Source organism: Momordica charantia (genome assembly GCF_013281855.1).
Source record: "Momordica charantia cultivar OHB3-1 chromosome 6 unlocalized genomic scaffold, Mcharantia_2.0 BLBB01000006.1, whole genome shotgun sequence".
Lineage (NCBI taxonomy): Eukaryota > Viridiplantae > Streptophyta > Magnoliopsida > Cucurbitales > Cucurbitaceae > Momordica > Momordica charantia.
In genome coordinates, this window is record NW_028275164.1 from 11,968,855 (window position 1) to 12,253,246 (window position 284,392).

At 35.7% G+C, this 284,392-nt stretch overlaps 5 protein-coding genes, 1 long non-coding RNA gene and 1 pseudogene across 12 annotated transcripts; 3 read left to right on the top strand and 4 right to left on the bottom strand.

The window, feature by feature from the left end:
* The first annotated feature begins 48,826 nt into the window (after nt 1–48,826).
* On the top strand, nt 48,827–51,919 carry NPQ7 (antigen receptor-like protein (DUF565)). The gene is made up of 3 exons (XM_022294263.2): nt 48,827–49,107; nt 50,499–50,743; nt 51,214–51,919. Exons 2-3 carry the CDS (start codon nt 50,559–50,561, stop codon nt 51,662–51,664), a joined length of 636 nt encoding a protein of 211 aa, XP_022149955.1. The 5' UTR covers nt 48,827–49,107; nt 50,499–50,558; the 3' UTR covers nt 51,665–51,919.
* Nucleotides 51,920–56,355: 4,436 nt separating this feature from the next.
* On the bottom strand, nt 56,356–67,193 carry FRA3 (Endonuclease/exonuclease/phosphatase family protein). Of its 2 annotated transcripts, XM_022294261.2 has the most exons (11): nt 66,123–67,192; nt 65,786–66,035; nt 64,604–65,396; nt 62,783–62,907; nt 61,705–61,789; nt 60,677–60,842; nt 60,530–60,570; nt 59,908–60,175; nt 59,496–59,619; nt 57,735–58,098; nt 56,356–57,246 (listed from the first exon to the last, which is right to left on the bottom strand). In XM_022294261.2, the coding sequence occupies exons 1-11, from the start codon at nt 66,967–66,969 to the stop codon at nt 56,890–56,892; spliced, it is 3,420 nt and encodes a 1,139-aa protein (XP_022149953.1). In that variant the 5' UTR covers nt 66,970–67,192; the 3' UTR covers nt 56,356–56,889. The 2 variants fall into 2 exon arrangements, with proteins under 2 accessions (XP_022149953.1, XP_022149954.1); XM_022294262.2 differs by lacking the exon at nt 61,705–61,789 and having other exon boundaries at nt 60,677–60,855; nt 66,123–67,193.
* Nucleotides 67,194–77,140: 9,947 nt separating this feature from the next.
* On the bottom strand, nt 77,141–166,684 carry LOC111018256 (vacuolar protein sorting-associated protein, putative (DUF1162)). Of its 6 annotated transcripts, none has more exons than XM_022294272.2 (47): nt 166,195–166,684; nt 162,677–162,754; nt 156,048–156,160; nt 154,901–154,994; nt 148,578–148,621; nt 141,379–141,447; nt 131,323–131,384; nt 129,772–129,964; nt 128,630–128,698; nt 128,450–128,529; nt 127,456–127,605; nt 125,878–125,941; nt 122,198–122,299; nt 121,071–121,265; nt 120,874–121,001; nt 119,676–119,826; nt 116,979–117,074; nt 116,770–116,871; nt 116,254–116,312; nt 116,034–116,133; nt 106,610–106,795; nt 106,405–106,521; nt 97,405–97,685; nt 92,914–94,484; nt 91,600–92,810; nt 90,141–90,269; nt 89,728–89,883; nt 88,435–89,040; nt 88,286–88,357; nt 87,735–88,166; nt 87,456–87,627; nt 86,612–87,374; nt 86,392–86,508; nt 85,652–85,922; nt 84,246–84,359; nt 84,081–84,164; nt 82,673–82,723; nt 82,190–82,351; nt 81,782–82,098; nt 81,362–81,703; nt 81,208–81,271; nt 80,778–80,924; nt 79,773–79,877; nt 79,375–79,485; nt 79,190–79,294; nt 78,164–78,233; nt 77,141–78,093 (listed from the first exon to the last, which is right to left on the bottom strand). In XM_022294272.2, exons 1-47 carry the CDS (start codon nt 166,289–166,291, stop codon nt 77,393–77,395), a joined length of 10,503 nt encoding a protein of 3,500 aa, XP_022149964.1. In that variant the 5' UTR covers nt 166,292–166,684; the 3' UTR covers nt 77,141–77,392. The 6 variants fall into 6 exon arrangements, with proteins under 6 accessions (XP_022149964.1, XP_022149963.1, XP_022149965.1 ...); XM_022294271.2 differs by having other exon boundaries at nt 116,758–116,871; XM_022294273.2 differs by lacking the exons at nt 125,878–125,941; nt 127,456–127,605; nt 128,450–128,529; ... (7 more) ...; nt 162,677–162,754; nt 166,195–166,684 and having other exon boundaries at nt 116,758–116,871; nt 121,071–121,251.
* LOC148210692 (small ribosomal subunit protein uS3-like) lies at nt 156,451–159,342 on the bottom strand (annotated as a pseudogene).
* A 17,723-nt stretch (nt 166,685–184,407) lies between the features above and the next one.
* On the bottom strand, nt 184,408–186,265 carry LOC111018266 (serine/threonine-protein phosphatase 7 long form homolog). The gene is made up of 4 exons (XM_022294292.1): nt 185,445–186,265; nt 185,276–185,363; nt 185,120–185,197; nt 184,408–184,608 (listed from the first exon to the last, which is right to left on the bottom strand). The coding sequence occupies exons 1-4, from the start codon at nt 186,263–186,265 to the stop codon at nt 184,408–184,410; spliced, it is 1,188 nt and encodes a 395-aa protein (XP_022149984.1).
* Nucleotides 186,266–206,234: 19,969 nt separating this feature from the next.
* On the top strand, nt 206,235–208,358 carry LOC111018283 (uncharacterized). Its single transcript, XR_002602385.2, has 3 exons — nt 206,235–206,420; nt 206,980–207,034; nt 207,867–208,358. It is a non-coding gene; the product is annotated as an uncharacterized LOC111018283 (long non-coding RNA).
* A 2,542-nt stretch (nt 208,359–210,900) lies between these two features.
* Nucleotides 210,901–212,126, top strand: LOC111018275 (metalloendoproteinase 1). Its single transcript, XM_022294302.2, has one exon. It carries the CDS (start codon nt 210,999–211,001, stop codon nt 211,929–211,931), a length of 933 nt encoding a protein of 310 aa, XP_022149994.1. The 5' UTR covers nt 210,901–210,998; the 3' UTR covers nt 211,932–212,126.
* Nucleotides 212,127–284,392: the final 72,266 nt, after the last annotated feature.

Below are 284,392 nucleotides of genomic sequence, written 5' to 3' on the forward strand. Positions count from 1 at the left end.
ATGTATCATCTTTCTTCACATCATTTTAAATATTTGTCTTTTATGTGTGATGTAATATTTAAAATTAAGCACATACTATATATATTTATGTACTTTGAAATATTATATACTTAAAATTATATAAGAATTATTCCAACGAAAATAAATTTTCAAAAAACCTAATGCAGTAATAATTGGTTAACAAGAAATTCGTACAATTTTGATATCCTTAGTTTTTGTTTATTGAGTAGAATATGCATGATGAGAATTCGAACTTATAACATTTTGGTCAAATATAGATACCTTAACCAATTAGGCTATGTTAAGGTTAAAGAAATTCGTAAAATCGATGTCTTTAGTAGTTGTACCGCTATTCGCATTCTTATTAATTAGTTGCTCAATCTCATACTTAAAGATTTGGGAATTTGCAATAGGTAGAAAAAAAAATTTATCCATATTTACAAAAATGTCAATACCTTTTGAATTTTGCAAACAAAAGATTTGAATTTTTATTTTCGAATTTTTATTATTCCAATTTTACTCATTCATCGAGACATACATATTGCAGGTATATTTGAGTTATCTTAAATTATCAAACATATATCAGCGATATATTAGCTAATTATAGTTATATCAATACGGTAGATAAAATGTAAATCAATATGGTAAATCAACACATACATATAGCAGGTATATCAAAAGTATATAATAGGCCTATCAGAATAAGGTGTATATCAATAGAAGAACAACAACATGTTAAGCATAGGGAGAGAATTCCGAATTAGAAATGACCGAATCATTCACATCTTAATTAATAGGGGGAGGGAGAACATAAGATATTATCAACAAATTGGCAAACATAAATATTAAATACAAAGTGCTTTACATATAAACAAGTTCATTATCATATCATTCAAGATCTAAAAGAAACTGTATTATAATATGAATAAAAATTTAGAAGTAGTTACAAGTTTTAAGTCTAGAAGTCATTATATTATAATCTAAACATAAAAATCTAAAAACCATTATATTAAATAAAAGTTTTCATTCTATCTGTCTTTTAAGTAAAAACTACGTTCATCATTGTCAACCCTTTTTCTCAGTGATTGTCATATTTTTATAAGCGATATCTTGACTTTTTATTTTTGTAAAGGCAATTTTTTTATGTTGGTTTATTGTCTTTTTGGACGTACATGGTCACATCAACCTTGTCTGCATTAATTTTTGTTTTCTTTTTCCTTGTCTGCATCCTCGTTTGAACATAAAAGAAAATTAATGGATATATGAGCGATAGATCAGTGGTATATTAGTGATAAATCAATGATACATCAATCAATAGTAATATTTCATGAGTATATCAATAAGGTAAATCAATAATAAATCAATGGTAAACCAATGGTAAGTCAATAATAAATAATTGGTAAATGAATAAGGTAGATTAGGACATACATGTTGTAGGTATATCAGAGGTATATCAAAATCAGATAATCATATCAGAAGTATGTATCAGAAATATATCAATGGTGTATAAGCACACAAATATCATAGTTATATCAATATGGTAGATCAAAAAGATAGATAAGCACATACATATTGTAGGTATATCAAAATTAGATAATCAAATTAGAAGTATATATCATACATATATCAGTGGTATATTAGCACACATATATCATAGTTATATCAATATGGTAGATCAAAGGTAAATCAAAGGTAGATCAACACATATATATTGCAGGCATATATTAGAGGTGTATTAGTTTTGGATTTTTTTTAAATAATGTTTTTATTTAAACTTATTTTTAAAATAATGCTGCATTAATTAAAATTAAACAAAAAAAATACATTATTTCAAACTTATTCGAGAAATAATGCTAGAAAAATCGAAGTGGAGCTTGGTCGTTTCTTCAAGAGATGAACAAATCACATGCAAGAGATGACCAAATCACACGTAGGACATCGTCATCTCTTGAAGAGACAGCCACAGACGAGAGACGACCATCTATTGGTGTAACTCCAAAGGGAGGATTTTTATTAAAGAAGATAAGATGATCCTTACAAAGGGAAAGACTTGCTATTTATAAGCAAAAGACCTAGGAAAGCTTTTAACTAACCAGGCTAACTAACTAACAAACAGTTAAACAACCCAACTAAACAACCAACAAACTAGAAATACTAAAATATTATTAACGACTACATCAGATTTTCCCCTCCCAAAAAACAAACTCGCCCTCGAGTTCTTAAGAAGCTAGAGTGAAGGAATCTGGAGCTTGATAAGGGAAGATGTCCGCTACATTAAAAATTGGGTTGATGTTGTATTCGGTTGGAAGCTGAATCTTGTAAGCGTTGTCACCACACTTCTCTAGGATAGATAGGGACCAATCTTCTTCTTGTTAAGTTTGTTATATTTGCCCGTAGGTAGTCTTCCCTTCCACAAGTAAATCATGACTAGATCACCAATTTGGAAGCTCACTGGTCTTCTTTTAGTATCTGCTGCTGCCTTATACTTGGAGTTGCCGTCTCGATATGATCACGGACTTCTTGATGCAATTTTGTTATCCTTTTTGCCATTTGTTCAACTTCCACACTAACATCAATAGAAGATGGTAAGTTAGTAACATCTACAGTTAGGCGAGGGAGTTTAGTATAAACCACTTCAAATGGTGACTTCCCCGTGGATCTATTTTACATATGATTGAAAGCGAATTCTGCTTATGCAAGGGCAAGGTCCCATTGTTTAGGACGATCGCTGGGATAGGCATCAAATTAGGTTTCCTAGAGTTCTGTTTGTAACTTTTGTTTGTTTGTCCGTTTGTGGGTGACTTGTGGTGCTGTATTTGAGGGATGTATAAAATTTGCGCCACAGAGTTCACCAGAAATGGCTAAGAAATTTGACATCATGATCTGAAACTATTATTTTAGGAATGTCGTGAAGTCGAACCACTTCCTGAAAAAAAAAGATTACCCACATAAACATCATTTGATGTTTTCTTACAAGCTTAAAAATGTGCCATTTTGCTGAAACGATCGACAACAACCAAGACTGAATCGAATCCTCGTTGTGTTTTGGGTAATCCTAAGATAAAATCCATGGATAGGTCTTCCCAAATTGATTGAGGTATAGGTAAAGGAGTGTAGAGTCCTGTGTTTTGGGTTGTTCGTTTATTTGTTTGGCATACAAAACATTTGGCTATGTAGCTGAAGACATCTTTTCTTATTTGTAGCAAAAAAAAAAAAAAAACTATTAGCTACTAAGTTTAAGATTTTATCCCAACCAAAGTGGCCTGCTAACCCACTTGAATACCCACTTGAATGTAGGTCTTGAATAAGTGTTGTCCGTAGAGATGCATGGGGTATACATAATTGATTACCTTTGAATAATTATCCTTCTAAAACGTGAAAGTCTTTAGAGTTATTGTTCGTAGAGCAGTTATGCCAAATTTCTTTAAAGTCTATATCTGTGGTGTATGACTCGGGTAAAGTGGTGAAGGCTATTATTTCTCCTTGTAGGATTGTTAGTAAGTTTCCCTTTCTACTAAGGGTGTCGGCTGGCTTATTAGTAATCCTCGTTCTATGTTTTATAACAAAGTCAAATCTTTGAAGAAAAGACAACCATCTTGCATGCATTCGGCTTACGATTTTTTGAGTATTAAGGAATTTAAGGGAAAAATGATCAGTAAAGAGTATGAATTCTTTGCTTAAAAGATAATGCTCCCATTGCTTAAGAACACGAACCAAAGCGTAGAGTTTTTGTTCGTAGCTGCTCCAATTTTGTCGTGAAGGGCTTAGTTTTTCACTAAAGTATTCGATGGGGTGATTGTTCTGAAATAAAACAGCCCGTATACCTACTCCAGAAGCATCTACTGAAACTTCAAATGACTAGGTGAAATCGGGTAAATTAAGAACATGACTTTCGCTAAGTTTTTTTTGTATAGTTTCAAAGTTGTTTGTTTGGTCAATACCCCAAGAAAATTTTCCTTTTTTGAGACAGTTGGTTAAGGGGGCCACTAGGGAGCTAAAATTTCGGATGAATTTCCTATAGAAGGATGCAATGCCAAAAAAACATTGAATATCCCTTACTGTTTTAGGTTGAGGCCAGTCATTATAGCTTTTATTTTCTTAGGGTCCATTTGAATGCCCTTCCCACTAATAATGAATCCTAGGAATGACATTTCAGAAACAAGAAACATACATTTTTTTCAAGTTTATCGCTAATTTGTTATTACTAAGTGTAGTAAATAGAAGTTGAAGGTGATGTAAATGGTCTTCCCTAGAATTACTATAAATCATAATATCATCAAAATATATAACCACAAATTTATTAAGAAAAGGGAGAAAAACCTGATGCATTAACCTCATGAAAGTGCTCGAGGCATTGGATAACCTGAAGGGCATGACTAGCCACTCGAACAGTCCTTCATTTGTTTTGAGGGTTGTCTTCCGTTCATCTCCTAGTCTGATGTGTATTTGATGATATCTGCTACGCAAGTCTATTTTAGAGAAGATGAATGCTCCTCCTAGTTGGTCAAATAAGTCATTAATACGAGGGATATGGAAATGATACTTAATGGTTATTGTGTTGATAGCTCGACTATCAACACACATCCGCCACGACCCATCCTTTTTTGGGGTGAGGAGGGTGGGCACCACATAAGGACTTAAGCTAGGTTGAATATAGCCTTTGTCCAATAATTTGGTTATTTGTTCATGAAGAATTTTATATTCAGCTGGGCTCATGCGATAATGAGACAAATTAGGCAATGTAGCCCTTAGTATGAGGTCAATATGATGCTGAATATTTCAGAGATGAGGTAATTGGTCTGGTAGTGTGGAGATATCTGGGAATTTGGTCAGTAAAGTTGTTATTTCTGAGGGAATGTCTGAAAAGTTGGTGGTATTTGTAGGGTTAAAGTCCTTGATGACCAAACCAAGAATTAGTTGGTTAGATGGGACAAGAAACTGTTTCCCTTTAGCTAGGTGAAACAATTGTTCTTTCCCTTCATCACTTGCAACGTTAGCCCCATGTAGAGGAATCAAAACTACTGTTCTGCCCATCCATAGAAATTCGTATATATTATCGTAGCCTTTATGTATTGCTTGAGTGTCATATTGCCAAGGTCTACCCAATAAGATGTGACATACATCCTCTAATAGGTCGCAAATTATTTGATCCTTATAGTTGTTTCTGATGGATAAAGGGATTGTGCATATAGAAGTAACTTGTGCTTTTCCTCCTTTTTTAATCCAACTAATCTTGTATGAGGTTGGATGAGGAGAAACTTTCAAGTTTAGGGCATTTACTAACTTGGTAGAAACAATGTTTTCGGTGCTACCACTATCTATGATAACATTGCATACTTTCCCGTTGATAGTACAGCGGGTTCTAAACAAGAAGTGGCGTTGAGGAAATGAAATGATTTTAGGTGTGAGGAGGACACGTTCTAGAACACAGGAAACAAGATCACCCTCGTCGAGTTCAACCACTAAACGTTCCTCATCCACAATGATATCAATATCGTGATCAAGACTGTCACCATCTTCCACGAAATTGATTGTCTTCCTTTGAGGGCACTCATTGGACAAATGGCCCACCTGGCCACAGTGAAAGCATTTTCCCAGTGTGGGCCGGCCATAAGTTTTGTTAAGTTTTTTTTTTTGTTTTGATCCCCTACTTTAGCATCATCACTGCCCTTAGTTTTAGAGCTAGAAGCCATACCTTGGTTTAAAGGTTTATCCACTATTGTTGTTCTCTTCTTGAATCCAGCGGCATTAGTATCAGTAGAGCACCGCTGATATTGGTACTTAAACCGATTGCCAATTTGTTCTTCAATAGTGATAGCTGTGGTAATGGCTTCATCCAAGAATCCAATGGGTTGCACTTGTAGCCGCTCTTTGATGTTAGTCCGGAGGCCTCCTACGAACCGTGCCACTTGGTATTGGTCATTTTCCCCTAAATTTGTTCTGGCCCCTACTCCCCTGCCTACAATTGTGGTACTGATTGTATAAAACCTACTCATAGTTAATAGGAAAAAATCGTGCTCTCATTAATTCCTCATTTTTTCCCATGTTCTTATGGGGTGTTTTCCAAACCTTTGCCGATTTGTCTCTAACTGCTCCCACCAAGCGGAAGCCTCTCCTTTTAGCTTTAAAGTGACAAGGTCGAATTTTTTTATGATCAAGGGTATTCATATAACCTAAAAAACTCTCCACACTTTTAATCCATTCAAGAAACCCCTCGATATCAAGTTTACCATAAAAAACAGGTAGGTCCACTTTCATTTTATAATCGTTAGGTTCTTGATACCTTTGATTATGTCGTTGGTTGCCCCTGTGATTCGTTTCCCATTCTTGATACTCATCATCATCACTAGAGGACTCAAATGGAGCACCCCTACGTCGGTTGGTCATATGATTTTGACGTGGATTGTTGTAACACCAAGGGGTTTCTGGGTAACGAAAAGGAACAGGGAAAGGTTCTTGGAACATACATGGGTTATCTTGTGGGAGTTCAAGTGCCGGATCATGTTGAGGTTGATGTCGTCGCAGGATAGGAGCGGGTTCTTGAAAAGGAAAAGGTTCTTGAAACGTTCTTGGAACTATTTGCTGTACCTCTCTTCCAACAGCAACCCATTGACCTTGAACATCCTTACCATTCCTCTTTTTTGGCTGATCTTGCTGTTCTTGCAAGTTGTCAATCTTGTCCACCGAAACACTCAAGATTTTCTTAATCTCTACTACATTTCGCTGCAAATTCTCTACAGCACCTTCAACCATCAGTAAACGATTGGTTAATGATCGTGGAGAGAGGAAGGCTGCATTTTCCGCCACTTTGTCGGCACGAGAAGAATCCCCTTTAGCTGGAATAACTTTCTTGCCGGTCATATCCAAAAGAAGCCCAAGATATTTGTCGCTCTGATACCAATTTGGTGTAACTCCAAAGGGAGGATTTTTATTGAGGAAGATAAGATGATCCTTAGAAGGGAAAGACTTGCTATTTATAAGCAAAAGGCATAGGAAAGGTTTTAACTAACCAGCCTAACTAACTAACAAACAATTAAACAACCCAAAACAACCAACAAACTAGAAATACTAAAATAGTATTAACGACTACATCACCTACACTGCATGGTAATAATTTTGTTTTTTAAATTTACATACTAATTCATAATATTAATCTAAATTTTATTCACATTAAATTTATTTTAACTAAACTCATAATATTATATAAACTAAATTTTATTTTTTCTTCAATATCTTTTAATAATTATAAAGCAAATTAAAACAATAATAAATTGGAGAATATTAGTTTACGTTTATATAGATAAAATAATTATTAATTTCTGTTTACAATCTATCCATCTAATCCGTCCCACATTGGGGATGTTGTCGATTATTAGGTGGTTGACGACGAACTTTTGGTACCGCTGGTGTCTCTCGATCCTCTATAGGGTAGATGTATTGTCCATGCTCCTCTCGTCCATTTCCATGACCGGCCCCATAACCAAACTGTGGTGGCAAAGGTGGTGTGTGCTACTGACTTGAACTAGGAGTCGGCTTCATGACTATTGACGTGGACGGACTAGCATCATCTTGTGTCTGTGTAAACAGTGGAACGTCATCGACGTTATAATAAATAACTTCAGGTATAGGAACATCAAGTTCGATTGGAGCATCCTCCTCTACTTGATGATGTCCTCTACGCCTTGGGCCACAAGTAGATATAGACACTATATACATTTTATGAAGACTTTGAAGATGTCTCCCACCAACGTTACATAACCTATTAATATCTTATGATGATGAGAAAATACTTATTTGCTTGAAACATGCAGCCTACATGGAATTTTTTTGTTAATAAATATATATTTTAATTCATTTTATATAACCAAATTAAAAATGGTATCCTAGCACCAAATGCTGCTACTTTTTGAGTGATATATCGCTTAGTGATTGATAAATACCAATTTATGGGTTCGGGATTATAATCACCATCATCGTCTACCGGAGGATTGAGAATAATAAAATCTCGATGCACGTGCTACCTCGCAACAAAGTGCAGTCTTGTCCTGCCATGTGCTATCCTAAATGTCTATGTCATGTATCATCGATTCCCAACTTGAAACTTCTGGAATTGCTTGTTTCATACTAAATTGTCTTGTAACTTTATCTAGTCGATGTCACTCAACTACATGAAAGTATATGAGTGGACTTATGGTGCTCCATACGTCATGTCCATTGGTACAGTAGGTAGGCAGGCTTGCAAATTCCTTAGTATATGGTTCTCAGATCATCTGAAATAGTAATGTAAAAACGTATAATTAATTGTGAATGTAAGGACTTGTTCGTCATTAATTTCTAAAAAGGATCAAAGAAAAAAAAAGAAATTTGGAATTGTTGAAGTTAATGAGGGCATACTGGTCTTTTAGCTTCGATTAAAAGAAAAAAAAAACTAAAGAAAAGAATTTGGTTTGGGAAACCAAATTGGTGGGACACGTGTGTTGGTGTTTTTTTAGTATGAACGTGTGGCTTGAGATAAATAAAGAAAAAAATGAAATGAAGGAAAAAAGGGGGGGGGGGGCAAGGCTTCTGGGTAAGTTCAAAGAAGAAGAAAGGGTTGGGAGAAAAATTATGAGCTGAGCAGAAAAGAAGATTCAACCTAATTTCGAAATTCGGTAAGTAGAAATTATGACGTGATTTAGGAATTTTATTAAAAGAAATGAGAAAAGTTGGAAACATAGAACTTACAATTCGTGGGTTTTCTTCTCTTAAGAATCCCTCGACTTTAGGGGTTTTTTATGATATGTTCAATAAATTGCTAGGAAGAAAAGGAATATTTTGGCTGGTTTTACTTGATGGAATAGATTTGTAAAGGGTTAATTTGTGGTTTGTTTCAACAATTAAAAAAGGAGACTGTGTTGGGTAGAAGAAATGATAGAAAAGAAGAAAATGGAAACAGAAAGATGAAGTGAAATCGAGAAGAAGAAGAAGAAAGAGAAAAAGAAAAAGGGAAAAAAATATGCTGATGGTTTTGGATGAGAAAAGAAGGGGAAAAAACTCTGGGAAGGTGGGGTGAAGGAAGAAGATGATGGCTGTTGAGAGGAAGAGAGCGGGAGGAATTGTTGGTTTTAAATTAATAGAAAAGAAAATGAAATTGTTGGATTATGAGGCTTTTATATGTGAAGTTGGAGAGATTGATTGGTAAGTTGTGGGACCCACTTGTAAGTAATATGAGAGAGAAGAGAAGTGAGTTTTTAATGAAGAAAGAGAATGAGGTTTAAAATTGGATTTATAGGATAATTTGAAAATAACGTGATTTATATTGGAAACATGTGTATGTTGAAATTATATTGGATTAAAACATGAATTAATTTGGTATTGGATCGATATTTCAGGTTAGGCAAAAATTACTCAGTTTGAAGGATTTGTGAGTGGTTACTTTATTAAACATTTTGGATATGATTACTGGATTTGAGAGTGTTTATTTTATTAAATGTTTTCTAGTATCTATTATATAGAATTTCAAGAAGTTATATGTATTATGTATGTTTTAGCATTTTTGCTGAGAATGAAAGAAATTATGCTTGTTTGTGAATTTTAGAAATGTTTTATGATTTTAGAGAAATGTTTGAAATGGTATTTAGAAAGAGATTTCAGAAAATGATTTTAGAATTTCATGAAACATATTTAGAAAGAAATATTTGAGAATTGATTAGAGAAAGTTAGAAAAGTTTTTAGATAGAACAAAAGAAAAGAAGAATTTTAGAACAATTTATGAGATTGAGAATAGTTTTCAAACCTCCATGTTATTGTATCCAAGTGATTACCTGTATGCTATGTGAATGTGTTTCTATAGTATACCTAGAAATAGGTCTTTGGGACTATTTGACTCTGCACGTTGAGAGAATTATTCTGCTGTGTGTATTTAGATTACTCTACACCAGTAGACCATAATAGAATATGAGTACATGTATGGTGTGAAGTTTTCTGTAACCTGTTTTATGACTGAAGAAGAATGTTTTATATGTTTTAGAATGTGTTTTTAGAGTAGGTTGAAAAGTTGGCGTAACTAGGTCGCAGGGGAATGCTGGGGCAATTAGGGCCAAATCCAGATTTCGAATCCTGAGCCGAATCTTAGACTTGGGAGCGTTGCTTTTTCAGTTTGCCTATAAAGAAATTGTTGTTACAAGTTTATTATTAGAAAGTTTACTGAGTTTTTAGTTGCTCAAGTTTTATGAGATTTAAACGAGAATGTTTGTTACTTCAGTTTTATGAAGTTTTTTCTAAGAGCTAAAATTCCAGTTGTTTATGAAAGAAATATTACGAGATTATTTTCTTATTAACTTACCACTCACCGAGCTTTCCAGCTCACTCTTTATTATATGTTTTTTCCCCTAGGCTGTACTTGAGTTTCTGACTTTCTGAGTTTCAAGAAGAAAGTAGTTCGGCTTCTGCCACCTAGAATAGTTCAAGAGTTGCATGTCATTCTGTATGTATGTGGTTTGCTTGTAAAAAGTTTTATTTGCACCTTTTTGATAGAAAAGAATGTTTAGAATGGATGTAAGAATGGTTGTTCTGTTGAGATTATTGATTTATTGTGCATCCATTCATAGCTTGTTAGTCAAAGATCAGGTTAAAGTTAAAGAAGAAGTTGACCATGGACTCCATAGTTAGTCGGGGTCTGTGGTCGGCGCGACTCGTTCTAGGTCTAGTAGGTGTTTTGGGACGGGTCATGTCAGTAAATCAATAAATACTTATAATTTTAAACAGTTAAACACGTACCGAGCTTGATGACAAGAAGTCCAATATGTATCTATATTGGATCAAAACATGTGTAGATACTTATATAATTCAAAATTGATTCCTCCATCTATAATAATATTATAGGTTCACATGTCTACAATTTCAGTAAAACAAATTAGTAGTTATATCGACGTATCGAGCAGCTAATAGTCGACCCACCAGCTCATGATCTAAGATGTGACGACGTTGTGGAGCCATCGTTGGAAACCGATCCCAAGCCCATACTTGAAGAAGTATAATCGGACCAACGATGTCATGTGAATTAGAGCGACACGCTTTGCACCAAATTTCGGTACAACTATGTCAAACATGCTCCACCCCAATTGAAATGTCTAGCTACATCAAAATCTGATAGCAGTGGGAGGATTATAAAGTGCACCAAGTTGTTAGACGTATCGGTGAATAGGCTACCACCAATAAGCTGCATAATACAGGTACGAGTGTATCTAGCAATGGTTTCTTCATCTGCATCATCATTCAGGTTACAAAATGAGAAGCTAGCCAAGGTAAACTCAACCTAGAGTCTTTGATGTGTCAATCATCTAGAGTCACCCCAAGTAATGCTTGACATGTGCTTTTCCAATCATAATCAATGGAACCTGTAAGGGGCTCACCATCTACTGGTAAACCAAGTTGCACCTTTACATCCTGTAAAGTAATAATACCCTCTCTATTCGGCATGTGGAATGTATGAGTCTCTAGCCTCCAACATTCTCCACCGTTCTACAAGTGCGGTTATCAAATGTCAATCTAATTGGATAAATCCCAATATGGCAAATCTGTAAAATCCAGAAGCACGTAATCCTGGCTCAATTAGAGGATATAGCGGGATGAAGCGATCGAATACTAACTCTCTACGTTGGCAGTGCAACTCCTCATTACATTGACCTTGCCAAACTAATTCTAATCTATGTTAAGCTTAGGCATACAATACGGATCGATCAGTAGGACCTGGATCTAGTTCCATAATCTAATACCATAAATAATCATGAGTTGGAAACTTAAATTCAAAATATTATTTGAGTAAACAAGATTCATTATAAAAATATCAAACTGCAACAATAAATATCAAATGACGATCACATAAAGTTATAATTAAAAAAGGAATTACATCAACAAAAAATTAACATAAATGATTTTAAACTAAAATTTTAAATTACATCAACTACGATGGCGCTTCCCTTCGTCTCGACTGACAACTTCTTCGATTGTGACCAAGTTGATTACAAAGCCCGCATCTTTGTTGAACACTTGATTCTCTCCAATCCATCTCATTATGAATATGTGAACTCTTTGGTCTTCCAGGCAGTCTCAATAAAGTTGGGTCGGCGTGCAATATAGACATGTTTTGATGAGCGATCCAATAATTTCATATAGGATGGGCTCAAATTGAGGAGCATAAGATTCAGCATACCTTGAAAGCTTGTAACAATCCTCAATATAGTCTTCATAGTTAAAGTTTAGGTGTGAATAAACTACCATTAAATGAGAACATGACATACCATATGTTTGTCACTTGTTGCATGTAGATGAACGTTCTTCTGTAGTTATTCTCACTATTTGTATATTCCCTCCTTTTGAATTGTAATAATGAAGCCATGCTTTCACATAAAACACACTAATGACTCGATCATAACGGACTATAGTGTGTTTGGTGGATCTCGCCGCCCATTTAACAAGTTATCGTAAGCATACCTATTCATCTTGATAATGTAAGTTAACAACGTTTACATAATAAATAACATTAAACAACAAACTAAAGAGTACCTTGTGTATCTTTCATTTCTACTTAAAGCATCTTTTGTCTCCTCCCTTCGCTTCTCAAAATATTTTACGCATCGGGTAGAATGTAAGTTCCACCAATGCAGTGATGTGTAACATCTGAGCTCCTTTGAGCACGTCATTATGCACTCTAAAATATTGGTCGTTATCCAGCCATATCTAAACCTACCATCATGTGATAGGGTCCACTTCTCAACCCCAATGTTGCAGAAGAAATTCATACAAGAGCTATTCTGTAATTTAATATTTTCCACGGACTTGTTATACTTCCGAACTTGGAATTGAGAACCAGCACGATAGACCAAATCTTTCAATTGCCTACACTTGTATTTATGGTTGAAGTTGCTAGCAACATGTCGTAGGTAAAATTTGTGATGCGATTTAGGTCCGATCCAACCATTATCTAGATTGTTAACAGCAGAAATAATACTCCCGTACGGTCTGAAATCAAACGTATCTCTTCATGCGTAACAACTTTTCTTAGGTTTTTTAAAAATCATCCTAAGGTCTACAATGCCAAAGCACGAGGTAGCAAATGTCCATTTGAATCGACTGATGTTGCGATTAATAGCTTCCCCTTATACTTGCCATATAGATGAATACCGTCTATTTGAAGTACGGGTCGAAAATTTTGAAAGGCTGCAATGTAACGACTAAATGTTCAAAATACATAATGGAGAATGCCATTACCTGGCTATCCATAATGAAAGGATATGAATCCCAAAGCGAAAGCAGTAGAACGCGTTCTTGAATTTCTTATGAAATTTAAAACACAGAAAAATATAAACTAGGGAAGATTATTGGATTTTACCTTTAAAGACTTTTCTTCGTATAATCCCAATGAGACAACACCACTTAATCTTCTGTGTCATGTCTTTCGATCGAGAATCCGGATTGTGGGATCCAATTAGAAGGGATTGAGAGAGTAAGGGAGTTGAGAGATTTTTGTTTTTTTTTTCCTCTTTAGGGTTCAGTTTACTGTTATATTTATAGAGAGGGAAAATCCTAAGGTCATTAGGATATCTTATCCTTTTAGATATATGATATCTTCTCTTGAATCTAGGGGAAATCCCAGGACCATAAGGATATCTTCTTCTTTTTTAATTAATAATAAACAAATTAGTTAAATCAATTAACAATTAATTAAATAATTAAATTAATAATTATGAATCTAATTAATAATTAATTAATTTAAATCCAAATATTAAATAAATAAATAAATAATTAACAACTAATTATTTAACTTTTAATTAAATATCACATATTCAATTAAAACTATATATTTGAATCATATTCAAATGCATCTCTCTTGTATAACCTATAGTTTTAATATGAATCCTATTCAAATATTTCTCTCATAACATATATAGTTTAATTATTGAATCTTTATTAAAAAAATAAACTATATATAATGTATCATAATATACGTTATATACATTCCCTAATATATAATTTGAACATTTCAAATTCTCGCAAAATCTTGATCATTGTTTTACCTGTTGTGAGCTAGCAAGGGGACCTAATGACCTCCCTCGTCGACTTTGATGCACCTGTCGCCAATGATTGCTGAAGGTCACCAAAATCATAGAGGCTGTTGGATTAAAAAAAATAGAAGGCTAAGAGATTTAGGGTTTTGGGAAGAAGGAAAAGAGAAAAAAAATCATGGTTGCAGAAGAGAGAAAGAGAGAAGAATGAAAAAAGAGAAGAAAAGAAGGAAACGAGAAAATAATGTGTTAATTGAAAATAGAGAGAAAAAAATCTGTAAAAAGAGGGAGAGGGAGGTAGAGAGAGGAAATAAGGGATGAAAATCTAAAATATTAGTGTATGGGTAGTGAGAGTCATTTGGTGTCTAGGTGATGCCAGCCAAAGATTATAAAACACATGGATTTTGAAAAATGTGGGTAAAAATCAATACTCTCTTGGGAAAAGTGTTATTCAGCCCAAAAACCCAAGCAAGTTCATGTGTAGGAGATAATGAAAGTTTTGCAAAAATTTGAGGGAAGAATTTGAACAGAGAAAGATATTTGCTTTGGTATTAGGTGAGTGGAGAAAGGTGAATTTGGTGGTTTTAAATAGATTTTTGAGAATGAAAATTAGCCATTGGATTTAGGGTAGAAAATATGAACAGTGGAGATGAAAATAAATAAAGAGAATTTTGGAGAATGAGATAAATTGTGGGGATTGAAAAAGAATTTATGGAGATGGAAGAGAATTTGTGGATTGAGAGAAATTTGTGGAAATGATTAAATTCTTCAAATTTGAATACGCCACATGTCGTCCTCTCACTTGCTCGATTTTTGGATGCCACGTTAGCAAATATATGACCTCTTCATGTCACGTGTCAATTTCTGAGTGGTTCACTTGTCCACGCCACCCGTCATGTATAATTTTTATCTCGACTTGTACCGACCATAACTTCTTCATTTGAACTTCGATTTGAGTGATTTGAAAAACGTTGGTTTGGTCTTTTAGAGCTTTATGATATGGCCACCTTGAAACACGCAAAATTGTTAGTTTATACTTGATTTGTCATCATAAAAATATTTAGTTTGATTGAAGCCATAAAGCTAACATCGGCGAGATTCAAGTCCTAGATTTATACCCATTTTAATTTCAACTAACTCAAATAAAAAAAAATCATAAGAGATTAAAACTAATTTATCTCAATCCCCATATTAATTGTAAATCCCTCTTTGACATCCTTAGACTTTCATTTTTTTTCCAACTGTGAATATCTCTTTCGTTTTTTCTTAAATGGAAACTAAAGAAATCAAAAGAGAGCGGTAGAAAGAAAATGTAGAAGAAGAAGAAAGAAAATAAGAGAAGAGAAAGAAAATAAAAAAGAACATAATAGTCTTTTTATTAGCGTGACGTTTTATAAATACTTTAAATGGGATAGAAAAAAATAATGTAAAATACACTTTTAATCCCTGAATTTGAAGGTAGGTTTCTATTCGGTCCATATATTTCAAATAATAATAGTTTGGTCCATAACATTTGAAGAATAGTTATAAAAGGTCCCTAGGTTAAACTTCCGTTAATTAGTCTAATGGAATGTTGACGTGGCATTAGTGAATTATATATTTATTATTTTAAAATTATATGACCTTTTTCTTTCATTTTTCTTCCTCTTCTATTGAATCATTGATGCGTCCACACAACCGTGCTGACAACATGTGCAAGTATACACGAAATGTCGATTGTAATACAAAACGAGGTCGAATCCATAGGAACTTCGGATGATATTTTAAACATTGTTCACAGATACCAAAAGCGTAAAATAAAGAAGTATAAATGTTGTTTCGTAACGGAAATAAGTAAACATGAAATAAACAAATCGCAACACTTCGTAAAGATGATAAGAAGAAGAAGAACTGGCACAGAATATGAAAACGGGGAGATAAATAGATCTGGAAAAGTGGGGGAGACTCACATGCATTCACAAACCTATCAACCTAACCTCTTGCTAACAACATTGACTAATGCACAACTTGACTTGGTTCCCTTCCGAGACACTCGAACATGGAAACCCACAACTCCCGCTGCTAAGTTTCCAAGCAATCAAAACAAGTTCTAGGCATGATTAGGGGACCCTATTCTTGAGAATCCACAAAATATCATAGATAAGTACTAATCACAAATGAAGCAAATCGGCAACCGCAAGCCCTCCTGGGTTAATACCGAAGCTAGCATACAAAACAAAGTGGCCAACAATGCTCAATAAAATATAAGAAATAAAAACAGCTTCATTTAAAAATGAATATAGTACCTAGAGGTTCAGTTTTACAGCAGTTATAGCATGAGAATCTATCCTGAAATGAGGTTTAGCTCATAAATGAAGAAGAAAATACAATGGGTAGAAAAATAAGACAACCTATCTTAGGGAGACAACAGAAAACCGAAGAAGAAGAAGTTGACAGCTCGAAACTGCCGTGGAATATCCCTTTGTTGTCAACTTTTTGGCTCGAAAATGTAGAGAATCGCAATCCTTGTCGTTTCAACACTAAAAAACGTGCTTCTATTGGGATTTGTGTGTGGCGGCTAAGGCAACATATCCCTTTTATATCGGCTTCCGTTTTTAGGGCATCCAGCTAAAAATTGTACGGACACGGTAAATCCCATGTCTGGGCTGTTAATCCGCAGTGAATCCATGCTCCAGCTTTGCTTCACTCCAGCTTTTATTTGCTTTGCCTTGAAAATGCCTTGCTCACTCTTTTCTGAATTTAGCACTCATTTAGTATTTAGTCTTCTGCTTCTAAACCTGTACATTTACACCAGAAATAAGAGAATTTAGTGCAATATTTAGCTACAACATTCAAGACCTGAGGCTTTTAGCTCGGATTCCATTTTCTACTCTTTTCTATGCTAATTGTGGACCAAAACCGGCACACTTTAACAACTCTTTGCATAAAATCACCCAAATAAACACTAGAATAACTCTCTAATGGAGTTGTAAATGAATTCGTATAGGAAGCAGTTTGATCAAGCCAGCTGTAACTTTGTCACAAAAAATGTGACAATAAAGTTCGACGTGTTTGGTCCTCGCATGATATATAGGAATAGTGGCTATGTGAATGGCGGCCTGATTATCACAAAGCAAAAGAGTCGGAGAAGAACGAGTAATATGCAAGTCAGCTAGTAAATGAGAGAGCCAAACGATCTTGCTCGTTGTCATGGCAAGACCTCTGTACTCTGCTTTGGCAGAAGAGCGAGAAATAGTGCCATGTTTCTTTGCTTTCCAAGAGACCATAGAATCCCGAGAAAAATGAAATAACCAGTGGTTGACTTCCGAGAATCTGGACAAGAGCCCCAATCAACATCATAAAAATGCACGTATCTTAAAAGAAGAACATGGCTGCAAAAGAATACCTTGGCCGAGACAACTCATCAAATATCGCAGAAAAGAGTAATCAGCAGAAAGATGGGGTTGACAGGGTTTGACCACAAACTGACTAAGTTTGTGTACAGCAAAAATAATGTCGGGCCGTGATACTTGTAAGGTATAAAAGTCTACCAATTAATCGGTTATATATAGATGGATCATCTAATAACTTGTCATCAGTAGAATTCAAGTTGAGTTTGGGGTCTATAGAAACGGAGCACGGCTTTGAACCCAAAAGGCCCACATCTTCAAGCATTTGAAGAGTGTAATTCCTCTAAGACAAAGAAATTCCAGCAGAGGATCTAGCAATCTCAAGCCCCAAGAGATAATGCAAATTCCCTAAGTATTTCAATTTAAAAATGCCATGTAAATGAACCTTCAAAGAATCAATGTTAGCAGAAGAAGCTCTGGTGATAATGATATCGTCGACATAAACTAATAATGCCATAAAGGAGCTACCAGAACCTCGCACAAATAGGGAATAGTCAGACTTAGTCTGTCGAAAGCCAAGAGAAAGGAGGGCATGAGAAAATTTGTCACACTATTGTCTAGAGGCTTGCTTAAGGCCATAAATAGAGTTATGGAGGCGACAAACTAAATGCTCCATCTGAGGTGAAACTTTGTTATGTTTATAGCCCAATGGAAGATCCATGTAATCTTCCACGAATAAATCGCCATGCAGAAAAGCTTTGTTGACATCAAGCTGAACAAGCTACCAATTCAACGAAACATCAAGGGTAAATAAGACTTCAACGGTAACCATCTTAGCAACCGACGAGAATGTTTCGATATAATCGAGACCCTCTTGTTGGGTATACCCCTCGGCCACTAACCGGGCTTTGTAATGTTCAATAGACCCATTTGATTTATGTTTTATTCTGTAGACCCACTTACACCAATGTGAAAAATGCACTACTTGATGATAAAATTGAGGCTCATAATGTGTTGAAATATTAAGAACAAAATGGCGATAGGATGTGGAAAGCCTATCATAAGAAAGAACTTTTGGTAAAGAATACTTATGATCATAGAAAATACCTCAAATGCAGATGAGGGTCCTAAGATGGATTTCCAAAGAATCGCCCCACTGTTTGGAGCATCTGGAACATAACCGGTTTTATTTCAAATCTCTCAACTTCTATCTCTGGACCTGCTATAACTGGATGAAATCCATGAAGTGCTGGTGCGGCATAGGCCCTGATGGCCCTTTCTCCGTCATCTGTCAACAAAATGGTGCTAAGAGGGGGAGTAGCTGCTGGTGCAACCATTTCTCCCTCATTAATTCCTTCGACCACTGGATTAGGGAGCCTTGGTAATTGATCCATGGGGTTAGCTTCCACTTGCTGTCTACGTTTCTCTCTTCTTTTTCAATGAAATGTATGTTCAATCTCATTGTCAAGTAGATACTCTAGTCCTTGCAGATCATGCATTCACCTACAGAACCCACCACACAGTGATTAAAAGAAATCCTTATAGCACAAACTTTCTTAAGCAAAGATATAAAGTGTACAGTTTAAACAAGTCCCCGGCAACGACGTCAAAAACTTGTTGAACAAAAATCTGTTCCTTATATGCAAGTGTACACTCTCATTGTAGCAAGTAATAAAAAGTTCGAATCCACAGGAAATGTTTACTACACACTTTAACAATACCTCAAGAAAGCTAGAATATAAATACAAACAAATCTTGGGCAACGCAAGAGGAAAAGAGTTTCATATAAACAAGAGAAATAATTTGTACAACGACTATTGTAAATCTACAACAAGATCGGGTTCAAATAGCTTTTAATGAATGGTAATTAGTGAATAAATGTAACGACCCAGAATTTTCCACACACTTCTAGGTCACGTTAACTACCCAACTAATTAAACTTAACCCCAAATACGTCCTGCCAACTCCCTATGCAAACAAATATATTTCAGTTCTAATTCTCATCAATTTAACGATAAATCAATCCCATAGAATATCATTCAACAACATTCGTGGGCCACCTCACGAGGCAAGTTTATTATTCAAATTAGGCGAAACTGATAGAATAAAACTAAAATAGGCACGTATCCCGAAATGAAACTAACAATAAGGGAAATCTCCCAATTATTCGAATACGAACAATTCGTTTATTGGCCATAACATAAGGCCTTAACCAATGACTTAAACTAAACAGAAGTAACTAAGCAGCCTATGGTCCTCGCTTGTCATGTCTCCTCCGTCCCATCACCATGGTCGCCCCCGAGTCCTTCACCTGAAACAATCATTGTAGAGGGGGGTGAGTATATAAAATATACTCCGTAAGTAGCCCTCACCATTACACACACACATCATGCTCAATTATATCATGAAACAATCGTAGTCATGCCTTTCAACACATTATGCATTCAAACATAAACACATTCCATAAAAGTTTAGTGACAACCACAACCAGGAAGCACGTTAACAACCAACCTCTAGTCTCCCTAACATCACAAGTACCTTTACGCTTATCCTAGTTATCCTAACCTTCCACAGTTATCTCTTTCGAGTAGAGTCGGCCCCTGACTATTTATAACCAGAGCCCCGACACTGCTACATCGGCCCTCGACCATTTATACTCGATGACTTCACCATCTATTGGCCCTTGACCATTTATACCCAAGGCCCCAATAGTCTTCCTTCCAAAGGACTCCTCGTATCGACCCTCGACCATTTATACCCGAGGCCTCAATACTCCATTAGTGACGTATCAGCCCCCGACCATTTATACCCGCGGCCTTGACACCCACTCTTTCATTCCCTCTAAGAATCCAACATTCACCAGAGTCTTACCATAAACTTTCTTATACCACTAACCCTGCATCTTTCAACTCACAAGTACAATTCAGCATGCTTCCACAACATAGACAACTTTTAAAAACGAGATAATAACCCAATCATGCTCAATATCCAACATCATTATTTAACAAGTATTACTAAGGATAATAGCTCACAAAACACGCCGAACAAAACATGCATATCCAGGCAACCAACATTACCACAGCAATACTCAACAGTTTAGCAAGCAGAAATCTCATCATTTTCATCGGCAAACATCCAACACAACTCCAAGTATATCGACTAACACAACGAGAATTATTTAGCACAATGACATAAAAGAATTTGCATAAATCGCTACAAAATCAGCACGTTAGAGACCCTTTCGCATACATTAACACATGCACACGCCCCTTGTCTACTTACCCACAATCGCGCCCTTAAGTGTTGCGTCGACTTCACACCTAAGCACACCAACACAGAAAATACAGCACATTATGTACCCTATTTAGCCTTCGAAATCAACTCTAAAAGGGTTTGAATGACGCATTACCACCAAAACCGACTTCGTATGGATGTGGGTCACCTAGATCTAGCTCGCCAAGGTGTGGGTAGCCTAAATCGAGCTTCGAACGGATGTGGGTCACCGCCAAACGTCCTAAACACTGCTGTAACGTACAAATCCCGCCGCTGGAGTTGTTGTTCGTCGGATTGTAGCAGCAGGTTGCCGCCGTTTCGCCGCTGTACCACCCGTTCGCCGTGCGCCGCCGCGAGGAGGAGCGGTGCTGGTTCGTTGCAGACCGCCGGTATGCGCTGTCGCTGCTGCAGACTGTCGGGACGTCGGGGAGTCGCGCCGCCGATCCGCCGCTGTAACAGTCCGCCGTGCGCCGCTGTGAGGAGGAGGCCGCGCCGCCGCTGGATCGGGACGTCGCTGCTGCTGTTCGAAGGAGCGCCGCAGCACAGCTGCTCGATCCGAAGGGCACCGCCGCCGCTGCTGTTTGATCCGAGGAGACGCTGCCGGAACGCCGCTGCACCTCGCCGGAAAACGCCCTTGTGGCTGCCGAAGGTCTTTCAACAAGAAGAAGGGGGTGGCTAGGGTAAGAAGAAGGAAGAAGAAGAAAGAAGAGAATTTGGGCTAGGGTTTCCTTTTGTTTTCTTTTCTTTTTCTTTCCCTTTGTTTTAAAACCAAATTAACCCAAATTGAGGACCAACAAGCCCAAGCTCAAGAGAAAAAAAGTTCATCCCCCCCCTTAAAACAAGACCCACCACACGGAGTCCGATAATTATGAATTTAATTGGAGTTTAGAGCCCGATAAATATAGATAAATTTAATTAACAATCAATTTAAAAATAAATGAAAAATCTCATGATTCGAGACTAACTAACTTGAGGGACTCGGGGCGTTACAATAAGATTAATTAACTTTTTAACAAGGTAAGGGGGAAGGTTGAATGTGACATTTTTTTCTTTGTTGCTTAAACAATGTTGTAGCATTAACAATGTGAGTATAGGTCAAATAGACATGGAGTCTTTCCAGGCTTCCCAGATTTTCTGCTATTACGATTTATTGACAAACTTACACAACATTTAAAAGTAGTTTATGGCCATGCTAGGTGAGCCCTATTCCTAAGCACTCACTCTCTAACACAAGTAGAATCTAGCACAAGTTGAAGTTTATCGCTCCTCATTACACTTTTCCAAGAGTTAACAAAGAGATATTCCAACAATGGTGATAAAGCATGCTGAAAATAAAGTTAAGCATAACAACAACTTAATACCCATTCCTCATTAATGCCAACAACACAGTATATAGCTCAAGAAATGAGTCACAACTTTTCCCCCTTACAAATAGGTTTAGCTACGCACAGTCACGGGGAAAATCAAAAAGAAAATAATGAAGTGATACAAGGAGAAAATGAACGCAAGAGCGAAATAGAGGAGTTGAAGGTTCAGCTCCTTGTGGGTCTCTCTCTCTTTCCTCTGCTCTAGCAACAGCTTTGGAACTCCACCTTCTTCTTGTCTTTCTCGAACTAGTTTCTTGGTAGAATATCTTGAAGTGAGGGACGATTGATGTGAAAAGTGTGTTTGGAGACTTCCTTAAATGATACTTTTATACCTCATTTGTTTTTAGGGCAACGAAAAACATTCGTGGGCCCCCAACTCTCACTTCCAGGTGATTCTTCATTTACTGCAGTAATTCCCCTTTTTACAACTCTGCCACTGTCACTGTCAGACTGCTGCTTTTCTGTACTTTTTCTGGTTGCGATGTTGTAGCATAGTTGATACTGCAACAAAGAATCCAAAATTAGAACTTGTAACAAAATTGGCAAAGCTAAGAAGAATGACAAATATTTAATCATTTCATGCAACACTTAATTTATAAAGGGTAATCGTGTGGCTATCCTTAGCTAAAATATATTAAATTTCAAGTCCAAATAACTCTCTTTTGGAGAGTTATCACCCCCCCCCAACTTGAACTATTGCTGGTCCCGAAGCAATACTAGTGTTTTGCCTTTTCAAGTCCTGAAAGTTTGCTCACTAAGCATGCCAACTGCTTCTAACCATCACCTAAGATCCATCACTGTGGTGAGTATTTTTCAACCTGCTCAAGCATTCGGCCAAAAAGGACACATCCAGCTCTTGCACTAAGACTAATGTACTCTATTTTTCACAAGACCGCTTCATTCCACTTTTACCCTTAAAAGCCTTCTAAAATCTCCTCAGCCTCCTTTCTAAAACTGGTCCCCTTACTCCTGGCTGCTAGCTTACTGTTGCTCTCCTAAGATAGCTATGGGCTACTAGCCATTCCGGACCCTGCAATTCTTTGCAATGATTTTTTTTTAAGAACTGAATTACAAGGCCCAAAATTTATCATAGCTTTACAAGTAAATTCATTGCAAGGGAGATTAAAAGAATGAATGTTACAATAAAATGACAGTCCCTCACCCCCAAACTTAAAGCGAAACATTATCTTCAATGCTTGGTCACTGACGTTGGATAACTAAGGACAAAGGTCCCTCAAATTTAAATTGAAGATAGGATAGAATAAGTTGATGTATTGAGTACTGCCTATCCCTTTTTAGATTGCTGCTAAGGCCAGTAGCTTGCTAGCAAGTTAGGAAGGGAAAACACAGTCCTTGAAATTCTTCTGAGAAAGATTTCTAGGGCAATTAGGGGATACTAACAGAGTGAAACTATCCTGCTATTTTAGAATGCATTAGAAAAAGGGAAAATCTTGAAAATTCCTTTCTAACTACAACAAGAGCAAACTTCCTATTGATTTCCACAGACCAGTCATCTTAGGCCAAAGCAAAAACAGATCGGCATGCAAAGCTTCACTCATTCCACATTGAAATTCTTCACACTTTGCTTGTATTGAGTTGTAACAGAAAGCTACACAGCTACTCATAAAATTAAACTTAACAAACTACTAGCTACCTAATCATCTAAAACATGCAAAATGTAAACTACCAAAACTAAAGGATTGAAAGTAAATTGTGGAAAATTAAACAAATTTTTCAGCAGGGGAAAGTCAACTCCCCTTGTTATCCTTCTTCTTCATCACTGGCGCCACCCGCGGGCTGAGATGCGCCAGCATCATCTTCTTCTTCAACAAACTTCTCCACGGGAAACTTCGAGAATGGAGGGAATGGATACGAGAAGTTCCTCATGAGCGTCTTTCGGATCACAATGTCCCTCTCTCTGGCATAATGCAGATAAGCTTGATGCCTTTTGTCTGGCAGCAACCAATCCCATAATTGCACTGAGCTGCTCCATCATGCTTAGCTGATTTGAGATTACTTCTTTGATGGCAAAGGTGATATTCCCTCGTCTCTTACTATGGTCCATTGCCTTCAGCCTCTCGATGGCCGCTTCATTGATGACCCACTTGTCCTTAAGCACCTGATCTGCCTCTTCTATCTTAACCCCAGAGAGAATGCATAGCTGCGTAATCAAATTAGGGATGAACAGATTTCCCTACTTCTTTTTTTCCACAACAGCTATTTCCCTCTTAATCAGTTGGCCTATGTTGATGCTGAGACCCTCCATTATACAAAACAACAGTAGGACTCTTTCCTTGGTAATGGAGGCATCATGAGTAGTTGGCATGAGTTTACTTTTAAGCAGGTGGTGCCACACATTTGCTTCTGGCTTTAGGTACGCAGAAAGGAAGGTTCGAGCCCCCCTTGTTGACAGCTGCCATCTAGCTCCTTCTACCCCTATGCATTTTAGTGCCTTATTGAGTTGCTCCTCAGATAGAGCAACCAACATCTCATTAAATGTAGCATGGGAGTAATTAGGCAGATTATATACATCATTGATGGCCTCCACATTCCAGTAAATGTTCTTACCCCAAACCATTACTCCAGAGGGATTTTTAGGGTTGAAATTGGCGTAGAATTCTTGCATTATCTGGATGACTGCAGGCTTGGGCTTGGCACAGAAGGACTGCCACTCGTGTTTGTTGACAACATTGACAACAAACTCCGATATTGACTCAAAGGGAAAACCCCTCTCGCCCAACAGATTTTTCCCCTTCAACTCCTCAAATCGTTCTGATGCTGCAGCATCAACAAACCTTTCGTATTCTAACCCTCATGCAGCAACCTTCTCTTTTCCTTTTCTTCTCTCTGTGGAAGCTTATTTCTTTATCTTTACTGCTTCGCTCTTTGCTTTCTTTTTCTTGTCAGCTGGCTATTGGGACGAAGCATTCCTCTTTCTCGGTGATTTTCTCGTGGCGACTAGGGCTGCTTTCTCATTTTCTTTGTCACTCAGCAACTCCTCATTACCTTCTTCTTCCTTGACAATCTTTGCTCCACTGGGCTCACCCTTTTCGAAACCCCATTGAGTAAAACCCATGAGCACTTGTTTTGACAAATTCTTCCACTACTTGCACTGTTTCAAGGGAGAAGTTCAGAGCCTCGTCTTCGTTTCTTTCCTCAGGCTGGTTTTTGGGAGAAGCTCTTTTCTCCTCTACTTCGGTGGGCTTTGGCAGGCTTTCGCTCTCTCTTCGCCGACTTCTTCTTCTTCTTGGAAGGGGAGGGAACTTCCTCTTGTTGTAACTGTTCTTCGGGTTGCGGCTCTGGTGGGGACGGAGACTGTTCAGGGACCTGTTCTGGTGATTTTTCGGGCGAAGGCGATGAGGATGGGGTGGGGTTAGGTATTACCTTCTTCCCTTTCATGGCTCTCGTCTTTACTCTAGGCACGGTGACACGCTGATGCTGCAGGAATGGTTCTGCTGGAGGATAACACAAGCTTTGGCGGAGTTAGGGCAGAGAAGCAACTTGAGAAGATGAAGCAAAAAGTGAGTCCGTAGGGTTTCGACACCAGAATAAAAAGAAAAATAATTATACTTAATTTTCTCTTTCTTCGAAAAAAAACTTGGCATGCAATCTTTTCATAATTAGCGTGATCTTTTTCAATTGCCCCACTTAACCACGTTCTTTTTAAAATTTCAAAACTTCTCCCTCTTTTTGTCTTTCTAAAAAAGAATTAAAAAATAACTCTGGTTTAAGGAGCGATGCGGCTAGGGTAATCTCGACATGATCTGGCTCTCTGGTCGTCTCTGACAGTTTTGCTCCCAAAAGACAAGGCTAAAAACCTCTATCTCTTCTAACGACTATTTTCTTTTCCTAATTAAATTTAGCACTTCGTCACTTGAAAATTATGCTCCAGCATTAATAGAGTTTCCCTCAACGCCATGGCTTACTGCATTTCCTGAACTTCTCTTTCTTGCACTGCTGCCTCGCACGTTGGCTTCCCTTACTCAAAATAAACATAGAAAGACACTTTTAACTTTAGCAGACAAAATTTCTTAAAACGCACAAACTTTAAATTTATTTGCTACAAAGCTAACTAAAGGGAAAATGCAATCATCAGTATTTAAGAATCTTTCCCCTTTTATTCCTTTTTCTTTTATGTTTTCAAGTCAACTCGAGTTGGTGAGACTCCACTTGTCTCACCACCTTCCTCCCCAATAGTGATTCAATCTTTGCCCATTCACAGTGAACTCCCTTTCAGTATTATCCTCTTTGATAGTTATAGCTCCATGGGGGTATATATGCACCACTGTGAAAGGTTCGAACCACCTTGATTTCAGCTTTCCTGGAAACAGCTTAAGCCTTGAGTTAAATAGCAAAACTCTTTGTCCTAATTTGAATGCTTGTTGCTTTATTTTCCTGTCATGCCACACTTTGGTCTTTTCCTTGTATATAGACATTTTGATAGGCTTCTCTTTTGAATTCATCTAACTCTAGAAGTTGGAATTTTCGTATTTCCCATGCTGTTGATAGATCTATATTTAACTGCTTGACTGTCCAGAATGCTCGCTGTTATAGTTTTAATGGCAGGTAACAAGCCTTACAGAAGACTAGCTTATAGGGAGACATTCCTATTAGGGTTTTATAAGCTGTCCTATATGCCCACAGTGCGTCATCTAGCTTAAAGGACCAGTCTCTCCTGCTGGTGTTAACCATTTTCTCTAATATGCCTTTGATTTCTCTGTTTGACACTTTTGCTTGTCCATTTGTTTGGGGATGATATGTTGTGGATACCTTATGCTTAATGTTATATCTCGCAAGCAGGGTAGCCATATCTCTATTAACAAAAGGGGTGCCTTCATCACTGATAAGTGCTCTCAGTGTTCCAAATCTGGTGAAGATATTCTTGTGTAGAAACTTTAAGACAGTCTTTGAATCACAGTTTATATAAGCTAGAGCTTCTACCCATTTAAACACGTAGTCTACTTCCAGCAGGATGTAGAGGTTACCATTTGATGGTGGGAATGATCCCATGAAGTCTATCCCCCCAGACATCAAAGAGTTCTACTTCCAAGATAAAGTTCAAAGGCATTTCAGATTTGTTGGAAATGTTCCCCACTCTTTGACATTTATCACAGCTTTTTGCATATGAGTATGCATTTTAGAAGATTGACGACCAATAATACCTGCTTTAAAAGATCTTTGCAGCTGTTCTCTAGCCCCTAAAATGGCCACCATAAGGAGCTGAATGGCAATGCTCCAACACTGTCAATGCCTCAGTGTTGTCCATGTATCTGCGCATAATTTGATCCTTGCTCAGCTTATACAGATAAGGTTCATCCCAATAATAGATCTACTGTCATGGATAAACCTCTTCAACTGTTGCTTCTTCATGTCTAATGGCAAGATCCCACAAACTACATAGTTGGCAATGTCTGCAAACCATGGTTCAGGTCTTTTCTTCTCTGCCACTGCGAGCAATTGTTCGTCAGGGAACATGTCCTGTATATAGTTCTACTCTTCCACTAGTCCTCCAAGGTCAATTTTGGATAGATGATCAGCTATTTGATTCTCATACCTTTTCTTATCTCTGATTTCTATGTCAAATTCTTGTAGCAGTAGCACCCATCTTATCAGCCTTTGCTTGGCATCCTTCTTGGCTAGCAGATACTTGATGGCTGTATGGTCTGTATACACAATCACCTTTGTTCCGATCAAATAGGCTCTGAACTTCTCAAAGGCAAATACCATTGTCAGAAGTTCTTTCTCAGTTGTGGTGTAATTGAGCTGAGCCTCCACTAATGTCCTGCTAGCATAGTAGATAGGATGAATCAGCTTGCCCTTTCTTTGACCCAGCATAACACCCACTGCATAATCACTAGCGTCACACATGACTTCAAATGGCGCATTCCAAGTTGGTGCAGTCATTATGGGCGCCTGGATTAGAGCTTCCTTTAGGGTTGTAAATGCTTGCAAACAATCAGAGGAAAAATTAAAAATTCTTTCGTTTTCCAACAGAGAGCATAAGGGTGTAGAAAATTTTGAAAAATCCTTGATGAATCTTTTGTAAAACCCAACATGCCCAAGGAAAACTTCGAATTCCCTTCACCAATGTAGGTGGTGGCAGCTTTTCTATTACTTCAATCTTGGCTCTATCCACTTCTATTCCCTTCTTGGAGACTTTGTGGCCCAACACTATCCCTCATTCACCATAAAGTGACACTTCTCCTAGTTGAGAACCAAATTAGTGTCCTCGCACCTCTTCAGCACCCGCTCCAAATTGCTTGAACATTCACCGAAGTTCCTTCCAAAGACTGAAAAATCGTCCATAAAGACGTCAACCACGGTTTCCATCAAATTTGAGAAAATAGCTATCATACACCTCTAGAATGTGGCTGGAGCATTGCACAGTCCAAAGGGCATTCTTCGGAATGCGAATGTCCCATATGGGCAGGTGAAAATAGTCTTTTGCAGGTCTTGAGGGGCTATGGTAATTTGGTTGTATCCACTGTACCCATCCAAGAAACAATAATATTCTTGCCTAGCTAAACGATCTAACATTTGATCAATGAATGGTAGTGGGAAGTGATCCTTCTTGGTTGCTTTGTTTAATTTCCTGTAATCCATACAAATTCGCCAACCCATCACTGTTCTTGTAGGAATCAATTCGTTGTTGTCGTTTGGCACCTCTGTGATTCCTCATTTCTTGGGTACACATTGGATTGGGTTCACCCAATCACTGTATGCTATAGGGTAAATTTTCCCAGCATCAAGCCACTTGATGATTTCTTTCTTGACTACTTCCTTCATGGCAAGATTGAGTCTTCTTTGGTGTTCGATTGAATTTTTACATCACTCTTCTAAGTTAATTTTATGCATAAAGTAGCTTGGACTGATCCCCTTGATGTCTGTTATAGTACAACCAATGGCCCTTTTATGATTCTTCAACATTTCTAATAGTCGAGATTCCTTTTTTTCAGCCAGGTTAGCTGCAATAATGATTGGTAGTGTTTCAGCTTCTCCCAAATAGGCATATTTCAGGTGCATTGGCAGAACTTTCATTTCCAGCTTAGGAGCCTTTTCCACAAAAGCTTGTAGCTGTGCTTGTTCTCTATCTTTTAATTCCAGTGATTCAAATGCCCTGTTGAACACTATCCCACTTGTGTCTCTCCTTTACTGATCTTGAGCAACTTTGCTTCCTTCTTGTCTTCTTCAAAGATGATGCACGACTCTTCTTCCAACTGGTCTAGTAGCTCCTCAGTTTGCATCTCCTCCGTCAGCAAATCATCTGTTATTCTCAACAAAGAACATTCTTCCATATCAGCAGGAAACTTAATAACATTAAAAACAAAAAATATCACCTGTTGGTTATTTACTCTCATTGTTAATTCCCCATTTTGCACATCTATTAGAGCCATGTCAGTAGATAGGAACAACCTTCCCAAGATGATTGGAATCTTTTTTTCAGCTTCGTAGTTCAATATTATGAAGTCAGCTGGGAAGATAAATTTGTCCACCTATACTAACACATCTTCTATCTTTGCCTCTGAATGTGTGATGGACCTATCCGCCAACTGCAGTGTTATTGTGGTGGGTCATGCCTTTCCTATTTCTAACTTCTAACACAATGATAGAGGCATCAAGTTTATGCTCGCACCCAAGTCACATAGGGCATTTCCCACATTTTTGCCTCATATTGACACAGGGATAGTGAAGCTCCTTGGATCTCCCATTTTCTAAGGAAGTTTACATGTTAAGATGACACTGCATTCTTTGTTAGAGCTACTATTTCAAACTCCCCTAGTCTCTTCTTCTTGGTCAGAATGTCCTTGAGGAATTTAACATAATTGGGCGTCTATTCTAGTGCTTCTACTAGGGGTATGTTGATATGAAGTTGTTTCAGCACCTCTAAAAAATGGTCAAATTGTAGGTCTTGAGTTTTCTTTTAGAGCTTTTGAGGGTATGGAGGTGGTGGTCTGTATTCCATATGCATTTTTACCTTTTTCTGCAATAGAGTTTCTATGGATACCTCTTCTGCTGGCTCTGTTTTTGCAGCTCTTTTCCCTCTGTTTATCTCTAGCTCAGGTTGCCTCTCTACCTCCTGATGCACCGTTTGTCCTTGATGTAGCTCCTGTTCATGTGATGCTCCAGCACTGTCAGCTTTGTCTCCATTGATTGGCATATTCTCTGTAGCATCCTCTTCTGTATTTTCTAACTGTGGTCCTGCAGGATGTTCCACTCTGTCTGTTTGCATTTGCACAGGAAATGGTGGTGGTAATGCTTTTCCACATCGCAGGGTCAAGGCTTGACACTACTCCTTCACTTCCTTTTTGGGTTTTCAGTATCGCTCGGTAAAGTACTCTGAGGCCCGCTCTTTAGCTCGCTCGCCATTTGTCCCATTTGAACCTCTAAATTTCTTAGCGTTGCAGCTTGGCTCTGGATTAGTGCATCGTTTCTAGCCATATACTCCCTCATCATTGCTTCCATTGAGTTGGAGGAAGTTGTTGTTGGTCTTGTTCCTTGCTGCTGGTTGGGCATTAGCAATCTTGGTTGCTGGGTGACCTTTTGCTGATATTGAGGAATGTTCTGATGCATTTGGTTCCCTTGGTTTCCTCTCCAGCTGAAATTTGGGTGCTGTCTCCATCTCGGATTATAGATGTTTGAGTAAGGATTGTTTCTGTTTGGGTTCCTTAGATAAAGATATATGCTGGATTTCCTGGGCAAGAATCCTAATGGTGCTTACCCTCGTAGTAAGAGTAAGAGATGGACATTACTTTACTCGTTGCAGGGCTATCCGATGATGTTGTGACTGTCTCATATTCTTTACCATGTTGGTTAAATTGGAAATTTGATCCTTCAGCGCATTTATTACCTCATTATCATTAACTCTATGATTGTTCCTCTCAGTTACTGCTCTGGAATCTGACCAGTGGTAGTTATTAGCAGAAATTCTTTCCAATATATCAACTGCTTCTAGTACGACTTAGACAAAAATGCTTCATTAGTCGATGCATAAACTACGAGGCATGTTGCTTCACTCGGCCCATTGTAGAAGGTCTCTATTTGAATACACATTGGCAAACTGTGGTGGGGGCATCTCCTGAACAATTCCTTGAACCTTTCCCACAATTCACTCACAGATTCCCCATGCCTTTGTTGGAAATTATTAATGTCCCCTTGATACTTGGCATTCTTGCTTGGGGGAAAGTATTTCATTAAACACTTCTCAGCGAGGTCATTCCAAGATGTAATGGACTCATTTGACATAGAGTTCAACCAGTCTCTTGCCTTGTCCCTTAGCGAGTACGGAAATAGTTTCAGACGCAATGCTTCCTTGGACACTCCTTACATTTTGAATGAGTCACTTACTTCTAGAAAATACCTCAAATGCATATGAGGGTCCACAGATGAATTTCCAAAGAATTGCCCCACTGTTTGGAGCATCTAGAACATAACCGGTTTTAATTCAAACCTCTCAACTTCTATCTCTCGACTTGCTATAACTGGATGAAACCTATGAAGTGCTGGTGTGGCATAAGCCCTGATGGCCCTTTTTCCATCATCTGCCAACATAATGACGTTAAGAGGGGGAGTAGCTGCTAGGGGTGTTCACGGGTTGGGTTGGACCAGGTTAATGGATTTTTTTAGACCAACCCGAATTTTCGAGTTGGTTAATTTGTGGACCTGAAGAAACCGATATTGATAGCCAACCCAACCCTACAATTTTCGAGTTGGATCGGGTTTGGTCATCGGGTTCCAATCAGAGAGAGTTGTAAAGGGGAAAATGCAGACGCAATAAGTAACATAGAACACAGAGGGTTAAGCCAAAGAAGGAAAAAAATATGGAAGCAAGGATTGAAAACCCAAATGAAAAAACAACAAAAGAAGCGTGAAAATCACACCAAAACTTGTGGGTTTAAGAGACTGATTTTGCAGACCAACAAAAAGAAAGGTAAAAAAAACTATACAAAAACAAAGAGAGGGGAAGGGAAGCACCTAAAAGTTGCAAACGAAAAGGGAAACGAAGAGGCCTAGGGAGAGAGATGAGTGAGATTGAGAGAGGTGAGAGGAGGGAGATGAGTTAGATTGAGAGAAGTGGGAGGAGGGAGACAAAGATTGAGGTGAGAGAAGGGGGGAGGCAAATGGGAGACGGGAAGGAGGTGCAAGCCGCAAGGAGGGGGAAGAGGAAGAAAGTAAAAGTAAAACTCTAATGTTTAATTTTATATATATATATATATATATATATATATATATATCTTTATTTATTAATGTTCGGTTCGGTTTGGGTTGAACCGACCAAAAATTGGTTTAACCCGTGAACCAAACCGAATTTTCGGTTCTAAAAAATTCCAACCCAACCCAAATCGAAAATTTTCCTAACCCAACCCAACCCTTTTCGGTTTGGGTCGAGTTGGTCGGGTCACCGGGTTTTTTGAACACCCCTAGCAGCTTCTGGTGCAACCATTTCTCCCTTATTAATTCCTTCAACCACTCGATTGGGGAACCTTGGTAATTGATCCATGGGGTTAGCTCCCACTTGCTGTTTACGTTCATCTCTTCTTCTTCTATGAAATGTACGTTCAATCTCGTTGTCAAGTAGATACTCTAGCCCTTGCAGATCATGCATTCACCTACAGAACCCATTACACAGTGATTAAAAGAAATCCTTATAGCACAGAATTTTTCAAGCAAAGATATAAAGTGTACAATTTAAACAAGTCCCCGACAATGACGCCAAAAACTTGTTCAACGAAAATGTGTTCCTTATGTGCAAGTGTACACTCTCGTTGTAGCAAGTAATAAAAAGTTCGAATCCACAGGGAATGTTTACTACACAATTTAACAATACCTCAAGAAAGCTAGAATATAAATGCAAAAAAACTTGGGCAACGCAAGAGGAAAAGAGTTTCATATAAACAAGAGAAATAATTTGTACAACGACTATTGTAAATCCACACCAAGATCAGGTTCAAATAACTTCTAATGAATGGTAATTAATGAATAAGATTAATTAACTTCTTTTTAACAAGGTAAGGGAGAAGGTTAAATTTGACCTTTTTTTCTTGGTTTCTTAAACAATGTTGAACATTAACAATGTGAGTACATGCCAAACAAACATATAGCCTTTCCAGGTTTCCCAGATTTTTTGCTGTTAGGATTTATTGACAAACTTACACAGCATTTAAAAGCAATTTATGGCCATACTAGGGGAGCCCTATTACTAAGACTCACTCTCTAACAGCAGAATCTAGCACAAGTTGAAGTTTATCGCTCCTCATTACACTTTTCCAAGAGTTAACAAAGAGATATTCCAACAATGGTGATAAAGCATGCTGAAAATAAAGTTAAGCATAACAACAACTCAATACCCATTCATCACTAACACCAACAGCACAGTATATAGCTTAAGAAAAGAGTCACAACCTTTCCCCTTTACAAATAGGTTTAGCTACGCATAGTCACGAGGAAAATAAAAAAGAAAATGATGAAGTGATACAAGGAGAAAATAAACACAAGAGTGAAATAGAGGAGCTGAAGGTTCAACTCCTTGTGGGTCTCTCTCTCTTTCCTCTACTCTAGCAACAGCTTCGGAACTCCACCTTCTTCTTGTATTTCTCGAACTGGTTTCTTGAGAGAATATCTTGAAGTGAAGGATGATTGATGTGAAAAGTGTGTTTGGAGGCTTCCTTAAATGATGCTTTTATACCTCATTTGTTTTTAGGGCAACAAACAACATTCGTGGGCCCCCAACTCTCACTTCCAGGTGATTCTTCATTTACTGCGGTAATTTTCCTTTTTACAGCTCTGTCACTATCACTGTCAGACTGCTGCTTTTCTGTATTTTTTTTGGTTGCGATGCTGTAGCATAGTTGATGCTGCAACAAAGAATCCAAAATTAGAACTTGTAACAAAATTCGCAAAGCTAAGAAGAATGACAAATATTTAATCATTTCATGCAACACTTAATTTATAAAGGGTGATCGTGTGGCTATCCTTAGCTAAAATATATTAAATTTCAAGCCCAAATAACTCTCTTTTGGAGAGTTATCAAGTAATAAATTTGTTTGCCATATAAATGAGTAAAGGGTGTACACCATTCCAGCAGTGGTGAAGGGATTCTGTTGATAAGGAATGTTGCAGTCAACATACATTCTCCCCAGAAAGCAATGGGAACCCGGGACTAAAAATATAAAGACCGTCCCACATTCAACAAATATTGTTGCTTCCTCTCCACGATAAAGTTTTATTCAGGATGACCGACACAAGAAAATTGATGAATTGTGCTAGTTCCAGTGCATCGTTGGATCGAAAACACTTAATGACTTTGTTAAACTGTGTTTCGACCATCTGAAAAAACTTAGGAAAAATACTCAATGCTTCAGACTTATGCTTCATCAAAAATATCCATGTGTATCGTGAATGGTCATCCACAAGAGTGAGAAAATACTGATAATCCGTGTGAATGGGTGAATTATAAGGGCCCCATGTATCACAGTGTAAGAGATCAAACGGAGAATCTGCAAAATTATTACGAGAGTCAAATGACAACCTCCTTTGTTTGGCTAAAGGACAAATGAGACAAGGTTCAACAGAATCATATTTAGAAAAAAAAAATAGTCATCCTTTAGAACATGTAAATGTTTGGGGGAAGGGTGACCAAGACGAACATGCCAAGTTTTATAGTCAGTGAACTTAGCAGCAGTACAGACATTAGAAGAAAACAGGGAAACATTACAGATACGCTCAACATGTAGCAAATAGAGACCCTGCCAAAGGTTACCCTTGCCAATCGTCTTCAAAGAGGATTTGTCCTGAATCAAACAACAACTATCAGCAAATTGAACTACATGGAAGTTTTTGTTAAGGCAATAACAGACAGCAAGTTAAACCGAAAAGAGGGCACAAATAGAACATTTCTGAGAATAATATTTGTACTAAGATGAATATCTCCCATGAAATCCACAACAATATGAGAAAAATTTGGCAAAGAAAGAGTAACTTCAGTAATAGGCACAAGAGATGTAAAATAATCTTGTGAAAAACATATGTGCGTAGATGCCTCGGAGTCAATAATCCAATGTGTAGATAAACAGTCAAATGATGACGAAAGATAACAAGTACCTGCAGTGTGAGAAACACTGGTAGACGGTCCATTCTTTGCATTAGCAAAATGAGATTGAAGCAGGTTCAGCAAGCTCTGACATTGTTTAGTGTTGAGGGCCAGAAGAGAATTGGAATTATCAAAGGCTGACAAAGTAGATGACTTAGCAGTATCATTAGCAGTCTTCACAGTGGAAGAATAATTGTTCCGTGTGCCAGAGGAACGATATCTAGGAGGATATCAATGAAGTTTCTAACAACAATCAACAATATGACCTTCAAGATTGCAATGTCTGCAATGGTGTTCTTTATTCATGGATGGATGAGTCGAAGAAGATGAAGAACGATTAGATGATGTCGATTGTTTATGCAAGGGTTTGCACAACGGTTCTTCACGAATCAAGCTCGAACCCGGTCTCCGATTCCGATCTGAGCCCTAGGGTGGACCTGCACAAGAGGGTAAATACTCCGACGCTCAAGTCAGTATAGATCGGATTCCGTATTTAGTTCGAGGTGAGATTCGATACCTGAGAGTGAAATGAAGCCCTCTATTTATAGGTGATGGATCCGACAGTACACACGACCGGCGGTTATATGTCTTTTCTCATATCGGACCTGTCGGGTTCCGAGCAGGTCGGACCCCAGTCAGGTCGAACCTTGGTGCCCATACTTAGCCTTTTATAATGGGCGAGCCTGGTCTCCTCGGTAAGGCCGAGGTGGACCTAGGCAATCCTTTTTATTCAGTTCCCCCAAAACACTAATGAGGGTTCTCCACGTGTCTTGGGTATGTTTACCCCCAAACATTGGCCCCCTCTCCGTCAGGTTCGATCTCGACCTGACAGAGAAGTTCGTTCGAATCCATTCTGGACACGTGGCGACTTTTCATTTGTAGAGGAAATGTGACCGTTGCGGAAGACGTTTCGATCTGCCAGGTTGTCGGAGCACTCAAGTATTCCACCGTTGCGTATCTCGAGAAGATCCTAGTCGCTCGTTGATTACACGTGTACGACGCAGAGGTTTTTCCGATTAGCTATAAATAGCTCCGAAACTTCAGGTCAAACCTTATGTTTCCTGAATTTCTGGAGTTCGATCTGAAACCAGCTCGAACCCTTTCTGTAGGTCAGTAAGTTTCCCTTGTTTCTTTGTCTTCTTTCAGATATGGTAGTTTTCTTGTCTTCCCCCTCTAGTAGCGATAGCATAGGTAGCGCGGATCGGACCATAAGTAGTTCGCCCCCCAAGCCCAGCGATTCTGGGGAGGTCTTAGCTCGTATGTTAGAGTCCGAGCTAGAAGAAATTGAGAACTTTAGGTTCTCAAATGATCGAGAGGATAGTGATACCTCCACCTCGTGCCAGGGTCTGGAGTACCCTTCTAGGATGCCCGGCACTATCTCGGACCCCTCCGTAGGGGGTTTAAAATTCTGAATGACATCCTCCTTAGGATTCCGGAGGAAGGGGAAAGAGCTGACAATCCTCTAGAGGGATGGGTCACTCTTTACTTAAAAATGTTTGAGTACGGCCTCAGACTTCCTCTCCACCCTTTTGCTTAAGAGTTCCTCAGCCGAACTGGTTTGGCGCTGGCACAAGTGGCCCCCAATGGGTGGGGTGTCATTTTTGCCTTAGCCATCCTTTTTTGGTTGTGAGCTCGGGATGAGGACGAGGTCGAGCTACTAAGTGTCAAGCAACTGCTTGGATGCTTCGAAGCCAAAAGGATAGCTAAGAAGCCTGGTCGGTACTACATGTGCGCAAGGAAAGGCGCAAGTGGCATAGTCAAGGGGCCGACCTCCATCAAGGGATGAGTAGGAAAGTGGTTCTTTGCCTCTGGAGAGTGGCTGGCAAAGGACGAGTCTAGTCGTGCCTTTTTTGATGTTCCCACTAGGTTTGGGAACTTAGGTATGGAGTCTTTCTTGTTTTCTTTCCTTTTAATTTCTTGATTTTCACATCTAACTCGAACTTCTGTTTGCTTTGTACAGTATCGATTAAGCCGATTCCCGAACTTGCTCAAGCCACCTTCGACACCCTCAGATACTACAAGGACAACTTCCCCAAGGGCAGGAAGATCGGAACCTTGGTCACCGACAAGCTACTCTTGGAGTCGGGGCTACTTGACTACAACCCTCTGGTTCGACCAATTGAAGCTTCAAGGCCGAACTCTAAGCTCGGTAAGTCGTGTTCGATCTCGACTTCAATTTTATCTTTCAAGTTTTCTCTTCTGACTTTCCATTTTATTCATATTGCAGCCATGGTGTATGGATTCACGAGCAGCGTGAAACGCAAGTCTAAGGGTCGTGCTCACGCCCTTAAGACAGTTCGAAGCTCTGATCCAATTACTCCTACTGTGGATTAGCACGTAGCTGAGGACCAGGCGGGTCCATCTTCTGCAATTCCAACTTCGGTGATCGAGTTGGATTCTACTGGGGAGCGCTATAGGGAGAAGCGCTCGAGGAGCGAGTCCGAAGCCTTGGACGTGTCACCTCTTCGCGAGGTGAGAGAGGGCTCTCCTCTGAAGAGGAAGAAGAAAAAGAAGAAAGCGACCTCCTCCTCGGAGGTTGGACCTCGTGGCCCCCTGCCCTCAAGCCACGCCGATCTGGTAGATGACCCGGAAGCTCGGATGGGGGGGACATCCGACGTGAAGATGCGGTTCAGAATGGAACCATCAAGCTCCGGGGTGAAAGATCAGGTGTCACGCATCTCGGCTGCCTGCTTGGATCGCTGTCTCAGGAGAGCATCCAAGTTTGTGAGTGACCCAGGGTCCGTGCTGCAACGGACTATCGACCACGCTGTCGAGGTAAGATCTGCTCTTTAGCACTTGGTTTTACTTCCTTATTTTGTGATTTGGTCTAACATATGCTCGCCTTCTATGTTTCGCAGGCGTTCACTGCCTCCATCCACTCAGCAATCATGATCAAGGCCGAGTTGGATGGAAGGGAGGCCTTAGCAGCGAAGGAGAGGGAGAACTCCTCTGCTGCCTTGGAGGCTGCCACTACGCTCAAGGGGGAGCTGCTGAAGGCTCGGACTGAGGTGGACATACTGAGGGTCGAGGTTGAAGCCAATGCCGAGCTACTGAAGAGGGAGGATGATAGGCATAAGGCCCACCTCCGAGCTGCCCACGCCATCACCAAAGGGCTGGAGAAAGAAAAGTTCCAGCTCCTTAAGGAGAAGGACGACATGCTCCAGGCCCTTGAAGGGAAGGACGCTGCAGTTGGGCGTCTCAATGCTGAGGTGAAGGCGGAGAAGGAGCGCCTCACCAACGGAGCTCTCCTTGAAGCAGCTTCAGGCAACACCCAGATTTTGATGGGTTTGCCAAAGATTTCAGCGACGCAGGCTTCAAATTTCTGATGAAGGGGATTGCTGCTGATATGCCACACCTCCAGGTCGACCTCGGCGATCTGAAGAAGAGGTACGCTGAGAAATGGGCTTCTGGGCCTAACGGCACCCCAGGTCCTGCATCCCTTGTGGACAAATATGTCAGAGATATGAACTCTGATTACTCCGACCTGGATAAAGACGAGGCCCCAAGTCAGGAGCCTACTGAGGTCGGCACCACCCAAGAGGGAGTTCCTTCTTAGCAGAACGGATCTCAAGAGGTCAACCTTCTGGGTTCTCAAGGCGAGCTATCTTCTCATCTCGGGAGCGGCTAAATCTCTTCGTTGGCTTTGTTGTTGTTGTTTGTTTTTCTTCTTTTGTAAGCCTTTGGGCTGAGCTACAAGGTATACAAGCCTTGGCTTTGCCCTTTTGATTAATGAAATTTCCAATTCTCCATTTCCATTTGTTCTTCTACTACTTTTCCCTTAGGCTTTTAAACTTGCTTTTGTAAGTCGGAACTTATGAATGAATAAATTCATCTCACACCTATAACTTAAAGGATTGTGAGATAACTCTTTTCACATCGCACCTCTTACCTAAGGTTTGAATTTGAGAGTTCCTTTTATTAATCTTTGATACTTCTCCTCGAACTCGGAAGTCCGAAAGAACATTAAGCAATTTGAACTTTCTACATCGCACCTTTAACTTGTACGTTCAAAGGGTTGAATTTTGAGTCCATAATTCTTATTCACATCGCACCTCGAACATGTAAGTTTAGAGGACCGAATTTCCTGAACCTTCAACATCGCACCTTTAACTTGAACGTTTAAAGGGTTGAATTTTTGGTTCTAAATTGATTTTGACATCGCACCTCGAACCCGTGGGTTTGAGGATCGAATTTGATCAATTTTTGCCTTTACCTTACCGATTTTTAGTCTTAAGCCTTATGGGAGTCTGTGGCCCCCATTTAATTTCTGATCGAACTCGGAGTCATGAAATTAAATAACTCCGTTTATTAAAAGTTTCGTCCCTTGAAAATTTTTACAAGTCCATTTTAGGACTATTTTGACATTTCAAGGGTAATAGCGCTTCAAGTGCTCCGTGTTCCATGGATGCGCAAGCACTCTTCCTTCCAGGTCGGCCAGCATATACGTTTCAGGTCGGACTATACCTTTAACCTCGAACGGTCCCTCCCAACTTGGGTCAAGGGTACTCACATGACTTTGAATTCTCCTTAAGACCAAATGTCCAACTTGGAAGCTTCGAGGTCGAACTCGGGCATTGTAATGTCTGGCCATTCTGTTTTGATACTCTGCTAGACGCAGTTGGGCCATTTCCCTTTTTCCTTCCAAAAAGTCAAGGTTAAGGAGTAGCTCTTCTTCATTCCTCGCTGGCTCGTACTGCTCTACCCTGTCTGTCAGTACGTCGATCTCAACCGGCACAACGGCTTCGGAGCCAAAGACTAGCGAGAACGGAGTTTCACCAGTTGACTCTCTCGGGTGGTTCGATATGACCATAAAACTTCAGGTAGCTCCTCGGTCCATCTTCCCTTTCTGGAGTCCAACCTTAGCTTGAGTCCTTGCTTTATGATTTTGTTTACCGCTTCAACCTGCCCATTTGCTTTTGGATGCGTAGGGGATGAACTGAGGTGGCTTATGCCCAGTTTTCTGCAAAAGTCCTTGAACTTTGCATTGTCAAACTGCTTTCCGTTGTCCGTCACAGTAGCATTGGGTATACCAAAGCGGCATACGATGTTTGCCCATACGAAAGATGTGACTCTGGACTATGTGATGTGGGATAGTGCCTCGGCTTCGGCCCACTTGGTGAAATAGTCCACAGCGACAACGGCGAACTTTGTTTGTCCTTTGCCCAGGGGAAAAAGACCTATGATGTCTACCCCCCATTGCGCAAATGGCCATGGGGTCGAGATGGGGGTGAGCAGTTCGGGAGGTTGATGGATAATGTTTGCGAAACGCTGGCAGTTGTCACAGCTTTCACAAATTGCTTTGCATCCTGCTCGACAGTGGGCCAATAGTACTCTTGTCGAACCACTTTGGCCGACAACGACTTGGCGCCCGAGTGGTTTCCACACACTCCTTCATGGATTTCTCTAAGAATGTAAAGGCCTTCTTCGGGAGTAACACACTTAAGTAGAGGCAGGGAGAAGCCACGTCGGTACAACGTTCCTTCTCGGAGTGTGAACCGAGCTGCTCTCCGTGCCATCTTCTTTTGCTCCTTTGGTTCTTACGGTGGATTTCCTTTGATGAACTCCATGATTGGGTCCATCCAAGAGGGTGATGGAGTGTCAACCTCCATCACATCTAGCTCCAAGATTAAAGGACTGTCCAAGATCTCGACCGGGACCGATCTAACTAGGTCGGTCTCATACGCTGACGCCAATTTGGCTAAGGCATCCACATTGGAGTTTTCAGATCTTGGAACTTGACTCACCTCGTAAGTCTTGAACTGAGCAAGGTGCAATCTGACCTTGCTGAGGTACTTTTCCATTCGGGCGTCCTTCGTTTGGTATTCCTCCTTAATCTGATTTATGATTAATTGTGAGTCACTAAAGACCTTGATGTGCATGGCCCCCAATCCTCTGGCAACGCGCAGGCCTGCTAGAAGTGCTTCGTACTCGGCCTCATTATTTGAAGTCCGAAAGTTGAACCGCAGAGCATACTCAAATCCCTCACTACCTGGTGCGAGCAAGAGGATTCCTGCCCCGCACCCCCTCTCATTGGAAGATCCATCAACGTAGATCGTCCACGAGAGGTCGGACTCGGTTGACTGAGACGATGGGGTAAGCTCCGCGATGAAGTTCGCCACTGCTTGCCCTTTTAACGCGGTTCTAGGCCCGAACTGGATGTCGTACTCGCTTAATTCCAAGGCCCACTTCATCAGACGTCCTGATGTTTCTAGCTTAAGGAAGATATTCTTGAGGGGTAAGTTTGTAACTACTATAACAGTGTGCGCTTGGAAGTACGGCCTAAGTCTTCTGGCCGATGTGACTAAAGCGAGGGCCAGCTTCTCCATTTGGGGGTACCTGGTCTCGGCCTCAGTCATGGCCTTACTGGTGTAATAAACGGGACTTTGGCGCGCACCCTCCTGCTTGATCAAGGCTGAGCTGACGGCGCAATCAGATACTGCCAGGTATAAGTGGAGCTTCTCTCCTTGCAATGGTTTTGCGAGTAGAGGTGCCGAGTAGAGATAGTTTTTTAACTGCTCTAGCACTTGCTCATACTCTACCGTCCATTCGAATGGTCCTTTCTTCCTAAGAACCTGGAAGAAGGGAAGGCACTTGTCCGTTGATCTTGACACGAACCTATTCAAGGCTGCAATCCTACCATTGAGGCACTGAAGCTGTTTTAGAGTCTTGGGCGCCTCCATCTCGAGCACGGCCTTTATCTTCTCTGTTAGCTTCAATCCCACGGTTATTTACCATAAAACCAAGGAACTTTCCCGAGGAGACTCCAAAGGCACACTTGGTCGGATTGAGCTTCATTTGGTACCTGCGTAGCACTCCAAAGGCTTCGGTCAGATCGGAAAGATGCGACTTTGACTGCTTGCTCTTGACAAGCATGTCGTCCACATACACTTCCATATTCCGACCGATCTGCTTGGCGAACATTTTGTTCACCATCCTTTGGTAGGTCGCACCTGCGTTCTTTAGGCCAAAAGGCATCACCTTGTAGCAGTACAGACCTTGGTCTGTTATGAACGCGGTATGATCTTGGTCTGGCAAGTGCATTTTAATTTGGTTTTACGTCCACGAGTTGGTCGATTCTTGGCAGGGGGAAGCAGTCCTTTGGGCATGCTTTATTTAAATTTGTGAAGTCCACGCACATCCTCCACCTCCCGTTGGATTTTTTAACTAATACTACATTAGAGAGCCACTCGGGATACAGAATTTCTCGTATATATTCAGCTTTTAAAAGTTTGTTTACTTCCTCAACAATTACATCACTCCTCTCCTTATTTACAGGTCTTCTTTTTTGCTTTACAGGTCGGAATGATGGGTCTATGTTGAGGCGATGCACCATAATCTTTGGGTCGATGCCTGGCATGTCCTTGTGAGACCATGCGAAGACGTCCGAGCTGGACCTGAGGAAGTTGATCAATTCCTCCCTGTCAGTGGCCTCCAGCTTGGTTCCTATGCTTACTTGTTTTTCAGGGCTAAGTAAAAGAACAAGCTCGAGCTCTTCTGTTGGTGGGGAGAACTGCCTTTTGCCTTCCTTAGGTAGGTCGGCCTCGGACTCTTGCAGCTTTTCGCGATTGGTTTGTTCTTCCAGGGCGCATACTACCGACCCTTTAAGCGCGGATGCATAACATTCCCGTGAGGTCTATTGCTCACCTCGGACTGTGCCCACTCCATTCGGGGTTGAGTACTTCAGGACTTGATGCAGTGTGGAGGGGACGGCCTGGAATGAGTGAATGATGGGTCTCCCGAAGATGGCATTGTAGGCCGATCTGCCGTCAATAACCACGAACTCGGCCATCTGAGTTACTTGTGTACTATCTTGCCCAATCGTAACCGGCAAGTCGATACACCCTTCAGGGGAGACCGATTCTCTAGAGAATCCAACCAGAGGCGTTGGACTTTTCTTTAATTGTGACTTGGTCCACCCTAAGGCCAGATATGTTGGGAGGGACAAGATGTTGGCAGACGCGCCCCCATCACCTAAGAAAGAGATGCCCCTGAAATTAGGGGATTGGTTGATCGGAAAGCTCGGGCAGGAGTAGGACATTCCATAAAAATCTTTCTGATCCTCCCGCAGGTGGTCCTCTCCAATCCCAAGCCGTACAACTCTTCATTCCAAGGAGTGTACTCGTCGTAAACTTGGCCATAAATAGGAAGGCCGGCGACGCAGAATATTCTGCGATATTGTTTGTGCAAAAGAACCTCTTCTGATGATGAATGAGCCATTGATTTGATCGAACTTGAATGAACATCATAGTACCCTTGTTGTTCGAGCTGCGGTTTCCTAGATTGAAGTAGCCTTTCGTCATCCTACCTGCCCCTGAATTGGTTATGCCCACGACTTGTATCAGAGAGTGCTCCAATGGCATTGGGGGCACAATTGAGATGCCGCCCCTTTCCTCTTTAGGGCTCCTCTCGTCTCCTTTCTTTTATGCCGTCAATCAAGTTTGTCAGTTCATGCACGCTTTCACCACCCATCGTACATCCATTCCTAAGACAGAAGAAGAAATCACATCTTTGGGTAGTAGATGACCAAGCACAAGCCCCCCTAACAATAAATGTTTGCGTCCCTATGGTAAGACTCTTGCGCGACTCGGACAGCACCATAAATGCCAGCGTTATCCAAAGTCTCCCGATGAAACGAGAGAGAAGAATCATTCATTCATTCCCGGTGAGAATGTTGTCGTCAACCCGGTTTCGCAACAACTTGGGCGAAATAGGGTTCTACCGGGAAACCATGGATTTTTGAGTTTTCGCCATTGGTTACTGGTCGAGCCTCCCTGACGGGAGAGGTCATTTTTTGAGGAGAAACTATGCGCTTTTCAACAAAAATGGTCGGAGAGAAGTTCGTTTAGGAGCCACCGCCGCATACGTTTACTCTTGAATTGATTCGTGAGATTTGCGATCGCTCTTTCCCCCCGCCACCAACACTCTTTTGACCAGGACGTGATCGATCAGAGGGGCGATCACAAGTACATCATTATGGGGCAAGTGGACCCCCTCCAGGTCGGTATCGTCAAAAGTAATGGAGGAGGTCGGTCTCTGCTCCCTGATGATGCACACCTCGCGCTTGGCTTCGCGAGCTAGCTCTTTTCTTTTATTTCCAGATTGGCCCCCACTTGGGCCTCCAAAAATAGTATTAATGACCGCAGGTCGGTCATCTCGCCGAGGCGGCGTCCTCGATCGCTTCCTCTCTTCTTTCTTTTCGACCGAATTAGACCTTGGTTTTCCAACAAACTTTTTGAAGTAGCCGTCTTGAATGAGGTCTTCAATCTGTCATTTCAGCTCCCAGCAATTTGTCGTATTATGGCCGTGATCGAGATGAAAACGGCAATATTTATCTTTATTGCGTTTTTCTGGGTCTCCTGGAAACTTCTCAGGTCGCTTGAGGAGCTTTTCTATCCCGCTTTCCTCGATGTTCTAAGTATTTCAGAGATGGGGATGGTGGTTGGAGTATAACGCTCGTAAGTCGGCTTCGATTATGGCCGATCTCCGACCGACGATACTCGGTTTTGCTGCTAGAAGAGGACGATCCCTTGTCCTTAGACTTAGAATCAGCCTTCCTCTTCTCTTGGCTTAGCTTCTTCTGGTCGATTTGCTTTTCAGGTCGGCCAGTCTTGGTTCGGAGGAGTTCTTGTCCATCGATGACTTTCTTCGCCTTTTGTAGAACTTCGGCGAAGGTTGCTGGAGCCTCCTCTCCGAGCTTAACAGTGAGGGTCTCATCGGCCAGGCCGGTGAGGAAATAACACATGGCCGAATCATCGGAGGAGTGCACGACCTTAGCTGCTCCTCCTGGAACCTTGTGACATATTCTCTCAGCGTCTCTCCTTCCTTCTGCTTGATGGTGGCGAGGTGAGTCGTTGTCTTTCTATCGTAATGCCGAGAAGAGAATTGGCTAATGAATTCTTTCCTCAGCTGGGAGTAGGTCGAGATCGACCTGGCCGGCAGTCTCCGGTACCACAGGCGCGCGTTGCCGCTTGAAAGTCCATGAGGCCCTCGAAGACCTCAACATAGTCCTTTGGGTCCTTAGACCCATCATAGGGTTTCATGGTGGGAGTTTTGAACTTCGGAGGGATTGGAGCCTCCAGGATGTCCGAGGTGAATGGCGATTCTCCCAGGTCGCCATCGTCAAACGAACACTCTTTCTTCTCGCACCTGGCCTTGAGCGCCTCGACCTGCTCATCGAACCTGTGCTTCATCAGGTCGAACTCCTCCCTGGTGATCACAGCTTCTGGTGTTAGAGACTTATACTTTGATTGAGCCTTGAGGTCTGAATTGGAGAACTCTCGGGAGTAGGACGGGGAGTCTTCCAGCTCCCGAGATGCTCTCTTCTTCTTATCGGTGAGGTGCTTTCTCAAATCGTTATCCCGCAAGCTATAATCCACCCCCTCATTGTTGGGAATGGGCTCGCGGTCGCCAGGGTGGAGAGATGGAACCCGGCCTTCGTTCTTTCCAGGTGCGCCTGAAACCCTGGAGGGAGACACTGTTCGGTTAGCCCGCGTTGCCTCAGCATACATTTCTTCCATTGTGTGCAATCGTTGGCGCATATAATCCAACTCGCGCTGGAGAGTAGACAAAGCCTCAGGATCTGCCGTCGGGTTGGCCCTTCGGGAGGTCTTTCTCGAGGTCCAACCCGGCCTCGGTTGGCCTTTGAGGGTTTCGGGTGAGCAGGGGGTAACTCTTGGTTCGCGTGGCGGGCAGATCTGCGCGGTAGATCTCCCTCTTGTCCTGCTCGGACCTGGTCCTCGACCATTCTCGCGTCAAGATCTCGCTGAGTGCCATTATCAGCGTTCAAGCCCCTCCGTTCTGTCGTGTTAGCAGAGTTTGCTGGCTGCACCATCTTTGCGTATATTTCTTAGGTTGGGATGACTTAGGTTGTTTTTTCGGATTCCCACAGACGGCGCCAAATGTTTATGCAAGGGTTGGCACAACGGTTCTTCACGAATCAAGCTCGAACCCGGTCTCTGGTTCCGATCTGAGCCCTAGGGTAGACCTGCACAAGAGGGTAAATACTCCGACGCTCAAGTCAGTATAGATCGGATTCCGTATTTAGTTCGAGGTGAGATTCGATACCTGAGCGTGAAATGAAGCCCTCTATTTATAGGTGATGGATCTGACAGTACACACGACCGGCGGTTATATGTCTTTTCTCATATCGGACCTGTCGAGTTCCGAGCAGGTCGGACCCCAGTCAGGTCGAACCTTGGTGCCCATACTTAGCCTTTTATAACGGGCGAGCCTGGTCTCATCGATAGGGCTGAGGTGGACCTAGGCAATCCTTTTTATTCAGTTCCCCCAAAACACTAATAAGGGTCCTCCACGTGTCTTGGGTATGTTTACCCCCAAACACCGATGATGTTGAGGAGGTAGAATACAAAGGATTCTGGCCATTGTTTCGTACCAAAAAAGCTGCCTGCTGAATAGAGGAATTGGAGGAAGGAGCAAGAATTGCTTGCTGTTTGAACTTCTTGAGCAACGAGAGTGAAGGCTCGATTAATCGAACCCGGTCTTTGCGTATATTTCTCGTGTAGTTCTTGACCGTGAAAGCAATCAGCATGGATCTGCTCCAAGATGTGTAGTTCTCATCCGTTAACAAATTAGAAACTAGAATTAGTCCTGTGTTATTAGAATGATGAAGAAAATAAGGATTTATATTGTTCAAGAAGAGTTTGATTCATCAAAGGAATGGTGGCGGTAGGATTGAGTGTTTCGTCGTCTGCCATGGCAAGATGCAATAAAGGTAGGTGGCGAGAAGGAGAAAACCCACCGAAACAGGTGTTAACTAGGGAAATAACTCTAGAAAACTCTCCTGGAGTAGAATATTACATCTGATACCATATTGAATCACGAGAGTAAATAAAACTTGCATGCTTTGATTTATGAATCATAGTCTATATATAGCTTACTTTACAAACGTATTTACAGAAATTAATTGCTACAATAACTAATAACTACTTCCTAACTGTCTAACCAAAGTAACTAATTATAAACTTAATATCTTCTTCCCCCTCTTCCCTCTCCTTCTCCGGCAACAGAATGTCCGGTTCACTTTGCTCTTACCAAATCTATTCAAAATATCTTCTACATTTTTCTCTACGATTCCTAGCAGATTCCATTTCAATGCGAGTTCTTAATTAAAAAATTGTCAGCAAACATTTTGGACTTAGGAGACCAAACAGATTGTTGATACTGTGCAATTTGGCAGCATGTTTCGAGGCTGGGGCGGCATTACTGGATTCCAGTGCAGTGGAATTTTTGGTGGGGATGAGTTGGACTCTGAGTCAACTGCGGAGAGTTGCGTGGCGGTTTTGTTTGGACTGAGTCACGGCGGTTTGAGGTTCACGAGGGCCTGGCCACCGGAGCAATGGAGGTTTTCACCGCCAACTCATCCGACTTTTGAACACAACACGTCTGAACCTTTTTTCTTTGGGATTTTTTTTCCTTCCTTCCAATTTTCTCATTTGGGTTGTGAATATTAATGAACGCGTTTTGATTTGATTTGATTTTTAACTCAAGCTTTATTCTTTCTGGGGTGTTTTCGAAGCAAAATAAAAGTCATCTAAAGAAGCAACCTCAAATTTTGTGCAGCAATCCCTCCGATCGAACATATTTTTTAATAAAAAAATTGTTGTTAAAACAATTTCTTAATCACGAAGTCACATCGAAATGGAATCCGCTTGCAATTGTAGAGAGATACAAAAGGGATTTTGAAACGATTTGGTAAGAGCGTGATGAAATTTGTCGAAAGTGAACTATATGTTACGAAGAAGGGGAGGGAAGAAATAGAAAAATGGTGGTTTTAAAATAATTATACAATTTCACGTGAGCATTCCATTGGTGTCAGGTGAGCATCCGTCGGTGGGGTCGGTTTTGGCCAAAATCCCTGCCGAACCGATCAGGTCGATTTCTGCTTGCAGAAAACCGACAAGCCGACTCAAATTTTTGTGGCCGACCGCACCCGGTCGGCCGGTTCTGTCGGTTTAATTAATTAAATAAATTTTTTTTTTGAAGAAGACGAAGATGAAGGTGTAGGCGATGCTGAGAAGATGAAGATGAAGGGAGAGTGGGCGGCGCGTCGCTGATAAGAGGAAAATGAAGGGGGTGGGCGGTGCAAGCAGAAGATTAAGGGGGCGGGGTGGGCGGCGCAAAGAAGAAGAAGATGAAGGCGGCGGGCTGGGCGGCGTGAAGAAGATGAAGATGAAGGCGGCGGGCTGGGCGACGCAAAGAAGAAGATGAAAGGGGTGGGTGGCGCGAAGAAGAAGAAGATGAAGGGGCGTGGGCTGGGTGGCGCAATGATGAAGCAGATGAAGGGGGTGGACTGGCGGCGCAAAGAAGAAGCAGAGGGAGGGGTAGGCCCAAGGGTTCCTAAAATTATATAATATAATATTTAAAAATGAGAAGTATTAAAAAATTAAAAAAAATTATCCTACACTTATAACATTCGGTTAGTCGGTTATTGGGAATCTGTAGCTTCCGACCGACCGACCAGTCGGTTCTGAAATGAAAACAGACTAACCGACGTTGGTTTAATCGATTTCGATCAATTGACTCGATTTTTCGACCATACTTACTCACTCCTAATTGGTGTAAAGAACGAAAGTTTCACCCGAGAACTTTTAGGACTATTTTTCAAAATTCAAAACCAAACTGTCAGAAACATAGTGCCAAATAAATTCTTATTTCCAAACTAAAAAACATAAAATAAACGTAATTTAGCCCAAAATGCAGTAATTTGATTATTTGAGCAACCATTTTTAGTTCAAATTTATCGATTTCCCGGAAAGAAGCCCTAAATCACTGAAAAAGAACCCACGCACGACTTCTGCGTTCTGCCCTCTACCCACGAAAAAGAAAGAGGCCCACGCTGCTTCCTTCGCCGATTGCGTTCGCCACCGCCACCACCACCTCCGGCCGCCACCGCCGCCAGTTTTGCCGTTGACGCCTTGCGGCCAGGACACTGTTCATCTTCGCCGTCTATCACCTTTTCCGCCGATGAAACTAAATTAGAACTTGAAGTATGTTCCACTAAATTAGCATCAGATTTTCTGACTTCCTAACATTACCATTCATCTAAATTATTATAATGACATCTTCAACTTTCTTCGTATTGGAAAATTTGTTTTGTAACTTTTGTTGAATGGATAATGTGTCTTGTAATTGAATGGCGTATCTGTGTCCTGTCGCATCTGCTTCTTAGGTTCAAAGTCTTGTATTTGTTTTTCTTGGTAGTTTTCCGTTCCTTTGTTAGCTGTTGATACTCATGATGAAAAATTCTGTTTCATTTAAAAATAAGTTATTACGACAAGAAAGCTGTCCCCTCATTTCAAGCTCTTTTTCATGTGCGCCAATGTCGCATTCTGTAAGAAAATCTAGAAGTCTTTGGTTTACCATTAGATAATCTTATTTTCTCCTCCTTCATTTCTGTTTTTAAGAAGACGTATCTTATGTCTGTAGATAATGCAGAGAAGATCAGTTTGTAATCAATTAGTTACTATTTAGGCATATTAGCATATTAATTATTTAAGATTTTTGCTTAATGGAAACTTATTTTGGGTTTTCCTACATTTCTGATTTGGCCTTTGATCCTATCTCTATTAGATCAAATTAGTTTTAGATTTCTATTTTGGGTTTTCCTACATTGCTAGTTTGGCCTTAGCCCCTATCTCTGTTAGATCAGTTTTGTATTTCTATATGGTTCTAGTAAGGAAAGCTAGCTCGATTTTCCATTCAATGGATTATAAGGACATTAAAATGGATATATGTTTAGTACAACATGTAATGGTGGGGATTCGAACTGACAATGTTTTGGTCGGGGATATATGCCCACCAATTAAGCTAGGTTCAGATCGACCGACAGTAAAAGGGATATGATGATCAAAACATATAGAAGAGGTATTTATTCTTACAGTAATTACCATTCTTCCCCTTATAGAATTTTGTGCGGGTGGAGCCAGGTACTGTGAATCCCACATTACAGTGTGGCCTAGATTGCATTCTGAATCCATGGCAATCAAATGCTGTGGAATAGTTACCCTTTCTGTGGCTTGATGCTGATTTATAGGTGCCAAATGATGCCTGATGGCTTTCAGTGCTTCTTGTAGATTTTTTGTGGGTAATTTTTTTGGTCTTGAAACTTCATTTGATTTTTTCTTGTCATTTATGTCTTGCCTGACTTTTGCAAAGGCATGTTCTATTTACTGCCAAATTACTTGCTTGATTGACCAACTAGACCGCAATTGTTTGATATTTCTCCTACATTTTGGTTACTTGAGTTTTTCTATCTGTGTGCAACGTGGTTTTCAAATATTGATAATCCCACTCATTGAGATAAATTGTAAAAATTGAATTTCAGATTTGTGGCTGAATGTGTATACTGAATAGTTTCGATCTTGCCTTTAATTTGCAGTATTGAAGCAGTCTCTTTTGATTGGAAGATTGTGTAGTAAATGGCAATATCAGTATCCAGATGACCACCTGCCATATGGGAGCCATGATTCTGCAGTCCAGATTATTGAAAATAGAGAGTTATAGCTCCAGAGGATCATGTCTTACCAATATATCTTGCTTAGTTTATTACTGGGGCTACGCGGCTGTCTTTAATGCACAAAATTCAACCCGTTGCTTGAAGTCTGCACCCTTTCCTCGAAGAAGGTAGATTTGATGTGTTCCTATTTTTTACTTTTATTTATTTATTTCCTTTTTTGACTATAAAAATAGTAGCCGTTTCAAAAGGAGAAAGTTACCAGAGGGATCTCCATCCAGTTAAAATCATATAAACAGAATAATTACAAAATTATTTCTGACTTGAGAATCCAAAGAGACAAAAAGAACCCTTATCATCCCACAGATGATCAAGAGATTTCTCCTCGTCTTTGAACATTCTCCTATTTCTTTCAAGCCAAATTATCCACGAAAAAGCTGTACAAGTGTTAAACCATAAAATCCTGATCTGAAGCTGGAAGCGCTTGCTATGGAACATTCGGAAAACTAAAGCATATATTTCCTTGGGCAACCAAATGAGTGCTTAAATTCATGTTGAGCACAACAGTTTTTCTCTATCTACATTCCACATCCACATTAATGCTGTTATGAACATTTCATTTCTGATGTTACTTTTACAGTTTCCAGACGAGTAGACATCTCCGGAAGCGGAAGCTAGCCTTTGCATTAGATACAAGTGGGTTACCTAGAAATGGTGGGGAAGACAACCCTGATGGCGATGAATCGAATCTCGGTCGTACTCGATTAGGCAGGCTAGTTAGCTCAGCCGCCCGACAGTTGCTGGAAAAGCTAAACTCAGCACGAAAGAACTTCCCTATGAAGATATTTTTGCTTCTTTTGGGTTTCTACACAGCAAATGCACTTGCTACAATTCTTGGGCAGACGGGTGACTGGGATGTTTTGGTTGCTGGTGTAGTGGTTGCTGCCATTGAAGGGATTGGTGTGCTCATGTACAGGAAGCCTCCACCTTTATTAACCAGGAGGTTGAAATCTTTTATTGTGATGATCAACTACTGGAAAGCTGGCGTGTGCTTAGGCCTCTTTGTTGATGCGTTCAAATTAGGGAGTTGAAAGATGCCGCATCCGAAACTACTCTCTCGCTCTTCTCTCAGTTCATGACTGCCTTCATGACTTGAGGAATAGGAAAAAAAGGTAATTCTTTTCACCTTGGAGGAGAATCACTTCTGTATAAGGCAGGAAATTTGATTCCATTTGTGTAATTTGTGTAACTATATTACTCTTATATATACATAATCTTGGATGATTCTGTACCATAATCCTCTGAAATTGCTGTATTTTGAATAAGAAATTTTAGTAACTGATGCATTTGGAGCGCAGAAGAAAGAAACAATGTGGGCGGTTTTTGTGGAGGAAGGGTTCAGTGAATGGAGGAAGCTGCCTTTTAAGTGTGAAACAAAAAACTCCTCATAGTGATAATCCAATGAAGAGAAAAAAAAAACATGATGATGTCCATAGCCTTTTCTTTCTTCACCTCACCCAACAATTTTATAGGGAATACTTGAATTGTGGTTTACTATTATTCATTCATCACACCATCTCTTAGCTCTCCCTCACCTCTTCATCCAATGTCCACTCCCCTTCTCCTCTCTCCCCATGCAATGAGAGAAGATCAGAAGTGTGCATTTTAGAAGTCCAAATTTTGATGATTAGAAGAAGAATGTATTCCAGATTTGCAATGAGTGGTTGGTAAATGAGTTTTTTCTTATTAAACCAAATAGAGTCCATCACATTCCATTTTGTGTTTAAGAATGCTGTTGATGGGGAGAATTATTGGAGGCCAGTTTTACATCTCTCAATTTATGAGAGAGAAATCATTAAAAGTATTTCGAATCTATATTTAGTGGTTATTAGGGACATGTGCATCCAACGGATATTATGAGACTCCCCATTGGGGGAGAAAGGGAGAAAGAGGTGATGTTGCAAATTCCTAATTTAACAGTTATTATTGAATGCTACAAATTACAATTGCTTAGCTTATACAGGGAAAAGTAAACGAGGAAAGAAAGTAGAACAGGAAGAAGAAAAGTGATCTTAGACAGAATTTGAGAGTTGTCCAGACGTTCCTCTGCAATGGTCTCTAACTTTGGAGAAATGGAAGGCTTTTGATGGGCGATCAAGGGGGATGGTGCTGCTTCGACCCAGGTCTGCCTGTTCTTAACCTTCATTTTTTCACTATTTGCACAAAACCCTTTTATTCCAAAAGAGAGAGATTTGGGTTTCGGATGAGATGTGAATAGTAATACAACTTGTGAGAGAGACACATGCATGGGTTGGAGAGAGGAGAATGATTCTCTTTATATACATTATAACAAAGGGAGGTTTAAGGTCAAGAATAGGAGGCTGTGGTTGTCATGGGGGAGAATATTGGTGGTGGACATGAGGCCAGGTGAGAATCTTTGCAATAGGATGGTTACGGGTTGGGTTGGTTGGATTAGAGGGATTTTTTTTGCCAATTCGAAACTTTTGCTATTTGAGAGACTCGAATGAGTGCACAACCAACCCATATATTTTCGGGACCGAGTTGATAGAGTAGGAATTTTCTTAAATATTTATAAACAAACTGCTTCGTTGCATCTACTTCCATGAAAACAAACAATGGCTATGGAGGGAGGCGTTGTCAGAACAATGGAAACCTAGGTCAATTAAAAAATATATATAGGTCGGTTCCAAAGTTTCTCAACCTATGAACCGAATCAAAATTTTTTATTCTACAATAAGCCAATCCAAAAAAATTTTTGAACCCAATCCATTGTTTTTTTTTTTGAACGTTGCTTAATTTTTTTATGGTACTTGTCTCCGATTTAAAATCCTTACCTTTATATATTAAAAAAAACCATTTAATTAGTTTTTGTCTGGATTTATGAGAAAATGTTTGGGAAAACTGCATAATTATCCATCATAATTGGCCTGTCTTATATTGTCATAATAACAGTCCATTTCCATGATGCATTTGATTCAATTTTTTTTTTTTTTTTTTTTGAAATTTCTTTCGTTTCAGTCTGGGTTTACTTGTAAAGAAATGAGAATGATAAAAATTGAAATGAAAATAAATGAAGATAAAAATGATATTCTTTCGATATTATTGACAAAATATTGTCTAAAATTTTTGAGTTGAATCACGTTGTTTACCTACATTACAAATAAGAATGTAATATTATAATCATCATAACATAAAACATGCATTAACTAAAAATACGCCAGTAATTTTTTTTAAAATTTAGAAGAATAATTACTTGCAGTAAATTTTTGTTCGTTCTACTACTAATTTGTTCAACAATGATGGATTTTATCTAAAGAATTTCTTTTTAAAAATATCAACAAACGATAATAATCAAATATTAGATAGACATAATAAAAGAGAAGTTTTATGAAGGCTTTTTATTGAACGAGAATTTTTCATTTTTATTTATTATTTATTATTATTTTGGATAAAATATACTTTTGATCCTTAAATTTAAGGATATGTTTCTATCTGGACCCTAAATTTCAAAAAACTGACAATTTGGTCTCAACCTTTAAGAAATAGTTCTAGTATTCGAGTAAAGTTGACTCTTAGTTGACTAATGGAAAAGTGACATGGCATTGTTAAATTGTCAATTTTTAAATGATGTGTCAATATATATTATTTTAAAGTTATGTAACTTAAAATTAATATATATTAACACATCATTTAAAAATTGCCAACTTAGCAATGTCATGTCACCTTTACGGTCAATTTTACTCAAGGACCATTTAGAATTATTTTCTAAAGGTTGAGACCAAACTGTCAAGTTTTAAAATTTAAGGACTAAATAGAAACTCATACTCAAACTCAAGAACCAAAAATATATTTCCCTATTATTTTTATTTCGGAATGATTCCCAATTTTGAACTTCTACATTTTGATGTCATCATTCTTAACTTGATAAACAGCTTTAAAAGAGAATTATATTACTTTTTCATTAATATTCCCTCTGAATTGTTTATGGCCTTAAATGAGAATAGATTCTACAATTTACACCTTAATTTTAAGTTTAAAGATATAATATCCATGCAAGATGATACCTCTCCAATAAAGCAGATTCTTTCTTATTTTTGGGTTTTATACCATTTTAATTTTCTAAACTTTCAAAATATTGATTTTAGGTACCAACATGAGTTTAGCTCAGTAGTAATTGACACCTATCTCTGACTCTAGGGTTATGAGTTTAAATCCTTCCACTCTCACTTATTGTACTAAAAAAAACTATCGAATTTAGATTGTGAACTTTAAAATAACTATTTTGGTGGTTGTAAAATTTTCTTACGAATGTACATTCTTTTAAGCAATTTTGTTTCTTTTGAGTGTGAAATAATGAATTAGATGCTAACAATAGTTACCCCTTTCCAAATTTTTCGGAAGAAATAATTCGTGCTTTTATTTTGTTTGATAGGGGTTTCCTAATTACTAATAAGGAATATCATTAAAAAAAATTTCTCCGCATGATTCTTTCTACAATTTAATCTTATGTTACCAAAGAAAAATCCATTCTTCGAATTTTTGACTTTGATTCCTATAAACTAAATAACTACTCGTTCGTCACAAATAAAATAATTTATTTCTGAAGTTTTAAGTAAGGCTTACTAAAATATCATCCCACTCTAAACTTTGGGGGTAGAGAGACATGCTGTCCTATCAAGCCTCTTAACTTCTCAAGGAGCAAAATAATCTAGCCGTGTTGAAAACTTCAGACAATTTAAATAATCGAAAAGAGCAAGTTCAATTTATAATTTTGTATCAGTATCTATCCAACATATGTATGATTTTACATAATTACTGCACAAACCTAAGCATACATCGACTTTGCTTCATAGGGTAATACCCAAAATAACGGATGCCAAGATGCTTTGGGAGGAAGGGCACTGCAACGGTGGAGATGGATTTGAATAGAAACTCTCTAAAATGTGGAGACAAATTAAAACTTTCACCTTTAATTTTGTGTACTACATCAGGTGAACAAAATAAATTAAAAAGATTAAATGCAAATTTGATTTCGTACGTTTTCATGGTTTTCTATTGAGAAAGTTGGCTATTAAGTCTATGTAGTATTTATGCTTATGTGCCAGAGATGTGATGTTTGAAATGTCCTACATGAACTAATTTTAGGCCAGGCGGACAAGTGGGCAAAATATATGAAATGGGGAAATTCTAGGGCTTAGGTCAAACAATGGGTAATATGCATGAAAAACACAATTCTCCAACACCTAAACCTGTTATATTAACTTACCCATTTACTGTTATATTAACTTGCTCATTTAAAGTACATGTGGGGGTGAGAGACCGAACTCACAACCTCTAGTTGCAATATCATATTGAATAATCTCTAATTAATAAAGTCACATTTCAAGTAAGCATTCTAATAGGGAACTTATGACAAATTAAAATTTCGAGGACGTAACTAAAACTTTTTAAAGTACCATGACTAAAATAGACTCTACTTTAATAATTCTAGACCCAAGCATCCTTGTAACGAGAAAAGGAAAGGGGACAGTAACAAGAAAAGGAAAGGGGACAGAAACGAGAGGAGAGAATATTTTCATATGGCAAGGAACTCATAAGAGGTAATATCTAGATTTCAAAGACAGAAATAAAGTAACTAGAAACGCCAATCCGAGCATAGCTCAAATGGCTAAAGGCACCTTATGGCATCCCAAAGTTCAATCTGCCAACCAACAATTGTTGAACTCATTAGGGAAAAAAAAGGAAATGACACTCTAGAAAATACATAGGGCAAAGCATTCAGAAACTATCGTATAAAAAATATGGATAGATTCATCTTACAAATCCAGAACTATGAAGCTACAGACGCCTATTTTTAGTTCACTAAAAAATGTTTGTTCAAGGAACCTAAACTTAGCAGCATCAAAACCAAGTCCACAAACATAATTGTTTCACTATAATTGGGATATAACACTCAAAGGAACAAATGAAACTGCCTCACCTACTCTGCACTGTTTCTGTATACAATTTTCATCTACAGATTTGTGAATCGTCCCCATAAGCAGACCAAACCACCTGGAGATGGACCTGTCTTGACATTATGTTGAAACTTCAAAAAAATGGACACAGGTATTGAATGGACACTATTGATACAAATCAAAGTAGTAAAGAGTGTGGATACAAAAAGGTAAGAGACACCTCCTCGGGTATATACACGTCAAGATGCTGGTGGAATTGAAATCTGTTGAAAGACCAAGAGCATGATTTTCCAAACAATTCTGGACATGAGCATTGCCATGTTAAATCTTGGCTGCAATTAAGGGGTATGCATATTTCGGAGATGGTCAACCACATCGCTGGACATGCTGAGACGCTGAATATTGGATCGATGAAGAACGCTTCCTTGGATTTGGGTAGAGTCGTTTGTTTTGGTGTCTACGCCTTCGGTCTTTGGTGAAACACAATGGCGCACACGAATACGGTGATTCTTTGACTTACTTGAAAATGTTCCATACACCTTAACAAGCAACACAACCTCTTTATCTCTAGTGACTTCGCACCATGAATTTTGTGGGTGACCATCAATGAATCCTTCTGACATGTGGAATTCCTCTAGACGAACCGAGACCTCAACAATTTGATTAGGTTTGATAATCCCAGTTGCAGGAGATACCTGATACAATAAGCAAAAAATAACCCAGGTTTTGTTATGAACTGTCAACACCATGTCTAATAAATAAGTTCCAACTACAAGTTTAGTCCCTAGACTTTCGGGGTCATGTCTAAGTCTAATAGGTCCCTAAACTTTTAAAAGTGTAATAAATCCTTAAAGTTTCAATTTTGTATCATAAGTCATTGACCTATAAAACATTGTTTTAAATTCAAAGATACATTAAACACAAAATTTTAATAGGTCCATGGTGAATAGGTTTTAGGAGCCAATTAGAAGCAAAATTGAAATTTTAGGAAACTATTAGTCACTTTTTAAAGTTCAGTAACTTATTAGACCCTCTTTAAAGTTTAATTTTCTATTAGACACAACTTGAAAATTTAGAGACTAAATGTGTAATGTAACTAATAAATAATAACCATGTTCAGCTCAGAAAATGCAAACTCAGACAGATCTAATTAAAAGTAGATGAATGATGTAAATAAAGTTACCTCAAGCCATCGTGGAAAGCCAAAAGGACCTCTTAGATTATACCGACCGGATGCTTTCCCATTCTCCCTAATTGTAGACTGACCTTCACAAACTATTTTAAAAATAGCATCGTTTTTCTCACATTTATTTGTAATACGCAGAAGAGATATATCCTGATTATGAAGAATTATGTTATTCGTACTGACAATAACTTCAGGAATCTTGCATAACACTTCAAGCATATGTTTAATTTTCCCGTTTGAACCAAGAATTTCTCCAAGCTCCTGCCTTCTTATAGACTCATCAACTCGAGCAATATTGACATCAAATATGCAACGAACAGGCTTATGATCACTATCTACCACATCCATACAAGCCTCATACCTGTACAGGAAGGAATATCAATTCTCAAAACAGAAAAGAAACACTATGAAATTTGACATTAGTGTTATCAGTAACCCGAACGGGCTCAAATAAAATTCCACATCCAAATCTTCATACTCCCCTAAACCAAATTCGTAAAGAAAAATACATTATTTATAGTGTTCAAATTAAAGGAGCATGATAGGAGTAGAGCCTGGTAAGAAATACACTAAATCTTCCTCATTTTCTGCAAGTTCATAAAATGTACAACCTAGAGAAATATTATTTACAGAATACCTGATAAAGAATAAGGAAATAAACACACTTTTTTTTTTAATATCCGTGAGTGTCCATGCCAGCTTACGTGCATCTCGACTAATCTCACGGGACCCTACTACATTTGCTTGCAAGGAAACACATAGGAAATTAATTCCTACGTAGGTTGGCATCCTGGGGTTTGAACCTATTCTCTCTAAATCCAGACCCCCTTGGATTAATGAGTCACTCATGATGGTTAAAAAAAGGAAGAGACATGGAAAAGGCAAGGAGATAATTATCCCCAGACAATCTTGCAGACAAATAAGGTCGAGTAGAAGAGCACATGTTCATACTGCCATCAACTGAGTTGTTAAATGTCAAGGCCCAATATGAATTCGAGATCGTAAAGCTCAATTCTAGTTCTAGGAAGAGCTTTAAAAGTATATCAACAATTTGGTGCACACTTGAATTGCAGATTAAAGAGACAATTCTCTCTATATTTGCTTTGATGTAATGACAGTTTACCTCCAAATGTTTAATCTTCGAAAATCAATACTTATTGCAGCTTTATTGTCTGAATGATAATCTTAACTCAACTGATCGTCAATTTGATTAAAAGCAATATCTTCCAGCTTTGAAATTAAGCCACACCATTTCTTGCACCTCCATAGAGCATACTTCTTCTAGAAAGAAGATTCTAATCTTGATTAGCCTATCACAACATTCTCACATGTCCTCGCTCCTAATTAATCCCTCTCGAAGTCCCTTTTAATCTAACAATCTCCTTTCTCAACCCATCACTAAGAAATCCTTCGTCATCCAATCTATCCAAACACCTGATTCTCTCCAACACCTCCTATTTCTTACTCTCTATTAGTGTTGGGACCTTTCGAGATAAAATCTCGTATCAACTTGTCTAAATTTTTTTTTCCTTGAAAACCAACTTGTCTAATTTTCACAAGTGGAATAGGGAATCTGAATAATCTCTAAATAAGTCCTTTGAAAAATAAAGGGAAAAAAGGGAAAAGAAAAAAATAAAAAATAAAAGAAAAGAGGGGGGACCACCAATCCCTACCAAGAAATATCAACATGGTATTGATTTCCATTGGGGGTGGGGTAACTTCTATATATAGAAAGATAGTTAAAATGGGACAACATACTGTGATATTGAAGTGACTACAGGACAATCTAGGCAGCATCCAGATGCCAAAGATGACCGACTATCACGATATAGTATCCTGTCACACCAGGCAGGAACACGCTTCTTTTCCCCGGAATCATACCCTATTAAAAGGATAAATAAATTTGATATCAGAACCATCAGAAAAACTCAAATAACCTGTATTGTAAGACAGAAGCAGAAAACCTTCTATGATCATGTTTGCCTTCTCATTTTCTATTAATTGTTAAGAAAGTTTCAAGATGGTATACTACTTCAAAGGACCAAAAACAAGGACATAAAAAGGAAGGGATTGCAAATGGCATATATTTTTACCCAAAGTAGCAGCAGTTAATACTCAAGCAGCTTGCACCAATAAGACTAGACACCACTAAACAACATTGAAAAGCTACCTGCTAATCCTGGTTGTTGCCTCTCAAATTTATACGTGGGAGGAAATGTAATAACTGCTTCACGCATTCCTTGGAAGACATTTCCAGATTCCATCTCTGTTCGCAGTTGATCTCTTTCTTTGAGCCAATCAAAGCATCTTTGAGAAATAAAATCCCTAGCTTCATCATATGATACACCATTGAGCCGGTAATTAAAGTCACCAAGAAAAATGATCAGATCCGCCTCGGACAATTCAGGTGCCACTTCTACAGAGGACCCCACAAAAGCCTGTGAAAGACACAATTTTATCATTCGCACCCGAAATAAAATAAGGAACAAGAAATTTCGCGTTACTTAGAAAGATTAGAATAACAGTGGGAAGTAATTCATTGATTTATATTTTATTCTAATTGGGATGCTTTTAGCTCTCCTTTGTAATTTCTAGTTATCTTGATTCGGTTCTATGTAACTTGTATTTACCCTTTTATATCTTTCTCACCCCTTTGGAGTTTGTATCTTTGAACATTTTATGTTTCTTGACATTTATCAATGAAAAGTTCATTTCTTGTTAAAAAAAAAAAAACCAGTCGGAAGTAATTCAAAAGACAGAATGGACCATGGAACAATCAAATTTACACATACATTTGAACTTCGAACTGTCTGAGCAGTGGATGAAGCACAAGCTGCACAAGAAAGGAGCAATGGCAAAGCCAGATCTATAAACAACCTAAGACAAATGCGTCAAGAAAAGGCAAGTGCAAAAAAAAAAGAAGAGCCACTAAACTGTACCGGCTGAAGAACCAAAAGGATTGGATGACCGCTGAAAAGACATAGTTCGGTATACATGATCAAAATCCGCATTTCGACGGTTGACTGCTTCTAAATGTGCAGCAAAATGACAGTTAACAAAGCATAACACCCGATCGAACACTCTAATCCTTAAACCAACTGCCCCCTGGTCAGACAACCTTTAATCATGTCAAAGATTTACAATTATGAGATAGTATAGACCAAAAAACATATGGTAAAAAGAAGGAAATTTCTATATATAATTCAAAATCTCTATGAATAACCCATACATGCTGTAACATAAATCCACACAAGAATCTATGTAGTCCTGTCGGAGATATTGAGCTAAATCTGTGACATAATTGCAGAAAATATATCCTCTTTTGTTTTGCTAAAAGAAATATCATCTCAATTTATAAACAGTGTAAGTGTTAATATAACTTCATTTCTTTCTTGGAATATTTAGAAGCAAATTACAAGGGGGTTCATTGGATATTCCCATGACTGACAAGGTTAAAGGGAGAATAAAAAAATAATGAGAAAATGCAAAAAAAAAGAGGGATATGATATAGTAATGCCCTTGCAGAAAAAAAAAAGAAAAAGAAAAAGGAAAAAAATTAATCAATCACAAAATTACGAATAAATGATATCAACATATCAACATTTTCACCAATGCATGCTATCCTTAAATCAGTATTTCCCATTGCTCAGTCAGCAGCTTGTTAGTCCACATTTTATTTCTACTTATTTAAGGAAACAAATATTGATGCTACTGTCGGATATCAAGTTCCCTCTGTTAGCTCATTATAAATTTATTGTTCGGTAATCTATGTACCTAGACTAGACTAATATCGGTATATTCTTTGGTGAAAAAAAAAACGAAAGAGAATTTTACAAACTTCCCACGTACCAACTTCTCAAAATGTTTTTGTCGGTCAATGACCATTTCTGGAAATACAATGTACAAAATGTGGCCAAAAGCAAGGCTGGAAACAGTAGTTTTATTAGAACAAATAAACAAGCTATACCTTATTACCAATTGCACGTCCAAAGCCACAAGGAACTGCTGCAGCCTCAACATCCCCCACATGAGCTCTAATGTTACTTCTAACCCTGAACAATTGAATTCGTATTATGCACCATCGGGAAGAGATATAAGAAAAAGGCTTCCTGTTATAGAACACCCCTTCGAAAATCTTTTTTCTATTCTATGTTACAGGTTTATCTCTCTTGAGCCAATATCGTATAAATTTTAAAAAAGAAAATAGCTCTGACTCGGAAGAAAGTTTAAAATTTCAAATATGATGGATTGAGTGCAAAAAAGTAACTTCGGTGGCTTTGTTTCCTACAATTTGCATTCTGAGTTTTTGGGCAGGAGATGACCAATCTCATTTGTTCTTTCAATGTTGCTACAGTAGCAAGCCTTTTAAATGTCTTCAATATTTCTTGGGTGTTTGATGGGAGATCAACGGAAAATAATCTCCAACTACCAAGTGGTGTGAGACTGAAAAAATGAAGCTAGGTACCTGTGAGTTGATGCAGTTTTAAGCTCTCTTATTTGGTTTCAAACCAAAGAATCAAATCGTTAGATTGGTGTGCAAAAAGGGATATTTCGAAGAATTCTCCCTTTCCCTGAATTATTTATCAAGCTCTTTTTCTATGTATTCTCATAATGCATTCAACTCAAGTTGGAGGGCTTTTTTGTTACCATTTGGTAATTTATCTTCGTATTTGTCATCTGTCGTTACTGTAAGAGAAAGCTCCATGCTTCTATTGGGAGTTTTCATTTTCTCTATTTGTTCATATGGAAGCTCTTCAATATCAATTTAAAGTTTTGTTTTCCTTTTAAAAAGATGGCAGAATCTCAAAATGCTAAGGAAGATTGCCTCGAAGGGCAAGTCATAAGTATCTGAAAGGCCATTCACTCGCAAAGCAAAAAGGAGTAAGAGCATGTCATGACCACATCATCTCAATGAACATAATTTAAAATCTTAAACTCCAACGAGATCAAAAAAAATTATTTTCCTAAGTATAAGAAATAGCACCTATTAGAAAAGAAAACAGACAGACGTGATTAAATAAGTTTGGGGTCAATCGATTACAAACCATGTTGCTATGAGCAAGCCTGCCAACTGCCTAGAACCAACACGTTGAAAAGTTGATCCTTCACCCAACGTTTTCCCTATCATATCCAACCACCATTGGCCAAGCGAACTCCCCTCGAGCCCCACCTACAATTAGAAGGAAACACAAAATAAGTCTAAGGAGAAAAGAAATGCAGCTAAATGGCATGCCAATTTTTTTAACCAAATTGAAAGAGTAATGAGATCTTCAAATTTTCAAATCAAAGACAAATCGGGACAAACCTTTCCACCATATTTCTAATATTTTATTATACGCACAGGAAGCACTTCCAAAACTCGGGTTTAAGCTTTTGCCTTCCCCTTAGGACCAAGCTCATAACCAGAATTTTCAAACAAAATGGATTGATTTAAAAATCGATCACGAGAAAATGCATGAATAACATTGGTTAATATATTTATTTTTGGCCATACCATCTTGATCTCTTGAATCAGCTCTTTCAAACCACAAAAAATATGTTCAATAAAATTCCACGTGCAATTATTGAATGATACATGATTCTACATCGACAAGCAAGAAGAAAAGAAAGAAATTCTCAAGGGAGAATGCAGCTGCTGATGATAGATCTAGGTTACAAAAAGGAAATATTATTTTCAGTCTCTTTTTGTCCTAATTCCACCCCTCACAAGTTTCTCCATCTTCTTTGGACTTGTGTACGATCGATTCCCTTTCATCTCGAGCATGACGCATCTACTCAACTTGCTGGCTTGATTTTCCTTTACTCCAAACTGTTGTTGCCCATGCTGCTATTCTTCAATCACTGAATCTCTACTCAATTCCTCAAATGGCTTCATATTTAGTGATGCCACGTCTTTCCTCACTTTTTTCAACATCTCATACATTTCCAACAGAATATCCTATATTCCAAATCCATTTGCAAGACAAACTGCTCTCATATCAATTTAATAGAGATTAAGATGGATCATTGTCGTTCTATTGCATATAAGAGAAGATTATGACCTAGCCGAGGTCTGATACCATTTCCTAACTTCACACAAATGATAACCTTATTTCTGCCTAAGGACAAACTATATATAGAAAAATATAATTACCCAACACGTAACTACCCAAAGGAAACATAAGAACACACATAACTACTCATAACAATCCATAATTAACCAACTCCCAACTAATGACAAATATGCCCTCCTAATATCCCTAATATTTTCCTACTAATGTTCCAAACTGCTTCTTTTTATAGACTTATGGAACATTTGCCTCTCGAGTTTTTAGAGGTGGAGGGAGCACTTTGGAGAATGTTTGGGTTGTCGCTAGGTTGTTTTTTTTTTTTTTAATATATAAGAAACACTTCATTAAAAGGGCAAGCAAAAAAAAAAAACAGCCTAAGGACAGGGGATGAGAAGGCCCCTTCCAACAAAACTAAAAGAGAATAGCTCTCCAATCACGCCAAAAAATCGAAAGCAAGAAAATTTTCTATTCCTGTGACACCACCAAGAAGCCAATACCTCCCTCTGGATTTCTCTAACTAGATTTTAATGTTTTCCCTTTGTCTTCCATTCTTGTTAATTGGAGTCTTTTTTGGTAGTGTTTTGTAGTTAGGCAGTTGTTTCTGGTTCCTGCTGTTTTGGGCTTTTCATTTTTTTCTCTATCTTTTTTTTCTTTTTATTATTCCTTTATTTTTTTTTTCATTTTCTCCATGAAAGCATGTTTTCTCATAATATTATAATAAAACATGCAGATAACTTCCTTGAGATTCATCCATTGATGCAAAGTAGAGATACAATGAGAAGAAAAATTTATACGTTTCATAATGAAGGAACTCACAGTCTCTTTAGCTGCTGACATTGCTAGGAAACCAGCTCCCATTTCAACTTCCTGCAACCCAACAACAACAATGCCAACATCTGAGACAACAGAACCCAGCCAGGAGATGAGAGAGTCATGAGATGCTTTTTCCTGTCCAACATTCCATGTACCACAGAATATTTTTAAATTTTCCGTTCTTGTATACAAGAATTCCTTTGCAGCCAACTCTGAGCATACTATGTTGTCAAGAGGTCCTGGAGAAGTAATATTCCATCCACGGATACCACCATGATTTGCCAGGGTAAACACGTAACCAGATCCAATACACATATCGATCACAGGACAGCTATGAGCCACCCATCCTCCAAGAAGTTTACCTTTGAGGTCCAATACCTGAACAGTACCACTAGCATAACCCACCCATATGCGTGATCCAAAAGTACAAAAACATTGGACAGCATGAGAATGATGATGGAAATCTTGAAACCGATTGCCGTTCTTATCCCACTGCACAAGTAACCCACTTGTACATCCAATCCAGATCATACCATCTACTGTAATCACTAATGCTTCAGTTCTCCGATTATCATCTCCAAAGGCCCCCTTCACAGCAACTCGACGAACAGCATCAGCCGCCCCCATTATAACATTACGTGACCGCTGAAAGAAACCAAAGGAACTTTGTGCCTTCTCTTTCTTCGAAAAAGAAACAGATTCCGATGCAAAATCTTGGACAGATATCATATCAATTCGGTTCTCCATTAGACCATCAGTATTGAACACTTTCAATAGTTCCCTTGTACGAGCATCCCTTGAAAAGTGGAAACAATATATAACTAAGACCCACATATTAAAATACAATGACACTAGGAAGCATCTCCTTAGCTACTCGGAAGAAATTTTCAACTATTCCACACAAATAATACTGGGTATTGTAGGAGATAATAACCCATAAACATGCAGGACTAACACTAGTATGATGTGCTCCGAGCATATGTAACACAAAGAAGGATGCACCATATGTATGTCAGTATGTGAACCAGTTTTTGCGTATAACCAAAGGAATTGAGATTATAAGTTCCTAACAATACTCATTCTAATTAGTAGATTCATCAGCTAAAGAAATTCAATAAGTGCAAAATGCAACTAAGAACAGAGTACAAGTAATCTGATGTAACAATCCTATATGCACTAACATACCAGAGTGCAAAAGAGAGGTCACTGGCACTCCAGACTCTGGCAGTAGAGTCGTCAGACAACAAGTACTTAATATCCCAAGTAAATGTGTTACTGAAGCCTACACTGACTTGAGTCCTAAGGTCAATATAAGATCTTTCCACCATCAAAGTAGCCATGTGACTTTCTCCCGCTGTCATGGAGAGAGCCTTCTCAACAGCTTCCCATGGCCACACCTTCAGAGCCCCTCCTTCCGAACCCGACCAAAGATCCCCTAGAAGAAAGAAAGAGAAACCAAAACAGTCAACGAGAAAGAAGCAAAACCCACCTTCCTTTGCCAATCACACGAGACCATATATACCATAAGATGTCATTACAAGCGAAAAGACAGGGCCACGATGAGCCTGCCAAGACAGCGCTTCCACAAAATGATCATCATTTGAGTTCAAACTCTGGATATCCAGCTCCGGGTCCATCCTCCAGCATCTAATGCGACCATCCTTGTGGCCGCTCCAAACTAACCGATTGCCCTCATCAGCAACCAAACAAAGAGTAGGGGATATCCAAATTGACTCACGAAATGGCGCCGTTTCTTCATCACCGCTCCGCACACCCGTGCCTTCAGCTGCTGCATACAAATCCTTGAAGTTCCAGAATCGGACACCGTATTCGCTACCAGCCCACAACTGGGACTCGCTGCTAGCAACAGTCCTCAAAAAGCACCCGATCTGCGTCTCTCTCAGAGGATGCGGCCTCACTTCAAGGCTAGGCGGCCGATGAGGGTGAACAGCAGCTCGGACTGGAAGTCGAAAAATCCCAGTTCCTCCACCCCGGCCAACGAATTCAGGAAGAGAAGAACGACCCGTATCATAATTCAAACTGTCAGCATCACCGTCGTGATTACTAAACGAAACAGATGGGGATGAAAGCTTGCTGTCCAGAAATTGCAGCATATAGTCAAGTCGTTTGGTAGTGGACTCGACAGAATTTGAGGAGACACCATCATTTTCATTATCGGACGAAGATGAACTGGAGTCAAAGAATTTCGGGGAGTAACCACGGGAAGTGTCGTCGAGATTCAAGTAATTAAACCCATGGTTGAGGTGATTAAGGTCTTGGTTATAAGAATTGTTGGAGGGAGATGAAGCGGCGCCACCGCCACTGTCGCCGTCGCCGTCGCCTAGGTCGACAAGGGGCGGCGGCTCCATCTGGATCCGGTGAGAAAAGTGAAAACAACACACAAAAAAGGAAACCCAGAATAGAAAATGGCAAAATCTAGTGACCCGCGAGCAGAATCAGCGAAATTCGGAAGAAGAAGAAGGAGAGAGAGACGATCCCTCTTTTTGAGGAGGCATTGGTGTGAAGCAAAAGCTTGTTGGTGATTGACTTTTGACTTCCATGGCTTACTGTTACTTTTTCTTTGACTTTCTTTGAAGTCCAATTACGTTACGTTCTTATTTATAACAGCATTTTGATCTTTCTTTTCACATCCATTCCAGAAGTTTTCTCGGGTTATGTTCCTCTTAGCTAGTGCCAAAAGGAGGAGGAAGAAGAAAAAAAAGCATTTGAAACTACTCCCCACCAATATTCCCCCTCGCAATTCTACAAAAATAATATCACTCAACTAACTAGATCAAGTATTAAGAGACTTAAAATGTTTCAATTTACCTAGAAAAAACTCAAAAGGTACGAGTCTTTTTTAAGCACCTAGAGTACATCGTACCTTATTGATGTGAGACAATTTCCACCACAACATGATGATGAGAGAACTATAATTTACTTCACCATAAAAGTAGACCACTTGGAAAGATAAGTTTTGCTCAAATTTATGGTGCAACTTTTACCTACTTGACTCACCTAGGAGTTGTTCAGCCATCAACATAACTTCTACCACACATCTTGCGTAATTGCCAAGTCGATATCCGTGCGTAAACCTATGGAACTGCTAAAATCACATCCTCTATCATGGTAAAGCGGGCATACCATGAGGATGTATTCTATCTCTCTTCAGAGGAAGAGATCATCATCTCCCTTAATGAGAGAAATATTGTTAGCATAAAACCTAGAGTTCTTTGACAAACTGACTCTGTTAGGACAATTCTTCTCTGTTAGGACAATTCTTCTTCATGTACCCAGACTATCTGCATCCCCAGTAACTTTTCTTTTGCACGTAACCTTTCTGCTTCTTCCAATTGCCAGCTACTAGTGTGAGTCTTCCTATGAAGTACATACTTCGCTATTCAACCTTCTTTCTTCTGAGAAAAGTTTACTAGTAACCTCAACAAAATTCAAAGTATCCTTCTCATATATTAAGATCAACTATATGTATTCATAAAAAGGTGGAAGTGACGAGATGAGTCTAAGAGCCTTATCTTCGTCATCTATCTTCACTTCAATCGATTGCAGCTAAAAAATGATGCTATTGATACCACTTAGGTAATATGAGATTCTTGTGCCTTTCTCCATTTCGTAGGTGAAACTGCTCTTTCAGGTACAACCGATTTGAGATGTCTTTTGCCTGATATAATGCTTCGAGCTTCTCCCGAAATTCTTTGGCTGTCGAAATTTCATGAACGTTTGCAAGGATATTCTTAGTCAAACATGTTCTTATCGTGTTTTCAACTCTCAAATCCATGTCTTCCCAATCTTCATAATTCATACTGGACTTCTTAGAAATTTTGTGGGAACCATCGCTAAACTCCACTAAGCCACCATGATCTCTAAGCTTTTCAGAAGCATCATCACTCGATCTCCCCTTCAACACCTTGTGTAACTCAAATTGTATCAGCACATCCTTGACTTGCACTGACTTGCACTTGCCACAGGCCGAAATTGATCATTATGTCAAATTTGTTCAAGTAAATATTCAAATAACGAAAAATATACACTATTCACAGAACCGTGCCTCGTTTCAAAAAATATCTACAACCAATAGTGATACCACTTGATGGGAAAAGACCCATATTTATACGATAGAAATAAATAGAAAATAAATGAGAAATTAAAAAAACACAATAATAAAGAAAACAAAAGAATTTACTTGGAAAAATCCAAACCGAAGAAAAAACTACGGCCCAAAAGAAATATCTACCATGTAAAAAATTATTATAATCACACAAATTTCTCTCCCTGACCCCAAAAAATCTCGCAAAGCAAATATCACTTAGCTAGTGTACTAGACTTTGATTGTTTCAATTGGGATGAATACACAAAGACATGAACCCCTTTTATAGCAATTGGAGCACATCCCTTTCTTGTTGCTTTCTGATGTGGGACAATTTGCTCTTTTAATATTTTGCCAAAACCGAACACGAACATCCTGTATGATATGCAACCAAAAGCGTGGGCACGAGTAGCAACCTGATAACTTAAGGTGGAAAGTCTACCTGGCACCAAGACGAGTAGCCCTACTCGTCCATCCATCTCGGGCAAAGACAAACCGGTGGGATCTCGGCTGACCTTTGGCAGAAGTATGGTCTCGTTGTGACAGAGCGGGAAAGTATGATTTCACCAGCCAAAACGTTCATATCACCAATCGTAACTCTTTGTCCGACCGTACAATCCAAATCTTCCACGACACGTCCTTCGAAATGCTCCTAAAAGGAGTTAAAACCTTCTAAAAGTACGCAAACATCCTGCTTGCACTCCTTTCAACTCATCCGAATTGAGTTCTAACATAGGCAGTCAGAGTGCACTAAGAAAAACACCACATCGGTGTTGAGTTTTTGTCTTGCAAGGTACACATAAGCTCCAGCAGGCTTTCACAACCACATCAGCATAGTGGATTTCGAGACCAACCATAGAAAAATGAGTTGATTTTTTTAACAGGTTAAAAAATTTATAGCATGATAAATGTTGAATCCTATGAATAATAAAGCACACTAATAAAAAGTCATGGATTATGGATTATGTAGTGTACATTAAACACATGATAACTAACATTCATTTGTTCAAAAAAAAAAATTATATATATATATATATATATATAACATTTTGCTTTAAACAATTGAATATCTCTAGAGCTATTCAAGACAATTGGATTTAGCTTTTCACTGCAATATATATATTTTTTAGTACAACATGTGGGGTTGAGAATCGAACTCACAACCTTTTGATTTGAAATATATACTAATTGGCGCTGAACTATGTTTGCTTTGACGATTTAGTCCCTATATTTTTAAACTAGTAACAATTTAACCTCTGAACTTTAGTAGGTAAAAATATAGTCTTTATAATTTAAAATTTGTAGCATTTTAGTCCCTATTGTGAAAAATCTCATCAAGATTAAGTGTTAGATTTTTGGAATATAACAATTTAGTCATTGTAATTTATAAACATATATGGTCCCTTATTGATTTATCGATCTGCATATATAAAAAATTGAACAGAAAAATTTATGGTAGAGACTAAATTGTTACAAATTTTAAACTACAAGCACTAATGGTTACATACTAAAGTTTAGGAATGAAAGTAGAGACTAAATTGTTACAAACTCAAGTTTAATGACTAAATCCTTAGTGATTAGTTGGGTAGTTTTTTTAAACAATATTTTTATATATTTTCAATGTTTTTAAATTTTAAACTTTAAAATGCATTATGAGAGATAAAATTCTTTATTAAAATATGTAAAATATAATACATTTATAAATTATATAATATTGAAAAATAATAATTCTACCAAATTTATAACACATATGGTAATAAATTAATTAATACAATTCTAGATTGAATTGGTAATTATCCGCACATATATTGATTGCTAAACATCTTGAAAAAAAATTTAAACGGAGATTCAATTTTTAAATTATTGGCTACCAAATACATATTTGAAAAAAGAAAACGAATACAACCCTATTTTTCATTAAATATCTTATTTTCAAATTTTTATTTTTAAATTACCAACCGAAAGTACCATTATCTTTCGTCACCAAATACAATCACACGATTGAAGCAGTAGGTAGATATGGTATACTTATTGGAAGGGTCTGGACTCAGCTATAAGAATGTAGAAAGTGTAGCTCAACAACATGTCACCTCAATCACTTGAGAAAGATAAGGGATAGCACTATATGTTTGAATTCTTGTCTCCATTATCCTCTCACTCTCTCTTCGTTAGGGCCATACCACTATCACTTCTCATAATTTTATCACTTGGCCAACTCATTGGTATCCCACAAAGCCACGTCTTTCATGTCCCTAAAACCCTCCCTACCATCATTTTCATCCCACCAATAAGGTCACCCACTTTCTTCCAACACTACGCATTTCGACATTTTCATTCGTTTACAGATTCAATAGTGAGATAAGAGATGAATCGACATTTTTATTATATGGTGAAAAATCAATAAAATAACACTAATTAATAGGTTAATAGTAAGAACTATATGACTGTAAAAGGTTTATTTGTTAATTTAAATATTTCGTTTGATGCTTTTTAGTTTTATGATTTTTGTAGAAACATTCATAGATAACGATATTTATATTGACGACATTTCCATGAAATTGAGATTTCGACATTTTCTTTGACATTGATATTTAAAACTTTACCTTTCCACGTCCTGATAGGAAAAAAGCTAACAACAAAATCTCAGTCAAGCATATAGTGCCCCACATGTACTCTTATTTGGTCAAACCACTCACCACATGCATATGTAAGTTGAATTAAGAGAGAGTACATTATTATATAGTATAAGCGTGTGTTGGAGAGTGATAGTAGGATGAGTAATTTTTAAAAATATATATATTATATATTTAAGTATAATTAATTTTTCAAAATTACAATCTAAGTGATACATTAAAAATCAATTTAGAGTATATTAAAAAAAATCAATTTAGAGTGATTTTAAACTTTTCTAAAATCAATTTTTTAATTTGCCAAACATTATCAATGGAAAGAGAAGTGATTTTGACAATGGTAAAAATAAGTTTTGTCATGCCAAAATCACTCCCAAACACACCTTAAGTGGTACGACTGAATTGGATATGTTTATGATTTTTTTTTCGAGTACAATAACATGTTATGTTTAAACTATATTAATAGGGTGTTCTATATGATATAATATTTTATATTCTTGTAATAATATGTATTAATTTGTTCTTTTATCTTATTTTCTAGGATTAGTCAACCTTGTATATTTGTCTTTATATATAGACTTTCATTAATGAGAATAATCTTTATATGATTCTCTTAAACATTAGTCTCTAGGTGGTATCAGAGTAGGAGGTCTTGTGTTTGAACCTCTGTATTGTTGTTTGTTTTCTCCCCATTTATTATGATAAATTTACCAAATCTATCAACTTAAGCTTTTGGGTTGAGTGTTGGTTTATTCATCTTTAACATGGTATCAGAGCTCTAGACTTTTTCTAATTTTTTTTTAACCTTAGGGTTTTGTATGCATTAGAGTTTGAAGTTTGGAACACTTTCTGTGTTCATTAGTATCATCACTCACTACAATATCGTCGCCCCGCCGCCACCGACTACCGCTGTTGCGTCGAGATTTGGGTTTGTATTGCAAATGTTCATCGTTTGCTCTTACTGCAGTCTCTTCACCACGCTTCGTTGTCAACCATCGCACGTTGCCATAAGCTACCGCACCTCACCATCAGCCACTAGTCGCTACAGTTACTCGCCGTGGTGTCTTCATCACAGGATGGCGTCATTGTCAACCACTGTGTGTGTTGTGCTAGGGTGAAACAATTGCTTGGGTCAGTTCGACCTGGTTCATCCGGTTCAAAGTCTAGTCTAGTTTGGTTCATCTGGTTTAGCTAGTTTGGTCATCTGGTTCGGTTCATTTGGCTCGGTTTAGCCAGTTCGATTCATTTGGCTTGGTTCAACAGGTTCGATTCAACCAGTTCGGTTACGCTGCTTTGTTTGGTTATGTTCGGTTGGTTTGGTCTAGTTTGTCGTTTGGTTTGAATCAGTTCGTCTGTTTGCTATGGCGGAGAAGAAATTAATCTCTACATGCTCGATTCCTGTGGAAGAGTTTGCTAAGTTCCAGCAGTATCAAAAGTCATTGATGGTATCGTCCTCTAATCCAATTACTGCCATTGTTGAGCCAGGTAACACCAGTAAATGTCTTATTTTCTCCGCATCAAAATGGGTCATTGACTCTGGCGCTACAAATCATATGTCAGGTAACCCCAATTTATTTGCTACTTTTTCACCATCTACATCTTTACTTGATGTTACCATAGCATATGGCACCACTTCTCCTCTTCTTGGCTCTGACATAGTTCATCTTTCCAAAACTCTTTCATTAACCTCTGTTTTAAATTTGCCACAATTCTCCTTTAATTTGATCTCTGTTTGTAAACTTACTCATGATCTCAATTGTTGTGTCTTATTCTTCCCTAGTTATTGCTTATTTCAGGATCTTACAACAAAGAAGACCATTGGTAAAAGGCATGAGTCTGATGGCCTCTACACATTTGATTGAGTCCGATGGCCTCTACACGTTTGATACACAAATACCTACAACCACCATTTGCATTGGAGTGCCAACTCCTTTCGAAGAACATTGTCGTTTGGGTAATCCATCTCTCTTAGTGTTAAAAAGTCTCCGTCCTCGATTTCATAGTTTGCATTCTTTAGACTGTGATTCATGTCAATTTGTTAGGTTTCATCGTCTCAATTTGTATCTTAGAGTCAATACACACACGAGCTACTGCTCTTTTTGAATTAGTCCGTTATGATGTTTGATGAAACATCGTTTTGAGTTACTTTCTCATTTTCGTAACTTCCATGCTGAAATTCGAACTCAATTTGGTGGCACTCTTAAAGTTCTACAGAGTGATAATGCTAAAGAATATTTTTCTAGTGCTCTTGGCTCCTATTTAGGTGAACATGGTATCAGAGTGAGAGGTCCTGTGTTCGAAACCTCTGCATTGATGTTTGTTTCCTCCCCATTTATTATGATAAATTTACCCTACCCATCAGCTTAAACTTTTGGGTTGAGTGGTGGTTTATTCATCCTTAACATGATATTCTTCATCAATCCTCGTGTGTCGATACTCCGTCTCAAAATGAAGTTGCAAAAAGGAAAAATAGACATCTTCTCGAAACAACAAGGGCCTTAATGTTTCAAATACATGTTCTAAAATACTTTTGGGCTGAAGTTGTTTCGACGGCTTGCTTCTTGATTAATCGCATGCCTTCATCAGTTCTCAAGGGTGTGATACCTTATCGTACTTTATGTCCTACGCAACCTTTATTTCCTATTAAACTTAAAATATTTTGTTGCACTTGTTTTGTTCGTGATGTTCGCCCCCAGCTCACCAAGTTGGACTCTAAGTCATTGAAATGCATTTTCCTTGGTTATTCTCGTGTTAAAAAAGGGTATTGATGTTATTGGCCTAATCTCAATAAAGATGCCTTGTCTCTCCTGACGTTACGTTCTTTGAAGATACTCATTTTTCATCATCCTTGAGTACTAGTTAGGGGGAGCATTCATAGGAAGATAATGACTTTCTTGTCTATTTCATTGTCTCTACTTCTACTAACGTGCTCCCTAGCGATACATCTCCCTCTGTGCCTGATCATTCTCTCCCACCTATTACTCAAGTTCATTCTCAACGACAACCTCTTTCGGTCTCATGCCCTATACCAGCAGCTTCTTCGTCCGTAGATCCAGGAACAAGTGATGATCTTCCTATTGCTCTTCGAAAAGGTAAACGTAAGTGCACTTATCCTGTTTCTTCTTTTGTTTCATATAACATTTGTCCTCACCCACCTGTTCGTTTATTGCATTCCTTGAGTCTGTATCGGTCTCTAAAACTGTTCATGAAGCTTTGTCTCATCTTGGTTGGTGGGCTGCCATGTTGGAGGAGATGACTATCTTAGATGACAATGATACTTGAGATTTAATGTCTCTTCCTGCAGGAAAGAAACCTATTGGTTGTAAATGAGTGTTTGCTATTAAAGTTCATCCTGATGGATCAATTGCTCGATTGAAAGCTTGTCTTATTGCTAAGGGCTATGTGCAGACTTATGGAATTGATTATTTTGATACTTTTTTCCCGATTGCTAAATTGGCTTCTGTCAGATTATTTATTTCTGTGGCATCCATCCACCATTGGTCCTTGCATCAACTTGATATTAAAAATGCATTCCTCCATGGTGATCTTCAAGAAGAAGTATACATGGAGCAACCACTAGGTTTTGTTGCTCAGGGGGAGAATGTAGAGATATATCACATTCGTAAATCCTTATATGGGTTGAAACAAAGTCCTCAAGCATGGGTTAAAAAATTCAGTTAGGTGATTGAGGACTTTGGAATGAGAAGAGTAAGTCGGATCATTCTGTTTTTTTTTATAAATGATCTGAGTCTGGTGTTATCTTACTAGTTGTTTATGTTGATAATATTGTGATTACTGGTAATATTACGTCATGCATCCTATCACTCAAATCTTTTCTTCACAGTCAATTTCACACTAAAGATTTTGGAATGTTGAAATACTTTTTAGGAATTGAGGTAATAAGGAGCAAGAAGGGGATCCTTCTATCACAAAGAAAATATGTACTTGACTTGTTAAATGAAATAGTAAAGCTAGTTGCTAAGCCACATAGTACACTAATGATGCCTAATTTACAACTTACAAAGGAAGGGAAGTTGTTGAAAGATCCTGAGAAGTATAGGAGGTTAGTAAAGAAGTTTGATTACTTTACAGTTACTAGACCAGACATAGCTTATCCAGTCAATATTATGAGTCAGTTTATGAGTTCTCATACGATTGACTATTGGGCCACATTGGAACATATTCTATGTTATTTAAAAGGTGCTCCTGGACGTGGTTTGTTATATAAAGATTAATATTGAATGTTTTTCAGATGCTGATTGGGCAGGTTCCAAGGAAGATAGAAGATCAACCTCATTTAGTTTCTTGTAAAAGTTAGAAACAAAATGTGGTGTCACATTCGAGTACTGAATCAGAATATAGAGCTATGACATAGTCGGTGTGTGAATTAGTATGGATACATAAACTTCTGACTGAATTGGGATTTGACATCACCACTCCAATGAAACTTTAGTGTGATAATCAAGCAACTCTCTATATTGCACCTAATCCAATATTTCATGAACGAGCCAAACACATTGAAGTCGATTGTCCTTATGTACATGAGAAAATACAACAAGGATTGGTGGCTACAGGACATGTGAAGGCTGGAGAACAGTTAGGAGATATCTTCACTAAAGCATTGAATGAAGCACGAATAGATTATCTCTCTAACAAGTTGGGCATGATTAACATATATGCACCAACTTGAGGGAGAGTGTTAGAATATATATATATTAATATATTTTATATTCTTGTAATAATATGTATTAATTTGTCCTTTACCTTATTTTTCTAAGATTAGATCAACCTTGTATATTTATCTATATATATATAGACTTCAATAATGAGAATAATTTTTAACTATTTTTTGTTAGGTTGCTTATTGATATTTCATGTATAAGTGTGCGATTACAAATATATTTTAACGATAGTAGATATAATAAGAAACATCTTCTCTTGGTTGTTTTTACTATTATAAATATGTAATTGTGAACATATTACTTATAAAAATCTACATGTTGAATCTTTTCAAGTATCACTCACTTTTTATTTTCGACTTGAATGTAATTTGACAAGTTAAGATATTAATAACCTCATTCCCATGTTGGAGATTCCAACTCCATCCCTACATCCCTAAAAAAAGGTGTTATAACATTTAAGTGGCGAGTGACAAGCATGTTTACCGAACCAAACCACATCATGAATATTAATTATTTTTAAAAGAATACCCCATTAATTAGCATGGCTACGTAGTTGAAAGGTTAGAAATTCTAACCATATTCAGATATTAGTTTTATAAAAGGAAGAAAAAAAAAACTCCAATCTCTTGTTGAAAAAGAAAAGAAGGAAAAAACGACATTCATTTGCCTTAAAAACTCTATAAAATATAAATATTTAATAAAAAAACTGGGTTAAAATAGAGGTATACCTATGCTGATTTTGATAACCTATCTTATTTTTGTTTTTTTTTTTTTAATTTTACAAATTAATTTTACAACCACCACTCCCATCAATGCGTTCCTTTATCTTTTTATCGATTTTTTAAAAATATTAACAAAATCTAAGCCAAATTTTAAAAACCCAAAAAAATAGGTTCCAAAATAATTTGTTTATGTTTTCTAAATGTGGCCAAAAATTGAAATGTATTCCAAAGAAAGGTAAAAAATATACCAAAGGAAGTTACAAGAAAAGCATAACTTTAAAATAGAAAACTAAAAACGAAATCGTTATGACCCCATTTAAATTGGGAAACATGAATTGATTTATAAAAAAATTCACAAAAACAGAGCACACCCAGCAGACTCACCAAAAGGGTGCATTCAATAGGGTCGAAAATAGTAATAGTTTTTCTTTAAGAAATATATTTAAAAAATATATAATGAATTCAATGTACAGTTTGGTTGCAAATTTATCTTCAATTTCCCCCCAAAGCAGAGAGAGAGAGAGTGAATGCCTATACATGATGTACATTCAGAGCTTCTAACTGCAACCTAGCAAAACTCCACACCAAGCCTAGAGGCCTCTAATTCATTGGCCTCCAAACCTGGTCATCGAAACGAAAGAGGAGCCATTAGCCTACTTGATGTCATATCGATGGAGAACATGACCACGGTGCCAGCCCCGCTCTTTCGCTAATTTGATTGTAGATGACAAGATCTTTAACAGGTTTTCTGCATCTTCCTTGCCTTCCATTTCCAAGTTTGTCTCAAAGATAGGAAGAGGTGCTGGACCACTCCATCTCACTGTCCTACTACTTCCAACCACGCTTTTGGGGTGAGATTTATCCTGCCTCGTTAACAAGTTGGAATTGCTTCCAACGATGTGAACTACAGCTCCATCGGTAGCAGCATGGATGATGGTGTCCAAACCGATTGCTGATTCGATCACCCATTTCGAGTCAGCAGCGATGCCCCGAAATTCAGCCTTGCCCAAGTCCACCAAACTTGCACAGCTAACAATTAAGATTAAACTCTGGGTGAGGACAAAAAATTTTCCAGCTATTTTAAGTGCTTTGCTGGTAACTAGAACTTCATCATCGAGCTTCATGTCGTCTCCTCCAGCCTCCAGAAGTATTGATGTTCCGATTGCTTCCTCCCAGGAGAAAGGCCTCAGTGGAAGAATGCTGCTTAAGGGCCGAGGAAGACGTACTCTATGGTGCTGTGGTCTCATTTGATGTAATCTACTTCTGTTTCGTATGCTCTGGGCAGTCTTTCCAGTAAGTTCTAGAACACTGGCAGCTGGTTTTGCCACAAGCCCTGTGATTCCTAATGCAATGCCTGTTGCCAAAAAAATACTTAGCAATCACAGTATGGTCAGAGAGAATACTGCAATATGAAAGTGAATTACCTGAGAATACCCCTGGAAGACCATGTCTCTCAGCTCCTCTGATTGGTGATTGAAGAAGACCAGTGAGCCCCTGAAAACAATGTAAATAGTTGGCATGAACATTATAAATTTAGTAGCTCACTTCTTTTCTGGCAAGTTTCAGAGTATGCAAAGGATTGGTTTGGATCTTGTTTATAAGAAATAACACTGTAACTATATTTTTATTAAAATATCAAAGAGAAATTACAATATCGATAGTCTTGCATTTATAAAATTCTGCCCATCTCCCATCTCCCATCTCCTATCTCCCTCACTTTTATTTATAACCAACAACGATCAAGTAATTACTGTTATGCCACTACAAATGTCCTAATAACATTCCTTATATATCAATATTTCTCTATTAGTACCCTAACAGATTCACAACAATATATAACGATTCATTGGCAGACGAAAATTAGATGAAACTGCAAACTTCAAGAAAAATCTCAGTAATGTTGTCCCTTGTGCTAACCCAAAAAACATGAAGTAATAACCATCTACGAGACAAAAAACTTGAATTTCCATTTATATTAGTTATTAACTAAAATATCACATGCAAGAATGGGAACAGGAATAAGAACTTGTTCATCTGCATAAGCAGCAAAAATCTCCAAAATCTTAATTGGTTTTACTTTGGATTTGAAGTATCTTCATAAGGCCTTTTGTAGGAAGGGCCTCAATAATTAATTCTTTAAAAATTTCAAAACTCAAAGCTTGGAATATTAAAAAGACCACTTATTTACAAATCGCAACAACAATGCATGCTTTAAGATCTTTGATTCTTCAAGCAACAATTGTATGTTAACCCTGGGAATAAAATCTTAACTAAATCAAATCTAAAACATATTTCTCACTTTGAGTTAAAAGCACAGGATCCAGTCTAATCTTTATGCTTAGTTTCCGTACGGATTAATCGTCTGCTGATTGCTATTAATGTTGAAGTATGAATAAAAGATTAAATTTACGGTGAACATCACCTTAAGCTTTTTAGTTTAGTTTTTGTACCTCTAAAACTTCACTAATAACACCTCCACTATGTGAAGAAACACCAGTCTGCTGCTGTCCAACTCTTGAAAAAGCTTGATCATCAAACGTGAATGCAACAATACCCTGCAGAGAGAGAAGAATCGAACAAAAAATTGATATATCTAAGCCATTTGATTAGAGAAATTCCTTGTGCAGAGAAATACCTTCCTTGCAGCTTTACTGAACTGAGTGGTAGCATCACTGAATGCATATACAGTATTACTCAAAAGACTTGTAGTTCCTTGTACCATGCCTGTGATAAGCCCAGTTGGACTCTTCAAATAAAACAACAAATTTTCAGCATATGTTAAAGTATTTATCAAAAATTAAATTTACTATAACCCATCAACTTAAAATTTTGGGTCCTCTATGGATTTAATATGGCATCAAAGTAATAAGTCTTGTGTTTGAACTTTTGTAATGTTATTTCCTCCCCAATTAATATTGATAACCACTCATTGAGCCTTATAAAAATTTCAGCTTAAACTTTTGGGTTAAATGGTGAATTTAACGATGTCAACAAGAGAGTCAAATAATAATAATAATAATAGAAAAACAATACCTGCAAAATGCCCCTGGCAGGCACCGACAGAAAATCTCTAATGCCAATTCCCACTCTCCTAGCAAATCCCATGGGATTACCAATGACACCAGCAGAACCAAAAACCTTTAGATCCAGTATTGGTAAAAAAAATGTTAGCTAATCAATTTAGTTTTATTTTAATATTAGAAAAAAAGAATAAGCTATTTTTTAATTGGATTGAAAACAATTTGATAGATATATGAAATTTACAAAAAAAAAAAGGAAAAAAAGAAAAAAAAAAACCCTATCCAATGAAGTTAAGAAAAACTTCTCCACTTGAAAGCGAGAGTGTTCATGCGGAAGTAATAAAAGGGTGGATATTTCTACACTAAGTAATGGTAAAAAATGAATAAGTTATGATTACATGAAAACCAGAATCAGAAAAAAACTGTGATAGGAACAATTTCAAACCCAGAAAGTCAGCATGAGACAAACAAAAATGCCAAATTGAAAGAGACATCTTGCCAACTCATGGTTTTCAGGAAAGACATAAGAGCTAAAATGGAGTTAACAGGACATAGAAGAAAGAGCTAAAGATATAAGTTACGCACACAGTACAATCGAAAGAGAAATTTCTAATTCGTCTTTCAAATTTCTAAAAAATTGACAGAAAATTCAACTTTTCTTCAATTCCATGACCTAATGTCTTCTATAAATTTTAACCAAATTAATTATCATGGCATGTAAGCTCAGTATCAATAAATTTTAACATTTGCCAATAGAAACATTATTTTTGAAAAATGTTTAAGACTAAATTGAAACTTTTTAAACAATAAAGACTAAATTGAAAAAACACTCCAACGTTATGGACTAAAACATATATTTAACCTTAATATTTTATGCAGTACCCTCGTCTATTTCTAGTTAGTTGAAAATTTTGTTTCTGTATTTGCAACCACCAATTTGATCACAGTATTTCGTGTAAACAGCTTTCTTAGGCTCTCTCACGATATAAAATAACCATTACACCAGTAAAAAGCTAACCTTATAAATCTCATGAAAAAGTTGCCTTGAGTAATGCCTAATCAGAATCTCTTGGATGGATTCCCAACTAGCCATGTGATGTGCAATACTCAAGCGTTTAAGATGAATCTGAGCTCCTTCAATGTCCCCGAGAGCTAGAAGACCTCTCTGTAATTAAAATACAAGCCTTCAAGTCTAACCAATACATATATTTACTGCATGAGTTTTATATCCTTTAAAGTCTAACCAAGTAATAAGCTAAAGAACTTGACATGCTATCAAAAATTCACAAATGCAAATACTGAACTTGCAAATGTGCAGCTTTGGTTCTGTTGTAATCATTTAGCTCGTGACATACATTATTGTTCCTTGACACCAGAAATTACTTATTTAAGATAGTAGAGTTTTGTAACATTTCTTAGATAAAAGATAAGAGAACACAAATACTTACATGAACGAGTAATTCACCAGATGTAAGGATAGAGTTCTTGAGCACCCATGGAATGGTGGAAAAGCTAAGGCCAACAAGAACAACATTTGTTAGGAGTAGGATGGATGACAGAGAAAAACGAAATACAAAGTAACCTTTGCGACCAGGTCTGTACCTTACTGTCAACTTAATAGGTGCCAAATCAAACAATTCAACATAAACTTTCTTTTGTTGTCTTGCTGAGAGATAAACCTGCTGCCAAGGAGCTCCAATAGGAACTACTGAAGGTAGTAATTTACTGCCTTTATCAAGTCCATCAAGAAAAGGAACTTTTGAAAAGTGAAGAGGTTCTGTCCTTGCACTGAAGTACTCATGCGCTGGATCATTTGCAGGAGGATGTAATATGGCATCTGAAAACTGAGATACTTCCCCCCTTAAATTTGATGAGACATTTTTGACAAATTCAAACAAGTTTAACATCACTTGTTGCTCAATCTCAAGTCGAAAATCTGATATTCTGCAAGAATTGAAGAGGAAAAGGTCAATGCTGCACATTTTATACTTAAAAAGATGCATTAAATGCCAAAATGGAGACCTTAAGCATATATGTTCAAATGAAACCAGTAAACTATCCATCTTGCGCCACTTTGATGCATAAAAATAGAATACAGGTTCAAGAGAGCCATCAGCTTGCAGAACTCGTTCACTTCTTGTCACTGCACCAATGTCCTTGTTCATGCTTCCCATTGGGTTGCTTCTGTATTCTTGATCAAAAGACAAAATAACAGGATATGGACTATTTCGAAACTGATTATCTATCTGTAGAGATAGCAGTTTTACAGATAACTTTTGTTGATCCAAACTTTGAAGCAGATCGATAGTTATGTTTTTTGCACAGGCATATACCATTTCCTACAGGTAGAAATAATATGAAGGGTTTCTGAGTACTTAAAAGTAGGAGATAAAAAATTGGAGGCTAAGTTCAAACTACATGGATACGAACCTCAGAGCGGGAATTGATTAAAGATATACCAATATAAGATATAAAAACTGAAAATTTCTCCTTGTAATCAGTGAACTTTTCCTGCTTCTGAACATGTTTTTTCTTTTCTCCAAAATTAACGACATTTGGAATATGATAGGTTGAATCAACAATGCTCAGCACCTGCAACCACAGTAAGACCATTAAAGAATGGCTCAATATGAATAATATGCAGAGGGCTACAATATATTTGGGAGATATATTGGCCATGTCAAAAGGACTTTTGCCTGGCTAAAAACACTTCCCATAAAACATCTAAATCATAATGCTTCGTAGTCACATAAAAATATTTTTGGAAAAGGTCAAAAGCACATTAAAGTATTTCGTAAGAAAGTATTTATAGAGGGATTTAGCTCATGCTTGACAGAGAAACACTTCAAAAGTACTTTTCAAAGTGTAGAACTGCACTCTCGAACACACATACAGAATGTTATAAGAAAGTACCTTTGTTGCTCCTTCAGCATGAACCGATAAATGCAACGTCCTCTCATTTTTCTAAGACAAAAACCAGTGACAAGTCAAAAGCTAAATGATATATTGCAACTGCCGAGGTGAAGCTTAGCTACAATCAATACCGCAATTAATACTTCATAACCATTGAAGAGGCACTTGAGCTTAGAAATGTACAATAACCAAGATAAAAGGAGATACAAAAAGAATCTCCAATAGTGCAAACTTATAGTAAAATCATACGTCATGATCAATTATTCTTTTACTTGTCTTCCTCATTTTTAGTTAATGGATCATAAGGATAAATTTCATCATTGACATAATTATTCTTTTTTTAATTAGAAAACAGGGGGAAATCATTCCTTGTTGATTATATACAAACTTCTGTTGCATATATAACTGCTTTCAAAATAATGATAAAAATTATCAGTTTAACTGAAATTTTAATTTTGGATTGGCCATATTGCTGCAGCGTATCATTTGTCAATATCTCTCGTTGGGCAGCTTCAGCAGAAAATATTTGCAGATACCCTTTAATTCTCAAAATTTCTAAATTCAGCCATTTGGAGTCTTTCCGATAACTTCCTTGGAATGCTGTATTATTGGGAGGATATCTAATCCTCCCCTCTTTTATATGTTCTCCTTGAATGTATGTTAGACCTAAGAAAACATATATGTAGAAATAGGTGTTGTGCAATGATCAGCAAGTGAAGTGGAACCTCACTTGTGAACATAAATCAGATGCTGTCTGGAGTAAGGAAATGATTTCAAAGGAAATGAATCACTTTTTGTTTGATGCTCAGGATTCTCCCACCTTTTCTCGAAAAATATTAAAAATCATAATAAAGAAAGGATTATAGTTTAAGCAAAACAATTAAAATTGGTAAAAATAGAAATCTCAAGCAGTAATTAATCCTTAATAGCATCTGTAGAAAATATTGAATATTTTTATACAAACTTATTGTACTAAAGAACTCTTCCAGGTACTACATTTCCAATTGTTTACTTTCTCAATCCCAAAGAGAATTATGATCCTTATTATGCCATTTTCTTCTTGGATGCTACTGTGCCATCTTATTTTGATAATAAATGTCTTAAAGAACAAGAGTGTGAAGAGTATTCATCTTCAGACCATATAAAGCAATTTAACATTAAAGAATACAATTAACTAGAAAATTAAGCAGGAGACAAGGAAGAAATTGGAGTGAGCATTCTATTCTGAGCTTTGCTCCATCCTTCCAGGCACCATATGAGATTTTTTCCGTTCCATGCCCAATTACATGATCAAAGCATTTAATGTTCTTGCAGAAAAACAGAAAATATCTTGGTTCATAAAAACATCTATTTAATGAAAAAACTGTTGTTTTGGGGTACTAAAACAGCAAACGACCAAAGAACATACCCCAGTGGTTAATGGCAAGGACACCGGAACAAAATCCTGTACATCATCAAGAGCATAAGATCCTAATATGCGCTCTCCGGGAACCTAAAAGTTTCCAGAAATAAATTTTTAGCAGACATAGCAATCAAGAAAGATTAATTGTTTGATTAAAAATATAATGCACACCTCAACAGTTAGACGACGGGGGTAGCAAGGTTCATCCCAAGAATAAGGGTAAGATGTATAAGGATACACGATAGTCTCAAAATTTTCACATCTTTGTTGGTAAATCCGTAATCTCTGTCAAAGTAGCAATTAATATGGGAGCAAAAGTAAAGAAGCTGTAACATTAGATTCTTGAAGCTATAGCATATGGACAAATGGTTACGATAAACTTGAAATAGAACATCGTTTGATATCCAATGGCACCCTAAACTTTATATCGTAGGGGCACAATTTCATATATATACATTTTTTTTTTATATATAACTTTCAAATCAAGTAATATTTACTACCAAATTGTAATAAACAATTATGTTTCTGCATTAGCTTGTTTAATTATAATGGTTTAATATTAGTTGTTTAGTAGAAAATATGACTTTATATGTATACTTTTATATTAATTTGTGTCAAAAAAGATCACGGTTACCAATAAAAAATTGTTAGAATTTTGTTACTTTTAGAGGTCTTTCAAGATTTAAAATTTTACGTTCCAAAGCTAAGACTCCACATTCATCTTTTTTTTTTTTTATTTCATTGTTTGTATTAACTTCTAAGTGTGAGTCAAAATAGAAATGGAAATGTTGAGTTTTGATTTTATCAATAGTGGATGGTAATATGGAAAAAAATTATCAAATCAAGGAAACTTATCGTAGCTTGTAGCTTAAATACTATAATTTATCAATTGTAACACTTACATCCCTACATAGGTAATATTTGTATACTCATTGTAAGTACAAGGTATGTTAAACATCTATATGTAAACAATAAACTTATAAAACATTAAAATAATTTCATAATTTGATTCCATACAAGAAAAAAGAATAAAAATGCGTGAGAGTGAGAGAGGGAGAGAGAAAAAATATACATAAAATAATATTCATATCCATATTTAAATAAAATGAATATATTATTTATAAACAAACTTGAACATGACTCAACTGAAGGTATTATTATTACATCTCGAATCGTCACCCCACATTGTTGAACTCAAAAAAATACATTATTTATAGACAAATAGAGTTTAATATTAATGAAGACAGTTTTTTTATTATTATTATTATGTTAAATAAAGTAAGGAAAATAAATATTAAAATCATATTATCAATCATCGCAGATAACTTAATTCATAGCATTGACAACTCCATTTTGCCATTTGTTCCCCTTCCCTGTAAATGTTGTTCCTTGTTTATTTTTCTCCTTCAGTTTAAATATACTATATAGGGCCGTACATACCAGTCAAGCAAGTGAATAAAATAGAAACACTTGTTCAAATCTGAAATTTCTTAAAAAATATTGCAAATACTGAAAATATAACAATTAAAACCCAATATCAAATTCTTTCTAACTGAAGAAGGAACAATGATACTTACCTCCTTCGAAAAATTATCGATTCTGTAAGGTATGTATCCGGTGTCATCATCTGACAGCAGAATCAAATTTGTGCCAGAATTTCCACGGCCATTTCCAACGATCTTATTGTCAATTGGCACATCAACATTCTGAACTTCAATTCTTAGAATGTTTGATGAACCAGTGATATAATTTCGCATTTTCACTTGAGTATCACCAAGTTGATCAGGTATGAAGCTGCCAGACCATTGCGACCCAGGTTCGTTATAACGAACTGAAACCAGTAATTCCCTGATCATAAGTTGGTAATCAGGCAAGCAAATGAGTGGAGTTTTGTTAATGAATAGGGAAAAAAAATTAGCAAGCCATCGCACTTAAAAGACGTAAACATAAAGAACACAAAATTGCATCACAACTATTGGATGAGGGTGAACACTAATCACTATCATCATCTTGGAAATGACTAAAAAAGTAAAAGGTATGAAGATCTGGATCAAGATTATCCAATTTGATCCAAGATGTCAATGCATGTTCGGTCTTTTATGGAATTACAAAACATATTTTAATATGTACAAAATAAGTTTTAATATGGACTAACTTTTTCTTATAATTATCTAGTAATATTAGCAACGAAAGAACGCTATTCTAAAACAAATAAGTAGATCTCTCGATCATTAACATTGTATATTCATCACGAGCTTGAAAATGTTGATTCCTATACATAAAAATGGATATACTGCAATCACATAAGTCTGTCTACCTAGTTGTATCCGTCCACTGAAGATGGAAATGTTCTCCAACTGCCAACGGAATGATACAATCAGTTCCCTTCTGTTTATAGAATAAATCCTTGGAACATGCATTACTTATGACATATCTGCAAGATCAAGAATAGTAGAAGATAAAGTAAAAAAAAAGAAAAAAAAATGAAACGCAAAAGGAAAAAGTATAATTGGTTGGGTCGAAGCAAACAATGTTACCTAGGCTGGAACATAATTATGCTTGTCATCTCAGAAAAAGATCCAGAAATTGCACTAGATGTAACAGAGACCACAGAAGCAGCATTTGATGATGATTGTGGTATAAGAACAGTAGCTGACCCACTTCTGGGAACAAGATAGAAAGGGCTTGACCAAGAAACACTTGAGATATTTTCTATCTCACATTCTGGCAGGGACCTGCTCACCCTAACCATTACTTCATCTGAAGACGAGGGTTTACAGGGAGAAAACATATGTGCTCTAACTTTTGCTTGCTTGGAACCTAAAGAATTAGATTCCCTTACACGCATATGATCACTTGAACCTGAACTTACTTTAGATGTATTTTGAAAGGATTTTTCAAAGTTAAAGTCATTTTTGTTTGACTGAACATTAGACTTGTGAAGATGATAGGGTGAAATGGAAGCTTTCCCATTCAAACTGTCCAACTGTGGATTTGAGTTTTCCAGAGAAGAGACGGATTTCTTCATTAAAGAATTTTGCCAACCTGGAGCCATTACATGATAGTCACTGCATCCAATAATTGAGCTAAGACCATCTCTCTTGCCTGCAGAATGTTCACGTTCAACTATATCATAATATGATGGTACAGAGATGTTTGCACCTTTTTGTTCATATGCCAATTCTGAAATCCAGAGAGGAATGCCCGTACAGTTATATAGTAGGAAAGGAACAAAAATATTGAGTTCTCTGCTACCAGAAAATGCATCGACTGATTTATCGAGTGTTATGTGTATTGGACCTATACGAAGATAAGGGAAGTAATAAATACATTTGCTATTATATAAAGAAAAGCAATAAATAAAAAAAAAGGTCAAGATACCTGGAATCAAAGTTATGGTCTCAGAAAGTGAGAACTTGATTCCATCGAATTTTGCTATTGAGCAAAATGTTTCTGCTCTAGGAAACTTCACATATGAAGGTCTATATCCATGGATTTGGATTTCAAGTTCTAGATCATGTGAAGGATCAATATGATGAAATAAATTTTTGACCTGGAAATAATAAAAGGGTAAGTTTTCTTTGCCATAAGTAACAATGCAGCCATTGTTGTAGCTAAACCTTCAAAGATGTGATACAGTAAAAAATATATTTTACAAACCTCTGAAAGAATTGCAGAATGCGTCATTCCACCAGTATCTACAATTAGTTTAGCTTCCTCGGGAAGAAAACTCCTCACTGCCAATGGAGTACTAAGGGTCAAGTGGTGAATACACCGTTCCTGTGATTCAGCTGGACTATGGATTTTTTGCTCAGAGCCAACTGCTGATTGCTGCCTGGGCTTCTGATATGAAGGCAGTATAATATTTCTCGTTGACATGCAACAGCGGAATGGATCACTACTGGGATGAGATGGATAAGAAACGAAGGACCTAAATAATCCTATTTTGCTCTCCTGAGCAAGAAGGTTTGAGAGGTTACAAGTTTCACTCCACAAGTAAGAGTTTCCACTAGGACGCCATCTCACACAACCAGCTTCAGCCAAATGCAGAGGCAGTGGCATTGCTTTACCAGGGTTCAACGGATCCAATATCTGAAAAAAGAAACAGAGAAAGAAGAGAGAGAGAGCGAAAGGAAAGGGGAATTGATCATTCGAGATTTCATGAAGAGAAACTGTAATTAGGTTCTCTAACAAATTAAATGAGTCCATACCTTCGGAGAAACACCAAATGGAATATCAAAGCGAAACTCCAGTGGCATTGATGTTTGATTGAAAAGTATAACCTGAATATAGGAATGTTAAAAAAGACTGGGTCCTCTGGGTCATGGAAAACGATAACAGCAGTTTAATGTGTGCATACCGTGGAGTACAGTTGAATAAGCTTCCCATAACGCTGAACAGAAACATCAAAAACAACAGGAACTATGAAGCCTCTGCTCATATGTTTTTTGTACTTGTTATCAACATCCTTTGACATGTTAGCAGACATATTCAGTTCCTCATTGGATGCCTTGGAAAAGTCAACCTCAAAGTATGTCTGCCCAACAAGATCCATGGAAATGGGAACAGAAGGTACAGATGTACCATCAAGTTGGATGGATATAAAATGATGTCCAAAGCCATACGTGTGCCACTCATCTAGTTTTTCCAATGAATGAAAGGATCTATGACGAAAAAATTGTTTCTCAGCAGATTCACTAATATAAATTGGAACGGAACAACCTGGTTGCACATATCTTCTTTCTTTGAACTCTGAGACGCCAAACTCAACAGAATCTAAGGGTCCTTCATAAACATGATATTCAAGAGGCAAGGAAGTTAAATTCTGTAGTACATAAGGAGCATGTTTTCCAGCAATAATATTTTCGACTTGTGAAGAATTGAGCGATAGTTGCCTTTGAGACGTGTCATCTTTTCCACTCAGATCCCAAGCATCTTTGATCATGTCAATTGTCCTAGAAAGACACTTCAGAATCCAAAATAAATTTAAAAATCACTTATTACTCCATTGGTAGGGATGCACAAAATAAAATGAGAAACAAAATCTAATTTTAAATCAAGAAAAAACTCAAATCTCAATGGCAGGGATGCACAAAATAAACAAATCTACTTGGAGGGGAGTGTTATGAAGTGTCTGAGAAAAAGCAGATTTATTTCCATGAGTACTGGACATGAAATCTCGCATATTAATATCTTTGATTGTTTACTTTGTATTTTCCACATCTAGCCTGTACATATTTATTATCCAGAAAATCATTAATTTTATTTCAATAAGAAACAAAATTTTCATTGATGGATTGAAAGAAAAAAAAAAGTTCCAGGATACAGACTCCCTTCAAATCATTAATTGTGCTAGCTAAAATTAGCTAAGATTTAGTTTCCTTTTCTCTTCGAGGTAGGATTCTTCATATAAGTTAAAAAGAAAGCAATACTATGGTTTTCACTAACTTAATTTTTATTTGAGATAGTGACTGAAAAGAAAATTACAGTTACTTTATTTAAAGATTGAAATGTTTTAAAATATTCTTTTAAATCTGAAGCAAGGTATCAATGAGTTATGTTTTTCCTGGCGGGGTTTGAGACAGCTTGCATAAATTGATAAAATAGATAAACCATTTAAGAAAAACTATAGCGCATAGATATGAAACTTTACCTCAGTAAAGGGTTCTGTGAGGTTCAAATTAAGCAGTGAGGAAGACATGAGATGCACATCAGTCAAAACAGAACTGTTCAACAGAGAACTGCTCTCTTGTTTCCGGGTGACATTTATTGTAAAGTTCCAAGGCTCGATAAAAGGTTCCCAAAACACCTTCAACCAAGCAAGTATTGAAACCGTTAGCATTAGTCATATTCAATTACTCTGGAGAGTAAACCAACGAATAATATACCAATATCTTAAAAATTATGATATATTTAAATACGAAAAAGTGCATTAATGATCACAACCTGCGTGAGGCATGCTTGAGAGAGTAGTTGCCATGCATATTTGTTTTCTTGAAGGACAATGTAAATGGTTTTCATATCATGTTCAAAGGTTTTTATGTACATGCTTAAACAGTAAGATACCTTTTGAATGTTATTGTAATTCATGCTCAGTTCACCAGTGATGAAGTCCTCCGTGGTGCTCTCGGTCATGCTAACATGCAAGAGGATGTTCCTCATAAGAATTTCCAGCAGTGGTCTGCAAGAACTCCACTACATGATAACAATAAAATTACAATCTATAAAATGAGAAGAAAAAGCAAAACTAAAGATGCAATCAAACCAACAAAAGTTTGGGCAAAAAGGTGACAAAACAAAGGAATCTTCCAGATACACCATGAGGATTGTATCCAACTAACCAGCAATGTTCCTAAAATAAAACAAACCTCCTTGGTCAACCCTGTATCAAATGAATTAGTGATGAGACAAACCTTGACAACCGAACACCCAGAGATTCTCATCAGATTCAGAAATAAGTTCTGAAATTCAACCACAATCATTTAGCTAGCAACGATGAATTGGAAAAACAATCATCCCCTGAAGGGATTCCAACTTTCATTTTCCAAATGATTCAATTTTTCCACTTTTTGTTCTAAAAAGATCTCAAAGTATAGCTTAAGTTTTTATTCTTCAAGTTGGATATCTCGTCACACTTTAACATTCTTTTTCTTAATTTTTTTAATAGAATGGCTTCTTTTTTGTTTTGTTTTTGTTTTCTCACCCAAAGCTCTCTCTAGAAGAGAACAAGAAGCTTTAAATTATTAAGTTTTTTGAGCCTGAACCTAGAAATTTGGCCTCTTTTATTTGTCTTTTCTTTTGTATTAACAATATTTCTCTTTGTTTCTATCCAACATAATTTAGATAGATATGGTGAATTAAAATTTCCCGAATGTGATGTATCCACACTGCTTTAAATTATAAAAGTAGTTATGTTAGCCCTATCCGAAGGAGGTGTTTTGTTTTTAGCCTCCCACTACTAGGCTGTTGGGTTTACTGCTACGTTTTGGGCACAGGAACTTATAAATAGCCATGTAGTCTCTTTTGAAGGTTAATAAATCATTCCTAGAGTTTTCTTTTCAATTGGACTGCAAGTCTGCACCAGAATGCAGAAAATAATAAAAGAAAAACTTATAGGATTTAATGTTGAGGACTCACATGGAACATCTTTTTTCTGTCAGGATAATAACTTGATGGGTAAAGCTAATCATACTTTTTCTATCTCAATTTCTTGTGACCAATGGTCTATCTAGTTAGCACAACACATCAACATACTTGAACCTTTCCTACTCAATGATGTATCTTGGCTTTTTTTCTTTTTGAAAACATATTCTATTTTATTTTGTTTACTACACCCTGCTTGAGCGATAGGAAATAGAGACGCAACATATATTCAGCAACATTCCTCACACAAACATATTTAGAGGATGTTGAGAATCAGATGATCAATGTTGATTAAAAAAAATGATTGTAATTGACAAAAAGAAAGCTGCACTAATTTCCATATCAACCAATATGAAATAATTTTAAGTAATCAGGAGCATACCCGTCCATCACTCAGCAGAAATGAAACTTTCTTTAGTTGGACTTCGAATTCAATAGGACAAGATATACACAGGGAAGAGTCTTCCTCAGAGATATTGAATTCAATATGCTTCAAGAAGTAGAATACGTGGTATGAAAACCAAACATTGAAACATTCACACTGAATCTTCAGTTGGATTAAACTAAGCTTCATTTGATTACTGCTTATGTCAACCTCCAAATTGACTCCGAATATCTCAAAAAGAGGACAAGATTGAACACCTTTTTCCTCGCACTTAGATAACATGCCACACACTTTTTCCATGCCAGACTTTAATGATGCATTTTTGCTATTAATAAGTACTTCAGTTCTTTTACTGTGTAAAGAAACCATTACGAATCTGCAGTAATTTTCTTCCACAACATCAGACGAAACGTTCAGACATTCCTTCTCGTCAACTTCAGCTATCTGAACTTCTTTAGATGCTTCTGTCACATACACAGGAAAGTGAAACGTAATTACTGTGTCCTTTAATATAACAATAAGTACAGGATCATCTTGCTCTGTATCCTCTGATACTGATTCAGTCAACATAGATGTAGAATATATACAATTTGGAAGAACAGTGATCGATGAATCTCCTGATGCAGTGTTATTCAAGACAACATCCTTAAATGTTGCACCTGTGCTCACGAACTGAGTCATATTTCCAACATAAGAATTCAATAGGTCAACGATCTCCATCCATTCGGAGAAATATAACCAAATATCAATAGATGGAAGGAGAACACAAAGTTCAACTGGACCTTGACTTGACCTTGAAATGGAGGTGTCAGGTACAGGTGACAATTGTTCCAAGCTAGATTTAGCCATAATAATGGTTTTGGGCACTGAATATAACACCATTGAAGAGAAACAAACATCCATCCCTTTGACAACACCATTTCTCAGTGATCCAGAGCATGTAAATTGCAACTCTACTCTGTAATTCATTTCCAATAATTCATTTCTATGCTGTTTCAATATTAAGAAAAGTGAATCAACACAACATTCCAACTCAGTAACTGTTGTGTTTGACACGGGGAATAAAACTTCGGTGCCCTCCTTCAGACACCTCGTTAACTGAAGAAACTGTAGAACATCAGACTTGAAACATCTAGATTGGTCTTCAACGGAGGCAAATTGATTAATGTTCTCCAGAAGTGCCATAAAGCCACCAAGTGCATGATTGTCTATTGAAACAACAGAACAAATTTAATTGACTACAATAAACAGAATTACAAAAATATCAAAAATAGAATAACAAAAAGTTAAGCTAGAAAATATCATACTTACCATCAAAAATTACTTCGCAATTTCTTATCCTCGTCACCATGCAGACTGCTTGCGAGCTTTTGTTAGTAGACTCACTTTCACAAGGTATTCTGACCCAAATATCTGCATTTAGCGATTCAACTAGACTAACATTTTGACACTCAGTACCTTGACATAAAAATGAAGAACTATTTCTATCCTTAAAAAGCATCAAGGAGAGAGATAACTCTCGTCCAAAAAGATTTAAACAGTGATTCATCTCTGCAAGCTTGTGAACTGGAATAGAACATTCAGGAGGAATATCTTTCAGTGCATCATCTAAACTCCCTCCAAAGAACAATGTAAAGTATAACTGTTTAATTTCAAATTGAAGAAACTGAAGCTCATAATTTTCAGCAGGCGTTATCAAAGCTGAATCCACAATTTCAAATTTGTAAATAAGGGAAGTTTCTTCTTCTAAACCAGCATGCGCATTCCTCCCAGTTGAAAACTGATCATTCGACTGGAAACTCCAATCAGGCAATGTAAAATAACCGATTATCATGGCCAAATATTCAGGTGGTAAGAAACAAAAAACATGTTGAATGGCAATATTGATTTCAAGTTTTGCGCTCGATGACAGATTTTTTCCTTTTATAACACGGAAATTTAAAATAGGAGACAAATATGGTAATGAAGGCCCCCAAACTAACTCGAGAAAATTTTTTGTCCATGAGGATGTGACAGTCAATCCCTCTACTGAGCATAATACATCAAAATAGTCTTCAGAAATAGATAAAGAAGATTTGCATGTTGGAAGCGTGAGAGATCCAATAATGCAAGAAGAATCATGGAAATGAAGTTTAATTCCACTTAAAGCCAAATAAACATCATGGAGACTAGGATGGCAGGAACTCCCTGGGGTAACAGATGCATCCATACCAAATTTAGGTTTTGATGGTTGGGTGTGGAATATAGTAGGTTCTTTTTCCAGACAAAACTCTGGAGTTCTGACTTTTTTGTCTCTTAGTTTATAACGTTTTCTCCACTCAGAACATAGGTCAACATGAGAACTATCAAAACTACCAAGATTGCCAAAATTCTGTAAAGTAACGAAAGGAAAGCAATCCAACGGAATGCTGTCATGTCCAACAGATTCATCTTCAACAAAGTTTGAGAAACCAAATCTTTGGCATGGTGACAAAGACATTGGTTTTACATATGCATCATTCACCTCAGGTCCAATAACGTCTTTACAACTTGAATTTGCACATGCAGATAGTCTCTCATAAAACCCAGCAAGCAATCCAAATATGTATGGATAGCAATGGATTTCAGCATCATTTAAATATATGGAAATTTTAGCTGCAGAATTTTCGCCAGTGTTAAAATGTAAGATGCAGCATTTTACAGCATTAACATTCATATCATTCAAACCATCAATCTTGTTGTTATGTCGACCATCAATGCCATGGAGATGAGAGGATGTAGCATGGGATTTATTGCCACAAGAATACAAAATATGGCCATCTCCATCACCGCACGTGGGATGGATTGCTATATTTAATGCCTTCATGCAGATCAATAGCTCCTCTACTACAAAAATATCATACCTGGAGTATAACAGCATTAACAACTTCAGAACATTTTGATATATATCAAATAATCAAAGTGTAAGAAAAAATTAAAAGAAAAGAAGGAAAACTTGAGCATGGTACTTCCTATAAATTGTTCATCTAATAAATTCAGCATTCTTGGGACCACAAGGTGATGGTTTATCATGCATGACCCCTATTAATGCTTTTTCAACTACTTTGGATGGAATTTAAAGTCTTTAAGTATCCCCAAGTCCAAGAAGTATTCTAAGGAGGCCTTTTCCTTTGTTAAAGCTGGAAAAAGTCTAGGGTTGTTCGGCTAGCCATTGATGCCATTAATCTGGAAAAGGAATCTCTTTAAGGAAAAGGAATTCAACATTCTAGGTTATCTTCTAGTTCGATTCATTCTTCATGAGACAAGAAGTTCCTATGATTGAAGACCAATTTTTCAGATTTTGATTGCAATGTTCAAATTGAGTCCAACTGCAAATGAGGTACCTTCAGATTTTTTGATGGATCCCTTGGTTGGTAATGTTCTTGGTCTTATTGATAATGATACTAGAAATGATTCTCCCGACGTGAATTTTGATTTAGTTTCAGGAAAGGAAGGTTTTTCAGTTTACTCTGCTCAATTGAGCATCACTTTATTTCATATTAATACTAAGAGGGCAAGGGTTACTATGCTCAATTGAGCATCAAAGAAACTAGATAGATGGAAACGATTTTTTAGAGGTGGTAGATTGTCTCTTTGCAAATCGATACTTGATAGCATCCCCTTATATTATCTGTCACTTTTCCGATTGCCCTCAAAGGTTGGCAAGAAAATAGGAAAAAGTTTGAGAGATTTCTTTTGGGAAGACAATTCAAACGGCTCCTTGAAGCATCTGGTTTGTTAGAATCTCACTTCACAGCATATTGAAGTAGATGTTTAGGATTTGGTAATATTTTAAAGAAAAACAGCACACTGTTAGCAAAATGGGGTGGCGTTTTTGTTCTGTAATCTTCTGCCTTATGGCGTAAAGTGGTGGCTAGCATCTATGGAACTGATTGTTTTAATTGGAATAAACAGAACGGTTATGTTCGCAACCCTTGGATCAACATTGATATGCAATGGAAATTGGTGCAAAAGTACTATGCTTTCAAAATTGGGAATGGTAAACAAATTCTATTTTGGCATCATCATGGATGGGAGACTCTCCTTTAAAGGTTTGGTTTCCCCTCATTGTTAGAGTCTCTTCCTCACCTTTAATTACTGTTTGACTCTTGGGACCACACTGCTTCATGGAAACTTGAAACTAGAAGATTGTTGAAGGATAATGAAATCGAAGAGTATTTGTGATGTAGGTAGTTGGCTGTTAATATAGCCTTTACCGTGTATTTAGCTTAGCTGCAGCATTTATGTAGTTAGCTTTTGCTTTTACTGCACAGTAACAGTAGTTACTGTTTTAGATTTTAAATGAGAAACCTCTATAAATAGGTTTCATCCTCATTAATGAAAGATAGATTGAATTATTATCAAACTCTTGTGCAAGATTGCATCAAATTGGTATCAGAGCACCAAGATCCTTGGGCTCGAAATGGCGGGTAAGAAAAATCCCAATGTTAGAGATTCTTCCCTCATCCAAAAACAGGCAGAGAATATCACTGTCCTCTCACCACGAATCACAACCCGACGCTTGCTGTCGGTTGAAGAAGCAGCAGACAATATCCATAGGAATGTAGGTGAGATACAAAAAATGCTAGTCACGATCATAGAAAAACTAAAATTTTAAGCTTGCAACAAAATCAACAATATGTTCAACCAAGAAGATTGCAAGAACCAAGATTCATTCAACAAGAAACCAATCAACCCATATTTCAGAAAATAATCTAGTTGGATTCCGATTCAAGAAAAGAAGGAATCAATTATGAAGATCGGTCTTTAATCAAGAACCAACACCACACAAAATTTCAGCAACCAGAAGGTTCAAGCAACAATCTTGGAGTTTGTATGAATTTTAACAACTTAGTTTCATACAAGACTGAGGTATTTTGCCACCAAACTCCAAACAATAGCTGTGAAATTTTTCTTCTTGTACAAAACTACCAACAACTAGAGAAAAAACACCAAAATGATACCTTAACCAAGATGGGAAGATTTTGCCATCAAGAAAGTGAAGACACTTCAAATGATTGCATAAGACCAACAAAAATTTTAGAGGATGCAAGAGGTAACTCAAATTTGCTTGATCGTTCAAAAATGAAGAAAATACTATAAAAAAAAAAAAGAACACATCTTTTCATCATCCTAGACCAAATGAAAAAAAATCTGAGATGGTCTTGAAAAAACTTTCTTGGACCACCCTACCCTGTGCTTCTCAATTCATCTAACTCTTTCCTAGATTATCTACCTCAGCAAAACTCTTTCCTAGATTATCTACCTCAGCAAAACTCTTTCCAAGATTATACCAAACCAGCTTTCAGAGAAAATTAATAGAGTTGTATTATTTTGTAGCTCGATCGTTAAAAAATTTCTCGAATAGAAAAGGATGGTCCAAATAAATAAAAAATTTTCAGCTAGATAGTGAAAAAAATAAGAATAAAAAATGATGTGATTAAAATGAAAAATATAATATTTTAAACAAAATAAATTAGAAAGTGAAAAAAATAAGAAAGCAAAATGGAAAAAGCAATCTGTGGTGGTGGTGGGAACATCCTTCATCTCTTATTTATTTATTTTCTTATTCAAATTTTAAAAGTTGACTAAAATAATTAAAATATGTATTACATACACTTTTAAAAATAAAACATTTTAAGAAGTGATAAATTAATTTGTTTTTTGTTATAAAAATTCCATCTCAACACAAGGCTATTCTGGCAACCAAAACGCAAGGAAATATCCATATTATAGAAAGCCTTTCTTCAAATTTGATGACATTTTGACAAATACTAAGTATACCATATCTCCATATCATCTAGGGCAAGCATCAGGGAAGAAGCATCTTTTCCATCGTTCTCAAGATCAATTTTAAATCTGACAGACTGGAGAATCACACCCAAGGAGAAAGCAAAAGGATGATTGTCATGTTCAATCGAAGTCACGTTAAGTGGTTCACGATCTTCAGATTGTTCGGAGCCAGGGTTTGCTGTCAGATTACGCAAATGAGCAGCAAGCTCCAAAGCTACACCATATATTGATGGAGAGAAATTTACATGAAGTGATGATATTTGAAAAAGAACCTGAAGGGAAATGCAAGAAAATGGAAAGCGAAGGTATCAGTTTGGTAAGGTGATGCATGGGCACAGAAGAATATCCAAAATATAAAGCACAGTAAAGTTATGATAAAAAGGAAAAAAAAAAAGAAAACTGATTGACGTTTACCACATATGCAAAAAGATACTGACAAACCTAATGCAAGCCGACCATTATGTTTTACCTTTGGGTTGGGTTCGTTCAGACTGTTTTCTTTATATATCTCATCATCACAAATTAATCTGTATGTATCTCTTTCCAAAGTACACAAAATCTCTATTTTTTAGGTTTTCAATTTCTCTTATCTTGAAATTTAATAATTATACAAATTAATCTCTATATATGTCTCTTTCCAAAGTACACGAAATCAAATCATCACAAATGCAAGGCAACCATTATGTTTTACCTCTCCCTCCATACTCTCAATTACAAATATTGAAATTTTCTAAATTATGATTTGTTTTTTAATATATATATATAAAATTGTTTTCAATTATAATTATGAATATTTATAGTTTATTTTACTAAACAATATATATTTATATGAATTATAATCCAAATCTATGTATATGTAGTTATGTCTTGATATAAAACAAATTTAAAAATGCTAAACTAAAATAATTAAATTTCAACATTTGATTGCATCCAATTAATTAAATACTTAAATTAATCTAAATTTTTTGGTGAAAAGGTTCTCCATTTTTTCGGTTATCGTTATCTTTTATCTATCTTTTTTTTTTCTTTTTATCCATTTATTTCAAAAACACCCTTATTCTTTGAGCAAAAATCTGTTAATATTTTGATGTGGGAGAATCTGGAACGACGTTACAATTAACGTAAAAGTTGACGTGGCATATAAGTCTCAATTTTACCCTAAAATTTTTCTTCTGTCAAGAGAGATTACTTCCCAATTTTCTACCCAATTTTGCCCCCTTGATAAATGAATCAATATTTTCTACTCGAACACCATCATGTACTATTTACATCAAAACCCTAAAAAAATGAGGGCTCCGGTGGAACAGAACACTTTCTAAAAACAATAACTTCTTCTACATTCTCTCTTTGTGGCTTTAATCTAGACAAACTTTCATGTTAATTTTCACGTCAACTTTTCGTTCAAAATATTAACAAATGTTTTCTCAAAGGATATTTTTAAACCGTTTATGAGATTAAGGGTAGTCTTGAAACTTTTGAAAGGATAGAGATAAGGTATTGAATCAAAGGGAAAAGTTCGAGGGTATTTTTGGTAATTTAGCCTATTATTTACTACTAAATATTTTTTACCTTGATAAATACACAAAAGAATGGCTAAAGAAGTAACTAATCTAATTAAAAGATATAATAAATATATTTACGTACAAGGTTATTTACTAGAATGCCCTAACTTTGACACTAAATTTCAACATTTTCTTTAAAAGAGATAGTATATCAATATGAAATTTCTAAGTCAATAACTAGTGGTGGAGACAAAATTTCTAGTAAATTTGTGGTAATTTGTGGAGGAACTTCGAAACTCACCTTAACTATAGCATGACTTGTCACCAAAACAATTGACAAAAAAACAAAGGTAACCAACAAAGACTTTGGATCGTTTAAATAAGATATTTAAACTGGGACATGCCAAATTGGGATGGCAAAAAAACCCGCGGGACCCGATCCCCAAGGGATCCGACCGGATCGGGTCGGGGAATCCCCAGTTTGACCGGTGACGGGGTCAAACCGGGGATCCTAATCAGGGTCCCCGGCGGGGACGGGGCTGGGGTGGAGGGAGGATGCCGCACCCCGTTTAATATTTTATTTTATTTTCTATAATAATATTAATATATATAAATTTTATAAATACTTTTGAAACTTAAAAAAAAAAAACTTAAGCTAATAGCCCAATTAGCCATTTTTCTTCACTTCTTATACTAGTAATAAAAAATTAATTAAAAATTTTAAAAAATAAAATAAAAAATTATAAAAAAAAAAATATTTTAACCAGGACGGGTTCCTCGAGGAACTCGTCTCCGATCGGGGAATCCCCGCCCCCAAAATTTCAGGGACAGGGGCAGGGATGGGGAAAAATTCCCCAATGGGGCGGGGATAGGGATGGCCCCCTCGACCCCGCCCTGCCCCATTGAAATAGAGAGCAATGGGAATGACGCATTTATGGGAAAGTTCTTGGAAGAACCAAAGACTAAGCGAGATTGTAGCCCTAATTTTGATCCTGATAAGTTGCTGCGTAGAAACTTTATTCCTCTACCTTTCTATTATTCAAGAAGGAAATATAACTGGATTGCCTTTGGATTTTGAATCTTTAAAGACAGTGGGCATATCTGCAACCAATTAGGAAAAAGTCTATAATGAAGAGAGAAAAACATCAGAATAGGAAAAGTCTAATGCCAAACGTTTCCCCTTCGGTTGGAAAGTTTTTGAATTCTACAAGGATGGCCATTAAAATTTAGTCACCCCTTAAAACCAGTTTAGAAATCCACTTTAATGAAGAAAGAGAAAGGCTTTAGAATGGCAATAATATTTTTTGAACAAGATACGAACTTTTCATTGATAAATGAAAATGAACAAAATTCTTCAAAGATACAAACTCCCATAGGAGTGAAGATAAAGGAAATAAATAAAAGTAAACATTAGAAGAAATAAAAACCATAAACTTAAAGAAACCTCCTTAAAGGGGAGTTATAAAAGCCTCCCAATTCATACAAAGCATACTAGGAGAATAAGAAGAGAAGAGATCGGAACGAACACACCATTGGGAGGCTTTGAATTTGGCGATTGAGAAACACTCCATAGGAGATCTTGCCTTCATATATTCGTTGATTTCTCTCAAACCACAATTCGGAAAGAAGAGCTTTTATTCCAAAATATCAATAGATTCTAATATTTCGGATGACGAGGAAGATTTAAATATCAGCATAAGTAGTCAATATTTCCCATTTTTATAAAAAATTCAGGACTCTATTTAGGAGGATTTCCATAATTTTCTTTTGCACAGGATTTTATTTCTCTAAGGAAGGCCCATCTCCCACTTTTAAAGGTTTCTGATTGTGACATCAAAAAGAAAATAGCCGGCAAGGAAGAAGGTTTGGTTGACAAAGAGGAAGCTTTGAGTTCTAAAGATCAAGAGCTTATGTCTTTTTTCTTGAAGCTGTCGGAGTCACTTTAGTTCCAATATTACCAAATCCTTGAAGATTTTCTGTTCTGGTAAAGGAGTGGCTCGGTTTCCACGACCTTAAGCTCGAGTTTTTGGATGCCTTTTCTAAATCATTCATTAGATTCGCATAGCATTCCCTTGCCCCTTGTTTTTTTTTTTTTTTGTGTTTTTTAACAAGAAACAAACTTTTTATTGATAAATGAAAAGGAACAAAAATTGTTCAAAGATACAAACCCCCAAAAGGGGTGAAATGAAGGGGGATGAAGACGAAAAAAAATAAAAATAAAGATACAAACAAACAAAACTTAATAAAGAAAGCTTAAACATTACACAAAAAAGCCTGCTAGGAGAATAATTTGCAAAGAGATTGGAGAGAGCACACCATTGTGAGGCTTTGAACTTAGCTATATTGAAGCATTTGAAAGCTGAGCGGCTTTTCCCTTCGAAAGTCCTTTGATTATGCTCAAACCATAACTCGGATATAAGCGCTTTAAGACCGTTTACCCAAAGAAGACTTGCTTTAGGAGAAAAGAAATGACCAAATAGCAACTGAAAAGATGATGAAGATACTGGCTTGTCCTTTACCCAAGCTAAATTGAAGCTATGAAAGAAGAGATCCCAGCAAACTGATGCATAAGGACAAAAGAGAAACAAATGCGCTTTGTCTTTGCAAGTGGCAGCACACAAAACACATATAGAAGGTTGGAGGAGCATGTTAGGCAGCTTCTTTTCGAGAGTTTCGGAAGTATTTACTTTCCCATTAAGGAGAATCCATGATAGAACATTCCCTTGGCCCTTGATGGAAGGTTTTTTCGAAGAATTCCCTGGGATTTTCAAGAGCAGTAGATTTGAGTTTCGTTTGAGTTTTTCCCGAAGAATTTTTGGTTTGGTACATTGGTACTCAAGCTTTGTTGGTATTGGTATTTGGGAGGCTTGGTCTTTGGTATTGCTTCTGTTGGCTTGAAGAGGCTTTTGCAAAGTTTTATTCTTCAACTTCCAGGGATTCTTGTTCGATGCTTATGGTCGTGTCGTTGGTTTTGGTTTTTTATGGCAGACGTTCTTCTTCATTTCTGTATTCTATTTTGCTGTTGTTTTGAAGCTTATTTATGCTTCCTCTGGCTTCTACCTTTGGCTTTGGTCATTGGCTTTCTGTTACTTGGTTACTTTTTCTTTTCTCTTCGCTTTCTTTTGAAAGCTTGTATCATCGAACATTTTTTTTCCTTTTCATATTTTAGTGAAAATTTTGTTTATTATTCAAAAAAAAAAAAGAAAGAATTCATCAATTGCAAAGCTCCTTTTTTTAACTCTTGATTTGATAAACTTTTATAGTTTTATGGTATTATTGATGAAGCTAAACTTGTGAAAGAATAGGTGAAGAAGATCCGTAGGTGATCGAGCACCTTAACAAAACAAATATTTCCTCCGCTGCAGCCACTAAGCAAATTGTTGAGGGATACAAACTCCCATGGGAGCAAAAAAGAAAAAGAAAAGAACCCACGAGAATCCAAAGATACAGAAGTAAACAACTAAGATGAAAACTGCATCTGAAAACCTAAATAAGAAGTATTCCGAATAAGACTAAGTCACTCTCTTCAAAACAAAACAAATCTTTAGAGATTGTTATCATCAAACTCAACTTCAGAGCAAAATTTCATAGTTTTCGTTGATCTTGGCAATTCCTTCATCAAGTTCCATCTCATACTCGACTTGGATCTTCAGTTTTATTCTATCTAAGCCGGCCACCCATTCCTTTTTAAGCCTTTCTGCCCACGAATATAGAAAAGCTAACCAACTATTGAGGACATTGGGATCATAATACCAACCACTTGACGCCTATCCAATACATCCACCAAAGTAATTTCATATTCTCCTTTTTCATTTCGTATTATTTTGCGTACTATATTTGCTGATGTGGCAATATAAACATTATTATTACTCTTACTCCTGTCGGGATAAATCTGACTCGAGCTCGTATAGCTGTCGTACGATAGGAAAAAGAAATTGATCATGATTTTGAACTTGTTCTTTTCGTGACTCCTCTTGACCGAGACAGGAATCCAAGGGAGGAGAAGAGATCCCAAAGGAATTTGCTAAGAGAAAAGGCAGGGAGCCCATTTTGATGATAGACTTAACACCAAAAGAAGCCTTTTAAATAACTAAGCTAAGAAGAGGACAGCCATCCTGCCTCTTTTTCAATGAGACTCTTTGACAAGCTCCTTGGGATAATTAAGCTCCATACGAAAAGAATATGAGGAGAAAAGACCAAATAAAACTGTATAGAAAGACCTTTCAAATTTTGAAGAAAACACCTTAAACTGAATAAATTCTCTTGATAAAAGGAAAGAGACATTAAAGCCCCTTCAAACCCAAAATAAAACAGACTGCCAAAGGAAGGAAGAGACACAATTCTTCAAGGTGACTTTTCAATTACTGATCGAGCATCAAAATTGTTGTCTTTATTAATGTCTCGATATCCCAAACAAAAATTCTTCAAATTCCCCACTACTCATAAAAACCATGACTATACAGAAACCGAGATCAGCCACAAAAGGAGTGAAAAGCCAAGGAATAAAAAGAGTCACTTCTCATTAAAGCCCCTTGAAACCAAGATAATCGATCCGGCAGAAGGGAGAAACCATTAATGACTACTCTGTCGAGGCCTTTCAACTTCAAAACACAATCTACAAAACTTCAAAATAAAAATGTAAAGATACCCTATTAATTGGTACAAGGGTGATGCCGACTTTTTCAAAGTAGGAAGGAATAACGACTTAGACTTTTTTTTTTTTTTGAACAAGATACGAACTTCTAATTGATTAAAGAAAAGGAGGATGTTCAAAGGATACATGCTTCTAAGGGGTGAGCAAAATAAAAAGGAAAATGAGCTATAAACAAATGAATAAAACCGAAATGTGCAAAAGAGAATAACAACAATAAGAACATAAAGACTACTGACAGAATCATCCTCCAAAAGGTAAGGACATAGAAAAGAAAACATTAAGTATCTTTAACTTCGGACACGCTAGCGACGCCATCTTTGTCATCTGGATTGAGTTCCAGAGAAAATTTGGCACAAATTTCAGCAATTTCGCTATCCTAATTGCTTGTATCTCCAACTTTCTTCTAGAGAGCTCTTCAAACAAAGTAACTCATTCTTTGCGAAGCTTGATAAGCTTGGAGTAGGAGGGAATCACTGCTGACTTTTCAGCTTCCATATTCTAATTGATAGATTATGCAATTCTTCATTAAAAGCATATTATGAAAAAACGTCATTAATGATGCTCGAAGGGTCTGACTCATTAGAGGGTTCCAAGCTACTAGCACTAACATTTAGAGCTTCATCATCATCTTGAAAAGCCCTGTCATATGAATCTCCACCTGAGAAAGGTCCTTTTTTCCTTGCGTAGAAAAGAGTGTATGCTTCAATAAAAGATTTTTTTTATCTCTTTAATGCTTTTTGGGAGAGGAGAATTAGTTAATGCTTCATAAAGAATTAGTTATAGTTCACCTACACAAAATTTTCAATTTTCTAAAGGATCTTATAATAACTTTAAGAAGAAAATGATCAGCCCTTGTAGGACCATCAAATGAATTTGGAAGTAACGTGCATGAGGTTAAGTGACTCACCTGATTTTAGTATTTCTAATGTTTTAACATTTTATATTCAGCTACCTTTAACCCTCCACATGATTGTTATTCCTTATAAGGGGGAGGTAATTGATGTAGGTAGGTTAGGGGTATCTTTTTGAAATTCCTTAGTATTTGTGTTAATTCTTTTGATTAGCTCCCGGTAGTAACTTTACTTGTTATTTTACGATTAATCTTTAGAACTATTGTAATATTGTCCCAATAATACAAAGCTTGGCCCATAATTATAAAGCAAGGCTTCCCTTATGTACAAGGAGCGCCCAAGCGCTCGCCTATGGCGATAGGCAAGGCATTTCCACCTAGGTGTGCCTTGAATGGGGCTGAGGTAAGCGCCTTCAATTGGGTGCTCGCTTTGTGTGCCTTGCCTCGCCTTGGCACGCCATCGCCTCCAGCACCTTTTTGAAGCGAGGCGTCACATATGTCTTTTTATTTTTTTTATTTTTTATTTTTCTTTTTATTTTTTTTACTTTTCTTGATTTATTGTTAAAAACCCATGAAAAGCAACACTAGAAAACTGAATAGTCGAATACCAACAGCGAAAAACAAAAGACCCACACCTGAAAGACATTGTACTTCGCTACCGCCACCACCTTCTTCCTTCGTCGCCACTGCCACCACCCTCGGCGTCTTCCTCCATCGCCGGTGAGTTTTTAGTTTCCTCAAAGTTTTACTTTCTTCATTGGCTTTCCGTTTCTTCTTTTAATATATGTATACAAGTGATTAGTGATGATGATATTGATGAAGAAGAATTGGAATTAGAAAGAAATGGAGAATGTCCAAGATGAAGATGAGGCTTTAGATTTAGAGGATGACGATGATCTTTGATCTTTGATGTTTTACATTTACTTTTGTTCTTATTTCTTCATATTGTTTCTTGGGAATTAATAGAATTTGATTATTTTATGTTTGTTTTTAACATTTTAATCACTATTTTATTATTGATCTTTCATGATGTTGATCTTTTTAAACTATGTTTACTATATAAATTTATGCTCTATATATATAATTTTTATTTATTTATTAAAGTGCATCTCGCTTCACAAAGGCCTCGCCTTTTTATTGCCTCTCGCCTAAAGGCTATCAGACTTGTCGCCTTTGGAAAACACTGTTCCAACATTAATAAAATAACCTTGATTTTTGGCTTAGATCTCTACCACAAATAGCTGGTACATTTTCAACAATCTCATCCCTTTGCCCAAGAATGTAAATTTTGGTCACGATTTGAAGCCACTGTTTTTATGGTTTGACTGTTTTTGTGCAATATTATGGGAGTTATGGAGGGAGAGAAACAAGAATATCTTCAATGTACCTCAAGAAATTTTAATCAAACAGTGGGAAGTATTTACTATTCTTGAATCTGATTTATGTGCTTCAGATCTAAACTGTTTTTGTAGTTATTCCTTTTATTTTTTCGTATCCGTAATTGGTATACACCACAATTGATCTCATATGACAATCACCTAAATTTACAATATTTAGTTGGGTTGTAACTTGTGAGATCTTTTAAATTTTGCGTAGATGTCCACGATGATTTTAACTCATTCCCTCTGGAGTACTATTCGTCACAATTGCACACCTGTGTAAAGCTTATGCATATTTCATCTACCAATGAAACTACCTTTTACTATAAAAAAGAAAAATTATATATTTATTAGATATCACTATCAAATGAATCAGTACAAAATTTGACAAAAAATACCAGACTCTTACAGAAAGAAAATATTGTTTTTATAATAAGATTTGAAACATAAATTTATTGTAAAATTATAAGTAGATAATTTTACAATAAGAAAAAGTAGATATTTCTTCATGTCATGAAACAAAAATACATGTAGCATCTATGGGTGGTAAGCTAGACCACAAAACGGGTAGGTGGCATACAAAAAACTAGTAAACAGGCAAATTACCTCCAACTGCTTCAACAATGATTCATTAGGGATCAGACAAGAACGCAGGGCAACAGCAGCACTGAACTTTTCAAAAATAGGGATACTTTGAGATTGAGAAGGCATTTGGATCCCCATCTGCAGGAAATTAGTTCTTATCTTAAATTATATTCTGATAATAAAATCGAAACAAAAAGCAAAGAACACCCAAAAGAAGGAAATCAACCTCCAAATCTCGTAGTTGAATATCAAAGTGATCGTACAGATTTTGAGGCTGAACTGTAAAAGCAATATCAGAGGCCAAGATTGAATCACTTAAGCCTTTTAGCATAACAGATTGTTCTTTAAAACTTGAAGATAGTAAGCTCCAATCATATTTCGATGTCACACAAAGAGCCCCCAGTTGCAGTACCTGCCAGGAAAAGGATGGAAAAACAAAACTTGGCTTAAAAATCTATATGTAGAAGTATGGTTGCAACAATATATTGATTCTAACTAAATAAGCTCCTGCTTCTTTGTCAATTCCTTTACAAAAATAAACATAATAAAGCAATTGCAATTCCTTTACAAAAATAAAGATAATAAATCAATCACCACTTTTCCCACTCTGACCACTTTGGGCATTCTAAAAACAGATAGGTAAAATATAGAGAGGTAAGATAAATTTGCCTCAAGGGCTCAATAAAACCAAATGTTTTGATGATTACAAACGAAGTATAAACTGGTAATTAGAATGTTTCAAAGTATCTATAGCATATAGCTCGAAAAGACAATTTCGATGCCTTTTGAATCACTCAAATTAGAGCTCAAATGAAGAAGTTATGGTCAAAACATATTGGGATAAAATCCTACATGGCAGGTGAAGTGGACAAGTGGACCACTCAAAAGTTGACACGTGACATCAACAAATATATTTTGCTAACGTGCATCCAACAATCAAACGAATGAAAGAACGACATGTGATGCTTTCAAACATGTAGGAATCAACAATTTCTACAAATCTCTCAATTTCTACAATCACTCTCAATCTCCACAATTTCTTACCATCTCAATAAATTTTCTTTATTTCTTTTTCTTATCTTTCTTCTTATCTACACTGTTCATCCTTTTTTACCCTAAATTCAATGGCTAATGGATCCAATGGCTAACTTCTGAATATCACTCTCTTTGGAGGAAGGTAGTAGAGAGTATTCATGGTTTAGATTCTCTTGGCTGGTTCACCTCTCCGTGTTTGTCCATTTGTAAGCGCTGCCCATGGAGCAACATTTCTACACAGTGGCATTTGGTCGAATCTTTCGTTTCCTTTAATCTCGGTTGTGGCAGCAAAATACTGTTTTGGCACTCTCGTTGGATTACTAATAATCCTCTAAAGGTTAGAATTCCTAATCTCTTTAAAATTTCACCTCTTTCCCTCGGCAAAGTGTCAGATTTATGGGATCTTAATACTCATTCATGGCATTTTGGGTCAAGAAGATCCTTAAAAGACAATGAGTTAGTTGAATGCAAGATCTCCTGGCCATATTATGCAAGGTTTCGGATAGTGCTGAGGCTGACCATCGAATTTGGTATTTGGAATCTTCAGGTTTTTTCTGTGTTTCTTCCCTAAACAGAATGAAAGATGCTTCTCCAATGCCTAAAGATCTTTTTGCTGCATTATGGAAATCGAAGTGTCCAAGAAAGGTTAATGTTTTTTCTTGGATTCTTCTTCACAGGAAGCTTAATACCACAAATGTTATTCAGAAAAAGCAACCTTTTTTCTACTTTGCTGCCATCTATCTGTGTTCTTTGCAAGGAAAATGGGGAAGACTTAACCATATCTTTTTCCACTATTCCTATGCTACTATTGGGTGGTCTTCTCTTTTTTCTCAATTTTGGGTTGACTGGGTTTTGGACTACAGGGCAGAAGCTAATTTGCCTCAATTGCTATGTGGATTTCTTCATCCTTCATCTATTGTGCGGGCTTTGTGGATTAATGCTGTGAAAAGTTTTCTTTAGGAATTATGATTTGAGAGGAATTTGAGGATCTTCGAAGAAAGCGTAGAGCTACGCTTGATTGTCTCAATTACGCTAAGTTCAAGGCTTCTCATTGGTGTTCTCTTATGGACTCCTTTTCGAATTAGTCCCATGTTCTTATTTAATAATTGGGGTGCTTTTATTAGTCCTTTGTAATTACTTTTTTCTTTCGTTTTTCTACATTTATTTTCACTCTTTAAAGAGTTTGTATCGTTGAACATTTTGTTCCTATTCATATCTTCAACGAAAAGTTAGTATCTTAAAAAATAATAATAATAATAATAAAATAAATCCAATGGCTAAAATTCATCCTTGAAATTCTATATAAAGCTAATAACTTCATTCTCATCAACAACAATTTATAAAGCAAAAGCTAGTTTTCTTTTCTTCATCGTTTTGCTCTTAAAATATCAAACTCTTCCAGATTTTCACTCCCTCCTACACATAAACTTGCTTACCTTTTTGTCAGACATATATTGCAGCTTTTTAGCCATTACATAAGTGCAAAACTTATGTATTTTTATTGTGGTATTTGCATTTTTTATTTTTAATTGCGCTTTGTATTAAGGCGTGGGTACACCTTGGATTGAGAGAAAATACAGTTGGTTGGATCTTGAACCAATAAAAAGGATGTGAGGCTTCCCTTTAGCCTAGGATAAAAAGATGGTCAATTGATTTGGTTGTCACACGTAAGAAGGCCGTTGCAGTAAAACACTAAGGAGTCCTGGGGATTGAAGTAGGAATTTACGAACCACTATAAAAATTTCCAACGTCACTTCTTCCCTTCTCTTTTTAATTTCTACATCATGCTAGATTGCATGATAGGATTGTAAAACTAATTTACACAATAACTCTTCTTATTGTTAATCCTTTTTTGTGTTGACTGCTTAATTATTTGTTGTGCTTGAATTTATTTTTAAATTTGAAAAGTTGGTAGGTAACTCTATTTAGTGTATTCACCCCTCTAGTGTTGCCATTTGATCATACAAAGTTTAAGTAAATATTCCATGTTTCAAAGAGGCATCTTTAATCATGCCCAACGGGAGTCCTAGAAAACTGTATTTTGGGGCTTAACGGCAGAACAATTCACCTTTGTGGCTGAACAAGGTAAGTCACGTTTGTAATGCATGTGGCCATGGTTAAAAATAATTTTATAGGACATATAAGTACAGTGGGTAAGTCTTACCAGAAAAACTAATTATAAAACAAACGAAAAATGAATCCCATTTAAAATCCAAGCGCATATATATAGTAAGACTCTTCATAGGTACTTCAACCTGGGCCAATCTGCATAACATTCTTAGACGTAAGCTGAAACTTAAACCAAAGGACTGGTCGCCACAGTTTTCCAGAAAATCAACAGCAAACAAAGAATGTAAATTTTTTATTCACAAACTTGATAGACAGGTGTTTCATAGCTAGATGTACCATGAGATAGGCTAGTAGTAGAATTGAACAAGAAAATTTAAGAATTCTTCCACATATAATCTTACAAAGATATACTGACTCATTGGGACAGTACTTTAAAATCTATTTTTCTTATTTATTTACATTAAGTGGCGTAGCCCAATGGGGAATGTTATTTAAATTCGGAAAACTTACAAATGAAAGGAGCATCCTCCCTTATATAGGCAAGGGCTCTAAAACAGGGGCTGGGAAAAGAATGTTGGAGATTCAGGCCATATTCGAATTTGGTGATAGCCACTGTGGAGGTCAACTTTGGAAAAGAATGTTGCACCCCCTAGTTGGTCTAGCAAATCACCAATTCTACGGATACGGAATCTATATTTAACTGTAATCTCATTGATGACCCTGCTATCAACGCACATCCTCCACGACCCATCCTTTTTGGGTGTTAAAAGAGCTGCAACGGCACATTAGCTTAAACTAGGTTGGATGTGTCCTTTGGCTAGAAGGTCTTGTATTTGCTCATTAAGGATTTTATATTCTGCTGGACTCGTTTGATAATGAGGTAGGTTGGGTAGGGTGCCAATGGGGACAAGATCTATCTTATGATAGATGTCTTGGAGGAGAGGTAAATCAGAGGGTATATCCAATATGTTAGGGAATTGATCAATCCGAGTAAACGTTTCTTGGACTAGGTTTGATTCAGATGAATAAAAGTTTTAAACAACTAGGCCAAGGATAGAGGAATCACGCTGGAGCATCATTTGCTTGCCACTATAAAGATGGAACAGTTGACCCTTATCTTTATTTTTATTGTTAAGACCTTGGTGTGTAGTCAATGGTAGTAATACCACTTTCTTTGCCATCCATAAGAACTCATAGGTGTTGCAACGTCCTTTGTGAATGGCTTCAGTAACATATTACCACGGGCATCCCAACGAGACATGATAAACGTCCATATCAAGGATATCACAAATAATACGGTTTTTATAAATGTTTCCAATGCACAAAGGGACAGTGGATATAGCTGAAACTTGAGCTTCACCCCCTTTCTTTATCCAACCAACTTTGAAAGGTGTTGGATGGGGTGAAGTTTTTAGATTCAGAGTTGTAACAAGCTTGTTGGAAATGATATTCTCTATGCTGCCACTATCTATTACGATATTACAAAATTTCCCATTAATTGTGCATCGAGTCCGGAATAGGGAATGGCGTTGTGGGAAAGACTCGGTTTTAGGTGTCAGAAGAAGTCGTTCAATGACACAAGAAACATGTTCTCCTTCATTCCAAACTTCCTCATAAAAACCAAGATTATGTTCAACCTCAATATCATCTGTGTCGTCCACGAGATTAACAATTTTTCATTGTGGATATTCATTAATAAATAACCAACCTGTCCACAACGAAAACATTTACGTAATGTCGGCCTTGAGTAGGCAATGGTCATTCAGAGTTTTTATCACTATAGTTTGGATGGCTCAAGTGGTCAATGAGAGCCAATGTAAATAGCAAAGGATTTAAAGGGAATGAGTTCAAACCATGGTAGTCACCTATCTAGGATTTAATATCCTACGAGTTACCTTGTCAACCAAATATAATAAAGTCAGGCGGTTGACCCGTGACTAGTCAAGGTGCGCGCAAGCGGGCCTGGACACATGGATTTCAAAAAAAAAAAAAAAAGGTGTACCTTTCTTGTTAATATTCTATCCATCCCAAACATTCCTCCGCTAGTATTGAATCTTGAATTTGTTCGATTGTTGTTCTTCCACAATCACGACAATGGCTATGGCCTCATTAAGGTAACCAATTAGCTGCAATTGTAAATGCTCCTTGATGTTTGCCCGCAAACCACTAATATACCGTGCTACTTGATATTGGTCAATCTCACCATGATTTGTTCTTGCTCCCAATCAATAAAACTGTAACAACCCGTATTTTCTAATACGGTCATTCTGACAAAATACGGAAACTTAACTTTCAAGAAACCTTAAGAACTAAAATTATTCAGCGGAAGCAATTTCTTTACAGAATTTTTCTAAACTAACTTAACTAAATAGGAGGATGACTTTCAAACTCATGCCACTATGCTAAACTTCACCTTCTACCAGAACGATCATTCAATCCTTCATCTGAAAAACATTTAGGAAAACAAAGATGAGTACAAAAATACTCAATAAGCAATTTCCATATCGAATTTCAAAATTCATTTTCCTTTCAAAACATTCATAAAAAAAAGAAAAATACGAACATATCAAAACTTTTAAAGTCCTTTAAAATATTTAATACAATTTTCACAACTTTCAAAACAAACTAAATTTTCAGAAACAAAGTCTTCAAATAAGGTAAAATTTTCAGTCAATCAAAACAAACTTTCATTCTTTCAAAACAAACTTTCATTCATTCAAAACGAACTTTCATCTGATCAAACTCAAAATCCTTCCAAACAAACTTTCTTCCAATCAAAACTTTCAAAATTCCTTCTAAAACATTTGGTACAACTTTCAAACTTTCGAATAACTAAATCATTCAAACATTCAAAACAATCTTACATTCATTCATACTTTCAAAATCAGAGTGGAAGGTTGCATTATTTGGGTAGCCTACAGAACATAGGTTACCCGTCGGTAACACTAAATCAATCAGAAGTTTCTATCAGAGTTGTCGAATTAATATCGACCAGAACAGAGTTGTCGAAATAATATCGACCAGAACAGAGTTGTCGAAATAATATCGACCAGAACAAAGTTACTTAAGTGTGAGGCCATGTGAGTGAATAACACACACAGGAATCTTCATTCTCAAGGAATGCCAAACCACAAAAGTGTCTTCCCACACATAAACCAGAACAGAAATCCATCAATTCCAAATTAGGCTACTACCCCAAATAAGCAAAACGTTCCTCAAAACAAAATCATGGCATATCCGGATAGCCCTATCAAATCAATCAAAATATCTTTAAAAAAAATGCAAAACAAATACTTACTTTCAATATTAAATTAATTCAAAACATTGAAATAATTTAAAACAAACTGTATCAATTCTCCAAAACATGATTTCAAATATTTCACAAATAAACAAAACATCAATTTCAAACCTTTAAATAAATTTAAACAAAACTTTATCAAATCATTTAAGAATACTTCAAATACTTTGCAAATAAACATAATTTCAATTGCCAAATTAGTTTTCAAAATCCATAATAAAACTTCTTTCATATGCAAAATATCAATTTCAAATCTTCCTATCAAATCCAAAATACATTTTAGTTTTTTGAAATATGACAAATCACTTACAACACTTTTCGAAAGGATACGGTAAATCACTTACAATACTTTTTCGAAGGGATATGACAAATTACTTACCTCTTTCAGAAATCCTACGAATCTAATTTACTTCTTCCTTGGTAGTTGTCAACTTAGAGGCCTAGAAACAACCAATATCCAAAATCAATTCTTAAATCCTATCAAAGGATTTAAAATTCAACCAATTACTAACCCAAATCTTATCTACCCAATTTTCTCATTCAAAACACTTTTTTATCTAAAATAATTAGGAAAGTATGGATTTGGGGCTACAAAACCAGATCTGAAAACTAGGTTAAAATGCCTCTAAATTCAACAATAACAAATTTTAAAATTAGAAGAATCGATATAAATCAATACGAACTAAATTTACAAAAAGTTTCTCAATAAAACCAGCTTAAAAACCTTCTAAACAATTGAAAATTTGGAGATTCTAAATCTTAAAAATTTTTTGTTTTATAAAATAAAACTTCAAAGAATTTTCCATAAAACAATTAACAATTTACTAATTTTTATAGAAAAATCAGATCTGAAAAACCGTATATAAAACCTTTAAAACTTGGTAAAAACATATAATTTTTCCGGTAAAAATCATAACAACAAACTATAATTTATAGGATACAAATAAGTAAACTTTTTATGCAAAAAGAGTCTCAAAATAATCCAAAAACAATCTCATAAACAAAAGATTGAAACCAAAAACTCTGGAAAATTTTTAGGGTAAAAAGTCCTTAAAATCTTTTATTCTAAAAAACAAAGGCTTCAAAACTTTTCCCAATAAACTGAATTAAAGAACTATAAATCAAGAAAAATAAAACTAAAACAATGAGGAAGAAAATCTTACTGATCTTTGAGAAAAAAAATACCAAAATTCTTCTTCTTTTCTTTTCTTTTTCTCTTTGACAGAAAACTAGGTCTAGCAATTTAAGAAAAATAAAACCTAGGGTTTAAGGGCTTTTATAATAAACCCTAACGAATCCTTATTTAAAAAGAATAATAAAATTATAAAGATTTAATAAAACTCTTTCTTTTTATTTTTTTTTAAATACCAAGAACAAATTATCTTTTAAAAAAATAATTTCTAAAACAAAAAAGTTTATCTTTGAGAAAATAAAAGAAAACAACTAAAAAATAATAATTAAATATATATATATATTTATATATTTTTTTCGATTGTTACAGAAACTCTCCAGTATACTCCGCTATTGCAACTTTGATATTTGTTGTAAATAATTTGTTCATAGTTGATATGTAAAACACTTCCCTGCATCAACTTCTTCATCTTCTCCCAAGTTGTTCCCACCAAGCCGAAGCACCACCTTTTAACTTGAAAGCCACTAGCTTAACCTTCTTGTTGTCCGCTGTATTCATATAATTGAAGAAGTTCTCTACATTCTTGATCCATCGAAAAAATCCCTCAATATCTATTTTTTCATCAACACTTGGTAAGTCTATCTTCATCTTGAATCCATTATTTTCTTGATAATGTTGATTATAATTCCTAGGATTCCTCCAGTCTCCTTCCTAATCAGGTACGTCTTCTTGAATCCACATAGATTTCCTGCTGTCGCCAAAAAGGAAGGTGCATATGTTGGTTGTAATGCAGATCATGTTGTTCTTGCACCCTTCTTGGAGCAACTAAAGGTTCTTCGACCAATCTTGGTGCAGGTGGTAACCGATCTTGATCAATCCTCTTGATCCAATCTTGTAGGATTTGGTTGTAGATTCATGGTGACCAGCCGAGTAATGACATCATGTAACAATTGTCATATCTCCACCACATTCTTTTGGACAATTTTTACCGTGGCTTCAACCATCATGAGTCGAGTGGTTGTGGATCATGGAGAGAGGACGAGATTTGGAACCGCCACTTTTTGGACAAGCAAAGAATCTCCAATATTTGAAACATCCTTCTTACTTGAAGTATCGAGCCTAAGAACAATGGTGCTCTGATACTGCTTGACGTAGCCCAATGGGGAATGTTCTTTAAATCTGGAAAACTTAAAAATGAAATGACCATCCTCCCTTATATAGGCGAGGGATCTAAAACAAGGGCTGGGAAATAAGCCTAACAGCCGCAACTAACATATAATATAACAGAAACTAACTAACAAAGCTTTAACTAACAACCCAGCTAACTAAATAACATATTGGTCTACATAATTAATCCAAGTTATTATAGTGAAGAAGATACTATTAGTAACTAAAAATACGAAAGCCACGTTCTTATTGTCAGTAAAGGTAATTGACCATCTGAAAACATACAATGGTTGGAAACCCTTTGAGAATGTGGTAATTATTGTATTCCCACGTGACAGGATTTTGATTATGATAAGAATTTGATTAAAGAAGAGCTTAATGTTGGAGTGATTGTAAGTTGTGTAGCACCTTTTCAAGACAACTAAAAGGAACCAGTTGAACCATGTATGTTTGGAAACCCTCTGAGAATGTGGTAATTATTGTATTCCCACGTGACAGTATTATGATTTATGATAAGAATTTGATTAAAGAAGAGCTTAATGCTGGAGTGATTGTAAATTGTGTAGCACCGTTTCAAGACAACTAAAAGGAACCAGTTGAACCATGTATGAACAAGCTACAAATAATTGCATCTTCAAAACAACAAGATAGGAAAGTGCAAAAGACATGAGCATCTGGCTCTTGGGATATATGCTATAGTTGCCCTAAATCATATCCACACTTGGTGGCTCAAGGGAAGTACTCTTAACTATTGGTTGTTTGCCTTCCTAAGAACATTTACATCCAGTATCAAATGTACTCCTATATAATTATTTATGGAAATTAAGAACGAAAAATATCATTCCTCTCTCAACACAGTAAACTTCAGGTGTCTTTTAATGGAAGTGCGAAAACCTGCATTATCAGAATATGTACATAAACTTGCAGCAACAAAACAAGGACATTTACCAAGTTATTTTGTTCTGAAGGAGTATTCCAAGGAACATAAACTGTAATACCATTGACAGTAATGTCCCACATAACTCTCTTATACCTTGACATTATGCATCTGCAGGAGCAAAAACAACAAAATGTGACACTCTACATATGCAACATATGAGACAACTGGATATAGACTACAACAATTACTAAATTACCAAGTCATGCAATAATTATAAGTTAAACTTACCGAGCCTTGGAAAGCAGTCGAGCTTCGGCATTTTCAATTCCATTTAGAGTTGAAAGAACCTGCAGGAAGAAATGGCCAAATATCAGTTGGGGAAATGAGGCATATCCACAAACCAAGGGAAAATGAGGTTACAGAAACAACCTCCAATTATATTGATCATAGAAATAGAATAGTATAAAAGGCTCCAAGCTAGAAAGTTTCAATTAAAGGATAAATTATACCAACTTCTGGGGGCGACCTTCATAGTTCAAATTTCACACCATGATTTCAATAAAATACAAGATTCCTTTGCAGATATGGCCATGTTGGAAGGAAACAACAACAATAATTTAAGGGGAAAAAAAGAGAATATTTCAATGAAAACAAAAGCCAACTAAAATTATTAATTATCACCAAAGTTATTGACACAAAAATGGAATCACGGTTAGGTATAAGTCGCATAGTCCTACTAACAGCTCGAAACACAGATGTGTACATAAATTGAGAACACCACGAGGAAGTTACATCTTTCGTTACCCTTCTGTGAAGAGATTGGAAGGACTTAAATCCATCAAAAAACTCCAACAAACAAAGAAGAAACTTGGCATCGTAAGTAACTTCTAATGGACTCAGCATCACCTACAAGCAATACACAGGAAATATCACTGAAGAGAAGCAGACTTCAAAGACAAGAATCAAGATGGGCATTTATTCAGCATCAAATAAGCATATCAAAGTAATAGCACCTTTACAGACAGGTTAACCTCTTGTTTGGGTGACACATCAACTTGGAAACTACAGGAAGGACCACCAGTCTCTTCAACGTCTTTCTCACAAAGAGGCTGCATATAAGAGAGAAATGATGTTTAGGTAAACAAAAAATTATTTAAAAGATATTCCATTTATACTATATTATAAGGTTTCAGCGTAATAAGTTCTAACTTGTATACCCAAATTCTATAATTCTTTCTATATATAAAATTATAGAGTCAATGACTCAATATTGTCATTTGTTTTTTACAGAAAAGAGAATATTTTATTAATCAAAGCCCTCTTTGATAAATGGCTTTGGAGATTTCATATCGAGAAGATTGCTTTATGGAGAAAGGTTTTTGTGGCCACGTATGGATCTACCCAATTTGATCTCAAACCGGTGCAAAAGTCTAATGTATCTTCTAACAGCCCACTGGAAACACATTGTCCTTAAAAGTAATCTTATTTACTCAGACATCCATAGCAAGGTTTCAGACCCTTGTCCACTGTTTATCCCTGATTAGTTGTGATATCCAACCCAAAGGATGCCTCTATAGAAGGTTTATAGGATGAAAAAATATCTCTTGGGCTATGGGTTTTTGTAGAAACTAAAAGGATGACGAAACAAGTGAGCGGGCATCTTTTATCTCTCTTTTATCAACGTATAAACCCTCCAACGGAAGCAACTATTGGGCTTGGAATTTTGAAAAGGGAGGTCTTTTTCTACTAAATCCTTGGCCAACAGACTTACATGGGAAATATCTTCAAACAGTAATTACATTTACAAGCTGATTTGGAACGAGAACTACCCAAAAAATATAAAATTCCTCCTCTGGAGCTCAGAACACACTTGCCTCAATACCCATGACCGTGGGCAAAAAAGACATCCATGGATGGCACTCTCCGAATTGGTACAGTTTTTTTTTTTTTTTAATAAGAAACAATTTCACTAATGGTATGAAATTACAAAAAGAGAAGAAAACCCCAATCTACGAGAGCTACATAAAACTTGTCTAATTTGTTAAAAGAGAGGAAAGTTATATAAGTGAAAGAGGGCTGAGCATTAAACTTGTCCAATTTGTTAAAAGAGAAGGAAAGTTATATAAGTGAAAGAGGGCTGAGCATTTATACCATGAAGTTATTTAGGGGTTCTTGTGAATTGAATCTAATTCATTGAAATTCTGTCCAGTAAAATGGAAGAATTATAAATCTAAAAAATAATAGACATGAATATCATAAATGTACCCATCTCAAAACTCATCAAAGGCATAGTTCCCCACCCATGAGCCACTTAACCATATTCTGTATTCGATGGTTTCAATAAATCCCATACAATAGTTCGTCTTGGACCAGATGTAGAACTATCCTCAATGGTTTCGGTTTGTGTAGCCATAAATAATCCTATACAGCCAAAAAAAAAAGAAAAAAACTAAAGCGTCAAGAAAATGGTCAAAGCATCAACCCACATCTTTGAAGATTCTTTGATTTCGTTCTTGTCAGTGACTCATAAAAAAGCTCGAAAATAATTCATTAAGCTTTTTTCCCCTTTGAAAGGATGATATCCAAGGACGCTTGACAGGTAGAAAATAAGTTGGTGCAGTTTGTGCAAAGCAAAAAATAAGTCACAGGCAAATTTTTGTCCACTGCCTTTTCACTTCGAAGATATGGTCACAAGTTATTACAGCTTTTAATTGGTCTTTGGCCCTTCCCTACAAGTGTGACAGTTTAACACTTATTTTAAAAGACCACCCCTTCCTGGAAGAAGACCACGTGGATGCACATCAGCAGAGCCATTATTTGGGTTATTGGGAATGATCATAATGCTGGAATCTTTCAAGGCAAAGAAAGACCGGCCGAATGGCTACTTGATCTCTCCCTATTTTTGGCTTTATATTGGCATAAACATGTTATACCTATTTGCAACTACAGTTACAATTCTCTCCTATCCAATGGGAGAAGCTTTTGTAATCTCAATGAATGGGTCTTTCTCCCTTTTCTAACATTTCATAACAATTTTACGAAAAGTTCGTGTTTTTATATTTTTTTCTATTACTCATCCATATCTTTGAACAAATTTTTGTTCCTTTTCATTCATCAATGAAAAGTTCGTTTCTTGTTAAAAAAAAACAATGAATTGTAGCTTTATTAATGAGTTAAAGACTATTGCAAAAGCAATATAAAATTAGAATAAAATAGCAAAATGATTTATATAATTGAGATATAATTCCCATTTCTAACAAGACTCCTATTGAGTTGGAACATATTTCTAACGCTATGATTTCAAAATAAATTCAAAATTATCAAATTAAAACTGTATCTTCCAAGAAATATCTTTCTAACTAGACACTTCCTAATTAGTGCCACATCTTCAAAATTGTAACCTTCCCATGGCATATTAGCAAAGACCAATGATTTTATCCCAAACCTAAATGTCCTCCAAATCTTCAAGCACTCATCCGCCTCCAACCATAAAACCACACCAAAGTTCCAACCACACTTCTCCAAACACTAAAAATTACCTTATAATCAAAACTACTATCTACATAAGTACATATATGCATATGCTGAAATATACTACCATCACATTAAATACATGCATATCAATATAATAAAGCTACAAAGAATCTCCAATTCATTTCAATCAGAAGAAACAGAAAGCTAAGCCCTACAAAGAAGAGAAGAAACACAACCATTCTTAGAAAAATTAGAACTCTCTGGTTCAGTGGATTGACCATCTCTATAGAATTGACTAATATATTGATGGTTGCAGCTTCCATCCAAATTTTACACTCCACCATTGTCTTGATGAATATCATCTTTGCAACTTCTTGATTATATTTGCTGACGAAAAAATAATTACATCATTGACATAATTGTAGAAGGAATAACATCTTCATATCAAAGTAAAATAATAATCATTTTCATCAATCATTCAAGAAAACTTAATAACAGGGCCAAGCCTTTCATGAAGAAATCTATTAATAAATCATTCAACAAAACTTAGTAACAGAAATATGCCTCTCATGAAGAGCTTGACTCAACCTATTCGGCCACTTACCTGAAATACAATTACTAATTTACTCTGTACCTTCTTTACAACAAAATACTGCAACCATAAACCATAATCCCCATTTCGGCTCAACTGACCTTAGAAGATGGGAAATTATTTATTCTGATTTAATGTTAAACCATAGTCCCCATTCTGAGGAAAACAGTTTGTTACTCTGATTCTAATATAGCAGCAACGCCTTCAAAAATTGATAAATTCAAATACAAGATGTTTTTATTCTTTTTTTTTTAACCATAAAAAATTTTCATTATATATGAAAAGAAAAAATATTCAAGATACAAACCCCAGAGGGATGAAGGGAAAAGATAGGAAAAAAAAAACTGGTAGATAAGCTCAACAAGGAGAATTACAACGATTAAGAAAAGAAATTTAACAATACAAAACCAGAAGCCACCAACGAAGAAATTCAATTATGCCAACATCAAAACTTAGATATTTTTTAAGAAAAGGCTACATCCATCTGCATAGTAATCATAAATGTTGTTTCATAAGTTTAACGACAGATAACCTAGAAACTCAGCAACGAGAGAGTTTCAAAGTGTCAGATTGATTCTGTATATTGAAAGATATTTACAACTCTATTTTTTCCTCATCCCAGTAACTTAGGGATCTTTCTTTAACTTCATAAGGGTTTTATGCTTAAGATATATATCTCATTCTTGCTTCCCGCTTTTCTATAAATAAAAATAATAATAATAAAAGATCATTTAAAGGAAAAAATGAGTGCTGTCATTTTTTTCAGTTGCAATGAACAAATCTTGTGCATAGAGCACAATCAACTCTATTTTACTGAGACTCAGAAAGTTCGGAACTCATACATGCTCAGTAAAGTTGCTGATATCTGATGAATGTCAATTTTGATGGCACAGAAACAGATCCTTTCTTCATCAGCAGCACTGACGTTAGATGGAACTTGAGGGTGGAATTTGGTTGCCTCATATATGTCCTACAAAGACAAGTGAAAGTATTTTGTTTGTCACGGACAACAAAAACCAAAACAAAACAAGACAAATACCTTGACAATATCATCTGAAATGACTCCAGAAAATTGACATGAATCTTCAGTACCCCCAGCACCTAACATACCAAGGGATAGCCAGTTCAACCATCCCCGAGGTTTCCTCATTGAACGATCATCGACTTGTGACTTCTCAACAGCTGATTGTGTAGCAGTAGCTACCATTTCTGGCCTCAAACTGCCAAATAGATGCTAGTTGATCCATTTACAATAAGTTTAAATAAGATAGAAAGTGAGAGATTAATAAAGAACAGTAATATCATCTAATTTGCTAAAATGGTAGAAATCTTGCTCAAACTATCTTTTTATAAAAAAGATACGACCATTTCATTGTTGATGAAAGAAGTTCAAAGGATACAAACTCTAAGTAGGAGTGAAAAGAGAACTAAAAAATAGAATGAAAATAAAGACGGGGTATCAAGACATCAAAATTTATATAAATATCCTTGAAGAAATAATTAATAATCAAACTAGAGAGAAATCACCGCTTGACTGAAGTCTCAAAATATTAGAGAAATCAATTCATTTAGGACAGGTAGGAAAGGGTGGTTGACAATTAAAGTTCCAAAATTAAACTACAAAATAAAACATTCAAAACTTTAAGGAAGTTCTAAATACAAAAAAATAATTAGAAGGATCATTACAGAAATGCATATCCTACTTCAAGGCTAAAAATGTTATCAGATAGAAGAACACGAATGAAACTTCTGGAATACAATAATAATCAGAAGCTTCAGGAAATTAATGGAAGAGAGGAGGAAGCAGCAGAGGATGGTGTGCTAGAAATGAGGAAAGAAATAGAAGTAAGGTTAGTATGTCACACAATGGATGCAGCAAGATGAAGAAAGAAAGAAAAGGGCAAACGCATTTGAAAAACAAGTAGGAAGTTGAAACCCAAAGACCAGATAAATAATTTACGTCTGATTCTTATCAGAAGCAAGAGATCCTGACATTTAACTGTAGAATTATTTCAAAGTTTCAACTGTGCACCTCAGTGAAGAAAGTGACCCACCTAGATAAAGAAAACTCTACGTGTGCCTAACAACATTGAAATGGCCGAGTAAAATAGAAACATGCTTCTGGTATCAATACTATTTCTTACTTTATCCATAAGTTCATGTTACCTGTAACTCACATTCAGCAGCCGATCTATAACTTAAAATATCTTCTATATCTGATTCTTTCTCCATTACCTCCAATTCTTTAAGAATGTTATCATCAATTGACTGAGAATTGAAACAATGGACGTATCAGAGTAAAAAAATAAAAATAATAAAGAAAACAACATTGAAGGACTGAATATCCAAATCAAATATGTAAAATGAGATCCCTCATTGTTACTAAATAAGATGTGCAGTCTGAAAGTCAAGAGGTAAATAAATATTAACGATCCTGTTGCAACGTAGTTTCAAGAATATAAATTGTCACATGGAAAAGTTTCTTCTTAACATTAGCTCATTTTCTCTTTTACATTTCCAGGAAAATGGCCATAAAAAGTTCTGTATATCTTGTTCGAGATATTTATAGTTTACTATATTTTTTGTCAAATGTAATAAATAGTAAATAATACATCTAAGGCCCATTTAGTGACATTTTCATTTCATATTTCTAATATCCATTTCCCGTTTTCTATTTCTTGTTTCGTATTTTCAAAAAACGAAATAACACAAACATGCTTGGTAATAATATCAAACATGTTATTTGTTCTCTCTAATTTATTGAAAAAAAGAACATCGTTGTCTTCAAAATTATTAGTTCAAAAAAAAAAATTACTTTCACAAATAATTTAGTGCAGACTTCTTTAAAAAAATACAAAATTATTTTACATATATGTTTATTATGTATTCTTCAAGTAAAAAATTGTTTAAATCACACCTTGTTAATGGATTAGTGGATTACAGAAATTCGAGAAATCTATATATATTTTTGCAATTATAACAAGTGATCCTGATGATATTGACTTCTTTTTGTCCTTAATTTTTAACAATATATCAAGTTTTCCCTGATAGAATAAAAGAGGCAAAGATGAAAAGATATACAAACTCCTAGAATGAGTGAAAAGAGAAGAAAAAACAGAAAAATAAAAATTCTGAGAATAAGGTATAAGCCACCCCAATTAAACAAGACATAAATATTTTATATCTAAATGCTCTTGTAATTACAACCTAGACCTCGTGCATATTACAACTAATTGGGATTGTTTTTTGTAACCCTCGGGCCTTGCCAGATATCTTCATCTCTTATCTCCTCGTTAATATAATCTTTAGTATTCTTTCTAAAAAAAAATGATAAAGCCACCTCAATTAATAGACATCAAAAAAGCAATCAATAATTACTCAAGATGTTGGAGAACGTCAGAATCATCGTTTTCTTTTTTCATGTCAATATTCAGTTAATTGTTGGCCACCCCTATTCAAGATTTTCAATATTAAGTGGGTGTTCAACAAAGAAGTAGGCAAGAACATTTCTCACTTGTTATCAGGACCATTGTTTTCTCCTCATATCAACCTTTTCTGGACTAATGCCATTAAAGCCATAATTACGAAAGTTTGGTTTGAAAGAAATAGGAGAATTTTTTAAGACAAGAGAAGATTTTGAGAGGATCATTATGACTTAGCAATCCTGAAAGCTTCACAATGGTATTCTCTCTGCAACATGTTTTCTCTTTACTCGCCTAGTCACATTTGTTTGAATTGGGAGGCTTTTATTAACCATCATTAGCTCACTGCAATTTATTTTTTCCTTTATTTTCACTCCCCCGAGAGTTCATATCCTTTGAACAAATGTATCTTTTTATTATATGGACGAGAAGCTCGTTTTTGGTTAAAAAAAAAATCAATCAATCAATCAAAAAAGAGAAATCCATGTGCTTAGCTAAGTTAGATCACTCTCCCAACCTTCAAAGCTATGCCTCAAAAATTATTTAATTGTCATCAAACTATAATTTATTTTTTTTTAACAAGAAACAACTTTTCATTGATATATGAAAAGGAAAAATGTTCAAGATAAAAAACCTCAAAGAGGGTGAAAAAAGAAAAGAAAAGAGAGAAGAATAGAAAAATAACGAATAAATATCGCAACAAGAGCAAGACAAGCTCAAAAGAGATAAAAGCATTCTAAAACAAAACTTAGAAAAACTGCTTGCTGCCGAGCTTGGGAAAACAAACTAAAACCAGGGACAACAATTGCATGAGGGCCACAGCTCGCCCGAAATCCTACCCAGCTTTTCAGGCCATCCAATCTTCGGCATTCCACTGACGCTCACCTCACGCTGTGAAGCAAAGTCGGACAAGGGAGAAATACATAGAATTGATAGGGAACCGTAGCCCAGTGGCTAAACCATGGGGAGCCCCGAGTAGGTTCCTTAGCACCAAAAACAAAGACCAAACTCCAAAAAGAACCAAGTAGAAGATAGAGCACAAGAACAGACCGCAACCGAAATTCTAATAAGGAGAAAACACCAAATACAAAGCCTCAACGTTGTCTTCAAAAAGCCTCCATATATAAAACCACTAAATGTCAAACCACATGCTGGAGAAGACTTTGAAAACCTCAACCAACCAACCGAACTAAAATTGCAAAGCTTTAAAATATGCAGAAGGCATAATTGAGAACATTCCAACCTTTCGAACAACTTAAAACTCAGAGAATAGATTCAATTGGGACAAGGGTAATCCCCATTTCTTCAAAAAAGGAAGGAATGGTTGTTTGTTGTGGGAGAACAGGTTTCTCATCTTCTTTTTGCTCGTTAAATAAGGATTGAAAATCATCCGCATAGGAATGCTCAGAAAAGTCCTCAATTGGGATGTCTGACTTTGGAGAAGAGTCTAAACTACTAATACTAATTGCGCCATCCTCATCTCCAAAATCATTATCCGAGAATTTTATGGAAGATGATTTAAGAGGCAAACCTTCGTTAGTGGAGTGGATACTGCCAATGGCCAGAACATTTACCTTATCCGAACAATCTTTACTAACTACTTCTCGTTCTTCAAAGAAAGCCTTATTAAGGTTAACTTGAACCCCTTCAACTACTGAGGGCTTTGCAAGCTGATTTCCAAAATTAGTATTAGGCTTTTTACGAGAGTAGTAAAAAGGAAGGGGTTGAATTAATTGTTCATAATTCTTCATACCCGGTGGAAACGGGTTGCCCTTTTGACTTTTGGTTCAAAATAGCTTCTGCATTTAGCTCTTGAAAAACAGTAGGGCCAATAATGCCCACTTCTTGACCAATGCCCACTTCTTTTCTAACCATAGGGGTGCTCAACTGACTAGCCACATTGTTTGTGCCAACTGCTGCGTTTTGAGTAGATGAGAAACGTTGCCAAATTGAAACTGTTCGTCTGCCAAGACTTCATGCAATCTTTGGATATCCAAAAGATTTGAAGAAACTCCAATCAATGAAGTCTTTTAAAGCTGAATGGAGAGAAAAGACAGCTTGAAAGCTTCATCAAACTATAATTGCAAATCCCAAACAAAGAGCATCCTTGGGGACGAAACAAACCCAAATAAAAACTTCTTCTTTTTGTTCTTAAATCAACGATATTTTGGCAATTATTCTCTTTCATTAAATCCCATTTATTTAAAAAAAAAAAAAAGGAAAGCAATTAAGTCCCTAAGAACTATCGCGCTTTAGTGCACCTCGAGCTCAAAAAACACTGTGAGCAACCAATACAACCGGAATATTTAAACTGATAGATAGAAATTTTTGTGCTACCTGACAAGAATAAGCAAAAATTACAACTGGAGCATTTCAGCCTAATTTCTGCAGTTTACTATCAGAAATGAGGAATGATCAAATTACCTGGTCGTTATGAAGAAACTCCAACTTTTTCCTGTACAAATTGACATACCTCCGACGATAGATTCTGTAGTTGAGAAACAAATAAAAGTAACAATCATTAAACAAATAAAATCCAACCAAAAACACTTGGTAGACAACGAAAGGTTTCCGAAGCCAAAGGCTCGAGAAGAATTTCCAAAGGCTGCTTGTGTAGACAACGAAAGGTTTTTGTATGGGAAAAATGAAAAGTCTCTCTCTGACAAGTTAGAGGTCGTGTGCGCACTAAATAAAGATCGTTTAATTGCTCCTATGGTAATTGAAAAGTCATTGAAAGATGGTTGCTTAAAGAACAACACTTTTTAGGTGGAATTGAAGGTATTACCGAGCCTCCCAGCTTTAATGCTCATTAAAGACTTTATTAATGCGGCAGACATTTATCAAGCCATGGATTCAATTAAAGTTTAAAAGGAAGTCTGAATAGCTTTTCCTTTTCTTTATGCATGAAGAAATTGAAGACTTATTGATCCCTTACCGCATCTTTATACCAGACGTAAGTGTAGGGTCTTTGAATCAAATCAAAAGTCTCATTAACATGACTCCAAATTCTTCTGAGGAGTTAGTGGATGAGGTTACTTTAAATTCTGAATTGGAGAAAGCTTGGGTCACTTATTCAATGAGGAACTCTCTCCTCCATCCAATTCTCTGATAGTCCTCTTTTCAGAAACAAAAAGAAGACCATTTTCGCTATTTTGAAGAAGTAGGGATCACTCTCATTGAAATTAAACCTCGAATTTGAGCTTGTACGGAGGAGACAGTTCCTCCATCCAAGGAGGATCCAAATGGAGTCAAACTGCAGCAAGGGTTCGAAAGCTACCTCTTTGATGGTTGCTTCCTCTGCTGAAATTGAGGTCTTGAAAGAAGATTTAGATTCATCTTTCTCAAGGAATTATTCATTCAACTAACGATGACTTTGTCAAAGAGGCATTGGATGAAGAATTTTCAGATTATTCCGAGGATCACGAAGTCAGCGATAGTAGCATTGATTCTGATTTAGAAGTTCAATGACATTGGGGAATTTTATCCTTCTTTAATTCGTTATTCCTCTTTATTCAGAACCTCCACTCGACTTTTTAGACATTATTGAAGTTTTTTTTTTTTAATACTTTTCAGCTCTTCAGATATTTTATTTTTAATTAAGTGTTTGTTTTGGAACCTCTTTAGCAAGCCGTCAGTTTAGGAAATGCAAGTTTTGAAGAAGAAAGTTATTCAAGCCTATGCTGATTCAGATTTTTGTTATTTCATTCCCAATAGGTTTTCTTATGTTGCTTTCATTCGCAGATTGTAGGTTTTAGTTTTGGTTATTTGTTTATGCTCTCGTATTTTCTAGAGCTTTTTCTTTGTTTGGTTGCCTTCTTTTACCTTTTTTGGCTCCCATTGGAAGTTAATATCTTCAAACATTTTTCTTTCTTTTCATATTATCAGTAAAAAGTTTCTTTCTTTTTCCAAAAAAAAAGGAAAGTAACCAGAACATGATTTTCCAGGTATGTACATACAAAGATTACATGCAAATGCATCCATAAATAATAAATAAACACTTACAATCTGTGTCCAAGATATCTCCATGAAGTTTTCTTTAAATTCTTTCGTACATCTGACAAGACAGATTCTTGTGCGTAATGCCACCATGATATTTGCCAACCCTTGACTTTCCTTGACAGGGGAGAGCACCAGGGGCGAAATCTTCCATATCTGCACAATAAAAGATTAGGTGCACTGTGAAATATAGCCCTTATGTAGTTATGTGCAAAAGGTGTAACTACAATTAGGAAGAAGTCAAATTCAAGGAAAATAATTAACAGTAAAAGGACAACATGGTCACTGGGTCGGGTAATTTCTGGGTCCTTCGTCGGTAGTTGTGGATTCAAAGGTACAAGAAGAGGGACACCATTTGCCGCACAACCACTTTATGAAATGCCATGTTTTAATAAGCTTTTGAGGCTTACGCCTTGAGGCTTGCCTCAGCAAGCCTCTAACTTTTAGCCTCGAGACTTACACCTTCTTTGAACCATAAGAGGCTTATGCCTCTTCGAAAATGCATTGAGCTTGAAGTCTTTACGCCTCGAGTAATGATTAGAACAATATTAGTAATTTGCCCGATTCTTACAAAATATAAAGGTTTCTTTGCATATGGAATGCACTGTAGGTGTGGTGACTGTTTAAAATCAACAACAAATGTTTGGTATGGGTAGCAAAAAGATTCCAAGATTTTTGCTTTTATTAATAATCAAGTTATTTAATTGAATTTATCCACCAGTAGCAGTGCATCCAATAAAAAAAGTAGGACCAGATAAGGGAAGTTTAGAATCCATGCATTGGAGAAATTTGAAAGAGCAGTATAAAAACTAACAACGCCTACTTCCTTCCTCTTTGAAAAAGTAGACCAAAAAAAAAATTAATTAATAAATTAATCACAGGAAAGAAAGGAGAAAAGAAAGAAAGAAAAGGATGCAAAGTAGCAGAAATTACAGCTTAAGAACAATAGGCAAAGTTAAAGCAATAGATATGCGACATCTAACAAAAACAATTAACTTACTTATCTCTTAATCGGCATATGCAAAGATAATCCCATAAATTCAATATTTGCTGCAACTGAACGTCATTCAAAGTGAAAACCTAAACGAGGAAAAATATGCATGATATAAACATTAATCTCCAAAAATATAATCGAATATTTTTCCAGCACAATGGGAAAATTAGTTGACAATGCACCAACCAGGCTATTTAAGTCGGCATTAACAGAATATTGTGGAGTACTATTATCCAGCTTTCCTGATCGGTTAACCTATAAAATGAAATAAGACCTTAATGTCATTCTTTATCAACTGTCAACAACTGCAAGCATTAAAAAAATTGGAACTTCAAATCTGTAAAATAAAGATTTCTTTGTCAAGACAGGCCTTATAAGCACTTTTTGGGAAGTAATAATTAAGTACTTCCTAAAAATACTTTTTGGAAATACCTAAAACTTAGTCTATTTAAAGTGCTTTCAAGAATGTAAAAGAAGGTCCTTGACCGGCTATGTAATGCTGGTACTTTTTGTTTCTTTGGTTGGTGTATTAAATAAATCTAAGCAGTTATGTAATTACTCCCTCAAGGACAGATTTCCAAAATTATTTCGAGTATCTTCAAAAAATCTCCGAAGACAAATGCAAAATTTGTTCAGAGCATTATGATCTAGCAAATTCAAAGCTTCTGGTGTTCTAGCTTCATTCTTCTATGCTTCTATATGTCATTTTTTAGATTGTTTTTTCTTTTTATTTTTCCCTCTAGAAATTTGAATCCTTCAACTTTTTTGTTTCTTTTCATTACCGAAGGAAAAGTTTGTTTCTTGTTATTGAGGGAGCATTTTTTCACTCCTCTCGTCCTTGCCACTAGTGAAAGCGTGAAGGACTACTACTCTAGATAAACCCTATTCGCAAACACGCCCAAACTACAACTTTAAATAAATAGAGGATCTGGTTCGATTTTTTAAGAGGTTTTACCATCTAGTAAAGTGTTACCTTTAAGAAGAAATGATAATAATAATAATAATAATAATAAACCCATAAATATCAAATAATTGTTCTGCAAATTTGGAGCAAAGGTTTGCACTGTATTTTATAGCCAACTCACAGGTTCCGGCTACCATGAGTTACTTCCACTAAAATTAGCAGTATATAGTTCAGCAAATTCAAAAGTTCCAACTAAATCTCTTTCACAAAACAAAATAAAATGAGAAAATCAAAAGCAAATGATAATGATGATAAAAAGGGGAAAATGGAAAACAAGGCATATATTTTGTAACATAGAAACCTTTATCAAGAAAAAGAAGCAAAGACTATTCAACAATCAAGTTATTCATATTCGGATACCTACCAAAAGTGACAAGACTGCATCACATGGAGCTAATATGAAGTCAACTTTTTCTTCAAATGGGTTCACTTTAGTCCCCACTGCTACCTCGCATCCCTCCACATGAACTTCACTTTGACATGAACAATAGATTTCCAAGCCTACAATTTCCACTGTTTTGTTGACTTGGCTTCCTCTCACCCATCCACCCAATGACCTCGATAAATGAGAGAATCACAATTGAGATAAGTTTAAAGTTTGATGTTTAACATAATACCACAAAAAGTTCAATGGAAATTTTCCATGCTGCACATTCTTGCCTGCATTGATAAGAGAACTACTAAACATTCAAAAATCTAAACAAAAAAAAAAAAGAAAAATCACAAATGTACCTTTCAGTAAAAAAAAAAATAGAACTTTTTTTGGTCAAAAGTTACAAATAAGTAATTGTATCTACAACTCCCTTTAGGAGTAAATAGAGAAATGGAAAAAAGAATAAACATCATGGGAAAAAAAAAAGTTAAGTCCTTCAAATATCCAACAATGTGATATCTGTATGGACGGAAAGCTGTACGGTGAAGGGGACTATTCCAGCATATTTACAAATTTTTTTACACACTGGTCACAGTAAGGGCATCACTAGTGCAGCAAGCCATAGAAAAATTGATCCATTAATTCATCAAGATAATTTTAGATCTATTCACAGAAATTGTGTGCCTCACACACATAGTTAGGATTTGTATCATAATACAAAGAAGAATGACAAGATTAATCCGTTGGTTTTTTACAAAAAAATACTAAAAGAGAAATTATGTGGACTGGTGAGAGATGGAAAACCTACCAACGTGTTTTCTCCCATGAGAAACAAATTCATTAAAACTGATCTACAGAGAAGAAATAGACCATAGGTAGGAATTGGTAACAAGCCCTTTGCTGAAATTTTCATGGCTGTGTGGTTTTGCTAATGGGATAATTTTTGTTGTTTGGGAATTTTGCAGGAATAGTTTTCGTTGTTTCGGCTTGCAAGATATTAAGTGTTTTGTTCTACAATGTTTTATTCTCTTGTAACAATTGGAGTTTATTTTTTTTATTTGGCTGTTTTAGTCTTTTTTCGCTCCCTCAGGACTTTACATCTTTGAATATTTTGCTTCTTTTTTATCTATCAATGAAAAGTTTGTTCTTCTTCAAAATTTAAAAAAGGAAAATGTAAGATAAGACATCCTCCAAATTTCGAAAACATTAAGACTAGATGTTATCATAACTTTTAAGTCTGCGCTCTTCCTTCTTATGTTAGCCTGGTTCATAAATTGCCCTTAAAACTTTTTGAAATGATGCATTTAGTCTTAAGCCAAACGTTCTTGACATAAAGCAATATGTTACATGAATAGCAGTTGCAAAGAGAACAAATTGTATTACTAGAATATATATCAGCCATAACTCAAAAAGAGTTAACTCAAAAAGAGTGCACCAAGCATTAAGCGACAGTTGAACGTACTTGAGTTCCAACTACATAGCATAATTATTCACAGGAAGTAGGCATGCGAAGATAATACAATATACCAATGAAATAACTACCCCAACAGAATTTGTTTCATTATCCTCAAGCTGGAAAACTTCAAGCCAAGCTTTATATATCCCTGCGGTGCATGCAGCAATAAGGAATACAATGAGATCATCAAGCCACTGGAGTACAAAAAACTAACAGAAAATCTCAGATAGACCACAGTATTCTTAATTTTGAGAGAATAGAAATATTCTAATATAACAAATATGTGCAATCTAGGGATTAAGAAAATTCATCTTGAATAATAAAGGATGCAGAAAATGTTCTCTTCTCTCTCCTTCAGCATAGGACTCCCAAGGTATTCTCTAGTTCCAAGTTGGGCTTTCTTCTAGATTAGCTCTGATATCGAGATTAAGATCTCTGTTCAGATTTGTTTTATATTTGGTTTTAAGGATTTGCAAAGTATGAATTTGAAAAGTTGTTGTATTGGGAACAAGTTTTATTGGGTCCCAGCTCCACTGGTTTGAGAGCATTTTGGTGGATTATTTGCATCTTCCCCTGCATTTTAGGTTCTTCAAGCAAGTCAGAGATGAACATAAGACTTGTCGTATTCAGAAGAAAAGCTCCATGTATGGTTGAATTCTGGAATTAGTTGTTTGGCCCTCCTCGGGTGGAAGAAAATATATCTATGTGCTTGCTAGTTTCAACAAATTTGCTTGGTCAGTTTTTTCAAAAATGATTGCTAAGGCTTCCTCAAAGATGCATTGAAAGAATGAATTTGTAGAAGACGGTTCAAAAGCCTTTAATCCCCAGATAGGGCAGTGGGGACCTCTAGCCGGAGCTCCTCAAACCTGAAGTGTAAGTTGAGGGGATGCTCAGTGAGAAGAACCGTCAAATGGGAGAGAGTTGCACTTGCAAAGGCAGTTCAAAATAATTTCTGGGTTAGGAAATAAGATGAAGTTTTCTCGATAAATTGGGATAACCTTATGTTTATCATAAAGCTTTGTGCTCATGATGATCGAAAGAAAATTCCAACTGATTTAAAAGATCGATTTTCACAAAGTTGTCAATTTAATCCTTTTATGGCAGACAAAGCCTTGCAAAGGTTTGAGGATGGTCGAATGCTGAAGAAAGATATATTATTTTCTTTTTAACAAGAAACAAACTTCATTGATAATATGAAAATGAAGAAAAAACTTCAAGGATATAAGCTCCCAAAAGAAGTAGAAAAAGAAAAAGAAAAAACAAACGAAACATAGAAACCAAAAACCATGAAATAGATGACAGCTGAAGCCCAAGAACAAATGTTGAAAACTATTATTAAAAATGCTCATCAATTCAAAAGGACTGCTGAGGAGAAAACCAAAACAATCACTTAACACAAGCTGATCACCAGAAGTAAAGAAACTGAAACCTCCCTCCACGAAGAGAAGACACGAAAGCGATAATATCTCAACCCTCAAAACTGCTGCAAAACGGAATCAACCAAAAACCTGTTGCCCATAATTAAAACCTACCTATTCAGTGATTACAACTAGGGTCAGGCCAACATGTAGTGTTTTAGTTGTTATTTTAAGGTTTTCCTTTAAGATCTAGCTTTCAAGCTTTGTTCTTTAGTTAGTTGTTAGTTACTACACAGTAACTAGTTTTTACCGTGTTATGAGTTGTTAGCCAAACTCTATAAATAGAGGCTGATCTCTTAATAAAAGATATCTTTCAATCTCTCCAAGAAACCATTGTGTTTGTGTACATCAAGTTGGTATCAGAGCACCCAAATTTCTGGGCACCAAATGGCAGGAAAGAAGTCGATCACCGGTGACTCTTCCCTCATCAACAAAGAAATGGAGCAGACCTCCATTCTCTCGCCACGATCGCCAACCGAACGCTTGCTGTCGATTGAAGGGGAGGTGAAGGTCATCCAACAGGATGTTGGCGAGATTAAACACATCTTGGAGATTATACATGAGAAACTTGAAGCTTTAAGTGTGGAACGATCCCCGGTCCGACGCACCACAGGACAACAAGAAAGATTGGATCAAGAAGTACAGAGGGAGGATCGAAGAAATTTATTTCAGCAAGAAGGGCAAGTAGATCCACTAAGAAGACCACAAACAATCCGTTTGGGTCCAAGAAACCTCTAAGAACCACGACATTTCAATCAAGAACTGAACCAGAATCCTTTGTTTCAGCGGCGGAATGAGTTCAATGCAGATTCTTCCAGTGAGGAGGAGGAAGAACTACCTGCCTTTCAAGTGACAGGTTTGGTAGATATCCTAACCCACATAGAAACCAAGATAGTAATGAATACAAGATGAAAATTGATCAAACTACCTTTAATGGTAAAATGGATATTGAAGGGTTTCTTGATTCGGTAAAGAATGTCGAAAATTTTTTTGGTTACATGGGAACACTTGAACATAAGAAGGTAAGACTTGTAGCGTTAAAACTCAAAGGTGGAGCTTCGGCGTGGTGGGATCAGCTGGAAATTAATAGACATCGTTATGGTAAAAAACCCATTCGAAGTTGGGAACGTATGAAGAAACTCATGCGGGAACGCTTCCCTCCTGTTAATTTTGAACAAATTTTATATAATCAGTATCAAAATTGTAGACAGGGATCCCAATCTATTGCTGACTATTCTGAAGAATTTCACCGCTTGGGAGCTCGAACAAATCTATTGGAAGGACAACAACATCTTGTGGCAAGATTCATTGGGGGATTACGCTCGAATATTAAAGAACAGATCGCGCTCCAACCAATAGGTTATTTAAATGAGGCCATCTCTACGGCCACAACAATTGAGGAACAAGTTGGAAATCGATTCAAAAAACAGTACACCCGAAGGACCAATTGGGAACAAGGTGGAACCTCCAAGAAGCCTACTTTGACGAGTGACAACATTTCCTCTCCCAACCGTACCATTCCTACGACAAAAGGTAAAACTCTGGACAATGATTTAGTCAAATCTAACCACACTGATTTGGTGAGAGGAAAGAAACAGGGCAATATATACCATCGCCTACATTAGGGAAATGTTTTAGGTGTGGACAAACCGGTCATTTATCCAATGAATGTCTGCACCGTAAGATAATCAATATGGTCGAAGAGGATGTCCTACAAGAGGACAGCAGTGAGGAAATTGTTGATGATATTGATTATACGGTACCAGACGAAGGTGATATCGTTTCATGTGTTCTTCAACAAGTGTTGTTAACTCCTAAGTCCGATATTGCTTATCAACGACATGCTCTCTTTCGGACTAGGTGTACTATCAATGGCAAAATCTGTAATGTCATAATTGACAGTGGTAGCACTGAAAATATCATTGCTAGCAAGTTGGTTACCGCGTTAAACTTGCCCCTATCACCTCACCCCGCTCCGTATAAAGTTTCTTGGATTAAAAAAGGGGGCGAGGTACAAGTGACTCAAACGTGTGCGGTAGCTTTGTCCATTGGTGCTACCTAGAAGGATCAAATTATATGTGATGTTCTCGACATAGATGTATGTCATGTGCTATTAGGACGTCCGTGGCAATATGATACTCAGGCTTTACATAAAGGGAGAGACAATACTTGTGAATTTCAATGGATGGGGAAAAAGGTGGTTCTCCTCCCTGTTAACAAATCTAAATCTATCCCTCTAAAGGATAGTGATAAAGGAAAGGGGAGTTTATTCACTATTACATCAGCCAAGCGATTATTAATCTATCCTAAAGAACCTATCCTGGGATTGATAATAAAAGACTTCGCTACTCATACGGATGGTCCTATTTGTTCCCCTATCGTGCAGAAACTATTAAATGAGTTTCCCACTATTATGGAGCCACCACCCGGATTACCTCCCCTTCGGGACATTCAACATCATATCGATTTTTTCCCCGGAGCAACGCTCCGTAATTTAGCGCATTACCGCATGAGCCCATCGGAGTATAAGATACTACACGATCAAGTACACGAGTTGCTTCAAAAAGGGCATATAAAACCAAGCCTTAGCCCTTGTGCAGTCCCCGCCCTCCTTACCCCTAAAAAGGATGGTTGTTGGCGTATGTGCGTTGACAGCCGGGCAATAAACAAGATTACTATAAAATACCGGTTTCCTATTCCACGGATCAATGATCTATTGGACCAATTGGGTGGCGCTACAATTTTTTCTAAGATAGATCTTAAGAGTGGATACCACCAGATTCGCATTCGACCCGGGGATGAGTGGAAGACAGCTTTCAAAACAAACGAAGGTTTATTTGAATGGCTTGTGATGCCATTTGGATTATCAAATGCACCAAGCACTTTCATGCGGCTCATGAACCTGGTATTACTCTCATTCATTAACAAATTTATTGTTGTTTACTTTGATGACATCCTAGTGTATAGCCAAACTATGTCTCACCATATGGACCACCTTAGATCACTATTTTCTGCTCTTGCATCCAATAAATTGGTCATAAACTTTAAAAAATGTCTTTTTGTACCAAATGAAATTTCTTTCCTTGGCTTCATAATAGGACACAATCACGTAAAAATGGATCCCTCTAAAGTACAATCTATTTCTGAATGGGAGGAACCTAAAACCGTGAAAGACGTACAGTGTTTTTTGGGACTTGCATCATTTTATAGGAAATTTATTAGGAATTTTAGTTCTATTGTTTCCCACCGACAAATTGTTTAAAAAAGGGCAAATTCTCATGGGATACTCCACAAACTGAGAGCTTTCAACTTATAAAGAAAAAACTATGTCAAAGTCCAATCCTTGCCCTCCCAAACTTTGACCTTCCTTTTGAAGTAGCTGTAGATGCCTCTGGGTAGGAATAGGAGCAGTGTTATCCCAAAATAACCATCCGCTAGAATACTTTAGTGAGAAACTTAGCCCGTCTCGCCAAAAATGGAGCACATATGAACAAGAACTTTATGCTTTAGTTCGAGCATTGAAACAATGGGAGCATTACATCTTAAGTAAGGAATTTGTTTTATTCACGGATCACTTCTCATTAAAATTTTTACACACTCAAAAAACCATTAGCCGCATGCATGCTCGTTGGTTGTCTTTTTTACAAAGGTTTGAGTTTGTTATCAAGCATAAGGCCGGACATACTAATAAGGCTGCTGATGCTCTAAGCCGGAAACATAGTCTTTTAACACTCCTTAGAGGAGAGATTATTGCGTTTGATTACTTACCTGATCTCTATGAGAAAGACCAAGATTTCCAAGATATTTGGCATAAATGCATTAACCACTTGGCTGTCGAAGATTTTCATATTGTGGAGGGATATCTCTTTAAAGGGAACACCCTTTGTGTCTCTCATACATCGCTTCGGGAAGCAATTCTACATGACGCTCATGCTGGAGGTCTCGCCGGACACCTAGGCCGTGATAAGACACTGGACATCATAACAGCACGATTTTATTGGCCTCACATTCGAAAGGATGTGGCCAATTATGTTAAGAAGTGCTTCACATGCCAATCATATAAGGGCGCTACACAAAACACCGGTCTTTACACACCGTTACCCATACCAGAAAGTATCTGGGAAGATCTGTCAATGGATTTTATATTGGGACTTCCCCGAACACAACGAGGCTATGATTCGGTAATGGTGGTGGTGGACCGCTTTAGCAAAATGGCACAGTTTGTGGCCTGCAAGAAAACATCATATGCGGTAGCTATTGCTACCCTATTCTTTAAAGACATCGTACGGCTTCATGGTATACCAAAATCAATAGTCTCGGATCGGGACGTTAAGTTTTTAAGCCACTTTTGGCGTACACTATGGAAAAAGTTTGATACATCCTTAAAATTCAGTACAACAAGCCATCCTCAGACGGATGGACAAACGGAAGTCACATACCGGTCATTAGGCAACCTCATTCGGTGCATAAGTGGGGACCATCCTAAACAATGGGATATTTCTTTGGCTCAAGCCCAGTTCGCGTATAACCACATGAAGAATAGAACAACAGGGAAGTCCCCGTTCGAGATTGTATATACTAAGCTTCCTAGGCTAACTTTAGATCTCACTAATCTGCCTACATCTGTTGATCTCAGTTTGGAGGCTGAAGAAATGGCTGACATGATAATGGAGCTCCATCAGGAGGTTCGCAACCACATTGCCAGGACAACTGCCAAGCATAAAGAAGCAGCGGATAAAAAGAGGCGGCCAAAGGAATTTCAAGTCGGAGATTTGGTGATGATACACTTAAGGAAGAGTAGATTTCCTACGGGTACTTCTGCTAAATTGAAGAAAAAAAAGCTCGGTCCTTGAACGGTTCGGCCCTAATGCATACAAAATCCAACTCCCAGCGACTTATAATGTCAGCCCTGTTTTCAATGTGGTTGATTTATACACATACCATCCGCCAGATTCTTTCGTCATCACATCTTAACTCGAGGACGACTTTTTTTGGGTTGGGGAAAATTGTAGTGTTTTAGTTGTTATTTTAAGGTTTTCCTTTAAGATCTAGCTTTCAAGCTTTGTTCTTTAGTTAGTTGTTAGTTATTACACAGTAACTAGTTTTTACCGTGTTATGAGTTGTTAGCCAAACTCTATAAATAGAGGCTGATCTCTTAATAAAAGATATCTTTCAATCTCTTCAAGAAACCATTGTGGCTGTGTACATCACAACATCTTCAAAATATTTTTAAAAAAAAATCATTATCTGGGCAAGAAGCTTTTTCAACTACCAAAGTCTGCTCCCGAGGAGGAGAAGGAATGAAATCCATTTTTGCAGAGGAGTTTATTTATCCTCTGCAAAAAATAAATTAAATTCCTCTGTTAGGAAAACCTCTGATAAATCTTTCATTAACAACCTCTTGCTCTCCTTAAAATTCTGCTAGATCTTCACTCCCAACACGAACATTGAAATCTTCTTCATCATCAGACAAAACGTTATCCTTGATATGTAAATTTGACTGCTCACTTATTGAATTGATGATACCATGACTCAGAGGTGAAACACGCTTTTGGAACCCTCCTATTTCCTTTGTTAGCTTCCGAATGTGGAAAAAAGATTTTGTCAATGGAAAATGGCGCAAGCTGGGTGCTTATCATGTGAAAATTGAGGAAGGGTGTTTTAGCAAAACACAGTAAGGAGGAGGTGATTATAGTGTTCGGAGGATGAGTGAGAGTTTGTGACTTACCTCTAGAATTTTGGAATAAGCAATGTTTCAAGGCTATTGGATCTCATCTTGGAGGTTTGAAGAGCATTGTATCAAAAACCCTTAATTTATTGGATTCTTCAAAAGCATGGATTCTAATAGAAGAAAATTTTGTTTGGTTTCTACCTGCCTCAATCAAAATAACCTCCCCTTCTTTGGGTTCTTTTTCAGTTCATTTGTTCGATTCAAATAAATATGCAAGCGACTTGGATATGAAATCAAATTCGATTGAAGACACTTCAAATCCATTGGATGTTCAAAGATAACAAAGTTTTTGCAGATGAGGAGTCTTCATTTGGGAAGGAGTCCTTTTTTATTGAGAAGAGAGTAGGGCAGAAAAGGCATTTATGGATACGTTATTGGAAAATCAAACGGCAGTTTTAGAAGTTAATGTGACGACGGTTTGTAACCCTAATTCTCAGCGGAAAGTAGCACTAATTTTGATCCAGATATTTTGCCACGTAGAAATTCCGTCCCCCTCTCCCAGTCTTTTATTCAAAAAGGCACTTTCACAGAATAAAGTAAATACAATTCAGATAAACAAGAACGAAAATAGACATAAAATCATCTTCAATGAGCAATATCAGCCAAGGACCACCATGGTAGAAGCCAAAACACTTCAAAAACAAATCCTAGAACACCAAAGAGACTTCAAAACCTACATGAGAGAAGAAGAAACCGAAGAAGGAAAAACCTCAAAAGCGACCTCCAAAACCCTTCCATTTGGATAAATCCTTAGTAGGAAAGCAAACAGAAAATTTCTCATCTAACCTACGATCTTCACATAGAAATTTCCTAACTTCTGCAATTTACCAATTGCCACTTCCTCTTTCAAGCTTTGTCCATCACCAAATTTTAGAACAGCTTTATCCACCATAAACGGACAACTTTGAGAAAAATTCCCTATTAAAACAATAGCAATTTCGTTCCAATAGCCATGGACACAATCTAGTAATGCCCATTAGATTAACCCAATCCAACTCCACTACCTCTGTCTCTTTCTTAACCCAATATTGGTTATTACTTTTAGGAAATGTTTCTTCCTTCAAAACATACTTCTTTAAATTTTGAGAAGAGACTTCCTTCTTTGTCGCTTCTCCACTACTGCTGCTGGCTTCGAGGATAGATCATCTTTTATAAGCTTGTTCCATTTTCCTTTAATGACCTCGGCATAAGAAGACTGAGTCCTTAAATTCCCCTTTTGTGAGCTTTCCTTTGTTCTTGATAAGTAGACCTTAATCACGTCCCAAAAGCTAGCCATCCATTTTTTTCAATCGCTACCTCGAGTACTAGCCTTTTTTTTCCTCCTGAGATTGGCCAAACCACCCATTCTATGTGAAACTTCAGATTTAACTTGAATTTCTGGATTCTACATGTACCAAAACTATTTCTCTTTTAATCGAAAAAGAAATCTTGTAATGGTAAATGTATCAAGGCAGCAAAGCTCAAACCACAATACGTGTGATAGTTTCAGAGGAAGCAGATCCTTCCTACTCATATCTTTTAGTTTTAACTCATTTTGTTGGGCTATCTTTTTGTATGTCATTCTGTTTTCTTTCTTCTCAATAAATGCTCAGCTTATCATCAAAAAAAAAAAAAATGTAATGTATTTTCCTTGTGGAATGTATCGATACTCAAGGAAAACTTTTGTTGAGCTACTTGATTTTGCAGTTTCTAATGAAGCTAAAGTATACAAGAAGTTGATTTTTTTTTAACAAGATACTAACTTTACATTGATGAAATGAAAAGGAACAAGAAATTGTCAACGAATACAAACTCTCGAAAGAGTGAAAGAGAAAGGATACAAGAAGTTGATAAGTTGTGGATTCATTATTAGGCTTCTTGATTTTGTGTGATCAAAGACAACATTATTGTATACACGAATTTTATTTTAGTTCGTTTACGAAAACTTTAATGAGGTTTTCATGGCAGCTTCATTTTTCAATGACCCATTTATTAGCTCATTAATGCATTCTCCATTCAATATTCTCAATCTTTTGGTATACTTTGTACTAGTTTTATCTTAGTTGTCGTCGATCAAGCTTCTTAAAGATTTCCTTCGGATTGGCCCATTGATATTCCCTCTTTGATTGTGATAACATTTATATGGCTCTTCCTCCCAACTCTTTTCCAAGGTTGAACCAAGGAAGATTGGCTTTCAATCAAATTTCTAGTATTTCATCATGTTGTTCGGATGATTACATTGCCTCTCTCAAGAGGAGTTGGAAAGGCTTCAAGTAGAAACATTTCATAATTAATCTCTCTATTGCCAAGAAGTGGCTTCAATTGTTGAAAGACTACAGCCTCCAAGAGCCAATCCAATTGGCAAGGACATGGCGTCTCTGGATCATACTAGCTTAGAGGCCTCAAGTTCAAACCTTCTCGTGAGCTTCATAGAAAAAATTTTTGATGTCTCCCAGGATAGAACCTTACGGCAAGCGCAGAAGTCTTTGGATATAGGTGAACAAAACTCCGAGTCCCAATTAACAAAAAAAAAAAAAATTGTTGAAAGACTACATAAAGGAGCTTAAGGATGATCTTGAGAAGTTTGTTCTCTGGATGTTTCTTTGTCTAAGAAGGGATTTGAGTATCCTTTGTTTGGCCGCAGTATTTTATTGGTTTTCCCGAGTTTTGGTAGCTGCTCTTGGGCCTTTTGTTGTTGGATTTTGGTTATCTTAATGTTCACTCTTATTTGGTCTAATTATATTGTTCCTTGTTCTTTTCTTGTTTTCTTTTTTATTTTTCTTTCGCTACACCAGGAGCTGGTAAAATGACCAATTTTTCTTTTAATTTATCAATGCAATTTTTCTTTTTCTAAATCAATAATAAAAATAAAAAAGTCAGAATTAGGAAGATAACTACTTAACTTTATTAATAAAGTATGCAGGCTAACGACACATAATAAGTAAGAAAAGACCAAACAAAGTATTTATTGGAAAGAATTTGAGGGTAAAACAAGGATAACGGGTAAAACTTACCAGGTCACCAATCATATCAAGGAACATGACGTGAAAATTTCTAATTGATATTTGGATGTTGTCAAGAATCTAATAAGAAAGAAAGTGTTTGTATTATCATTATTGAACTTCAAAATGAATAAATAAAAGGCCAACACGTGAGAACAAACAAATAAGAAATCTGGGAAACAAAAGATCTGCAAGTCTGCAAAAGAAAAAAGAGAATACTTTCCAGAATCAAAATTTTGGTTTCGCAAGTTTCAGCCTGATAATGGAAACCAGTAATTCAGCTCATAGGCCTACTAATTCTCACTCTAAGATCTCTAGGTCATTCTATTTCACTCTTTACTCAAAACAAAAGACACGAAATAACAACCTATAGAACATGTCCCATTCAAGTTTTGTTTTTCCATGAGAAACCATTTCTTTTATGAGAAACCATGCTTTCATTGAAATATAAGAAATAAAAAAATACAAGGACGTACAAAAAATCCAAACCCAAAATGAGTCAAACTAAAAAAAGAGACTCCAATCAAACACAATCAAACCTAAGGGGCCATTTGTTTCGTGGGAATCTAAGATTCCTATGAGACGGGCAATCTGGATTCCCACGTTTGTTTTGCGGTAATGTAAGATACCCATGTATCTCAGGATGCCCGAGTATCCTAGTATGCCCATATGGAAGGCATCCGAGTCGATTTGGACGCCCTTTTGAAACATAGATTTCCATGATTCCCCCCTTCATTATTTTTCATATATTTTCTTTTACCAACTTTCTTTAGTTTTATTTGTAATTTTATAATTTAAATAAATTAATGTACTATTGACTAATAAGCAATTAAGTATATTTATGCATTACACATACATATAAAATAAACTTCAATTAAATTATATAATATCCCCATTTACTTTTAATAATTGGAATGACTTATTATGAATAATATCTATTATCTTGAATACATAATTTTAAAACAATATTTTTTTAACGATTAGCCTACCTTTGATATTCTTCTTCTTAAAATAATATAATTTGATAATATAATAAATGAATTTCACCAAATATAATATTAATTATATAATTGTATTTTAAAAAAATATGAAAGTTGAAAATGAAATTCATATTCAATATTAATTACTTTTTAAAAAGTCTTATATTAATATGAATTCTACTAGCATACAAAAATTAATACATATATGCAATTAATATAAAAAAACGAAAAATATTAAATTAATTTTAAGAAAATCTATTATATAAATGCAAATTATATTATATTAATGTATAAATCATATAAAAATTCTTAAGGACATTTTTGGAACATTATATAAATTTAGAACATTCCCATGAATAAATCCTACAAAATAAACGTGACTATCCAGATATTCCCGGACATCCTTATATATTTTCCTACGAAACAAACGTGGTCATCTAAATATGACGGACATCTATAATTCTAGACATCTGAAATTCCAAACGTCTGAAGATGTAGGACATCTACATTCCCAAAAAACAAACAGCCCCTAAGGGATAATTACAAAAGCCATTTAGCACTAAAGCCCAACGAGAAACATAGAATCTAACAAGGGACCAAACCTCCTCCAAGGTCTCTCCACTCCTCTAAGAATTTGATTATTTCTCTCAACCAAACACCTTAGAGAAATACAGAAACAAGTCAACCACAACAAACTATCCACTCCTATAAGAATTTGATTATCTCTCAACCAAACACCTTAGAGAAATACAGAAACAAGTCAACCACAAGAAACTATCCTTTGAAAGGGCGAGTAAAGAAGGACCTCCTCCGCCATCGAACTACATCTTCTACGCCTGGCCAAACTATAACCAAACAACTCAAAGAATTAACTCCAAATTGTGTAAGCATAATTGCAACTCCATAGAAGGTGATTCAAGTCCTTTGCTGCTCTCCTACATAGGATACAACAAAACCTCATACTCCTCATCTTTCAACGCCCTACTTGTGACAATGTTCCAAGCAGAAGATCGTCTATCCCAAGCTTCGATGAATGGAAAAGAAGAAATTCTGAAAATACTAGAATATCCAACCTTCAAAGGAGTATCCCCTACCCAAGAGTGGTGCCAGAAGAGGATGCACTGCCCATTCCCAAAGTGAATAGTGAATGCTTCTCCACAAAATGCCACTGTTTGTTTATATTGTTCCAAGGACTACGACCCGATCCATATCTTTTAATAGGTGTGATCCACCCAAAACAATCAGTGCAATATAAGCTAGCCACTACCTAACACCATAATGCCAAACCTTCCACACTAAACCGCCATCCCCACTTTGCCAAAAGAGCACGGTTCCTTTTTAAGATGCAACCAATTCCCAATCCACCAATTTCACAAGGTTGATAAACTAAATTCCAACGAACAAAATGACGCATTCAGCCTTTATCAACTTCTCCCCACAAAAAAAATGCATATGTTTTTCAATTTGTTTATCAAAACCTAAAAAACAGAGAAATAATAAAGAGGAGTGCTTCCCAAAACGGATTGAAATAAAGGCAATCTTCCTCCTCTCGATAAGTGGTATCTTTTCCATCTATCAAGCTTCTTAGAGATCCTTTCTTAAACAGGATTCTATAAAAGTTTCGACTTAGGGTTCCCCCCAAAAGGAAAATTAAGATAAATAAACGGGAGACATTAACCTTTGCAATTAAGGGAATTTGCAATGTGTACTCTTTGCTCCTCCATATTGATACAACACCCCAATGATTTCTCTCAATTTACTTTCAAACCCGAAAGCCATTCGAAAGCCAAAATTGTCTAAAACAAAACCTTTAACATGCCATAATTGTCTTCACAAAACAGAAGCGTGTCATCCGCAAATTGTAAGTGGGAAACATGCATCGAGTCTCTACCCACTACAAACCCCTCAAACTCCCCCTTTGAGGTAGATATTATTTAAAAGACTGCTTAATACATCTCTGACTAATACGAAGAGGAAAGGAGATAGTGGACCTTCTTGTCTCAGACCCCTTGAAGCTTTCATACGCCCGTTTGGCTTATCATCAAGGAGAACAGAAAAGTTGGTGCCCTTGATGCAGCCATTAATCCACTCGATCCACTTAGAACCGAACCCTTTCTGTTTAGAACTACCAAAAGAAAATTCCATTCCACCATGTCAAAGGCTTTCTCAAGATCCAATTTAAGAATCCAACCTTTCTTCTTTTTCACTCTATAAGACTATAATCATCCACCAATTCATTTGCAACAAGAATGGGATCAAGGATCTGTCTGCCATTTAAAAAAGCGCTTTGATTATGAGAAATTGTAGAAGACACGACTTTACTAAGTCTTCAATCCCTTCTTAGACAAAGAAAGATCCAGAGAACTAGTTGTTATTTGTTTTGTTATTTCTTACATGTTTATATCTTTAAAACTCTTTGTTTATTTTCGTTCATCAATGAAAATTCTCGTATCTTGTTCTTATCTTTTCTTCACACTTACGGGAGTTTGTATCTTTGAACATTTCTGTTTCTTTTCATGCATCAATGAAAAGTTTGTTTCTTTGTTAAAAAAATGGGTCATCCTTTCAAGGATGTAAAGAAGACTCTTTGGATTCACATCACGAGGGCTTTCTTTTAAACGATAAGTGCTTGACTCAGACATGGATAGAGAGACACCAAGGGTTCCTCGTTGTGTTCCAAACGATGAATATTCACACTGACATTTCCCGAGAAACAGAGGCAGTCCAACAAAACAGGGGAATTCTGTTGTTGACAACCTAGTTGACAAATACCGAGATGACTTCCATCTCCCGCAAGGCCTACCCCCAAGGAGGAACATTGATTACGGGATACTGTTGAAAGAGGGCCACCCTCCCGTCAACGTGAGCCCCTACTATTACCCGCATATCCATAAGCTAATAGAGGACATGTTGGTAATGGGAACCATTCGCCCCAACTTGAGTCCATACTCAAGTTCGTGAAGAAAAAAGATGGTAGTTGGCAGTTTTGCGTCAATTAGAAGGCCCTCAAAAACGCCACGATACCGGACAAGTTCCCCATTTCAGTCATCGAGCTACTAGATGAGCTGCAAGTTCCCAAATTTACAAAAAAAATTGACCTCAAATCATCGTTACCATCAGATTCAAGTACAAGAGGCCGACATCCCTAAGACGGCCTTCCGGACAAACGAAAGACAATTCGAGTTCCTTGTCAGGCGTGAATTACAAAGCTTTAAATAAGCTGACCACACCAAATCAATGTCCCATTTCACTGATCGAATCCACCTTAAATCAGGATATCAAAAGAAGGTCACTAAAAGTTCTTGGCAATGTTGTTTGCCCTCCGTAATGTGCCATCAACTTTTCAATCGTTGATGTATGGCGTCCTCCAGCCCTTCCTCCATAAGCTCGTGTTGGTTTCTTTAATAATACATATTAATATATAGTGCCTCCCTTTAGGACCACTCAAGTCACTTGGAGGTTGTGTTGCGTGTGCAGGAGAATCACAAGTTGGTCACCGATGCTCGAAAATGTCAATTCGGGCTTCCCCAAATTGAGTATTTGGGGCATATTGTATCGGGCCAAGGGTGGCTGCCGACCCACAAAAAGTGTTAATTGGCCATTTCCAACCAATCTTAAGAAGCTGCGCGAGTTTTTGGGACTCGGGCTATTATCATAAGTTCATTGCTAATTCTGGAGCCTTTGCTTTTCCGTTAACCAAACTACTCAAGGACATTTTTGTATGAAGGCATCTTGCTACAAAGGCTTTTGAGAAATTGAAAGCACCCATGACTTTAATTTTTGTAATAGTGTACAACTTGATGCTAAGTCTTAATCACAATTTTTTTTTTTAAATTATAGTATAGCCATGATATCCGAGATTGGAAGGTTACACCATACTAGCTCTTCTGACAAGGGATTCTCTCTTCCCCGACCCTTAGGTTGTATCTTGTCTGTTTCAATACATCCCTTGTTTCTTATCAAAAGACAGAAACAAACACCTTACTAGCTCTTCTGGCAAGGGATTCTCTCTTCCCCGATCCTTAGGTTGTATCTTGTCAGTTTCAGTACATCCCTTGTTTCTTATCAAAAGAAAGAAGCAGTCATGACTTCGGTTCCCATTCTTCGCTTGCCGAATTTCCCTCACCCTTTCATTATGGAGTCAGATGCTTCGGACTTGGGGCTGGGAGCAACATTAATGCAAGGTCAACGCCCTATTGCTTTCTTTAGCTACGCCTTACCTCCATCTCATCAATAGAAGGCAATATGAACGTGAACTCATGGCAGTCGTAATGGCGGTCCAAAAGTGGCAACCATATTTATCGTCTAAACACATCGAAAGGCTCTAAAATTCCACCTCGATCAATGCATGATTCCTGGTGAGTATCAAAAATGGATCAAAAAATTGATGGGCTATGATCTTGATATTGAATACAAGCTCGGATTAGAAAACAAGGAGGCGGATGCATATTCTGGAACCGAGGTCCTCGTCCTTTGGGAGGGTGCTATGAAGGAGGATGCAACATGGGAGCCCACTGGTGTCATTGCCGCGCAATTTCCAAATTTTCAACTTGAGGACAAGATGGTCCGTTGAAGACGGGATAATGATAGACCTGGGGTGAAGAATGTTTATGTTAGAAAGAGGGGATGTGCAAGAATGTCAAAGAAATAGGAAAAATACTGTTAGAATGGAGGGACCACTGTACAGTAGAGAAAAGGGGTAGTTTGGGTATTCTTCTAAGGGTCTGTACACGAGAGGTAGGGTCCTACCTATCTAAGTATTGTCTTCAGGACTATTTGGAAGAGATTAGGGAGCTCTTCAATTCTCCCTTGACCCTTGTAATTTCTCTGACCATAACAATAGAAATGTGTTTCCATCACTATCATTGGAAGCTTCCCCAATTAATTCCTTTTCCAACTATTTACCTCCCAAGTATGGACAAAATCCCTTATGAAATGGTTCCACATTTAATGTCATAATCAAGTTCCCTCCATTAATGGCATTATTGAATTTTGAATTGGCATTTGTCACATTTAATGCACCACTTCGATTTCTTTTCCTATAAACTATAGAGAAGTAATTTAATGGCTTATAAAGTTTAACTTTCTTGGATAAAGATAAAACTTCTTGACTTCTATTCTTGGAATTAAAAATAGGAATAAAGATGCGGTCTTTCCGTCTGCTTGTAGCATATCAGCCACCCATTACTTTTATTATAAATTTCAACGGTGGGCTGCTTCCCTTGATTCTACTAGGTATCAAAGCAACTTTTGGACTTGTTGAGCTTAATTGATCATGTTCGAGGTCATCCGTTGGTGAAATCAAGTGAGCTATTGGATAGCCAGTCAGAGATGGGTTTGCATAATCAAAAAAGGGAAAACCTTGGGACTACCACGATGTCCTTGAAGAGAGATATCTGCCAAGAGGTTGAATTTATCAAAGGCAACAGAAGCATCTTGAAAAAAAGAAACCGTGCAACTTAACATTTAAGCAAACTAGCAAGATTCTGCTCGGCGAACTAACGATTTGAACAACAAAGAGATTGCTCTCTCAGTCTTTAATACCAATGGTAGTTGGGATGAATCTTTAGTAGTTGTTATTGACCTTAATGAACGCTTCAGTGAGATTGAACTTCCTTCTGGTGAACTTTTTCTTTTTAACAAGAAACAACTTTTCATTATGAAAAGGAGAAAAAGTTCAAGAATACAAACTCTCAAAGGAGTTAGAAAAAAAGGAAACAGACCAAACCAGGAAAAAAGCTCAACAATGAGCATTACAATCAAAATAAGAACAATAATAAAAGCCAACAATAGGATCAAGAGTCTTTTAACTCTGTTCTCACCAACTTTGACTACTGGAAATAGATCTTTGAGATCCTGCCAAAAATTTGGCACGAAATTCAGCTGATACTCAAACCCGATCAGCTTGTAACTTCAATCTAGCTTCAGGTGAACTTAAAAACTGCTTTGAAGCCTACATGCATTACCGATTCAATTGTTTTCTAAGGTTAACTTCATTTAAATCTTTTTCTGAACAATTTTAAAATTAAGACAAAACCAAAAGAAGAAGAAAACAATTTTAAAAGGTTAATCTATAGAATCGGTAATGACCAAGAACATAGCAATGCACAACAAATCCGATCTAACTTCAGCATGCATAACATCCCACAAAAATTTAAAACAATGCATATAAAATGACACATCATATAAAATGACAATAAGACATGTAACAATGCAAAAAATTAGCATCACCTTTGCAGTAATGTAAGATATAAATGATTGTCCGGCGTGATTATCTGCAAAAAAACGACAAAGCCATGAAAAAGCTTATTTTAATGAGTAACAAGAGTGACTTCCCAACAAACAATTTAACCTGCTTTTGGCACATGATCAAATGAAATGTAGGAAGGTAAACACAAAGAATACTGTCAAGAAAGTGTATGTAATATAATTTGTTTTGATCAAAAAAGGTGCAAAAGTAACCCTCTAAGTAGAGCAAAATGTTATTTATAAGTAAGCTGAAATCGCCAATCCAAGCTCAGCTTAGTGGACAAGGCACCAATTACTTACCTTTTTCTAAACAACACACGAACTTTTTATTGAATATATGAAAAGAAACAAAAATTGTTCAAAGATACAAACACCCAAAAAAGTGATAGAGAAACATTAAATGAGAAAATAAAAACAAACCAATCAAAAATTACAATTACATCGGAAATATAAAAGTCTCCAATTCAAACATATCATGCTAGGTGAATAAAGAGCAAATGTATTGGAAAGAGCATACAATTGCAAAGCTTTAACCTTAGCCATGTTCAAGAATTCAATAGTTGATCTACTTTTTCCTTCAAAAACCCTTTGGTTCCTTTCAATCCACAATTCCAAAAGAAGTGCTCTTAAACCATTAACCCACAGGACGTTTGGTTTGTTTTTTTTTTTTTAACAAGATGCGAACTTCTCATTAATTAATGAAAAGGAGCAAAAAAACTCAAAAGATACAAATAGGGTGTTCAAGAAACCCGACAACCTGAACAACTCAACCCAAACTGTAAGGGTTGAGTTGGGTTAGGTAAATTTTTGATTTGGGTTGGGTTAAAAAATTTCTTGAACCGACAAGTTCGGTTCGGTTCTCGGGTTGATAGAAAAAAAATTCGGTTCAAACCAAACCGAACCGGTTTTGTAATATAGATATGTGTGTGTTTAGGTTTAGGGTTCCTTAAATTTCACCCCTTTTGTGTCGCGTCTACTCCTTCAATCTCACCTCTCTCCTCTATCATCTCCCTCTTTTTCAATCTCACCTACCCCATCTCCTGTCTCCCCGTACTCCCGTCCCTCATCTCCCTCTCTAATCTCCCCGTCCCTCCATTCCTTCGTCCCACTCTCCCTTTCCATCCTCCTCCAATGGACGTACTGGTGTGACAACAATTGACTCTCTCATCACCATCTAGTCTTCCGTCCCACTCCCCATTTCCATCATCGTCCTCCAATGGCCACTGTGGTGTGATGATGAACAACCGACTTCTGGATATTCTTCTGGAAGCAGAGGAGTACCTCTAATTGGAGGGAAGAGGAAAGCTCTCTTTCATGGTTGTCGCAGCAACACAAAACCCTCATTCGTCTTTCATTCGACTCTCTCATCTCAACCCAATACCTGACCCGAAAATATAAGGGTAGGGTTGGGTTGGGTGGGTTGGGTTGGCCGTTATGTTCGGTTTCATCGCTTCTCTGATCTGACCAACCCAAAAATTCGGGTTGGTCCAAAAAACTCCCTGGACCCGACCCAACCCAACCCACGAACACCCCTAGATACAAACTCGCAATTGGAGTGAAGAAAACAGAGGAAGAAAGGAAAATAAACCAAAAGAGGGCATTACAACCCACCAAGATAAAAATAATGACATAAAGATCATAGAACTTCTCATAGAAAGAGCCTCCTATATGCCATTTAGGAGACTTGATCATAAGAAACGTCCTCTTCAAGAAGGCCTTTGAGATCTTGAGTAAACTTGCCCTAACAATGTTTTAAAAGGCTAAAGGCGACTTCAAGGCTTTTCCTCTTGAAGAGACACCTCGAGGCAGTATGAGGCGTAAGCCTCAATTTTAATTAAAAGAATTATACAAATCTAAAATTTGTATGATCAAGTATTGCTAAATATAATAGTTATATAAAAGTATAAAAAAAAATCACCAGTTAATTGCCACTTATATAAAAATCCAAAAAGAAGATCTTCAATGTCACTATTAATATCGCTACTATTATCACTAACAGGATTGACTTATTCTATAAAATTTGTCTCCAATGTTTTTAAAGTCTAGGTAGTAAAAGTAGTGATAGATTGAATCGTCACCACACCTACAAAGCATTCAATATGCAAAAAAACCTTTATATTTTGTAAGAATTGGGCAAATTACTAATATTGTTCTCATCATTACACGAGGCGTAAAGACTTTAAGCCTCAGTGCTGACGCGTAAGCCTCTTATGGTTCAAAGAAGGCGTAAGTCTCGAGGCTAAAAGTTAGAGCCTTGCCTCGAGGCATAAGCCTCTAAAGCTTTTTAAAACATGGTGCCCTAATGGCACCAATCTCTCTATCCCGCTCAACTTTTAACTCCAACTTTCTTATAGAAAGATCTTCTTGAGTAAACTTGCCCTAATGGCAGCAATATGAAACAAACTTTTCATATTAGTTACTAATTATTAGATTTCCTTTTTATATTACTTACTAATGCATTTGGCTTGAGAAAGATTGTTATTTCTTGGAGGATTTATCTACTAAAGTCGTGTTGCCTTTGCAATCTCCTCATCTGGAATTGTTTGAAAAGCAACTTGTTGATTTATTGCAAGAACCTACACAAGCATATTTCTTCAAAAAAGAAAGAGATGGAATGGGAACATGCAGAATTCATAAGCTCAGATCTGATTCAAGATTGTTTATTGAATGCACTGTTTGGCTTCTGTCGGTTCATTATTTGTAAATATTAGGTGTAAATTAGCTGTCAATATTAATTTCTTTATTTCCTTTTATTTAGTGAGCATCTCTTCAATATAAGAAGGCTATGTATTTCTTATTTAATAATTATTGGAATACTAATAATTTATTCCATTCAAATCAAGTTGGTATCAGAGCTAGGTTATCCTTAAAACCTTAGCTACTATAAACTCAGCCGCCGCTGCCGTCTCGTTGCCGGAACCCTAGCCGCCGTCCTTAATTGGCACATCCTACTTTCGGACAGTTCCTTCGTGCGGGGTTGTTCATATCGCTGACTGATTGTCCTTCCGTCGCCATTGTCATTCGCAGATCTGGAGCCAAAGAATGCAGATCCAGAGAAATTGTCGCCACCGTCCACGTTCTGCGTTCAGTTCGTAGATCTTTATGCCACATCTTTGTTCCGCTACCGTCCTTGTTTATTTCGCCGCCGTCCGTGTCTGTTCTGCTGACCTTAGCATCCGTTTCGACGTTTTCCAGGTTCGTAGGTCAGTTTCATTTTCGACGTCATGCTAAAATCCACGTCTGCTACGTGCCGTTCTTCGCAGATTTGTGGGTAAAGATCAAGGTTTGTTATAGTTTACAACCCTAGATTTGGTTTGGTTCAAGTCTGGTTCGGTTTCCGATTTGGTTCGGTTTGGTCCGATTCACTCAGTTCAACTTGGTTCCTATGATTTGGTTTGGTACGCTGGTCTATTTTTTGCCATCTTTGGCTTTCTGGATACCCTAATATCAATTTTGTGGTTTGATTTGTTATAGCTAACCTTTGTTTTTTGCCATTATGGTTGAAGAAATTGTTGAAGTGACTCAAAGTCTAGCGGAATGTGAAAGTGACCGGAAGCAAGTTCGCACCAATAGTGTTGACTCAAAACCATTTAGTAGAGAGCATTTATCACAATGGTTAGAGAACAATTTGTCATTTGGTAATCTTTGTATTTCCTTAGCACAAATAGGTAATTACGCTAGAGCACTTTCTTGTTTTGGCTCATCTCCGTGGATCATTGATTCCAAAGCTAGGAAACACGGACACTTATTTTTGGGTGAAGTATCCGTGTCGGACACGTCTCCGACACAGATAAGCCCGGACACGTGTCTGACACGTGTCAGACACGCATTTTGGAGTGTCTGATTTTTTTTTTTAAATCGGACACGGCTGGGACACTGTTGGGACACGGCCTAGACACGGCTTGGGAGGTTTTCTGTGCCCAAATAGAAAGGCCCAATGCCCATGAGTAATTTAAAAAAAAAAACAAATAAATGAAAAAAACCTAATATCCACCCACGATAACAAAAACACACCACCCCTCTCCCACAAAGCCGACGCCACCGCCGCCCACCCTTACTGCCGCCGCCGAGGCCCTGCCTTTGTTTTTCTTTTTTTCTTAGGTAAACTACCCTGTCTCTGTTTTTCTTTTTTTTCTTAGGTAAACTCCCCTGCCTCTGTTTTTCTTTTTTTTCTTAGGTAAACTCCCCTGCCTCTGTTTTCCTTTTTCTTAGGTAAACTCTAATAAAAACAATCCTCTTTTACGTCCCTTCCTTCTTTGTTTTGTCACTATATTGGTCCTTTGGAACTTTGTTTTGTAACTTTTGTTGAAAGATGTAATTAACTTCATATTTATGCATTTTATTGTATTTAGCATTTTTTGTGTTAAATTTACATATATCCTAAAAAATATTAAAAAAAAACGTATCCCCAACGTGTTATGTCCTAATTTTTTAGGAATTGACGTAGCGCTGAAGCATAATTTAGGGCCTTATGGTATTTGTGAAAGGATATGGATAAAAATTTTACTTGAAGAATTGAGAGTCTTTCAGAAGGCACCTATACGAGTTTATTGCGACAACAAGGCTGTCATTTCCATAGCCCACAATCCAGTTCAACATGATAGGATTAAGCATATTGAAATTGACAAACATTTCATAAAAGAAAAAGTTTATACTGGTGTGATATGTATCCCTTATCTCCCAACAATAGAGCAGACCGCTAATGTGTTGACACAAGGATTACCAAAAGTGCAATTTGACGGAATGATTGACAAGCTGGCAATGGAAGACACCTTTAAACCAGCTTAAGGGAGAGTGTTGGTTCATTATTTGTAAATATTAGGTGTAAATTAGCTGTCCATATTAATTTCTTTATTTCCTTTTATGTAGTGAGCCTCTCTTCTATATAAAAAGGCTATGTATTTCTTATTTAATTATTATTGGAATACTAATAATTTATTCCATTCAAATCAAGTGCCTCTTTCTGGAGGATGAGGAGAATCATGGTTGCAGTAAATTGGAACAAAAGTCACTGGGCAGCCTTTTGGTGGATATGTTGAATGTTTGTCTTACAAGAACTCATGAGAACTCAAAAGGATAGCCTTAAAAGTTGAATGTATCGTATGTTGAAGCTCTGAAAGGAAAAAGGAAAAGTGCTCTAAAGGAATGACCCAGAGCTGTCATCAATTCGAATAAGGTGAATAACAAATAAATGAATACTTCATCTTCGTTGGATGGGGAAGATCATTCAAAGATTGAAGACAAGTCATTGCTGGGTTACAAAAGAGTCAGAGGTATTGGATTTAGGTTGGGACAATACTAAGGTCATTAACAAGCTGTTTGCTCATGATGAATGGAAGGAAATTGCCAAGGATCTTAGGGATCATATCTCCCAACCTTGCCTATTAAATCATTTCATGACGGACAAAGCTTTGTTGAGATATGAAGATGTAAGATCATTGAACTAGAAATCACTTTCAGGCTAGTGGTAAAAGATGGGCAATCATCACTTGAAGTTGGAAAAGTGGAATTGTGCAAAACATAGCAAAAAAGGGCTAATAGAAGGCTATCTGGTTTCCTTCCATCTTTTTGTGTTCTTTGTGGGATTAGTGGGGAAGACCTCAGTCATCTATTTTTTCACTGTACCTTTGCTGCCAACGGCTGGACTCTTCTTCTAAGTCTTTTTAATGTTGGCTGGGTTTTTGACAAGAAGGCTGAAAACAATTTGTTTCAACTATTTTGCAGGCTTTTTCAATCTTCTTCGATGGTTCGTTTACTATGGATCAATGCTATAAAAGCATTGCTCTCAGAGTTATGGTTTGAAAGGAGTTCAAGGCTGCAAGAATAGATCATTTGCTCGAGTGTTTCTCTACTACTAATTCAAGGCCTCCCGTGGGTGTTTTCTTTCTGATTCTTTTTCCCATTATTCCCCCAATCTTTTTTTTACCAAAATATGAAATTTTTCATTGATTATGAAAAGGAACAAAATTTTGAACACTTTTGAATATTTCATTCATCAACAAAAATTTTGTATCTTGTTCAGAAAAAAAAATAATAATTTCATGGATGAGATGAAATTATGAAAAATGGGAGGAGAGCATCCTCAATCGTAGAAGATCTTTTTTGTTCCCTTCAATCCATGTAGAGCAGAAAAAAAAAGCCTTCATAAATCGGACCCACAAAACTTGATTCTCTCACTTTACCCACTAGAGGAAATTCAAACCAATGAAAAGAAAATAGACATTAAATCCATAAATTTCACACAAATGAATCATGTCATAAACAGATCCGTAGCCAATGCATTGAGTTGAAATCAATTATCTTACCACATACACGCCTTGATAATTTTGCCAGCTCTGCAGCAGCAATTTTGGCCTTCTTCCCAGCAAATTCTCTTCTTTCAACCGCATCTGAGCTCCACTATAACAAAGAAAAATATTTCCAGAAAATTTGCAAGAAAATAATAGTTTTAAAGTTATCCATTCTCTTTCTGCAAGGCCAATGTTTATTGAATACAATTTTTTAAAACAAGATACGAATTTCTCATTGAAATAATGAAAAGGTACAAAAATGAAACTCTCAGTGGAGAGAAAAAAATGAGAAATACCAAAATCCAATGAGGTAAGATAAAAGCATCTCAATTCATACAAATGTAGCTAGGAGAATAATGAGAAAACAAATTAGAAAGAGCACCAAGAAGGTTTGAATATAGCAAGATCAAACAGTAACAAATTCCTCGAGTATTTGGTTGTGTAGCCTTTGTTCATGTTTATAGTCATCAATGAGGTAAACTTGATCCACGATCACTCAAATATATTTTTGTTGGATACTCTAACACTCAAAAGGGATATAAATGCTATCATCCTCCTTCTATAAGGTACTTCATCTTTGCCGATGTTACTTTTTATGAAGACACCAGCTTCTTTACCTTACCTTATTCAGGGGAGGAAAATTAAAAAATTAACCAATTATACAAGATATCTTACACAAAAAGAGAGAAATAAGAAAAAGAACACCAAAAGGATGTTTCATCTTCTGCTGGATTTAAGAATTATCATCTTTGTTTAAGAATTATTCTTCCGGCTTAATTTATGATTCTTGGAATGCCTTTATTTTCTCCTCTTAGCTTCCGCTTTCTCTTTTTCCATTTCTTTTTGGTTTTTGCTCTTTCTTTTCTTGTTTCTATCACTTCTTTTTGGAGATACGGAGTTTGTATCTTTGATACTCCTAATTATTTTCATTATCAATTATAATTTTGTTTCTTGTTTAAAATATTCGACTGGATTTAACTCTCTGATCCCACTCATCATATTTGTCTTCAAATAGTTTTTTATTTCTCTAAAATAATAATTATGAAACAACTACCTCTGTCATGTTAATACTTTTCATAACATCAATGAAAGGTTTCTAATTTCTTATCTCAATAAATTTTCTTATTGCCTATCACGATAGAAAATGTAGCAGATAATATACCTCTTCGTCATCCCGTTGAGATGCAGAAATGTATATATCCTCCAAAATGATAATGATAGGATCCCATCCAAGCTTTTTCCATGGAATCTTGATGCTTAACCTCCCAACACGACCTATCACAGCAAAAAATATAAAACGAATCATAAGAACATTAATTAAAAATATTATTAAAACATCCATCGGGAGTTTCTAACCCTTGAATATTTGTATTTTCTTTTCATTAATTCAATGAGAAGTTTGTATATTGTTCAAAAACAAATTATTAAAACATCTATTAATATTAACAAAAAGAAATATAGAACCTGACTTCATGCATGAGCTTTTAGTCTAAGTCTTAAGAAAAATAAAAAGATCATTTCATTGAATATAATAGCATGCCTAAACTAATACTTACTCCCTCATGTCTGCTCTTCTTTTGTTAAGTTATTATAACCTCTATATCAGTTGCTACACTCACAGTGAATGTGATAAAATCCTGTTCCTCCTTCGTATTAAGGATAGTAACCATATTAAGGAGTGTTAGTGGACCTTGCTTGCTCATATTGAGAAGGGGTGTCGGTGGACCTTGCTTGCCCTTAGGGTCCGAATCAAGAATGATCTTGACCTTGATACCTATGACACCCTCTCTAGGAAGGTGTCTCACAACCAAGTCTATATACTTGTTCACTAGCAATCTTGAGGATCTCGCATATTCATCCTTGAATTTCATGGATTTGCATGCTAAGGCCTGGCATACCACTAACAATAACCTCAGCTCCTTTAGCTCTACTGTCCATGCAGAATCCAAGGACACCATAGCAAGCCCTCCACAGAGCAAGGCCATTTGGAAGCTTGAAAGGCAGAGGAATATCACAGAGTCCTTTGTTATTGACTTTTTCAGCATAAAGCTCAACATTTATTTCAAGAAACTTGAGATGTTTTTAAATAACATTCTTTATTTAACAAAAAGCACAATGAAAAGGGAGAAGAAGTTCAAAGATACAACTCCCTGAGGGAGCGAAAAAAGATGGTAAAAAACAACCAAGTGATGAGCAAACATCTAAATGACACGAGAGAATAGAACATTGATGAGCAAAGCATCTAAAGTCTTGACAAAATGACACGCCGAAAGAATCTTAACCACTCCCTTCAAGCTGGAAATATAATTTTCATCAACAAAGAACAGCTTGAGAAGTGCCCAAAGACTCCATATTTACTGCAAAATCCTCCAACCCTTAGAAAGTATCTTCAATCATTTTTTTTACTTTTTTTCTACCAAGAAACGAACTTATCACTAGAAACAATCATGCTAGGCGAGTAATTTGCAAAAAGATCAAAAATAGCACACCATTGAGAAGCTTTGAACTTGGCGAGGTTGAAACATTTCATCAAATGTCTTTTAATCCCTTAAAAAATTCGTTGATTACACTCAAATCATAACTTGAAAATAAGTGCTTTGAAACCGTTAACCCATAATAGACTCGCTTTAGGAGGCAAACAAGGACCAAACAGCAACTGAAAAACTAATTTCAAACCTTCTCTGTCCAACATCCATGATATATTTCAATAATATTTTGACTTTATGCTCAACTTCGAGGCCTAAGGCTTGGTACTTTTCTTTTTTCTTTTCTTTGAATAAGAAGAAAATTTCATTGATGTCATGAAATTACAAAAAAACAAAAAACAAAAAAAAAGAGAGACAAACCCTATCCAATTAAGTTACAAAAAACTTCTCCAGTTCGATACGAGAGAATTCAAGTTATAGTTAATGAAAGGATTTACATATTTGACCAAGATGAAGCCAAAAAAAAAGTATAGAGTCGAATAGATGTTGATGTTGAAGATCAATATCTTTGAAAATTCTGGAGTTCCTATCTTTCCAGATAATCCAAATGAAAGCTCTGTTGATGTTCATTCATAAAATTGCCTTCTCATGCTTGAAAGGCTGGTGAATAAGGCTAGATTCTAACCATTCCTTGATGTTGCTTGGAAGGCCCAGCTATCAGCCGAAAGCAGATAGGTAAAAAGACCATATTCTCGAGGAAAAATGGCAAAACATGAAGATGTGGCACTGCAATTCCAAGCTTGATTTACAAAGACGGCACCAAGATGAAGAGACGGTCCATCTTGGACTTCTCTTCTAAAGCTTATCAAAGTGTTGAGGCAAGTGTGACTAAGTTCCCATATCAAAAACTTCACCTTCTTCGGATAAGATGAACTCAAAATGGCCTTGTATAAGTGAGAGGTTGAGATGTAGGAATTCGGATTTCTATGTAGGGGTCGATCAACCAGTGCTTTCAAGGTGCAAGGCGCGCCTCAAGGCAATAAACCTTAAGACAAGAGGCGACAAAAAGGTGTCGCCTGAGTGAAGTGAGGTGCACTAAATAAAATAATAAAATAAATATTCTGTAGCAATTTTATATATTAAAAAATACTTTAGGTGAAGATATTTGGTGCAAAAAAATTTTAACTTAAATAATTAAGAAAAATTTAAAATTTAAATTTAAAAAGAAATTAATAAAATTAGTGGTTAAGTAGAATACTAAAATTAAATCATAAATTACCTTAAATAAAAAAAATTATTGCCATCTTTGCCATTTGCTGTCAGATGGCAAGATAAAATTGCATGCAATTAGTGTTGCATGCCTTGAAAGTGTAAAAGGGAATAGGAAAAGTCTAAACCAAGCATCAAATCCCCATATCTTTTATTCTATTTTTTAATTCTTCTTCTTCTTCATCTCTAATTCTTCTTTCTTGATTCTTCTTCTTCATCTCTAATTCTTCCTTTCCGAGCACCTACGTCGCCCTAAATACATGTTCATAGGTGAAACTAAATATTTTGATTGTCTACGAAGAAGGAGAAGGAAGACATGATAGCTTCATATCATGCAATGAATGGGGCAAAGGCGGCACCAATGGCAGCATCAAAGGATGAAGCGACAGTGAAGGAGGAAGACTTTCGGGTGTGGGTTTTCATCTTTTTGGGGCTTCTTTTGGGGGTTTTTTAAAATTATAACAAAAAAAGGAGTCGCCTCGCTTCAAAGAGGCGCTCGCCTCACCTTATGGCGATGGCGCCAAGGTGCAGCAAGGCGCAAAAAGCGAGCGCCCGATTGAAGACGCTCGCCTCGGCGCCGATCAAGGAGCGCCCAAGCCAAAACGCCTCACCCCTCGCCTTAGGCGAGCGCCTGGGCACGCCTTGAAACACTGCGATCAACACAAGCAACAAGGAATGGGATGAAGTTGGAAGATCAATGTATGCAGGAATAAACCCAATGGAGTTCGACTTTACCTTGATACTAGTTTTTATTAGATCCATGAGATTTTTTGTCTTGTTTGCCACAGCTTCAAAGCTGGACTCTTCCCGTCAATCACCTTTTTAGAAGGACCAACTTCACACGCAAAGGTGGTATCATACAAAAATGTTTTGTCTAATAGCTCCATAAAATTTCTAATGCCGTCAAGAACTTTTTTCAAAAAGTCAGAGGCCCCTACAAATTTTGCTTCTCCATGGTACGGTTGCTGATTTTTGGGAAGCTCAAACTCCACGTGCTCTTCCTCACGCTCCGTTTCCCAATGACGGACACCATGAACTCCGGCGATGTAATCGAGATGATTTCAAAAAAAGGGTCGATCAACACAAGCGACGATGATAGGGGGATGAAGTTGGAAGATCAATGTATGCAGGAATAAATCCAGTAGAGTTCGACTTTACCTTGATACTATTTTCATGAAATCCTGAGATTTTTTGTCTTGTTTGCCACAGCTTCAAGCTTAAAAGTTTCTGTTGTCCATCTTTATATAGGAATACCTCTTGCCACCCTCTCATATTGCCATAATCTGTGCATGTTCACCGTTTTGGCAGCCCGTGAAAGCTTTGTTGGGTTGGAAGGGATTTAGTGAGCAAAAGCCTATGACTTCTCTTTGTAGAGCTAGAAGGATTTTGTACCAGTGGCCGTGGAAATTATTCCTCTGTACCATGATGGATTTTTCAAAGTCAAACGAAAGGACATTTGTTTCTATCCTTTGGGTGGGTGGAGGGTTTGTTTGGTGGGGGAACTTCGGTTGCACTGTTACCACATTAACTTCTTTACCCTTTTGATTTTGTAAGCATGTCTTTATAAGAGAGCGCGGGGGGGCGGTGGTTAGATTATCGGTTATCCGAAACATCAAAGTTGTAAATAGAGAGAAGGTCTATAAGAAAGTCCATCCCCGTCTCTGTGGTCCAACAGGGATGAGAATCCTATTATTACCTCCCATTAGAGTCCAGTCTAACTACTTCAGCAGAGTAACCCAACTTCTTGTTGATTTTTTCAATCCATAGAGTCTTATCTTAGCTACAAATTCTTCAAAGAAAGAAGAATAGATGACAAGGCTTTGTACTTTTTGCAATTTTTAATATATGCTTCTACTAGCTCCTGCCCGTATTTGATAGCTGGTTTTGGTATTGGCGAATTATGGCAGATTCTTTAAATGTTGTTTGGTGATCACTTTAATTACTTTTTTCTTATCAAGACAACCTTTCGACTTTCAAGGTATTTAATGGTGTTTTCTTCTCAAGGCAACCTTTCGGCTTTCAAGGTATTTATTGGTGTTTACCTCACAAGGCAACCTTTCAGTTTTCAAGGTTTTTAATGGTGCATGTTCCATGGCATTTACATTGGCCAGCTTTTATTGTCCAATTTATTGATCGCTTTTGGAAGACGAGGGCTCTTAAGCTTCATCCTCGAAATTTGAAAAGTCACTCAAGCAAAGTTCTTATGATTAATGTTACCTTGTTTTTAAGTTGTGAAGTTGAAAGGTCATCTTGTTTTGAGTATTTATAGAAACTCACCTTAAGGAAGGATCACAACTATTTGAAGTTCTTCTCTTTGAGAGTTTTCCTTAATAGCATAGATCTCCGTTCAGGCGACACTCCTTTGAATGTTCCTCAAGAATTCATCGTCTCTTCTCTCAAATATATTTCGAGTCTTTCTCCTTCTCAGTTGAATGAGTATCTTGCCTTTCTCGATTCCGAACTCGTTAGGCTTCGAGAAGAATGGTCCTTGACGTTAGAAGAATTTTCTAGAAGAAGGTTGGAGATTTAAATCACTCGAGCTAGGGAGCTAGCTGAAATTCAAGCCAAATTCTCCTCGGTTTTCAAAGATCCACATGCAGAAGATAAAGATGGGGAACCCGAAGTTAAAGACCTCTAAAATTTCTCTTTTGTGTCATCACATCTCAGTGGATCTTTTTGTTTGAAGTTAGCTTGTTTCTTTTGTTGGCTTTTGATATCACTCTCATGTTGATTGTATTGCTCTTTGTCGAGCCTATATTTTGCTTTCATTTTTTCCTTTTTCTCTCACTCCTATGGGAGTTTGTATTCTTGAACTTTTTCTCCTTTTCATATATCAATGAAAAGTTGTTTCTTGATCAAAAAAAAATTTCCAATTTTCTTCCAGCATCAACTTCTAAGCAAATAACCATTTCTTTGTGCAGCTTTTCCAGATCTAGATGATCAATCCATACCCTTTTTAAGTCAATAAACAAGACACTTGAAGGCTCATTAATTAAGCAAGTGAAGGTTTGGCAGAGGCTCCATTGGATAACTCAAAGGAAGGAGAATGTGAGTTCATGTAATCACAAAAATGAAATCTCACAACTCCAAAAGCCTTCAAGTGAATAAATAGAAAAAACATAGACCTTTAAGATTCCAAACAATGGAGATAGAAAGGTTTCGATCCTAGGGAATTGGAGGGAAAAAGATGTTGAACACGCACCATAATTAAAGCCTGTCCTCAAAGAAAAAACATAGAGCCTCCATTCATGTGGTTGAAAACCCGACCACCCCTTTGTTGGTTTCTTGCCCCAAAAAAACAAGGTTGATGAACAAGATATGATAGAAAATCCTTCTAGTTTGCCCATCCTAGATGAAGATAGCTCTAAGCAAGGGTTATCCGACAGTTGTTCAAATGACTTCAATCCCTTTATTCTTGACGAACATGATTTTTCAGATTATTTTGAGCAAGCTGGCATTACCCTTATTCCCATCAAGCAAAAGTCTGTTTGGAAGTTGCTGGTTTCGAAAGGGCAAGAAATTTTTAGATAAGATTCGAATCTTTTCAAGAGGTTTTTCGTTTGCTGGTCTTAGTTCTGGTTGTTTCGGAGGAGTTCCTCTCTTGGCTCCTGTTTTGCTTTTCTTGGTTTGTTAATAATTTGGCTTGTTTTTGGATCTTTTATTCTAGAGGCTGTTGTTTTGGCCCGCCCTCTTTGACTAGTCGTTGGTTTTTTTATTTTTCTCCTTTTGGACATCTTGTTCCTTTTCATCCATCAATGAAAAGTTGCTTGTTGTTTTAAAAATTTAAAAAAAAAAAAAAAAAGTTCAAACCCCAAAGTGCCCATCTATCTGGGACATTAAAATCCTACCAATTTCCTGACAATCAAATATTGTAAAGTCAATCGGTTGTCCAACAAGGGGAAAAGTTGCAGAATCTCAATATGTTATATTAGGCCAATAGATTGGAAAGGAATATAAATGATAATAATAAGATGCAGAAACAATCCATTAAGCAATTCTTGTACATTCCTAATATGCATGGAAAAGAGGAACATGTTACGGATACAGACACCTAACATGTTTTGCTTTTCCAGTTTGCCTATGAACTTAAGAATACCTTGCTTTAGCGCAAATGGCAATTGAAGATAATCAAATGCCTCCAAAATGAGCTCAACATTCTCCAATAATACTTCCTCTGCATAAGTAGTAAGTGGCTCTTAGAATTAATTGATATAGAAAAATTTAGAATAACTGCAATAGTATAGAATGTGCAACCATTTGAGCTATTTCTTATATTAAGAAAATGACATTAATAAGAGGAAAAAATACAAGTGTCGCATAAAAGTTTGACTGCAAATGAAAGGCCTAAAACAAGCAAATATGAGTCTGACCAGAACCAAAACGATTTACAAATATACTTTTGTTTGTATCGTTTTGAGTTAGCCTCTTTTTTTTTTATAAGAAACAAAGTATTCATTGATCTATCAAAAAAGGCGACAACCTAAGGGCAGAGGGTTGAGAAGATCCTCCCCCAGAAGCTAAACAATGGCAACCATCCAATTCCTATCTATCATTTGTAGGCTATAATTACAAAAGAATTTCTTGTGGTATAAGGACCACCAAGAAGTAACATGCTGTACATTAATACAAAACATCTCATCGACAGGTATCTTGTTTTCAAAAAACCTCCTATTTCTTTCCTTCCAAATCAACCACAGTGTCGCCCTCACCGACAATTCCACAGAACGTAGGCTTTGCCTTTGAGCAAGGCTCCCCCAAAATTTTCAAGAAACAAGTCATCTATCCTTCTAGGGAGACAAAACTGAAGATCCAGCTCCGACCGAACAAACGCCCAAACCTTAGTACAAACGAGCAGTGAAGAAAAAGGTGGTCTATTGTTTCCGCTGCGTTATTACAAAGCCCACATACTAAAGGAGAAAGAGACCAGAATAGAAATCTTCTTTGTAGCCTCTCTGCCGTGTTTAAACTTCTATGGAAAACAGACCAAAGGAAGAATTTCACCTTCTAAGGGACCAAAAAATTCCATATGTAGGGGTCACGGGAGCTTTCAGCTTTTGTGAGAGTTTAATCAAAAGAGAAAAGGCTGATTTTGTCGAGAAAAGCCCACTGTTGTCCCCTTTCCACCAAAGTTTATCCTTCCCATTCCCAGGCTGCCAGAACTCAATCTTTTCTAAGAAACTGGCCCATCTATTGAGTTCTCTATCAAAAAAATTCCTCCTCGACCCCAAATCCCAAGTATGGGAGGAAGTCGCCCAACATTCTGCCAAAGAGCAACCTTTTTTGGTAGAGAGTTTGTACAAATCGGGGAAAGAGGTTGCAAGAGGAGAGGAATCAACCCACCCATCTTCCCAAAATCTGACCTTTTCACCTTTTGAGGCTTTGAAAGTGATCCACTTCTCAAAGCTGCCTCTGTTTCTAACAATATCCATCCAATGTCGACCTTTTGATGAGCCGCCCTTAGGAAGGGAAACTAGCCGTGGTTTCAACCCTATAAATCGCGCCAATGACCCTCATCCACAAAGCTTTATCTTCGTGAGGAAATCTCCATAGCCACTTGAACAGAAGGGATTGGTTTCTCTGTTTTAAAGAACCAACCCCAAGACCACCCCGTCTTTGAGGAAGAGAAGTCGTATCCCACTTCACAAGGTGACAACCCTTCTTTTGAGTACCTCCTTTCCAAATGAAATCCCTTATCACTTTCTCCATAGCCGACACAACTGTCTTTGGAGCCTTCAACGGAGAGAAAAAATCGACCGAGATTCTATTCAAGACGGATTGAACAAGAGTGAGTCTTCCCCCTTTGGATAGAAGTAGATTCCTCCACTTATCAAGTCTCGCTTTCATTTTATTGACAACAGGCTCCCACAAGGACTTTGCCCTTTGATTGCCTCCCAAAGGAAAAGCCTAGATAGGAGCACCGTCTTACAACCCAAAAGGCTGCTCCAATGAGTGACAACATCTTCCTCACAATTGATCCCAATAAGGACAAACCAGAAGCTAACAAAAAGATATTGATAACTCCCCACCAATTACCAAGCATGTCATCAAGGGCAGGGCAAAAAATCAGAACATCATCTGCATATTGGAGGTGGGTAAGCTCGACCTCGTCCCCCCCCCCCCAAGGAAAAACCTCGCAAAACATTTTTCTCACAATAGTAATGAATCAGCCAACTTAATGCATCACCAATTATGGTAAAAAGGAAGGGAGACTGGGGGTCACCTTGTCTAAGGCCATGCTTATCGAAAATCTTACCACGGGGCCTGCCATTAATGAGGTGAGTTAGCCTCTTTGAAAGCTTCTCAATGGAGTTATTCTTCCAACTATTTGAAGATTATTTTCAAGACATTTTTTGAATTTGAAAGGTTTTATATTTCATGTTTAATTTGTTACTTTTTATTTAGTTTCCTCCCTTTGGGAGTTGTATCTTGAACATTTATTTATTTTCATTATATCAATGAAAAGCTTGGTTTCTTTTTTTTTTTTTTTTTGAAAAAGAAACAACTTTTCATTGATATATGGAAAGGAGAAAGGTTCAAGGACACAAACTCTCAAAGGAGTGTAAGAAAAAGAGAAAACATTGATACAAACAAAAGAGAATCTCAACAAGGAGCATTACAACCATAGATAATAATAAGGAACAATGTAAACCAAAGACCGCCATAGGAGAAACCACAAATCTTCAAAAACGAATCTTGAAACACCATATGACTTCAAGACCTATTTGGGCGGGAATAATCCAAAGAAGGGGAATCCTCAATAGCATCCTTCAATTCCTTTAAGTAATCTTTAAGTAACTGAATATGTTTCTTGATATGAGAGAGATATAGTTGGATCTTTTCTTCTTGAAGGCTGGCTAACTCTTCATTTAGAGAGGTGATACAGGCATCCAAATATCCAAATGGTATAGAGACATACTAGAAATCATCTTGAGATATTTAACAATGTCATCCTTCTAACAATCCAGAGGAGTAGCCATAGACCAAGCAAAAATGGAGACGAAGACAAATGAGAAGTTCTAAATGCAAGCTTATGTGGTACAAGTAGCCAAAGAAAACCATCGGAAAACAAAAAACCTTTCAACTTCTCAAACACTTCATGACTCTAAGGCTATATCCATGTCTTAAAAGACTCAACATGGCATTCATTAAAATCGAAAGACCTATCGGATTCCTAATAGAAACCCTCTCAAATTGTCCAAAATAAGACATTCAAAAAGTCTTAATGTAAAGAACTCCTTTTAAAGAGAACACGCTGCAACACGAATCTAGCAAGAAGGCAGGATGCAGATGAATACGCATGGATGTTAGGGAGAAGGGTGTCTCTTATCATGTCAATTTTGTTAGTAACACAATGTTAGTACGTGTGCACGGGTGGGAGAGATTTCTTGAGTGGAATAATTTATATAAAGATAAGAGACAGGCTGTTCGGAAGAGCAGGGAACTCTAGCTTTTGAAGAGGCAATACCTCTTCAAAGTATGAGCAATGTATTGAACTCCAGAAACAATTTCATTGATAACGGCAGCTCCACTGCCGAAGCTACTGACTAGTTTCGAACAAAGACATAATGCAAATAAAGCTGAAATTGTTTACCGAGTAGAATAAGATTAACGAACCATTCCAAAAGGTAATCTTCAGCTTCTCTTTCTGAATATCCTTGACATATCGGCCCAGATAACCCACAAGTAACTGTCGAACAAGTCCTTCAAACATTCTCTATGAATTCTCCCTAAAAACACCACAACAAGAAGTAAACCCGTATAATTTCATCTGGGTTTTTTGGGCGGGATTGTCGGGTGAAGAACAAGAACTCTCTCGCTTTCTCTCTCTCTCTCTTTCTCGCCGTCAATCGTACAATGGTTTCCTCTCTCTTCTGGAAAAGTGGGTTCTCACGGAATCGTTCGGCTCAGCGATTCCCTCTCTCTCAATCTCTCTTCTTCCCAGTTCTCTCTCTCTCGCTCTCGCTCAATCTCGCCGGCTCTGTCTCAGCAATTCTGCCGCTATTTCCTTGTGTCCGTCTCTGGTTTCTCTGGTCACTTTGTCTTTTTCATCTCCACCTCAATGGGACAAAATTAGGGATATTGAAATTGAGACTCGAGAGTCTTTTCATATTCATATTTCATGTGCCAAATAAAGGTCATAAAATATGTTTCCTTTCTTTTTTTCTTTTGGCTTTCCAACTTTTTTTTTCTTTTTTATTTTTTCCTTTTTTTATTTTTTTTCAAATAAAGAAATCATTTTTTATTGCTCACTTTTTAAAAAAAATAAATAAATAATATATATATATATATTCATATAGTCTAAACTTGCCCATATCCATTGCAATTCTTTTCCCTTGTCTTGCATTTATCTCTATTACATTTCTTTGGTAACGTTTCTGTTTCTGTTTTCAATTTTTTTAAGAAATCCAAACATTTTACAATAAATATGTTTATTGTTTCTGTTTTTTTTAAAACATTCTCCAAATTAGGGGTGTTTAAAAAACCCGACAACTCGATGAACCCGACGAACTCAACCCAACCGGTTGGGTTGGGTTGGGTTGGAATAAACCTTGGGTTGGGTTGGGTTGAAAAATTATCAACCCGACCGGGTTGGGTCGGGTCTCGGGTTAAGCCTTAAAATTTTCGGGTTGACCCGACCCAACCCGATAATACTTTATTTTTATTTTTTTAATATATATATAATATAGATATAAATTTTTTATATATATATATTAAACCTAACCAAAACCCTAACCTCCCCCCTCCCCCTCTCTCTCTTCTCCCCCACTCCTTCCGCCTCCCTTCCTCCCCCTCCCCCTTCTCTCTCTTCTCCCCCCCTTCTCTCATCTCTCTCTCTGTCTTCCTCCCTCCATCCCATTTCTTTTTCTTTCATCTCCCTCTCGGTCTTCCTCCCTCCATCCCATTCCTTTCATCTCCCTATTGTTCTCCTTGGTCTTTCCCTCCCCTCTTCTCCCTCAATCGATCCCTTCTCTAGTCTCCCCCTCCTTTCTTCTCCCCTCATTCTGCGTACTCTTCCTCATTTTGATCATCTTCTGATGATGGCGGTTATGAATAGTTTTCTCTACGATGAACAATCGATTTTTGCAGATTTCGACTGAATCCTCTTTTGTTTGACTGCCTTCCTTCTCCGGTCTCAACCCGACGATCCAACCCGACCCAACCCGAAAATATAAGGGTTGGGTCGGGTTGGGTTGGGTTGGGTTGACCTTCTTGTTCGGTTCCATCGGTTCTCTATTCTACCTAACCCAAAAATTTGGGTTGGTCCAAAAAACTTCCCTAACCCGACCCAACCCAACCCGTGAACACCCCTACTCCAAATTATATAGAAATTTTGGAAACAAAAACAAGTTTCTTCTTTTTTCTTTTTTCTTTTTTTTTTTGTTCTCATTTCTAATTTGTTCCAAAACATAAATAAAAATATTATTTTATCATACTTGAATTCATGGATGTTGAGTCATACAATTCATTTCTTTTAATTAAAAATAAATAAATAGGACAGTCATTGATTATCTAAAAATAATAATAATAAATAAATAAATACGATATAAAACTCTTTCAAAACTCACTCATTTAAAAAAACAAGACCTAGTTCATTGGTCAATCCAAATAAATGAAATTTTAAAAACTCAGCAATTTTAAATTTCAACCATCATCATCATCTTTCTTTGGAGTTCTTTCAATTTCGTAATGTATCTATGTTTTATAATTCATCAAAAACATCATAATGTTGTAAAATTGAGGAACGAAACGAGGCAACGTCGGGAAAATAAAATAAACAAAACAATTCAAATAATAAAGAAAATTCAAAATTCAAAATGGCATTTCCCACCAATTTTCAAACTTGATTTCCCACCAAATTTCTCATTAATTTCTCACAAATTCTCACCACTAATTTCTCACAAATTCTCACTACTAATTGAGCACCACATTGACCTTATTTATAGGCCATGGATAAGCATGTGGTGTGATTTACATGACACTAATAATGTCTAAAATTGAGACACATAGGCTATTATGATTTCAACACATGGTGCTAGATAATGGAACATATGAGGTTTATGAATAAAAGACACATAGAGGACATATGGAGCATGGATTTTGAGACACCTCAAAATTGGACACTAAACAAGGGTTAGTGGGCATCTATTTAATTAAAAATTCATAATACTCCCCCTTAGATGCCCATTGTATATATGAAATATGCCTCGTTAAAACCTTACTAGGGAAAAACCCAGTGGGAAAAAAATCATAGTGAAGGAAAAAGAGTACATATTTCATATAATCTAATAAACCCAAAATAATACAATATATTTAACTCCCCCTCATGGAAACATCACTTGAGATCTTTGAGTCGTCGTATTCCAATGTCGCGCACTAATGTTTCAAAGGGTTTTGTAGGTAATGTCTTTGTGAATATATCTGCCAAGTTATCCTTCGAACAAATTTGTTGAACAGTGATGGTACCATTCTTTTCAAGATCATGAGTATAGATAAGTTTTGGTGAAATATGTTTTGTTCTATCTCCTTTGATTTGAGCTAAACATGCTGTGTTATCTTCGTAAAGTATCGTTGGAAGATTTTTACTAGATGATAGACCACATGTTTCACGAATGTGTTGAGTCATTGATCTTAACCATACACATTCTCGACTAGCTTCATGAATTGCAAGAATTTCAGCATGATTTGAGGAGGTGGCTGTTATGGTTTGTTTTACTGATCGCCATGATACAGCAGTTCCTCCACATGTGAACAAATAACCGGTTTGAGATCTAGCTTTATGTGGATCAGATAAATATCCAGAATCTGCATATCCAACTAGATCAAAATTTGATTTGTTTGAATAAAACAAACCCATATCAGTCATTCCTCGAAGATAGCGAAATATATGCTTAATCTCATTCCAATGTCTTTTTGTAGGATCAGCACTATATCTAGCTAATAAATTAACTGAAAATGCTATATCTGGTCTTGTGTTATTAGCCAGATACATAAGCGCACCAATTGCACTAAGATATGGTACTTCAGGACCAATAAGCTCTTCATTATCTTCTCGAGGTCTAAATATATCTTTTTTCACATCAAGTGAGCAAACTTCCATTGGAATATTTAATGGGTGCGTTTTATCCATATAAAATCTTTTCAAAATTTTCTCTGTATAAGTTGACTGATGTACAAATACCCCATCTGCTAAATGCTCAATTTGTAGGCCAAGACAAAATTTTGTTTTCCCGAGATCTTTCATCTCAAATTCTTTCTTAAGATACTCTGTTGCCTTTGAAAGTTCTTCAGAAGTTCCAATTAGATTCAAATCATCAACATATACAGTTATAATGGCAAATCCCGACTGTGATTTCTTTATAAAAACACAAGGACATATTGGATTATTCTTATATCTTTCTTCCAACAAAATTGTTTTAATTCATATAATGATTTCTGTAACTTTATGGAATACAATTCCCGAGCATTAGAATTGGGTATTTTAAATCCTTCAGTAATTTTCATATAAATATCATTATCAAGAGATCCATATAAATATGCAGTGACTACATCCATAAGATGCATGTCAAGACTTTCAAACACAGTCATGCCAATTAAATATCTCAGTGTAATCGCATCTACCACAGGGGAATATGTCTCCTCATAATCAATTACGGGTCTTTGTGAAAAACTTTGTGCAACCAATCTTGCCTTATATCTTGTGATTTCATTGTTTTCATTTTTTTCCTTACGAATACCCATTTGTATCCCACAGGCTTAACATTTTCCGGTGTTCGGACTACTGGTCCAAAAACTTGACGTTTTGAAAGTGAGTTAAGTTCTGCCTGGATTGCATCTTTCCATTTAAGCCAATCTTTTCTTTGTTGACATTCTTTCATAGATTTTGGTTCACAATCGTCACTTTCAGATAAAATGTCAATAGCAACATTATAAGCAAAAATATCATCAATAACTACATTAGTTCGGTTCCATCTTTTTCCAGTCATAACGTAATTCATTGAAATCTCATTATTATCTTCAGGTACTTGACTTTCCTCAATATCTTTATGAGTAGTCATGTTTAGGATTTCTTCTGGAATATCCTCATTCTCAATTGTGTCATTTTGATTATTGACTATTTTTCTTTTCCGAGGATTTTTATCTTTGGAACCCATTGGTCTACCACGCTTATAGCGTGTTGCAGATTTATTAATGACAACTTTCTGCATTGGGATGTTAATTTTTGATGGAACATTCATAGCTGGTATATGTGACTTGGTCGCTTTCTTGGCATCAATAAATGCATCTGGTAATCGATTTGCTATATTTTGCAAATGAATTATTTTCTGAACTTCAAGTTCACATTGATCTGTACGGGGATCGAAATGAGACAATAACGATGCATTCCATTCATAACGAGCTTTAGGAAGAATAACTGTTTTTTGATGATCATATCTTTCTTTCAAATTTTGCCACAAGGCAAGGGGGTCTTTTATTGTCAGATACTTCATTTTCAACCCCTCGTGAAGATGGTGACGAAGGAAAATCATGACTTTTGCCTTTTCCTGACTTGTGGTTGTATTTCCTTCTTTGATGGTTTCTCCCAGGTTCATGGCATCGAGATGAATTTCAGCATCTAGTACCCATGACAAATAATTATTGTCATTGATATCAAGAGCGGCAAATTCTAATTTGGTCAAATTTGTCATGGTGACACTATCACAAAAAAAACTCAAATTAGGGATTTAACGTATGAAAACAATATATTACTTGAAAAATAAAAATTAAATTACCTACCTTCGGAACCTACCTTCAACAGGAGAAATGACAGAGGCTCGTGCTGATAACGTGTTGTAAAATTGAGGAACGAAACGAGGCAACGTCGGGGAAATAAAATAAACAAAACAATTCAAATAATAAAGAAAATTCAAAATTCAAAACGGCATTTCCCACCAATTTTCAAACTTGATTTCCCACCAAATTTCTCATTAATTTATCACAAATTCTCACTACTAATTGAGAATCACATTGACCTTATTTATAGGCCATGGATAAGCATGTGGTGTCATTTACATGACACTAATAATGTCTAAAATTGAGACACATAGGGCATTATGATTTCAACACATAGTGCATGGATAATGGAACATATGAGGTTTATGAATAAAAGACACATAGAGGACATATGGAGCATGGATTTTGAGACACCTCAAAATTGGACACTAAGCAAGGGTTAGTGGGCATCTATTTAATTAAAAATTCATAATACTTAATAATTTTTTGTAATAATTCTTAAAAAAAAAAAGCCAATCATATATGAAGTAAATATTACAATGTTTGTTTAAGTTTAACGTCAATTTGATGAAATTTAATATTTTGGAAAGTCAATCATATATGAAGTAAATATTGCAATGTTTGTTTAAGTTTAACGTCAATTTGATGAAATTTAATATTTTGGAAAGTCAATCATATATGAAGTAAATATTGCAATGTTTTTTTAAGTTTAACGTCAATTTGATGAAATTTAATATTTTGGAAAGTCAATCTATATAAAGTAAATATTGCAATGTTTGTTTAAGTTTAATGTCAATTTGATGAAATTTAATACTTTAGAAAGCCCATCAAATATAAAGTAAATGTTTAACGTCAATTTGATGAAATTAAATATATTGGAGATGAGGATATAAATTGGAATTTGTACCTTTTAAATTAATGTGTCAATTTCTTATGAAAAGTATATTATTTGGTCAATAATGTCCTTATTTTGTATAATAGTGCACTGAAACAAGAGATGAAATCACTAATTTATGACCCCTTAAGTTACACTTTCATTTAACATTATTTTCTATAAATTATGAGAATGTATATACAATAGTTTCGAAATTTGTAACATTGTAGCATTGAAATTTGTCTAATGTTGTTCTAAATTTTTTTTAGATAACCAAGTTGACATCAGTTATATCCTTAGTTGCCTCTCTATTTGTATTCGATAGATATATATTCATATATTTCAAGAAAAAATCAATTATTTGTTAAAATACTAGATAAGTAGGTGAAAATTTTAAAGGATGAAAAATATTATCTAAGCGGGAAAAATTTCTAATTCATCATATAATTTTCTAACATGAGATGGTAAAAATTTTGAATTTTTATTTATTTTTTCTATTCCCTCCCGAGGACTTTTTTTTTTCCTTTTAAGATTCGGCCAATTTACTAAGTATTATGCCAGGTAACTTTATTATTAGGATTCAATTGAAAAAATATCTAACCATGGTAGACTAAAACATATATTTAACTGTTATTTTCTAAATAAAATTATATTGAAACAAAATTATTATTTTATCTTGTACACAAATTAAATAATTTAAGTTTACTTATTTATAGCGCTGAATAACATAATAATTTTTTACAAAATCCATCGAAAAAGAAAAACTGAAATTTTTTTAACTCAATTTAGTAATGCTCTCAATGATAGAAATACCATCCAATAATAGGAATACCATCCAAGAATATAAAGTTGAAACTAAGATTCAAAACCAAAACTCAAGCTTAATCTCGAAGGCATATTGTTATTTATTCCTCATATACTTTGATAAATTATAAATTTAATTATGAACTCTCAAATTAGTTTTTAAATTTTATAAAGTTTCAACTACGTCTGCAAATCCTTTATCTCATCATTTCTCTGAGTTGGTTTCAGACCTTTGGTAAAAAAGATTCTAGTCTAGTTGTCAATTCCAAGTTATTGAGATCATTTAGTTTATTGGTTGTGTTGGATTTGCAAGACTTCATTGACTTCCAATCATTTGTTTTGTCTTGATGCTGATGAGTTCTAGTTAGGGGTGAAATGTCACTCGAACCTAGAGCTAGTTGTTTATCCCCGAAATGCGTTGAGGCGCATCAGTTGACTGGACATCTAGGGGTAAAGCACTGTTTCGGTGCTGGTCATGAGAGCGGTACAAAATCGAGGCAAACTGTTAATACTATATACGATGTCAAAATAACAAGGGTCAAGGTTGGCTAGTGAGACGATGTGGGATAAGCTTCATCGTTGAGAGGGAAACAACCCGGATCATCAGCTAAGACCCCTAAATGATCGCTCAGTGATAAAGGAGGTAAGGGTGTAGAAATAGTCAGGAGGTTTGCATAGAAGCAACCACCCTTGAAAGAGTGTGAGCTAACTGATCGAGCGCTCTTTCACCAAAGATGCAAAGATGAAGTTTTGAATTCCCGACTTTGGTGATTACCCCAATTTGTGTGATCTTTTAAACAAAATAAAATGACAATTGCAACTTTTTTACAGCTTGAGGATCTTTGCTCAAAACAACTTTGCCCCAATATGACAAACCTTTTGCATAAAATAGGGTATGACAAGACAACTTTCAACTTAATGAATCTTTTGTGAGCTCAATGATGTTATCCCAGTAACTTGATGACTTTTTTGCGAGCATGATAACTTTGCTTCAATAATTTGATAAATCTTTTACAAGCATGAGATGAAAGCAAGTCTATTAGTACACAACACTGATTTATAAAAGGCGAATAATTCACTCTTTTGCAACTTCAGTTTGTCCAAAAAATCTCGGCATCTCATAAATGTAATGATAAATTCACTTACATTTATTGATCCAAATTATACAAAATAAGTCTTGTCATGGCGTTTCTCTTTCTCTTTTTTCTTTTTCTTTTGTTTTTTTGCTTTTTTTCTTGTGTTCTTTTTCTTGGCCAAACACGTGCTTTTGAGACAAGATAAATATGATGAAATTATGTAAAGAAGTGATCATTTGCAGACTGATTCTTATTACTCTAGCATTCATTCGCTGTCATATGTTTGAAGATATCCACATATGCTTGATGCTCCGCTTGTATCAAAATGAAGTTGTATCTTGAGCAAACTCATTGAAAGAAATAAGGATATTGCGATTATCCCTCGAGTTATTACTTATCAAATTCTCAAAATTATTATCCAGAATTTATGATTGATTCATTTCCAGGGGAAAGACAAAGAGAAAGGAAAAGAAAATTGAAATGATAAATTGAAAGGATAAGTTTATGACATTAAAGAGGGATGTGAACATGATTTAGAACATGAGTCGATATAGAGAGTCTAGACATAGATGATGTAAATACAAGGTATTGAATCATGGAATAGTAAAGCTTATAAAGTTCAATAGTCTTAGTATTCCTGATTATATTCGTATAGATGAGTATATATTGTATATGTGTATATATCTTATATATAGTATAAGATATATACACATATATCTTATAGTTTTGTAGATAGGGTCCTGGTCTGGACGATTGTTATTTTTGGATTTTAGGGATTTTTGAAGGTTTTCAAATTTTGGAGGATTTCAGGATATTGTTCAAATCTTTGTCAATTTCTTTCTTACAAAAGCCTCTGTCAAATGGATGTTTCATTTTTTTTTGTTTCTTTCTTTTGGGAGATTTTTAGACGAGATTTGGGGATATTTTGGGAGGTTTTCAAATTTGGGGAATTTAGGGTTTTCTTTTTAATGTTTGGGTGTTTTAATTTGTTTTGGAAAGTTTCATTAACCTAAAATTATGGGATCAAAATTATAACATTTCAATTAATCAATTCTGCATCTTAAAATGAATTTAAAATTAATTTGTAGATACAATAGGGTATTTAAGTAATTTATGTGATGTGTACTCTATTAAATAAGGTTGATACATGACAAATGTGTAAATTCAATACATTCTATCCTTTTATATAATTAGGATCTTTAAATAGCCCATCAATGTACTAATCCCTTATTAAAATATTGCCTTTTTGTAATACCTTGACCTACCGCTCTAATCAGACTAGGTCGATCCTTGTTTCCTAGTGCGATACGGTTGATTTCTAAAATGGTCAAATAAAGTTGTGATGGTTAAAAAATGTACTTGAATTCTAAAAAGGATGGCAAGACTATATATTATGTTTTTTTAATTGTAATGAAATCTGAAACAAAAAATAATAATAATAACTGTCATTGAATTAAAGAAAAAATTCCAGTTTTTGTGGCAGTTAAAACTGTCACAAAATTATATAAAATATGAAAATTATCGTTTTCCTAGCCAAAATCGCGCCTCTACCATTTGGTGACAATTTTTAATTATCATTAAAAAAAATTCCATTTTTCGTGACCGTTAAAAATTGTCACAAACTTATACAAAATCCGAAAACTTGCATGTTTTCCAGCTAAAATGGCGCCTCTACCATTTCATGACAATTTTTAACTGTCGTCGAATGAAAGAAAAAATTTCAATTTTCATGACAGTTAAAAACTGTCATAAAATTTAAAAAATCCGAAAAGTACTTTTTTTCCCAAAAAAAACATGCCCCAACAATTTGTGACAGTTTTTCCCCAAACTTTTTTATTGTTCATAACTGTCATGGAAGACTAGTTTTGTAGTAGTAAACCCTCACAACTTTGCTTTTGGTTTCACCCAAAAAGCCTCATCCCAATAGAGATAATTGTATCTCTTATGTTCACTCGATCATTTCTTTTGCTAACCAATGTGGGACTTTGTTTGCATACTCTACTGACCCAACACATTTTCAGGAACTAAATAAAAAAAAACAAGATATGAATACGAATATTTCAATGAAGTTATGAGAAGGAGCAAAAATTGTTTAAAGATACAAACACTCTCAGGAGTGAAAGTAAATAAAAGAAAAATAAAATAACATCTATATGATATCAACATCAGTTAAAAAAAAAACTTTCAAAAGTTGGGTTATATTATAAATATTATTTCTAGATGCCCATACTTATTTAAAAAGATAAAATATTTAATTGTTAATTTAAATATTTGTTATGAATTTTTTATTTTTATATTTTTTTTAGAAATATCTATCAACGTTGATATTTTATTGATATTTCTATGAACATTCCCAAAAAATTGAGCCATCGACATTTAGAGTCTGAATTACCAACTCACTATAAAATATATTATAAACATGGTTAAAATATTATTTTGATCTTAGTATTTTTAACTTTGGTTCATTTTGGTTATTAAACTTTATACTTTGGATCATTTTAGTTTTTGTATTTTCATCCCTATACTTTTAAAACGTGACTATTTTGATCCATTAACTTTATTTTTAATATCATTTTTTTTCTATCACAATTTCAACATGACACTACATGCAACATATTTCTTGAAATGTAACCATAACTTTATATTAAAGAGCTTTTGCTATGTGTAGAATTTATGTTAAAATGTTAAAAATAGGAACCAAAATGGTCACTTTTTATAAGTATAAAGGGCATATAAACAAATATTTTAAAAGTACAAGAACTAAAATGAACCAAAATTTAAAATACAAGATTTTGAAAGTATAATAACCAAAGTAAATGAAAGCTGAAACTTAATATCAAAATAGTATTAGCTTAATATCTGTTATAGATGAGAAAATCTCAATTTTCTACCATTCAAATTCCCTAAGGAATTCAAAATGAGAGATATCTTGATGGCTTTATGATTCAGATATTCTATATTCAAAAGGAGAAGATATTCTATATTCAAAAGGAGAAGATATTATATATTCAAAATGAGAAGATATCCTGATTGCCTCAAGATTCTCTCCAGATTCAGATAACCAAATTTACTAGATGTATCAGGATTCGAATTCAACAATCTCTAGAGGGGGATCAAGATTCAACTCCTAGGGAAGTAAGCCAAACACTAAAGATATGCCCACAACACTTTACACTTTATACTCAACTACTCCGATTCTGACTTAAGTATCGGAGCCCGTGTGGCAAGAGCCACACAGATCTTTAATGCTATTCTGTTTTGCAGGTCTCGTCGATCCCTTTTATTCTTGAAGATTGATGCGAATTTGACGGAATCCCAAGAGGCCAAATTTCTGCATCAACAATATCAAAATAGTATTTCTATACATAAAGATAGAACCTAAATTATAATTTTTTTATGACAATAAAGACAGAACTAAAACTTATAAAAGATTAAAATGAAAATTAAGAAAATCATCTAATCATTAGAACTTCTTAAATATATAATTCTTTTGTTTGTTAAACACGTAGAATTTATGAAAAATAAAATAAAAAATTTTAAATAGCCGTCCAAGTACCCTGAAGGTTTGGAATATACTATACAATTCATTAGCCACTAGAGAATAATGTAAGAGAGCATAGCTCAGCGGTAATTGACGCATATCTCAAACCAAGAGGTTGCGAATTTAAACTCTCATCCCCACATGATATATAAAAAAGAAAAGAAAAAGAAAAAACAAACGAATTGATATGCTGTCATAGGTTGACATTTTCTAATGCTCATAATTTGACACCGACATGATACAAACATGATGGTTGAATTGATTTTACAATATAAAAAAATTGACAAAATATAAAAAAATCAATATATAATATACCTATCCATTATAGTATAGACATAATATTATAATTAATAATTTTTAACTTATATAAAAGTTGTATTTATTAATTGAAACACTATAAAAAAGTTGAGTATCTTTAAAAGTCCTATCGGTGGAAAAACATGAAATAAACCTTCAATAAATCTTTTTTCGTAGATTAACTCAACCTTCAAAAAGTGTCTAAAATCAACTTTTCCTTCAAAAATTAATATTTTTCAAAGGTTTCAGTTCTCTTTTAAAAATTAATATTTTTAAAGTTACAAATATTCAATAATGGTTAAATTAGTTGTCATTAATTAATGTTGTCAAATACCTTTTTCAAAGGTTTTTTTTATTATTTTTAAAAGGTCGTAATGATATTCTCAACCATTTTTAAACTTTAAAATTTTTTTTATTGGCATTTGTAAATCCTAAAAAAAAAACGTAGAAGTCAATGACTAAATAGTTCCAAATATATATTTATTATGGTTTTTTAAATTTTTATAATTTTTTCTTTTGAAAATATCATTTTTCATTTATATTCTAATTGATGTTTCATAAAATTGAGAATTCTATATTTCCATCAACACTGATATTTAAAATTTTGACGGGTAAATTAATTTAATTCCCATGTCATAGAGGAATTGAAAAATATTCACACTTATTTAAGGAATCTCAAACCTCTCAAAGAAAGGCTCCTCTACTCCTCATTGTTTATTTTAGGGCTAAATATATAATTTTTCCTGTAATATTTTTGTAATTTTGAGTCTTAATTTCATTTCTTGTCAATTAATTTGTGATTTCTATATTATTATTACAATTGTTGTTTGTCAAAAATAAATTGACACGTGTAAGTATAATCTCACTGGTCAACCCAATCACCGTAAATAACTCATCGGAGCTCAACGAGTTGCTCTGGACCGAACTGAGCTGATCATATGGAATTATAACCGACCTGAGGACTCCGACCTTAGATCTGACCACCAGTCTGGGAGGCCTGATAGTCGTAACCGCATGTCGTAACAACCTAACGGCCTTGTCACCCCCCGCTTGCTTATAAAAGGAACACTCCTCCCATACACCAGGTATGCAATTCTTTCTGAGAACGACCTAAGACATTTGATCTCGCATTGATTTGGGCGTCAGAGTGTTTGTTCCTTACGCAGGTTCACTTGTGAGCACCTCAACTATTCATCCACGTCAGCTCGTCATCGACGTGTGAGCTCGGTTGGAAAACAACATCAACATTTAACATCGTTTGTGGATTCGATGCAGTAAGCTTTTTGTACTCTAATAATGGCTAAAGAAAATGGTTCCCGTTCTGGAAGCAATGAGAATGAGAACGGAGATCGTGACCTGCCCAATGACAGACCAGGAAAGGAGTTAGAACGCCCACCACTCTCGAAGAAGCTGAAGACCCGAGCAGACGCTCGCAAGACCAAGTCCACACCCGTGGAGGTGTCGTCGTCTGAGCAGATGCAGTCACAGTTGGCTAAAATGCGAGCACACCTGAAGGCCATGATCCAGGGATTGCTTAATGCAGGGGTCTCGCTACCGAGCTCTAGCGTGACCCGAAGAAAGGGAAAGAGAAGAAGGGCGAGAATCCTCAGAAAAAGCGAGATGAGGTTCAAGTTCTAAATTTGGTCCTGAGAGGCAACGACCTACTAAGGTCGGATGATCTCTGACCTGAACTCTCACCTCAGCGTTTCAAGGTTGTTGGTCAAAGCAAGACTCGAGGTCCAAAGCGTGTAGACCTTGAGAAGGAGCATCTAGAGGAATCTAGGCAATATGAGCTTCCAGGTAGAGTTCGACCAGCTGAAAAGGGAGCTGGTGAGCGAGCTAAAGGGAAACCTGAGGAAATTCGGAAAGTTCACAGAAGATAATGAGTTGGATGAGCCACCTTTGGTGCAAGACATCTTAAATGCCCCCATCTCGCAGAAGAGCCAACTTCCGATGTTCAACAAGTATGATGGGACAAAGGATCTAGTCGACCATGTCGAGACTTACAAGTCCATCATGGACTTTAACGCATACTCAAACGCAATAAAGTGCAGGGCGTTCTCCATAACTCTGCAAGGACCAATGAGGAAGTGGTTCAAACTACTGGCCCCTATTCAATCTCGAGCTGGAAGCAGCTGCGCAAAGTGTTTGTGGCTCAGTTCGCGACCGACAAGGATGTGAAGCATTCTGATACATACATTTTCTCAATCTGACAGAAGCCGAAGGAGCCAATCAGGGACTACATCAAGTGCTTCCTCTCGGAGCAAATTAAGGTCGAGAACTACACCGACCTGCTAGCTCGGTCTGCCTTCTACAACGGCTTGACACATGAAAAGTTAAGTTGGTCACTAGCAAAGAAGCCCAAGCCGACCTTGAAAGGTTGCTTGGACCGGGCAACGAAATTTATTGAAGTTGAGGACATTATGATGTCCAAGGAAGATAAGTACTCGATGAAGGGTTCGCCTTCTAAGTCTGAGAAGAAGAAGGATGAGAAGAAGAATGGCAATGGTGGAAATGGCGGTAATACTTTTCGCCGACCTGACTATGGTCGCCAAGATGACCAAAAGAGCGACAAACCTCAAAGATTCAGCACGTTCACACAACTTCGGGTCCCTTTGTCTGAAATATTGGCCAACATCCAAGATTTAAACTTGGATTTGCTGGCAGAGTCGAGAAAGATGCAAAAAGATCTCGAACAGCGCGACAAGTCAAAATATTGCAGGTACCACAGGGATCATGGCCATTACACCTCATACTATTATGACCTGAGGCAACAAATTGAAGGGCTGATTCGACAAGGTACTTCAAAAAGTATATCGATAAGCGAGACCAAGAAGAAAGTTCTAATCCTTCCAGCAGAAGAGGGAAAGGTCAAGAACCCCTCCCAAGCGTGAAGATCGACCTCTCGTGATCAATACGATCCACAAGGGCCAAACGGTGGCCAGTCAGGTCACAAGCGCAAGGAGCTCGCTAGGGAGGCAGGACATGAGCGTGCATCTCCCTCACAATAATACGTTGGTCATTGCCCCTTTGATTGATTATATCACTATTTGCAGGGTCCTCGTAGATGGTGGTGCTTCAGTAAATATACTAACACTGTCCACCTACAAGGCGCTCGGTTGGGGCCGAGCTCAGCTGAAGAAGAGTCTAACACCGCTAGTCAGATTCTCCAGGGAAAGTGTAAGTCCAGAAGGTTGTATTGAGCTCCCCATCTCGCTTAGAGAAGGAGAAATCTAGGTTAGCCTGGTAGTTGAGTTCGTAATATTCGACGACAAGTTGACTTACAACGCCATTTTCGACCGTCCAATTCTACATACCTTAGAAGCTGTGTCGTCGACATATCATCAGATGATGAAGTATCCTACTCCCAAGGGGGTTAGGATCGTTCGGGGTGAGCAGAAGACTTCACGTGAATGCTACGCTGCTGCCCTAAAGGGGTCGAACACCTACGCCGCCATCATGGGTTAGAAAGAGCTGGCAACAGACAAACCCGATCTGAACAGAGGAATGCTTGCAGAAGAGTTAGAGCTAATTCTGTTACTCAGTTCCGACAAAACAAGTGAGCATCGAAACCATGCTGGGGGCCAAGGACCGAGCTGAGCTGATCGACTTTCTGAGAACCAATGCTGACGTGTTCGCTTGGTCGCATGAGAATATGCACGACATCGATCCAAAAATCATGGTTCACCGACTTAACAGAGATTCCTCCCACCGACCCGTAAAGCAAAAGTAGCACCTTATAAATAGTGAGAGGAGTGTTGTAATTATTGAAGAGGTGAACAAATTATTGCGAGCTGAATACATAAATTAAATTCTCTATCCCGACTGGCTTTGTAACGTCGTCTTAGTTAAAAAATCAAATAGTAAATAGCGTATGTGTGTAGATTTCACTAACTTAAATAAAACATGTCCTAAAGATAGCTTTCTATTATCGAGAATAGATCAACTAGTACACGCGACAGTCGAGCACGAGCTGCTGACTTTCATGGACGCATATTCAGGTTACAATCAAATTAATATGTATGGATCTGACTAGCGACATACTATGTTCATTATCGACCAGGGCCTTTTACTGCTACAAGGTCTTGCCTTTCGGCCTCAAGAACGTAGGTGCAACCTATCAGCACATGGTTAACAAGATGATCGCCATGCAGCTTGGTCGTAACATGGAAGTATATGTTGACGACATGCTTATTAAAAGCAAGAAGGCTAGGTCGCATCTTACCGACCTGAAAGAAGCCTTTGAAGTACTACGACGATACGACATGAAGCTAAATCTAGCTAAGTGCGCCTTCGGAGTCTCTTTAGGTAAGTTCCTTGGCTTCATGGTTCACCAAAGAGGAATTGAGGCAAACCCAGAGAAAATCCGAGCTATGCTAGGCATAGAGCCTCCAAAGAACTTGAAACAACTATAGTGTTTGAATAGAAGAATAGCTGCGGTGAATCGGTTTGTGTCACGGTCGACTGACAAATGCTTGCCCTTCTTCAAGGTTTATAAATATAACAATTGTTTTTTAAAATTGATGTAAATTATAATTTCACCCACCCAACCTTAGTTAAATACAAATACAAATCTACAAATATATATATGTTTTTAGAAAAAGATAATAATAGTATTCTTATTATGGCTTGGTGGCATTTTTTATAATTTCAAAATTTGATTTCTATCCATTTTAAATTAAAGTTAAGGTTTTTAATTTAATTTTTCATTATTTGATTGTGTTATTAGATACGGTTGATTCCCTACCATTAGGACCATTGTTTTTGCTATTTGTTTTATAAAAAAAATCATATATACCTAATTTGTTACACGAATATACTAATCTAACATATTTATTTATGATTAAAAAAAATGTCACGCATAACCATTTATGTAATATCTAATATATTTGGTCATTTTTTAAAACGTCTTATTTATTTTGGTCATTCCCACCATCGCCTCATATAATTATACTATTAAACTATTTCATGGGCCAATTGGAGTCATCTATAATTAAGTGGGTTCATAGACTTTTCATTAAGTACGAGCTTATTGGGTGGATACCTATCATCTCTAAATCCCTTTGATAGTTGCCATGGAAAAACCAATACTCAATTATGGTATCTACAGATATTTCAGTTATTCTGGAGAGTTTTAGTAATGAGGTGTTTAGTTGTGGAAGATCTTTCGTGGATAGAAAGTTTGTCCAATTTGCAATAACGTAGCTATGTAGTTTAATGAATCCATCCTAGATCATTCTTCTTATGTTCTTCATTCTTATGATTTAATATGCCTGACCCTGGAATATCAGCTTTAGATAATCAAAGTATCTTAAGCGTTTTACTTTTCTAAAGCTTGAGGTTTTCGATTTTCTTGTTTTAATATAATACTAAAATGCTTTTCCATGTGACAAATGCCAAAATTTTAAAAAAGAAAATAGAATATTGTTCGTATGTTTAGCCGGTGATATATCAAAATATAATAAGTATCTTTTATCAACATGAACATAGCTCAATAATTGACATGTACTCTTTCCTTCAAGGTTAGAGGTTTGATCCCCATATCTCAAAATAGTCGTATGCAAAAAAAAAAAGTACCATTTATAGTGTGGAAGCCACAACTAAACTAACTTGACGAGCCCTATTGATGTAATTGTGTGTGGCTCTAAGGGGAATAATAATAGAAGGAAAATACTTATAAGGTTTTAGATGTGAAAACTAATGATTGCCAATTAAGATAAATAAATGTAAAAATATAGAATTTTTCTTTTAAATAATGAGTTGTAAAATTTTCAATATTGGTCAGATAGGTGATGATCAGTCATGACCTAAGTATTTTCTTTAATAGAAATTTCCAATATATGTATGAGGTTAAAATGTTTCTTTATTAATTTAAACATTTTTAGTAAATTTCTCTAATACAACAAATATGGAGATAGAGGAAAGATATTGAGAAGAGTAGCCATATCCTAACAGCTTAGCTAGCTCGTAGCTTTTAGTAAATTTCTTAATTATTATGATTTGCTTAGATATATATATCATCATAAACAGATTTTTTAATATTGTTTTTAATTAAAATATTTTTAAAAATAATGCTAATTTATTGAAAAAAAGGAAAAAATTGCATTATTGGAAACTTATTCCAAAAATAACGCTATCTGACGCCACGTTAATTAAACTTGAGATGGTCGCTCTTTAAGAGATGACCATCCCATGTGGTCGTCTCTTGCCCTTTTTTAATTAACAACATTCCTTTTTTTAATTAATTTATACTTATTTATTTTTGAATATATAATTTTTTTAATTTACAAAATATTTTTATTTAAACAAGATTCATAATATTATTTATATAAACTAAATTATATATTTTATTTTTTCTTCTAGTAACTTTATTAATTTATCCATCTATTTATTTATTCTTATATATAAAATTTATTTTTTAATTTACAAAATTTTTTATTTAAACTCAATTCATAATATTAATTTTATGAACCAGGAGTCGGTATCATGAACATAGGCGTCGATGAACCTGCATCATCTTGTGTCTGTGTAAACGGTGGAATGTCCTCGACGTTATGATAGATAACTTCAGGTACAGGATCGTCAAGCTCTATTGGAGCATCTTGATCTACTTGACGACGTCCTCTAAGCCTAGGGCCACGAGCTGGAGTAGACACGTTATACATCTGATGAAGGCTTTGAAGATGTCTACCGCCAACGTTACACTACCTATTAATATTTTCTGATGACGAGATAATACTTATTTGCTCGAAACACGCAACCTACATAGAAAAAATTAAAAATTGTACCATAGCACGAAATTAAAAATTAAAAATTCATAAATATATATTTAAATTCGAATAGTTTATATAACCTAATTAAAATTTGTACCGTAGCACCAAATGATGCTGCTTTTCGAGTAAGATAACGTCTAGTTATTGATAAATACCAACTCATGTATTATGGATCGCAAGCACCATCATCGTCCATGGGAGGATTTATAATAATATAATCTCTATGCACGCGCCACCTCGCTACGAAAGATGCAGTTTGCCATGTGTTATCCCGAATGTCTATGTCATGTATCCTTGGTTCCCAACTGGACACTTGTGAAATTGCTTGTTTCATACCAAATTGTCTTGTAACTCTATTTGGATGATGTCACTTAACGACATGAAAGCATATGAGTGGACTTACAGTGCACCATACATCATGTCCACTGATACAGTAGTCAGGTAAGCTTGCAAATTCCTTACTATATGGCTCCCAGATTATCTGAAATCGTAATAAATAAAACGTGTAATTAATTGTAAATCGATATATACTTAAAATTTTAAAAATTTGAAAACGTACCAAACAAGGGGACAAGATGTACAACATGTATCTAAATTGGATCAAAATATGTGTAGATACTTCTGTAACACAAAATTGATCCCTCCATCTACAACAATATTATAAGTGAACAATTATTTCAGTAGAACAATTAAATGTGTAAAACAATTCAATAGTTATATCAACATACCGGGCAGCTAATGGTAGATCCACAAGCTCGTGATTGGAGATGTGACGATGTTGTGGAGCCATCGTTGGAAACCGATCCCAAGACCATACTTGAAGAAGTATAATTGGGCCGACAATGTCACGTGAGTCAGAGCGACACGCTTTGCACAAAGTTCGGTACAACCATGCCAAACATGCTCCACCCCAACTAAAACGTCCAGCTACCCCAAAATCTGATAGCAGTGGAAGGAACATCAAATGCACCAAGTTGTTAGACTTGTCGGCAAATAGGCTACTACCGATAAGCTGCATAATATAGGCACGTGCGTATCTGGCAATGGTTTCCTCATCTGCATCATCGTTCAGGTTACAAAATTGAGAAGCTAGCCAAGGTAAACTCAACCTAGAACCTCTGATGTGTCGATCATCTGGAGTCACCCCAAGTAATTGTTGACCGATGCCTTTCCAATCATAATTAATGGGACCGATAAGGGGCTCACCATTTACTGGTAACCCAAGTTGCACCTCTACATCCTGTAGAGTGATGGTACACTCTCCATCCGGCATTTGGAATGTATGAGTCTCCAGCCTCCATCGTTCTACAAGCGCGGTTATCAAATGCCAATCTAATTGGATGAATTTCACTCTAGCAAACCCGTAAAATCCAAAAGCACGTAATGCATGCTTAATTAGAGGATGGAGCGAGATGGAGCGATTCAATACTGCCTCTCTACGTTGGTAATGCAACTCCTCATTACATTGACCTTGCCAAACTAATTCGGATCGATGTCGAGCTTGTGCATACAATATAGATCGATCGGTAGGACCTGGATCTAGTTCCATAATCTAATACCATAAATAATCATTAGTTTGACAAACTCCAACAAAATCAAAATTACAAGATCAAATTAGAACCACAACGTTTATAAAGATTCATCATAAAAGCATCAAACTCCAATAATAAATATCAAATTACAACCACATACAGTTTAAATTAAAAGAGAAATTACACTAACAAATAAATTAACATAAACTCCAACAGTAAATATCAAACTCCAACAATAAATATCAAACTATGATGGTGCTCCCTGTCGTCTCGAATGACATTCTCTTCGATTGTGGCCAAGTTGATTACAAATCGCACATCTTTGTTGAACACTTGGTTCTTTCAAATCCATCTCATTGTGAATACGAGAACTCTTTGATCTTCCAGGCAGTCTCAATAAAGTTGGATCGGCGTGCAAAATAGGCATGTTTGGATGAGCGATCCAATAATCTTCATGTTGGATGGGCTCAAATTGAGGAGCGTAAGACTCAGCGTACTTTGAAAGCTTGTAACAATCCTCAATATAGTCTTCGTACTTAAAATTTAGGTGTGAACAAACTGCCATTAAATGAGAATATGATAATCCATATGTTTGCCACTTGTTGCATGTACATGAACGTTCTACGGTTCTACGGCGGTTATTCTCACTATTTGTATGTTCCCACCTTTTGAATTGTAATAATGATGATTTGTTTTCAAATGAAACACACCAACGACTCGATCATAATGAACTACAGTGTGTTTCGTGGATCTCGCCGCCCATCTAACAAGCTTATCGTAAGCATACCTGTTTAGCTTGATAATGTAAGTTAACATTATTTACACAATAAAGAACATTAAACAACAACCTAAATAATACCTTGTGTATTCTTCATTTCTACTCAAATCATCTCTTGTCTCCTCCCTTTGCTTCTCAAAATATTTTACACATCAGTAGAATGTAAGTTCCTCCATTGTAGTGATGGGTAACATTCGAGCTCCTTTGAGGACTCCATTAATGCATTCTGAAAGATTGGTTGTTATCCACCCATATCTATACCCACCATCATGTGATAGGTCCACTTCTCAACCCCAATGTTGTGGAAGAAATCCATACAAGAGCTATTTTGTAATTTAATTTCTTCCACGTCCTTGTTATACTTCCGAATCTAGAATTGAGAACCAGTACGATAAACCATTTTTTTCAATTATGCATAGTTGTATTTATGGTTGAAGTTGTTAGAAACATGTCGTAGACAAAATCTGTGATGTGATTTCGGTCCGGTCCAACCATTATCTATATTGTTAATAGCAGAGATAATACCCCCATGTCGGTCTGAAATACGACATATCTCTTCATGTGTAACAACTTTTCATAGGTTTTTTAAAAACCATCCCCAGTTCTCACGACTCTCTTCGTCCACAATGGCAAAAGCAAGAGGTAGCAAATGTCCATTTGAATCGACCGATGTTACAATCAATAGCTCCCCCTTATACTTTCCATATAGGTGAGTACCATCTATTTGAAGCACGGGTCGAAACTTTTGAAAGGTTTCAATGCAAGGATCGAATGACCAGAATACAGAATGAAGAATGCTGTTACCTGATTGTCCATAATTTCTAATTTTCCATTCGACAATTGTTCCTAGATTAGTGTATTTTAACATGTACATCCACTGTGGTAGAAGTTGATATGATTTATCCCAGTCACCAAAAATACGAGTCAAAATTTTTGTTTTTCCTTCCCAAACCCTCCTATAAGGAACATGATATCCAAAATTTTCCTCTATCAAATCTTGAAGTGTCGAAATACTTGTAGAAGGATTAGCTCTCATTGTATCACAAAATGCTATGCTTATCATATTCGAATTCAATTGAGTATGACTTTGATTGAATTCTGAGTACAAACAAGAATGTTGGTCTACACATTTTGTAATCTCCCATAGGTTATAAGATTTATTGAGAATCGCACGAAGTCGCCATTTGCATCCATCTTGCCACTTCTTACATCTATTCGTCCATTTGGATGGTGCGGACTCTACAACTTCGTAAGGATGGTGACTCTTCACAGCAAAATGTTTCACGATATGTTGCATAGTTCGTTTATCCTTACAACTGAACCCTTTGTACAACATATCATTTCAGCAGCCATTGGTTGAATCATACAATCATGTTCTGCATTGATATTAATCGTGTCAATGTCTATGTCATTAAATGTTGGAGATGGGATATCATGTTCCCCTCGAGGTCCAATTCATCAAACTCATCATCTGTTGTCGTCTTGAGTTCTATAAACTTATTCTCAGCAGTTAAATCCATATCTTCATCTAAATTAGTCATTGGAGGCACAATTAACTCAGGTTCAGGATTAAGACTTTTACTAGGGTCAATACATTGGCTAGGTCCCTCGATGTCCAATGGGACATTCATTATATTCCTAACATTCACATATAATTCCACTAATGGTGGACATGGCGGTGCAATTGAGAACATTAAATTCAGTGTATTCTGGTTCTCCAATGGAATGAGAATGTATTTAATTGATCGTGATGGTGTTTGATTAGGGTATCTATAGACAAGGTCTAACTTATTCCTGCTCAGATCTACCTTCAGAGACAGTCTAACCATTTCAACAAAATGTTCAAATTCGATACCACTATACACAGTAAAACCTCCACTTGACGGTCCATCATAACCAACTTCATTTACACCATCAATAGTACCTCCATTCGTATACAATACAATCGCTAAACATTTAGCTGCCATTTAAATCCGAAATTGGAAAAAAAGATCTTCAATTAAGTTTTTAATTAAATCTAACTATTCTAATCAAATAATCTAATTTTAATTGTAATACAAAAAAGTATAATATTATAATTACCTAAATTTATTAATAAAAAAATACTCAAGACATATAACTAATTATAAAAAATAAATGTGCATTAATTAATTGAGTCTTAATTAATTAACAATTAATTTAAATCAATTTACAAAATTATAAAACTAATTTATATTAGTAAATAAAATCTAATAAATTAATTAAGATAAAACCAAATAAAAAACAGAACATATAAACACAACATCCTTACATTTTATATTAATTATATTTAAATAAATCCGAATAAAAAAATATGACATATAAATACATAATATAAAATAATATACAAAACATAAATGCCTTGTGGTCCTTGTAATTCCGGGAAAGTGGGAAAGAAGTGGTCCCTTAAAAAAAACAAAAACAAAATAATGTTACTTTATATAAAATAAAAATAAAAAAAACTTACAGTGAGCGATGGACGACAGACGACATCGACGGCGGGAGTGTCGACGACAGCAAATGGGAGCGGCGACAACGGCGGCAAGTCTTGGCAGCGGCCGGGAGGGGGGGGGGAGAGGGGTGGTACATCGAAGAAGACAAAAAGTGGGGTAAAAGTTGGGGCACAAATGGGGCAAGTGGGGTTAGGGTTTTAAGACCACACGTGTCCATCATGCAGTGGTCGTCTCTTCAAGAGACCACCAAGCCCCACGTTTTCTACAACAACATTATTTTTGGAATAAGTTTCCAATAATGCAATTTTTTTCCTTTTTTTCAATAAATCAGCATTATTTTTAAAAATAGTTTAATTAAAAAAAATGTTAAAAAAAATCCCATCATAAACATCATATCCATATTTTATGATATGTACATAAAATTGAGACTTTAACAATTTTGCCAACAACTATATTTAAACATTGATTGCAATAATGGCAACCATGCAAATAACAAGCATATAGAAAATGTGAATATTATAAAGAAATAATAAACTATATAGTTAATATATATCTAGTTTGCAGGAGTTCATGTTAGGGGCACGAATGCATATAAATATAATAAAAAAATCAATTTTACACTTGAACGTAGCGGTATGTATCAATTTGCACATCACACTTAGATAAGTGCTGAAATTTCACTTGTGTTGCTAATTTTACTCTTTGATAGATTTTCATTTGAAAATTGGTTGAAAAAAATTTTCTTGTTTTTAAATGAGTTCGAAAATATATATTTATGGTATGAAATAATTGATAGAATTTAGATAAAAACTAAATTATAGTTAATTTTTTTGTTGCTTAAATTTTTAAGGTTTCGAACACTACTACTAAAAAACACTGCTACTATGAATCGAACTCCAAGCACGGAAGGAAGGGCACGAACAAAGGTTAAAGATTCAACCAATGGGCCAAACACTACCTTTTTAAACAATTACCATACTATGTAGTATTTAACTCAAATCCAGGGGGTTATCATTGTCATTTGAGTTATATGCCTGTTTGGTAATGGTCTCTTTTCTTGTTTTCTATTTTTTGTTTCTAATTTTTTTAGAACTACAAACAAAAATTCGTTCGGTAATTTCTTGTTTTTTTTGTAAAAAAGAAAAAGAAACAAAAATACGAGGAAGTTGGTGCCAACAGACCACATCCAGGAATCAATGTGAAAAATACACTATTTATTTCATAAATAGTTCTCCTAAACATTAGAAAAAAAACGGAAACAACAAAAACGAAACTACTTTTAGAGTTCTAAAAATTTTACCATTTTTTGGAAATGTTTCTCAAAATTTAGAAACGAGAAACATGATGAGTTATCCAACAAAATCTGTTTCTCAAGAAATAAAAAGAGGATAACTTACCAAATGGGCTTTGAATGTCCCATTTGTAGCCACACTAATAGTAAAAAAGCAACTCTCTAATCAGTCTCATAAATTATGTGTACATCTAAAATTAAAAAATTAATACAAATAGGTTATTCATATCTACAAGAAAATGGGACTGTTTCGACCAACTTTTATCGAAGGTTATTGAAAACTTTTGAAAAACAGTATATGTATGAACAAATATGTGCAACCCTAAAAAAATATATGATATTTTATCAGAGGTTTATAGAAAACTCTCGAAAATTATGCATTTTTCTCAAAGGTTATTAAAAACATTCGAAAAAGGTTAACCTTTATTGAAGTTATTTTGAAAGACCTTTGAAAATTATTCACTATTTTGTAAAGGTAATTGAAAACCTTTGAAAAACAATACATTTATCAACAAATATTTTAAACATTTGAAACATATATGATATTTTATCGAAGGTTTTTAGAAAACCTTTGGAAATTATACATGTTTTTTATGAAAGGTTATTAAAAATCTTCAAAAAAGATAATCTTTTATCCAAGGTATTTTGAAGGCCTTCAAAAATTATTCAATGTTTTATCGAAGGTCGTTGAAAACCTTTGAAAAGCAATACATTTATCAACAAATATTTGAATCATTCGAAAAATATATGATCTTTAATTGAAGGTTTCGAAAAACCTTCGAAAAAACTATGAAATTATTAACTTTTTCTACGAAGGTTGCTAGAAACCTTTGAAAAAGGTGCTATTTAAAAAAAATATTGATTTTTTTTATCGATGGTGACTACAAAATATACCTTTTGTTGTTTGTGTACTATGTTTATAATTGCACCTTTTGTTAGAAAGTAACAACAGAACTCATATAATGAAGAGTAACTATGTAGCCACATGGGATTTTATATTTTAGAAGATCTTGACATTCAGTAATTAATTTGTAGCTAACTTACAATTTAGGGCAACATTATTATTAGTGATTAGATTGCAAGATATTCCAAAAGTAGTCATGATCCTATCAAAGTTCAAAATCAATAGGTTTGGAAAACGATGGCTATAAATAGTTTAGCGCTATCAATTTCTTTCAGAAGTAATTCCTCCCTAAGCTAGAAGTAGAAAGCATAAAAAAAAAAAAATACAATTATGAACTTAACCAGCTAAGGGACCTAGAACATGACTCAAGAGTGGGAAAGAAATAGTGCACAATTATTTCATTTTGGTTTTTACTTTCTTTTTGAGACTTAGGTCATCATGCTCGAATTTACAAGATTGAGGATTCTTAATAGTGCACAATTTATCTGCTAGATTGCCTCCTCATACTAGTAACTATTTGATATATATCTAGTTTATTTAGCTGAACTTTTTTGCCCATGAAGATGACTTGACAACGAACATGTCAATGTTCCTTTTGCTCTTTTATCGTCCCCAGCAGAATGGCAATGTTATGAAACATACACTTTGATGCAATTACTTTTAATCAACTTGCTTTTCAATAGAAGTTACTCCGTAACTTCAAAGAAAGATCTCTCTTTCGAATTAAAATTCTGTATTTTAATGTTCAATTTATTGAAACAAATTATTGGTTTAATTATTATTTTTTCTTTTTTTTTTCAAATCTGTGTTTAGAAGAAGAAAAAGACCATGATCCAGTATCAAAGAGAACTAACCCTTCAAACTTCATTCTTCTTAATTAAGTTTCTTAAATCCAAACCACCTCTGGAAAGGGAAACAAACCATAAACAAATTCTATCTCCCTCCCTAAGAAAGTTACTTCCTCCATTTAGATAGTTACCCTTGAACTTTTTTCACGCATGAGACCAATGAGTCAGTGATTTAGGATTTCCTTCCAAAGGTATCCCAATTACCTCTAACACATGAACATTTACTTGCTTTATTTGCTTCCTCCAACTATCATAGTTAATGTCCAATGGACTGATTTCAATAAGTTTTTTCTCACTCTAGAAGTCCAATAATAGGTATTAAGAATTTGGAGTAAATTGTGTGAAAACTTTCAACCAGCCTAGTGTCTCTCTCAAGAAATCAACTCAAGGTACTGAGAACAAAAACAGAAGAAATGGAGAAAAATCTCCTTGAAGCTTTTGTTCTCACATGATGTTTTCGCCGAAGAAAATGAGAAAGGTTGGCATCCTGATGCAGCTTGTTGTGCATCTTCCCCAAGTTAACACAAAGCCTTTTCTTCCTCTAAGCACAGATTGGGATAAAATCACGCTAACCATATCATATGCTTCCTCTAGTACAATTTAAATTACCCATCCTGTTAGCAGCTTAATAATATATTAATGTTTATACATATCAAACACCAACTCATTACTGTGAATTCTTCAAATGGATCCCTACATTACAAGAAAATGGGCTGTTTCGACCATATTTTATTGAAGGTTATTGAAAACTTTTGAAAAACAGTATATTTATCAACAAATATGTGCAGCCTTTGAAAAAAATATGATATTTTATTGAAGGTTTATAGAAAACCTTTGAAAATTATGCATTTTTTTCAAAGGTTATTAAAAACCTTCGAAAAAGATTAACCTTTATCGAAGGTTTTTTTAAAGACCTTCGGAAACTATTAACTATTTTATAAAGGTAATTAAAAATCTTGGAAAAACAATATATTTATCAACAAATATTTTAAACCTTTGAAAAATATATGATATTTTATCGAAGGTTTTAAGAAAACCTTTGAAAATTCTACATTTTTATAAAAGGTATAAAAGACCTTCGAAAAAGATGATCTTTTATCGAAGGTGTTTTGAAAACCTTCGAAAATTATACATTTTTTATCGAAGGTTACTTAAATCCTTCGAAAAAGCTAATCTTTTATTGAAGGTATTTTGAAGACCTTCAAAAATTATTCATGATTTTATCGAAGGTTATTGAAAACCTTTGAAAAATAATACATTTATCAACAAATACTTTAAACCTTTGAAAAATATATGATATTTTATCGAAAGTTTTTAGAAAATCTTTGAAAATTATGTATTTTTTCTCAAAGGTTATAAAAAAACCTTCGAAAAAGATACAAATTTATTAACAAATTTCATAAACTTTTGAAACTTATGTTATCTTTTATCGAAGGTTATTGAAAACTTCAGAAAAACAACACATTTGTCAACAAATATTTGAAACATTAAAAAAATATATGATTTTTTATTGAAGATTTTGAAAAAACCTTTGAAAAAATTTATGAAAAGAAAAATTAAGTTCCCGACATTGTAAATCAGCATTTGGGCGAATATTAAAAGTGGCCCAAACTTTAATTTTAACCTAATTTATCTTTCACCCTAAGCCTTTTGCCTCTCCCACCTTCATTTTCGATCGTGCGAAATAGACAGAGGGACGAGTGAGTTATGACGGTGACGCAACAAAGGAGGATTTCGACCGCGAGCTCCACGGCTTCAATCGACGGCAATGTCCATCTCTTCAAGCAGCAGCGGCGACCTACAGTTTAGACACAATCTCAGCGGCGACCCGATTCTCTGGCTTTCATTCTTTGATTTCACTGTCTACTTGAACGCACATGTCTATTACGATTTACCATCACTTTCTTTCGGGACTAATTATATATCTCTATTCGAAATCGACAACGTCTAGTTCCAGTTACTCCTAATATTTTATCTCCTTCGTTTTAATCATGATTTACTTAGAAGAACATTGTTAATTTCCTTGCTAATGATATATGTTTCGCTTAATTTGATATATTCGAATATTTCACGCAATTGAGAGTCATGATCATAGACGTAGAGTGTCGGTTGCATAAATATATAAAACAAGAAATATCTGGGTTTTTATTCTCTCTATATTTTCCTTCTTTTTAACTGTCTGTGCTTTACTTCTTTGTTTTATGGAATTAATTCCATTCCATTTGTATATCAGACAACCCATAACTAAAAATAATTTTATAACTTTTGGGTCGAAACACTTTGTTGGAACTCATATCAACTTTGGTATGAATCTGTTTAGGAGTGATGACTAATATCATGTTTGATTAGAGGCATGTAAATATTCCAAATCCGGATTTTCTCATTTTACTATCAACTTTCTCTTAACTTTTAATCTTATTACGCCGATTTCTTATTGGATATCAATTGCCAACTTCATCGCATTCTATGTAAAAGATCATTATGTTAATTGGTCTTTCATACTTATCATCTCATGAGAAAGTTAAAAGATCATTATGTTAATTGGTCTTTCATACTTATCATCTCATGAGAAAGTGTCAAATGAAAGGCAAGTTTTTGGGTTAATCTCTAGAAGATTTTAATTCTTCTTTCGGATTGGTAGATTTTGTGGTGATATCTAGTTGGCAGTGTAGTTTTTATATCTACACAATGAGACTATTTTGGTATTTCATTTGAAGACAGTATTTTGATACAAAAAAGAAAAAAAGTTGTAGAACGGGGGTAGTTACTTTTGCCTACCCCATTTTAACATCAGATATGTGGCATCAAACCATTCCGGCATCAACCCAATAGAACCCATGTGTTAGTGATCCTTGATTTGTGGTTCCGACAAACTTTGGTAAAGGTCAATTGGTAATCGACTCGCTTAAACACCCTTTAATTTGATTTAAATTCTTTTGATTGGTTATGAACTCTTAGCAAACTATCTCTGTTGTTTCAGGATATGGACAAATAGATCTTAGGAGTATCAGCACCCTTGGTAAGCTCTTACGTGGGGAGATTATTTACTGTATGTTTGTCTTCTTTTATATAACTTTGTTATTTATTCATGATTATAATATGGGTTATGGTTGAGATGGTTCTTGATTCTAATGCGGTTTGTGTGTTTTGGTGTGGGATAATATGATGTTAGTTTGAATGTAAAAAGGTATTCTAATGTTATTGAGGACTTGTATGATTATTGATTGATTGTAATAATATGAGGCTTTTTTTATTTAATAGAAGTACTATTTAACGTCATAATATTGAATTTGAAATTTCTAGGTCGAGGTCCAGATTAGTTAGTGATCGAAAGATGAATTCTAATTTTTTTCCCATTTCAGTAACTTCTAATCTATTGTCTATTATTTCGATTTGGAATGAATTTTATGATGCAAAATTGAACAATTAACTATATCAAAGTTCATGATATTTGTGGAATTGAAGTTTGATTTTCATTTTGACATGCAATGGCTTACTTGCCGAGGAATTTTTTCCACACTTGAAACTTGAGCTTGTTGAGCTTTACATTTTCTATGTCGAAAACTGAAGTCTATTTTAACTGTTTTCTAATAATGCCAGTACTTTCTCTCTCTCACACAACGCCTTTCTGATGTTCGCAACGACTTGCTCATCCATCTCATTCCAATCCTTATCCCTGCTGGTCTCTCCCCTAACGTCTTGTGTATCATCTTGCATGAAAGAAGATCCTTTACCTACATCTTCCAAAAACTGAAATTCTCTCCGTTGAACTTCAGGACCTCTTCATAATAATGGTGTGCTTCATATCTATCACCCATGATTCTGCAACCCTACAACTCTGATACCACTTGAGAAATTAATTGACCTAAATAATTTCCCCTTCCACAGAAAATATCCAACACAACTACAAATATGCAAATAGGAAGAAAACAATAAAGACAAGTCAGCGAATTATACTGGTTCACCACTAAGGGCTACGTTCAGTCTTTCACTCAGATGTGGGTAATTCACTAATATTGTTTAGGATTGGATACAATAACACTCCCTAAAATATCCCCTAGAGGTCTCAACAAAAGCCCCCTAGCTTCTAAGTATTTTTCACAATTAATACTTAGAAACGAGAATGAAAAACTCATATAATCAAGATCTAATTACCCCGAATGTGTTGATCTTGATGAGCCTCAATGCCCCTGCCAATGCCTGAGTCTCTCCCTTGAAATTGCCACAAAACCCTCTGAAAAACGGCTCAAAATCGGCTGGACAATAATCCTTTTTCAACTAAGAAATCCTAAACCCGAAGCTGCATTTATATAGGCATCGAAACAGCGCCATGGCGCTACGGACGAAAAAGTCCGCCCGTATTCACCATTTGGACAGCGCCGCGGCGCTGCCTCCTTGGCCCAAGTGGCCTGCAGCGTTTGCTTCTCCCTTGTTTTCATCCTGATTCAACCCCAACGTGTTCCAGCTCGATCCCGACTCTTCTCTAGCTCGTTACGACGTCGTTTTGACTCCACCAATCCCAACAATGCTCTCGTAACCTTAATTAATGTGACACTCTCACCTACTGCACTGTCGTATGTAGTTGGTTGGGAAACTTCCAAAGAAATTTAGGAGACTCTTGTGAAACACTATTCTTCAAGTTCAAGAATGGAGGTTGTGAATCTCAAATTTCTTCTATTATTAGTCATGGTTATCTTTGTACTTAAAGCCTATAAATAGGCTTGTATTGTTATTATTCTTCAATGAGAAACACACTATTTTTTAATAGGGATTGTTACAAAAGTAACCATATGATAACCCTTTACTCACCCCTCTAATTTTCCCTCATTCTTCTTCTCCTTGTAAAAGTATTTATGGGGTGTTTGGGTTGTTGTTTTGCCATGATCTAGGTTTGTTAAAGTCCGTGTGTGGTTGGTGCAGGAAATAGATTTATTAAGTTTGAGTTTGTTAAGTCTGTCTTTGGTTGGGGTTGTTGGCTTTTTGGCCTTTCATCTCAAATTAATTAATTAATCAATGTTTTGATGATAACAAACTTAATTTTTATTTATTGATAATTTTAGTTTTTTTTAAAGTGTCCAGATCGTAGAGCTCATTACAATGATTCCAACGACTGTTAGATCATCCAAATCGGAGCTCAAACGGAGAAGTTACGATCGAAACAAATTGGAAGGAAAAATACCCGAGAAGATGACGTGGATAGTTCGTAAGCTGATAAGTGACACGCTTGTTTTAAATATATATATATATATATATTTAAAAAGAAAAGAAAAGATTAAAAAAAAATCAAAAGTTACAAACGATAACTTCGAAAATAAAAAAAAATTAAAAAAATTAAAATTTTTTTACCATGTGTTAGTGTTTAAAAAAAAGTTTTGAAAATTTTTACCGTTCTCACACACACACACACACATATATATAATATATATATCATTTTATTATTATTATTATTATTAACATATATATATAATTCAAAACTTGTCACCCCATTTTATATATATATATACATATTTTATTTTATTTTATCATTATTATATATATATATATAATTCTTAATTTATTTTTTCAAAATTATCTCAACCCTTTATTTTTAATAATTAAGATCTAATGATCCAAAATTAAACTTGATTTTTTTACCATTTTATTCCCTCTATTTAAACTCAACTCCTCCTTCAAAATTAAATAACAATTCTCTTATTCTCAATCCTCCATAACTTCAAAATTCTCATTTGCTAATCTCTCCAAGTTCTCAATTTTTTCTTTCCATCTTATTTGTGAGAGAAACTTATTGTTGTGAGGATTGAAATTTTTGTGAGCTCAAATTTGTATATTTACTCTATTTGAGAGTTTGTAAGTGTGTTTAGAAATTTCCAACTCATTGTAACGGTGTGATCCTCACCGTGGAGAGGATCGTCTTTGCTCTTGTGAAGAACAGTGTATCAGTTTGACTCCTACCGTGGAAAGAGTCAGAATTTCAATTTACAACCCAAGAGGTGCTTGGGAAGTAGGGTAGGACAGTTGTGCCGAACCACTATAAAAATTCCCGGTGTCAAATTTCTCTAACCCTCTCTCTTCTTTATTTTTGCAATTAATCTTAGAATTTTATGGTTTGCTTTAAATTTCTCTTGTTTGCCTTAGAATTTATTTTATCTTACTTTGTTAAAATTGCATATATCAAAAAGTGAATTATTTTTGTTTAAATTAGGCCTATTTATTAAAAAGTTTATATTTTGTTAATTAAACCCTATTCACCACCCCCCTCTAGGATTGCCATATCGATCCAACAATTTGTATCAGAGCAAGTTGCTCTTCTTTGATAAACTTAATTGTTTTTGAGTTATGGCAACTTTAGGTTTCATTCCTTTTACCGATAGTCAATCTATTACTAAGCCTCATTTCTTTAATGGTAATAATTATAGTTATTGGAAAAATAGAATGAAATTTTTCTTGCTTTCTATTGACTATGATTTGTGGGATGTTGTTGAAGAAGGATTTAAAATTCCAACAAATGATGTTGATGGTGTTAGAGTTGTAAAGCCTAAAGAAGAATGATCTATAATTGAAAAGAAAGCATGTTCTTTAAATGCTAAAGCTATTAATTGCTTGTTTTGTGCTTTGAATGAAGTTGAGTATAATAGGGTGTCTATTTGTAAAACTGCTAAGGATATATGAGATAAATTAGAAATTACTCATGAAGGAACTAGTCAAGTAAAAGAAACAAATATTGACATGTTGGTTCATCAATATGAAATGTTTAAAATTGATGAAAATGAAGCTATTTCCGATATGTTTATTAGATTTACTAACATTGTCAATGCTTTAGAAGGGCTTGGAAAAGAATATTCAAATCTTGAGAAGGTAAAGAAGCTCTTATGGTCCTTGCCTAAACAATGGGAACCTAAAGCCACCGCCATTCAAGAGACAAAGGATCTCAAGACTCTCTCCATGGACGAACTCATTGGTTCGTTGATGACGCATGAGATAAAGATCAAGAAAAACATGGAGGATGAGAAGAAAAAGAAAGAAAAGAGCATAGCATTGAAGACCATCACCGTGAAAGTTGACTCCGAAGGTGAGAATGCTCTTGATGAAGATGATGTGGCATATCTCTCATGTAAGTATAAAAATTTCATTAAGAGGAAGAAACAATTAAAGAAGCATTTCTCCAACCAAAAAGAGTCAAAAGGTGAAAAGAGTAAAAAGGATGAGGTAATTTGTTATGAATGCAAAAAACCAGGTCACATTAGAACCGATTGTCCTCTTCTTAAATCATCCAAGAAATCCAATAAAAAAGCGATGAAGGCTACTTGGGATGATAATGATGAAAGTGGAAGTGAAAGTGAGAATGAAGAAGTGGCCAACTTTTGCTTCATGGCTCATAGTGACAAGGAGGATGAACAAGATGATGAGGTAACTCTTGACCCCCTTTCTTATGATGAGTTGTTTGAAGCTTTTGAGAATATGCAAAATGATTTAGAAAAGCTTGGCTCTAAGTATGTTATGCTTAAAAAGAAATACTATATCTTAACTAGTGAAAATAAGTCTTTACTTGATGATATTGCTTGCTTAAAGAAAAATGAGAATGATGTTGTAAATATCTCTTGTGATAAGCATATTCTTGATTGTGATGAGAAAAATGCCTTGATAAAATTAGATTTCTTGAGCATGATGGTTGTGAAAAAGAGGAACAAGCAAAAATCTTGGAAGCATGTCATACGTCCCCGTATGGTGGGCACTTTGCAGGTTGAAAAACTGCAACTAAGGTATTACAAAATGGGTTCTTTTGGCCCACCTTATTTCGAGACGACCACCAGTTTGCCCAGGTATGTGACAAGTGTCAACGGGTTGGTAATCTTTCCAAAAAAAAATGAAATGCCTCTAAACCCCATTTTAGAAGTAGAAATTTTCGACGTATGGGACATTGATTTTATGGGACCATTCTCACCGTCATTTGGTAAAATTTACATTTTGTTAGCCGTCGATTATGTGTCTAAATGGATAGACGCCATAGCAACTTCAGTAAATGATGCTAGAATTGTTAATGTTTGCAAAAAAATATTTTTACGCTCTATGGTACTCCAAGATGTCTAATTAGTGATGAGGGAATGCATTTTGTAAATAGAGCAGTAGCTAAAGTGTGAGCAAAATATAATGTCCAATATAAGATTGCTTCTGTGTACCACCCACAAACAAATGACATGGCTGAGGTCTCTAATAGGGAAATTAAATCTATCCTAGGAAAAATGGTCAATACAAATAGGAAAGATTGGACGATTAAATTAGATGATTCCCTTTGGGTGTATTGGATTGCTTTCAAGACCGTTGTTGGTATGTCTCCTTTTCGTCTAGTATTTGGTAAGGCTTGTCATCTTCCTGTTGAATTAGAATATAAAACATATTGGGCCACTAAAAAACTAAATTTTGACTTTAATGCTGTAGGTAAAGAACGGAAGTTCCAATTGAACGAGTTAGAAGAATTTAGGCAATTTTCGTACGAAAATGCCAAGAAAAAACAAAACAATGGCATGATCGACGAATAAGGCCCAAGAACCTCCAAGTAGGTGAGAAAGTTTTATTATTTAACTCTAGACTCCGATTGTTTCCCGGTAAGTTAAAGTCCCGATAGTCAGGCCCATTCAAAATCGCACAGGTATATCCTCATGGGGCCATCGACTTAGAAGACAATTCGGGTAACATTTTTAAAGTTAATGGTCAAAGAGTTAAGTCTTATTTTGGAAATCAATTTGATAGAGGTAAAACCTCTATTTTCTTTTTAAATACATGAATGACTTAATTGACCCCTCATTTGGTTTTTCGAACTTGATGGGAGGGGCACTCGGTGTGAATTATTATTATTTTTTATTTTTTTATTTTTTAGTTTAGAAGTTTTCTTTTATCTAAAAAAAAGTTTGTTTTAAAATGAAAATTTGGATTTTATTTAATTTTTTTTTTGAGTTTTGTAATTTCTAAAGATGTTGTTTAATTGCATTTTGTTTAAAAAAATAGCAGTTTTCGAAAATAAGAATAAATAGGTTGTTTTGGCACAATACGACCCCAATATCCCGGAGTTTCCAATCAACCTGGGAGGTGCTTCAACTTCTTAGCCACCTCAGCATGGTGATGATTCTGATGAGGAAGATGATAGTAGATTAGGGAGCTTCTGATCCTTTTTCTCTTATCTTTAGTCGGATAATTATGATTTTTGCATACTAGGCTAGTTGTGCATGATTAGGGATATGTTGTAGTTAGTTTGGATTTTGTTATATTGAAGCATGCTGAAAACAGTTGAGAATTGTGTTTTTGTGTTGGGCTAGAGTTATATTATCATGCATATCAAGTGTATTGCTGCCTAACTTTTGTTTTTGTGAATCTTCAAGTGAATGCACAGTTTGTCTTATCAATATTAAGCATGAAAAGTCTTGGATTTACCATCTTTGAGTAGTTTCTTGTTCTTTTCCTATGTCGATGATGATAATTAGGAATATGCATGAGTTTTGTTTTCTACTATTTAGATCAAGCTATGACTCATTTGCCACGTTGTTTTAGGATAAAATCATTTTCTGCTTCTTATGTTTAACCTTTAAACTTTTTAGATCTTTTAAGAGGAGGATCCTTGTCCTTTAGTGGTAAAAATTTTTTACGCGCCTTCAAATTTTTCACACTTAAAACCAGTGAGGACACTGTCTCCTTCAAGTTTGGGGGAGAATAGCTTAAGCAAGCCTAATAGAATGTTAAGATGTAGTGAGCCGAAAAACAAAAGAGGTAAGAAAAAGTGTGGAAAAACAAAGTGTATAAATTTTTGTCTTGAAAAAGAAGAGTGACAAAAGAAAAAGGAAAGAAAAAAGTGATAAAAAATTTTGCAAAGAAAAGCAAAATAAAAATAAGAATGGACAGACAAAAGCGTGAAAGAAGAAACTTTGAGGCAAAAAATGAGATAATAAAAGTAAGGAAGCTTGTCTTAACTTAGTTCCCACTCTGTTTGCGAAAAGAGTCTCACTTAGGGATACTCGTAATTTTATGGTAGTAACTTTGATCTAGCTTGACTTTGTGCAACTCACTAATCGACAAGTTCGGATTGGTTGCCAGCCTAGAGAATCCCTTGAGTGACTGTCCTGTTTTCGAGTTATTTTTGTGCTAGAAAATTTTCATTAAAGGGAGTGTGCATTGTCTCTACTGGATTTGAAAAAGTTTTTTGAGTTAGACAATAGAAGAATTTGAAAAGCTTTTATCTTTTAAACAAAGGTGGCCTTATAATGATTTTGCTTGAGAAAAGTAGTAGGGATTAAAGCTTTGACGTTCCTCCTGAGACACCATTTGGCAAATTACTCGGCTCTGCTGGATGTTTGGTTTATTCTTGAATTTTGCATGTCTATTATTGATTTGATAATTTTTGTTTTTGCTGGAGGACAAGCAAAATATTAAGTTTGGGGGTGTGATAAGACTTGATTAAAGGCTAAAAAAAGTAGTTCTCATGCTTGGTTCGGAGTTAATTATGATAGAAAATGTATGTTAATGCATATAACTCATGGAAAATGTGCATATTTTGTTATTAAGGACTTAGGCAAGTAGTTAGAAGCAATTAGAGGCTAATTGATGAAAATTTGTTTATTTTGTAAGGCAAATTGGAAATTGATGACTGCAATGCGTCAGACACGTCGCATGCCCAGAATTTCCAGTTTATTAGAAGGATGCACCAGCCAATTGTTTTGGAACTTCCAGCTTCGCAATGCGCCAGCCACATCCGATGCATAGATTGTCAACCCGGGAATAACAACTTTTGACCAAATTATTGCTCCAAGATTCAGTTTTACTCCTAAAATCTCTACAAAGAGTGGTACCAACTTCCGTTGAATTTCTCAAATACTTGTTACTTCCATGACCTATAAAAGGAGCCTCCTAGCATCACTTTTACATATCTCATTTTTCCATACTTTTATTTTCCTTTCTACTTTGTTATCAATTTTATTTTTGTAGTTTTTATTTAAGTTTTGTTTTCAATTATTTTTCTGCAATTACTCTTGTTTATTTTATTGCGATTCAAACTGTTCCATTTTGTATTTTCTTTCCAATTCTAATTAAAGTGCTTTCTTTTGTAATCTTCTCTTGTGTTTTTATTTCTCTCAATTCCATGAGTAGCTAAATTAAATTTTTAACCCTCTTACGAATGGTTTAGTTCATCTATTTTAAATTACATCTATCAGTGAGCATGACGTATTACGCTCTCTTTGCTTATCTTGATTGATACAATTTATTCAGTTGATTTTCTTGTTGGCTACTTGTTTAAATCACATTGGGTTGAATTTAATTCTGAGTAGGTTAGAGTCAAACGGATCTCATCAAGGTAAAACGAGAAGTTACTTAGAAATAAGAACTAAAATAAGATCCTAGACATAGCTCTCTTACCCGTTAAACGTAAGTTGGCATTTAATTCATTTAGGATTCTAGAGTTGCATAGACATATGTAAACACTAACCTAAACTTCTAAACAAACCAAAAGCGGTATGGAATAGGAGTTGAACCAGTTTGCATAAATTGAGCGTAATTCTGGGCACATTTGGTAGGTGTAATTCATCATTTTAGAACTAAACAGAAGTAGGGGGTTGGCCTTTTAAATTCTATTATTTTCATGTGTTTTTTGTTTTCAACCAATTTCACCAATTTTTTATTACAAGCTTGATTGCTCATTCTAACAGTTTTCAAATTCAATTTTAAAAGAAAAACTAGTCCCTGTGGAGACGAACTTGAAATATTTTCAAATTATTACTTGTGACAGTGTGTACTTGCACTTATCCTCTAGCTATTAAGCTGAGGCACAACAGTTATGCCAAAGCAGACCATATTATACCATTGTGGAGATACTTGGGAGTACGAAGGTACTGTTGTCGTCAACAATTTTATCAAAATCTTTGAGTAAACTAGCCCATTTCTATAATGTTTTTTGCCCTTAGATAATTTTTAAGTATAATGAATATTAGAAAAATGTCTAGAATTTTCATGCCTTGGAAAAATTAAATAACTTCCTCTAACGAGACTTTTTTCTACCATTAAATCAATTAATTTATAATCAATATTTTCTCATATTCTTGGATCGTTTATATTATAATCAGAATACATCATACATCATACATGATATTCTAAGTAAAACTTTCGTATATATTAGAATGAGTTTTTTTATTCTTATTTTCTTCCTAATCTTTGCATATCACTATTTATATTTTCTTGTAGACATATTGATATTCTAAGTAAGTAAATCTAAACATATATCACATATTAAGGTACTGAGAAATCAATAATATATAATAATTTTTTTTGAAAGTAAAAGAATTTGAATAAAAAACCTGGAACTTTGAAGCCGTAAGCGATTGATTTGAGAAAATAAGGATTTCTACCCTAGCTATTGATAATCCCACTTTAGTTATGAGATCACACAAAAGATCAAACATGAAAAGTTGAGACTTGAGAGATAATCAAAGAGAAAGTTGAAGTTAAAATTAACCTAATGTATCTAATATATTTATGGATTTTTTTTTCTCAAAGAGAGGTTGAAATGTTTTAGTAGTAAAAAAATTAATAAAAAGATAAGGAATGTGAAAGGTCTTAAACTCAAGAGAGTTTTAAAGAAGTATATGGTTGAGATTTTTAAACAAATTTGAAAGGGATGGTGAAGGAAAAAAAAGATAAAAGTTAATAAATTTATATCGGTATTCGTTGAGAACTGAGAAAGATTTATTAGCTCATTGAATATGGATTTTTTACTTTTGAAGAGAATTATATATATTATTAGTTTATATTTTAATATTATAAAAAAATTAAGAAAAGTATATTATTTTATATTTTAAATTTTATTTATGAATTTGTTTTAGTACAAGTGAGGTGGAGATTGGAACTCATGACCTCTTAATAAGAGACTGGTATCAATTATCGCTTAACTAAGTTTATGTTGAAAATTTTTATTTATGATTAAAAACTAAAATAAATAGATAACAATATTATAGTATATATACTATATATTATATCTATATGAAAAATATGAGGCCATTCTAGAACTAAGACTTTAGAGATCGCGCTTATAATTTAAATTGGTCCTGTTAATGTAGAGGGCTCTGGTTTCTGTTAAGTTGACAATTAGATTATTCTAATTGGTCGCATAAAGTTTTTTCACATTTTCAAAAAAATCTTCCTATGTTTTTCTGATCTATCACATAAGATATCATATCTTATTTAGAAATAAACATACCTGTTTCATAAAAATGAGAAATATATAGAACAAAACGAAAACATTACCAAACAAATCTTTAAAGATCAAATTTATAATTTAACAATTAACTTTGTTCAATAGAAAATATAATTATACTCATATTGAGATTTTAAATATTGATGTGAACTGAAATATGAATGTCTCAATTCTATAAGTTAGTGGAAATATCCAATGTCGAAGATATTTATAGAAAATTATAAAAATAAAAAATTCATAGTAAATATTTAAACAAACGAATAAACATTTCACTCTGTTGGACGTGATTTTCAACTCACACGTGGCACATATTGATTGGATAATGAAGGTCACACGTGGCTTGGATCGATAAAGCCACGAGTTTTATTGCTGTAAGGACAGTATTGTAATTTTGAGTTTTTTTTAAAAAAAGAAAAAGAAAAGAAAAGGAAAGGAAAGGAAAGGAAAGGAAAGTGGAAAAGTGAGATGTGTGTGTGTGTTGTGGAGGAAGCCACGTGGAGATGAAAAACAAAAGAAAAAAAAAGGAAACAGAGAAGAAAACGAAAGAAAAAGAAGAGAAGGAAAAAAAAGAAACGAAAACGAAACAGAGGAAGGAGGATGAAATTGAAGTTGATTCTGAAACTGGTTTGAGGTTGGGAACTTGATTTTGGTAAGTTTTGGAATTTTAAATCCTGAATTTCTAGGATATGGACTCCCTTGTTTTGTGGGTTTGTGAATCACAAGTTTATTTGAAATTGGAATGAAATGTTCTATGGGTTGTTGCTTTGCCTAAGAGATTTCTTGAACTCTTGTGATGGTTTCGGCCTCTGTGTGTGATTTCATTATTGTAGGTCGGAGGAGTCTGTGAAGTAAAAGAAGAAGAAGAGAAGAAATGGAGAGGAAGAAATGGAGGGTTTCGTTGGTTGTGGTTTGGGAAGAAGAAGATGAATAGTGTAGAGGAGAGAGAAAGACTACGTGTTGGGAATTAAAAAAAAAAGGGGGAAAATAATTGGAAATTGAAGCAAAGGAAACGTGAAGTGGGTTTTGGTTGGAAATAAATTGGGGTATAACCAATGGTTAATAACTAAGTTGGTAGAGAGAGAGTGAGCTGCAATTGGATGGTAGAGAGAGAGTGGGGTTGTTGATTAAATTTATGGTTTAATTTGAAGAATTGTAGAGTTTAATTGGAAATTGGGTGTGAATTGAAATTTCATTGGTTATTATTTCAGGACGATCGGAAATTGGAGCAGCGTACCAACCCGATTCACCTCGTTCATAGGATTTGTGAGTGGTTATTTTACTAAATATTTTAAGATATCTATTATAGTACTTCAAGAAAATATTTATTACGTATGTTTGATTATTTCTGTTGAGAAATTGAGTTTGCTGATAATTTATGAATGCTTCTGAGAACATAGAAATGTTTTATGATTTTCTGAGAAACTGTTCGTGTTTATTGAATATGATTAGAAAGAAATATGTTTAGAAGTGATTTGAGAAAAAAATGTTCTTAGAAAGAAGAAAAAGAAGAATTTTAGAACTGTTTATAAGATTGAGAATTTTATGCAGAAATAAGTTTTCAAACCACCATATTATTGTATCCAGGTGATTACCTGTATGCTATGTGAATATGTTTCTATAGTATACCCAGAAATAGAAAGTCTTTGGGACCATTTTACTCCGCGCGTTGAGAGAATTATTCTGCTGTGTTATATTGAGATTACTCTATGCCAGTAGACCAGAAATAAAATTATTCTGCTGTGCGTCTTAATATTACTCTGTGCCAGTAGACCAGAATAGAATGGGGATACATACGTGGTGTTGAATTTTCTTAACCTGTTTTAGATTTGAAAGAAGATATTTGATACGTATTCAGAAAGTGTTTTTGGAAAGTATATGTTGTTACAAGTTATGCTTAGAAAATTACTGAATTTTAATTGCTCAAGTTATTTGAAGTTTTAACGAGAATGTTTATTATTTCAGCTTTATGAAGCTCGTCTTAAGAATTGAAATTTCAATTTTTTTTATGGAATAAGTTTTACGAAACTATTTTCTTAATAAAATGCCACTCACTGAGCTTCCAAGTTCACTGGTTATCATTGTTGTTCTCCACTAGGCTGCACCTGAGTTTCATAGAGATAGCCGACCAGTTTCTGCCACTCACCGTCTCAGAATTTGCATATCATTTTGTATGTTCATCTAGAATGACTCATACTGGAATAATTGTACCTTTTGTGGTTGTACAGCATGTTTAGGAGTCGTGACTGAGTAGTTATTTTTTAGATGAATTATGTTACACTTTATGTTTTATATGTTGAACAATAATCTAAATTAATTTTAGAAATTTAGAAAGAAGTTGACTATAGACTTGATAGATGGTTGAGGGTCTATGGTCGGCACGATTTGTCCTATAGTTAGTAGGTGTTTAGGGCAGGTCGTGTCAGTTGCCTTGGTCTCATCTCCCATGATCGAGCTGATCCCTTGTGCAGTCGGGAATATTGTCGGAGAAGTTGCCTATAAATAGAACTCATTCGCTTTGTTTTGAGGTACGTGAACACTAAATTCTCTATCGAGTTTAGTTTGACTAGCTATTGACTTTAGCATCGAATTGTGTTCTATTTTGTAAATTTTTTTTTCCATGTCGAACCCATTGAACCTATAGAATTGTTAAAAGATATTTAATATCTTGACTCATATATATATAACAAAGTTTATAAGCAAGGGGAATCAAACCAAATACCTTCCAAACCTAGTTGAACAAGATGTAGGAGTGAGTGTTTGGAGGCAAATCATCACTTGCCACGAGAGACCATCTTCGCCACACCAACGTATACTTCCAAAAATACCAAAGCAAGACTTTGACTAAGAGTCCCTACCCCTACGTAAATCTGCCATTGGTCATACTCTCTGTACCATTGACGCCAAACGTATATTTTCCAAGCAAGACTTTGAAAAATCTGCCATTGGTCATATTCTCTCTAATCATTACGCCAAATATATACTTTTCCAAGCATGAATTTGGCAAAGGCAACTTAAACTTTAAGTTTTCGGTGGCCAATAAAACACATGGACACTTGTCATCCAAAACTTCAAAAAAGAATTCTAATAGATTATGAATGTATGTTGTATATAAAATTTAAAATTAGAAAACTATATTCTTGGCAAGACACAACTCTACAAGTTTAATGGCGTAACTTGTATATTTAATCTATTAAATTTATTCCATAGCAAATATATGATTAAAATTTTTCAATATAAATTAGTAAGAAATATGTGTGGTGCACCTGAATTTCATAGTTTTATTTTAAAGTCTAAAAAATATAAAAAAATAATTAAATAGTTAAAACTAAATTAATAAAAAGAATTAAATTGTTAAAATTGTTTTATTTGGTGAGAACAAAATTGAGGGAAAGAGTAAGAAAGAACTCTTTAATATAATTGTAGATGAAAGAGTTACAAAATTTTCGAAATTTCTAAAAAGACAAAAAGAAATGAAGCACCTTCAATATCTTTTTATGAAGGATGAACTTTGGAACCCACTCACTTTACACATAGTGGGAGTCATGGAATAGCATAACCTTGACAATTGAGCAAAAAAGAAACTAATCAAATAGGAATTCTCGTTGACCTACTCAACTTAGTGGTTAGAGTCTTCTATACGGCATTGATTCACGATCCAATAGTAGGGAAGCCCGCCTGCGGGTGTAGGTTCTTGCTCCAAGACCAAGAAGTTGGAAGAACGGGCGAATTATAATTAAAAATAAGTCATCATTTTTTTAAAAGCTAATTGGTACAAATTAAGAGACAAAACTTTATATCTTATAACTCTTTGTATTATTAAATAATAAAATAATTAAAACTTTTGAATTTTCATTATTAATTATAATTTAAAATAACTATAACTTTTTGAATTAATTTATAGAATAATGACAAAATTTTACGTATTCTAAATTTTGCCATTATTAAATAAAAAATAATAATTAACCTCTTTGGTGTTACTCAATAATTGAATTATTATTTTTATGATTTAATAACTTATGAGAAATCATAAAAAAAAACTCATGAGAAGTTAATTTGAAAGTAAATTAATAGACAAAATAACGAGGCCAAAGCGAGCATATAATTGTCATTTACCTCCAACCAAAAGGTTGTGAGTTCGATCTCCCACCCCTTCTACACTAAAAAAAAAAGTAGACAAATTTTACAGAGAAATAAAATTGTCCAAAAATATTCTCCAAAAGATTGTAGATCTTTTTAGTCTACTTTCAATAGTTAATAAATTTTAAAATTAGTTTAAAAATAAATTGACAAAACTTTCTTATAATTAAACTCTTACATTTTTGTCAATAATTATTTATTTTAATAAATTTTATACTTTTATTTTTAACATTATTTAATCATTAAAACACTATAACTTTAGAAATTCCATTATTAAGTACATAATTAAATTTAAAATCATTAATTTTTAAGAATAAATTGACAACAATTTTATTGAAACTTTTGATATTCTTTTCCTTCATTTTAACTAAAATAAATGTATTAAAAAGATAAAAAGAGAGAGAAAAAGGGGTAGCGTGGGAAATAGTTAAAAGAGTAATTGACACATATCCCCAACCAAGAGGTTATAAGTTCGAACTTCACCCGCAAATGTTATACTAAAAAAAGGGTGGTGCAGGAAGAAATGAGAGAGGAGCGAGTGAATTAGTAGAATTTAAGGAGATTTGGAAAAAATACCATTAAAATAGTAGATAAAACATTATAATAAAATGAAAAAAATAAGAGTTGGGCCTTTTATATATAATATAGATATAGATAGATATAGGAGAAAGAGAACAAACTTGGAATAATAAGTATGAAATTTTTTCATATATGAGAATTATATTTCTTTCCATGTGATTAATTAAAAAAAACTAATTTAATAAAAAATAAAAAATAAAATTTATTCATTTCCATTTATATTTGATATCATGAAAGAAAAAATCAAACTTGAAAAGGAAATCAAAACAAAATTATAAATATTATATAATTTATAAAATTATAATCTGCCCTAGTTAGACGTTCACACCAACATATACTTCAAAATTAAGGAACCAAATCAAGACTTGGATAAAGACAACTTAAACTCTCTCAAGTTTTTGGCAGCCAAAGAAAAAACATGTTCTATGCTATGAGACTAGACTTATAAATAGGCTCTTCCTCTCGTTGGTATTAGGTATCAAAACCAATAACCATCAACCAAATATCATCTATGGCATCGTGCTCTAAATCTCTTCTCATTCTCTTCTTTGTCTTTCTTCCTTATCTTTGCTTTTCCCATCCACTTCCATTGCACCAACATTCTCCATTTGGCTTTCTCAACCGCCTCCAAGGATGCAAGAAAGGCGACAATATCAAAGGCATATCTCATCTTAAAAGTTACTTTCGACACTTTGGTTACTTCAAGGATCGAAAAAATGCCACCGGTGGCCATCTAATAGACAATGATGATGTCTTTGATGATCTCCTCGAGTCTGCCATCAAAACTTATCAACTGTTCTTTCATCTTAACTCTACTGGATCCTTGAACGCTGAGACGGTATCCCAACTTACAACTTCTCGATGTGGCGTGCCAGATATTGTCGATGGAGTCGCAAGACGAATGCAGTCGGAGGGTCACGGTGGTCATGAGCATCATCACCATATTGTTTCCCACTATTCTTTCTTCCCCAGAAGGCAGAGGTGGCCACCTTCCAAGTACCACCTTACTTACGCGTTTCTTCCAGGCACTCGCACCGATGCCATGGCGCCGGTGGCTCGAGCGTTCAATACGTGGGCTCAAAACACTCATTTCACATTTTCTTTAGCCACTCACTACAAAAGAGCAGACCTCAAGATTGCTTTTTTCAGAGGCAACCATCACGATAACCATCCATTTGATGGTCCTGGAGGGACTATAGCGCATGCTTTTGCACCTACTGATGGGAGGTTTCATTTTGATGCTGCTGAGACGTGGGCGGTCGGGCCGATGAGAGGGCAACTCGATATGGAGACAGTGGCGCTGCATGAGATTGGCCACCTCCTTGGTCTCGGCCATAGCACAGTTAAAAATGCTATAATGTATCCCACAATCATGACCGGGACTATTAAAGGCTTGAACGCAGATGACATCAAAGGAATCAAAGCTCTTTACAACATACACTAGAAAAGGTTGTGTTTGAATAAGGCTTCTTGGCTTTTGCTTTTGCTTCTCAATTTCTGTTGAGGTAGCTAGTTGAAGGAAAAATAAATGTTTGTCACTGTTATTTACTTTTAGTTTTTATTTTACCTTATGTTTTATTTTGGGTGGCTTCATGTACTATTTAGATCTCTTTGACATAAATAAAGTACACCTTTCAGACACCAATTTTCTATATTTTTTTGCAAGGAGAAATCTCGCCATTCCTCTGTCAGCATTTGCTTTATTGTATTTTGGTAATGAATTCCATTATTGTTTTTTGATGTTCGGGTGTTGTTTTGATTAATATTTTTTTGTGGGTTGACTTTCTGATTTCTTTTTTCTTTTAAACAATTTCGTTTGGGTATGAAAATAAATCGTAACTCAATTAAAACTGAGTATGAAATTAATCAATTACAAAAAGTAGGAGTGTTCAACAAGATGGAAGCATTGAAAAAATTGAGCAACCCAACCCACCTGGTTTGGGTTGGGTTTTAAATTAATTAGGTTTTGTTTGGGTTCAGTTTCTCTGAATCCGACTGGTTCAATTCGATTTTCGAATTCATATGAATTATTTTCGATTTAAACTGAACCGACTCATAATTATATATATAAATTAAAATTATAAAGGTAGAGTAGTCCAACTACTTTTTATTTTATTGTGTCAGCCCAGCCCCTTTTAGGGTTTTTTTTTTCCTTGAGAGCCTCGTTTCTCCATTTTATCCCTTTTTAGCACTGCGAAATCACATGAATCCCTAAACTCTATCGATAGCCAAATCGCTAAAATCTCTACATAGCCAAACCACCAAAACTACCTATTTTGAACTTCCGTCTAACTAATTTGTCACCAATGTAATCTATTTAAAATTAAAATGTAGAACAAACCTAAACAATTTGTTAATAAATTTCACGGCAATCACCATCTTAGGTCTCTTAAATATTCTTGCACGAGTTTCATGAATCACCATTTTTGTTACATTGTTTGAGAATTTAAATCAAGCGAGAATACTATGCAATCGCTTGTAGCCACGGTTTTACATGATGGAAGCTAGGGGGAGCAGGACAATTATCCAGCATTCAGTATTGGGCATGTATCAATTCCATTCAATTCCACCCTACAACAACTCGTTGCATGCATCTCTAGAGATCTTTATTTTCCATAAGGACTGAAAATTAAGTGCCTGTCATTTTTTAGAAATCGTGTTTGCAAGTCAATCATTATGAGGGCTATACAAGGACGTGGTATGAGTCATATCACTTTTGTCGGATGTCATGGGCAGCGACTGCTACATAGTTGTTGACACTGACCTTGTATATAATGTCATCTCTAGGGTCAGCGGAAGTGCGAACATCACTCAGAATGTAGTTTACCTCGAGGGAAATAAATTTATCTTCATGGACCCTATTGATTTTGATTGTGCTGCCTTTAATTTTTCGTTGGAAGAATTATGTGTTTTTCAAAGTAAGGAAGAATTGAACAAGACTTTTATGCGATTACATTAAAAAGGAGTTTTCAGTTTAAAACTGTCAAATCCAACTAAAAACAGTTGGTTGTAAGGTGCATTGAAGAAACATGCAAGTGGTATATTCAATCCTCTCGATATGGTGACAGTAAATTATGGATTGCTAGAAAACTCGTACCGAAACACACTTGTTCAATTAATGCTATTTGTAATGACCATAGGCAAACGACAACAACAGTGATAGGTGAATGTTCAAAGACAATGTTAAGCATGAACAGTTATGAGCAAGTCACAGTTCTATCAATACAATAAAGAAAATACGAGATAGAGATAGAAAAGCAAACACTAGAAAATATACTGGTTCATCCCAAGCTCGGAGCTATATCCAATCTTCTGCCATATACAAGTTCCATTATAATGGGAAGATTACAATGGGCTCAACTTCCTCTGAAATGCTCTTTAGATGCTACAACAATAGTCACCTAGCTTCTAAGCATAACAACAATAACTAGTTAGGAATACAAAATAAAAAACCTCACAAGAATCGCGAGAAAGAACTGCTGACAATATTCTACCGTCGAAGATCTCACTTCTTCTCTTTCTCCGATCCCTACCGAAGAAAAATGGCCGCCACCCTCTCCTCTTTTTTGCTTGTCTTTGGTTTCTTCAAAAAATTTCATATGTATATGTGAATAAAAGAATCAAAGGCGGAAGAAATTTAACGACCAAGTAAAACAAATGTGGGCTATTTGTTTTCTAGGCCGATTAGCCTTCTCTTAATTTTTAATAGTTTGTATTCATTATTTCCAACATGTCTCTACTTACCATGTATTTTATTTTATCTATACGTGTATTTACTTTATATATGTCTGCAGAGACATACATAGCGTACAAGGTTGATGGTGAAGCTAAAAGAAAATGAAATTGAGGAAGGAATCGGCTTGTGAGTTAAAATTGGCATTATTAATTACTCTGTCTCCCAATGTATCTACCCCATAATTTTAAAAACAATATTTGATTTTTCCATTTTTTTATTAATTTTCCACTTTTCTACATTGATTTTGTGTGTAGCAAAGATGTGTTTCAATGGTATTTTTGCCACAAAATTTAAGCGGTAAAGATAGGTTAATTTTAGCATGGAAGGTATATTTATTAACATTAAATTCCGGCGTTTACTATAACTGCCTATTAATCATTCTTGAATTGTTTTAGCCACCGCACTATTTTCTACTCCTCTAGTTGTCCATTTTTTCTTTACTTTTTCCTCTCTCTCATCTCTAATCACAAACAAATTAATTTCTCCTATTTGCTCATCAATTGCTTGGTCTCTCTCGATTTGATCTACGGCTTCACTTCGATTTCTGTTCGCATGGAGGGCCGCCTTCTCTCTCTCTCTCTCTCTACAAACGCATCACTCTCTATTTTGAGCCATTAATCTATCCTCATAAGCTCTCCCCGGACCCAACACTCAAATAATTTTTGTTTCTCATAACGTCACTCTCAAATCTCAATTTCTGAAACGGCCATTATTCTTCTAAGATTTGCAATCTGAAAATAATCCTCAATTTTAGTTGTTTTTTTTTTAATTACACTTTCTCAATTTTAGTTACTTCATATTTTATTGAATTTTGAATCTGAAAATGGATGTCACTCAGGGCGGATGTACGAAGGGTGAACTTTTTAATAATATATATTAAATATGTCAATTAAAAAAAAAGAGAGAAAGAGAAAAAAATATTGAAATTGGTGGAACTTTTATAGTCTAATTATTTCTACCAATTCAAGGCTTATTTTTGTTTTTAATTTATACGTTGTCATTATAATATTTCTTCTTATAAATTCATAGATTGATATTCAATGTTCTAAAATAAGTTTAAACTTCAATTTTGTATGATCTAAAAAAGTCAACAATTTGAAAATTAATTGTTTAAGGTATATTTTTATTAACTTTACATTTTATATGCTATGACTATTTGAAGTTATTTTAAAAATAATAGTGAGTGAAATCTTAGAATTCGAACTCATAATTCTTATACTATGAAACTAAGATAATTTTAGTATTTGGAGAATAATTATTATTTTATCTTTTAATTTTTAATTTTAATTTTATTAATATTCTTGTCGATTTAATTTGAAATCCAAATTGAGAGATTCTATAAAAAAGATCGATAAGGGGATTAAAAAGTAATAATAGTTCTTATAGATATTTTACATAATAAATTTAGAAAATTTATCGACATATCTTGGTCTAAAAGTTAAAATTGTTATTACAATTGTAATATTCGAGACTAAGTTTGTAGAGCATATTTATAAAAAAGATCTTGCTAGTTTTATGAATTCTTTGGAATTACCTATGTAAACTAATATGAAACCTCCTCAACAAAATTTCTGGATCCGCCACTGATCTCACTCCCTTGTGGGTATAGGATCTTATTTACATAGTAGTGTTTGGAAGGATGAATATCATTATTTTATTTCAAATATGGTTTCCTTTATTTTAATGGATATTAAGTATGATACTTAATGTACTTTAGATTGGATATATGTTAAAGACTTTTTTTTCATCTTAATGCAAGATAAAGAATTGATGGAACTGAACCAATCCAACCCAATTTTTACGGGTTGGGTTGGTTTGAGTTTGTAATTTAACGAGTGTTATTTTGGAATAGGAATCTACAACTCGAAAAATAGGATTGGGCTCAAAATAGCCCTAAATCCAACCCTACCCAACCCACGAACATCCCTAACAAAAAGGATAGGGTTAAATAAAACATGACATGTCATTAATAATCTAACATGAGGATTTTATCATGATTACAATGTATTACGGTTGCCTAGAGTTCACTTTGAATGTCACAAATGATGTTAAGAGTTATGTATCATATGGAGAGGTATGAGTTGAGGTACCATTTGCAATGTGTTTGTATCAAACTTAACATCTACAATAGATTTGAAAATTTCTTTGTAAAATTGTTGTTGAATGATTTATCAATTGTCATAACTGTCGCAACGTCATCGCTTGCGACGCGGAGCAGCCGACATCATCCTCTGTAGGGTCTCTTTCAAGATAACGGTTTGGAGTCGCCACCATTAATTAGCCACCTATTTAAAAAAAACTTGTCTACGAAAACAAGATTTTTGGTTCGGGAGTCGAATGAGCGTAGGAAGGTGTTAGCAACTTACAACACCCATTCGAAAACGGTACCATATTTTGTCAAAAATTATTCTATTATTTTATTTGATCCAAAAAAAAGGAAAAAATATTTTTGTATTTTGATTCAAATATCTCATATTTTATTAATTTATATTTTATTATAAAATATGAACTAAATGACACCAATGCAATTATAAATTTTTATCAATATTTGAAGATTCCAATTCTTGTCATTGGAGTTTTTGAAATAATTATTTAGTAAAAAAAATATTATTATTATTTAGTAAAAAATAAAAATAAAAATAATTCTTAGAGACGGTTGAGATTTGAACTTGGAACCTTTCCATTGGCACTCAAGATTACTTTCTTTTACGTATAAAAACGTTTAATTTATTTTTTAAAATTAAAGAAAGGTTACGAATTTTTTTAAATTAAAACAAAATAAACTTTTTATTTATTTTGAACAAAAACATTCTTTAAAATAAAAACTTTTATTTCTTAAAAAAAATCAGTTTTACCTAAAAGAGATTTTATTTGCTAAGATCTTTTCCAAATTACAACCACCAAGCTTTTTTAAAAAGATTTCACTCATCTATTTAAAAGACTTATCTTTTTATGTCTTTTTTTTTTCTTTCAAAATTCATTTTAGTAAGTTTTAAAAAAGTGGTAGATTTGAAAAACTCTCCAGAATTTAATTAATAAATATTGCACCTTTGAAAATAAAAATAGAAAATAAAACTCTTCTCTCACTTACCTTATATTTTAAAACAAACTTTTATTTATTTTACAATTAAAAAAATAGAAAGAAAACTCATTTTGATTTTTAAAACAAAATTATTTTCAAAAACTTTTTACTCGTTTTTTTAAGAAATTTATTTAGGAAAACCTACTTATGAAACAAAATCATTTATTTAAGAAAAACAAAATTTTAAATTACTTTAAAATAAAAAATCAACCCTCTTCCTTTTAAAGATCTTATTGCAAAATCTTTATTTAAATTTAAAAACTTATTTAAGATTTGCTTTCTAAAAGAAAAAGAAAATTATTTTCTAAACAAACACACAATAAGGGAAGAAAAAACCATGAATGTACAGTGTGATACTTTATTTGCGCAGAAATTTTGTACGCTAGATTTGTGGATGTATTGTTGCAGGAAAGGATTGACAGAAGGTCATCGGAAGTAGCTACCGATCTGTACTACCGCCGTCGGTCTAGTTAGTTCGTGGTTGTTGGGTGTTGTGGGTGGTTTTTTAGGGGAAGATAAAGGTGAAACAAAGAATGGAGGAAAAAAAAGAGATGGAGGAAGGAGAAAAGATGGAGGAAGAAGATGGAGTTGTGTTTATGCGTGAGAGAGGAAAAAATAAGTTTTATTCAAAAACTTCTTTCCCCTTTTTACATTTACCTTCTTTCTTTCTTCCCTCTTCCTATATGTGTGTATGTGCTGCCTCCTTTTTGTTTCTCTGTTTATCCCCTCTGTGCACTACAACCCCTCTTAAATATGCAAAAAAGCATAACGGTAACTTTGTGAGTTAAATAAAACTGTTAATATCAAAACATTTTATTAAAATAAAATCTTTATTTTTTAATTTTTAATTTTATTAATAAAATCAAAATCTTTAAAACAATTTTTTAAAATTTAATTTAAACTTTAGCTTATAACCAATAATAAACTAATCTTATAGTTTTTTTTTCAAACGAAAATGTTTAAAAAATAAAATAATAAAGAATAATTAAAATTTAGCCGGACCAAATACGGTGTCTATAGCTTGCCCCCTTTGTGTATCTTTGCAGAACTAATAGGGTAGACAAAGGCAAAAGATAAAATATCGGGAAGGTGAAAAATTTTTTATTCAAAGAAGGCACGATACAGATGGGCCTAGCTTGACACTAGGTGGGGTCTCAACATGGAGGACCTGGCTTCAACACAAGTTTCGACCACGATCTTGGATCATGTTCAATTTAACAGAAGATAAGATGGAGCAGACCTGACTTCAACACAAGCTTTGACCTCGATCTTGGATCGGTTTCGATTTAACCGAATGATAAAATGCAACAGACCTGGCTTTAACACAGACTTCGACCTCGACTTGGATCAAGTTCGATTTAACCAAATGATAAAATGCAACGGACCTGACTTTAACACAGGTTTTGCCTCAACTTGGATCGGGTTCGATTTAACCGAAAGAGAAAATGCAAAGGACCTGACTTTAACATAGGCTTCAACCTTGACTTGGATCGGGTTCGATTTGACCGAAAGATATAATGCAAAGAACCTTGCTTTAACAGAAGCTTCGACCTCGACTTGGATCAAGTTCGATTTAACCAAAAGACATAATACAACGGACCTGGCTTTAACAAAGGCTTCGACCTCAACTTGGATCAAAGAGAAAATGCAACGGATCTTACTTTAACACATGCTTCGACCTCGACTTGGATCAGGTTTGATTTAACCAAAGATAAAATGCAACGGACTTGGCTTTAACACAGGCTTCAACCTCGACTTGAATCGAGTTCGATTTAACCGAAAGATAAAAATGAAATAGAGCTAGCTTTAACACAGACTTCGACCTCAACTTGGATCAGGTTCGATTTAACCGAAAGAGAAAATACAATAGACGTGGCTTTAACACAGGCTTCGACCTCGACTTGGATCGGGTTCGATTTAACCAAAAGATAAAAATGTAACGAACGTGGCTTTAACATAGGCTTCAACCTCAACTTGAATCGGGTTCAGTTTAACCAAAAGATAAAACTGCAACGAACCTGGCTTTAACACAGGCTTCGACCTCGACTTGGATCGGGTTCAATTTAACTGAAAGGGAAAATGCAACGAACCTAGCTTTAACACAGGCTTCGACTTCGACTTGGATCATGTTCGATTTAACTTAATGATAAAATGCAACAGACTTGACTTTAACACAGGCTTCGACCTCGACTTGGATCAGTTTTGATTTAACTGAATGATAAAATGCAATGGACTTGACTTTAACATAGGCTTCGACCTTGACTTGGATCGGTTCGATTTAACCAAAGATAAGATGCACTAGACCTGGCTTTAACACAAGCTTCGACCTCGACTAGGATCAAGTTTTATTTGACCTAAAGATAAAATGTAACGGACCTAGTTTTAACACAGGCTTCAACCTTGACTTGGATCGGGTTCGATTTAACCGAATGATATATGTTTGATCATAAAAATGACCAAGCTTACGTGCTCGGCTCGAACAGAAGGACGACCTTGAGGATCAGCTGCAATGTGCTGAGCACGAGACCTACAAAAGAAAACACTCTGATGCCCAAGTCAGGAAGAATCCGAGTTGTATTCGAGATAAAATATATTGTTCGTGTACTTGGGATAGAGGAAATGATTTCTATATATAGGCAAGATCTCCAACAGAATTCCCAACAAGGCCTCAACGACCATTTAAGGTAAGCGTGAATCATGGCGAGTTGTCGTGGAGTTTGTCGGAATAGGTAGTTGAGCAAGACACATCTAGATCGGTTCAAACAAATAATGGGAACAGGACCAAAGGAGATCTTGGTCGGCTCGGCCATAACAATCGTCAGTTCGATAGACAGTCGAAATACCTAGGTGATAAAACTTGGCTTCACAAACTTAAAGTCACGCATATTTTTCTCTTCCAATAAGGATGTGTCACGTGTGAGGTAGAAAACTAGCTCCAACAGATTAAAATGCAACTCCCGAAAAAAGCTGAAGTTATTTGATTTACTAGGAAGTTCTTGATCTGAGTTCAAGGTATAGAATCCATCCTAAACTTGCCTAAATGAGTGAGATGTGCACTTGACGCATGACGATAAGATTAATGCAAACCACGTGTTCTTGCAAATGCAAACTTCCAATGGCAGTATGCATTACTTATCATGTAAATGAGATTTACAAGCAAGATGAGTGCATTTGTAAATGTGCATTGCCTCAATGTCATGAATGATAAGTAGAGATGATTTTTCTTAATTAACGTTGCAGTGGAAACCTTTTCCTTTATCTGCAACTTTGGCCTTGCCCTTCTTGGTAGCAGCAGCAGTAGAGTCAGCTTTCAGCCCCTTATCACTGTTCTTCTTCTTCTTGAAAGTCTTACTTCCAAAAAAAGAAATTACAGATTTAGTTCTTGAGGTTGAATCTCGATGGAATCGTTTTGAGGTGACAACGTTTGCCTCCCCTTCCTGTCCCTTATTTTTCATAAGAGACTGAAAATTTGTAGCTCATTTAAGAGCATAGTAAGGTTGTACTCTATCTTGTTCATCACAGTATTGCTGCGAAACTGTAGGAAACTCTTTGGAAGAGATTCCAAGATAAAGCTAACTTGGCTCCCCTCGTATATGACAACGTCGTTCACTTCAGCCACATTAAAGTGGACCATCAGATTGAGAACATGTTCTCGCACTTATGTTCCCTCTTTCATGTAGGAATTGTAAATGAACTTGAGGGCATCGTGCTGCGCTTGAATGGACGGTTGTCCAAACATGTCCTGCAATGAGTCTATGATCTCCCTTGCGGTGACCATGATCTCATGCTTCTTGGCCAGCACATCAGATATGCTTGCCAAAATGTACACCTTGGTCTTGTCATTGGCCTTGATCCATCCGTCATAGGCATCCCGACTGGCTCGGGCTACATTAGGCGTGGGAGCCTGAGGACACTCCTCAGTTAAGACGAACTTAAGATCATCTACCACGAGTATCGTGTTAAGGTTCGTTTTCTATTGTGTGTAATTTTTGCCGTTAAGTTTTTTGACGGCAAGCAGAGCAATGCAGAAGTAGACATGCTGAAACACAAACAAATCTATATTAGATTATTGCACTACCCATTAAAACCAATCAATTTTAGCAAAAAAGTAATAATGCACTTTATCAATCAAGATTACTTTGCAACGATGCTTCAATGATTTAGCGCAACAGCTACCGCGGGGCAGTCAACTATTCCACTGAATTGAGACATTCTCAACTAAATATTATACCAGAATAACTCTTATTTCTATAATAGTTAGTCACCGTTTGTTTGGTTAATAAGTTACTAACTTAATAACTTCCTGCAAGTGTGACCTGCCACTTTCAGTCACCAGAGGTCCGCCCAAATAAGCATGTCGTAAGGAAGAACAAATATTGGTGCAAAACCTAAGAGACTTTATCCATTTCTGGAGTTTGCCCTGATTTTGATTCCATATAGCAGACCTTTCATAGGGGTGGTCGCTCTAGGACGACACGCAGGCCGTGTATGAAACCTCACGTTTCAAACCAATGGAGGAGACTGTAGGATGTGTTGTCACACGTCCTTCCCCAACTTACTATAAATACTTTCTCCATTCACCTTGGTATTGAACCATGCAAACACCTTCCGTAGGTTGCCGCGCTCAGGGCGCACGGGGTCTAGCATGGAACTCATGGTGTGAACCTATACGGAGAATGTGAGGGAAAGAATGTATATAGATATACCACATATATCTCATATACTTGGTATATTTTATATATACACCTAATCCTCCCACTTAGTATTTTAAAACTAGGGTTTATTGCTTAGGTAAAATCGGGTTAAATGAAATTATCTAAGTTTATATTGGATTTGTTTAACGCTAATGTTTTAGTTCATTAAACACTTTAACGAACTAACCACATTATCGCATGCTATAAAATATTGACTAATTCAACCCTCAGGTCGATTCACAGGTAGAGGTGTTCCCTTACGGTCAACATAAGTACCTCAACCTAGACAAAACCTTTCTTAGACAGAGTTCTCTTTTAGGCAATATTTTATATTAACCTTCTTTTTCTTCGTTTTAAACATATTTGAAACCGAAAATAAAAAGTATATAACCTAAGGTCAAATCAATTTCAAACCCCTTTAAAATTAATTATTAAAGACCTAGGGTTTTGCATGCAACCCTTGATTATAGACTTTAATTTATATTCACCAAACTTAGAACTCTTATAAATTTAAATAAATTAAAACTACAATCATGCATCAATGACATACACAAATATAGCATTTTATTTACTAAAGTAATGTCATACTCAATGCAACTTTATTTTCATCTAATTAATACAACACTTATATTAATTAATTATGAAAATGAATCATGCTATCATACATTATAACTATTATATACATATGATGCATGAACATGCTTAACCTATGGTGAGATTTTAAATTATATGACATACTTTACGCAACATATAGAACTAATTAAGTATACATTCACAATGCATAATAATTAATGGCAAAATAGACTGGTTTTTGGCTTCCTATAAGAAATGAAATAAAAGTAAAAAAAAAAAATTTCTCTTCCCAGTGCCTTGGCAGCTACCGGAAAAAAACCACACAGGCAGCGCCTAGGCGCCACTGATCAGTGCCATTGTGTAGTGCCTCGGGTTTTCTGGAGTCCTGGCAGAGCCTAGGCACCGTCGCCCAGCACCTAGGAGCCGCCACCAATGCCAAGGCGCTGTCTGCCCAGTTTCTTCGGTTTTTCTTCACTTCCCTAGTACTCTTTCACAGCAACTTCTTGCCACGAACAACATAGACTTACAAACTCGATTTACAAGATTAAACATCCAAAACAACGGCCTTTACATTGATCGAATCAACTGAAAAACTGTAAATCTAATACCAAAAACCGAAAACATCTATTTGCAAACCACATACATCAAATGTAGAGAAAAACATCCACCGTACTTTTCTTTGTAATTCAAAACAAGATCGAAAGTAGAGTCTAGGCTCTGATACCAATTAAAGGGATGGAATCCGGCAGCAAAAGCACGTGAACACGTGTGCTTCAATCTTGTTTTGGCTTCAGGACTTGAACAAGGACCCTACCCTCTCACTGGTCCGATCGGTTATTGGTCGAACCATAACCTGGTTGTTCATTAGAAGATCAACAGTACATAAGGTTCAAGATGTAACATAGGGATAAAACGTTAATTTGACCCAGTTGTGGTTACGAACACTCGTGAATGATTGACTTACCGTTAACGGTTAAAATCCATGGACGTAAAATATTCTACAGTGAGAAGAGTGCAGCTATTGGTCTTTATTGGAGTGGCCGACAGTTAACGAATGTTGATTAATATGATTAATGAGTTTAATCAATTAATCTCGTATCATTGGAGCTTCTGATCTGTAAGTTCATTAGGTTTCCTTGCTAGCTCGTAAAGGATAGTTAAGAACATTTAGTCTTGAAAAGAATTTGAATCGTTCAAATTTGTTAAATGGATTAAAGTTAATTGTATGAGATGCAATTAATATAATGTATATTGATACATTATGATATAAAGTTAATTTTGAATTGGATTAAAAAATTATGAGAGAGATTTATATTAGAATTTGATTCTAATATGGTTGATTAATTTAAGTTTAATTTAATTGAATATGATTTAATTAAATTAATTAAATTAATGGGTTGTGTTAATTTGATTAATTTAATTTAATTAATAATTATTTTTTATAATTAATTAAATTTGATTTAATTAATTATTAATTAAAATAGTTTTAATTAAATAAAAATAAAAAAGGGAGAAAATCTCCCACTTCCGAAGCATTCTTTTATTGCTTGGTTGGCGGTGCGTGATCGACTTGCTACGAGGGATTTGTTTATGTCGTTGGGAGTCTTCCATTCCTGTTTCCTGTATGTTTTGTGCTGACATGGAGTCCCGGGATCATCTATTCTTTGAGTGCCCCTTTAGTTTGGAGGTCTGACCTGGCATGATTGCTTAGGCTGTGTCTTCTCATTGGGTTTCATATTGGTCGACTAACCTTGCTTGGATCTGTCACATTAGTGCTGGGAAATCTGCCCGTCGCCGTGTGTGGTGCTTGGCATAGACTTCGACTGTTTCTTTTATCTAGATGGAGCGTAATGTTAGAGTTCATGCAGGTGGGGTGGGTCGGTCGCCTTTTGTCCTCTTGCATGCTTTGAAAGTTGAGGTCTATTATCGTTGTACTACCTGGCCTGAGAGCTGTTGTCTGAGTTCTGATCCTATGTTTAAATCGACTTGTGTTTGCCCTTGGGATGCTGTGTCTTGATCTCGGGCCGTGAGATCCTCCGTTTTTTTTGTTTCAATATATTTACCTTTACAAAAAAAAATTAGAACTTTAACTAATTAAATAATTTCTAAAAATAACAGTATAAAAATAGATTGAAGGTATTAATTTAAATACATTCATAAATAATAAAGGGAAGAATGTTAAGAATGAGTTAGAATATGATAAAAAAAAGTGTCAATTTATCTTTAAAAAATTATGGAATTTTGAAAGTTTTAGAATTTAAATAGTTAAATAACTTTAAAAAAAATACAATTGATATTTTAAAAGTACATCAATTTAAATGGAATTTAAAAGTACATCAAAGTTAATATTTTAGATATATTTATAGAATTGATATAATAATGTGAAAAATTATAATATGTGGAGATTGTCAATTTTGGAAGTTCTAGAATTTAAATGGTTAAATAACTTATATTTTAGATATATTTATAGAATTGACTTAAAATGATTTCACAGAAGAGCTACCATGAGAAAGCAAAAGAATTTGATCAGAGGGATTATAATCGATGGGGTGTGGTTGGAAGAGCCAAAGAGGGTGGAAGATTAGTTTATTGCTTACTTTATTGACCTTTTTGCATCCTCAGATCCCTCAGCCCATGATTTGGCTGCAGTAATTCAGCTTGTTCCATGTTCGGTCATTGAAGAAATGAATGCAAAGCTTATGGCCCCTTTTCGGAGAACGGAGATTGAAAAAGCCTTAAAACAAATGTATCCAATAAAAGCTTCAGGCACGGATGGTTTCCCTGCTCTTTTCTTTCAAAAATACTGGAAGATCATTGGAGATAAAATGGTGGAGAGTTGTATGGATATCCTGAATGGCCGACGCTCAAAAAAGGACTGGAATTCTACTTATATTGCCCTAATCTCTAAGGTTAAAAATCCTTGGATGGTCTTGGATTTTCGTCCAATTAGTCTATTCAATGTGTCTTATAAGATTGTTTCCAAGGTACTTTGCCAATAGAGTAAAGGTTGTGCTGGAAAAGATTATTTCAGATACTCAGGCTACTTTTATTCTTGGTAGGGTAATCACGGACAATATTGTGATTGGTCACAAATGTATTCATTCAATGAAGAAGAAGAGGAAGGGGAAAGAGGGCCTTGTAACTCTCAAATTCGACATGAGCAAGGCGTACGATAGAGTAGAATGGGCCTTTTTGGAAGTTTATGATGCTGAAAATGGAGTTTCATGTTAGATGGATTGACATTATTATGGATTGCAGTAGTACCCCTTCTTTCTCGGTGTTGATCAATAGAGAGGCCAAAGGTCATATTAGGCCCCAAAGAGGCCTTCGGCAGGGAGATACCTTGTCTCCGTATCTATTTCTCATCTGTGCGGAGGGCCTCTCGACACTTATCAATCATGCTCATGCCAATGGTCAGTTCTCAGGTATAACGATTTCTCCTACCTACCTTAGCATTTCTCATCTTCTTTATGCAGATGATAGTCTTGTATTCTGCAAGGTTAACGTTGGAGGTCGAATTTCAGCCTACACGTGGCAGGAGAGGGATGGATCTAGACATGACACATGGCTCATAAATCATGTTGAAGATTGTCCAAGTATCGCTACCTCGGCTCATCCTATGTGAAGAGCTGATTCCCTTTGATGGCCGAACCGAACAAGTCTGCTCATAATCCTGTTCCCATATTACTAGTTGAACCGATTGGCTTATCTCAGTTCGGTTACATCTCTGACACATTCCACGACAGCATGCCGTATTTCACGACAACGTTAAAGAGCCGTTGAGGCCTTGTTGGGAATAATAGGGGATTTTGCCTATAAATAGAACCATTCCACTCCATTTTGAGATATGCGAACATTTGATTCTCTCTCGAGTTGATTTGGACATTCACTGACTTTGGCATAGGAATGTTCACTCTGTTTTGCAGGTTTTCTATGCAGTATTCGAAACTCACTGTACAGCTTATCCTTGCCAATCCGACGTTCGCGGAGTTGATCGTTTTCTTGATTAAACAGCTAAGATTACAGAACTCCATTCTATAAAAATCCTTCTTCTTGTCTATGAGAAAGCTTCGGGCAAAAGATCAATTTTGATAAATCTATTTTATGGTGCTCGCCAAATGTGCATATTGATTTTCAAATTTATTTACAATCTGTGGTGGGTATGAAATTGGTTCAAAGTTTGGGTGATTACTTAGGGCTTCCGTCAAACCTTTCTCGAAGTAAATCCAGGGATTTTAAATCCATCAAGGATAGGGTTTGGCGTGCTGTCCAAGGGTGGAAAGAAAGCTTTTTTTTTCAGGTGGGGGAAAAAGAGGTGTTGATTAGAGTGTTGCTCAAGCCATTCCTACGTATGTTATGGGCTATTTTCGGCTCCCAAAAGTATTTGGTTCGGATTTGGCTAAAACAATGGCTCAATTTTGGAGGGGGACAACAAATTCTAGAAGACAGATGCATTTGGTCAGTTGGGATAAGTTGTGCTCGCCGAAAGAATTGGGAGGTTTAACATTTTGGGATCTTGAAATGTTCAATAAAGTTCTTCTAGCAAAGTAGATGTGGAGATTGCTAAACCACCCTCATCTCTTAATGTCCAAGGTCATTAGAGGCATATATATTGTGGAAGAGCCTCCGTTAGTTGCTAAAGCTGGACCTAAAGCTTCATATTTCTAGTAAGGCCTAGTGTGGAGTAGATATCTTCTTTTGAAGGGTTTGAGGAAAGTGATTGGGGATGGATCCACAGTAGATTTCTTTAAGGACCCTTGGATCCCTCGTAAAACCACGTTTAGACCTCTAGTTCAAAAGGAGAGGTTTGATGAGCGGGTCCTTGTAGCGAATTTTATTATCCCTCTGAAAGCTTGATATGGTTTGTGTAGAGGATGTTGAGCAGATTTCTAGCATCCCTATAAGTGGTTTTGGAGGTTCGGATAGATGGATTTGGCATTACCCAAAACAAGGGTTTTATACTGTCAAGAGTGGCTATAAATTAACAATGAGAGATCATATCCTAGCGAATGGTTCTAGTGATAGTCACAAGGAAAGGTTGTGGAAAGATTTTTGAAAAATCAAACATTCCCCAAAAATAAAGATCTTCCTTTGGAAAGCAGTTCAAAATATTATCCCAGTTAGGGTCAATTTGAGAAACAGAGGCATGGATGTTTCCCCCATTTGTCCTATTTGTTGTATTATGGAGGAATCTATCGATCTGCAAATTACTTATACCTGCACCAGCCCTCGGGAATCATTTCAACGAAAGCTTTGTTGACCGTTGGATTTTCCCAAAGTTGTGGTGGAAACCGATTTTTTGGAGGCTGTCAATTTGGTCACTGGTTAGACTATCGCACGCAATGAAAAGGCTTCCTGGGTTGATGGCATTAGGCTTCTCTCGGCTTCGTTTCAAGAAATCATATTTCTCCATGTTTTTCGAGAAGGTAGTAATGAACCTGTGCATGGCCTTGATAAAGCTTCCTTGCGTCTTCCCCAATCTACCCTTTGGTTGTCAGAAACCTCATTATTCAAAAATAATAATAATAATAATATTAGAAGATTGTCAGTTTGTTTTTAAAACTAATTATATAACATTGCCCTTACCTTCCATTATAAAAAATTGGAGGGGGAGATTAATATTGAATTTTTAAATAATATCTATTTTTCATTTAAAAAAATACAGATTAAATTCAAGTCTTTAAGATACTTTCACTCCCCGCACATTTACAAAAATTAAATTAATCTTTTCTTTTTTACTTTGGACCTTTTTCTAGAATGGTTGGAAAGTTGGATGGATAAATGAAAATTCATTGCTTCGATAAATGAAGAAAATTAAAAAATGTAGAATATAGATAGTTTTACCTTCATTTATAAAAAATTTAAATGTATAATCTTCATGAAATTTAAAAACTGTTTATGCAAAGGATTGCACAACGTTGTTCTATGAACCGAGCTCGAACCCGATCCTCGGCCAGACCTGAACTCAAGAGTGAACCTGCAGAAGAGGGTAAACTCTCCGACGCTTAAGTCAGTATAGGTCGGACTCAGTATTTAGTTCGAGGTGAGATTCGATACCTGAGCGTGAAATGAGGCCCTCTATTTATAGATGGTGGATCCGACAGTACTCACGACCGGCGGTTACATGTTTTTTCTCATGTCGAACTTCTCGGGTTCCGAGCAGATCGAACCCCAATCAGATCGGACTTCGGCATGTATACTTAGCCTTTTCCCAATGGGCAAACCCGACCTCTTCGGCAGGTTGGAGGTGGACCTGGGATATTTTAATTCTTGAACACCAATAAGCGTCCTCCACGTGTCCAAGGTATTTTTACCCCCAAACATTGGCCCCCTTTCTATCAGGTTCGATCTCGACCTGGTAGAGAAGTTGATCCAATTCGATTTTGGACACGTGGAGACTTTTAATTCATAAGGAGAATATGACCGTTGCGGAAGATGTTTCGATCTGCCAAGTTGTCGGAGTACTCAAGTATTCCGTCGTTACGAATTTCGAAATGATCCTGGCCACTCGTTCATCACACGTGTACGGCGTAGAGGTTTTTCCGATTAACTATAAATAGTTCCGAGACTTCAGGTCAAACCTTATGTTTCCTAAATTTTTGGAGTTCGATCTGAAACCAGCTCGATCCTTCCGTAGGTCAGTCACTCTTGTTATACTCTTCTTTTTTAATATGGTAGTTTTCATGTCTTCCCCTTCCAGTAGTGATAGTCTAGGTAGTACAGGTCGGACTATAAGCAGTTCACCTCCCAAACCAAGTGACTCTGGGGAGGACTTAGCTCTTAGGTTAGAGTCCGAGTTGGAAGAGATAGAAAACTTTAGATTTTTGGACAATGGGGAGGATAGTGACACTTCTACCTTGGGCCAGGGTATGGAATACCCTTTAAAAATACCCGAGTACTATCTCGGACCTCTCCGTAGGGGGTTTAAAATTTCAAACGACATCCTCCTTAAAATTCCAGAGGAAGGGGAAAGAGCTGACAACCCCCCAGAGGGGTGGGTCACTCTTTACTTGAAAATGTTTGAGTAGGGCCTGAGACTTCCTCTTCACCTTTTTGCCCAGGAGTTCCTAAATCGAACTGGTCTGGCTCCTGCTTAAGTGGCCCCCAATGGATGGGGTGTCATTTTTGCCCTGGCCATTCTTTTTTGGTTGCAAGCTCGGGATGAGGACGAGGCCGAGCTGCTGAATGTTGACCAGCTCATTGGATGCTTCGAGGCCAAGAGGATAGCTAAGAAGCCAAGTCAGTACTATATGTGCGCAAGGAAAGGCGTAGGGGGTATAGTCAAAGGGCCGACCTCCATCAAAGGATGGGTGGGGAAGTGGTTCTTTACCTCTGGAGAGTGGCTGGCAAAGAACGAATCAGGTCGTCCCTTCTTTGACGTGCCTGTAAGGTTTGGGAACCTAGGTATAAGGTCGTTAAGATTACTGCTTGCATCTTTAAACCCTTCTGTTCTATCCTTTTCATATCTAACTTGAACTTTTCTCTATTTCGTACAGTTTCAATCAGACCAATTCTCGAGCTTACTCAAGCCTCCTTCGACACCCTCAAGTATTACAAGGATCACTTCCCAAGGGGCCAGAAGATCGGAACTTTGGTGACTGACAAGCTGCTTCTGGAATCTGGGTTGTTAGACAACAACCCCTTGGTGCGTCCGGTTGAAGCTTCAAGGCCAAACTTCGAACTCGGTAAGTCGAGCTCGACCTTACTTCGAGTTTATATTTCAATTGTTATTTCTGACATCTTGTTGTGACTGCCTTGCAGCAATGGTGTGTGGGTTCTCTGGCAGCGTGAAGCACAAGTCCAAGGGCCGTGCTCACGCCCTTAAGTCCGTGGAGGATACTGAGCCTACAACCCCTGTCGTGGCTCGTCCTGCAGCCCAAAGCAACGCTGGTCCATCCTCTGAAATCTCCACCACCGTGACCGAGCTGGACTTAACTGGGGATCATGTTGGGATTTTCTCTACCTTTAAAAATATTAGAGACTCGTGCAAGCGCACACGGTCACAAGTAATACTCGGAAGTAATCCAAGGTCGAATCCTCAGGGACTTTTGTTGCTTTTCAAAATCAAGTAATGCAGTGAAATGGTTCAAATATGCAATTGTAATTTAGGAAGGAAAATAGTGGTGAAATGTTGTTGTTTGGAGTTTTAACTAACAAGCAATTTAATGAAACTCAACCTCCTTGTCTCCTACCTTAGTTTTGATGCAAAACATGGAAAACACACTATGTTGGGAAAATGCACCAGGTGCAATTCTTGACTTTTCTTGGGATTTGAGTTCTACTCTTTCACTACCGCTTTTGGTTGCTGCAGAGGCTAGGGTAACCTACAATCATATTCTTATGTGTGATTACAATTCTAGAGAATATCTACCAACTCATTTGCATTATGGGTCAGAGAGCTTATTCCTAGGACCATATTTTATGCGCTTATTCCTAAGTCACATCTCATATTGGTTTCCTATTATTTTATCTAACTCACCTTTCCTAAGGTTGAGCTTTGGTGTATAAATCAAGTTCCCACTGGCCAAATGGAAAAAAGACATAAAGAGAAGTTTTTAGAAACCAACCCAAAAAAGTGTCAGGCGCAATCTGGCCAAAATCCCGAGCGTGTTGAAAATCAAATCATTTGACTAAGGCATTTTACAAGGAGGTTGATAACTAATTTAGAACATAATTAAATGAAAGTAAATGTACGGAAACATAAAGAAAGTATTTTTCATTGAATTTAAATGAATAAAATAAGTCGTACAAAGAGTTCTAGCTTGACCCTATTCTCTCTCGAGCGTGAGGGGAGTTGAAACTCGCTAATGAACTTTAAAATAACAGAATGAACAAATAATGGAAGTAAGAAACTGAATTAAAACCAATACGAAAGGTAAAAGCGTGGAAAACGAAGAAATGAACAACTAGAATATAAACATAAACCCTAAAAACGTGTTCTACAACTAGAGAGCATCTAGAAGAAAATGAAATGAAGCTTGGAAGGGATGATTTGCTATGGGATGGATGGCTTCCTTTTATAGCACCATGGGTTGGTTGAAACTCCATTCCATTTTAGGTGGAAAAGGGTTGAGATTCACCTAACCACCTCTCTTGGACTTGGACTCACGGTTTTGAACATGTGGGAAATGTACTCCTTGCCCTTCATTAATCAAAACGTGGTTTTGACAAATTGCCCTCCAAAAATGCGCCGGGCGCAATTCTGCAAAAAAAAAAAAGAATTCTATTATTTTCTTCCAACTTTGATCGCATTTATCTCATATTTTTCCTAAAGTACCATAGTTTGACTTTTATGCAGAAATAATCTATGTATGTTTTAATTTAAGAATATGTGGTCCTTTTCGGCAAATAATAATGGAAAATGGGTCAAAAACGTGGTCAAACAGGGCTACCGACACATGTTCCTGCAGTAAAAAGTCAACCCTAACAGATCACTCCAGGGAAAAGCGCCCAAAGGACTAGTCCGAGGCGCTAGACGTATCTCTCCTAAATGAGGTGAGGGGAGAGTCTCCTTTGAAGAGGAGAAGAAAGAAGAAGAAGACCACCTTCTCCTCTGAGGCCGGAGTTCGTGGGACCCTGCTCACGAGCCATGCTGACTTTGTGGACGACCCTGAAGCTCGGATGGGGGGAACGTCCGACATGAGGATGCGGTTTATAATGGAACCGTCGAGCTCCGAGGTGAAGGACCAGGTGTCCCGCATCTCGGCTGCATGCTTGGACCGCTGCCTTAGGAGAGCGTCCAAATTTGTAAGCGATCCAGGGTCCGTGCTGCAAAGGACCATTGACCACGTCGCCGAGGTGAGACCTGCTTCTATATCTGTTTTTATTTTTACAACTTGTAGTTCGGTCTAACTATCGTGTGCTTGGTCTTCGCAGGCGTTCATTACTTCCATTCATTCAGCGATTATGATCAAGGCCGAACTGGATGGAAGGGAGGCTTTGGCAGCGAAGGAGAAGGAGAACTCCTCTGCTGCCTTAGAGGCTGCCACCACGCTGAAGGGCGAGCTACTGAAGGCCCGGGGCGAGGTGGAAATTTTGAGGGTCGAAGTGGAGGCCAAGGCCGAGCGTCTGAAGAAGGAGGGTGAGAAACACAAGGCCCACCTCCGAGCAGCCCATGCCATCACCAAAGGGTTGGAGAAGGAGAAATTCCAGCTCTTGAACGAGAAGGATGACTTGACTCAAGCCTTTGAGGAGAAGGACGCCTCAATTGGGCGCCTGACGACTGAACTCAAGTAAGTGAAGGAACGCCTCACCAACGGGGTTCTGTTGGAGGAAGCATTCAGGCAACACCAAGACTTTGATGGGTTTGCCAAAGACTTCAGTGATGCAGGCTTCAAATTTCTGATGTAGGGCATTGCTGCTGACATGCCCCACCTCTAAATCGACCTCGGCGATCTGAAGAAGAGGTATGCTGAGAAATGGGCTTCCAGGCATAATAATACTTCACGCCCTCAGTCGCTGGTGGAGAAGTATTTCAGGGAACTGGACTCTGACTACTCCGACATAGAAGATGAGGACGCTCCAAACTAGGAGCCAGCTGATGTTGGCACCACGCAAGAAGAAGTCCCCTCACAGCAGGGCGGATCTCAGGAGATGAACCTTCTAGGCTCCCAAGGCGAGCTGTCCTCTCACCTCGGGAGTAGCTGAGGCTTCATGTTTATTTTGTTGTTTGTTATGTGTTTTTTTTTTTTTTTGGACAGAGCTGCAAGGTATATAAGCCTTGGCTCTGTCCTTCAATCAATGAAATCTTTTTTTCTCCACTTCTGCACATCAAACTTTGTCTGTTCTTTTATTGCTTTTTTCCTTCAGCTTTTTAAACTTGTTTTTTGTAAATTTGAACTCATATATGAATAATTTCATCTCGCACCTCTAACTCCTGAGCTTGTAGGATTGAGTTTGGGAGGAACTCTTTTCACATCGCCCCTTTTACTTGTATTTATCTTTAAGGTTTGAATTTGAGAGTTTCCTTCACTGGTTTTTAACATTTCTTTTCAAACTCGGAAGTCCAAAAGATTGAACTTTTAACAACGCACCTTTAACTTCAACGTTCAAAGGGTTGAATTTTTTGAGTACGTAATTAATATTCACATTGCACCTCGAACCCGTGGGTAGAGAGGATTGAATTTCTTGAACCTTCCACACCGCACCTGTAACTTAAGCGTTCAAAGGGTCAAATTTTGGTTCATAATTGATTTCGACATCGCACCTCGAACCCGTGGGTTTTGAGGTTTGAATTTAATCAATTCTTACATTTACCTTACCGGTTTAAAAGTCTTATAGGAGTCCGTGGCCCCCATTTAATTTCTGATCGAACTCAGAGTCATGAAATTAAATAACTGTTTATTAACCCGTGTGTTCCATAGATGCGCAAGCACATTTCCTTCCAGATCGGCCAGCATGTACGTTCCAGGTCGGACTATGCCTTTAACCTCGAACGGTCCTTCCCAACTTGGGTCAAGGGTGCCCACATGACTCTGAATCTTCCTTAAGACCAAATGCCTAACTTGAAAGCTTCAAGGTCGAACTCGGGTGTTGTAATGTCTGGTCATTCTGTTCTGATACTCTGCTAAGCGTAGCTGAGCCATTTCCCTCTTTTCTTCTAATAAATCAAGGCTAAGGAGTAGCTCTTTCTCATTCTTTGTTGGCTCGTACTGCTCTACTCTGTCTGTTGGCATGCCGATCTCAACTGGAACAACAGCTTCAGAGCCAAAGACTAGTGAGAACGGAGTTTCGCCAGTTGACTCTCTCGGGTTGGTCCAATATGACCATAATACTTTGGTTAGCTCATCGGCCCATCTTCCCTTTCTCGAGTCCAATCTCAGTTTGAGTCCTCGTTTTATAATTTTGTTTACCGCCTCAACCTGCCCATTTGCTTTCAGATGTGCAGGGGACGAACTGAGATAACTTATGCTCAACTTCCTGCAGAAGTCCTTGAACTTTGCATTGTCGAATTGTTTTCCGTTGTCTGTCACAATAGCGTTTGATATGCCGAAATGACATACAATGTTTGTCCATATGAAAGATGTGACAGTGGACTCCGTGATGTGGGATAGCGTCTCGGCCTCGGCCCACTTGGTGAAGTAGTCCACAGCAACAACGGCGAACTTAGTTTGTCCTTTGCCCAGAAGAAAAGAACATATGATATCTACTCCCCATTGCGCGAATGGCCACGGGGTCGAGATAGGGGTGAGCAGTTCGGGAGGCTGATGGATGATATTTGCGAAGCGCTGGCAGTTATCGCAGGTTTTTACAAACTGCTTTGCGTCCTGCTCAACAGTGGGCTAATAGTATCTTTGTCGAACCACCTTGGCCGACAACGACCTGGCACCAAAGTGGTTTCCACGCACTCCTTCATGGATTTCCCTAAGGATGTAAAGGCCTTCTTCACAAGTTACAGACTTAGGCAGAGGCAGGGAGAAGCCACGTCGGTACAACGCTTCATCTCGGAGTATGAACCGAGCTGCTTTCCGCGCCATCTTATTTTGCTCCTTCGAATCTTGCGGCGGGTTTCCTTTGATAAACTCCGCGATTGGATCCATCCACGAGGGTGCTTCAGTGTCAACCTCCATCACATCTGGCTCTAAGATTGAAGGATTATCCAGAATCTTGACAAGGACCGATCTTGCCAGGTCGGTCTCATAGGCTGATGCCAGTTTGGCAAAGGCATCTGCGTTGGAATTTTCTGACCTTGGGACTTGATTTACCTCGTAGGTCTCGAACTGGGCGAGGTACGATCTGACTTTACTCAGATACTTCTCCATCCGGGAGTCTTTCGTCTGATACTCCTCCTTAATCTGATTTACGACCAACTGGGTGTCACTAAAGACCTTGACGTGGATGGCCCCCAGTCCCCTGGCAACGTGTAGGCCTGCCAAAAGTGCTTCGTACTCGACCTCATTATTTGAGGTCCGAAAGTTGAACCGCAGGGCATACTCGAACCGCATGCCACTCGGTGCGAGTAAGAGGATTCCTGCTCTGCACCCTCTCTCATTGGAAGATTCGTCAATGTAGACCGTCCACGGGAGGTCGGCCTCGGCCGATTGAGGCGGTGGGGTGAGCTCCGCAATGAAATCAGCCACTGCTTACCCTTTCAGCGCAGTTCGGGGTTCGAATTGGATGTCGTATTCACTTAACTCCATTGCCCACTTACTGGCGTTTTTGCTGAACGCACGCACTAAGCGTGGTAACAATTATATAGATGCAAGCGCACACCTGTCAGAGTAATATAAAATGGATGGAGTATCCAAGTATCGATCCTCAAGGACTTCTAAATAATTTCCAAACTCTAAAGTTTTAAAGAATAGTGAATGTTGAAATGAGTGATTCTTGTAAATGGGAAGTGGTCACAAATAATGGTTTTGGATTTGGGATTTGGACTTATAACGATAAAACCTAGCCCGAATTACTTCAAGTTAGCCAACAAAGAATCAAGGATATGCTAAGGACGATATGCATTTTACTTTAGAAACCAACGACTACGCTTTTCACTTGACTTATGTCTAAGCAAGTTCAAAGTCCTAAGACATTCCCTAATATGTCTATTACGAGAGATATCTTAGTTTTAGGATGGAAATAGTCGCAACCTCGGGTTAAGGTCCTATGTCTAGGCTACTTAAGCGGAACCCTTATGTCTAAGGCGCTCCTCTCCTCGGTTTAACCACTCAACAATGCAAATAAGTAACCTTTTCAGTATTGACTTGTTAAGACTTATAGTGGCCTTCTCTAAATCCTAACTTTTTAAGAAAACATGTTGAGAAATGAATGGAAAGCAAAAACACTACTTCTTAACAACCCTTTTTAGAAATAAAAGGCTAACTATCCATAACCGGGCTAGAGACGGGAATTTAGAAAGACATATTGAAGAAAATACAGCAAGTAAAATGGTTGAATGTGGAATGCATGTGTGAAAAACAAAAGTTAACTAACGGAGAGTTTTTCTCGGGATTGAGAGCTTCGCCCTTCTCTTTCAAGCAAGGGGGAGTGTCACGTGCTCTTTCCTCCAAAAACACAACTCTCTTAAAAAATAAAGTAAAGGCAAAGAGAAGAAAAGCAAAGTGCTGGATTTTTATATATTTGAATAAGTAGAAAATAACTAAGTACAAATGGAAACAAAACAAAGCTCAATAAAGGAATGTAAAGTACTCGGGATTTAAAAACCAAAAGCAACTAATGAAAGCAACTCAAAATTACTTAGAAAGCAACAAAGAAACACTAAAAATGATCAAGAGAAGGAAGCAAGGCTTGATGAATTTGGTGGAGAAGCTGCTGGAATTTATAGCTGTGCAGAATTGGTTAGGTAGGTCCTAAAACGATGGTGAATCACCCATTTCCAACTCTTTTGACTGACCAAATCGTGCTCAAACTGATAGTGGAACACTTCTTCTACACGTATGCATCGGTTGGAACTACCAAAACGCATTGGAAGACGTGTTTCATTAAGGGCAAAGTTGGAAGAAAAACTGTTTTTCTGCAGGCTTCCCAAGCGTCTGGCGCCTCCCATGATGTTTTTTCGTCTTTTTGCTTCTTTTGATTAATTTCCACTCCCAAATGGTCCTAAAATGTCATAAATATAATATAAGCCAACCACAAACCATAATATATGAATTTTGCATGAATTGGAACTCAAACGACCGAGAAAAATCCGAAACAAAGCTGAAACATAGTAAAAACAGCATCTAAAACCTTCTTTTTACGCATATAAACAAGCGTAAGCACCCACTTCATCAGGCGCTCTGATGTTTCTGGCTTATGGAAGATGCTCTTCAGGGGCAAGTTGGTAAGCACTACAATGGTGTGCGCTTGGAAGTACGGCCTAAGTCTTCGGCCGAGGTGACTAGGGCAAGGGCCAGCTTCTCCATTTGGAGATATCTGGTCTCGGCCTCAGTCATGGCCTTACTGGTGTAATAAATGGGACTTTGGCGCACTCCCTCCTGCTTGATTAGGGCCGAGCTGACAGCGCTGTCAGACACTGCCAGGTATAAGTGGAGCTTATCTCCTGGCAACGGCTTTGTGAGCAGAGGTGTCGAGCAGAGATAGTTTTTCAATTGTTCCAATGCTTGCTCGCACTCTGCCGTACATTCAAACGGTTCTTTCTTTCTTAAGACTTTGAAGAAAGAAAGGCACTTATTTGTTGACATTGAGACGAACCTGTTCAGAGCTGCAATCCTTCCATTGAGGCATTGAAGCTGTTTCAGAGTTTTGGGCGCTTCCATCTCGAGCACGGCCTTTATCTTCTCTGGGTTGGCTTCGATCCCTCGGTTGTTTACCATAAAACCAAGGAACTTTCCCGAGGAGACTACAAAAGCACACTTGGCTGGGTTGAGCTTCATTTGATACTTCCGCAGAACTCCAAAGGCTTCGGTCAGATCGGAGAAATGCGACTTTGACTGCTTGCTCTTGACAAGCATGTCGTCCATATATACTTCCATATTCCAATCGATCTGCTTGGCGCACATTTTGTTCACCATCCTTTGGTAGGTCGCACCCACATTCTTTAGGCCGAAGGGCATCACTTTGTAGCAGTACAAACCTTGGTCTGTTATGAACACGGTATGATCTTGGTCTGGCACACGCATTTTGATTTGGTTGTAACCGGAGTAAGCATCCATGAAGGTGAGCAGCTCGTGCCCGGTCGTTGAGTCCACGAGCTGGTCGATCCTCGGCAGTGGGAAGCAATCTTTTGGGCATGCCTTGTTTAAATTTGTAAAGTCTACACACATTCTCCACTTCCCGTTGGATTTTTTAACTAATACGACATTAGAGAGCCATTCGGGATACAGAATTTCTCTTATATATTCAGCTTTTAAAAGTTTGCTTACTTCCTCAACAATTACATCACTCATCTCCCTATTTACAGGTCTTCTTTTTTGCTTTATAGGTCGGAATGATGGGTCTATGTTGAGGCGATGCACCATGATCTTCGGGTCGATTCCTGGCATGTCCTCATGGGACCACGCGAAAACGTTTGAGTTGGACCTGAGGAAGTTGATCAGTTCTTCCCTCGCAGTGGCCCCCAACTTGGTTCCTATACTTACTTGCTTCTCATGACTAAGTAAAGGAACAAGCTCGAGCTCCTCTGTTTCTGCAGAAAACTCCTTTCTTCCTTCCCTTGGTAGGTCGGCTTCAAAACTTTGCTTTCTAACTCGTTCCACTTGTTTCTCGAGGGCGCATACCGATGACCCTTTAAGTGCCGAGGCATAGCACTCCCTTGACATCCTTTGCTCTCCTCGGACTATACCTACCCCATTGGGGGTTGAATACTTCAAAGCTTGGTGAAGTGTTGAGGGAACAGCCCGAAGTGAATGGATGACAGGTCTTCCAAAAATGGCATTGTAGGCCAACCTTCCGTCGATCACGACGAACTCGACCATTTGCGTGACTTGTGTACTGTCCTGCCCAATCGTAACCGGCAAGTCAATACACCCTTCTGGGGAGACTGATTCCCCTGAAAATCCAACCAAAGGCGTTGGACTTTTCTTCAATTGTGCCCTGGTCCATCCCAAAGCAAGATACGTTGTGAGAGACAGAATATTGGCAGATGCACCACCATCTCCCAATACTCTTCGAACCAGGACATGATCGATGAGAGGCGCGATCACAAGTGCATCGTTATGGGGCTGATGGACCCCCTCTAAGTCGGAGTCATCAAAGATAATGGAGCAGGTCGGTTGCTGCTCCCTAATGGCGCACACCTCGCGCCTGGCTTCTCGAGCCAGCTCTTTCCTTTTGTTTCCAGACTGGCCCCTACTTGGGCCTCCAAAGATGGTATTGATGACTGCAGGTCGGTCTTCTCGACGAGGCGGCGTCCTTGAACGCTTCTTCTCATTTTTTTCCTCTTCCGAGTTGGACCTCGGTTTTCCAACGAAGTTTTTGAAGTAGTCATCTTGAATGAGGTCTTCAATCTGGCGCTTCAATTCCCAGCAATTTGATGTATTATGGCCGTGATCGCGATGAAAACGGCAATATTTATCTTTATTGCGCTTTTCTGGGTCTCCTCGGAGCTTCTCAGGTCGCTTAAGGAGCTTTTCCATCCCACTTTCCTCAATGTTTGTAAGTATCTCAGAGATGTGGATGGTGGTTGGAGTATAACGTTGGTAAGGTCGGCTTCGATTGGGGCCGATCTCCGACCTACGATACTCAGTTCGGCTGCCGGAAGAGGACGATCTCTTGTCCTTAGATTTGGGATCAACCTTCCTCTTCTCTTGATTTGGCTTCTTCTGGTCGATCTGCTTCTCAGGTCGATCAGTCTTGGTTCGAAGGAGCTCTTGTCCATCAATGACTTTCTTTGCCTTTTGCAAAACTTCGGCGAAGGTTGCTGGAGCCTCCTCTCCAAGCTTTACGATGAGGGTCTCATCGGCCAGGCCGGTGAGAAAGTAGCACATGGCTGAGTCATCGGAGCAGTGTGTGACCTTCAACTGCTCCTCCTGGAACCTTGTGACATATTCTCTCAGCGTCTCTCCTTCTTTCTGCCGGATGGTGGCGAGGTGAGTCGCTGTCTTTTTGTCGTAGTGTCGGGAAGAGAATTGACTGATGAACTCTTTTCTCAGCTGGGAGTAGGTCGAGATCGACCTGGCCGGCAGTCTTCGATACCACAGGCGCGCGCTTCCGATGAGCGCGATCTGGAAAGCGCGGCACTTGATTGCATCTGTTGCCGCTTGAAAATCCATGAGGCCTTCGAAGATCTCAACATAGTCTTTTGGGTCCTTAGACCCGTTATAAGGCTTCATGGTGGGAGTCTTGAATTTTGGAGGGATTGGGGCCTCCAAGATGTCCGAGGTGAATGACGATTCTCCCAGGTCACCATCATCGAACGGACTTTCTTTTTTCTCGCATCTAGCCTTCAATGCTTCAACCTGAGCATCAAACTTGCTCTTTAGCTGGTCGAACTTCTCCCTTGTTATCACTCCCTCGGGAGTTATGGGGTTATAGGAGGACTCGGCCTGCTGGTTGGAGTTTCTATGCGAGCAGGACGGAGCGTCCCTTTCGGAGGGACGAGCTTCTCTTTCTAATGAGATGCTCGCGGAGATCACCTCTCTGATGAGTGTACTCTTTGTCCTCATCTCTTCCAGGGCGCTCTTCCTCAACTGGACCGAGGTGATGACCTCTTTGGTCCCGCAGCTCGTCGCGTGCCGCTCGGTCTTCAGATCGAGACCCAGCGCCTGCGGCTTGCACCATCTCGTTGTACATATCTTCCATAGTGCGCATCTGAGTACGCATTGCCTCTATTTCTTTCTGGAGTGCATCAAAATTCTCCCTTGTAGGAACTGGGGCTGGTCCTCGAGTGGTTCTCTTCGAGGCACCACCTCGGTCGTGATTGGCCTTAGACGGCTTTGGATGTGCCGATGGCAGGACGGGCGTGGTTATGTGTGCCGACCTACGGAGAGGCTCTGTCCCTAGGCCTTCATGAACCTGTCCCTCTATCACTTCTGCCCCGACCTCCCTCTGGTGGCCATCATTGGGTGCCAGAGCTCTTCGGTCGGTCGTGTTGGTTGAGTTTGCTGGCTGAACCATTTTTGTTCACGCTTTTAAATCGAGATGACTTAGATCGCCCTCCCCACAGATGGCGCCAAATGTTTATGCAAAGGATTGCACAACGCTGTTCTATGAACCGAGCTCGAACCCGATCCTCGGCCTGACCTGAACTCAAGAGTGAACCTACACAAGAGGGTAAACTCTCCGACGCTCAACTCAGTATAAGTCGAACTCAGTACTTAGTTCGAGGTGAGATTCGATACCTGAGCGTGAAATGAGACCTTCTATTTATAGGTGGTGGATCCGACAGTACTCACGACCGGCGGTTACATGTTTTTTCTCATGTCGGACCTGTCGGGTTCCAAGCAGATCGAACACCAATCAGATCGAACTTCGACATGTATACTTAGCCTTTTCCCAATGAGCGAACCCGACTTCTTCGGCAGGTTCGAGGTGGACCTGGGATATTTTAATTCTTAAACACCAATAAGCGTCTTTCACGTGTCCAAGGTATTTTTACCCCCAAACAAAAACGATTAGAAGTACCAAAAGTTTTTACGACTCTTCGATCGTATGACTATATAAAGAATTCATTTTCCATCCATTTTATCAAATAACATCTTCTTTCTTAGACAATTTGTTCATCTTCGAGATTTTAAATTTCATCATGTGATAGTTTTGATTGGATAAAATAACAAAGTGATACAAGAAGAATTCTCCTTTAAATAAATTGTAATGCTCAGGTTTGATGTTCCCTTGCTCTTGATGTTATTGTCTTTTAGTTCTTTTGTAATTAATATTAATATTTTTGAAGATTTTTTTTTTTTTTTGATAAAATGAGATTGATTAAGATGAAAAAGTCACATGGGCTACATTGACGTGGCTTCAATTTGAGCCAAATTAATAACCAAAATGGGAAATTACAATGCCAGGAGGAAGACGAAGTTGTGTGAACACTGTGCTTGGCGAGAGAAGCAGCCAAGGCATTGTGATCTCGGAGGACATGCATGAAGCAGATCGATAAGAAATGTTGGGCAAGAACAGAGATCGATGTCATGAATCCACACTCCTTCTGCACCTAGAGTTTTCAAATTTCCGTGAATATAATTTATAGCCCCAGCCGAATCGGAGAGGACAGAAAGATGATCACAGCCATAGGATCGGGCAAGGCGCAGACCTTCGAGAACGGCAAGAATCTCAGCATATAGAGGAGGAAGAGAAACTTGCAGAAATTTTGTGCTAGCAATATTTTTGAAGAAATTGGTGTTCGATACGTTTGTTTTCATATTTTTATGATAAGGTAATTTGCTCTTACTATTTTATTTTGAAATACCACGTGTTTCATGTTTAAATTTGTTAATTGATTTTTACTATCCTAATTTTATTCCAATCTAACCTGATTTTTTAATATGAAAGTTTTATTGACGAAATCATTATTTAATAAATATTCTTAAAAAAAAATAAAATAAAATCAAACAAAACATAATTAATTTTAATAAATAAGATAAAAAGATGAAAATATCACACATGTCAAACTCAAAATACTAGTTTCTATAAAAGTCTATGTGGATCCACCTCTGCTGGAAGAAGTTACACTTGTTTCCATTTCTTTTAACCTTTTTTTTCTTTTTTATAACCGAACAGAGCATTTTTTTCACCTTGATTTTTTCCCACAACGTCTCTTTTACAAACTGAAGGTTGAAGCACGTGTTCACATTAAAAAACAAAAAACAGATACAAAATTAATACGATACAGTACGTGAAAAATACAAAAGAATAAAAAAAATGATAAATCTAAAACTAACTCAATAGATTAAGACACTTATTCCTGACCAAAATGTGATAGAAAAATGTCAGTTCAGTATCCAAAGTGGCAAAATTTATTTTGACGAGGCCTCGTTAGGGTGACTGTTGATGCGTGGATTATGCTCTCCCGATTCCTCCCTGAGGTTGGCACCAAACTTGATTATCAAGGACTCGAAGACCTGCAAAACCGAACAAGACTAGACCAGTGTGACACTTGTCACATGAGCTCTGATGCCCAAATTAGCAAGGGGGAGCAGTAAAAGTAATAGAATTCAAGGGTCGAATTTGGCCTACCTTAGGGTTAGGTTGCATAACCTATTTATAGTCATTTGGAGAGTTCTAGAGCCTTCTAGGTGAGCCTAGATAACCATCGTAAGGCCCAAGGCATCGTGGGCAACAGAAGAGGGAGGATGCCGGACTCGATAATGGGTCGAGCTCGGCTCAACTCGATTTGGCCGACCATCTCGTCGATTCTCTTCTGTTCCCTTGGTTGGTTTCTTTGTGGTTTTCCTTTGTATAACAATAGCCCCCACTCTTAAAGTAAAAGACATAAAGCATGTCAGGGCTTCTATATTGAGAGAATTTGTTGTTGTCAGTTGTCGTCTTTATGAGCTATCTGTCTTAGCCCCCATTCTCTTTTGTTGTAGTTGATTGCAATCAAGTCTCTTAGGCACTGATATACGATTAGTTTTAACCATGCTAGGTCAAGTGACCCGCTTCTGGTTTGGCCGTGCTCGAGATCTTTAATCGTTCATTCTAGTTTTCATCGATTGATGTAGATTGATGAAAACCTTCTAGACGTGCCCTAGTTGCAGGCCCATCGCACCGTAGGCAACAAAGACTGGGAAGTCGTGCTCGACAATGGGTCGAGCCCGGGTAGACATCGATAAAGGGTCGGCACCGAGCCCTACTCGGCTTGGGTTTGTTTTGCCGGTTCGTGTTGTCGAGCTTTTGTGATCGTGGCCTATCGCTTTTTCCATCTCATAATAATCATATTATTTCATAAATTGGAAGTTTTCTCCAATTGTCGTTGGTCCCAATCAAGTCTCCTGAGCCTAGTTTTACCATTCACTTTTGGCCTTGGGATCTAACTTTAGCAGAACTAGCGTCGATATTTTTGGATTTCTAACTTGTTTGGCTTTTTGTTCCAACTAGTTTTATATCCTGTATTTTCCTACTTTAGTTTTGACCACGCTAAGTCGTTACTGGCTTTTTGCCCGTTTGGCTTGCTTCTAGGTCCATCCCAACTTTGAGTACAACCCCCGTACCATCTCGTCTAGGTCGTTTGTCGTTTCACGGATTGCCCTTTTTTAGCCCTCATACCCTTTTTGTCATAGTCGGCCGTGGTCAAGCCTCTTGAGCTTTGCCAAATTTTAACTGTTTAGGTCATTTTTTTGTTAGCCTTCGGATACAACTTTTAGCTGGGCTAGCTGTACCCCATTGGGTTATCCTGTTTGGATTTTGCCCAGGATTTTATATCTAGGGTTTACTCTTGGGTTTCCAACCTATTTGGCTTTTGCCAATCGTTTTATACCTTGAGTCCAATCGACACCCTTTTGTCGCTGTCGATTATCGTTTCTTGGGCTGGCTATCATAGCCTCCATTATCTTTCGTTGTAGTTCGGTTGCAATCAAGTCTCTTAAGCATTACTATACGACACGACCCGCCCTAAACACCTACTAACTATAGGACAAATCGTGCCGACCACAGACCCTCAACCATCTACCAAGTCTATAGTCAACTTCTTTCTAAATTTCTAAAACTAATTTAGATTATTCTTCAACATATAAAACATAAAGTGTAACATAATTCATCTAAAAATTAACTACTCGGCCACGACTCCTAAACATGTTGTACAACCACAAAAGATACAATTATTCCAGTATGAGTCATTCTAGATGTACATACAAAATGATATGCAAATTCTGAGACGGTGAGTGGCAGAAACTGGTCGGCTATCTCTATGAAGCTCAGGTGCAGCCTGGTGGAGAAAAACAATGATAAACAGTGAGCTTGGAAGCTCAGTGTGTGGCATTTTATTAAGAAAATAATTTCGTAAAACTTATTCCATAAAAACAACTGAAATTTCAATTCTTAAGACGAGCTTCATAAAGCTGAAATAATAAACATTCTCGTTAAAACTTCAAATAACTTGAGCAATTAAAATTCAGTAATTTTCTAAGCATAACTTGTAACAACATATACTTTCTAAAAACATTTTCTGAATACGTATCAAATATCTTCTTTCAAATCTAAAACAGGTTAAGAAAATTCAACACCACATATGTACCAACATTCTATTCTTGTTTACTGGCGCAGAGTAATCTCAATACGCACAGAATAATTCTATTTCTGGTCTACTGACATAGAGTAATCTCAATATACACAGCAGAATAATTCTCTCAACGCGAGGAGTAAAATGGTCCCAAAGACCTTCTATTTCTGGGTATACTATAGAAACACATTCACATAGCATATGGGTAATCACCTCGATACAATAATATGGTGGTTTGAAAACTTATTTCTGCATAAAATTCTCAATCTTATAAACAGTTCTAAAATTCTTCTTTTTCTTCTTTCTAAGAACATTTCTTTCTCAAATCACTTCTAAACATATTTCTTTCTAATCATATTCAATAAACACAACAGTTTCTCAGAAAATCATAAAACATTTCTATGTACTCAGAAGCATTCATAAATTCTCAGCAAACTCAATTTCTCAACAGAAATAATCAAACATACGTAATAAATATTTTCTTGAAATTCTATAATAGATATCTTAAAATATTTAGTAAAATAACCACTCACAAATCCTATGAACGAGGTGAATTGGGTTGGTACGCTGCTCCAATTTCCGATCGTCCTGAAATAATAACCAATGAAATTTCAATTCACACCCAATTTCCAATTAAACTCTACAATTCTTCAAATTAAACCATAAATTTAATCAACAACCCCACTCTCTCTCTACCATCCAATTACACCTCTTCCTCTCTCATTTTCCTTATAAATGGGACCCACAATACACAAATTCCAACTTGGTTATTAACCATTGGTTATACCCCAATTTATTTTCAACCAAAACCCACTTCACGTTTCCTTTGCTTCAATTTCCAATTATTTTCCTTTTTTTTTAATTCCCAACACATAGTCTTTCTCTCTCCTCTACACTATTCATCTTCTTCTTCCCAAACCACAACCAACGAAACCCTCCATTTCTTCCTCTCCATTTCTTCTCTTCTTCTTCTTTTACTTCACAGATTCCTCCGACCTACAACAATGAAATCACGCACAGAGGCCGAAACCATCACAAGAGTTCAAGAAATCTCTTAGGCAAAGCAACAACCCATAGACCATTTCATTCCAATCTCAAATAAACTTGTGATTCACAAACCCACAAAGCAATGGGGTCCATATCCTAGAACATTATAAATCTTTAAAATTTTATAATTTTAACCATCACTACGATAAATATGATTTTCCCCGACACTTTAAAACGTTGGAAAAACCCTTAAATAATAGAAACATGAGTAATTATTATCCAAAATTTTAAATATCAATATGAAACCAATATTGTTCAATATTATATTTGTCAATTTTGGTCTTAAATAATAGAAAGGGACAGTTACAAAATTGGCAAAAAAATTTAAGAAACTAATAAATTTAGTATTTACATTTTAGTTTTGCAAATATGGCAAACTTTTAGAAAAAACGGAAGTCCAATAATAAAATGCCAAATTTACCCTCGTAGCACTGATATAGCATTGATATATACTTGATATACCTCTGATATACAACTGATATCAACTTATATATCACTGATATAACTATGACATCCACTAATATAACTTCTTATATGATTATGTTATTTACTATTTATTGATTTACCACTAATATATTTATTGATTTACCACTAACTATGATTTCTACTGATATCAGTTCTTGTATGATTATATAATTTACTATTGATTTACCACGCTGATACAATACTTATATATATGTGATATATACTTGATATGCATCTAATTTACCACTATAATAACTATGATATCTATTAATATAACTTCTTATATGATTATATGATTTACCACTAATATAACATTGATACATCTATGATATATATTTAATATGTCTCTAACTTATCATTGGTATACCTTTGATATAACCATGATATCTACTGATATAACTCTACTATCTATATGTTGATATAAATCTAATATATCCACTAATTTTTTTCAAATAAAAACAATGGAGCAAACAAAGAAAATAAAATCTAAAATTATTTCATAAAAGATTGATATGAACCACGTACGTCCAAAAAAACAAGTTAAAAGGCTGATATATTTTATAAACTTAAACAATTGAAATCTCTTATTTTTAGTATATAATTAATATTAATATAGATTAAATAGTTGATATATCAATCAAAATTATTGATAATCTTATTATATCAATCAACAAATCGAAGTGATAAACTTCAATTTAAACAACTTATATATCACTGAAAATTAAACATTTGATATACCTTATATTTAGTATATCAGTTACAAATATATTTAGTATACCACTAATATACATCAGATCTACATCAAATGTATATTAGAGATACATTAGAAGTATATCAGATATACATAGGTATATGTATATCTATGTATATCAGTTACAAATATATTTAGTATATCATAAATTGGAGGTACATCAGATGTATATGAGATGTATAATTCGTACAATCTGATATATATCAGAGGTACACTGGATATATATCAGATGTAGATCGGAAGTATATCAAAGATATATCGGACGTATATCGGTTATACATCAGGCGTATATCAGATATACATCCATCGGACGTATATCAGATATACATCGGGTGTATATAAGATATCATAAGAGTAAAACTAGAATAATAAAAATTCTGAAAATAAAAATTCAAATATATTGTCATATTTGTAAAACACAAAAGAGACATTTTTGTAAATATGTATAAAAATTTAACAATCCAATACAATTTCCCTAATATAAATGGTCTCAAATAGCTTTTTTGGGAAATCTAAGTTTTGTGCTTTGGAATACTAGAATGTTTTCAAAACTTAATGATGTGCTTCCATCAGTGATCTAAAAACATAAATTTGAAACTAAGGGATTTAATGAAGAATGAAGTTGTATTATTTGTTTGTAGTGTTTTTAGATGTGTTTGGTAGTAGATTTGGAAATTGAATTCGAGTTTAAAAAATTGTTTAATTTGTTTTAGTATTGTATTTATAAACTACCGATGGTAACCAACTAAATATTTAATTCAATCTAAAATAATACTAATGTTGATGGTAAAACACGAGCAAGACACGTGTCCATTCCCTAGTGGGGGTGGGACCACGTACAATTACCTCCCACATTTCCTTGCCGCCGAGAAGGACACACGTCCCGTGAGATGGGGTAGGGGACCACGAGATGTTATGCCTGTACATAACCGTAGCAGGTGAAAGCGTGCATTGTCGGTCCTTGAGCCATAGGAGGCGCTACCATCTTGCAGCTAACGGGAATATGTCCTCAGACACTTTCCGGACGGCACGTCGCATGTCTACCACCTTTAACTGTTGTCCTTCCTGGTCGACCATCTAGGGCTACAAAAGGAATGACCCTTATCCTTTCCAAGTAAGTGAAAAATCTATCACCAATACTTAACTTTATCGTGGAAGTGTTTTAGGGAGGGCACCGCACCGGCATCAAGTAACTCCGGTGTCAGGTTTACCCATTCCCTAGTCGGACTGTTAGTTCGAATGACACGTGGCCTGTGACTGAAATTCGCTGCCAACAACTAATTACTTTATAAATATTTTGTTATAAATTTTTTAGAATTCATATATTAATATATTATATAATTGAAATACATTATAATTTATATGTTTAATTTTAACAAAAAAAGAAATGAGTTTAGAACCTAATATAACATATTTATGAAAGTTTTTCTTTTTTATATGTAACTCTACATTTAAAGTTTCATATTCAAAATTTGAAAATACTGAAAACCTAAAGTTGATGTTTTCAAAATTTTCAAGATATCACAAAATTCAAAAACAAAGTTAAGAAATAAACTACTGAAAACTAAAAAACAGAATCTAGATTACATGGTAAATAGACTTAAGTTTTTTCAAACACAAAATGCGAACTTCAAATTCCCTGTTTACCCATTTCCTTTTCACCCCTTTTTTTTAACTGAACAAATAAATAATAAATAAATAATCTCTCTTAACATACAGAAGGCTGAATTAAACCAAAAATAAAACTAACAATCATACAATACATTACTAAGAAAGAATAAAAGAGAGGAAAATGAAATGAAATGTGTAGGAAAAAAAGTCAAATGAAAATAAGGGTAAGAAAAGGTAAAGAAAATGTGTATATATATATGTATTCTTTTTAGCTTGGGCATCTTTATCTAAAATCTCTCAGCTCTTATAATGCATGCAAGGTAAAAGTTAAATGCAGAGTGGTCAATAATTAGACAAAGTAATCATGTTTGAGTTTTTACCTTTGAACATTTGACAACTTTTCCAATTTTAATGAAATAACATATTTGTGTACTTATAGTATAACACTATAAGTATGACGGGTATGATTTGATGATGTCCTTTAAAAAATTTTCTTTTGAACCTATATGTCTCTAATAGAAAGATTTCCTGCAAAATCACAAAATCTACATGAGTCATTCAAATCAAAATAAGGAAAATAAAAGGTGAAGCAAATTTGTATATATATATATGCATTATTATTAGCTTCGGCATCTTTATCTAAACTCTCTCACCTCCCATAATGTATGCAAAGTAAAAGTTAAATGTAGAGTAGTCAATAATTAGCCAAACCAATCATGGTTGAGTTTTTACCTTTGAACATTTGAGAAATTTTTCAATTTTAATAAAATGTCATATTTGTATACTTATAGTATAAAACTATAAGTATGAGGGATAAGATTTGATGATGTCCTTTAAGAATTTTCTTTTGAACGTATATCTCATTAATAGGAAGATTTCATGTAAGGTCATAAAATCTACATTAGTCATTCAAACGAAAATAAAGGAAATAAAAAGTGAAACAAATGTGTATATATTTTTAGCTTGGGCATCTTAATCTAAACTCCCTCACCTCTCATAACGCATACAAGATAAAAGTTAAATGTAGAGTGGTCTAATTAGCCAAAGCAATCATGTTTGAGTTTTTACCTTTGAACATTTGAGAAAATTTCCAATTTTAATAAAATGTCATATTTGTATACTTACAGTATAACACTATAAGTATGCGGGGTAAGATTTGATGATGTCCTTTAAAAGAATTTTATTTCGAAGCTATATGTCCTTAATAGTAACATTTCATGCAAGATCACAAAATCTATATGGCCTATTCAAACGAACATAAACGAAATAAAAGATGAAACAAATTTGTATATATATATGAATTATTTTTAGCTTGAGCATCTTTATCTAAACACTTTCACCTCTCATAATGCATGCAAGGTAAAAGTTAAATGTAGAGTGGTCAACAATTAGCCAAACTAATAATTTTTGAGTTTTTACCTTTGAACATTTGATAAATTTTCCAATTTTAATGAAATGAAATATTTGTATACTTATAGTATAATACTATAAGTATGAGGGGTAAGATTTGATGATGTCGTTTATGAGATTTTCTTTTGAACATATATGTCTCTAATAGAAAGATTTCATGCAACATCACAAAATCTACATGAGTCATTAAAACGAAAATAAGGAACCTAAAAGGTGAAGCAAATTTGTATATATATAAATTTATTAATATCAGTTTGGGCATCTTTAAACTCTCTCACCTTTCATAGTGCATGCAAGTTAAAAGTTAAATATAGAGTAGTCAATAATTAGCCAAAGCAATCATGTTTGAGTTTTTACCTTTAAACATTTGAGAAATTTTCAAATTTTAATAGAATGTCATATTTGTATACTTAAAGTATAAAACTATAAGTATGAGAGGTAAGATTTGACAATGTCTTTTAAGAAACTTTCTTTTGAACCTATATGTCTCTAATAGGAAGATTTAATGTCAGATCATAAAATTTACATTAGTCATTCAATGGAAAATAAGGGAAATAAAAAGTGAATCAAATTTGTATATATATATATGCATTATTTTTAGCTTGGCGATCTTTATCTCAACACTCTCACCTCTCATAATGCATACAAGGTAAAAGTTAAATGTATAGTGGTGAATAATTAGCCGAAGCAATCATGTTTGAGTTTTTACCATTGAACATTTGAGAAATTTTCCAATTTTAATGAAATGACATATTTGTAAACTTATAGCATAAAACTATAACCATGAGGGATAAGAGTTAATGTTGTCTTTTAAGAGATTTTCTTTTGAACCTATATGTCTCTAATAAGAAGATTTCATGCAAAATCACAAAATCTACATAAGTCATTCAAACGAAAATAAGGGAATAAAAGGTTAAGCAAATTTATATATATATATGCAATATTATTAGCTTAGACAACTTTATCTAAACACTCTCACCTCTCATAATGCAGGCAAGGTAAAAGTTGAATGTAGAGTGGTCAATAATTAGCCACAGCAATCATGTTTGAGTTTTTACCTTTGGACATCTGAGAAATTTTCCAATTTTAATGAAAGGACATATTTGTATACTTATAGTATAACACTATAAGTATGAGAAGTAAGATTTGATGATGTCCTTGAAGGGATTTTCTTTTGAACCTATATGTCTCTAATAGAGAGATTTCATGGAAGATCACAAAATCTACATGAGACATTCAAATGAAAATAAGAGAAATAAGAAGTGAAGCAAATTTGTTTATATATATGCATTATTTTTAGTTTGGGCATCCTTATCTAAACTCTCTCACCTCTCATAATGTATGCAAGATAAAAGTTACATGTAGAGTAGTCAATCATTAGCAATAGCAATCATGGTTGAGTTTTACCTTTGGACATTTGAGAAATTTTTCAATTTTAATAAAATGTTATATTTGTATACATAGACTATAAAACTATAAGTATGAGGGGTAAGATTTGATGATGTCCTTTAAGAGATTTTTTTTGAACCTATACGTCTCTAATAGGAAGATTTCATGCAAGATCACAAAATATACATGAGTCATTCAAACGAAAATAAAGAAAATAAAAAGTGAAGCAAATATATATATATATATATATATATATATATATATATATATATGCATTACATTTAGCTTGGACATCTTTATCTAAATTCTCTTACTTCTTATAATGCATGCAAGGTAAAAGTTAAATATTGAATGGTCAATAATTAGCCAAAGCAATCATGTTTGAGTTTTTACCTTTGAACATTTAAGAAATTTTCCAATTTTAATAAAATGTCATATTTGTATACTTATAGTATAACTCTATAAGTATGAAAGGTAAGATTGATGATGTCCTTTAAAAGATTTTATTTCGAACCTATATGTCTCTAATAGTCACATTTCATGCAAGATCACAAAACCTACATGGGCTATTCAAACGAACATAAATGAAATAAAAGGTGAAACAAATTTGTATATATATACGAATTATTTTAAGCTTGGGTATCTTTATCTAAACTCTCTCACCTCTCATAATGCATGCAAGGTAAAAGTTAAATGTAGAGTGGTCAATAATTAGCCAAAGCATTAATTTTTAGTTTTTACCTTTGAACATTTGATAAATTTTCCAATTTTAATGACATGAAATATTTTTATACTTATAGTATAATACTATAAGTATGAGGGGTAAGATTTGATGATGTCGTTTATGAGATTTTCTTTTGAACCTATATGTCTCTAATAGAAAGATTTCATGCAAAATTAGAAAATCTACATGAGTCATTCAAACGAAAATAAAGAAATAAATGGTGAAGATAATTTGATATATATAAATGTATTATTTTTAGTTTGGGCATCTTTAAACTCTCTCACCTCTCATAATACATTCAAGTTAAAAGTTAAATGTAGAGTGGTCAATAATTAGCCAAACCAAACATTTTTTAGTTTTTAAATTTGAATATTTGACAAATTTTCCAATTTTAATAAAATGTCATATTTGTATAGTTATAGTATAAAACTATAAGTATGAGAGGTAAGATTGGATAATGCCCTTTAAGAAATTTTTTTTTGAACCTATATGTCTCTAATAGGAATATTTAATGTCAGATCACAAAATCTATATTAGTTATTCAAAGGAAAATAAGGGAAATAAAAAGTGAAATAACTTTGTATATATATATGCATTATATTTAGCTTTGGCATCTTTATCTCAACCCTCTCACCTCTCATAATGCATATAAGGTAAAAGTAAAATGTATAGTGGTCAATAATTAGCCGAAGCAATCATGGTTGAGTTTTTACCATTGAACATTTGAGAAATTTTCCAATTTTTATGAAATGACATATTTGTAAACTTATATCATAAAACTATAAGCATGAGGGATAAGATTTAATGATATTTTTTAAGAGATTTTCTTTTGAACCTATATGTCTCTAATAAGAAGATTTCATGCAAAATCACAAAATCTACATAAGTCATTCAAACGAAAATAAGGGAAATAAAAGGTGAAGCAAATATATATATATATATATATATATATATATATATATATATATATATATATATATATATATGTATGATTTTTAGCTTGGGCATCTTTATCTAAACTCTCTCACTTATCGACGTGCATGCAAGGTAAAGTTAAATGTAGAGTGGTCAATAATTAACCAAAGCAATCATGTTTGAGTTTTATCCTCGAACATTAGAGTAATTTTCCAATTTTAAAAAAATGTCATATTTGTATATTTATAGTATAAAACTATAAGTATGAGAGGTAAGAATTGATAATGTCTTTTAAGAGATTTTATTTTGAACCTATATGTCTCTAATAGGAAAATTTCATGTCAGATCACAAAATCTACATGAGTCATTTAAAGGAAATAAGGGAAATAAAAAGTAAACCAAATTTATATATATATATGAATTATTTTTAGCTTGAGCATCTTTAACTAAACTCTCTCACTTCTCATAATCCATGAAAGGTAAAAGTTAAATGTATAGTGGTTAATAATTAGCCAAAGCAATCATGTTTGAGTTTTTACAATTGAACATTTGAGAAATTTTCCAATTTTAATCGAATGACATATTTGTATATCTTTTGTATAAAACTATAAGTATGAGAGATAAGATTTGATGATGTCCTTTAAGATTTTTTCTTTTGAACCTATATGTTTCTAACAAGAAAATTTCATGCAAAATCACAAAATTTAAATGAGTCATTCAAACGAAAATAAGGGAAATAAAAGGTGAAGGAAATTTGTATATATCATACATAATATATATCTATATATGTATTATATTTATCTTGGTCATTTTTATTTAAACTCTCTCAACTCTAATAATGCATGCAAGGTAAAAGTTAAACGTAGAGTTGTCAATAAGTAGCCAAAGCAATCATGATTGAGTTTTTACCTTTAAACATTGGAAAAATTTTCCAATTTTAATAAAATGTCATATTTGTATACTTATAATATAAAACTATAAGTACGATGGATAAGATTTGATGATATTCTTTACGAGATTTTCTTTTTAACCGATGTCTCTAATAGAAAAATTTCATGTAATATCACAAAATCAACAAGAGTCATTCAAAGGAAAATAAGAGAAATAAAATATGAAGCAAATTTTTATATATATACGCATTATTTTTAACTTGGGTATCTTTATCTAAACTCTCTCACCTATCATAATGCATGCAAGGTAAAAGTTAAATGTAGAGTGGTCAATAATTAGCCAAAACAATCATGTTTGAGTATTGAATATTTGATAAATTTTCCAATTTTAATAAAATGTCATGTTTGTATAGTTATAGTATGAAACTATAAATATGAGGGGTAAGATTTGATTATTTCTTTTAAGAGATTTTTTTTTAACCTATATGTCTCTAATGGAAGATTTCATGAAAGATCATAAAATATACATTAGTCATTCAAACGAAAATAAAGCAAATAAAAGTGAAGCAAATTTATATATATATATATATATATATATATATATATATATATACATTATTTTTAGCTTCGGCATCTTTATCTAAACTCTCTCACCTATCATAATGCATGCAAGGTAAAAGTTTAATATTGAGTGGTCAATAATTAGCCAAAGCAATCATGTTTGAGTATTTACCTTTAAACATTGGAGAAATTCTCCAATTTTAATGAAATTGCATATTTGTATACTTATAGTATAACACTATAAGTATGAGTGGTAAGAATTGATGATGTCCTTTAAAAGATTTTATTTTGAACCTATGTGTCTATAATCGGAAGTTTTCATGCAAGATCACAAAATCTATATCAGTCATTCAAACTAAAGTAAGGAAAATAAAAGGTGAAACAAATTTGTATATATATATATATATATATATGTGTGTGTGTGTGTGTGTGTGTGTGCATTATTGTTAGCTTGGACATCTTTATCTAAACTCTCTCACCTCTCATAATGTATGTAAGGTAAAAGTTGAATGTAGAGTGGTCTATAATTAGCAAAAAAAATCATGTTTGAGTTTTTATCTTTGAACATTTGAGAAATTTTCCAATTTTAATGAAATGACATATTTGTATACTTATAGTATAACGCTATAATTATGAGGGGTATGATTTGATGATGTCCTTTAAGTGATTTTCTTTTGAACCTATATGTCTCTAATAGGAACATTTCATGCAAGATCACAAAATCTACATGGGTCATTCAAACGAAAATAAGGGTAATAAAAGTTGAAGCAAATTTGTATATACATATGCATTATTTTTAGTTTGGGCATATTTATCTAAAATCTCTCACCTTTTATAATGCATGCTAGGTAAAAGTTAAATGTAAAGTGATTATTAATTTGTCAAAGCAATCATATTTGACTTTTTACCATTGAACATTTGAGAAATTTTCCAATTTTAATGACATGACATATTTGTATACTTATAGTATAATAATATAAGTATGAGGGGTAAGATTTGATGATGTCCTTTAAGAAATTTTCTTTTGAACCTATATATCTCTAATTGGAAGATTTCATGCAAGATAAAAAAATCTACATGAGTCATTCAAACGAAAATAAGGAAAATAATAAGTGAATCAGATTTATATATATATATATATATATGCATTATTTTTAGCTTTGACATCATTATCTAAACTCTCTCACCTCTCATAATGCATGCAAGGTAAAAGTTAAATGTAGAGTACTCAATAATTAATCGAAGCAATCATATTTGAGTTTTTGCCTTTGAACATTTGAGAAATTTTCCAATTTTAATGAAATGAAATATTTGTATGCGTATAATAGAATACTATAAGTATGAGCGGTAAAATTTGATGATGTCTTTTATGAGATTTTCTTTTGAATCTACATGTCTTTAATAGGAAGATTTCTTGGAAGATCACAAAATTTACATGGGTCATTCAAATGAAAAATAAGGGAAATAAAAGGTGAAGCAAATTTTTATATATATATACATTATTTTTAGCTTGAGCATCTTTATCTAAATTCTCTCACATCTCGTAATACATGCAAGGTAAAAGTTAAATGTAGAGTGGTCAATAATTAGCCAATGCAATCATTTTTGAGTTTTTACTTTTGAATATTTGAAAAATTTTCCAATTTTAATGAAATGGCATATTTGTATACTTATTATATGACATTATAAGTATGAGGGGTAAGATTTGATGACGACTGTTAAGACATATTCTTTTGAACCTATATGTCTCTAATAGGATGATTTCATGCAAGATCATAAAATCTATATGGGTCATTCAAACCAAAATAAAGGAAATAAAAGATGAAGCAAATTTGTATATATATATGAATTATTTTTAGCTTTGACATCTTTATTTAAACTCTCTCATTTCTCGTAATGCATGTAAGGTAAAAGTTAAATGTATAGTGATCAATAATTATCCAAGTTTGAGTTTTACCTTTGAACATTTGAGAATTTTTTAATTTTAATGAAATGACATATTTGTACACTTATAGTATTATAAGTATGAGGGGCAAGATTTGATGATGTCCTTAAGAGATTTTCTTTTGAACTTTTCATTCTCCATATGTCTCTTATAGTAAGATTTCAAGATCACAAAATCTACCTGGGCCATTATTTATTTATATGTTATTTATTTTTTTACATAATTGCTTTTGATCTCTCTTTTATAAGTGGGAAAATATTATACATCTCTAGATTCTAAAGATTAAACAAAAACATGGTCATCATCATCACTTGTAGGAGAGACACCAAGTGGTTACAAAATATGGTAAATTTGTGTTTTTGTTTAATAAATAAATCAAGTGTATTGAAATAGAATGATAAACACAAATCAAGTGATCTTGTTTGATAGCTTAAATGTATAAGTTTGTGTTTTTGTGCTTTAATTTAGGGTGGAGTTAGAGGGAGAGAAAAAAAAACAGCAACTACACCACTATGACCTTGGAACATAATGTTCGGTGTTTTGAATTTTAGCCTTGTTACTTTTACTTAGCAAAATTCTATTTAGATTATAATCTATTGAACTACATTTTCTATGCTATTTGTTGAATGAAAAAACTTGTCTACTTTTAGTACTAAGTTTCTCAAACAACCTTATATCATTTTATGACTTGTAAATGTATGTTTTTCTACTTTGTTTCCTTGTGTTAGGAATGACAAAGTGTATTGACAAAAGGTAAAATAAATATATCTTTTATGGTTTTAATTAATAAAGTTAAAACGTTTTTTCTTTTCTCTTTTTAAACCAAATCAAGCATCCTTATGCATGGGAAAGAATATGAGCTTTTGGTAGAATTTCTTAGCGTGCTATTCGATTCCATCTGGCTCCGACGAGTGCATGCCTCGAAGTTGTGTTAACCTTCGGGAGCAATCGATGTACATATAATTTAGCACCGTGGTCATGCCAAAATTGTTTTTAAGACAGTGATTCAACAATGGCACCACAATCGTTTTCATCTAATTCCTCTCTCAATTTCCAACACCTTGAACATGGTTAAATAATCTATCCATAAATACTCTCCATAAACTATAAATTCACCACTTCTCCCTCTCAATCATCACTCAATTTTTTTCCTCTCTCCTTCCCGCTAATTCCCTCCTCTTGGATGGTAAATCAATTGAAGTAGGAGAGAAAACCATAGATGATGAAGTATACAATATGATTTTTATATAAAAGCTAATACTCTCGGGGATTAATAATAATAACAATAATATTAATTTATGTTAATTTCTTTGATCATATTGTGAGATTTGATTTGATAGGTATTTAATTAGTATTAAGAGTAATAAATTTGAAACAGCTTCACCATCCTTCGGAATTTGGTCTACGATGGTACACTGTCCCCTATTGTGGACGACCTAGATCGAGCTTTCATGTCGGATGCAGTCAGTCAATTTACTTTTTTTTTTCTTTTTCAGTACAACATGTTGGGGAGAGGATTTGAACTTACAACCTCATGTTGGAGGTATATGCTAATTACCACCAAGTTAGATTTGCTTTGGCGGTTAGTCAATTTACTTATTTGTACTGTTATGAATCATTACATTTGATTTTATACAATAAAGTTTTTTTGTTGACTTTCTATTAAAATGCTCATACATGTGAAATAAATAGATGAGAAAAACATTGCAAAACGTAGGGAAAAGATTCCCCACTGCAATAGTTACATGGAGGCAGATAGACAAGGTATGGTGATTACTTATTTTCTATTTTTCAAATATTATAACAAAGGTACAAATATCCATTAATTTTTGTTTATTATGTTATATGTATTTGATTATAGATCTATGAGTTTGTGAGATTGGATGAATTATATTTTCCGAGAAGTCATGGGCTGGATATCAGAGGATCGAATCACAAAAATGTGAGTGACCTCGATTGGGGGAATATTTTGTAATCGTTAAAAATTATAGGTTAAATAACACTTTTGGTCCCTGTACTTTTGTTGAAGTAACGATTTAGTTCCTAAACTTTCAAAAGTAATAATTTAGTCCCTATACTTTCAAATTGGTAACAATTTAGTCCCTGAAATTTAGAATGTAAAAATTTAGTCTTTGAAGTTTAAAGTTTGTAATGATTTAGCCTCCATTGTGGATTCTTTTGGTTAATTTTTTTTATATACGTAGACCGATAAATTGATGAAGGATCGAATTAGTTTATAAATTACAAAAATTAAGCATTATATGACAAAAATTGTTGCTTAATTTTGATGATATTTTTTGTGGTAAGGATTAAATTGTTACAGATTTTAAATTATAGGGACTAAATTGTTACATATTAAAGTTCAGGGACTAAATTGTAACTTTAATGAAAGTACAATTGTACTTTTTAACCAAAAATAGGGGTGAGCATCGGTCGGTCGGGGTCGGTTTTTGGCGGACCCCGATACCGAAAACCGACCTAGTCGATTTCCTATTATGGAAACCGACTTTGCTGTTACGCTAGCTTGTAACTTTTTTTTTCTTTTTATTTGGTAGAGATGTTGGTGTCGGAGTCATGGTCGGACATCTAGACAAAACGAAGTCAAAAAGAAGTTCGAGAGACATGTATGCTAGACGAACTTCTGATGTAACTCAAAAGACAGGAAATAAAGCTGAAGAAGAATGGGGAGGGGAAAAGAAGAATAATGAAGAAAAATGGGGTGGGATGAAGAAGATGAGGAAGAATAATGGGTGAGGGGAAAAGAAGAAGAATGAAGAAAGAAAAAGAAGAAAGAAAAAAACGAAGAAAAAAAAATAAAAAAAGAATGAAGGATGAGAAGATAGAAAATAAATGAAATAAAAATAAAAAAATTAATGTTTTTTAAACTACATTGAAAACCAGCAGCCACGCTGCTGCTAGCAGCACGCATGCAACTACATCAAATGCAGTCTGCTTTTTTTTTTAATAAAACAAATGTCGGTCGGATCGGTTGGAAATGTGATTTTTGACCAAATCTACCGACAACAAATCGGTTTACTAATTTAAAAAACCGATTCCGATTGAATATTTCATCAAATCGACCGATCGACGTCGGTTCGGTCGATTTTTGTCAGTCGGATCGATTTTTTGGGGTTATTTGCTCACCCCTAACCAAAAATATATTTAGAAATGGTGAACCGCTTATTTGTTACTATTTCCCTTTTGTTGTTTTTTTTCCATTTCATTTGCTCTTTCAGTGTAGTACTCAATTTGTGCTATTTCAACCTCTCACTAAGTTTCTTCCCATGATCGACCACGTTACAATAATAGTAATAATTCCTCTTTTTTCTCTTTCGTCTGATGTCCAAAGAAACCCAAACTCTTATTTGTCAGTTTACAAACAGTTGGTGGAAAAGACAAAATCAATACAAGGGTCAAAGGTAGAGACTAACAAGTTCTGTCTCTCGGTGCACTTTCGCTGTGTTCAAGAACAGGTAAATTCATCATTATAATTCATAATTACCATCCATAAACCTCTTAATATTCTTTCTCTAATTCACTAAAAATACAGAATTGGAGTGATTGCCCAACAAGTTGAAACTGTGTTGAACGCCTTCCCAAAACTTCGACTAACCCATGGAAGAAAGGTCAAATTATAAATAAATAATATCATCGGCTTATGTTTTCTAATAATTAATTCTAATTTTATTACAAAAATATTCAACTTCTATACAAGTATTAGAGATCCATCCAACGATTGAGTGGGACAAAGGGAAGGCTTTGGAATTTTTATTAGACTCGCTTGGTGAGTTTTAGATTTTCTATAAATTAATTCATTACCATCTTGAAGATTCCAATAAAGAATATATATATATATATATATATATATATAGACACACACACATATGTATAAAGAATATTTAATTAATGTTAATTAATCACTTTGTTATTTATAGGATTCAACAATTGTTCCGACGTTTTTCCCATATATATTGGCCATGATTGAACCGACGAGGATGCATTTAAGGTGGTTTATGTGCTCACTAGTGAGCAAACCACCATTGACTTTTCTACAAATATGAGAAGAATGCATAAACAATTTTTTTTATTTTTTTAAATAAATAAAAAATCTAGCTAGTATCAAAGTATTTTCCAATCTAAAATATTGTATTTTTGGTCTATAATGATTCTAAATTGACATTTGTGTACCAGATCATAAGAGAGCTAAAACAAATGCTTGGGATTCAAGTCTCAAAATTTCCAAAGGAGACGAGTGCTTCTTATTCCCTACGAGAACCTTCTGAGGCAAGTCTACATGCATAAACCTCACATAATATATGTCAAATTTGCTACATAAATATAATTCTCTTTTTACAATATACATACTATAGTTTGGAAAATATTAAGGTGTTGGTGAGCACTTGTCTCCATATAATGTGACTACTATTGATATTTCGTTATTTATTTATTTATTTTTGGTTGAATTACAGGTTATAAACTTTTTGCAATGCTTGACTAAGTGAAAGGAGAAGACTAAATATTAAAGAATGGGCGATTGAGTTTGGTATCTCCCTATATTTGTAATATATAAATAATCCAGAGTACATTAGATGCTATGAAATCATGTTAGTCTGCTGGTTTTCTCCTCCTTTTGAGTGTGTGTCCCGCCCCCGCGTCTTGGGATTGACTCACAGTGGACTCATCCTTTTTTCTTTCTTTTGTTTTGTTTTGTTTTGTTTTTTTTCCTAGAGAGAAAGAGAGAGGGAAAGAAGATGGAGAGATAGAGAAATAGGAGAGAAAAATAGAAAACATTTCCTACATTTTTCTCATTGAAGAATGAGCTGAAGGACGTGGGCTGATTCTCCTTGACGTCATCAACTTGCTACTGAGGAAGTTTCCATATCTCTACTACTTACTTCAACGATGGAGCCCATTTCTCGTTTACCCATTCTTTTCCTTTCTTTCATTGTGAACTAAACCCCACCTTCGGGGGGAAAGAGCTTATTGTAGCCTTGTTGCTTGTTGTGTTTTAGTGACCTTGAATATTGTTTTAATATAAGTGTTTTTATTCTTCCATCTCACTGAATTTGTTTGGCCAACTTATTTAGTGTGTTTGCTTGTTTGAGACTCGGGAGAGTCCTTGTTAAGTGTGATTGCTTCTATTAGCTTTAGATTCCTTTCTTTGAAGTAGGATGGTGAGTACTCAGGGATGAGACTGACGCTATTTTGATTATAGACTGATTTTATTGCTTGCTTTAATTACAAGGGGAGTTGGGTTTAAGCATGTTTGGGTATCTTAGAGAACTGCATCGGTCTGGGCATTCAATATTTTTGGTTTGTTAGAACATAGTTATCAAATGGTGAAAGCATCTAAGCAAATCCCCCTCGATTTTCTTTGCAATCGTTTCTTTTTCACAATCTGTTTGTTCTCTGTATTGAATGCTCCAGCATCGTACCGAAATATTTCTACAGCCGTTCATTTACTGTTTTATAATTTTATTTTCATTGTTCCCATAATAATCCAATCGAACTATTTTTATTATTACTTTTTGGTATTCTAATTTCTAGTTCATAGTATAGCTGCAATCCTTTTGGAAACGACCTTGTTTATATACTACAATTGATTATTTAGTGTATACTTGCCCTAATTTTCCTTTATTTGTGAAGAAGCGAACATGATTCGCACGCAACCAATCTCCATATTTAAACGAAGAAGAACGAGTCAGAAGAGACAAATCACTACATTTCTCAAACGAATAGCCGAGCCAGCCATAATAGTAACAAAAATTTGGTAGCCTCTCGTATTAGATCTGACACTACACCTCCATACCAACATGAGGACTGAATTTCATCCCCCCCCCCAGCCTTAAGGGTCTTTGAACATCAATACGAATACGAACACGCAAGAATGAACCAATCCAACAAAAGGTATCCTCGCTAAACACTTCCTCGACCAAACGAAGAGTGCCAGCTAGCAGTAGAGCCACGTCTCGGGTCAGACAATTAAACGAAACATTGTGCACCTTAACCCACAAATAGCAATGAGTAAATGCCACGGTGTCAAGTCAATCCTTTGCGGAAGGAGAAACTAGAACTAATGAAGCTTTGTCAAACGTCTAGGGTTTCGAATTCAAGATCTGATTCTTCTCCAAAAATACGAACGAAACTAAATAGTAAAGACTGTTGATGCAAAATTTAGGCCCTTCAAGATTCCATAAAATTCGCTTCAATTATTAATAATGACATTATGTGGTGCTAGCCACATAGACTTTAATGCTTAAGTTAAAATCGATAAAGATTAAGTATTGAGAATAGGGTTATTCCGTGTACCTTTAGGGTTCAGCTTACTATTCTATTTATAAAGGTCGAATCTTCATGCCTTTAGGAAACACAACATGTTGGGCTGTGGGCAACTTGTTGTGAGTCGAATGTTGAACAAAGTGGATGGTCGCCCGCAAAAGAATTTACCAAGGTGGAACAGGTTTGAGCCCACCTTCGTAAGGATGTCGGAGGGCTTCATCAGAATTCTCAGTTGGTGGTCGAGAACTTGTCAGCTTTGACCAATCTGGATTACGACCCTCCATGTGTCGGGCCTTCGTTGTCCTGTTGAGTTTCTCCATCTTGGCCTTTCCATTTCGGGCCTGATTTGGGTATTTTGTAGCTTGTTGGGCTTGACTTGATTTTCCCATAACACTTGCCCCCACTCTTAGTTCGTGATTCATTAGTGATGTAATTACTCCCTAAAGAGTATATTCACTCAGTCGGACCTCAAATGTAGGCTTTCCAGTAGTTGAAGTAGAAATCCTAGCAGACCAGCCTAAGAAGCAAAATGAGGGGGATGAAAATTTCAAAAGAGAGGGGGAAGAAAGTTGTAGTTCATTTGTTAAAACCACATGAATCACGGGGTCTAACTGTGGCCGACCGTGACCTCTTCTCGGCATTTTTTTAAGCTTATAAAAGGCCTCCACCATTACACTTTGTTCACACGCTTGACAATACTTATTTCTTCTATATTTTTACCAAGAGGTAATTTTGCTCTCTTCTTTGTTCCCCCCTTAATTTCCATGGAGTCTGATGGTAACTTGAATGTTGAGTGGACCAATTTGGATGATGAGTTTTCTTCAGCTCCGACCCCGAATCTGGATCACTCTGTCCTTTGTGGCTTAATCGCTCCATCATGATTGAGGGTGACTTGCGTTGCCTTTGTGTAAAATACAACATCCTATAGTCAATTAGCCTTAGACCCCCTTGGCCTGGTGAGAGTGTCGATAGGTCTCCATCAATAGTTCCAAGAATAATCTTCATTTCTACATTAGTTCTAGGAGGCAAGCTTTGATTGCTGGTGCTTTCTCTATAAAGAATTGGAAGGACCAATGGTTTTTCGTTGGTGGCGATTGGCTTGACCGAGATGATAAAGGACTGCAATTTTCGGTCCCGACAAAGTGTGGGGAGTTAGATGGGCATTTTTCCTTACTCTATCGAGACTATGTTTTTCCTCTTTTCTTCTTGATACAGCTCCTCGTCATCTTGATCTCTCTCCTGCCGTCTTGGCCTTCTACAACGTCGTAATCCATTTATCCGAGGAAGACCGGTGGGGTCTAACTCTCGTGAAGGAATAAAATTTGGCTGACTTCGACCTCATACCTCCTCGTTGAGCTTCATGTAGTTGTTGAACTTATTGTCGGTTTATTTTTTGTTGAGACCTTCTATTCTTATATTTTACTTCTTCTTAAGGATGTCGAGGCGTTTGACTTCCCTATTTGAAAGAGAACAGCGGCGCAACAGTAGACATTTAGGGGCTGGATCGAGCCGGGCTTCAAAAATTGATGTCACCTATTTGACCGACAATGATTCTCCATCTCATCAATATCACACCCGTTCTTCGATGACCTCAGTTGCACCATACCATTCAGCTCGCCTTCATGGGGGGTCTACCCTTTCTTCTTCTCATGGCAACACAAATTCCACCTCACGAGCATCGAATTTTCCTTTGCCGAGACCATACTCTGCTAATACTAGTAAGGTGGCCTACCTATAAAGGGCCTTTGGTCTATGGCAGGGAGTTGGTGTGACATCCGTTGAGCTGTATTCTGGATATTTTACCCACAGCAGAGTATCGACTCATGCCTTACTGATCTCCATCTGGACGATTCGATTCTATCTTTTTCTCTATTCTGACTCGTATTCTTTTTCCAAGTGTTCACTCGCCTGGTGATGTCTTCTGGTAGGATTGCTGATGAAATTGGACATCTCCTTCAGATCTACACTCCGCGGGATGAGCCGAATTGAGTCGTTGCCTCTTTGGATCAAGCAAACTGCTTGTTGGATAGCGTACAACGTGAGCTTGAGGCTGAGAAGAAAAGATAGAGTAATCTAACGAACCTGTAGATGCAGCTCGATGAAGCAAAAGCATAGCTCTCTAACTCCAAATTTCTAGAGGAAGAGTACAAGAAAATCGTAAAATACAAGTTAACCTATAGAATGCGATGTCTCGTGATCGCTTCAACAACTTTCTAATAATAATTTTGGGACCGATTATTCATTCCTTCAGGAACGCTTCAGAGTTAAATGTAACGTTGTTGGCGATGTGGATGATGATGACGATAAGTAGAAAGTGACCATTGTCAGTTTGAGTTTTCCGTACAACATTTTAATCACTGAAAATAAACATCTTTAAGTTTATCATTTTCTTATTGAAATCAGCATTAAATTAAGCCTTTTAGGCATTACTACCCGGTTTAATTTAAACATTAGTCTTTTATTAGCCTTAAGCTCTAACTTAGTTGTGCTTGTTTGCTTGCCTTACACCTTTGGGTTTATACCCTTGGTTTCATTGATTGGCTTGACTCGTTTGCCCGCTTCTAGTTTTAACCTTGTTGGGCTCATTTCCATGCCTTTTTCAGCACATTAGAGTTTTTTATAGTTTAGGCTTAATTTGCTATTGATGTTCTCCAATTTGACTAACTGGCTTCAATCTTATTGACCTACTTTTGATTTGTCCCTATTCGAGTTCCTTAATAAGTTTTTATTGTTGGTTGACCTACCTAGTCTCCCACTTGAGGAGTATATTTTAAATAAAAGATAGCTACTCAAATAATTGCAAAGAAACAATTAACCAAATTTCAAATGCTGGAAATTCATTCAAGCAAAAAACAAGCACGTGATTTTGGAAACATAAAATCTAACCTATCATAAACCAAATATGCAGTTATCAAAAAACATATCTAACCTAAACAATCAATAATCAAGCAAACGAAAAAAGAAACTAAATGTTGCTTAAAAATGCTTGTCACTTTGTCCTGTTGTTGTTCAAGGTAGTTTAGTAGAACTCCTACAATACTTGTTGTTCTCCTTGAACTTCACCTACCCCATTGAGTGTTGGAAATTTCATGGATTGGTGATATGTGTTGGGTATTGTTGTCAACCTGTTTATGATGGGTCTACCCAATATCACGTTGTAGGATGAGGTGTAGTTAACAAGGAATTCGACCATTTTTTGTAACGCTTCTTGATCTGCTACCAAATGTCACAGGTAGTTCTATACTTCCCTCAGGTATGACATGTTCTCCGCCGAATCTGACCAGTGGCATTTGGTTGTTTTTTAATCCCTCGTTGCGCAGTCCCAGAGCTTCATATGCACTCGAGATAATATATCTGCAGAACTGCCTCCGTCTACCAAGATTCAATGAACTAATTGGCTATCTTTAAAGTGATGACTAATGCGTCGTGGTGCGAGTGATGCAGATTGGCTATTTCACCTTCTGGTAACTTGATTTTTGGTGTTTATCCTGCAAAGCAAGTTTGGTAGATCTTATGAGCTCTTGGATCTACCTTAGCCTCCCTAACTTATAACTTTCTCTTTATGTCGAATTCTTCTCCTGCTGGTCCTCATAGTATTGTCCTTATCTCCCTAGCAGGATACTTGTCATCCTGGTCGATGTTCAAAGTTGCCTTAGAGCCCTCCACGAATTATTTGAGGTGGTCTTTCTGGATGAGATCTTCCACTTCTTCCCTAAGATCATAAAAGTCTTGCGTTGAATGGCCATGATCCCAACAGAAGAGGCAATATCTTCATTTTAGTTCTATTATGAGATGGTGCTTTTATCTTCTCATATCATCAGGGTAGCTTCTTGTCCAGCACCAGAACTTGCTCAAGTGGAACCGTTGTCGAGGTATATTTTTTTTATCCTTTTTGGAGGATTCGTTGACCGAACTGATCCCGCGTATTGTCCATTTTTTCCCACTTTGATCTTGATTGCTCGTCTCTCTTTACGATGTTCTCTACTTAACTGCCCTTCTCGTTGTAATCCCACTTTGAATGGAGTAGTCCCCCTGCACTCATATATTTTTGGGGTGCAACTTAATGCTTTAGAGAAGTTAATTGGGGTGTTTTTTCCAAATGAGAATAACAACTTCTCATCTTTCACACCGGACATGAAAGCAAGAAGGACACTCTGTCAGTAAGACTCTCGACGTGCAACTTCTCCTCATTGAATCAAGCCACGTATTCTTTAAGGCTTTCTGTTGACTTCTATTTTATGGTGAAATTATATGTCACGGGTCAACTTATGTTCCATCCTCCGACGAACTGTGTGACAAACGTCTTTGCAAGTTATTTAAAAGAAGAGATTGACTTTCGCTTCAATTGTTGAAACCATATGTAGGCTGGAACCAGTCAATGTGAAAGAAAACACCCTGCACATGATGGCTTATGTTACCTCGTAAATGTCAATTTATTCCCTATATGGGTCCAAGTGGTCGTAGGATCCATTGAGTTATCATACTGTTTGATGGCTGCAAGTTTGAACTTCAGTGGGACTTTCTCCTTCATAATTTCCTCCGTGAACGATGAATCTGTCTGATCTTTGATCTCTTCAAGGTCATACCCTTTATCTCTTTATTTTCTTCGGGCTTCTGCAACTCTGAGCTCGTTTATGTATGCTACATTGCAATCTTTGGTAAATAAGGGTGTGTCTGAGGAATGGTCAGCTATTTCGATCACTCTTGCTCCTGTTGCAAGCCACAGACTTGTATTGTTGCATGGTCGTTGGACTTAGTCAACTGAAAACTTCATCCTATGGCTTGTCATTTTCTTTCATCTTCAATTTGCTTTGATTTGGTGGATTGTGTTTGTCGACTCTCTAACATCTTCAATTTCTGAAGCTTTACCTTTTCGCAGATCTCAGATTAACGAAGGCTGTCTCACATCCTGTTGTTGTCTCAAATCCTGTTGTTTGAGCCTGCTTAAAAGAGAGATATATTCTTGTGCATTCTCTTGACTTTCTCCTCCAATATGGCTACTTTGTTCCCCTACTGCTCTTGGCTCTCGATTATTTGCTCTCTATATTTTGAAACTTGTTTCCCGAGGACCTCCTTGAGCACTAACAATTCTCGATTCACCTTCCTCTTTGAATGGCATTCGTCGTTGGAGTGTTTCTAACCCTCTCCAGAGTTCATGTTGATTGTTTTGGCTTTTAAATCTTAGTTGTTCCCACGGACGACGCCAATTGTTGATGCAGAATTTAGGCCCTTCAGGATTCTACCAAATTTACACAAATTATTAATAATGAAACATAAACTGACATTAACCTACAAAACAAATAACACTGAACACCGATGTGGTGCTAGCCACATAGACTTTGATACTTAAGTTATAATGAGTATTGAGGATAGGATTATCCAACGTATATTTAGGGTTCAGCTTACTAGAGAGTCCAAATCCTAATGTCCTTAGGAAACATACCCTGTTCGGCTATGAGCATTTTGTTGTGGGCCAAAAGTTGAACCAAGTGGGCCCTACAATAGAATTTTATAGGGCTGTCGGAGGGCTTCATCGGAGTTCTGACCAGTGGTCGAGAACTGGTCGGCTTCGGCCAATACGTATCGCGGTCCTCCATGTGTCGAGCCTTGGCTTTCTTGTTGAGTTTCTCCAGATGGGTCCTTTCCACACGCCTACTTTAGGAATATTGTAGCTTGCTGGGATTGACTTGATTTCCCCGTAACAAAGACATTGTCTCATATCGCTTCAAAATGCGTATTTTTATGCACCCGCCAGACGTCTTTTATAACATAATGCAATGCATCAAATTTGATATCACGGGTGGATAAGAGCTTACCCATCACACACAGTTGAATGGAGTCCGTCGAAAGCCATGTCGTTCTCTCATGCACTACGATTGACAGAGACTCCTCATCAATTAGTTGAAACCACGCCCATCGTGAAGTCAGATCCTCCATAGCAACCAACGGAAACCAATCCCAAGTTCTAATCACTGCCAAAACCTAAAAAAAGTCGTAACCTAAAACCCCAAAAACCACTGTCATTCTAGAGAGAAGAACCTACAAATAATAGTACCAGTGCACTAAAATTCACTTTTTTGACTTATTAAAAGTAGTATTAGTGAAAGGCATAGTCTTGAAGTTATACTAACTATAAAATTTTGAAAAAGAACATTAATAATATAACAATATAAATAATCTCAAAGTTATACCTACTATTATTTGTTTTCTTTATTAACATTCTACGCAATTGAAACAATAATATAACAATATAAATAATCAACTAATCCATAATAGGACTCGGTACCAGTCTGATATTATCAAATCCAATTAGGTAAACTTAACCATCTATTTGATTTTTCGATTTTCTAATTTTCCGAGTCTCTGGTTTCGATTCTTTTTGGGATTCGAAATTCGATTCTCTCGAAAAAATCAATTCAAAACCAGATATTTAAAATCATAATATAGATTATAAGATATCATAATTAAGAATAAAATAAAATAAATCGCGAGTGACATTTGGACAACATGTGAACAAGAGGAAAAACCTTATCGAAATGTCAACTCCATTAACACATGTCGGTGTGTCAATTGACTTTTTATACATTTATTGATTTTTACTTTATTAAGAAAACGTTAAAGATACTTCACAAATTTTAAAAAGAGTTTTGGAATATAAAAATTTAAATGAAAAAAATAAATGCAGAATCATTATTGACAAAGGAAAGAAATATAAAATGGTATAAAATTAATATGTATAGTTTAGCTCTATTTATTTAAAAGAAGTGGATATAAAAAATTTGCAACTCTTATAGTTCCTACCATTGTAAGAGAAGCTCATATAGTTGTTATCAATTTTTACGCAAACACTTAACTATTTCTTTTTTTTTCTTCATCTTTTTATATAGTTACTTTTCTTTTCTTCATAATTGTTTCATCTTAGGCCCTATTTATTTACGAGTAAATGAAATATATTGAAATGAGAATGTTATTCCTTGATTTGTTTACAAGAAAATTTCTTGAATCGGAATAAAAAACTTAATTTTGTTTACCAAAACTGTTTGGAATGGAAATAAGAATCATATATAACTATTATTTTTAATTAAAAATAATAATAAATTTTAATTTGTTTTATTACTATCTTGTTGATAGTAAATATTTTTTAAAATAACAATTTATTTAATATTAACAAATAATAAATAATTAAAATGAAATTACATCAACTAAAAGAATTTTTTATTTGAACAATCATCACTAACATAAAATTATTAAATTTTATTGTTCTAATTTTTAATAATAAATATTTATATTTTAAAATTTTCATTGATATTAATTAATAACAACAAAGTAAAAATAATAGAAATTTGTAATACTCTATAATAAAATCACATCAACGAATAAAAGTTGTATTCATTTTTATTAGAAGAAAAATTATTAGTATTATAAATAAAAAATAAATAATAAACTTGTGAAGCAATTAATTGAAAAGTTAGAAGTCTCATTGATAAATGAGAGAGGAAAGGTAAAAGTTTAAAATAATTATTATAAAAATGTGAGACCCGGAAAATAAGGAATGTGAATAAAATTTATTAGCTAGTAGAAAAGACATGAGATTACCTTTTTAAGGGATTGATTTTCCAGTTTTAAGTGTATCCCACGTACTAAAACATGTGGCCGTGAAGAAATGAGACTTTAGAGTTTTTAAATTTCACATGATAGAACATGGTAGTTTTAATTATTTGTCAAAGTAGTAAAGTGTTACAACCTCAATTTCAAAGCACAGGGCTTAACCATGAGGGTCAAGATTGAGTGGGTCGTATGGCACAAATAAGCCTCATCATTGGGCCCGGTTGGGCAATGGCCGATGCTTGTCCCAAGCCCAAGCACTATGAACCTTAAGTAATATTGTCGACCCAACAACTCAAACCTAGGCTTATAGCCACCTCTATTGACCAAACTCAATAGGTTAAAGTTGGATCGGGTTTGGATCGGCCTTGATAATTTATTTTCATTATTAAAGTTTTTTTAAAATATTTTTCAAAGTAATGAGTTCTAGAATGTGTTTTATAGTGTTCTTTTGTCCACACACATATATATTGTTATTTTTAAAGAAGATTATCAAAAAAATTTTGTTTTGAATAATTGATATTTAATAATAGATGTTTTTAAAATAATTACAAAAAACTTTAAATAACAGTAGAATGAACATTTAAAATTGAAGAAATTTTATACTTCTAAAACAAGTACATCTAAAAAAGAAAAACATTACCACAATTACAAGGAAATTTTCTTCCTTATGTTCTTGAGATGTCAGCCCCATTAAATGATTTGATAATGCAAATATTATCCCCATGTTAGCCTATTAAATAGGTTTTTTAGTAATAACTCAATAAATAATATATCTAATAATTATATAATATAAATAATAATAATTATTGAATTGGCTTGGTAAGTGAAGGGGAAGAAAGCACTGAATTTATAGTCTTCAAAATGTCCAAAATAGAAATTTATTTTGTAAAAAAATAAAAACCTTAAAATTTTAGGGTACTTCCATGTGCTGCCACAACCCTCTAGTTTGCGAAAATTTCGTAACTATTTAATTGAATCCTGCCAATATGTAGTTGGTTTTTTCACAACCATATAAAAGAATAACTTTGCCACCTATCTTTTGCAGATTATACTCTTTTACAAAAACAAAAAACTCTTACCTATAATTGATTTGTATACCCTCAATTTTTTTGTTGTAGCGGAAGGAATGTCAGTAGCATTCTTATTTCTCTGAAAACTGTAAAATAAGAATTGTAACCTCTCGATTTTATAGATAAAATAGAAGTAAGTGACATAATTCTCATTTGGGAATTTTATTTTTGGGCTTAAAAAATGCTCAATACATCACAGATATAATATGACAAATGAAGGTTTTTTTCCTTTTTTCTTAGTATAACATGTAAGGGGGATTGATTTTCCAATCTTAAGTGTGTCCCACGTACTAAAACATGTGGCCTTGAAGTAAATGAGACTTTAGAGTTTTTAAATTTCACATGATAGAACATGGTAGTTTTAATTATTTGTCAAAGTAGTAAAGTGTTACAACCTCAATTTCAAAGCACAAGACTTAACCATGAGGGTCAAGATTGAGTGGTTCGTATGGCACAAATAAGCCTCATCATTGGGCCCGATTGGGCAATGGCCGATGCTTGTCCCAAGCCCAAGCACTATGAACCTTAAGTAATGTTGTCGACCCAACAACTCAAACCTAGGCTTATAGCCCACTCTATTGACCAAACTCAATAGGTTAATGTTGGATCGGGTTTGGATCGACCTTGAATTGGTCCATATGATAATTTATTTTCATTATTAAAGTTTTTTTAAAATATTTTTCAAACTAATGAGTTTTAGAATGTGTTTTATATTCCGTTAGCTTCAGCTCTATGAATTCCAGTGAGATGGCGCCGGTAAAGATGACCAAGGAGAATCTGGCACCCGTAAAGCAAGCAGCTCAACCAAATTGTGCGAAAATTTTGACGCCTTCGAATGAAACTTTTAATACCAAATATGCGGTTATAATTGAGGATGTTATTTTGGAAGCAGAAAAGATCCATGATGATTGTAGGAATTTAAATCCTGATTTAAATGCTGAGTTGATTACAGGTTTGATTGCTCCCTGTAATCCAGGTGTGGACCCCACTACTCTTGGCAGCTCTAGTACTGGCAATTCAAAGGAAGGCCCTTTGTCTTCATCACAAGCTTCAATAATGAACTAACCCAGTCTCCGAAAAATTAAAAAGTTGGCCCGTTTGGGAGGCAAAATGATGACAGGATCTATGAAGCCTTTTTTGGGAAAACGAACGGCTGAGGCTGAATTATATGCACTTGAAGTAGCGGAAAAGAAGCATAAAGTAGTCATGCAAGAAATGGAACCCTCTTTCAATGATCTATTATCGGCAAAGGCTGCTCAGCAGCCGTGTCGGGAGCCATGAAAATTTTGTGTTTGAATGTCCGAGGTTTGGGGTCTCATCGGGCATTCCGGTTAGCTTGTGAATTTTTGAGTCGTCATAACCCTCATATTTTATTTTTGATGGAAACTAAGTTTAATGAATGTTTTATGGAGAATTTGAGAATAAGATTGAACTACCATGGATGTTTTACTGTTAATTGTGTTGGTTCGAAGGAAGGTCTTTGTCTTCTTTGGAAGGATAAGGTGTCTGTCTCACTTCCTTCTTTTTCTAACAATCATATTGATGCTGGAATTTTTTGGGAAAATAATGTGTGACGTTTCACTGGTTTTTATGCAAATCCTATGCTGCCCACCAAGCTGAAACTTGGAAATTATTGAGTCGTATACATAATTCAAACAATTCTGCTTGGTTGGTGGGTGGGGATATTAATGCTGTGTTGAGACAATTAGAAAAATTAAGAGGGGCCTCGGTTAAAGACAATCAAGTCACAATGTTTCAAGAAGTCGTTGACAGGTGCAGCTTGACTGAATTTGACTAGATTATTGACTCTTTTACTTGGTGTAACAGGAGGAAAAAGGATGCTTAAATCTGAGAACGTCTGGATCGTTTCTTGTGTAATGAGGCTTTCAAAGGTATTTTCCCCCATTCTAAGGTTTCCCATCTTGAGTGGTCTTTCTCTAATTATCGGGCCATTTAGTTGGAAATAAACAGACAGAGAAGTTTGGGGTAGGGTCATAGAAAATGGACCTTTTTCAGGTTTGAAGAGTTCTAGAGTCACAATAAGAAGTGTGAGAAGATTATTGAAAAGGCAGGCAGTTGGAGAAATAGTGGGGATCAGAGCACCAATTTGTCGGGCCTTTTAAAAGCTTCTAGTGCAGCTTTGAAACCTTGGGGAGCTTCTCTGAATCGGGATTTGTTCAAGCAAATCAAAAGCCTAAGGCCGCCATTGCCGAAGATTACAGCCCCCACCCTCCAATAGACCTTTTTGTAATTCATAAGCTTAAAGACCATCTCAATAGTTTGTTAGAAGCCGGAGAAATTTATTGGAAGCAGCGCTCCTGGGAAAATTAGCTTAGATGGGGAGATAGAAACACCAAATGGTTTCATAAGAGGGCGTCTCTTAGGAAGAAAAAGAATTAAATTTCGGGCATAACGTTGGAGGATGGGTCTTGGTCGGAGATGGAAGCTGACATTGAGAATTCTTTTATTGCCTATTTTAAGAAGCTTTTTAAGTCCTCAAATCCTAGTGCCTAAGCTCTGAATAATGTGTTGAGAGTGATCCCGACAAGGGTAACTCCAGCCATGAATCGAAGGTTGCTAGAGCCATTTAGCGAATCTGAGGTTGCTAGATCTATAAATAATGTTCCCCACAAAGACTCTTGGGTCGGATGTTTCCCAACCCTCTTCTTTAAAAAAATATTGGAGGCTGGTGGGTCCTAAAACTACAGAGACTTGCTTGACTATTCTCAACAGAGGTGAGAGCATTGCGGACTTGAACGAGACAAACATTGCTTTGATCCGAAGACCACAAATCTAAGGTTTGTTTCTGACTACCGCTTTATTAGTATGTGCAATTTCTCTTACAAAATTGTGACAAAGTGTTTAGCTAATCGGTTGAAATTGATTCTAAATGACATTATTTCTGAGAGTCAGTCTGCGTTCATCCCAAGAAGGGCCATTACTGGTATATTATTATCAACCATGAGTGCCTCCATGCTTTGAAAAGTATAAAGAAGGGTCGAAAGGGGGTGGCGGCTCTAAAACTCGACATGAGTAAAGTTTATGATGGGGTTGAATGGATTTTCCTGGAAAATGTGATGCGTAAACTGGGTTTTCAGAAGGATTGGGTGGCTTTGATCCTCTGGTGTATTTCTTCAGTCTCTTTCTCAGTTTTAATTAATGGAGAGGCCAGAGGTAGAATAAAGCCAAGTAGGGACTTACGATAAAGGGACCCTCTTTTCCCTTATCTCTTACTTCATTGTGCAGAAGGTTTTTCTCTTTTAATCCAGGATATTGTTGCTCACCGGGCTACTATAGGTTTTTCTATTTCTGAACTGAGTCCTACAACATCGTATTTTTTCTTTGCGGATGATAATTTGGTTTTCATTAGAGCCGACCCTGTGGAATGCTTTAGCTTAAGAAAACTTTTGGGAGTTTATGAACAAGCTTCGGGTCAATGTATAAATTCTGAGAAGTCGGTAATGTGTTTCTCCCCAAATATAGGATGAGAAAGAGGTGACTATCTTCAGTCTATCATAAATGTTCGAGTGGTTAAGAACTTGGGATCTTATTTGGGTATCCCTTCGGTTTTCTTAAGAAGTAAGAAGGAGGACTTCAACAAAATAAAGGACAGAGTATGGACAGTTCTGCAGGGGTGGAAGTGAAATTTTTTCTCTATAAGAGGAAATGAAGTCCTTCATAAGAGTATAGACCAAGTCATTCCGATTTATAGCATGAGTGTTTTTCGCCTTCTGAAATCTTTGTGTGAGTATATTACAAAGATATTTGCTAGATTCTGGTGGGGCTCAAATGAAAACAAAAAGAAGATCTATGGGATAAAGTGGGAGAAGCTCTGTCTTCCTAAAGAGTTGGGAGTTTAAACTTCCGGGATTTAGAAGGTTTCAACCAAGCACTTTTGGCAAAACAAGTGTGGAAGACGCTTATGTCTCCTCACCTGCTTGTTTCAAAAGTGGAAGGGTAAATATTTCCTTGTGACACCCGAGTAGAGAGGAGGGGTACATGAATCAACCGATACCACATCCGAATAAGAGAGATCCTGAGATCATGGAAGAATGGTCAAGAAAGCTTAAAAGAAATAATAGTCACTACCTATACTAACAAGGTGCACCTTCCTTTTCGGTAACTCAATCGTAAGAATTCCAAAGTTAAGCATGCTTGACTTGGAGCAATCTTCAGCTAGGTGACCTCCTAGTTGCTTTACTATGAAGCATGCTGGAAGGACTCGTGTTGTTCTGTAGGGATAGTCTACGCACTTCTAAGTAGTCAGAACTAGACGGTTGCTCGGCCAAGTCGTAGGCGATGCAGGGGGATGCCGGGGCGAAGAGGTGTCAAATCTGGATTCCGAATCCTGGTCCAAATCCTGGGCTCGGAGCGTTACATTCCCTCACTCCAGATTTGCTAAAGGATGGTCTTCGAAAACGTGTGGGTGATGGCAGTACCGTTCAGGTTTTTAGGGATCCATGCTTCCCCGTGAATCTACCTTTAAGCCTGTATCCCCTCCTTTAAACCCAAATTTGATGGCGAGTGATCTATTGGAAAGGAGATTATGGAATGATGATTTTCTTCAAGCTAATTTTATCCCCGAAGATATGTTGCAGATTAAACAAATCCCAGTAGATGGGTTTTGAGAGATAGCTAGATGTGGCATTATGATAGGAAGGGGCATTACAGTGTCAAGAGTGGATACAAGGCCTTCATGAAGAGGAAAATTGTGGCAGAATCTCATAATAATAGTCTTATTTCAAGTATGTGGCAGAAACTATGGAAGCTAAATATTCCAGTGAAAGTAAATATTTCATTTGAAAAGCTATCCACCAATGTCTTCCTACGCGGAGTATTCTTAACAAAAGAGGGATTGATATTCCCCTGTGGTGCCCATTGTGTGATGTGAAAAAAGAAGAAGTATGTCATGCGCTTTTCAAATGTGATAGAGCTAAGGCTATTTAGAGACCGTGTGTACCTTCGTTGGGGAAGTAGATATTATTTCTCTTTCTCAATCGCTTGGTGTTTTGGAGACGACGGTAGTGGTGGGGTGGTCCATCTGGAACGATAGAAATGAGTGATGTAATTAGAAACAAATATCCCGAATTCCTATAAAATGCGAATGGATTTTAAATTTACCTAAAGGATTTTTAATCATCAGGAATTGAGAATGATCTATCAGCTCAACGAATGTTTGAGTCGGAATCGGTGGGTTTTCCTTTTTCTCCTTCGTCTATCTCCGGTGAGGAGTGTGTGAAAATCCAGTCTGACACCTCTTGTCATCAAGACCTCCTTCAAATGGGTCTAAGTGTTCTTGTTTTCTATGGAGATCGCAAGATTCTTTATGCAATGACGAGTTTTGTCGAAGTCGGGTTTTCCCCTTTGCATGCCGAGCTTTTGGCAATCAAAGAGGCAATTCGACTAGCAGTGAGTCGTCGGAAATCCAGTGGGACATTGGAATTGGAAATGGAAATACAATGAAACCCAAAAAATAGTGATCTGCTAAAAAAAAAAGAGCCGCCAAAAATAAAGTACTTGATTGCTTCGGTCAGATTAAGAAGCTCCCATAAATGTAACTACAGTTAACTCATAGATGAACAATTAAAATATGCAAATGACGTATCATCATAAATTGCGTTGAAATTATTGTTTAATTAATTATAAAAATAGAATAATTATTTAAAAAATATAAATGTTTGTCATAAATGTTTTCTTTTTTAAAATATTATTTGATTTGTTTATATGGGAGATTCATGTAATTTTCAATTCGAAAACTTTTAAATTCTTAAAAAATTTGAAAATATTATAATTTTGGATATTTTAAAATAATGTATTAGTCATGTTCTTATTCGTAAATTAAAAATCATATATATATATATATATTTTTTTTTTTTTTTTGTTACTAGAAAATATATATTTTACTAGAAACAAGTACTTAATAGAGGCATTCAAGCCGTAGGGTGGAGTTGTTAAACCTGGAGCTGTTGAATGTGGGGAGTAAATTTGGGGAGTAAATGAGTTTGAAGTCTGTGTTGTGTTCAACCTAGAGAGTTGGTAAGTTTGTAGTTGTGTAAGTTATCATTGGACTAAAATTCTAATAATTTTTCAATTAATTTTTTTATGTCATTTATAATTTCTTTTTAGAAAGATATCATTTTTAAAATTTCATTGTTAAGTTATATTATTTTATGAATATTTTTTTTAATTAAATGTGTTATAATTACATTGTTTATTTCCTTTATTTCTATGGCATAATCTTAAAATTTTATTTAAGCAATGATAAAATTATTTAAATTTTTTTTTATACATTTTGTTATTTTAATTTGATTACCTTAAAAATAAAATATATTATCTAATTCTTTTAAACTCACTATATAAAAAATAAAACAATACATATTTAGATTATTTTAATTAACTAAATTCAAAAGGAATATCATACATCTATATTTGTCCTTTGTTTAATTTAAAAATTAAACATTTTTTTAATATAGATTTTATCTTAGTAGGTTCAAAATAGAATATATTCTATTTTGTTACTGAATATGACTAATTTGAAACATAAATATATTATTTTGTTTAATATTTGTTCGCTTGAAATTAAGTATCTTTATTTGTATAAATTCAAAATAAATTATTATTCTATTTTAAGGTCACTCATTTAAAATTATATATTGTTACAAACTATAATTATTTAAACATGTATAAGAGATAATGGTAATTAAAATAATAATAATAATTACTAAAAAGTGAGCTAATTACTTATTTAATTTGATTTTATAAAATTTAATTATTAAGCTTGGATTTTTTTAATAACAAGACATATACATATATAAACCTATGTAAACATAAAATTGAGTTATAATTCATATAATCTATAAAAATTGAAAATTATATATATAGGTAGGTAAAATCGAAACAATTAAATTATAGAAAAAAAAAGTTGAATAATTAAAAATTAGAAAAAAAAATGAAAGTAAGAAAGATAGTAAAAAATATATATATATAAGAGAAAGAAAGGGTAGAACACACCAAAACTAAAAAGATAGAGAAAAAAAAAGGAAAAAATATTGTGGGACCCACTAAATTTGATATGATGTGGCCACATTGTGTGAAGAGAGAGAAGAAAAAATATATAGGATTTGAAGAGAGATAAAGATAAAACATTTATGATTTGACGTAGAACCTAGTTGAATAGTAAATTTGGAGGGTTGAATACTAGATTTATTGTTAAAATATAGAGTTTTTAAATCCTTCACTTGAACAAGGAGTGAAACTTTTTACTCAAACTTCATGCAAAATTGAGATTTATGACCCCTAATTTCGAATTTATGACCACTTTTAAAAAAACATAATTTGTGACCTTCCATTTTAATTTGGGACTCTTTTCCACTCTTTGTCTTTTGTAAAATTATCAAAATATTCTTTTTTTTTTTAAGTAAAATTATCCACCATCTCTCGTCATAATTTTCTTTTAATTTGAATCTAATATGGAAAAAAATATTAACATTTTGATTTAAGAATAGAATCAACAACCAAATCCACCAAAAAAACTTCCATAAATAAACTGAATCCACATAAATTAAAATTTTTTTTATTTCTTTTGAATCTCCCCACCTTCCCTTTCTTAAATTTTTTTTGAAAGTTTTCAGATTTCTTAATTGAAAAATAAACAAAATAAGACCCATAAATTGTTTTTCCATTACCCAATTAAAAAATACCTATAGAACATATCTACCAAATTTCCAATTTTTTTTAATCAAAATGTATCTCATCAACTCCCTAAAAAGAATTTCCAATTTTTTTTAATCAAAATGTATCTCATCAACTCCCTAAAAAGCATTTCTAATTTTTTAAGACGGGAGAACATTTTAATTTAATGAGGAATGAAGAAGGGAGGAGAAAACAAGAAAAGGAAGGAACGAGAGAAAAAAACCCAAAAGAAAATTGGAAAGTGGCATCCTGGGCCGGGATTGAAGCCGGAATAGTATTTTTTAGGGATTAGTAGGGATGGTCTATTTAAGAGACCTAATTACATAAAAAGATTGAAAGTTAAAGAATTTACACTTTTGTCTAACATAATTTCCAAAATAGACGGTATCCATAATAGAAATTACTAATATATCCATCTCAATATTAAATCATTAATAAAATGCGAAATTGGTTAATATTTATTAAAATATACCAAAATCCCTAAAATTAAGCTAATTGAGATTTTTACAACCCACGAATTTGGTAACCCACTATTTTTAGAAACCCATTTTTCGTAACCACTTCATCTCCCTCTTCACCGCTTCGACTGAAACCCAAGGTTCGCATCTCCGGCGGTTGCTTCAAAAAACTTCTCATCTTCAAGCTTCCAATCTCCATTCTTTCAGAAGATTACTCCGGCGTCCTCCGTCGCATTTATATGACAACATCGTCACCGGCTACGTCTCCATCGCATTTATAGGGCAACATCTTCCTTTTTTATTGTCACCGGCTACGTACCCAAGTTTCTCATCTCCGGCGGCCTCCGTCGCATTTATAGGGCAACATCGTTTCAATTTTGCACAGAATCGAGGTATATATTTCTTATTGTATATGCTCAATTTAGGTTTCTTTTTTTGACAGAATCTGCTACTTTTTGGTTCCCATTATCTCTTTCTATCTGCTATTATCCTTTATAACAGTGTATATTTGAATATATATAATATAGTCATACTGATTAGGATATATAATATATATCTAGATTAAAATATTTCCATATATAACGGTGAAACAATTTCTATGGAAAATGTAATAGGATATATAATATATCTCAAGTTTACATAGGACTTTTGGTATTACATTGGTATATACGAGTATATTTTTCTTTATTCGTTTGTTATGAGTAACGTATGTGTGGTGATATATAATGTTTAGATAAGGATATATATTATATCTCAAGATTTATGTATGTCGATATATACTGATGGTGATTCAGAATTAAAAATCTATTGGATATATACCGTTAAAGATTTACATCAGATAAATTTTATATCTCATAAGGTTTAGTCTATGTTACATCGGGTATATTATATATTCAATATGTTTTTATACAAGGACGTGCAATCAATAGGGATAAATATGGAATTAAATTAAAATCCTAACTGCATAAATCTAAAAGTGTAAATTTTTAAAAATTTAGACATTTATGTAAATAAGTTTCTAAAACAGCCCTCCGAAGATATTATCTCTATTTTTTAATATCATCTTGGTCCGGGATCCACGCAGACTTTTTTTTTTTGTTATTTTTTCTTTTTTCCTCCCTTATTCGTGTTCTCTTGCCTTCTTTTTGTCAATTAAATCTTGGAGAATTTAATATCCGAGATTTATGGAATGTTAACCTTTTTTAATTAAATCTGGACAAATTTTGAGATTTAATTATGTACATTCAATTTTCCATATTACACAATTAAATATTTAATATTCCATTTTTTAATTTCAACTTTTTCTTGAATATATTTTTTTCATATTAATTTTATAATTAACTATTTTTGGGTAGATATTTTTCAATTCGTAATTGATTTTTCATGTTAAAAGTTAGATTTTTTAAGTTCGTAATGGATTATTGTTTGAGATTTATAGAGGGAATAAAGATGGAAAATAAATTTGTTTTTCTTTTTAATAATTAAGAGGAGGGATTGTGTAATTTTACATTTAAAAATTTTGAAAGAGGTAAAATAAATAAAGAAAATGGGGTCACAGATTAGTTTTTTTAAAAACTGGATCATAAATCCAAAGTGATCAACGGAGGATCGTATATTCAAATTTCCCAAACTCCACTTCTGGCAACTCTTTTGCTTTTAACAGCCACAGTGTATTCTCCAACCACTATTGTTATGAATAGCCATCAATAAGACGTGAGCATCAGTGTTTGGGTACTTCTTTTGACAAGGGGCCCACATAAAGGAATTTGGAAAAGGACGGAGAGTGCCCTTTTGCTTTTCCTGGACTTGCTCGGTAAGTTTCTTGGTCTCCAAGCTCCAATATCTAATTGATTGGTCCTTTGTCCCACCTTCTTGTTTGGGAGATTTTGTCACCTTCATTTAAACTAGAGGTGAGGTGAGCAAGCAAGGTCGAAAAATTGATCTGACTAATCAAAACCGATCGAACCGACGTCGGTCGGTCGGTTTTCTAGATGAATCGATCGGTCGACTCCGACTTATTTAAAAAAAAAAGTCTCCCTCACGAGTCTAGGAAGAACTACAAGAAAACTTAGAAAAAGAACAATAACTAAGAGTGTAATGTAATGGAGGATAGAAGAAAAATGTAGATACTAAAAGAGAAAAAACAGAGAAAGAAAGATGGAGAACTAAAGGAGAAGAACAAGAGAGGGAGAGGGTGGGGAAAAAGAGAGAGAGAAATAGAAATATTGAAAATGAAAAAAAGGAAAAAAAAAATCAAAATTTTGACGTGAATCTCCCCCACACATATATTTATTTACCTACTTTGTCTTTTATTTATTATTATATTTTATATTTTATACATTTTCCAACTCCACCTACGCGGTACTTTCTTAGACCCACTAACTTTTTCTTATCTTTTTAATTTCTCTTTCCTCCCACTTTTCCACTTGTCTCCATTTTCTCTCGACCTTTGTTTCTTCTTCCGTCTTCATCCTTCCCCTTATTCTCTCTTTTCATACCATGTCCACTGCACCTATGTATTTTAGTCACAGAAACACCATCAAAATGGCTTTTATTATGGAAGTTGGTATCTATCAAAAATCCACCAAAACCGACTGATCGAACTGCCAGTTGACGGTCGATTTTTACGGAGGTAAAAAAAAATGTTTTTCGACCGACCGAAACCGACATGATTGGTTTTGTCCAAAAACGGACACCGACCGACCGATGATCACCCTAATTTAAACGTAGAAACCTCAATTAAAACGTCATAAATATTTTTGTAAAAATTAGAGAAATAAAAAAATCGTAAAATATTTGAATTAATAAGTAAACATTTTTCTATTTTTAAATAGGTTAAAAATAATTAATATTAATATTAGGTATATATTAGTGATATTTTGTTGATATTAATGTCGATTTACTGTCGCATACATAGATGCATAGACATGTCGATAGAAATGTTGACGTGTCAACGAATATTCAATACAATGATGCAGTGAACAATTTATTACAAGAGTATGGATAAATCTTATGTGAATGTTTTTAAATCTTGAATTAAAAAATTTTAAAAGAGGTTTTAGAGATTTATCTTTATCAAAATAAAATCTAGAAATAAATATATATAAACGTTTTTAAATCTTGAATTACATAAAAAAAATTATTGTCATATTTCAACTGAATTTTAACTGTATTTTACAGAAATACTTGGCTTCTTGGTTAGTTAAATATTTAACAATTAAGAAGAAAGAATGTACAAATAAAAATTTTAAAAAAGAAAAATGAATTATCAATTTTGTAATAGTAGCAGAAATAGGTATTTAATGTAGGACAAAATTCCTATTCTTATGGAATACAGTTTAACGATAATTGACTTATATGTCCAATATCCACACATCCAATTAAAAAATGTATGAAATCTTCCGATCGAGATCCGGGACAAGAATTATGACCACTCTTTAAAATTGAGGTGGTTGATATTCTCTACTTTATGTCTTTCAATCTTTTTCATTTATTATTCTTTCTCCAATTAATGCTTTTTCTTCTAGGAGTAATTTTCCTTCTCTCTCCACTTTCTCTCCAATTAATGATTTATTTCCTTTTATTTCTTTCTTTTTTCACTCTCCAAGTAATCATTTCCTTGTTCATTTTCTACCTCATCTCTCCGATTATTATTTTTTCCTTTGAAATAGGAAAAAAATCCCTATTTAATTATTTTTCTCCCTATTGCCCTCCGTCAGAAATTTCGACTGTTATTTTGATTGACAATAAAAAAAATCTCCCGATCTCATCCGGCCATTGAAAATAGATTTAATATACTTAAAATAACATCAATATATTACATTTTCCCTTCTTTCTTTTTTAACAACAAAACACGAAAGAAACTAAAAATCAGGCCCCAAGCGTCCGACAGTCATCTACACTCCATAAACTTCGTCATCCACAGCCATCCTTACTAATTCATGAGCAACTCTATTGCAAGATCGAGGACAATAAGAAAAGCTCGCAAATTTTAGGAACAACGTAACAACAACAATCTCTTTCACTAAACAACTGAACTTTGAATCGTCAGGCTGAGGTTCTTAATCTTCATGATCATCTGAAGAGAATCCGACTCCACCTCTAAATTAAAGAAGCCAAGCTCAATTGCTTCTGTCAATCCATTCCTAATCATCATAATTTTCCATTCTTATGTACTAGAATCATCATTTTTTTTCAAATTATATGCTTACAAAAAAGTGAATAAATTATGGTTAGTATAAAACATTGTCATAGATTGAGAAGATTATACTATATATACTATAATACTTATTCAATATATACTCTATTAAACATCATGGTCAATTTTGTTTTATAACTTGTGATATGCAATATAATTTTATACTCAACATCATCATCAGTAACTTCAAATGATTAATATGATTAATAATACTGTAAGTTGTCTAAGAAATAAATAGTCTATTTTTCAATGTTA

What these genes read in the sequence shown, in the direction of transcription:
- LOC111018275 (XM_022294302.2), top strand. Translation starts at nt 210,999, where the DNA reads ATGGCATCGTGCTCTAAATCTCTTCTCATTCTCTTCTTTGTCTTTCTT.
- NPQ7 (XM_022294263.2), top strand. Translation starts at nt 50,559, where the DNA reads ATGACCACCTGCCATATGGGAGCCATGATTCTGCAGTCCAGATTATTG. An exon ending in GCACCCTTTCCTCGAAGAAG is followed by an intron (nt 50,744 to 51,213) that starts GTAGATTTGATG and finishes TTACTTTTACAG; the next exon opens with TTTCCAGACGAGTAGACATC.
- FRA3 (XM_022294261.2), bottom strand. Translation starts at nt 66,969, where the DNA reads ATGGAGCCGCCGCCCCTTGTCGACCTAGGCGACGGCGACGGCGACAGT. An exon ending in GGCTTGCTCATAGCAACATG is followed by an intron (nt 61,790 to 62,782) that starts GTTTGTAATCGA and finishes TCAATTGTTCAG; the next exon opens with GGTTAGAAGTAACATTAGAG. An exon ending in GACGTGCAATTGGTAATAAG is followed by an intron (nt 60,843 to 61,704) that starts GTATAGCTTGTT and finishes TTGTCTGACCAG; the next exon opens with GGGGCAGTTGGTTTAAGGAT.
- LOC111018256 (XM_022294271.2), bottom strand. Translation starts at nt 166,291, where the DNA reads ATGTTTGAAGGACTTGTTCGACAGTTACTTGTGGGTTATCTGGGCCGA. An exon ending in ATTATCAAGGCGTGTATGTG is followed by an intron (nt 148,622 to 154,900) that starts GTAAGATAATTG and finishes GTTTTTTTGCAG; the next exon opens with ATAATCACGCCGGACAATCA. An exon ending in TTTTTCATGAGATTTATAAG is followed by an intron (nt 79,878 to 80,777) that starts GTTAGCTTTTTA and finishes CTGGATCTAAAG; the next exon opens with GTTTTTGGTTCTGCTGGTGT.
- LOC111018266 (XM_022294292.1), bottom strand. Translation starts at nt 186,265, where the DNA reads ATGGAACTAGATCCAGGTCCTACCGATCGATCTATATTGTATGCACAA. An exon ending in ACATCTTGTCCCCTTGTTTG is followed by an intron (nt 185,198 to 185,275) that starts GTACGTTTTCAA and finishes TTACGATTTCAG; the next exon opens with ATAATCTGGGAGCCATATAG. An exon ending in GACATGATGTATGGTGCACT is followed by an intron (nt 184,609 to 185,119) that starts GTAAGTCCACTC and finishes AGCCTTCATCAG; the next exon opens with ATGTATAACGTGTCTACTCC.